Source organism: Pinus tabuliformis, chromosome 1_2 (genome assembly GCF_031772625.1).
Source record: "Pinus tabuliformis cultivar Carrire ecotype Pingquan chromosome 1_2, CPIR1, whole genome shotgun sequence".
In the NCBI taxonomy this organism is placed as follows: Eukaryota; Viridiplantae; Streptophyta; class Pinopsida; order Pinales; family Pinaceae; genus Pinus; species Pinus tabuliformis.
The window spans coordinates 253910203-254198560 of NC_142298.1; the positions used below are offsets into that span (position 1 = coordinate 253910203).

Sequence of the window (288358 nt, forward strand, 5' to 3'; positions counted from 1 at the left end):
CACTGCATTCCATAAGAGAAAATTCTAATGCTGATATTGTCAAACAGTTTATGCGCATTCTCCATGCTAGTTCACGGACATGGCAATATAGAGCATCCATTCGTGCCTCATGATCAAATGCGCAGCCTTCCAAGAGGCCACGAATTCTGTGGTTCTGAATATTAAGATAATGCCAAACTGGATTTGACTCAGGCTCCAACTCCAATAACAGCATGATGGTGTTCTCAAGCTAAGTGGACAAGATACATCAGATGCAACAGGCCGGGTATTTACTAATTTCATCCATTGCAGAGACCAGCATTTCACCAAAGGATAGAGGCAAAGAAGAAATAGCAAACGCTGACCCACTGCGTTCAAGAATAGATACTGGCACCCAATATTCATTATTGACAATATCTGATGTAATCATTTTCATCCAAGAGCAGAGCCTCAATATGAACACCTCCATAACTTCGGTTCGTAATGCAAACAATGTTTGTACTGCATTCAAGGGTGCGCAGTCCTTCCCTTAGTTTCACAAACAGATATAATGTCCTGTACCATTCCAGCAACTTCCTCCAAGGAATGATTTGAATACTTTACGTTACCAAGGCCGTCTTCAAAGGAGTTTTGTCTAGCAGTCTCTTCATGTTTCACTGAACCAGGAGCGCCATTTGTTGAACCTACCTTAGAAAACTTCCCATTGAATATCGAAAGAGCTAATCTCCAAAATGTTGGTACATGGTGCACAATGATTGATGTAAGCCTACGAATGAGTCTTCCTCTGAAAGCATCTGCTTCTTCACCAGTCACTTCTTTAATATGAGACTCTTCTCTTATATCATTATCACCCAACAGAAGGGAATAATCTATTGAAGACTGCACAAACTCTTATTTGATTTACCCAGAAGATTGGCCACTAACAATTACAAAAGCTTCACGCTGGCTTGTCATTTGGGTGTAAGGTACAGGAGTAGTCGAGGAGAATATACTACTTGCCACATGCCATGCTGTGTCCAGAGCCTATTCTAATAGCTTATGCATTACCACTGCATTCCCTTTGCATCACTCTGCTCATCATCTAAATTTAGTATATGAACCTTCTACTGAAAACCCGAGCAAATCCCCAATTTCGTAGCGCGCTACGGAATCACTTGAAGCATGTTGCGCTGCAAAACTGTTAAAGGAGGACTCATGCGCTGCAAAAACACCCTGTCCTTAAGCTAGGCTAAAAAAAATTGGCAACAGAATTTTCAGTGATAACACAAGTGATGTAAACTCCCGCCGTAGCTAATTGATTAGGGATACACCATTATTTGGCAGAGACATTTATTGTCTGAGGTAAATACTTTGTCTTTCATCTCATCCCTTTTTCTTAAATTTCCCCTCTAATTCTTCTTTTATTTCTTAGATTGGAATGTCCCTCCTATTCTTCATAAAATTTCCTATCCTGATTTCTATTTTGCCTCTTATCCCTGAAAGTTGCTTTCCTATTCCCTTTTTCTTATATCCCCCGTAGTTGATTTACCTTATTATAAGTGTCCCTAGTGATCTTCCTTCCTTTTCTAAATACCCATGTCCCGCTTATCTTTTTACCTAATGTATTTTTGTAGGATCTGACAAATCTCTAAAGACCTTATTTGATCACATCAAGAAACACAGTGACACCTAAAACTAGCGATAAAGAAAACTCCTTTGATTCTGCAATTCATTTGTAAATCTAGCCTGTTTCTAACAAAGATGATTTGATTAAAAATATATTTTTTATTATTATCACAAGTGCAAGAATCCTCTTATGCAGTACAAGAATCACGGTTATGAACTACAACATGCTAGTGCAGGTATACCAGTATCCCAATACAGGAAGCCTCATTTGAGTGCAAGAACCATGTTGTAGCGAGAATTCCGTTGTGATGACAAAGCATCATTAAAGTGACTCCAACTTTCTATTTGAGATATGATGGCCATTTGTGAAAGCAAAGACCTTCGTATTTATGTCTATCGCAGCCTAAAAGGAATGATTGTTTGAAGTGTAGGAATAAAATAGGTCTATATAACCTTACTATAACAAGCATTACCATTTCCAATTAAAGTCATGATAAGGGTCAGGTGCATGTGTAAAGGTCATTTCACTACATGCTAATCATATCCGAGCGTTGTTACCTTTTAAATGATTTTGCCTTCACCATGTGTGAATCGTTCATTCATTTCTTGAAAGCCTTACCGTTACAACCACCACCTCTAATCATCATTATCCGCTTGCCTTGGAAATTGTGTTGAATCCACGACCTAACCAACCGATTTTTTGTATTAACACGATGAAAATTATTTTAATAAATGGTGTAAGTTGGATGGGATGTTGTTAGATCGTGAGTTGAGTAGCTGATGCATGCAGTTCGAGTTATCAGTGGATGTAGAGATCGTGGGTTATCAAGACATTTAGCTTGCACTCTCCAAATCTTAGAGATTCTATGATGTGAGGGGTTTCTTTGGAATTCTCTAGTTGAAATTTCGAACAAATTAGGGGACTGTGAATAGGCATAATCCTTTAAATTATGGCACCAATTCGAATTGAGCCCTGGTCTATGAAAGAATTGGAAGGGACAGTGGAATATGAGGGTAGAGTGCCTATGTTGCAAGAAACTGGTTTTATTCCCTTCTTATTTAAATTCAATGGCTATGATTCTGTTGTGGCTCAAGAATTTGCACAAACCTTTGATGGGAATATGGCCATTATGGGCTCTCTGCAGTTTCAGGTGATAGAACGCTCTATCTCTCAAGCCACAAAGCTACCAACTATAGGGGAGAAATGGTTCAAAAAAGGTGAGGTAGAGAAGGGTGCATGGCGAAGATTTTTAATTGAAAATGACTATGTAGTGGATTGGAATATTGGAGTATAGAGGAGTGCGGTGATTGAGAAGTGGCGACACCTATTGTATATCCTTCAAAAATTCCTTACCTGCGAAGGAAGGTACTCCTTGACTTACCTATATCACATTCAGCTCATGATGCATTTTGAATCAGGTAAGCTAATCAATTTTCCCTACTTTATGTTGAAGAGTCTGGATAAAATATCCAAGAGTGTACAAAAATGTCAAAAAGATCAAATAGGCTTCAAGCTTTGTCATTATGGTTTAGTTAAAAGCGTGGTTAAGAAATAATTAGAAAGTAAGGCAACTGCATGGGAAGAGTTCTTGAAATCGTTCCAAAGTGAAGGTACTATAAAAAGATCTCACAATAAGAGTTAACTAGAGAAAGGTAGTAAATGGATTGTTAAACTGAGGGTTACCAAACGATAGGAAAAGGAACAGTCATCCTCAAGAGGTAACAAGGGTGGAAAACTGAAGATTGGTAAACCCCAGTCCAAGAAGCGGAAATAAAAAAGGATGAACAAAGTAATGTTGAGAAGTCGGGACCTTCTCGAAGGTTTACACGGGGTTTGCTAAAGGGATACCAGGCTTCTTCAAGTAAAAATCCACTTATGCCGACTGCTACAGTCGAGGTAATTGAAGATTATGAGCCTTCTCAAAAGGGGCGTGCCTCCCAAGAGAACCCTCCTATGGAAACCCTTGCAGAGAATTTGTCAGTGCATAATAACCTTTCAATGTTGGCAAATGTAGTAGCTATGGGTGCTTCAGTTTTTAGTCCAGGATATAATGAAGAAGAGGATGATATTCCTCTAACATTTTTAATGAATAAAGCTAAAAAGAAAAAGGTGACTCATGGACAGGAGATGGGGCAAGAGGTGACAAAAGAGAAGACAAAAGAGAAACATGAGGACAATATTCCTTTTGGTTCGGAAACACAGGAGATGGAGAAGGGAGAAGAGAACGATGATGTTCCTCATGAATCAGTGGCCGAAGAAGTAACAGTGTAGGAAGAGGAAGAAGAGAAGGATTCTATCCCTAGTGAGCAAATGTGTCAAATCCAAGAGTTGAAGCAACAGGTCTATGAACTATAGGTTTTAAATAGATGTATATTAGAGCAAAACACTACATTAAAGGGCAGGAATGGAGAGTTGATAGAGACAATGTCTGAATGGAAAAGACAAGTGAAGAAATGGAAGTTCCATGCGACCCACTTGAAAATTCATATGAGGAAATTGGTCAAGTGCATGAAGAAAGCTCGAGTCACAAAAGTGAAAGCAGAAGGATCAGGGATCAACATCCAAATTCAAAAGTGAAGAAAAGGATTTCTATTTTTGTTTTTTGGAGAGGTTAATGGTTGCGCGAGGACACACAACAAAATGAGGTTGGGAGGATGTTGGTTGTCGAAATTGCCTTATTTTACCCTACCCTTACCCTAAATTATTCTACCTTAACCTCTGTTTTACAACTTGAATTAAACCTTTTACATATGATTCATGGTTCCTTTTAATGGTTTTCTTGGATATGGATTACATAAGCTTATCAAATTTTTTTCCCCTGGGAAAAATCGTATTTTTCATTGAAAAAGGAAAATTACATGTTGTATATCCAGCTTGCATACAGTGTAAGTTAAACATAAATACTAATCAATACTTCAGATAATGCCAAAAAACATTAGCAGGTGCCTTGATCCGTGCAGGGAGGCACAGTTGCTAGATCACCCAAAAATTTTAATCAAAATCTCTCTTCTCAAAGAGTACAAGTCTGTATTAAGTCTGTTACTTTGGAGCAAAAGAAAATATTTACAATTTGATAACTTATAATAAAGAGCATGTTTCAGTTCAGCCCTTTAAACCAGAACATCTATATATGGCCTGTGGTAAAACTGAAAATGGTGCCCATCCCTTTGTTCCCGGATCAACCAGATACCGGGAGGCCTGTCCACAGCTTCTTTGGATAGAGAGTTGGCAGCTGAATTTCGTTCCCTGAAAATATGAGAGCATACAAAGGAGTCAAAAAAAGTGATGAGTCGAAGGGCCTCGTCCAAAATCTGTCTCAAAGAATAAACTGAACATGCTGATTTTTTGTTTAGCCAGTCACAGATTATTTTTGAGTCACCAAATAACTGAAGAGCTCTACAATGTTTTTCCAGTGCAAATTGAATCAGGAATTTGGCTGAGGATAGTTCTGCAAAGTTGTTTGTGCCTCTTCCCAAGCCCATTTGTAAATGAAAATGATGGGAGTCTGATAAGAACAGTAAAGCCCCTCCCCCACAGCCCTGCTCTTGGGCAGAGCCATCAAAATAAGCCCAGGGTAACTGGCGGTTTATGGATTCAAGGACGATATTTCTGGGCTGATGGATGACTGTCTCTTCAGGGATAATGTTGTAATCATGTAAAATTCGAGCTGATATAGAAGGCCAGTGGGGCGAGATGTTTTGAAAAATAAGGTTATTGCGGGCTATCCAGAGAGCCCAACAGATGAGAAGGGGAAGATTCCTAGCCTTCAGAGGGGTGGCATTAGTCCACCAGATCGTCCAAGCCTCATGCAGGGTAGTCCCCTGCCATCTGTGAGGGGAAGGTAGGGACATAGAGATCAGGCTCCAAAGGTCAATTGCAGCTTGGCATGTCAGGAAAAGGTGGTCCGCAGATTCATTTTCACTTTTGCATAGGCAGCACCAGAACGGCCCATGTTGAGCTCTCTTGAGAAGGTTGTCCCCAGTTGGAATTTTGTTTTTGAGTATTGACCACATGAGCAGGCGAGTTCTGGGAGGGGCCTTTAGCTTCCATAAAAGGCACCACCATGCCTCAAGCTCTTGGGGCTTATATTTGTCAGCAAGAATCAGATAGCCCTCCTTGGGTGAGTACTTCCCAGACTTCGCGTGGGCCCAAATTAATTCATCAGCTCCTTCTCGGATTCTCACTTGGGCTTCAGTCATAGCTACTGTGTAGCTGTTCTAGGTCTGTTCCCATTGCCTAGGGATGAGCAGACTTTGGGCTGTTTTCCAGGCTTGTTGAAAAATCGAGGTGTGCTCAGAGTCAGCGATTTGGCTAATGTGAGTAATACCCACTTCCCTGAGGTGTGCCTTTAGCTCAGGAGACAGTCTGTATACATTGCCACACCCTATCCAAGGATCCTCCCCAATTCTTACTGTCATGCCATCATGTATTCTCTAGATTAGGCCTGATCTGATGGTCTCCATGGATTTAAGGACTGCCTTCTAGATTAATGATATCCCTGCTGTGGATCTTATAGGTTGTCTGAGCCAGTCCTGTACGGTTAAAGGGGCGATGTATTTGGAAATGGCCGCCTTTGTCCACAGACTATTTGAGGTGATGATCTGCCAGCCTAGCTTTGCTGCTAGCGCTGAGGAGAAGTCTTCCAGCTTTTTAATTCCCCACCTCCCCATTTTTTTGGGATGGAAAGAGCATCCCATTTGGCCCATGCAAAGATTCTGCCTGGTTGATTTCCTTTCCATAAAAACCTGCTACAAAGGGCTTGTATCTTGGTGAGGATACCTCTTGGGATCCAAGCCAGGGCCATCCAGTATACCGAGGTAGCCTCTAGTACTGCTTTTATAAGCGTTAGTCTGCCAGCCCTGGATAGGTATTTGAGATACCATATGTTCAACCTTTTTTCTAGTTTTGCTATAAGCCAGACCCAGTCTGCTATTTTCTAGCCTAGGGGTTTGAGATTGTACCCCAAGTATTGGAGCCCCTCCTCCATTCTTAGAAGAGTGAAATTGAATCGGAGGAGAGCGAAATGGGTCTCATGGGGCGAGCATCCATGAGCTGTTAGTGTGGACTTGTTGCAGTTTACAATCATCCCCGTAGCTGTCTGAAATAGAGAGAAAGTGCTATTTAAGGCTGATAGGTCCCCTATTCCTCCATTAAGAAACACCAGAATGTCATCCACAAATAACAAATGAGTCAGGATGCACCCCTCAAATATTTTGATTCCTTGGAGCCTTCCATGAGAGTGATCTTCTTTGATGAGCCTGCTTAGGCTTTCCATGATAAGCAAGAAAAGCAGTGGGGATAGAGGACATCCCTGTCTTAGGCCCCTCTCCAAGAGAAAGATGGGGGAGGCCGCTCCATTTATCAGTACACTGAAAGGGATGTTAGAGATGCAACACATAACCCATTTGATGAAGGCAAAGGGAAATCCTAGGTGTGTTAAGAGCATCCTTATGTAGAGCCAACTAACTCTGTCAAAAGATTTTGAGATCCACCTTAAGAATCATTCCTTTCAGGTTCTTAGTCTATAGGGTGTGCAGGACCTCCTGTGTTGTTCCAACCGCTTCGTGGATTTGCCTATCTTGGAGGAAGGGAAACTACTCTGGAGAGATATGGGAGGAGAGGATAGGTCGCAAGCGGTTGGCTATGATCTTTGATATGATTTTGTAGAGGCAATTGCACAGAGAGATGGGCCGAAAATCATCGAATGAGGCGGGGTTTGCTGACTTGGGGATAAGGGCTATGAAGGTGGAATTTATGGCATCCGGCATCTTCCCCTCTCTCCTGGAAGATTCAACTACTTTGAGTAGGTCAGGGCCAATAGTTTCAAAGAAAGTCAGATAGAACTCCACTGTCCAGCCATCAGGTCCTGGACTCTTGTCTCTCTTAAAGCCTTTGAGAGTAGCTTCCAGCTCCCCCAACGAGACCTCCTTTTCCAACTCCAGTGCCTCCTCTTGATCCACATAGCGAGGGAATAGCTGGGCCACTCAGATGATTTCCCCTAGAGTGATATTGGGGGGAGCGCTATAAGCTTGTTTAAAGTGTGAGGTAGCCATTCCTGAAAGCTGAGGAAAAGAGCTTAGAGGGATCCCATTCTCATTATTGAGCTGCCAGATGGTGTTTATAGCTTTCCTTCCATTTGCAAATTTATGAAAAAATTTCGTGTTGTCATCACCTTCAAGGAGCCAAATAGCCCTACTTCGCAGTCTCCACGTCTCTTCTCTATCCTTTAGGATTTTGCCTCAAGAGGCATATAGAGATTGCAGCTTGTCTTTTTTATCCGGAGAGGTGAAGACTCCCCCTATAGCATTCTCATAAGCAACAATCTCTGCTTCGCTCTCCCTGAGGGTTCTATCGTCCATGACTCTCTTGTTATGGACCCAAGCTTTCGAGAGATTTTTAAATTCTTTTAGATTGGCAACAAAACCCTCTGCAATGTTCCATTTGGCCGCCGGTCGGTGAGCCTGCCAGAAAGACTTGACCATTTGAAGACAGGAGGCCTCTTTTAGCCAGGACAAGTTGAATTTAAAAGGACCCTTAGGCTTCTCGATCCTTCCTTTGATTTCAAAATAGATGGGAAGATGGTCTGATAGACCTCCTATGCCCACCCACTGTCTGAGGTTCAAGCCTGAGCTAAGAAAGCTTTCCTTAATGAGGAAGCAATCTAGTCTTTTGGAGAGGCTAACCTCCCCCACTCTATTGTTTCTCCAGGTGGGCTTCATCTTTGCTAAAGGGTGGTCCACCATGCTATTTACTTCCAATATGTGCTCAAAAAACTCTGAAAGGTGATCAGCCTGGGCATGGTGGCCCCATGATTCCGCATGACCTATTGAAAAGTTAAGATCCCCACCCAGAATAAGGGGTTCCTCTCGGAGTAGTTCAGAACTCAAAAGTTTTTCCCAGAACTTAGCCCTTTGGTGACAAGGGGCATACACATTAATGAGCCTGATCTTGGTATTCAGCTCTGCTGAGAGAAGGTCGACCCCTAGGTGACCAGGTCCACCCCAGCAATTGATAAGCTTAATGGTCCGAGAGTTTAAGCCTAGGGCCAAGCCTCTTGATCTCCAAGATGCATCAAGAGCCTGAAAGGTCCAGCCCGGGAGCATCGAAGCGAGAAATCTGGAGATAGCTTCAGTGTTACCCAGGGTTTCTTGTAGGAAGACAATGTCAACGGGTTCGGCCACGATCATTCTCCAAAAGGCTAGTTTCTTGTCGGGCCTAGCCAACCCTCGACAATTGAAGGAGAGTATCTTCATAAAGGGGGATCAGTTGGGGCGTTCTCTGCTCTAAGTGCCCTAAAGATGGATAATTGTCTTCCTGAAGCTACATCCTCCCCGGCTTGAAGCTTAGCTTTTGACAGGGAGGAGGGTCTGCCTCGGGGTAGTTTTAGAGGGAAAGGGGATGGGTCTAGGCCGATGCCTAACAGGTCTTGGACCAAAATCCTTGTCTTAGAGTGAGTCGGATAGCGAGAGGGGGGGGGGAGCAGAATTCTGAGCTGAGGAGAGGGAGGGAGGGGATTTTGGTAGAGAGGAAGGGATTAGAGAATCTAAAGGGAGGGTCGGTGGGAGGGGACATGTCACAGGGGAAGGAGGTATAAGCGGACCTGCAACCATCTTTTCATGAGCATATTTATCGAAAGGAGAACAATTAAGAGATGAACAGGAGACCGAGGGACTCTTACCGGATTGCCCGATGCCACTACAACCACCCTTGACCTGGTGAGCGGGGGAGAAGGAGGCCAGTATTGAGCGTTTTCCCTCTTCTTCGAGGCTTCTTTGGGACGAGGTCCTTGAGCTGCTTCAGAACGGGCTTGGTTTTCGGCCTCTCCTCGCGATGGAGGGTGATCCTTTGAATGATTGATTCCTACTGGATCTCCCTTGCTTGCCTCCCCTGCCTTGTTCTTCAGATTTAGAGGGCAGTCCTGAAAGAGGTGGCCTACCTTGTGGCACCTTCTGCAACGAAAGGGCACCCCTTCATAATCCAAATTCTGCACTCTTGAAATATTCCTCCATTGGAGAGTAATGTGCTCCTGTAAACCGTCCCTTGTGTCCAGATGCACCAGAATTCTTGCATAAGCCATCATGCCAGTGGATAGGTAGGCTTTATCATGGTCCAAGTAGGTGCCTAAGGTGTTTCCAATACGATGGAAAATGTCCTCAGACCAAAACTGGAGTGGTAGACCTGGTAATCTCACCTAGAGAGGGCCTGCTCCTAGATGTTCACTCTCTGGATCAAAGAGTGGGTTCCATCTTCGCAGCAGAACTAGAGCTTGTTCAATATGCCACACAGAAGAGAGGACCCAATTAGTATGCTCAGCTCTGGCGAATCGGAGCACGAACCAGCCTTTGGCAAAAGTTTGAACAAAGGGGAGGTCAACGAGATGATGGCCCCAGACTTCGGCCGCCCATTGCTTCAGCCTATCCTTTGTGTAAAATCTTCCTCTAACCCTACTGACTAGGACTCGATCTTCTGTTTCCATGGAGTCCCCCAACTGAATGTCCTCTCCCAAATTGAGAAAATCTTCTTTTGCCTTGGTCCTGACGCACCTCCGTTTCTTGCTTGGACTGTTCCCCTCCCAGAGAAAGCTTGCAGTACACACCTCGAAGTCTGAACAAAGGGAGGGTTAGGGTTAGGGTTTGTGGGTTCCAAGGGAGAGACCATAGGGAAGGCACCCGTAATCAGCGGAATTTGGGTGAAACTGTCAAAGGGTGGAGCCGAGGTGATCAATGCCGCAGGGGCCGCTGATAAAGGGTCTGGGGGACACAGATGGAAAGTGTTGGAACTGACAAAAAGCAGATGAGAAACGATACCAGAGGGGGTGTTCATTAGGGTGGCTCCTTCGAAACTGATTATGTGGGCGAGGGCTGGCAGTTGCTCACGGGTGGACAAGAAGGGCGACCAAGCAGAGGTGAGCACTGGGTGTGAAGTGGGCAAGCTTGCGAGCCCTGAGAAAGAGGGGATGGTTCGAATTCATCCGAGAGCACAGAGGTGAATCACTGCAAGACCAGCGAAAATGAGCGGGGATTTGTCCAAATGAGGGCACCCTCCTAAAGGTCCTCTGAATAATCGAGAAAATCCTCCATAACCACCCCGACAAAACCGCGCCAGTTGCTATCTCGAAAAATTCTGCCTGTCGCTGTTGAGGAAGGGTACCAAGTTGTGGAAACGGGAGGGGGAGCTTGGGAGAAGATTACCTTTGAACGATAAAATGGCAGACTAATTTAGCAATGTGGCTATATGTGATAGAACCCGCCCGTGGTTAGTACAGGGTCTAGGTCACAAGAGGCAGCTTGTACAGGATCCACGTCACGGGTGCAGAGCTGTCAGGACCACTCGTCGCCAGGTCCAAGGAGTGGACCTAACCCTCATCTGGTCGCTTCCATCGCTTCCTCCAAGCCATCTTGGGGTCGTCGCCTTAGGGTTTTTCAGAGCCGAGACCGATCCTCTTCTTGTTTGCCAGTTACCCCATAAGGGTTTCGGTCCATTCATCTCATTTACATCGAGAGTGAACCCACATAAGCTTATTAATTGTTAAAGAGGTTAAATAGGTTTATATTTCCATATAAATCATTAATTTAGATTTCCTTAAGGCTTGATAAGTACTTGTCATTAATTGAAGTGAAAGTGCTTGGTGCAGGATTCCGATATTCCTATACTCATCGCGGTTCCTGCACCAGACTAGGACAACCGACCGGTTCGATGTAGATTGTCTCCAATGTAGAAATTTTGAATAATATAACACTTATTCACAGAGATTATCCTGATTATACACTATTTGCAGAATGCATGCATAATACATAACCTCCTCTACGTTGATCATCAATTTGCAGAATTAAAGAAACAATCGCATGCGCACATTGAAACATCAATCACACATATCAACACATTATGTAATGGGGAAAGCATACAGCTGAAAACCCCCAACTATCTGTATATTATAATGATAGAGAACATGTAACAATACATAGTACAATACTTCTCACAAGTACTCAGTACTATCTCCACCTGCTACACATAAACTAGCTCAGATCTGAATCAAGTCACAGGTTCAAATCTCCTCCACTGTTTGCCTGCCTCTACTGCGCAATCCAAGTTGAGAATAAATTTGATCCAAGCTCGTTTTCCCTTTGGTTGTACTGCGTAATCCTCATTGGCAATCTCAATCAATTATTGTGCAAATCTCATGCACAGCTATAGTCACAACTGATAGTAGTCTCACCCTTTCACCCACCTCTAACACTTGTCTCCACTGAACTGTCCATGCACTGAGTTAACTGATGTATTCTTTAGTTGATTTATGAGTTAATAATTAGTGAATTAATTAATAATTAATTCACATCACTCATCACTAGTGTATTTGGCAGTTAGACTAAATACAACTAGTTCAACTAAGTCAAACTGAACACAACTCCATCAACTCCTCAATCAACTCCACCAAACTCAATCACTTGAGTTCTAACTGAAGTCCATCATGCAATAGCTCAACTAACCCATAAGAAAAGCGTATTTCCTTCTGGAAGTTGCATGTACCACATCAGTAGCTCGAACTGAAGTGCTGCAAGAGGATAAGATAATGTTTATAGTCCAAATATTATTAAGAGCTAATAATATTCGACTGTTCTATTTTTAGACTGTAATCTAAAAATAGACTCCGCCCATATGTCTGAAAATAGAAGTCCATCTATTTTTACCAACATGACCAATCATCCATAAATAGCATCCTGCAACTCATAGACCATGATCCATATGTCTAAAAATAGACATAGTCTAAAAATAGACTTTGCGCCAAAAATAGCCTGCGGGCCCACTTAGTGAAGGCGACTTCTTTTCACTAAGCTCCATCATCTTGTTGCATTTTCAACACTCCCTCTCAACAAGATATGGATTATCTGCAACCCCTATCCTGCCTTTGTGGTATTCGAATTTGCTCCTGGTGAGCGCCTTCGTCAAGATATCAGCATCCTGATCCTCCGTGGGAATGTATGAAAGTAACATGATTCTCCGCTACACACAATCTCTGATATGATGGTACCTGATGTCGATGTGCTTGGATCTATCATGAAATACTGGATTAGCCGAGAGTTTAATGCAACTCTGGTTATCACAATAAATCACAGTAGGCTCCAAGTATGACCCGAACAACCCGACCAGGATCTTCCTCATCCATATAGCCTCACAGGCAGCCAAACTTGTTGCCATATACTTGGCCTCTGCTGAACTGAGTGCCATGGATCTCTGCTTCCTGCAGTACCAAGAAACTGTTGTCGACCCGATACTGAAGATCCCTCCAAATGTGCTCTTTCTATCCGTTGGGCTCCCTGCCCAATCTGCATCCATGAAGCCACATAGCTTCACCTCATCCTCCTGTCTGTACCACAATCCATATCCTGATGTGCCTCTGAGATAACGCAATACATGCTTGCCTGCCTTCCAGAAGAGCTTGGTTGGCTTAACCATAGCTTGTGAAAGCTGGTTAACAGCATAGCATATATCAGGTCGTGTATTGACCAGATACATAAGCGACCCCACCAACTGTCGATAAACAGTGGCATCCACTACCTCCGTTGAAGTAGCATCCTCCTTCCTCCAACCTCCAGGAAGAGGAGTATCAACAGGCTTGCAGCCATGCATGTTGAACTTCTCCAGTATCTCTCGGGCATACTTACCCTGAGAAACAAATAGTCCATCACTGCGCTGCCAAATTTCCAATCCCAGGAAATAATGAAGGAGGCCCAAGTCCTTCATCTCAAACTCTCTAGCAAGATCCTCCTTGCATGAAAGTATCAACAACTCATCTCCTGTCAAAATCAAATCATCTACATAAAGTACAATGATCAGCAACTTACCCTCCACCACAATCTGGTATAGGTTAGGATCCGCCTCTATCTGTGAGAAGCCTCGGGCAACAAATCTTGCCTTGTTCTTCTCCACACTCCCGTCAACTGCCTGCTTCACTTTGTAGATCCATCTTGAACCCACCATTGATTTCCCCTCCGGTCTTGGGACAATCTCCCATGCACTGTTTCTGACAATCGAATCATACTCTTCCACCATGGCATCTACCCATGTGGGATCCTCCACAGCTTCCTCGAAAGAGGATGGCTCAGTCATGACACATTATCTCACAAGAGCCATGTATCCAGTGTATCGATCAGGTGACTGTCTCTCTCTGCGCTGCGCTGTAGGTGGTCCTACAACCTTCTCTGCATCTTGAGCTAGTCGCTCAGCTTCTGTAGTGTGCTTTCGCCCTCTGATGGTTGGCGCTGCATGAGTGGTCTCTTCCACTCCATGAACTTCATCTTGTGGCTGATCCACGTCCTGAAGCTCATCCTTAGGAACTAATAGCTCCTCATCTGCATGCAAGTGTGGCTCCTTCTCAAGCGAACACTTCATGGCTTTCTCCTCCTGAAATTTGATATCCCGTCGCACAACAGTCTTGTGACTATCTGGCAAATACACATGATAGTTGTAGGGCGTATCAGTGTACCCCACAAATATCCCAACCTCTATGGTAGGCTCCAGCTTCTTCCTGGCATCCTTCGTCACATGCATGTAAATAGGAGAACCAAAAATCCTCAAATGGGAAAAATCAGGCCTCTTACCAAAAGAAGCCTCCTCGGGCGTACTCATGCCAAGTATCTTGTGAGGACAACAGTTCTGCACATATATTGCAATATTGCATGCCTCCACCCAAAAGTGAAGAGGTAGGCCCTGATCATGCAATATCGCCCGTGCAGCACCCACGATTGTTCTGTTCTTCCGCTCAGCAACCCCGTTCTGCTGTGGGTTATGGGGAGCTATGAGCTCTCTTCGAATCCCTTTTGCGCTGCAGAAGCACTTGAACTCGCCAGAGATGAATTCACCACCATTGTCGCTCCTAAGAGCCTTCACCTTCTTCCCCAATTCCTTCTCGACCAGTGCTTTGAACTCACAGAACTTTGAGTATGTCTCACTCTTCTTCTGCATGAAGAAGATCCAACACTTTCGGGAGAAATCATCAACAAAGATCACATAGTACTTGTGCTTTGCTGTCGAAGCTACTGAGAAAGGTCCACACACGTATGTATGAATTCTCTCAAGGATCGTCGTGGCGCGACTATCCTTCTCGTGAAAGGTGGCTTTCACAAATTTTCCCAAAGTACACCCCTTGCACTAATCTGACTGCGCAAGAGTGCCTTTAGGAAGCCCAGTAGAAATCTGATGCAGTATCTTCAAGGCTCCATGGTGAAGGTGGCCCAATCTCCGGTGCCAACTCGCCATCATCCCGGCTCACCAATCCTTTTGCCTTGCATGCCATTGTTGCGCAACCATCTACATGCAATTGATAAAGCTTCTTGACTCGAACCCCTATCTTCCAGGTTTCTCCAGTTGTCTTACTGCACAGGAAAGCCTTTCCCTTGCTGAAAACAACATCATATCCCTTGTCTTCTAACATCGCCATAGAGATAAGATTATTTTTCATTCCTGGAACATGCATCACTTCCTTCAATACGAAGGGTCTACCAGACTCCCTCTCAAAGGAAATGGTACCGATACCGGTCGCACTGTATCTACCATCATCGCCCATCTCGATGTGCAATCCAAGATCTTTCTCATCCAGATCAGAAAACAAATCTCGATCTCATGTCATGTGAAAAGACACACCACTGTCCAAGAACCATACTGATCCCATCACACTTGATACCAAGCATGCGATCAACGAAAAATCCAGCTCAAACTGCGATGCTAAGGCCTCTCCTGCTACAGATCCAGTAGCTTGCTTATTTTTCTTCTTCTGTGGACAACTTGTGGCATAATGTCCATGATGGTGACAGTGAAAGCACTTCACCTTGGACATGTCTTGCTTCTTGCCTTTCGCACCGGAATGAGAAGCTTTCTTGTTCTTCCCATTCTTTGCTTTGGCAGCCAAAGTGAAATTTTCTTCATCAGATGCCTTTGATGAAGATCCGTCCTTGTTATTCCGCCTGATCTCCTCTTGCACAAGATCCAACCAAAGTCTCTCCCATCCTGACAATTTCTCCCGACCATTGACAGAGTCCTGATAGGAATGCCAACTCTTCGGAAGACCGAGGAGAGCCAAGCTCACCAAGTCCTCATCATCGACAATCACCCCCACACTTCCCAGCTCATCCTGGCATTGGGTGAACTTCGTGAGATACTTGGGCATACTGTCTCCTTTCTCACACTTAATGTTTCTGAGTTTATCCTTGAGCGGCAACTTCTTCTGGTCGCTCTTGCTTTGGAATAAATCTGTCAACACTTTCCACATCAAGTATGGAGAAGCCTTTCCATGCAGGCTAGATACAATGTGATCCTTCACGCCCTCCAACAGAATCCTTCTACACTTTGCTGTCTTCTTTTGCCAAGCCTCAACTTGAGCAGCATCAGTAGGCTTTGGGACCTCAGCATCTATGAATTCCTTCAACCCATTGTCATCTAACACCGCCTCCATCTTGTCTTTCCATGCAATATAATTCGAGATGCCTTCAAGGGCATACTCCAATCGCAATCCGTTGAAAGACATTTCAACTTCGACACTAAGAAAACACTGCTGCAAATTTGAATTCCACCAGCTCAAAACTCAACCGCTTTTGATCTAAAATTCGTGAGAACAAAGTATTTCTCGTACAGAGATTGACTGTATGGGCTTTTACCGGATATCTCACCTTCTAAAAGAAAGATGAATCCAGAGGCTACCTGGCCCGATTACAGACTCTGCCTGAAGAAATAAAATGTAATCACTTTCTGAATAATAGATCTGATGATCAACTTCGCTTTGATACCATGTAGAAATTTTTCTACAAATTATCTAGCTCTGATACCATGTAGAAATTTTGAATAATATAACACTTATTCACAGAGATTATCCTGATTATACACTATTTGCGGAATGCATGCATAATACATAACCTCCTCTACGTTGATCATCAATTTGCATAAATTAAAGAAACAATTGCATGCGCACATTGAAACATCAATCACACATATCAACACAGTATGTAATGGGGAAAGCATACAGCTGAAAACGCCCAACTATCTGTATATTATAGTGATAGAGAACATGTAACAATACATAGTACAATACTTCTCACAAGTACTTAGTACTATCTCCACCTGCTACACACAAACTAGCTCAGATCTGAATCAAGTCACAGGTTCAAATCTCCTCCACTGTTTGCCTACCTCTACTGCGCAATCCAAGTTGAGAATAGATCTGATCCAAGCTTGTTTTCCCTTTGGTTGTACTGCGCAATCCTCATTGGCAATCTCAATCAATGATTGTGCAAATCTCATGCACAGCTATAGTCACAACTGATAGTAGTCTCACCCTTTCACCCACCTCTAACACTTGTCTCCACTGAACTGTCCATGCATTGAGTTAACTGATGTATTCTTTAGTTGATTTATGAGTTAATAATTAGTGAATTAATTAATAATTAATTCACATCACTCATCACTAGTGTATTTGGCAGTTTGACTAAATACAACTAGTTCAACTAAGTCAAACTAAACACAACTCCATCAACTCCACCAAACTCAATCACTTGAGTTTTAACTGAAGTCCATCATGCAATAAATCAACTAACCCATAAGAAAAGCGTATTTCCTTCTGGCAGTTGCATGTGCCACATCCGTAGCTCGAACTGAAGTGCTGCAAGAGGATAAGATAATGTTTATAGTCCAAATATTATTAAGAGCTAATAATATTCGACCGTTCTATTTTTAGACTGGCAGTCTAAAAATAGACTCTGCCCATATGTCTAAAAATAGAAGTCCATCTATCTTTACCAACATGACCAATCATCCATAAATAACATCCTGCAACTCATAGACCATGATCCATATGTCTAAAAATAGACATAGTCTAAAAATAGACTTTGCGCTAAAAATAGCCTACGGGCCCACTTAGTGAAGGCAACTTCTTTTCACTAAGCTCCATCATCTTGTTGCATTTTCAAGATCCAAATGTATCATAGGGTTCAATAGGGAATGGTGCGCACCGGCTGTTGAAGATTTGTTTCATTTCCTGTATAGAGCTTGGAGCGTTATGAGTACGCTAAAGATGGAGGTCGGTCATCAGTTGTTGTGTTTCCTGTTGAGTTAATTCACTACGACTGAGAGCCGATATAACATGTATAAATTAGGGTTCTGTAATAGGATAGGTTAGCGATACTGTGAAATACTTTGGCATTTTGTTGTAATTTTGAGATCTGTATCACCATAACCTTCTGGGGCTCGATCCATTGTTTTGTAATGTATACTTGTAGAGACTTTTGATTTTCTCAATAAAATGAGTTAATTTTGATTTTTATCTATTGTTCATGTTATTTCTTCTAATGGTAACCTTGCTCATATAATCTTAGAGTTTTCTTAAGAGGGAAAATAGTTGGTTGGCTAGGGCCCAGCCAACCCAGCTTGTTCTCCCCAATTTATCGTTGTGTGCATTAGGTATAGGAATGACTGATTAGAAGGTTATTTTCTTCATGTTGAGCGTCAGGTTTGGTAAAACTCTTGTGGATATCTTTCTTTCATTGCGTGATCTCATATTCGAGGGATTTTTGTGTGCGTTAAGTGTGTTGCATTTCAGTTTAAGTATTTTCATTTATTTTTTGGAGCATCTCAATATGTCCTTTTCTTCTGAGAAAGTTTTCTTGAATCATTTCTGAATGACAATCAAGGTTGCATGTTTTGATGATTTATTTTTTATTCAAAGATTTATTTCTTTTGCAGCTAGCACACATTGATTGAAATACAAATTGCAACTGTGTGGTGGTATTGATCTCTCTGTGTATTATCTTATGATAAAATGCTATCCTTTGCCTTAATGAATGATCATGAGTCAACGCTTTTAGTACAAGAATCATTGATGTTGTTTCCCGAATTTAGGACTGAGAGATAAAGGCTTTATATGATTAGACTAAATTCATTCATATGTAGAGCATATGCCACACTCTGATAAACACCCAGAGAGGGTTTGATTTTGGGATCTTTTAAGTAGTGATTCTCTATTTTAACGCAATAATTTATCGTTTATTAAGCTGATAGAATTGCCATGACTCTTCGCACTTTATCTTTTTGAACTGAAATTTTGCATTTGACTTGGGATTTCTTTCGTTGTTGCTCAAGTTAAGTTTTCCTTTTGCGTTTGTCAATTTCATGCTTGATGAACATAGTGTATTGATTTATGAATTAAGGAAGTCAAGTGTAGATTTATTCTGGTACATGAACAAATTTGTTATAGTACAAGAACAAAGTGTTCTGGTATAGGAACAAACTTGTTCTGGTACATGAATAGATTTGTTCTGGTATAGGAATAAGATTGTACAAGTACAGGAATAAGATCTATCCAGTACAGGAAGTTGAATTAAGAATACGATAGAACATAATTTCCCTCTGTTTTCTCAGCACTGGAATTTAGTTGCAGGAACATATCTTTGCTTTTTTATTTTTTCTTGTGTTTTGATTGAATGGCATGCTTTATTTTTTTTCAACAAAGTATTTGGTTAATGCTTTTGAGTGAATCCAATACCTAGAGTGGAGTGGTGTCATTTTGTTGGTAAGAAGAAATAAGGATTGGAAGGTTTTCCTTGTAATTTATTCTTTCTGATTCAATTATTGGAATAGAAGTAGGATTTGCAGGATTAAATCTAGAATCTTTGGCATTTCCTGTGCTATGCCTCGAAGCTTACGTAGCTCCTGGTTTGACAAATTAAGTGTTGAAGGAATTAAATTAAATTGCAATTCCGACACCCAACAATAACCTAGGAGAGTTAAAATTCATTCACATAGAACTAGCTAAATACCCAACAATATTAGTGGCAATCGATTGATCTTACCCCTTAAACTATATAACCATCTTAGATCCATTTTAACCATGGATCTATTAAGCGTCGAGAGGGATCAAATCCCTCGATGTGCAAACATACTTTTTTGAGTGCAAAACTCAAGGAAAGTTTTACCTCTCGATAGATTTGATAGATCTAGAATTAATATCCACACTGGTTCTATATATCTTTTAATTTAATTTTAAATAATTTAATTCTTGTTTTTTAATATATATATATTTTTTCAAGTGGTCTGAGTTCATCAGGCTCGAATTGTGGCTTGAGAAACCGCAACCCAGAGGCATCTAAGCCGTCAAAATCTCCCTAGGATCACACCCGCCTTGGGCCACACCAACCCTTAACATGGCTAGATATTTGCCCATGGGGTTTCGAACTAGTGACCTTCACATCACATAGTGACTTAACAGTACACCCATCACCGTCTATTCTATGCCCTGTGGGTGTTTTTAATTTATTATTATTATTATTTTGTTTTATTTTTATTTTTATGTAATTTGATGGAGTCAAAATGTTTAGATAACATAACATAACAGGAGGGGACATTATAACATCTCTTCCATACTGAGTTGGAAAGTAGACACAATAATAGTACTAATAATGATGATGATGAAAATAATAATAATAGTTAGTGCAACCATATAAATTAAATTAGTAAATGCTAATACACATCAACCCATAACAAGCATTGCAATAATATTACTAATAATGATTATGATGATAATAATAATAATAACTAGTGCAACCATATAAATTAAATTACTAATAGGCATCAACCCAAAACAAACGTTGCAATAATAATACAAATAATGATTATGATGATAATAATAATAACTAGTGCAACCATATAAATTAAATTACTAGTAAATGCCAATAGGCATCAACCCATAACAAGCGTGCCCTTACCACTCAAGTTATAAATTATGCTTGGGCAAAAATTGGGAAAATTTGCATAAAAAATTATAACCTATATTGTTTAATGTTTAATTGCAAATCAAATCCTTTAGTCTTGCTTTGTAGGAACTAATAAATTGAGATGTGAAGTGGATAAATCAATTCCTTGCTCAAGTACAATGACTTGCATAAATTTTTGTGGATACAACTACTAGTAAGTCCACACATTTATAGTTTTACTCTTAGATAGAGAGAAACATATATAATGGTGGGAAGTAACTCCTTGTAAGTATATTTATTTACATAATACATTTATCCATTTTTAATGCAAAGATTGGCTTAAAATTGTGATGGGAATTAAGCGACGGTAAATATGTTTTTTACTTGAGTATGAGATATTTTCAAGGATTTATTGCAACCATATCAATAAATTATGGCATAATTATGCAAGGTAGTTATACAATTGACATTGTATTATGCAAAAGCTACAATAAGACTTTCAAATTATGGACCAATCAAATGTTTGAATAATAGTTTTTTAATAATATTAAAAAATAATATTTATTTTTCAAAGTTAAACATTGTAAGTTGCAGTGGCGAGTGATAAACTAATAGTGGTCAACAATAAATTGTTAAAGTTAAAAAATAATCATAAAAAATAACTATAACTTTATTTAGAATAATAATATTAATAATAGCCCTAGGGTATGGCGCTAGGGAACGCGCTACTAAGGCATTCATGCCATTGTGTGGGTCACATGTTCAATCCTTGTCTAGCCCGTTGTTTGGGGGCAGTGTGGTTGCACATGGAAGTTATAGTGGCAATTGATGCGTATCGACCTCATGTCACATAGAGTATGAGAACAGTTGTGTTACTGATTTAGCAAGCATAAAATAAATAAATAATAAATAATATATAAATTAGACATATATATACTTAAAGAAGACATGTAACAAGATTTTTAACCATAGAGATTCAACCCAACATTTTTATGGAGATTCTTAATTTTAAAACTGACTTTGTTAGGATCCCTAGGCTAATACCATAACTCACTTATAAATACTACTTGCCTTAAAAATCATAACTCATTTTATATGACACTTAGTCATGTGACTTTTTTTTTTTAATTAATGAATTTAAATAAAATGATAAAAAAGGTATACTACTCTAGAAATAAATCTCAACTTGTGATTTGTGTGTCCTTCTACGAATATTTTATAATATTGTTTAGAGGTTAAATCCCTACCATCCAGTGTTTAAATTTGAATGGGTATTTACCTGTATTTCACTTTTTAAATGTCATCATCATTAATGACATTTAATTAATTTTTTGAAACGTCAATTTGACAGAGATATTTAAAACGCTTAGTCTAACGAGGCGAAGGAGTTGCCCGGAAAGTTATGGTCCGGTTTTATTTAGAGAAAAACCGGCAAAGATTTTTGTAAATCCAAGTTATAGTTGTTAAACTTTAAAAGTTTAGCTGTCCTAGACGTTGTTGATGGTGCTGAATCCATTTCCACCATAAAAACACGATTCAAACACTGCCTCTACAAGAAATTTTGAAAATTTTTCCCTGGATTCCAGCCACTTTTGGCCGTTCGGGCAATTCCTCCGCCTCGTTAGACCACTCCTACTTAAAATTCACACACACACACATATATTTGACAGACATATTTAAAATTCACACACACACACACACATTCAAAGGAAAATATCTTACATGACTAATTATTGCTGCAATAGGCTCTCCAACTTCTCCAACCCAATCCAAAAGAGATGTTATAATGCCAAAATAGAATAGAATAGAATAAAATAAAATAACAAAAAAATTAATAATTTAACATTGATAGTTTTTAAGCTCGAGGTTTTGACAACCCATGATTTTGCCCATGGTATTTGTTATGATGAAGCTTACAAACACAAATAATATATATATATATATATATATATATATATATATATATTCAAAGAAAAATATCTTACCTAACTAATTATTGCTCCAAGAGGCTCTCCAACCTCTCCAACCCAGTCCAAAAGGGATGTTGTAATGCCTTGTTATGTTATGTAAATTTTTGGCTCAATAAAAAAAAAAAAAAATATAACAACAAAATAAAATTAATAATTTAACACTGACAGTTTTTAAGCTCCAAGTTTTGACAACCCATGATTTTGCCCATGGTATTTGTTATGATGAAGTCTACGATATTTGTTATGATGAAGCCTATTGAAAGGCTTGAGGAAATTCATTATGGAATGTAAGAGTAGTGTAATCCATTTCTATATATCAATTAGTCAAGCACTAATTTCTCAACTCTCTCTCATATGGCCACTAAAGGGTCCTGGTAGTGCGCGACGATCGTTTGGGGTCCCTGCTTCTGAGTTCAGGCCATCTGTTAATCAGCTGCTGGCAAGCCTGAATCCTCTCAGGTAAGCAAATGACACCTGGAGTTTGATCCTTGCATATTACATGCATATTATTCAGTTCATATCTTTTGTTCCACTTGCTGGCTCCTGCGATGACCTTGTACACCTGGAGCCCTCTTCTCCCACCTAGCATGCAGTTTTAACTATATATTTACCTCGCTCCCATCTGGTTTAGTTTCTTTGCTGAAAACTTCATTATTCCGCCATCTGCTGCAATTTTTCCTCTGTACCATTTGACTGAAAATCACCTTTCCCTTCTTCCTTCTTTCTGCTCATCCATGTCTGCATGACGGGCTATAGAGGCTCATTCTTTGCCTATTTGCACCCCAATTTTGATCTGTCGGCATTACCAGGTACGCCTTCATGTGACTCCTATCCCTTCTCTGTGTTTTTTCTTAAGTTTATATGCGCTAGAATGTATTATGTTCAGTTTATTGGCATCGTAGGATCAGTTTTCTGGCTCTTTACAGCAGGCTTCTAACTATTATCCATTTTTACAATCTGTGGAGGCTCTTAGTTATTCTTAGATGAATTCTAGGGGCTTATCATATGTATAATTTTGAGAGTTCATGCTGGTCTTGGATTAATTGTTTGAGACTTCAGTGTGGCTGTTTCATGTCTAAACCATGTTCAGACTTCCGGTGTAAATTGGGTCCATGGTGGTGCAAATGTTTAATATGTTTTTGCTGCTGCTTCTCTTGCCAGACTGATTTCTCTTGATCACGTCCCTTAATCCATAGCTTTCTCCCCTGGATTATCGGTTTTCGGTCTCCTCTGATCCATTTTTCTAGTTTTAATCCTCTGGTATAGTGGTTTTTTCAGTTCGCCTGGAATTCAAATTTTACCACCTTGGGATCGGTTGTATTAATTCCAGCAGCTACTCCTGTCAGATATAGGACTGATAATCAGTAATTTTGATCTATTTCGTCGCCGCTTGATTTGGAAATTTGTCCTTCTATAGCTTCCTAAATCTTGCAATTAATCTGTGAGGTGACTAGAATGTTTTTTTATTCTTGACTTCCCTACTGAGTATATGCATGCCTTGTGGGAGGTGTACTTATATGTACCGCCTGCTGTTTTTTTGGGTCTGATCCTATCTGCTCCTGTCCTTCTTTTTATTATCTTTCTCTATCTTCAATAGCGACATCTGGCCATATCCATTTTTATTCTTCCTTTGGTCTTTTGAACACCATGTATCAAGCCTTTTAAAATGTCGGACTTTAAATATGACTCATCAGCCACGAAGGCTATGGTCTTAGCGGCCATACAGGCTGAATCTCGCCTCGGTAATGCCAGACCGTCCTCTGACTGGCCCTCCACTTTGGATGACTTGCTGGTTCATCCATCGATCCCTTCTCAGACAGCTCATGATGATACATGTCAGAAAAGTAATCCTTTATCTGGGGTTCGATCAAGCAAAAATTATAAGCCGACGAAGACTTCTCTTCCTCCCAGTGCCATTCGGATTGATAGCTCTCAGTTGTCGGAGTGTATTGACAGTATCCAAAGTAAGGCCTTGATTGGGAGGTGGTACTTCCCGATTCTGGATGATAATCAGATGCGTGACTGGCTGGAAGCTCGCTGGAATCCCATAATCGTGTATACCTCGATTATTGCAAAGCTGTTGAAAGAATGGTTTTGCTTCCATTTTTTAAGCGCAGAGGATCGGGAAGCCATCTTAAATCTCCAGTGGGTGTGTGGCCGTAGCTTTCTCTCGCTGCATAGATGGTATCTGGGATTCAATCCTCTCAGCAATACCCCTTCTAACAACCTCATTTGGTTGAAACTTCTGGGTCTTCCTCTTGATTTCTGGACTCCTGAGATTCTATCAGAGATTGGTAATGCTGTCGGCAGAAGTGTTTATGTAGATCCTTGGTGTCAGGCTGAGAAAGACAAGCGTGTCGCCTGGATTTTGATCGAAAGATCCTTCAGAGGTGGTTTCCCGGAGCATATCGACATCTGTTGGAGAGATTTGTCGATCAGACAGAGACTGGATTTTTGGGGTGTGCCATTTCGGTGTGCTGCTTGTCACCACACTGGACATCTCATTTTGAATTGCCCGAAAAAGCGAGCTATGGGTAGAAGACACCATTGCCTTACTAAATTTTCCGGATTTCCTTTTACATCATCGGGGCCTTCTAATTTTCCAAAAGATCCTCTGTCTCCCAAAGTCTCTCCTCACCCCCTCAGTCCTAATTCCCCGATTAAAGGCCAGGAGCCTTCTTCCCTTCGCCCCATTGATCCTGACCCTCTATTGCGTGTGTCGCCTTCGATGCCGGAGTTAGAGACTGCCTCAGAGTATGAGTTACCTCATCCTCCGATTCATCTAGCGGAACCTTCCGGAGATCTTCATGTCCCTTTATTGCCTGATATCCCTCTTTCTTCTGTCAAGTTTAATTCTTGGTCCCATAGCACTAAGCTGTCTCCTCTCATTTTTGTTTCCACTCCAGATGAAAAAGGCTCCGCCCCATTGAATGCTCCCTCTCCTGTTATCTCTCCGTCTAAATCGCCTACAAATTCTATTGGAAGCGACTTAGACCTTTTGTTATCTAAGAAATCTTTAGATCCTGCTCCTCTCACTGTTCATAAACGGTCTTCTCCTATGTCCCCTCGGATCAGCCCTTCTTCTGCTATGAATATTACTGTTAGAAAGAAGGACAAAAGAGGCAGCAGGCATTTTCGGGGTAGGGGTTTAGTATCTGATTGCTGCTTCGTAAATTTATCTCTGGTCGACGTCCCCATCGCTGATGTCACAGTTGACAGGCCTCTTAGAGCTGGAAAGGCCGATCTCCCCTCAAAATGAATTTTATCCTTTCTGTAAATATTCGAGGCCTGGGAGCAGACATGAAATTCTTGGCCTTAAGAAATCTGTTTTTGTCTATATGTCCTAAAATTATTTTAATTCAGGAAACTATGCACCCGGTTCATGTTACTATCTCATATTTTCGAAAAATGCTCCCAAATTGGTATATCTCTGCTATAGATGCCGTAGGTCTTTCCGGTGGTCTGGCTGTACTTTGGGACCCTCAATGGATTAATGCAAAGGCATACAGCTGCCTCGCTGGTATTCTTATCTCTGCACATGTTAGAGGACTTAAATGCCGTATCAACATCCTGAACATATATGCTCCATTCCAGAATAGATCAGAATACTGGGACCGCCTTTTTGCTTCCGAAGTTTTTGATATAGACTCTTTATTGGTTGCAGGTGATATGAACATAACATTCTCCTCTGATGAAATATGGGGAAAGGGCAAGAAAGTGGACCCTATCGCATCTATGGTTCGAAATGAATTTCTTATGAGGAACTTCATCGACATTCTCCCGTCCACTATCCTTCCTACCTGGGACAATGGAAGATGCGAGGAGGCTTACATTGCAAAGCAGCTAGACAGATTCCTTATTCACGCCTCCCTCGTTGATATCCTTGGTATGCCTTTCTCGATGGTTGAAAACTCTCTCATATCTGATCATCGGCCGATTGTCATGGGTTGGACGTCCTTGGGCATCAGGAAAGGAATCCCTTTTAAATTTAATAAACAATGCCTTGATGAACCTGATTTTAATGACATAGTTGTTAAAGCTTGGCGCAAATATGAATTTAGAGGAGCTGTTTCTCATCAGAAAAACTTTATGAATAAGATGATTAATATCGGAAAGTGGTTAAAAATTGGAAGAAGCTGAAAAGAAGAGCAAACAGAAGAGAACTTCAGGACATCCAAGAGCAATTACAGAAATTGTCAAACACTTCAGATTTTAATTCTCTATCCTTTGAAAAGAGATGACTTTTCAAGGATCTCCATAAAAAGAAGCTGCAATATCTGAAAAAGGAAGAAATTTTTTGGCGCCTGAAAAGCAGAGCGTATGGATGAAAGAAGGAGATAAAAATTCTAAGTTTTTTCAGAGGTATGCAAATGCCAGAAGACTAAAAAATTCTATATGGAAAATTAAAGACGAGTACGGAGCATGGCTTGTCTCTCAACAAGATATTGCAGAGCACGCTGTATCTCACTTCAGAAAGCAATATCAAAGGATGGAACATAGAAGCTTTCAGGATATATTGTGGGGGATTGAAGCTTACTCGGTGATGTTTAATGAAGAAGAGAATGCCCAGCTTTTCCAGCCCATATCAGAGGAGGAATTATTGGCGTCAATGAAATCTTTCAGTAGGGACAAGAGCCCCGGACCAGACGGCTGGTCTATAGAATTTTTTATACACTTCTATGAACATATCAAGGACGATCTTCTAAAGATGTTAGAGGAGATCAGAATGAAGGGGATTATCAGCAGGCAGTTGAGCTCCACATATATAGCCCTCATCCAAAAAAAAAAGGAAGCCCAAACCTTTTCGGACTATCGGCCTATTTCTTTATGTAACACCACCTTCAAAATAATTTCAAAGATCATCGCACAAAGGCTGAAAGGTGTATTATCAGAAACAATATCAAAGGAACAGTTTGGTTTTCTCAAAGGACGGAGCATCCATGACGCGGTAGCTGTTACTCAGGAGGCATTATTTTCTATACACGCTAAGAAAAGAGAAGCGGTCTTACTCAAAGTAGACCTGAAAAAGGCTTACGATTGTATTGATTGGGCATATATCAGGTGTTTATTGGCTGGAATTGGGCTAAAGAGCAACATGATCAATTAGATCATGGCGTGTATCGATCCTGTAGATTACGCTATAATCATTAATGGCTCTCCTACTCCCTTCTTCAGTGCTGAGAGGGGGCTTCGCCAAGGATGTTCTCTGTCCCCTTTATTATTTATTTTGGCCATTGACTCCCTCAACTTAAACATCCATAAAGCTGTTGATGAGAAAGCATGGCGTCCTCTCAAAATTTGCAGGGACATATCTCTGTCTCATAACCTATTTGTAGACGACATATTATTATTTGCCATGTTTTGCAGGTCTACTTGGATGCGTCTTCATATGATTTTGGATAAATTTCAAAGGGCTACGGGACTTCAGGTAAATTTGGATAAATCTGCTATATTCCATTCTGATCTCAAGCTGGAAGATGTAGTTTGGCTATCTGAGCTTTTTGGTATAAAAGCTTATCATATCAGCAATGGCATTAAATATTTGGGTTTCCGAATCAAGGCGAATGGCTATTCCAGAGCCGATTGGTCCTGGCTGGTGGACAGATTCTATAGGAGAATCTCTGGATGGGAATTTCGTTGTCTTTCGTTGGCTGGGAGAGTTATTTTAGTACAATCCATACTAAATCAACTCTCTGTTTATTGGGCTCACCTTTTTCATCTTCCAGCGAGCATTATCAACAACATGAACAGTCTGTCCGCAAATTTCATATGGGGGGGTCATGCTGAAAAGCATAAATATCACCTTATAAAACTCTCTGGCATCTCTCTTCCTAAGTCGATGGGCGGTTGGGGTTTATTAAGCTTGAGAATCTTTGGTAGAGCCCTTCTATGCAAATCCTTCTGGAGAGCTATACAAGGGGACGGTCCGTGGAGCCAGCTGATTAAATTGAAATATCTTGCCAATAAGAAATTCCACGTCTGGTATCGTAGAGGCACTATCGGTGCATCATATGGATCCCCCATATGGCGTAGCTTTCGGAAAATCGAGGCAATCTGTCTGGAGCATCTGATATGGCGTTTTCAAAAGGGCAACAACATCATTATTGGCAAAGATCTCTTTAAGTGCGGATCAGATGATATTGATATCCCTGATTCTCTTCTTAAGCATTTCCATAGATGTGGTATTTTTTTCTGGGACAAATTGATCGCTGCCTGGGATGGCCCTATTCCGCGTTGGAAAGATTCATCAGTTTTGAACATTCCCAAAGAGTACGAGCAGCAGTGGCTCAGCATAATTCGGAGACTACAAAAAGGGGGTCTCACTAGTACAAGAGAATCAGATTTCTTATCCTGGAACATCCCAAATGAGTCGGAAAACATAATTGTGAAAGGAATATATCAAAAGCTGATAGGGCAGCACTCTTCTCATCCCCCGATTTTTCCTCTCACTTTCTGGAAAGATGGCTGTCCTCTGAAGATGATCCTGTTCTCTTGGCTCACTTTCCACAATCGAAACCTGACCTGGGAGAACTTATTGAAAAGAGGATGGATTGGTCCTAACATATGTTCTTTATGCAGGGAAGACGAGGAATCAAACCTTCATATTTTTCTCAAATGCAAACATTCATTTCTCATTTGGCAGGAATTAGAAAGAGCCTATGGTTTTAAACTTGATATGCATGTTTCGATTCAGGAATGGTTCATTGATTGCAGCAAGAAACAGATCCTATGGCGTAGAATATGCATCATAACCATATGGTTTATCTGGAAATGGCGTAACTCCTGTATCTTTAACCAATCAAATTCTTCTCCAGCTAAAGCTTTTGATTTAATCTCTGCTTATTTAGATTCGCTCCCACAGAAGAAAGAAAAGATCTTAAACATATCCCCAGCCAGGTCTTCTATTGCTCATCTTCATCAGCCGTCAGCCTTTTTCGACGGGGCAGCTCAAAAGGGCCAATGTGGATGTGGATTCCACATAAAGATATCTGCAAATTCTCATTTCTCTTCTTTCTGGCACGGCGGACAGGGTTCCAATAATCTGGCTGAAGCCATAGCCCTCTCAGGTCTTTTAAAATTTTGTATTTTCCTAGACATTCAGCAGGTGGCTATCTTTGGCGATTCCAAGCTATGGGTTGATTCAGTAAACAGGAAAAACTCCATTTTGGCACAACATCTGACTGGATGGAGAGATAGGATTCACTTCTACTGGACCCGCCTGGTGAATTGCTCTATTCAGCACATCAATAGGGACGAAAACTCTACAGCAGACGCTCTTTCAAAAAAGGGTCTTTCTTCCTCTTCTGAATTCTGGCACCTCGAGATAGCATCTGATGATTCCTCTTATCAGATCAATGATTTTGCCTTACCAGACTTTTAAATGCTTCATCTTGTTTAGACAGTCTCAATTATTCAGAGTTTTTGAGTTCAGATAATATCAGATTTGATATCATAGACATTATGTAATATCTCTTAGATCATAGGTTTTTATTTGCTCATGTCTTTTTGGGATCACAGCTCTGATCTGTATCTTCTCGGAAAAAGGATGTATCTTCAGTTCTTTATATTTCTCATATAATACATATAGCTTTTTTTCTCTGAAAAAAAATATCAATTAGTCAAGCACAACACATGCACTTGATGCAAAATATGTAAGACAATTTTGTTTTCTCAAAGATTCATTTATTTTTATTTGAATTGATATTAATGAATTTTGTGAGAGATTTTTCAGCGAAAATCACATGGAGTATCATTTGTCGACGCGTTTCGAACCAACTAGTGTGGTTCATCGTCAGGATCACAGAAGCCTGAACTCTATAATTAATGAATTTTATTTGTACTTGTGAGTTAAAATTGATTTATTTCTAAAGTCACGTTTATTCATAAAATTGTAAAGGTTACGTAAGACTGAAAGTTGCTTTAAAACCATAGTAATTTAGTTTTAATTTGAATTTATTTATTTCTAAAGTCATGTTTATTCATTAAAAAATAATGGTTGTGTGTAAATAATCTAATAAGATGAAGATAATTATTCAATAATTATAGCTAAATCATAGTTTTATTATTATTTAATAATCAAAATAATTAGTCTCTCTAGCCTCATACTAGAAGTTGGAATTATACAACGAATCTTTCATGTGCATCTGATAACTTGCCCTAAAAAAATGCTACTCATAATTTGAATTTATTTATTTATAAAGCCACATTTATTCATAAAATTTTAATGGTTGCTTAAAACTGAAAGTATGTCTTAAAATCATAGTAAATGAGTTTTAACTTGAATTTGTTTATTTCCAAGTCACATTTATTGATAAAAAATTAATCGTCGTGTAAGACTGAAAGTATGCTTTAAAATCATAGTAAATTTAATCTAATAAGGTACACACGATTATTCAATAATCAAAGTTAAATCATAATTTTAAAATTATTATTATTATTTAATTAATTAGAATAATTAGTCTCTTATGTGAAATTCTATTTTTCTCCTCCTAATAAATGTAAGAGAATTTTCTTGACTTGAAGAAAAAAGGGAAAAGAGAAGTGAGCTCCTCACAATTCATGAAATTAAGTAGATAGTAAATTATTATTATTATTATTATTTTAACCTATTTGATATTTTTAATCTAACAAAAAACATGTAATACACAATATGCAAATGATAGGTAAAAATAATAAAAAAATGTCTTGTGAAGTGCAATTTTAAAAGGAAACCTATCATAAAAAATTCTTGAGGAGTGCCCCTAAAATTTATACCTTGCTATCATCCACCTAATAATTATTGATAATTAAATTAAAATATAGGAAGCTCAATTCCCAAATAGACATGGCCTATTTGACAATATAATTTTTTCCTCTCTTGGAAACCAAGGGATGCTTCCCAACATTTGTGGAAAACATCTGTAATAAAATCATAGACATAGAACATTTTGGGCTCTCTCTCCACATACACACACATTTGTTTTGGTCAAAGAAATTGCATCACATTTTTTTTTTTTAAATCAAAGGGACATTATTTAGGGAAGCCCAAGGAATACTACCTTTCCCACCCCCACACAAACATATATATATATATATATATATATATATATATATATATATATATGGGTCAAGGAACATTGTTTGGGGAAGCTTAAGAGATGCTTTCCTCCACCGCCAACACAATTATTTTGGTTCAAAGAATACTATCTAGAAAATTTTAAAGGATGTAATGACATACCCAAAAAAATCATTAATGTAAACTAATGTACCTCATAAATGTGAACACTCACCAATAAGACTTAGTAAAATGCCTAACAACACTAAATTTTTTCATCAAACTAACCCCTTATAAGAAAACACCACAACATTATAAGAACAAGTGCTACAAAGTAGCTTTCCATGCGGCTTAGTTTAGATATAAGTAAAATAAAGTGAAGAACAATGAAAGAGCTATGTGACATTGACAATGACAATTGTCAAGCAGAACATTGGTGGTTACTCTAGAACCAACATTTAATGTAAAACCTGGAGTCTTTAATCCAACATTGGTTACTAAATTAATTTCATCCTTAGATTCATTCCTATGAAGTAGGATGTGGAATGTGGCCCAACTGCCACCTCATGCTCTGATAAATGTATATCATGTATATTTATTCATTTTAAGGGCCACAAGTGTGCCTTGTGTCAAACAACCAACCTAGCCATTCTTATCTTTTTCTTTTTATGGCTTGATCTTTTAACATACTCTGTAACTTTAAATGACCATGTCAAAATTCTTATGATGATAATTTGATCTACCTTTAACTAATCCTATAACTAAATTTAAATAATTAGTTAACATATATTAATTAGATATCAATTACATACATTAACTACAAAGTGAAATATAATTTTTTAAAGATTACTAATTACATATATAGTTACATAAAATCCAAAAACGAGTAAACTTAAAATTCAACATTACTAATTATATGAATCTTGAAATGATTGACTAATAATTTTTATTATTAGTCCCTGCCTGGGACTCTTAGCAATCGATTGTGCGTTGACGGCGTATTAATCTCTTGTTTGACCAAAAACTATTGTTGTACATCACAACTTTAACCAAAGTTTTCATATTACAAAATAATATAAAATTTATAATGTAATTTTTGATTGGACAACAAAGTTGGGGGTCTCTTGTTTGACCAAAAACTATTGTTGTACATCACAACTTTAACCAAAGTTTTCATATTACAAAATAATATAAAATTTATAATGTAATTTTTGATTGGACAACAAAGTTGGGGGTCTTATTGCGCGCTTCGCAGTTTTCAAGACATTATGTTCGGGGTAAAAATAAGATATCCAAAGTTTTCAGAGAAAAGTTTTTGTTATCCAAAGTTTTCAGAGATAAACATACATTATACATTAGTGAAAGAAAAAATGTTTTCCATGAAAATCATATACGGGTACAGACTTATTGAGGCAATGTACATCAGAGCCATATTGGTGGACCGGAATACCCGGTGAAATGTGAAATTTGACGTTTTGTGGAACAATTTTTTATTCTCAAACGTATTTGAGGTTTTTTTTTCCAAGGAAAAAAGCGAACTTTTTTATAAGAAGTAAAAAGGTTACAAGCAGATGAGTTAACATTCTGAAATGATCTGCCTATAAAAGGCCAGCCTCCTCTAATGAGGATCATCAGCACCCCTACACTGTGCTGCTCAAAAATAAACACATACTCTCGGCCTGGACAGCCGCACCCAGAAGGAAAAACATGATCAGAAATCCGAAATCCAGCTGGGCCTCCTTTCAAGTTCAAACATATTTGAGGTTGAACAAAAATTACTTTAAATTTGAGGTCCAATTATTTAGTGTGCGCGTCATAAATGAGTAGTTTACCAATAAATAATTTACAGATAAAGATTGAGTAATTTATATAAGTAGTTTGCTAATAAGTAATTTATAGACGAAGATAATGGAAATTATATAAACGTAAGAAAATTCGTAGTGTCAGGTTCTAGTTTTACATTGTTGTTATATATTTGTTAAACTATGTCTTTAATAATTATAAAATTTTGAAAATGTGTTTTATTCATTTTTATTAAAAATGAGAATTTATTGTATATGAGTATATTTGATGATAATAGTTGAATTTTTCTTATTCATTATTTCTTTAGTAATAAACTTTCCTATTAGTAAGGGAAAGAAGTATGGTTGATGGTAGATTGCATTCTTAAGGTTTAGAATTTTTTTTCTTATTTAATATTGATGTGTATATGTGAAATAAACAATTATAAATAACCAAAAATGCTTTAAATGGCATGTAAAGATACAAAAATTAAATCTATAATAATTACATATATTTTAAGATAGTGTGATTTAACATATACGCCATGTTATTCTATAGTGTTTAATTGCAAATCAAGTCTTGAAGTAAATTAAAATACCATTCATTATTATTTTATTTTTAGGTGTTGTCCTTCTCTAATTGACATAACTTTATGTTTGGAGCATCACTTTTATAAATTGTGGTGATTTTCAAGAATCACTTAAATCTCAATATATTTATTTTTGGTGCTATAGGACCAAACTAAAAAATTATTATGCTTTCTTTTTTAAAAAATTACTTCTTTTAATATATCTCTCAATTATTATGCAAAATGAGAATTTATTGTATATGTATACATTTGATAATAATAGTTGATATTTTTCTATCCATTATTTTTACCATTAGTAAGCGGAAGAAATATGGTTGATCCTTAAGGTTTAGGAAATTTATTTCCTATTTTAACATCGATGTGAATATGTGAAATAAATAATTATAAATAACCAAGCATATTTTAAATGGCATACAAGGATGCAAAAATTAAATTTCATAATTACATATATTTATATTTTAAGATAGCGTAGTTTAACATATATGTCATGTTATTATATAATGTTTCATTGCAAATCAAGTCTTAAAATAAATTAAAATCATGAGTGCTAAGTGAACTATTCAAAAATCATGAGAAATTAGTCAGTTACTACTACCTCTCATGGAAATGGTCATAGGTTTGAATGACTTACTTAACATCCCAAAAATGATATCTAATATAAATTAAAATATCATTCATTAGTAGTTTGTCCTAAGTTTTTGCTACCTATTCTCCGTGTCAAGCATGCAGTGTCCTGCATCCTGCAAGTGCCAGTTGTTTGCATATGCAGAGGCGTCCATGGTGGTCTACAAATGCCTTGTCACTAGTGCGGAGTAAGTTCAGAGCAGAGAGTGTCGAGCATCGAGCAGCTAATTCTCCGGAGTAAGTTCAGAGCAGAGCAGAGAGTGTGGAGCAGCTAGTTTGAGGAGCAGAGAGCGGAGCTTCACCTTTACAACTTGAAGAGCAGAGGAGCAGAGAGCCTCGAGTGGAGCTTCACCTTTACAACTTGTAAGTTCCCAGAATGAAGGAGCATTCCCCATCTAATGTAATATTCACCATAAAAAAATGTTGAATTTCTACAAACGTTTAACATGGTTATTTGATGGCATGTAACTCTTTGCACTGTTCCCTTCGTCTATTCATGGTAATAGTTTTGCTTCTATCACTCAAGCTTTCACTATATAAAGTGTTTTCTTAATTCATCAGGAATTAATTTCACTCTCATTTCATTATTATTTCTTTGCTATATGCTTCGGAGGTGGTTTTTCCGATTTCATATTTAAGGTTTGTCCATATGCTTCTGTTTCTAACCTTCTATCATAGCAGACAATGTGTCAAACATTCCAAAATCCCGAGCCTTTTGCGGTAAATAGTATCATCTTTCTATTTTGAAAAGAATTATTATTGAAAATATGCATTATTAACCTTTGCAAGCCTATGAATGGAAAATCTATTTTATTCTGAAATTTAGTGGTTTTAATTGAAGTTTTATGTCTTTCCAAGTATTGTTTAGTGTCATAATCTGCATTGTTAAATCCAGATTTAATTTTCCACTCTAGGATTGCAAACCTAAGTGCATGATTTGGAATGAGGAACTTATTGTCTAGGGTCTGGTTATTAGTCATTGGGGACGTATTGATCTTGTTTTCAAGCAAGTGTTGATGATGCTGTACTCATATGTGAAACCATCACCGGGATATGGGAATCGTCCATGCAAGTCGCCGCATACTCCCACACGACAAGCAGAGCCCGACCTTTCCTTTGGAGGATAGTTTGACATGGCCAGTGTTTAAAAGGCAGAGACTGGTCCGAATGGCCAAATAACCATTCAAAATATTTCATCTCCAACCACGTCTGACCGCAGGTAGAATTCACTTGAATCTGTAATTTTCATATTTTTATCATGAAAAAATACTGAAATGTTTTTGTTAAAATTTTTAGTATTGCTTAAAATATTTTATAAAACATGAAATTTGGAAGAGTAACTTACTCGTATGCATGTGTACATGAGCACTCATTCTGGTTTTTCCCCTGCGAAAGTTCTTCACTTCGCAAGTAATTCTTCAGATTATGGTTTTACTGTAATATAACTATTTAACTTGAAATTTCCACTCATTTACCAAGAAAATGTACTTTCAATATTTTAAATTCCATTGCTACTTCAAGCCAATTTTTACATATTTATTTCAGTTTTCTACCTTGTTCACGTTCAAATAGAAACATGTATTTATGTTTTCAGTGTTTTACTTGGTTCACGTTGAAGAGGAAATATTTATTTATGCATTTCAATGTTTAACTTGCTTCACGTTGAAGCTGAAATATTTATTTATTATTGATATTTTTTATTTTCCTAAATATCACATATTAATGTATTTTTAATATATTAAGCTGAAATGTTTATGGAAATTGAATTTATATTAGTTATTAAGCTGAAATATTTATTTATTATTGATATTTTTTTATTTTTCTAAATATTACATATTAATGTATTATTAATATATTAAGCTGAAATGTTTATGGAAATTGAAATTTTTGTTGTGGCTTCAAATTTTAGTCATAATGAGCTTGTTGTAAGCCATCTTGTTTTGTTAGTTTTTGTTTTTTGGATAATGTGGGTAAAGGTTCTGGAAAGAAGGCTGGAAAGTCTTTATCATATAAAACCTATGGTTCAAGATTGTAATCTCCATCTTTCGAAGTGAAAATCTCCATCTTTCAAATTCACTTCGCCTTAAAACATTGAAATTCCCTACCTCAGTGAAAATGGGATAGAGCTTATGGTGCCGCGTGTTGTATATATAACTGTGCCAATGGGGCAAGTATATATAATATAATATATGCAAGTATATAATAATATAATGAGAGTTCTGTCTCAAGTTGGCAACGCAATTATGTTACTGATTACTTATTAGTTAGTTTGTCTTAAAGTAAGTGTCATAGGTATATAAAGTTATAAAGTTAATGAATGAATAGAAAAGTAGATGAGAAAAGTAAGACCATGTTTTAGTATTTTCACTTTAGTAATATTTGTTGTTTGGATTGGAGTGAAAATGTCTATTTAATTCTACCACATAATTTTTTTAACCAGTTTATTTTTTTTATTATTATAAATTTTTAATAAATTTTATTATTTTTTATGAATTAATTAAATTTCCGAGTGAAAATGTGTGTTCAATTTTACCAAATAATTGTCTTAACTAGTTTATTTTTATTTTTTTATTATAAATTGTCAATAAATTTTAGTATTTATGTTATGCATCATTACATAATTGTATTTGAAATTTGATATATATATATATATATATATATATATATATATATATATATATATATATATATATATATATATATAATTATTCTACTAATATGTTATAAGAAATAATAATGTAACACTTAAAGTCTACACTACTTGTGGATGCTATGTTACATCTTTTTTTTTCCAACATTTACAATAAAAGAATTTTTAGTTTTTTACATGGCTTGAACTGTTTCTATTTCTGTCCTGTATTTACTTTAATTCAGAATAAATTAATATTGGATGATTGGAAGATGATAACAATCAGTTTTAGCAAAATATTTTTACATTTTAACATGTTCTTTGTGTTTTTTTACATTGCATATTACTGTAATACAACAATTTACATGACAATAGGTTTGTATTGTATTTGGTATTATTTTACCTATGTTTTCGTCTTTTCAACAAGCAACCCTACGCTAACACCATGTAAATAAGTTAATGGAAATACAATCTGTGACCGCAAAATCAAAAGGAAAAGGAAAAATTGCACCCTTCATAAGCTCTGTTTCAGCTAATCAGTAGGTCTAACTAAAACAAAATCCATAGGTTTCGAATAAAACCCAATTGCATATCAAATTCCGCACATCACCGTGGATTTGACAGCTCTAGGTGAACTATTTCAGTTCCATTTCAAATCCCATTTCAAATCAGATAGTATACAATCCATTTGTGTTGTCCTTGCAGACCTCGGCAGGGACTACCGCGGCAGTGGCTCCTTGTTACTATTTATGTTAAACCAAACTAAATGAAATATAAATTTCAAAATTGCTAATTATATTTATTTGAAATGAAGTGAAATATAAATTTTAGAGTTATATGGTTTTTTTAACAAATTCTATCGTGAGTTCTATGGTTAATCTACTATTTTTATTATTATTTTTTTTCGGATTTTATTAATGATAATTTAAAGGAGGAAAGAATTTGATCATTTTGATAATCTAGCTAAGAAGATTAAGTTATAAGAAAAATTTCCCAAGTGGTAATTTATTATTCTTCTTATTTTCTCAATAAAATTTTAAAGCAAAGAATTATTTTCTCAATGATAATTTAAGGAAAGAATTTGATAATTGTGATGATCTAGTAATTAAGAAACTAAGTTATAAAAATTTCGAGATGGGAAGTTAATAAAATTTCGAGATGGGAAGTTAATTGGCTGGTTAATTGAAATATTGACAATATGTACTTTAAAATACAACTAAAATTCTACATAACTCAAAGATATCTATCCATACTTTTTACAATAATAATTAAAATTAATAATCACTAATTTGTACAAAGTTCCACAATCCGAATTCATATGTAAATCTTGAAAGTTAACTTTTTCTGAAGGCTGGCCATTAGATAGGTTACAAAATGTAACATGTGAAGGCACCTAAAAATAGCCTTTATCTTTTCAGTCTCCGAAAGCAAGCAACCAAGTAAAAATCAAATCTTCACATAAAAGTTTATATCTCCTCCTAACGTAAAGACATCATAATAAAAGCCAACTATTTGTTATAACATAAAGACATCATAATAAAAGCCAACTAATTGTTATTAAAAGACATACGTCGGTAATGAAGGTTCTAGCATGGGCTTCCATTAGGAGTTCGTCATTATCTTTTAAAAGATATGTTTTCTTTGTTGATAGTTTTTTAAAAGGGAAGACTTTTATCATCACAGTGATTTGAGGATTTATTAAAATTTTAAAGTATAAAATATTTTTTATTCTCATTCGTGATAATCCTCATAAGTTTCATATAAATCTATTTAACAATTTAAATTATGACGAGATTTTATGGTATTTGAACTAATTGTTAAATATTATTGCAATTATGATTTTACATTTTGTTTATCAAATTCAAAATAAAAAAATCTTTTTGGTACACTAATAACTTATAAAAAATTGCATAGGCTTTATTTATTTTTGGTTCATTCTTTTCCAAGGCAGTTTAAGAAATGAGAAATGCATGCAAATTCATATCAAGTGTAGTTTAAGAAACACATGAAAATTCATATCAAGTGCAATTTAAGAAGCACATGTTTCTTAAAATTCATAAAGTGCAGTTTAAGAAACACTTGTAGTCTGCATGCATATCGAGCGCAATTTAAGAAACACATGCAACTCACCAAGTAATGGATCCCATTACTCTTGTACAACCCACCTAATACAACCATCTCATACAATCCACCTAATGCAACCATGGATTACTCTTGTACAACCAGTAATGGATCCCATTACTCTTGTACAACCCACCTAATACAACCATCTAATACAATCCACCTAATACAAACATGGATTACTCTTGTACAACCCACCTAGTACAACCATCATACTTCTCCTACAGATGGTTCTCCAAAAGAAATATTTGGCAATAAAATCAACAAATATACAACCAAGAAATATTTGGCAATAAAATCAACGAATATACAACCAATTAGATTATAGATAAATATAAATAAAATTATTTTAAAAATACAATTTATTTATTTATTAAAGTTATGCTTTAGAAAATTAAAAAATATATGATAAATTTAACTAAATAATACCAAATCAACCTAAAAACTAATGCGTTATAATAATATAAATAAATAAATCAATTTAAATTTATTTCAGTTTTATAATATAAAAATGAATGAAAAAACCACAATCACAATAATATAAAAATGAATATAAATAAATTATTCTAAATCCTCTTAATCCTATAGCTTAAAATGAAAAAATTACACAATTATAATAATTAAAAAATACATTCACAAAAATATAAATTTATCTTAATTTAAGCATATAGTTTTAAAACATCCAAAGATTGTCTTTAGTTTTTTTTAATAAATGAAAATTAAAATGATTTTCCGGGGCGATTTTAAAAAGCCAATCCCTTCCTTTCCAAAGATGATATCGTAGAGAAAAGGAAAGGTGGTAAAAAACCGTTTGGAAACACTCACGGAAGCGTAACCCTCTCTAAAGCATAGGTCACATGTAGATGCATTTGCATGTGGGATATGAAATGAGAATCGATTAAAAGGCAGTGGCGAAGGTAATGCGAAGAAATGAAATTAACGTCAAAAACCACATTTTACACGATCCCATCCATCCATCCATCCTTCGTTTTTGACGATAAAAAGGAATCTGGAGACACCCTTCAAAAAAAACCTATTATGCTGCTTTTGGCTTTCTTTAGCAGCTCGCGGGAGACACCGGACGACTATCAGTATACGCATTGATTCTCAAGTTCAGAATTGGGCGAATTCTGCAAGGTATTTGTTTTTTACATTTCAAAAATGTCTCTGCTGCTCTACTCGAGTCGAACTGAATTGAATGGTTTCTTTTCTCATAGCTTCTAATGGTAGTAAGTATTTCCATAATGTTTTACCCCTTCAAAGCGCAGAATGCAAATTATGTGCGTAATCGATGGATTTTGTTTGTGAAATGCAGAAAGAAAGAGAGATGAGTGGAGTTTCTAAAAGATCGCACGAGGAGGGGAATCATCCTTCGTCGGGGACACCAGTGGCAAAGCGGCAGCATGACGACACCGTGAACTTCTCCAATAGTGCAGGGAAGGCAACCCATCAATCAGCGGGGTCTGATTATTACTCTTCCATTGAAGGAAGCCAGCAGGATGGAAGGCCGCCAAAGATCCAGCGAATGGAGTCCCGTGACATTGAAAGAAGGGCAAGCAATTTAGGTCAGGGTTGGTCCGTCCCCAGGTATGTTTCCTCAGTTGACGATCCTTATTTAGATTCCTCTTCACTTGGAGGAGAAGCAAGGGACTCACGGGAAATTAGGGATGTTAAAGCTGAACCTAGAGAGTACAAAGTAGAAGTGAGAAATGAGGCTAGGTTCGATGCCAAAGCTGACAGGGAATTGAAGTCAGAAGCCAGAGGTGAGCTTAAGGAGCCTAAAATTGAAAGGGATTATCATTTGGATGCAAAGGGTGACACTAGGTCGGAAAGAGATCGAGATCGCCGGGATAGAGGTGAAACAAGGGAGAGTTGGAAAGAGGGTAGAGATCACAGCTTTGATCATCTGGGTTTTTTTCAGCACAGGGAAACTGAAGATTTTGGGTGGCATGCTTCCAGCGGAAAAGAAGCAGGAAAGGAAACTTCGATGGAAGAAGATGGGGAATTTTGTGAAGGAAAGGAAGCGGTTGGAGAGAACAAGGTGGAATGGAAGCGCGAAGAGAAAGAGAAGGAGAGGGATAGGAAGAGAAAAGATGAAAAACAGCGTGAATGGGGAGACCGTGAGAAGGAGAGGGATGATTGGCGCAGCAATTTGCAGTTGAACAACAATGGGCATGAACGGAAGGATAACAGAGAGGACAGAGAGGCAGACAGGTGGGAGAGAGATAGAGAGAGAAAAGAGAGGGGAAAGGATAAGGAAAGGCAGAAGGATAAGGAAAGGGAGCATTCGAAGAAGGAGAGATTAGAAAGGGATGACAAGGAGAATTTGCATGTCGACAAAGAAGAAGCTGAAGGAACTCGGAAGATTTCCGAGCAAGAAACTCCAGAAACTGAACAGAGGGCAACCAGAGAGCTCGATGGTTGGAAGTGTTCTGATCAAGATGACAAAGAAAGAAAAAAAGAAAGAGACAAAGAGACAGACCTCGAGAGACATGAGAAGAGAACGCGGCATCACGAGAAGGAAGCAGATGAAGGAAGTGCTGAAGGGGAAGGAGTTGTTGAGAGGGAGAGGGAGGTATTTAACTATGGAGTCCAACAGCGCAAGAGAATGTTACGACCTAGGGGTAATTCACAAGCTGCCACACGAGAAGCTCGGTCTCGCTTTCGCCCGAAGGACATTGATGGGTATGCATGTCTTCACTCTCTGAGAAAATGTTTTTTTTTTTAATGTCAATTAATAAGACATATATTCAACCTATTTCTTCTGTTGATTGAAAGTATAGGAGCTTATAATTAAGGCACATGTTATTATCTAATAGCATTAGTGATATAGATAAGTTGAGCACATATTTCCTTAATGTGTCTCAGTTATTGTCAGTGGTGAACCCTTTTTATTTTCCTTCAAAGAGTGTTTTTAGGGTTTCTCAGTCCATGGCATGGATGGAAGTTGACTAAAATTATTTATGGCAAAGTCTTCCTTTGTTCATGTATGCATCGCTTAAGATAAATCTCCGTTTTGCTAACCAAGGATTGCACCGGCTAGATTGGCAATTTTCTTGGATTATTCATTACACTCTGAATTAATGAACAGTTTTTCTACTTAGGGCTAGATTGGCAGTTTTTATAGTTAGAGATGGTACACATGGATGTCTATGGCAATGTGGAAAAACATAAGTATATCCATTTTCTTTTAATTCTGTTTTTAATGATTTCCTTATGCTTTACTTTTTACTGGATGTGTCTGTAGGTTTTGAGAGAATGTTGTTTGTACTTAAGAATCTCTTTTTCCTTTATCTCATCCACATTATGCGTATACCATTTATGTTTATGGAAGAACTTGTGGCATCAAATTACAAACTCCTTTTACGGAAGAGGATGGTTCATTACAGATGATAGGGTTAATGAACTCAATAACAATCACCAAAAAGAAGTGCAAAATGGGGGCAAAAGCTGTTTCCTGAGTTTATTTGCAAAGTTTTAGACAACGAACAATTTTTTGGAGAAGATTATTTCTGCAGAACTGCTTGGAGAGAGGAAATTCCTTTACTTTCATAATGTTTATATTTTGAGCATTGTAGCCTAGGTAAGCATGCTATTTCTCCCCCCCATTTGGAGTTACCCATGACATCTGCAATCCTTTTGGTGTTGTGTTGTTTTTTGAACCTGAAATATATACAACACTTATAATTTAAGTATCATGTTCATTTTTCTCTATGGCAATGGGATTGAATCCAAATCTTTCTTTTTTCTTAGAGTTCCCCACGCATGTCTATTTACATTCCACAAAATATCAAAATAAAGCATGTGAGGTGAACAAATTGTATGGAACTGTTAATTACAATCAAAGATAAAGGGACTGCCTTTTTTGTTTCCTTTCTAACATAACTGGATTGTAGCCAGAGTTTGGTCCAGTTTTTGAATGTATGTAGTCAGTTTTCAAAGTTTGCTAATGATACTCCCCAGCGTGAGAATTATAGCAAAGTGGGTTAGTAATTAAATATTTCATCAAGGAGTCCTGAAAAATGTTTTAAACTTCCTCTAATGCAGGTCTCCAACAGATGTTGACTGCAAAAATGGGCCAAATAACATGTATTCATAATTGAAGTAAATGCCATTCCTATTGCATCTAGAGTGATGGAGGCCCGTGAGAAGAATTTTGCTTTACCATGGATTGCATAATGAAATCCCGACTAATAAGCCTACATCAAGAGCTGTCATGTGTGGCAATTCTTTTGCTAAGTACCAAGATGGTCCTTGTTGCCTCAAAATCTAGCTAGAGGCTAGGCCTAGATGAAACAATGAGGTGGACTGCCACTATCACCTCACCAACCCACCACCTCCTGCTCTTTAGTGCGATTTCACCACACGGGATGCTTCCTAGTTTTTGCCTTAAGGATATTCTAAGTCAATTGGATCAAGGTGATATATATTAAAGGCTAAGTTAGGTGATTCTTCAATGGACAAAGGGCACAATCCTCTACGTGTAGGAGTAGTGTACCACATACAAAACCTTAGATAGGCACTTGACGCCTAGAGTTTCAATATATAGTTTAATAAATAAGTATCTAGGCATACAAGTACAAGGAAAAGGTTTGCTAATGATGAAACCAACAACAAGAGATGGAAAACCTTCAATTTAAGCCCAAAGTTGAAGCCTAAACAAAGATTAGGATTTTGTTAGGGCACAAATTACCTAGGGTTGATGACATCAATCCTATTAGGGCTAATTCAACCATGAAAAGAACTAGATTTTGAGTTTTAAGGAACAATCAAGGTGAAAACAAGCTATACAAGCTTCGAAGTCATCCAAATAGATGCCCTAGTTGAATTCGTCCCTATGCTACTAGCCCTAGTGGCTTGCCTTAAAGGGATTAGGAAAATAGATAGGAAGAGAGATACAAATTTTATGAGTTTTGACCACCACAAGGATTCCCAGTGCCTTTCCTTACTTGGGTGATGGAGTCTTTAGGGCTAAATTTAAGAGAACAAATCTATGCTTGGAGTAAGGGGGGAACCCTAGTTTTCACTTGACAAACCCTAACTATCTTTTTATGAGGGGAGAAATTAAGTAGAAGAAAGCTCTCTAGGAGGTCTTCTATGGCATTTGAGGGAAGTATATTAACATGCAGTGATCAAACAAGATTTCCCAATAAAAATATGCATTTAGACACAAAACAATAGAAAAACCATAACATACATTCATCACATGAAAAGGCATTAAAAGTTTGCAATTACACTTACAATTTTTCGATGAAATTGCCTTCTTTCAATCCTAGATAGACTTCTCCAATAAACATATTAGTCTCCAATAGCAATAGCTCCAAAAAAATTACATCTCCACAAGTAGCGAGTTACAACAAGGATAAGCCGAGCTCCCTAAGGAGGCCAAAATCCACAAGTGATGATGAAAAATAAGAATGGAGTGGTTCTCAATTCATATGAGGTCTATCACATCCATTAATCCATCTAAAAGCCCTATAACAAGTTTTATTTTGAGTAGACATGAAGTAAATGGGTTACAAGCCAACCCAATAGCTCAATAAAACAAAATAAGCCACTAATTTCCCACATGTAAGCAAAAAACTATCTCCAAGCATGACATCATGCCCTTTTAAGGCTAATAAGGCTCCAAAAGTGTAATATAAAGGCTAGATACATCTCCAACCATCATGATCAACCATAAATTGAGGAAGAATCCCCAAATCAAGCCTCAAAATATCTCCATGTGTCCAAAAGCTAGCTCTGGGTCCCTTGCGTCATCTCTATGGGTGGCATCATGATAAAGCGGTGCTATCTCTCTCTAGTGGTGGGGCTCCATGTGTTAAATTGGCAACTAGGGCCAAACTCCATGTGGGTCAGCTTATTTATGGCAGGTGATATTTTTATTGGATCCCTCTCGTCGAGAAGTGTAGGATTGATCCAAAGATCATCCAATTCCGATAAGTATTTATGGAGATATGAATTTATTTTGTTTATGTAATTATTATCAAGCCGACCAGCACTTATGTAGGCTCTAGAAGACCAACCGACGTGTCTATTCATCATCCTCATTTTTAGTATAAATAAGATAGGATTTGGAGTCATTAACATAACATATTCTTCAAGTGATCTTCTCCTCTCCACGTCTTGGGTTATTGGTGAAGGAGAGACACTAAGAAGAATACGTTGGCATTGGATGATGCCCTAGCTATTGTACATTGTGGAGTGATGATCTAGCCGCAGTTCAACTGTGCCCTAGCCATAGTTCAGACGTGCCTCAGCCGCAGACAAGGAAAGGCTCCTATCCACTAACTAAAGAAGCTCCATTACACAGTCAAGTGATGCACTAAATACATTGTCCAGAAGTCTAATATGGAGGCATTATTACACTATCCAGAAGCCTTATACGGAGGCCCTCATATGCTGCCTGTAGCAGCCTAAATGCAGTCTACACACAGCGTATATATATACGCACAGCTTGGAGCACTTATACACAGTCCAACATAAATGTAGCCGCTGTAAAATAAAAAGGCCGCAGTCAGAACGCTGATCATGAATGCAATAGCCATATATATGCAGGACAGTCAGATATATACATATACGCAGGACAGTCGGATATACATATACGCAGGATATCTATATATATATATATATATATATATATATACGCAGGCAATAAGCCATCGCTATTATGAATCCACGCAATGGAGATGTATGAAGCCATTGGGATAGAAGAACCGCTATATATGGAAAGGAAACCTATACGCTGTTCATGGTACATTGATACGCTGTAAACCCTATACACTATACGTTGTTCATTGAAGATATTTATACATAGTTCATAAAAGACTCATACGCAAGGTATGGTACAGTCATGGCACACTTGTAAGGATCTCGATTGGAGGAAGAGCTGTCTATATAATTATGGAAGACCATACGCAGTCATGGAGACTTCTCAACGCTGTTCATGGAAACCTTATATGATGTAACACCTTACCATTGATGAAGTAGATCCAGGTGGTATTCCTGTAGCAATCTCAACATAATGGTCAACGATGGTTAGGGGATACGTTCTCTGCAGAACTATTATAGTATAGAAGATCACTATGATTTCATAATATATCTTGGCATTCTCCCAATCAGATCTGTAAGGGTATGACTTATAATTGGTGATCAATAAATATATATGTATATGAGTATGATTAGTAATGGGACTATGAAGATAAACATGATCATGATAATGTAAAGGGGCAACATAATTGGCAATGAGATTGCATGCTAATGTATGAGGCAGCGTGTTGATTTATGAGACAGCATGATGATGGATGAGGTTGCATGATGATGAAAACAGATGAGATGGTGCTCCACGGTAAGATGTAGCAAATGGATGAAATGGATAGGTGAAGCCGTCACCTTAGAGAATCAGTTGAAGCAGAATGTCTTCAACTGATCTCATGCATCATTGTTATAGGAGATGATCTATGCTTTGATCTAGAAGAGTCAAAGGGTTGACTTCTATTGTAAATGTACTCTCTCTCTCTCTCTCTCTCTTTCTCTGCTGAACTTTGAAGAACATAAAAGAAGAATTGATAAAGGTTTTCCCCACACATTGTGGGGTTTGTCCCTAGCTCGCGCCATATCTTGTGTCCTCTTGTCTTGGCTTGTATTCTGCGATTTTATATTTATGTTCTATCTGCAGTTTATTGTAATGTTGATGTGATTGCTAACTATGAAAATTTAAATAAATTGCTCTAGCATAGAACATACCGAAATTAACATGGTATCAGAGCTGAGGTGAAGACAATGCCCAAGCAAGAGTGAAAGAGTAATCACTGAAGACAGTTGGGACAAGACAGAAGGATCAATGGGTTCCTCATAATTCACCTAGGGTGAAGTCAAAGTGGAGAATGTTATCAGAATGGCGCAGCGGAAGATTCTGATGGTCCATCTTAAGATCACTTCATTGGAAAGTTCGGATCTAAGGGTGGAAGGAAAGGCGGATGCCTTGTTGAAATAAGTTCGGCCGTTATGCGAAGGAGTGGCAGAGACACATCTCTTGATGAAGATAACAATCATCCCTGGGACATCCTCAATGATCAAAAGAATGACTGGTAATGCAGGTCATCAAGGAAATGGTTGACTCTTCCACGAAATCAAGGAACCCCAAAATCTCTTTTATATACTTGATCGAACCTGGTTACAGGGTGGCACTTATCGATGGAAAGGTACGTGTTTGAAAATAGATCTTTTAAAGATGTTTTTGAGTTCAGGGTTGTATCAAGTTACAGGAAGTCCATTGGGGACCATGTCCTTTGACTCAACTCCGGAGGTCTGTGAGTCAGATGGTCACTAGGATGCCTGAATTCAAAAAGAAGCATGAAGGTACATGTTTGAAATGTACCGAAGGAAAATATTATAAGGGGACCATTCCCCTCTTACAGCAGGTCCATAGGCTTGGAACAACCCAAGGAGTTTGAGACTCATGATCAGGAATCTCATGTATACAGGTGGAAGAAAGCCCTTTATGGCTTGAAGCAAATCACCTCAGGCGTAGTATGAGAGGATTGATATCTGTCTAATGTAGCTGAGATTCACTAGGAGTGAAACCGATCCAAAACCATTACTCGAAGGTTGTGGATGCTAAACCTCTCGTACCGGCACCTATGTCTGACAGGTGCAGACCCTCTCATTTATAGGAGACAGAGGGAGTTGGATTCTGAATGTGGGAAGATAAGGTGCAAGCCTGTGACTACCTCGAGGATCTTAACTTTCAAGAAGTTATATGGTAGTGATGTCGGACCTGATTTGGGAATGCCTTTGAAATTCATAAACTCATTCGCATTGATGTTCTTGAAGTACCTCCGTTCGGACATGTGTTGCAGTTAGCATGGTGAGCTCATATTTGGTTGAGCCTCACTGCATTGGTGCCAAGAATCTTCTGAATTGAGATACACTGCCGAAAATATGAAACCACATGATTATTCGAATGATGAGTGGGCAGGCAGTGTGGAGGATCACTAGAGCACTTTTCAGTGTTGGTTCTCTTTGGATTCTGCTTCGATGCAGGAAGCAGAAGTCGGTCACTATAAGCACCGCCTAGACCGAATACATGGCTACGAGTATGATCTCGTATGAAGCTGCATGGTTGCGGAATTTCTTATGTTAGTTGTTTTTCTCTGTGACAACCAGAGGTGTGATTCGATTATTGAGGAATCCTGTATTCGACAATTGCTCCAGCAAACAGACATCAGATACTGCCTTATCTGGGATATGGAAAGTCGATGAGCAAGGAGGCTCCATCGCACTGAGATGATATACAGGTCGCTAAAGCCCCGGGGGAAAGATCATTTGTGATTTTCCCGAATGACTTGGAGTCATCAAGAGACCTTTGTAAAAGGGTTCTGCATGTTGCATACATTGAGCTCTGGGAGCTCTGGGGGGCTTGCAGTTCTACTGGAGCAACATACGACCACAAGGTGACTCACCCTCCCCTGGTGGTGCGCACTGCTCTCTTGTGGGACAAGATGATCCGCTCTCTTGTGGAACAGGATGATTTGCTCTCCTGTGTAGCAGGATTGATGTGTTCTCCATGGCGGCCTGGATTGATGTGTTCTCCATGGCGGCCTGGATTGATGTGTTCTCCATGGCGATTGTAGCAGGATTGATGTGTTCTCCTGTGAGGACAGGATTGATTAAGTTCTCCTGTCGAGGCATCCTACCCATGCAGTCTGGGACTCATGGGAAGTACCTCTCATTTGATCAATGAGCAGGGAAATGAAGTTAGGGATCATAGTAGTACCGATGGACGCATCGTTGTATCTACCGTACTCCCTACGCTAGGATGTACTCCATTGATCTGGGATCAATGATACTGGTCTGGGACCAGTGGTAGGAGTTGTACATACTATGACGCTGACTTCGGGTCGGCTGAGACTGGTCTGGGACCAGTGGTACATACTCTGAGACTGACTTCGTGTCAGTGCAGGACTGGTCTGGGACCAGTGAGAGTCGTACATACTATGACGCTGACTTCGGGTGGGTTGAGACTGGTCTAGGACCAGTAGTACACTCTCTGAGCCTGCGATACTGGTCTGGGACCAGTAGTAGGAGTGGTACCTACTATGATGCTGACTTTGGGTCGGTTGAGACTGGTCTGGGACCAGTGTTACGCACTCTGAGTCTGACTTTGGGTTAGTGGAGAATGGTATGAGACATTCTCGATCAATTCTTCTTCTTCATAGTTCAGCAGAGCTGAGCAGAGTAGAGCTAGCAGAACCAGCAGAGCTGAGCAGAGCAGAGCTAGCAGAGCCAACAGAGCTAAGCAAAGCAGAGCAGAGCTAGCAGAGCCAACAGAGCTGAGCAGAGCAGAGCTAGCAGAGCCAGCAGAGTTGAGTAGAGCAAAGCAAAGCCAGCAGAGCTGAGCAGAGTAGAGCAGAGCCAGCAGAGCTGAGCAAAGATGGGCAGAGCAGTGCAGGGCACTGATGGCAGAGATAGTACAGTCGGACATATGGATCAACAGATGGAGTTCCCCCTAGTTGAGAGGGAGTGTTAAATTGGCAACTAGGGCCAAACTCCATGTGGGTCAGCTTATTTATGGCAGGTGATATTTTTATTGGATCCCTCTCGTCGAGAGGTGTAGGATTGATCCAAAGATCATCCGATTCCGATAAGTATTTATGGAGATATGAATTTATTTTGTTTATGTAATTATTATCAAGCCGACCAGCACTTATGTAGGCTCTAGAAGCCCAACCGACGTGTCTATTCATCATCCTCATTTTTAGTATAAATAAGATAGGATTTGGAGTCATTAACATAACATATTCTTCAAGTGATCTTCTCCTCTCCACGTCTTGGGTTATTGGTGAAGGAGAGACACTAAGAAGAATACGTTGGCATTGGATGATGCCCTAGCTATTGTACATTGTGGAGTGATGATCTAGCCGCAGTTCAACTGTGCCCTAGCCATAGTTCAGACGTGCCTCAGCTGCAGACAAGGAAAGGCTCCTATCCACTAACTAAAGAAGCTCCATTACACAGTCAAGTGATGCACTAAATACATTGTCCAGAAGTCTAATATGGAGGCATTATTACACTATCTAGAAGCCTTATACGGAGGCCCTCATATGCTGCCTGTAGCAGCCTAAATGCAGTTTACACACAGCGTATATATATACGCACAGCTTGGAGCACTTATACACAGTCCAACATAAATGTAGCCGCTGTAAAATAAAAAGGCCGCAGTCAGAACGCTGATCATGAATGCAATAGCCATATATATGCAGGACAGTCAGATATATACATATACGCAGGACAGTCGGATATACATATACGCAGGATATATATATATATATATATATATATATATATATATATATATATATATATATATATATACACAGGCAATAAGCCATCGCTATTATGAATCCACGCAATGGAGATGTATGAAGCCATTGGGATAGAAGAACCGCTATATATGGAAAGGAAACCTATACGCTGTTCATGGTACATTGATACGCTGTAAACCCTATACACTATACATTGTTCATTGAAGATATTTATACATAGTTCATAAAAGACTCATACGCAAGGTATGGTACAGTCATGGCACACTTGTAAGGATCTCGATTGGAGGAAGAGCTGTCTATATAATTATGGAAGACCATACGCAGTCATGGAGACTTCTCAAGGCTGTTCATGGAAACCTTGTATGATGTAACACCTTACCATTGATGAAGTAGATCCAAGTGGTATTCCTGTAGCAATCTCAGCATAATGGTCAGCGATGGTTAGGGGATACGTTCTCTGCAGAACTTTTATAGTATAGAAGATCACTATGATTTCATAATATATCTTGGCATTCTCCCAATCAGATCTGTAAGGGTATGACTTATAATTGGTGATCAATAAATATATATGTATATGAGTATGATTAGTAATGGGACTATGAAGATAAACATGATCATGATAATGTAAAGGGGCAACATAATTGGCAATGAGATTGCATGCTAATGTATGAGGCAGCGTGTTGATTTATGAGACAACATGATGATGGATGAGGTTGCATGATGATGAAAACAGATGAGATGGTGCTCCACGGTAAGATGTAGCAAATGGACGAAATGGATAGGTGAAGCCGTCACCTTGGAGAATCAGTTGAAGCAGAATGTCTTCAACTGATCTCATGCATCATCGTTATAGGAGATGATCTATGCTTTGATCTAGAAGAGTCAAAGGGTTGACTTCTATTGTAAATGTACTCTCTCTCTCTCTCTCTCTCTTTCTCTGCTGAACTTTGAAGAACATAAAAGAAGAATTGATAAAGGGTTTCCCCACACATTGTGGGGTTTGTCCCTGGCTCGCGCCATATCTTGTGTCCTCTTGTCTTGGCTTGTCTTCTGTGATTTTATATTTATGTTCTATCTGCAGTTTATTGTAATGTTGATGTGATTGCTAACTATGAAAATTTAAATAAATTGCTCTAGCATAGAACATACCTAAACTTAACACCATGAGGTAGTACAAGCCCTCCGTAATCATCATTGGCATGATCATCATCATTTGGACTCTAGATCAAGGCATGTCCATTAAATAGTGTCAAGGCCAACTTGGGGGCATGCTGCTTCTGCTGGGTACATCATCAAGAATCACCAATGCTAAGCAAAGTGAGCTCAATGTTTTAACATCTGAGGGTGCTTTGGGGTGTCAATCAACTGTTAGGGTTATCAAAGTGCCCAATGCTTCACTATGGAAGGGCAGTGTTGCACTTGCAAGGTCATCATCGCTCTCCAGAGGTGTAGTATGGCCTGGGCATCATGTGTAGGCATGGAATGAGTGTGCCTTCTAGGTCTTTGTTGCTTTGTGAAGAACCACTTCGAAAAACCATCTCAAACTCGAGCGAAAGCAACCACTCATTAGCGACAGTGACCATAGATGCATCATAGTGAACCATACTTAACTATTAAGGGCATAGTTATACTTTAAATTGGGATCACCTTCATCACAATTGACCATACTTAACTATTGAGGGCATAGTTAGACTTTAAACCAGGATCACCTTCAAATACCTAACTAGACCAAGTCTCGTAAAAACGTTTCCTACCTTGTTAGAGGTGGCTAGATAATCAACACTATTAGGTGCTTCTAGCCCCTAAGGGGAGATAACATTTTTGAGGTCAACCCTTCAACCCATACATGTTAGTGACAATAAATGGCAACAAAGGGGAAAGACTTCATGGTCAAGTGCCCTGGTTATGGGACCAGCTGGCGGAGGTCCACATCCTAAGTGTATAGATGTAATGGAGGGAGCAATCGTGGAGGCATGGGCCCAATTTTTGCACCCCTCTAGTGTGCCTTTTACTTCTTTTGATAATGCTTTTATATGGAGTGTAGCTTAGGTGTCCAAGCTTTTTTATATATGATATAACATTTTATTTACCCCTTAAGGATGAGTTGGTTTCTCGCTCATTAGGGTTGGGACATGCAAGGGTTCCTTATGATGAGATGGAGCATCTAGTGCTCATGAACTGGGTGATGGCTAATGAGGGGGGTAGAGCTCATGTGAGGCTTTTGCCCACACACTAATTATGCCCTTACCATCTTTTGCATTAACTTTTTTGTTGTTGTTTTTGTGGCCATTTTAAGTTTTTATCTTTATTGTAGCTGCATCAACCTTGTTAAATTATTCTAAAACCAACTATTAGATCAGATCTATTTACTTGTTGGAATTATTAACTCTTGCATGCAGTGAAAAACGAGATAAGTAATCACATAATGCACAATTTATTTATGCTTTTCTATATCAATTCATTAATTAAAATTTATCTTGAAGACTTACAAGAGCTCCGTTATAGGAAAAATGGCTTTGAGAAATTAATCAAACAAACAACAAACCTAAAATTTTTAGCTTGCATGCAAATTGAGGTAGCCTTCCCTCCAATTCATATGATTATATGAAATTTGTACAAATGATCGTACAACTTGCTTCGCTAGGTTTTATGGTTGCTCTTTTCCTTGCTGCTCTCTGGTTGCTTGTCCTTGGTGAAGCTTGGTTGCCTTCTCCTTGTTGAACTATTGCTGAAATCTTCACCAGTGGCTAAAACTCAAATCTATGATTTTCTTCTTCACTCATGTGACATGTGAAATAAATGCTCTTTGTTTGTCTTTGTCCTTTGCCCTCTCTTTCTTTTATAATTTTGACATGGGCCAAAAACCTAATTATCAATGGTTAAGATCTAATTGTGAGATCATTGGCTCTCTTTTAAGTAAATCATTAAGTGACCCACTTTAGGCACTTTATTAATTAATAATAACTTCAATAAAAAAACGTTCATTTTATTGGTTAATTAGCAAAGTGAACTTCTAGAAAAAGCATAGGATACATTTAATGATGATTTCCATAAGTAGACACCCTCATGAAAATAACCGTCTAAGCTACAAACACTAACAAACCTCTAGGGCAATGTTTTTCTGACCTAGCTCAAGGATGTGGATGTATGAGTGCCAAATCCCAATGAACTAATGACAGTTAACCCAAATGATAGATGTGGTATCAAGGGAATGATGAAAGGTATTAAGTATGGAATGGCTATGGACACACTACTTCAATCGAAGTTTCCCAAGTAGTGCCCCTCTTACAACCCTAAGGCCTTAGAGAAGGTCCCTCTAGAGTCTGGACTAGGGTTAAAGACTAACCCTCCCGCTAAGGTGAGAGAACAAGCTTACAGTCAAGATTGGTCAGTTATCCAGATCACCCTTTTATCCATGTTAGAATGTCCAAAACATTAGGTAAAGTCCACTTGATTGTAAGATGGTTAAAGTACATGTCCTTTCCATGCCCCTAGTTCTAGAAAAGGGACAAATTGTGTTTGTATCATTGTTGCAAATATCTTTGATTTCTCTTGACATTTCTCATTTTTTTAGTTTTTTTGGTTGTGTCGTTGTTTATGATATTTTTGGAGTCTTCCAGGTTATATTTTTGATAATTTCCCCAAATTTTTGATAAGTTTATTTCCCAACCCTCATTGGTATATTCTCTGAAGTGATGTGTATAATCTTCTTTGTCATGACATTCAATAGATTTCTTTCCTATATTTTAAAAGGGTGTTATTTTTTAACTGGCTTCTAATTAGTGCAATGTGGCAAGTTTAACCTTCCACAATTTGGGAGGATTTACGAGTAGTGTAGCTAGCTTACAACATTCCAATCAGAGTCCTTTGGTTGAGTCGCAAGTTGTTGGTATTTATTTTGCCAAAGTTACCCAAGACTTGCAGCTGGCGTTAATAGCGATTGTAAGCACATGACAAGGATAAATCTCATTGCAGAGACTTGAACTGTGGTGGGGGTGATCACAACCTTCCTTTTTTTATTTGACCAACAAGCCATTGTTGACATTTTATTTATTATCTATTTTTAAAATCTTATTTATATATAAAAATCTTTGTATGTAGAGAGCACCATATATATTCAATGTCAAAATCATGTCTAATCTAGTCCACCCTAATATATAAAAATTAATTTTATTATTTTCCAACAAATGATCACAAAAGTAGTTCAATGGGATTGCTGAGTACATTAGTGCTGATCCATAGTCGAATTAGGATAGGGAAGAACTCAAAAATGTTTAGAGAGAGGGTAAAATCTACATCGATGTTGCCCAGGGTGGCATATGCCCTTTGCCACCTTCATTATTGATTGCAGGATAATCAATTTTATTTTTCCTTTGGGGAATGCTTCGATAATTGAGTTGTGACAGTCTAATTAGAACTCCATTTAATCCACAGGTTAAGGGGGAAGGGGAAAGAACATCCCTTGGCCAAGATTCCTATAAAGATGTTTTCTAGTGCTTGCTGTTTCCCATGGGGCATTACCTAGAGAAAGGGACGAAGATGTCTGGAAGAAGATGGCTTGATTTTCCAACCAATATGAACTTTGGTTGGTTGATTTTCTTATATGCACAAACCTGAACCCTTCAAAAGAATCCATAGCTTTGCAAATCCATTTGGGATGAAGTATCGTCCTATTAAAATGGTCAATGATAATCATGGAATCCTCTTTGTAGATGACCACCTTAAAACCTATTCTTAAGCCTTATGCTACACCCATCACTAGGCCTTTGAGCTTTGTTTGGTTATTTGATCTGTTATCCAGAGATTTGCAAGTCATTGTGACAATGTCATCATGCTGGTTTCTAAAAAGATCCCTTGCCCTCGCTAGGCAAGGGTTTCCCTTCAACACTCCATCACGGTTGAACTTGATTCAACCATTTGATGGGGTGGTCCAATTTTGATTGGAAGATTTCTTGCATAACATTTATCTATTGACAAAGGCTTTTATTGGAGGGAAGCATATAGAGTTGATTATGTAGTTTTGCATGGGTTATGTAGGATCCCTTCGATTTTTTGCACCTAATTGTTCTTGTTTCCAAAGGACACTCTTAATTAATCCCCATGCCTACTCCTCAACCCACTATGACCTTTAATAATTATGCTAATGCTAACTTTCCAAAGAAATGAAATATCAAAACTGGTGCATGCCACATAGACTTGTTTGAGTAGCTCAAACTTTTAAAGAGGCTTTCATCATTTTCTAATCAAAGCATTGAAAGGCATTGAGACAGAAGGACATTGCCATTGAAATTGCTTAATAATTCCCACACTTGCTTGGTATAATCACAATTCAAAAATATATGATTAACATCTTCATCCTCCATTAGGTATTCATGGCACTACAATGGGCCCAAAATTATCCAAAACTTGTGCGCCTAGCATAATTAGTGCATCCACAACAAGTACAATATATTTCTTTCACATACATAATCAAATGATTACAACAAGACATGTTATGAAGCTAACTTCAATAGAAATGAATTCTTGTAACAACTTATTACACAATTGGTAGAAATATTTGGGCAGAGTGTTAGCTCCAAAACTCTCGTCAAAGAGATAAAGATAATGCGGTGTTCCATTATGACCATTGAGTTTTTACTCATAACCCAAGCTTTCATACATGACACTTTGGTGCACATCAAAGTTAGATGTACCATACTCTAGGTTGTGACTCTTACCTAAGACTTATGTGCTTTTTGACGATGTATGCTTGCACTTATGAACAATTGACATGCTTACTCCATTCATTGCACACGATTTCTCTAGTCATGGACTAGCCTATATTTGAATCTTTTCTGAATCACACGATTCTTCCTTTCCTAAGAGATATCTTATGGATGATATTGATCTTTCCTTGATATGCCATCCAAAGGAAAATTGCAATCTTCCCCTGATTTGAGGGTTTTCATATCTTTCTCCACATTTGACATTTTTGAAGCTCTCATGACTTCTTTAAACACCCAACAAATCCTTCTTCTACTAAGAATGTTCCTTGTCCTGTGGAGTTCTAATATGATACATCTTTCCATTCTTTTGCCCATATTTTCATTAGAAAGCTCTATACAAATAATGTTTTGATGTTTCTCTAGGTCCCTTAATTTGGGATGCCATTTCATAAGATCTGTCCATGAGATTATTTTTAGCTTAAGCCATGATCCTTCCATTGACGATTTAGATCAATAACACTTTGTTTTGATCCAATTAATTCGCTACATTTTCATCATAAGAGTCTTTGGAGAAGGATTGTCCTTAAGAGGAGTATGACCATTCCAGGCATCATCCCTGAATCTCCTTGAGCACTTATCTTAAATATTCCAAAAATATGATCATCTATCATTGATCTATGTATACTCTACCAATTTCGAAATGTTTGATCCTTCAGGAAGGTTAAGTTTTCTGATGTAGCCCTCTGGGAATTCATTATCTAGATACATTGATATTAAAATCTTCCCCTTCAGTAACTCTAGTTCTTTCAAGAGTCTCCAATAATGCTTAGCTTACCAAGGCTTTATTAATTTATTCGATATTTGGTCCATGGTCCTATAGCCCATGTATGTCTAGGGACTTTATTCCAAAATAGCAAATGCCAAATTTTCTCATTTTTTGACCCCCTCCAAGAAAACTTGCTTAGTATTTTGTTTATTTTAGAAGGAAGGACAACAAGAGCTTTTAGAATAGAGCCTTGATATAAAGGAATAGATGGTAGAACATATTGAAGAACCACTGTGTCAAATGTAGGCAAAATTGAAAAATCTATTTTTCTAGAAGTTTAAATTATTTCTAAGCTTATCAATGGTGAAGGCCCAATTTCCATGCCTATGTCCTAAGACAAACAACGAAAACCCCAAAAATATAGTTGGGAACTCAAGCATCTAGAAACCAAAAGTCTCCATGGTCCTTTTTTGCATTTTGCGATTGACTTATGTGAAAAATACTTTGGATTTCTCTTTGACCTCCTGGTTTGACTACTAAGGTTTCCTCAAAATATTTTAGAACCCATATTTCTATCTTTTCGGATGTTAGCTTGAGCAACAGGGTGTCATCAATGAATTGGATATGAAAGATAGGGGAAGAGTTTGGAGAGATTTGGAGATTCTTTATCCTACCTACTTTTTTGACTTCTCAAGGGATCTCGTCATGCCTCAACCATGATAATGATTTGGAATGGAGAGAAAGCGCACCCTTGCCCTATTCTCCTCGAGCAGTGGAAAAATTCACAAGTACTCTTACTAATAAGGACAAAGAAGGATGTTTTAGAGAAGCACTCACTTATTTTGCTAACCCATTCATAACCAAGCCTAAACTTCAATACAATATCTTTTAAAAGCTTCCATTGCACTTTGTCATATGTCTTAACTAAATTAGTTTGAGAAACATATTGAGATGCTTCATATGGTTGATTGAATGGAGTACCTCTTGTACCTAGACAAGATTATTTGTAATATGCTTACTAGCCATGAACCTTCCTTGTTTGTTAGATATTAATTTGTTAAACATACCCTTTAGTTTGGAAGCTATTGTTTTGGAATTAATTATACACAATGTGTTAAATGGCATCAAAGTTTAGACCGAAGTCACATGACACGGGGACATAGGACATGTATGTTAAAATTGGCAACTAGGGCCAAACTCCATGTGGGTCATATTATTTATGACAACTGATATTTTTCTTGGACCCCCCTCATCGAGAGTTGTAGGATTGATCTAAAGATCATCCGATTCCAATAAGTATTCATGGAGTTATGAATTTATTTGTGTTATAAGACAATTCATCAAGGTCGGCCAACAACTAAATAACACCCACATGTGCTCAACGTTTTAGTATAAAAGGAGATGACTTGAGAGTCATTTCACACACACTTCTCTCTTGATTTCTCTCCACTCGCTTTGGGTTTTAGTGGAAGAGAAATATAGGAGTGGAAGCCCTAGACGTTGGAGGAAAGGAGGCTACCCTAGCCGCAACAAAGAAGACATGCCAGCGAAGCTATGGAAGGGATCTATACGTTGACCTAAGGGAGCCCTTACCTTTGTCATGGATGAAGTTTAACACAGCTATGGAGGAGGCCTTAGCAAGCCCTAGCCGCAATCCTTAGCAAGCCCTAGCCGCAGGCCTTAGCAATCCCTAGCAAGCCCAAGCCGCAGTCCTTAGCAAGCCCTAGCCGCAGCAAGAAGAGGCCAAGGCAATGAGGAGATCAGGGGCTGGTTTGTGGGTTAAACAGGGCACTGAGTTGCTGAAAGGAAGGCCAAGTTGCTTGCTGGGAAGACCGAATTAGGAGACCTCTCTTGCAGGTCTGTTTGGGCACTGTTTTGTGGACAAAATTCTTGTATGGTGCTAGTCATATGCTATAGGTGGACTGTGTGCTAGTTCACATGCCATAGCACCACAATTAGGGTTTGCGTAGGGAGGATTAAGGGCTAGTATTAGTATATGCCCAGAACAACAACGTACTAAGTGTGGAGTCTCATGAAGGTGTGCTACAGTCTTTGAGGGATGTTTGTGGACTGTTAGATGCGTTTGTAAGGGCTGTTGCAGCACGACCAAATGCCCTAACCAGTCACAATATAAACAACAGTGAAAGCAAACTTGGAACAACAATGTTTAAGGTATGTTGGGTTGCTGTAGGTTACAATGGGACAACAACAAGCACAACGCTGCAAACACAAATGGGACAGCAAGCAATCATAGGAGCAACAGTCACTAACAGCGGGACAACAGTGCTAGGAATGTGACAGCAAGGTGGCCCATGAAGTTTGAATGCAATATAGTGCAGCAAGATGCATGGGCAACATGATAACAATGATGGTATGATAGCAACAATGTTACAATACAACAATGTAACAATGGGACAATAACAAAGACATTCTAACAATGAAACAACAGTATGGTAAGCAAGGTGCAGTAAGCACATGGGACAGTATGGCAAACATGGTGCAGTAAGCACACGGGACAGTATGGCAAACATGGTGCAAAATATGGCACATGATGGTACATGATGCCGTACAGTGATGGGTACTGTCATAATTGGTGGAGCATGATGAGATGCAGCATAGCGATGATGGGTGTAGCATGGTGCAGCATGATGATGAGGAGCGACACAACGATAGGTGCAATAAGGGGATGGAGTCACCTTGGAGAATTAGTTGAAGCAACATGTCTTCAGCTACCTCATGTATCATCTTCTTAGAGATGATCTATTCTCTTATTTAGATAAGTCAAAGTGTTGACTTCTGTTGTAAATGTACTCTCTCTCTCTCTCTGTTGAACTATTGAAGAACATATAAGAAGAATTGATCAAGGGTTTCCCCACATTGGGGTTTGTCCCTGGCTAGCGCCACATCTTGTGTTCTCTTGTCTTGGCTTATTTTCTACGATCTATGTTTATGTTCCATCTGCAATTTACTTTAATGCTGATGTGATTGCTAATCTAGAAAAGATATTGAGCTAACTGTGAAAATTTAAATAAATTGCTCTAAGCACAGAACATACCTAAAATTAACATGGTATCAGAGTTGAGGTGAAGACAAAGCCCAAGCAAGAGTGAAAGAGCAATTACTGAAGATAGTTGGGAAAGGACAATAGGAACAGTGGATTCCTCATCCCTCTTCTAATTCACCAAGGGTGAAGTTGAAGCAGAGAACATTATTAGAATTGTGCAGCGGAAGCCTCTGATGGCCTACCTAAAGATCACTTCAATGGGAAGTCCGAATCTAAAGGTGGAAGGAAAGGCAGATGCCTTGGTTGTAATAAGTTCGACCATTATGCGAAGGAGTGTTCGAATGGTAGGGACACATCACTTGATGATGATAACAATCATTCTAGGGACATCTTCAATTATCAAAGCAATGACAGGTAATGCAGGTCATCAAAGAAATAGTCGACTCTTCAAAGAAAACAAGGAACCCCAGGTATGAAGAATCAAATATTGTTTCTGATAAGATAAAGAAGCGTTATCTTATATTTTCCCTCTCCTTCAGACTCTTTGGGAATCTGGCTTATTGATTGTAGTGCTTCAAGGCACTTCATCGGATAGAAGGGTGCTCTCTAATTTGGTGGAGATGGAAACAATCGTGGGATTATACTTGGAGTCGATGCCACCTATCCCGGAAAGGGTGTAAGGAATGTTACCCCTCAATTGAATGAGGGTAACTCGATTCATTTGCAAGAATCTCATTTATGTACCTGATCGCAAGAAGAACCTGGTGTCCATTTCGACAATGAAAATCAAAGGTTTCAGGGTGGCATTCATCGATGGAAAGATACGTGTTTGAAAATATAATTTTCAAAGATGCTTTTACTCATGGCTTCAGGGTTGGCAATTTGTATCAAGTTGCAGGATGGTCCATTGGGGACCATGTTAGTTGACACATCTCATCTATAGCACTGAAGGTCTACTTTATGGTGCCCTACTCGATGTGAGTTAGATGATGACCGGGATGCCTGAATTCAAAAAGAGCATGAAGGTACATGTCTAAGATGTACCGAAGGAAAATCTTACAAGGGGACCATTCCCCTCTTATAGCAGGTCCACAAGTTTGGAACAACCCGAGGGTTTGAGATTCATGATCGGGAATCTCATGTATGTAGGTGGAAGAAAGCCCTTTATGGCTTGAAGCTAAACACCTCGGGCTTAGTATGAGAGGATTGATAGCTGTCTGATGAAGCTGAGATTCACTAGGAGTGAAGTCGATCCAAACCATTGCTCAAAATTTGTGAATGATAGACCTCTCAACTGCCACTTCTGAGGACGACCTCTTTCTGATAGGTGCAAACCCTCTCATTTGCAAAATTAAGAGGGAGTTGGATTCCAAATCTTGGATTTTGGATTTGGAATGATGAACTGTAAACCCGCGACTACCTCGATGGATCTTAACTTTCAGAAGTTATGTGGTAAGGATACCAGACCTGTTTTGGGAAATGCCTCTGAGTTTCACAAACTCAAACTAGCATTGATGTTCTTGGTGAACTCCCGTCTGGATATATGTTTTGCAGTTAGCATGGTGAGCTCATATATGGTTGAGCCTCACTGGATTGGTGCCAAGAATCTTCTGAGGTATCTTCGGGGCACAATCTCTCTTTGATTGAGATACACTGTCGAAAATGTGAAGCTGCATGATTATTCGAATGCTTACTGGGCATGCAGTGTGAAGGATCGCAAGAAGCACTTCTAAGTGCTGGTTCTCTTTGGGTTTTGCGTCGATATCCTGGATGAGCAGGAAATAGAAGTCTGTTGCTATAAGCATCACTGGGACCGAATACATAGCTACGAGTATGACCTCGTGTGAAGCTGCCTGGTTGCGGAAGCTCTTTAATGAGCTGTTTGTACACATGATGGATACCACCGTGATCTTTTGTGTCAACCAGAGGGTGATTCGATTATTGAGGAATCCAGTATTCTATAATTGCTCTAGCATATAGACATCATATACTACCTTATTTGGGATATGGTACATCGATGAATGAGAAGGCTCCATCGCATTGAGATTGATGTACAGGTCGCAAACATTCTGTCGAAGCCCCGAGGAAAGGTCAAATTTGTGACTTTCCCGAACGACTTGGAGTCGTTGAGAGATCCTCTTATGAGGGTCCTGCATGATGCATGCATTGAGATCTGGGAGCTTTGGGGGGCTTGAGGTACTTCTTGGAGCAATAAGTGACCATAGGGTGACTCACCCTCCCTTAATGGTGCGCTGTGTACATGGTGAATGGTTTAGCCTTCCTCTATGGTACCCCGTGGCGACTTATGGACAGGATGCGTGGTTCTCCTGTTGAGGCATCCTACCCATGCAGTCTGAGACTCATGGGAAGTACCTCTCATCTGGCCAATGAGCAGGGAAATGGGGTTAGGGACCATAGTAGTACTATCGATGGACGCATCATTGTATCTACCGTACTCCCTATGCTACGATGACCTCCATTGATCTGGGATCAATGAAACTGATCTGGGATTAGTATGAGTGATTTGAGATGCTCTCTTTTCATATTGATCTCGGACCAATTGGAATTGACTTCGGGTCAGTAAGAGAGATATGACTCGCTCTCTTGGAATTGATCTGGGATGAGTAAGAGTGGTGTGACACACTCTCTTCATATGGAACTGACTCCGGGTCAGTAGAGAATGGTATGAGACATTCTCGATTAATTCTTCTTCTTCATGGTTCAGCAGAGCAGAGCAGAGCCTCTCAGCAGAGCAGAGCAGAGCAAAGCAGAGTAGAGCAAAGTAGTGCAGGGCACTGTTGGCAGAGATAGGATAGTCTGGTAGATGGATCAGCGGATGGAGTTCTCCCTAGTTGAGAGCTAAGTTGCACTGAAACGGATACGGATACGGGGTTTGAAATGGATATGACAAATTTTCAAAATATCAGGATACGATATGACAAGGAAACGACATGCATATATATATATATATATATATATTACCATTCATCTTTTAGAATCTAGAATCTATATCTAAAATTGCATAGTCATCATCATGAATTCAACATAAACAAATCATCATCATCAATTCAGCATAAACATTGTCATCATCATTAGTGATTATTATAACATTCAACATATTATCATCATCATTAATAATGTAATCAGAAATGCTACAACCTTTGTGCTTTCGGGTCCAACTCCTTCAAAGAACGTGTGATGCATGGTAGATGATATCTATCTTCCTTGCATGACAATTAAAAGGCCCATGGGATCATTGGGATATTCCATCAAGACCTATTTGAACGTTTCAATCTTCTCAATGTCAGCTTGGTTTCATGACTATATGCAAGCACAAGATTGGCTAGAGAAGATTTGTTATATTGGAGGGATTTATGACATCAAGAGCAAAATCAATGACAAACAAAACCTTAACCAAAATGAAAATTAATCGCTCAAATAAATCTCTTTACGAAGACATTCATCAAACCCTTTTATTTGCATTTTTGAACATCTTCTTTTTCTTAGTAAGAATCCTTGATAAATATATGGAGTGTTGTTGTTTCTAAAGATTTAGAAAAGACTTTGAGACTCTGTTTATAGTGAGTAAATTTGGAAATCTAATTTCTTCACTTTTATTTTATTTATGGCTATACAAATTTTCATGCTTTTTAACATTTTAAGGGTGGATTCTAATCACAATTTTCGTGAAACGTATCCAATTCCAAATCTAAAGTTTCCGATTTTTTGAAATGGCACAAAAACGTTTTTACATCGTTTCGAACGAGAATCGTATCCATTTATGTATCGGCAACGGGATCTGCGTTTCCGGAAAATTCTTCAGGAGTTTGTGGTAACTTCTTCAGGAGTTTGTGGTTGAGAGGGAGTGTTAAAATTGGCAACTAGGGCCAAACTCCATGCGGGTCATCTTATTTATGACAACTGATATTTTTCTTGGATCCCTCTCATCAAGAGGTATAGGATTGATCTAAAGATCATCTGGTTCCAATAAGTATTCATGGAGTTATGAATTTATTTGTGTTATAAGACAATTCGTCAAGGTCAGCTAGCAACTAAATAACACCCACATGTGCTCAACATTTTAGTATAAAAGGAGATGACTTGAGAGTTATTTCACACACACTTATCTCTTGATTTCTCTCCACTCGCTTTGGGTTTTAGTGGAAGAGAAATCTAGGAGTGGAAGCCCTAGACATTGGAGGAAAGGAGGTTGCCCTAGTTGCAACAAAGAAGACAGGCCAACGAAGCTATGGAAGGGATCTATACGTTGACCTAAAGGAGCCCTTACCTTTGTCATGGATGAAGTTTAACACAACTATGGAGGAGGCCTTAGCAAGCCCTAGCCGCAGCAAGAAGAGGCCAAGGCAGCGAGGAGATCAGGGACTAGTTTGTGGGTTAAACAGGGCACCGAGTTGCTGAAAGGAAGGCCAAGTTGCTTGCTGGGAAGACCGAATTAGGAGATCTCTCTCGCAGGTCTGTTTGGGCATTGTTTTGTGGACAAAATTCTTGTATGGTGCTGGTCGTATGCTACAGGTGGACTGTGTGCTAGGCCGCAGACCATAGTACCACAGTTAGGGTCTGCGTAGGGAGGATTAAGGGCTAGTATATGCCCAGAACAACAACGTACTAAGTGTGGAGTCTCATGAAGGTGTGCTACAGTCTTTGAGGGCTGTTTGTGGACTGTTAGATGTGTTTGTAAGGGTTGTTGCAGCATGACCAGATGCCCTAACCAGTCACAGTATAAACAACAGTGAAAGCAGACTTGGAACAACAGTGTTTAAGGTATGTTGGGTTGCTGTAGGTTACAATGGGACAACAACAAGCACAGTGCTGCAAACACAAATGGGACAACAAGCAATCATAGGAGCAACAATCACTAACAGTGGGACAACAGTGCTAGGAATGTGACAGCAAGGTGACCCATGAAGTTTGAATGCATGATAATGCAGCAATATGCATGGGCAACATGATAACAATGATGGCATGATAGCAGCAAGGTTACAATACAACAATGATGGCATGATAGCAGAAATGTCACAATACAACAATGTAATAATGGGGCAACAACAAAGACATTCTAACAATGAAACAACAATATGGTAAGCAAGGTGCAGTAAGCACATGGTGGCAAGCATGGTGCAGCAAGCACATGGGACAGTATGGCAAACATGGTGCAGCAAATGGCACATGATGGTACATGATGCAGTACAGTGATGGGTACTGTCATGATTGGTGAAGCATGATGAGATGCAGCATAGTGATGATGGGTGCAACATGGTGTAGCACGGTGAGGTGCAACATGATGATGAGGAGCAACACAACGATAGGTGCAACAAGGTGATGGAGTCACCTTGGAGAATCAGTTGAAGCAGCATGTCTTCAGCTACCTCATGTATCAACTTCTTAGAGATGATCTATGCTCTTATTTAGATAAGTCAAAGTGTTGACTTCGGTTGGAAATTGTACTATCTCTCTCTCTGTCGGCTGAACTATTGAAGAACATATAAGAAGAATTGGTCAAGGGTTTCCCCACATTGGGGTTTGTCCCTGGCTAGCGCCACATCTTGTGTCCTCTTGTCTTGGCTTGTCTTCTGCGATCTATGTTTTTGTTCTATCTGCAATTTACTTTAATGCTGATGTGATTGCTAATCTGGAAAAGATATTGTGCTAACTATGAAAATTGAAATAAATTGCTCTAAGCATAGAACATACCTAAAATTAACAATGTAGCTATGCGTATTCAACCTAGGGCATGTCGACCTTGGGAATAGGTCATGTAGGACGCATTGTGTGTGTGTGTGTGTGTGCAAATTTGTGTATTCAACCCTGGACATGTTGACCTTGGAAATAGGTTACGGAGGACACATATATATATATATATATATATATATATATATATATATATATATAGTGATCAAACACTCAAGAAATTAGAATATTCAATAAACAAGTGTCATTAAAGTGAATTTCAGAAGTTAGAACCATAAACTACAATTTTCTCATCACATCATTTAATGTCATCAAAATCAAAATGTATTACATAGATACTAGAGTCACTAATATTATAGATTGGAATGCCAATGGAAAATTCAAAATAGGGTAAATACTAGAACTATAAATGGAAGAATCTCATAGCTTGTCATTGTTAGTCGTCCTCCTCATGTCAAAATCATCAAAATCACCACCACTACTAGTGCTCTCTCCTACATCCTTCTTTATATCCGATCCAAGGTTTGCACATGTTGGTGTGGAGGATGGTTGGTCAAGAGAATCACCATTATTTAAAGTGATCGGCTCTAGCACAAGTTCATTAAGATCCGAGTTGGCTAATGCCAACTCAACAGTACTGTCCAAACCCATATCATTAGGAGATGCTTTCTTTGCCCCTTGGTGTTTGATATGTTAGGACATGTCGAGGGCATGTGTTTGACTTTTGTTTGACATGTGTCAGACTCATTTCCTAGTGCGTCACATTTTTGACATGTAGGATATGGACATGGGACCTGTAAGGAACATTTTCTGTTACTCAGGTTTAGAGTTGGGACCCCTAAGGGACATTTTCTGTTACTCAGATTTAGAGCGACCTTATATTTAGGCATCAAGGTGAGAAAGGTGGAACTCATGGCTCTCATGATCATATTCTTTGATAAAACTTTGTTGGGAAACCATTAGGGCCCGGGGGTCTTATTCCTTGTGAAGGAAAGAATTTCTTGGAGCTCTTCTTGAAATATCAATGCCATAAGTTGAACATTCATCTCCTCAAAAATGAGATTTGACATATTATCTAGAACTTCTACATTGCTAGTGGGGAACCTTCTGCTCAAATCAATTAGTAGTTTTTTACTTCACTGCATATTAATCATGTTCTTTCACTCTGTCATTGTTTGTGATTATAATTCTAAAGATTTATTGTTACCTCTTTTATTTTTGAGTATGCTCGTGAAAGGTCTTATTCCTTTTTAATTCTTTAAGCCATTGAATTTTGGATTATTGTTCCTGAATATCTCTTCCCTTCTAGAAACCTAAATCCAAGCCATTTGATAAATGATCATCCTCCATTAGAACTTTTTGATCCAGACCCTCCTCCGCAATGCTATTTTGGAGTAAATATATCTTTCCTCCAAATCTATCTTCCTTTAGAAATTATTCCCGAATACTTTAGAGTTCCATCACATCAATCATGGTTCCATTATTTTGCAAGTTTTTCCTATACCACTCTTGGTCTTTGTTTTCCAATCCAGGTGGTCAAACCAGATGGATTTGAATTGAAGGGGAGATATGTAGAAAGTTTTGCTTATGTTGTAGTTTCAAGTTTTTGCATGGTTTACTGCCCAAAAACCATCATAAACATATGACTGATATAAAATGAAATTTGCATTTGACTTGAAACAAAAGACTACACTACACTTTTCACTTCAACAACTGATACAAGAAATTATTGCAAACACACGCGCATAAAATTTAGACACTTATTTTTGGTCGAAGACCCTGGAAAAACCCACAAGGGGAAAACCAATCTTCAAGGAGGATTTATTTGCTTCTCCTAGAAATTTCTTACAATCATTAATACAACAAGAAATTTGAACTTATCTCTTCCCTGAAGGGAGTGCCTCTGAAGTCCTCTTTTCACTGAGTTATGAACTGATATTTCTTACACAGTCAGATCTCCTCAAGCAAAAATTTCGGGCCTCTTGTCAGCTCCCTGTATACAGGAAATTGGACCACTGGACAGTCAATAAGTTTGCCTGGAAACTCAGGTCTTCTCAGCAGAAAATACACCCTCAAACTACAAGTGTTTCCTCCCTAAACATGAGTTTCTCCACACTCAGGAAACCGGCCTAGAATCTCGCTGATACAACCCAAAATTTGAGGAACGCTGCCCAAAATTCGAGGAGCACGTGTAGGATGTCCTGTACGCTGGTTTTGACAAGTAAATAACTTGTCCAGATTTGGGGATACCCTCGACCTGTGTGCAGATTATCACAGTGACTGCCTCCTTGAGATTCAACCTCTCCTATTAACTTGAACTTGGCCTCTAAGAGAGATTTGATTTGCTATGGTGTTGCTATCTTGTTCTCTGCTGTAGAGTGTTTCTCTCGAAACGCTCTTCCTCCTTTCAAGTTCCTTGCTCTCCTTTCCTCAAATCTTTCGAGAATAATGAGCCTTTGTTCCCTACTTTTTCCCTTTTTGTCTCTTCATAAGATGAGAACCCTAAACCTTAGATCTAATGGCTGAGATTAAATCTCAGCTCATTATATCAAGGTGGAGATCATTCCCTCTCTTGAACCCCTCCCTCATGTGGCCCCCCTCAATTAATGAGCCTCCTAGTACTTTTAATGTTTTGTACCATGCGCATTTTTTCTCTCATAAAATCACTTTTCACATAAAGTCACTTTTAAAACACATGTGACTTTAATAAATTAAAGTACACAGTACATGACTCTTAAAAATTACTTTAGCTCCTTGACATTATTAAAACTCATAATGTCACTTAGACAGAAGGTCATTAATGTGTAAATGCCTAGGAAACACCTCCTTGATACCCTTATTTTCAACACTCTCTCTTACCGAGGAAGGTGTTTCTCACCACTCCCATTCTGTCTCTGAAAAATACATGCTTGCCCCTTGGCAATGACTTGGTGAGAATCTCTGCTACCTGTTCATTAGTGGATATATACTCAAGCTTCACAACTCCCCTATGAACCCAGTTTCTGATGAAGTGGTATTTTATCTCAGTATGTTTTGACTGGTCATGAAATACTGGATTTTCAGAGAGTTTAAGACAATTATGATTATCACAATATATTGTAGTTGGTCTCAACCTCTGAGCAAATAACCCATGTAGCATCTTGCGCAGCCAAAGTGCTTTGCAACCTGACTGACTAGCTTCCATATACTCTGCCTTTGCGCTGCTCAATGCCATTGACCTCTGTTTTCTGCTAAACCATGACACAACTGCTGTGCCCAACAAGAAACAACATCTGAAAGTACTCTTCCTATCACTAGCATTGCCAACCCATTTTGATTATGTGCAACCAATCAATCTGACTCCATCACCCTTGACATAGTCCATACCATAGTCCACTATGTCTTGTAGGTACCTCAATACATGTTTCACAACCACCCAGTGCACTGTCCTGGGCTCCATCATAAACTGACTCAATGTGTTGAATGCAAAACAAATATCTGGGCTAGTGTTGACCAGATATATCAACAAACCGATCAGCGGACAATACAAGGTGGGGGTTCACCAACTCAGTGGGTTTTTTTTTCCTCTGGGAAAATCCGTAATTTTTCATTATATTGGAAAAATTACATATTGTAGATGCTTTACGCATATGCTGTTACCACTGTGAACAGTGATCATTCTTGGATAATTACATATAATGAGCTGTATATGTCCATCTTTCAGATATACCGCGCAGGGCAATCTGTTATATTTCTCTGATATGTACTGTAAAAAAACTGTATACATTTGGCCTTTCTAGGCTTATACTGTGTCTTATCAAAAAATATGCATATGTGTTTGTCAAAATAGAGAGCAGTAATTACAAAACGAAAAATAACACCCAGTATTTAGTGACCAGGTGCGCGCTGATAGCTTTGATCTATGTATGGCCGGTGGTAGTATTTGTATTCATTTTGTCCTTGCACCTCTGTAATCTCCCATATACCCCTGTTCATCAGCGCGGCCTCCTTGGATAATTTATTAGCGTTGCAGTTATGTTCCCTTAGGAGTGTATTTACCACTCTCAGCTTGGCTCCATATAAGTTCATCCGGGCCCTCTTTGATTCTGATGTGGGATTCAATTAGAGCCTCTCTGAAGTTCTGCCATTCCTGATGCCATCTGTGTGGGAGGTTCAATTGATGCGCCGTCCTCCATGCCTGATAAAAAATCCCTGTATTTTCCTGGTCTGCGATTTGTGCAAAAACTTTTATTTCTCGGGAATGTAGATATCTAACCAGATCTTGTGATAGGATATGCCTACCTCCGCTGCCAATCCAAGGGTCCATTCCTATTCGAGCCAGGGATCCGTCGCTGATTCTCCAAACCAGGTTATCCCTGATCAGGGGTAATGAGTAAAGCAATGCCTTCCATACGGATGATATACCTGCTCTTTGCCAGCTAGGGAGCCTTACCCATTCCAATATATCAAGGGGCCATATATATTTATGATATGATAGACGTGACCACAAGTTCTGGCTAGTTAGCAGAGACCAACTCATTTTCGCTGCCAGTGCTTGTGCAAATAGTGGAAGATCTTTTAGGCCCCAACCCCCCCACCTCTTTGGGAGTGCTATCTTTTGCCAGCCAATCCAGGCAAAGATGCGTTTGTCCTGGCTTCCAGCCCAGAGATATCTGTTGCATATTTGTTGTAGGCGAGCAAGAATATGTCTGGGTATCCAGGCAAGAGCCATCCAGAAAACTGGGGTTGCTTCCAGTACAGTTTTGATAAGCACTAATCGCCCTGCCCTGGAAAGGTATCTGTGACTCCAACAGGTGAGCCTTTTCTCCAATTTGGTGACGAGCCAGACCCAATCTGCTATCCTTTGACACGAGGGCTTTAACCAGAACCCCAGGTATTTAAGTCCTCTGTCCATAGGATGGATATTGTAAGGGAAGGCCTGATGTGCGTACTGCGATTCATTGACAGAGGTGCGCGTAAAAGTAATAGTGGATTTTTGCTGGTTTACATTGTACAATCATGCCAGTGGCCCTCGAGAAACGCTGAAGTATGCGAGAAAAAGTCAGTGAGTCTCTGATGTTGCCATCCAGCAAGATAAGGACGTCATCCACAAATAATAGATGTGTGAGATAACAATCATCAATGATCTTGAGACCACTGAGATCCATCTCTTTTTGTAGAAATGATTAAACGACTCAATCCCTCCATAACAATAAGGAATAAAAGAGGGGATATGGGACATCCTTGTCGGAGCCCCCTTTCAGAGTGGAAGAAATGGGAGGCTGATCCATTAATGAGAACACTGTAAGAGGGGGTAGTGACACAAGCCATGATCCAGTTGATGAGGGGTAGGGGGAAACCCAGATGGATGAGGAGCATTTTAATGTAAAGCCAGCTGACCCGGTCAAAAGCTTTAGACAGGTAGCTCAGGGACGCGGTTATCCAATACAGAAACCCACTTGTCATATAACTATTGTATCGGAGGAAATCTCCAGATCGAATGATCCGATTATGTCAATAGAATCCCGAAAAAAAGGATATGTATGGCGCAAAAAATAAATCCACTTGAAAGAGAAGGATAAGATATTTAATCGACCTAGCACTCGCATAATCTATATGACCTAGGATTTTTATGGTAAGAGACTATGACCCGACTACTCAATACAACAATTTATTAGATCGCGTTCTTAGACATCGTGATGCAATTGTATCACACCTCAACTGGGTATGTATATTCTTAGGTTTCCATAGTTTTGGTCTGTATATTCATAATGATACTATGAGCGCTCTAGGATCCCAAATTGGACTAATATCCGTGGATAAGGATTTAGTCATTATTTCCTTCGTATCATGACCACAAAAAATATCTAGAAGATGATCCTCCATTGACCCGGTCAAAAGCTTTAGACAGGTAAATCTTAAGAAGGATGCTTTTGAGATGTTTGGACCAAATGGAATGAAGGGCTTCTTGGGCAGAACCGATGGCTTCATGGATCTGTCTATCTTCAAGGAACGCAAATTGTTGAGGAGCAATGTGCTTTGAAAGGATGGGTCTGAGTCGGTTGGCAATAATCTTGGAGATGATCTTGTAGAGACAATTACACAATGAAATGGGGCGATAGTCATCAAATGAGGATGGGGAGTCAGTCTTGGGAATGAGGGCAATGAAAGTTGAGTTAATAGCATGATATAAACAACCAGATGATCTGCTTTCCTCCACCACCCTCAGCAGGTCCTGACCCAGTAGATCATAAAAGGCTAGATAGAATTCTATTGTCCAACCATCCGGGCCAGGGCTTTTGTCTTTCTTGAACCATTTTAAAGTGCTCTCCAATTCCCCCATGGTGACAGGAGCCGTAAGGTCTTCAGTATCCTCCTCATTTACATATCTGGGAAAGTGATTTGCCACATTGATGATCTCAGCCAGGTTTGAGCCTGGTGGATTTCTGTAAATGCTCCTGAAGTGAGATGTGCCGAGCTGGGAGAGCTTGTTGAAAGAGTCTGCAAGGCCCCCCTCTGGGAGAGGGAGATTCCAAATAGTATTTGAGACTTTCCTTCCCTTTGCATAATTTTGAAAGAACTTTGAGTTTTCATCACCAGCTTTCAGCCAGATTGCTCTGCTTCTCAGTCTATGAGATTCCTCCCTTAATCTTAGGATATTTTCCTTTTGGTTTTCCAGCTCAATCAAACGCGACTTTTCTTCACCTGAGGTGAAACCTAAGTTCCGATCATCTAAAAGGGAGCATAACTCAGCTTCAATGTGACACCCTCCCACTTCAAAGGGCATTCTGGGCGCTCTCTTACCGAGAGCCAACCTGAACACCCATCAATCACCAACTCAATGGGTTATATTGAGATTTCAAAAGTCTATATGGTCTATATTCCAGAGTAGAGAGACTATAATAAGTATGGATGTTGAAAATAATAGCGAGAAAGGTTCCTTGATTTGTGCCTTAATCAAAGGGATCACAATGAGTTTCTCCTTAGCATTCTCGAGTTCCTTATAAGTTAGGACAAATTCCTATAATTTAGAATTCGTTTCTAAAAGTTAGGACGAGTTATGAAGTAGTTAACTAATGTATGCAATCAAATGCGTAAACTGGAAGTTATGGAATGATTGGGCTCCGACATTGCATACATAGGAGTATGAAGGATGAATGGGTTGACAACTAAGAGTAAATGCGAGCAGGAGAGTTGGTCGCTGAAATAAATGGCAAATGTCAAGATCACTGAGTCAAGGGCTATGAGGACCAAACTTTTCAGAGAAGAGTGATGGGCCTGTCTCAAAGTTGAAATCAGCTACCTCTGATCTCCCATGCACGCCTCATGGAATTAAATGAAGAACAAAGAAGCCATGCCAAAGTATCTGTCAAGCTTTGTGAGCCATGAATAAGCATGGAGAGCCTCAATGGAGTGTGCAGGTGGAGTGAGGATTTATTTCTCAGCAATGAAACTCTCAGGAGCCCATTCCCAATGCTTACTGTGGCTGAAAAGATTAGGAAATGTGATTACAGGATGGAGAAGCCATGCAGAGGTACACTCGGGCAGTGTAAATGACAGATTTCAAGTATCAGGCGCAACAACGGGATGGAGAAGCCATGTAGGGGTACACTTAGGCAGTGTGAATGGGAGAGTGAGGGCTGACAGAGACAACATTGATCAATGTGTATCAGTGAAGCCAAACCCAAGATTGCAGTTGAGCAATTGGGGGAAATGCAACATAGTTTCCAGTGAGCTGGGGGAAATGCAATATATGAGAAACTTTGCATATTTGTGTATAATGGTTTGGATTCACATGGATGCACATGAATATATATGATTTTTATTTATTAATTTTCTTCAAAATTTGTATATTTGTGTATTTTTTGGCCAACCAACATTTTTGTTTTTGTTTATTTTTTATTTTTAATTTCCCCATTATGGTCTAGTTCTGGCCCGTGTCCTGCTTTTGGGGTTGACTGGTTTGATGACTGGTCTGGTTCTGATAACATTGGGATACAATTGTTACATTCGTGATATTCATAGTAATTTCAGGCATAGTTTTTTATATTTTATTTTATTTTTTATTCTTAGTTCTTTATATATCATTTTATTTTATCAAGATTTGTATTTATGTATTTTTTGGTCGACTGTTTTTTTTGCCCTTTCAGTTCTGGTCTGTTTCCGGTTTTAGGGTTGATCAGTTCGATGATTGGTCCAGTTCTGAATCCTGATAACATTAGGATACAATTGCTACATTCATGATATTCAGAGTAATTTTGGACATTATGCTGTATTTTTGTTTTCTTGTTTTATCAAGTCATGATTATCCTATCAAAATTTGTATATATTTATTCTCTATTTGATTATTTATGTTTTTCCTGTATGATTATATGCTCAATTTCTTATTTTTGTTTGTATATCTTCTTATGTCTATGACATTTATCTATATCTTATTGCAGCTTTAGTCTTGAATCTTGATCATGTAAACCAGGATTTTGAAATGTTGGACTGGAACCTCAAGTCAAACTTTCACTTTTAAGTTAGATAATATTTCTTAATCTATATGCATATATTTGAGGAAAAAATAGCAGAGAATAAACAGAGTTAAATGAATTTTGGCTATCATTTTGACGTGAATGAATACCAGAGCACAGGGCCTGACGGTAGATTCTTCACGATATTTCTCTAAGCATTGGTACAAATATTTAATTAGTTTGTAGTTACAAACTATCCAATCGATTGCATATTCAATAGCTGGGTTTTTTAATCAATTATCATATTAAGTTACTCTAGAGTCTAAACTGTAATGCAGAATACCTTTATTGTAACCTGCATCATATAGCACCATATCATTATAGTTTTTATGTTGGTAAAGAGTCCCTTATCTGGTTTATAAATTGCCCTATCCTCCAGGCCAAACATAAATAGCCTTTTTACAGTCTGAAAGGTCCCTGCTAGGAGACCTTCTACTCTTTCTATTAATGGTTCAGGAGGAGACTTATGAGCGTGAGGTTAGGTCAGTTCTTTTCTTGAAATGTTTTAGGCTCAAAACAAATTATATGGAAATTCTGGAAGATTTGCCTGATAACATCAAGAACATACTGTGGAGCCACTGTGACTCTCCTATCACTGCCCTTTGAATTTTTTATTTTTTATTTTTATTTTTTCCCTTTGTTGCACTGAGTCTGCATTTGAGATTTGAATATTTAGTTAGTTTTTTCAATGATAAGCGTTTTTGAATGACATGAAACGTTATCAAAGAGATTGAGCTTTTCTACTATGTAAAAGATTATTTGTCAAAGCTTTTGGAATGCTTTTTTGATCCTCCAGTTGAAATAAAATTTCAGGCATTAATTTTCAACCTCTTGTTTAGCAGTTAAGACTTGGATGTATTCATTGTGTGCTCATTCTGTTGTATAGCTTAGTATTAATACAAGAAGAAGACATTTTTCTGTAAATATACACAGAGAGGTTTAGTCAGTTTATGCTGACATACTGTTTGATTGTTCCTTTTGCAGGTCTCAAGGTTAGCTGAATTTCTTTACTCTGCAGCTTCAGAGCTAATAATATCATTGAAGAGAGAATAAGGGGGGCAGCCTTGGAAATAGAGTAATGGATGTATAGAGTCATATAGTTAGGCATACAAATGCAATGTAGACTTGTAATGATTCAAACTTTCCTCCAAAGGGTAGCTTACAATTAGGTCCAAAATCAATTAGAATTTATATGGGGGTTTTATAGAGATGATATAATACTGAATTATGTCAATATTATTTGCAGGGCGATCTGAGGCATCAGCTGTTGTTTACAAAGTTGGTGAATGCATGCAAGAGATAATAAAGTTGTGGAAGGAGTTTGAGGTATCTCAGGCTTCTAAGATTGGAGAAAGTTCATCAGGAGTTGGGCCAACATTAGAAATCAGGATTCCTGCCGAACATATTACTACCACCAATCGTCAGGTAATTCAATACCATGGTGCCGAAACCAATGTCTTTTTCCAGTTTCAAATGTTCAGATATCATGTAAATTGAGGAATGTAATAACTTTTTTTAGTTATGTTCCGAACTTTCATTTAGGTTTCAACCAGATTGTTACTTATGCTGGGTCTGGACTGTTCTTACTATCAGTTGAAATTCTAGATTTGATTGTCATTGTTACAGATTGAAAACATCATTTACTTATATCTGTGACTTTTCGTTGAGGTTCCAACCAAATTGTTTTTTAATGTTGGGTCCTCATTGTTCTTATTATTGGTTGTAATTCTAGATTGAGCTTCACACTGGAGTTCTGTTGCTGTCATTGCGACAGAACTGAACTGAACTCCTTGCATTAAAAGTGCAACTGAAGTTTTTGACTTATTTAGTTCTGTTCTCTAAACTCTCTGATTTTGGATTTGCTAATATGTTCAGGTCAGAGGAAGTCAGCTATGGGGAACAGATATTTACACAGACGATTCAGATCTTGTAGCAGGTTATCCCTATGCCTGACCTTTTCTTCTTCATTTCTAATCAAGTTTAATGTTCTGAGAGTTGCTGTTTTGTTTCCTATTTTTTCTTTACACATGGCTGTAGCCATAGAGAAGGTTATAACTAATCCTCCACATGGTTAGATAACTTATGCATTTTCTTACATCAGCTGTGATGAACCAGAAACACGTCCTTATCTTTCTTATTGACATTTCGAACCATAGTTATTCTATTTATAATTTCAATTAGAGTGTTCTGTTATTTTCTTTTTACAGTTGGAAGATCAAGGACTTGCTAATGGGAGTTCAAAATTTTTAACTCGTGTTTTGTTGATTTTGATTGTCATGAATGACTTGCATGAAGTTCTTATGCATACGGGATACTACCGTCCAACAGCTACCCCACCTCCACCAGCCATTCATGAGCTTCGTGCGACAATTCGTGTACTTCCCCCTCAAGATAGTAAGTTCAAGTGTTTTTTGCTTTACCACTCTCTTTTTTATATATTTTGAATTTCCGACATACTAGACTGAAAAATCTTACTTCCCTGGATTTGATAAACTGATTCTAATCAAGTGTAAAGGAACCTTGATAAAGTGAAATCTCTATATTTTCCTAAACGTAATGATTTTATGACCTGTCGTTCATCATTAATGTAATAGTATAAAATTATAAATCAATATAGCAGAGTTATTTGCTATCATTATCCTTTCGAATAAGACATAGTTCTTTTCAACAAGTAGCCATTTTTGCTGATATATATTAGTGAAGTAAACCTTGTTGGAAAAATGCCACTTTGTATTCCACAGGCATTTTCCCGGCAGCATAACTACTAACAATATTTTCTGAATGATATATTGGACCAAAAACATGTCAGAAGGCTGAGAAAATTACATAATAAAGTACCTTATGTAGAAAAAAATCACAGCATATAAGGAGATGCCAAAAAGTAAATGAGCTTGTTCAAAAGAGATGTCAATGCATAAGAAATTCTGGCATGTGTATACAGTAATATACCATTTTCGCTGATTTGTATTAACGAAGTAAATGATGTTGGAAAGAGGACACTTTGTATTCCACAGGCATTTTGCTTGGCAGCATACTGACATTTTTTTCTGAAAGATACACCGGACCAAAAACATGCAAGAAGGCTGATAAAACTAAGTAATAAAGTACCTTATATCGAAAATATCACAACATATAAAGAGATGGAAAACGTAAATGAACTCGTTTAAACGAGATGTGTTGAATAAAAATTACAAAAATATTTGACATTTTGCCATATGACAGTTTTATAGTTGGAATGAGTACAATTTAATTATTTTAAAGTGCCAAGAACTGTGATATACTGTAAATAGATCCAAGACTTTTTTTTTTGGTCATCAGCAAAATTGTCTGACAATTTCAATATCATGGATTTATTTCCAATTTGATTGGGAGGTCTGTTGATTCTTGTGTTGCATTTCTGGATTCTTGTATTTTTTTTCCACTGGAAAAATCAGTAACTTTCATTAATGTTTGAAAATTACATAAAGCAGATGCCTAGGCATTGCTGGATTGTTCATACAAAATTCACCTCATCAAGGTGTTGTTCTGTAGGTATAAGCAAAACTGTTCTGTGTACATTCATCTGACTGTGCATTCTATCCGCTGTCCGAAAGAGGACTCTGTTTATAAGCATAATATCCATGTTCTATATATTTCTATTAAACAAAAAAACAAAAGCGCCATTGACTATCAGCTGTTGGGACTGTTGTCCCTTTGTTCTCTTTGATCTATGAATGGCCTGTGGTAAAATTGATACTCCTCTGCTCCATTCTGCTCCACTATTATCCCCTCGCCTCGGGGAAGTAACGAGGCCTCTTTGGATAATTTGTCAGCTTCGCTGTTATGCTCTCTGTAAATATGTAAACATGTGCAATGGTTAAATGCTGCTTTGAGTATGAGTGCATCATGTAATAAATTGCTGAGAGTGTGTGCATCATGTAATAAATTGCTGAGAGTGTGTGTATAACAACCACCAATGAGTCCCCAAATATATTGATTCTTGTATGATGATGCGATAATGCAAAATGTAGAAGATTGTGGACAGCAGAGAGCTCAGCGAAATTATTAGATCCATTGCCAAAGCCCATTTTTGCAAGGTATCGATGGTGTTCATTTATGTGCAGTACAAAACCCCCGCCACATCCACCCTGATTTGCTGCTCCGTCGAAAAATGCCCACGGGATGGATCTATCAAAGTTGGGCATGGGCTGTATGGATCTCGGTCTCGGGGGTGGAGGGTCTGGTAACTCATGATATGCTGCAATGATGGTGGCCTCTACCCGATTCCATGATATCAATCGGTCTTCAAATATAGCCCGATTTCGAGCAAGCCATATATGCCAAGTAGCCATAGGTGGAAGGTTTTGTAATTTAGTGCCCGGATGACAGTGAGACCAAGTATCCCAAGCACTCCTAATATCGATCCCTTTCCAATTGACAGCGATACCCAACAGATTACATATGTTGTTCCATAGGTTGAGGATGACAGGGCAGAGGAGGAATATATGATCCTGAGTCTCTGATGCATTTTTACAGAAGATACACCATGATGGGCCAAAAATGGCTCTGCGGGTGAGATGTTCCCCTGTGGGTACATTGCCGTTGAGTGCACACCAAAAGAAAAGTTTGGACCGGGGAGGAGCCTTGAGCTTCCAAATGGATTGCCACCATGACTGTAACGATTCAGGCATTCTGTGAGAAATGAGAGCAGTGTATCCAAATTTTGGAGCATATATACCATGATCAGCAATGCACCAAATAAGTTCATCCGGTCCTTGTTTTATACGGATGTGAGATTCAGATAATGCCTCAGTATAGCGATCCCATTCCTGATGCCATTGCAAAGGGAGATCCAATTGTTGTGCGGATTTCCAAGCCTGGGAAAATATATCAGTGCGCTGTTGGTCTGCGATCTGTGCAAAATGTCGGATATCCCGGGCCTGTAGGTGCATTATAAGATTTGGATTAAGGATATGTCTACCCCCACAGTTAATCCAAGGATCCAAACCAATTCTGCCTGTCAATCCATCATTAATGCGCCAAGCAAGATTGTTCCAAATGAGAGGAAGGGATTGAATCAAGGCCTTCCAAACCGATGAGCATCCCATTGTTGACCAAGTAGGGAAACAGGCCCAATCCAAAATATTATGAGGCCAAATGTATTTATAATAGACTACCTGTGTCCAGAGATTTTGACAAGTAAGCAGAGTCCACCCCATCTTGGCGGCCAGTGCTTTTGCAAATTCAGGTAGTTCCTTTAGTCCCCATCCACCCCACTTTTTGGGCAATGAGATTTTCTTCCATCCGATCCATGCAAATACTCTTTTATCCTGACTCCCATTCCAGAGGTATCGGTTGCATAACTGCTGTATCCGCCCCAGGATGTTTCTAGGAATCCAGGCTAGGGCCATCCAGAACACCGGGGTGGCTTCTAATACAGACTTTATGAGCACCAGTCTACCAGCCCTGGAGAGATATCTGAAGCTCCATCCTGTGAGTCTTTTTTCCAATTTGGCAACCAACCAGACCCAGTCAGCAATCCTTTGGCAAGTAGGTTTCAGATTGAACCCCAAATATTTGAGACCTCTATCCAGGGGGTGGACCGAGTAAGGGAATGCTTGTAGGCCAGTCTGGGTCTCCTGTACAGATGTGCGTGCACAGGTAATGGTTGATTTCATCTGGTTTGGCATCATACCCGTGGTAGAGGAAAAAAGTTGTAGGATCTTTGAGAAAGTTCGAGTGTCACGAACACTGCCATTGAGAAGTATAAGAACATCATCCACAAAGAGTAGATGAGTGAGATAACAAAGGTCAGTTATGCGAAGGCCCCCAATGTCTCCAGATCGCTTGGCCGCTTCCATGAGGCGGCTGAGACCTTCCATGACCAACAGGAAGAGGAGGGGCGATAGCGGACACCCCTGCCTCAGACCCCTCTCCGAATGAAAAAAATTTGTAGCCGAACCATTGATAAGAATACTGAAAGATGGTGTGGTAATGCAGGCCATGATCCAAGAAATGTATGCATGAGGGAAACCCAGATGAATGAGGATCATTTTGAGATAGAGCCAGCTGACACGGTCAAAAGCTTTAGACAGATCGATTTTGAGGAGGATGGCTTTTAAGTTCTTCGACCAGATGGAATGGAGGGCTTCTTGAGCGAGTCCAATGGCCTCATGGATCTGTCTAGATTCGAGAAAAGCAAATTGCTGCGGGGCAATGGAACGGGAGAGGATAGGTCTAAGACGATTTGCAATGGTCTTCGAGATGATTTTATAGATGCAGTTACACAAAGAGATGGGTTTGTAGTCATCAAAGGATGCTGGGGAGTCAGATTTGGGGATGAGAGCGATGAATGTAGAGTTGATGGCATGATATAATGATCCAGAAGTCCGGCTTTCTTCAACCACCTGTAGTAAGTCCTGACCCAAAACATCGAAGAAAGCTGTGTAGAATTCAATGGTCCATCCGTCCGGCCCTGGGCTTTTGTCTTTTTTGAACCATTTCAGAACTCCTTCCAGTTCCTCAGCAGTGACCGGGTCAGTTAAGGTCTCCACATCTTCTTCCTCCACAAATCTCGGGAAGTGGTTAGCCACATTAATAATATCAAGTAAGTTTTCTTCTCGTGGACTCTTGTAGAGGTTCCTGAAATGAGAGATGCCCAGGTGAGCGAGCTTATTGAAATTGTCCGCGATTTCTCCATCCGGGGTAGGGAGCTTCCAGATAGTATTAGATACCTTCCTGCATTTTGCAAAATTATGGAAAAACTTTGTGTTGTCATCCCCAACTTGAATCCATAAAGCTCGGCTCCTTAATCTAATGGATTCCTCTCTCTCTTTGAGAATCTTGGCTTTTTGATTCTCAAGGTCAATAAGCCTACATTTGTCCGCAGCTGTCATGAAGCCCTGTCCTCTGTCATCGGTGAGTGAACATAAGTCCGCTTCAATATGGGAGAGCTGTGCTGATTCACGTTTCAATTTCTCCCTTGCCCACTTAATAGTAATATGTTTGATTTCTGAAAGGTTCCTGCAGAAACCTTTGGCAAGAGGAACAGAGTCATTGATGGGATGAGAGGCCCAGTAATCCTTTATCAGCTGGATATAGTCCGGATCCTTCAGCCAAAAGGGATTGAATTTGAAGGGTGCCTTGGGTTTCTTGGAAGGACCCTGAATCTCCAGGTATATAGGATTGTGGTCCGATAACCCCCCCGAGCCAACCCATTGTCTCTGAAGAGATGCAGGCGCTGAAGAAGAGGGCCCTTTAACAGAAATCTGTCAAGTTTGCGGGCAAGTGCAGCATCCCCAACCCGTCGGTTCCGCCAAGTAGGAAGGAGACGCTGCAATGGAATATCCGAGAAATCTGATTGATCTAGTAGATTAGTCAAATAATCCGTGATAGGGTCAATTTGAGCCTCAGTGCCCCATGACTCCCTGAAACCCAGAGAGAAATTGAGATCTCCTCCTATAATAACATGGTCTTCATTCAGCAGGGGTAGCTGAAGAGTATTCCGCCAGAATGATTCTCTTTGGGAGCATGGAGCATATATATTGACAATTCTGAGATCCATGCCAAGGTCAGCCGAGAAGAAATCCAATCCAATGAACCCTGCACCTCCCCAGGTTGAGATAGGATTAATGGAACGAGGGTTTAATCCAATGGCTAGACCTCCAGATCGTCCCACAGCATCATTTGCAAAAAAACTCCATCCTGGGACCATCGCTTGCATGACACGAATAATTTGATCTGCAGAGCAGAGGGTTTCTTGTAGCATGATAATGTCGATAGGCTCAGTATCAATGAGCCGCTTCATGGCTAGTTTTTTGGAGGAACTAGCCAGTCCTCTGCAATTAAAGGAAAGACACTTCATGGGGGAACACCTCTCGGGGTGTGTCCTACTCTAAGAACCCCGTCAATGGTCGCTTGCCGGCCAGAGACCACTTCTGCCCCAGCTTGTTTGATGGCTTTAGAAAGGTGAGATTTTCTCCCTCTGGTATGCAATGATGCCCCCTCAGGTATGACAATGCCCAGACCCGAGTGACCGACAGCCTGCTCTTTTGATGGATTCCGAGACCGAAGGAAATAAGGGTGAGGAGGGGAGGATGGGCACGGGGAGGAGAAAGACTCGGGAGATGTAGTAGAGATAATAGGGTCAGTGCACGCAAGTGGAGATGATAGTGTGCAGGGAATCATGGAGATATGTGCAGATGGACCAGATGCATGATAATCATCAATAGACGAATGCAAAGTTGGGATAAAAGAAACAGAGATCATACCCGCTTCTGCCGCCGAACGAGCCCTAGTTTTTGGAGGCGAGGATCTCCGGAGCCCAGCATCGTCCGCGGGAGGAGAAGCCGAAGGGGCCGGTCCAGCAGAAGGAGGGCGAGATATGATGGGGGAAGCCGTCCTGGTAGTCGCCGGGGTGCCTTTCACCGAATCTGCAGCTTTCTTATTGAGTGGACAGTCCTTCGCGAGGTGTCCCACTTTGTGGCATCGTCTGCAACGGAAGGGAACCCCTTCATAGTCCAACAACTGAACTCGAATGCACCTACCCCACTGAAGCGTGATCTGTTCCTCGAGTCCCTCTCGAGTGTCCAGATGAACCAAGATCCGTGCAAGTGTTCGATTCCCAGATTCCACATAAGTGCGATCGTAGTCCAAATATGTCCCCAGGGCATTGCCAACCCTAATAAAAACTTCTTCGTCCCAGAATGGAATTGGTAAACCTGGGAGTCTCACCCAGATTGGACCGGCACCGAGCTGCTCGCGCTCTGGATCGAAGAGGGGATTCCAGCGCTTGAGAAGGACCGGGGCCATTTCAATATGCCAATATCGGCCCAAAACGAGGTTTGTTTGACTGACCTTGGAGAATTTAAGAGAGAACCATCCTCTGGGGAGGACATGGACCTCCGGAAGGTCGAAAAGGACTCCACCCCAGATCTCCTTAACCCAAAGATCGAGCCTCTGCCTCGAGTATGATCGACCCCTGATGTGCCCAACCAACACGGTGTTCGCAATGTCCATATAGTCGCCGAGAGGCTTTGCTTCGTCGAATTTGATGGAGATATCCCTTGCCGTCGATCTGACACACTTTACCTTTTTAGATCCGGAACGGGGGGCCGACGGATGATCCACCAGGGGATTAGTGATACCTTCCCGGGGAAAATGGTTAGAGGGGAGGGAAGAAACCGCAGGCGTCTCAAAGCATCCGGAAGGGCGAATACCTGAGGCAGATGGATGAGTCGCAGGTGTAGATGTCAGCGGAGGGTGAGGCACCGAAGGGATGGACGCCAGAGGGTCAAAAGCGGGCGATGGGGGAGTATGGGAGGCCAGGAATTGTAGAGACCCAGGCGAAAGCGGAGGAACCTCGAAAGGCGGAGATACAGGAGGAAAAACTTCTGCAGAGGATGGAACGGGAGCCGGAAAAGGTTGGTGCGCCGGAATAGAAGAGGAAGCGGAATGGGGGAGCTGAGAGCGAGAGGTAAAATGAGGAGTCCCGAAAATAACATTCTCCGGCAAGGGATCCACTGAATAATCCACTTCTTCATGCTCCCAGTTATCCATAACTGATTCTATGTCGGTGACCGATAGGGACAGGCGAGGATTCCGATGGTGAAGCTGCAGCTGTAGAGAGCAGAACCGTGACTGCAGCAGATGACCGTCGCGGAGCTATCGAACCCTATGCCCTACGAACCGTCGAAACCGATGCCCTCCGAACCGCAGGAGATGCGCATGAAACCCTAACCCTGTCCTTTTCGCGAGCCCATTTCGCCCTTTCCTTTTTTCCCCTGCCTCCTGCAGACTTGTATTATTGGTGATTCTTTTCCCTCTGGATTCTTGTATTAAATACAGGCATTACAGATTTTAGTGTAAGACTAAATATGAAAGATTTAGAGGTTGTCGTGGTTGGAAAATGAACACCACAAACCATGACCATCATTAGTACTGTTTTATGCTCAAAAGCTTTTTTAGAACGTATATTCTGGCTGATGCCTTAATGTTGTTCGAAAATTAATCTACTTCTGTATGCATGCCATGATTTGAGAATGCCAAGTCATACTTTGCTACATCACTCTTCCTTGTGGACACTTTATGCATCTTATGTCACATAGCTTCTGTTTTTGGTCAGATTGATTTTGATAACATTTACGGAGAATAAGCCCCAAAATAAATTATAGGTTGTGCCTTTTTACTTTTAAGGCCTTTTTCAATGGTTAGTGATTTTGTAGAACAGGCTCTTTACATTACCATCTAATATACTAAGATATTTTTACAAACATGCCAGTCATACTTCCATTTACTGGCTTGTTCCCCGACATTTATGAGGACCATGGCAATGCTTTCTTAGTATTGAATTACAGGTCATGATATTGATGACAATGCAGGAAAGATCATTTCAGATATGTCAAAGTTTAGCTTTTAGAATTTATTGCTTCTCGGAGATATGTTCATACATTGTTAATGGCAATTATGCAATTTAAAAGCTGTTAAGCTTTAGCTTCTAAGCAGTATGCAATTTAAAAGCTGTTGAGCTTTAGTTTCTAAGCAGTTGCTAGGTGTTATATGTCTACACATATAACTTAGAAGTTGGGATATGCAGAGCATTTTCCTTGTGCGTCTTGCGATAATAATTATGAGAAGGTTCAAATTTTCAGTTAATCATTTTACCATTCTCTATTTTTATTTTCTTTCCTTTTCTGTTGACTTGTTTCTTCATGGTCTGCTGCTTTCTGTCTTCTGTAGTGGGGCTTTGTTTTATTTTACATTGAATTAATGTTTGTGAGCATTGGTGTTGTTAATTCATGATGTTGTTTCTAGAGGCAAGGATGTTGAATGAGTCAGTGACCTATATATACAACTGACCATGTTGGGCATGTCTTTTCTTCATCAAGGGTTATTACCCCCGCTGAACATTTTTCCTGTAAGTAGGCATTTGCAAATGTAGTCATCATATAAAGTTTAAAATCTTTGATAGGTTATGTTGCTCATAGCTCTAATCTCGCTTCTTTAAATTCAAAAGTTATGGAGAGACCCGAAGCTAGGCCACATCCCACAACTATTTAGACTTTATCCCACTAACGCCTGTGCCAACCCCAAAACATTTTTAGTTTTACTACCTATTGCTGATGATAGTTGATATACTTTACGGTTGGGTTGTAATAGTTATTCTGACTTACCATTGAAATTACTTTGTTCCGTTTAATACAAAGTGGGGTATTTGTCTACATGTAACACCCTATTTCACACTAAGTACAGCTGCCTATTCTGTATTTGGGCTGCTGTTTGACAATGAGTGAATTACAAGAAGTAAATTTAAAGCTGAAAAGCAGCCTGGTTTCATGGCTGCCCAAATGTTGGATTTAGAGCATTTGACTAACATTTGATCAAAAAATTTATCAAGGAGAATCAACAGCATATTAGTTTCAATTTTGGGCAGAAATCCATTGGATATTGACAAGAACAATACCTCTTTTTCTCTTTGAGTTTGTCCTTATTTAGAGTAGTCCACCCAGTAGGAAAATGCGTCTGATTCGTTCTTTCTTCACTTGCTTAGACCAACTAGGAAACTAGCTCTAGCTCTAGGAAACCTACTCTTTCCTAGCCCTCTGTGCCTGAGTCTCGAAGTACAACAATCCACAGTAGGTCTCTAGAAAAGATTTTCATGAAACTTATTTTTTTCGAAGAATTCCCATCTCGTTGATTTTCCCTAATTCATCTTGCAAAGATTCGACATCCAAGAACTCCCTCAGTGTTTATTCCTCCTCCCGTATTTATCAATTCTTGATGCACATCCCCCCATCTTCCTCAACCACCATCATTAATAGGCAACCACCTCCCCTTTGAGGTCCCAGGGAATGCTTAAAATAAAATAAAAATACATCTTCATTCTTACGCTAACTTATAAATGTGTTTGGCTTTTCATCCAAATTTGTTGATAACCAACCACACTCATTTATTTTATGAGACCAGAATCCATAAAGTCAACAATGTGCATCATGCTTTCAGATATTTATACACACATATAATTTTCATAAATCACTAGTCAATTAATTAAATGATTAATAACCTAGTTTAATATTTACTACATCAACATAATTATACCAGAGTATGTGTGCTAGGTATGTAGTATAATATTAATAAAATCCAATTTTAAGGTCATGGCCAAGCTAGACACCAAATTGGTATATGAGACCTCCTTGTCTGTGTGACAATGGAGCCCCCTTCCATGCAGCTATTTGACTGCTAAAGCTTATGGAGATGTACATACTCTACCCCACTCTGGATTTAAACCTGTAACCTGCTACGAAGAAACACATGTTCTTAACCATTAGGTCTGCTCAAGCTGTATACTTAGCTAGTGTACTCATATTGCAAGTGGTACATATAATAAACAGTCAATGATTCAATGCAAAATTGCTTTGTGTCTTCAACCATGCATGCATAATTATAGTTAAAGTAAATGCATTATCTAATAACTTTTACTAATAGAATTATCATATATATCTAATATGTATATATCATCACACCATACTTATTCAAAATGAACTAGACAAGTATATTTGGATCTTGATCAACTTAGAATCACACCTCCTAAACACCTACTTCTATCTTCCATCCCATCCCTGCTGGAACATTGACTATTTTGACCTAATTGGAGATATAATCCTAATGTGGAAGCTTGATTATTTTGACATAACTTGCCTAGCAAGGAATTGACAGTTGCCATCTCATGCCTAGGGGACCATGGCTAGTGTAGCATTCCTGCGACTCTAGGTTTCAGATGATACATGGTTAGAAATACCATTAACATTAGGGTTAACACATCAACATCGAGACATACCACAATTGTTGTTCTTAGAGCCATTTCATCAAAGGAACGATTTTGTGCAAGCTGTGCATCTTGTCAAAACCAATGTTTGGAAGCATCAATTAAATATTATGTAAGACTTGTAGCACTAAGCATACAACTATCTTTCCATTGCCTGCAACATCTAGGGCACCTCAGAACTATAGCTATTTGGCTATTGCATAGCCCTTTAACCTATAGGTTAGCTTGCCATTTGTTCATATCCATGCATATATGTAACAAATTTCATTATATTCCATACCTTATTAATGTTCAAATAAGCAATGTATGCTCATAAAATTTAGATAACAATAGTATGCTCTATGCTTAGCACAATTACTTCAATGTACTTTAAGCATCCTAATGACAATTTTCAAAATTAGTTTCCAATAGCAATCACATTAACCATAAATCACATTGACAGTAATTGTAGATAGAACATAAAATAAAATGAGAAGACAAACCAAGACAAGAAGACATCAGATTTGGCTGATGCCATGGAAAAACCCAATATGGGGTAAACCCTTTCATCAATTCTTCTTATTATTATATCAAATGTTCAGCACAGAGAGAGAGTACAAAAAGTCAAAAATGACTTGCCAAATCACAGTCAAAACAACCCTGTCAAATCTGCAGTCAAACTCAGCCCTAACCAGAAAGTCAAAGATGGTCAACGCAACAGTCAAACTCCTTTGAAGTTTGGTCAAAGGTAGTCAAACTCAGCCTCCAGCAGCGGTCAAAGTCAGCCCAAAACAATCATAAAATCTGCGGTCAAACTTGGTCAATCTGAAGTCAACACTACGGTCAAACAGGCCCGTGGTCAATGCACGTCAAGGTCCTCCTTTTGCCTTGGTTTCTCTGCCCAAAAAAGAGGACTGCAGAGCCAAAAATTCACCTTGAAAATGGAAGTCAAAGGATGCCCAGAAAGTCAAAGTCAACATTGGTCAAACTGCAGAAAAGTCTGAAATTTTCGGCCATGTAATTCTGTCCAGAAATTTGACCACCTTTGCCACATGTGTGAGAGAGAATGCCCAATATCTGTACGAACCAATGAGAGGAGGAGAGAGAAGAATGTGTGAGTGATGATGATGTCAAATGAGGTGAGAGGTCACTTGTATTTATACAAGTTGACGAGGGTGAAGTGACATGATGATGATGTGGCCGACCTGAACAATTTGCACGTGTGGGAATAAATTCAAAAACACACTTTTGCTTGTGCAAATTAGATGATCTTTATATCATTTTTGGTTCTCTTGAAAAGAGAAATTTAATGCAATCATCATTTCCATCAAATGAGTTGTCCCAAGGTGGAATTTGGCCTTAGTTGCCCATTTTAACAATGCTCATTTAAGCTAAGCCATGTATTGCATCTGTTATACATGCATATCTCATACATTTACAAACAATGTTACATTTATTGTGATCAGGAATTTATCGCTGGTGGTCTGAAATTTTAATTATCAGCAATATCGGGGAAAATATAGGAAATTATTGTGAAATTAAAAAATCGAAAATATTTTAGAAGTTTAAAAGCTTGAAAAAAATATGATATATAAGATGTATAAGATGTCTAATGGTACATCAAATATTGAACTAAAATATGATATGTGTCTCAAATCATAGGTTTTGATAGGAGGATACAGAGTCACATGAAAACAAAAGTAAATACATCTCATGAGATGAATCATGGCGATGAAAACAACAAATTTCCTGGTATTTGCTTGATGGAAAATGATCACATCGCCTTCAACTAGTGTTGCACATATCACGATAATATCACCAAAACAACACTCATTGATTAATCGCTCAAAAATATAGCATTAATTTGGCCAGTTGAGATTATTGTGAGTTGATAGGAAATTATCACCTTGATGCTAGAAAACACGATATAAAGTTCCGGTTTGGGTTTTTCAAAGGTCATTTTCATTTTTTCCAGTGTTCCACGGGGTTGCATCCCCCCACTTGGGGGTCGAGTTTCCTAGCTCCCTCGCGCTCTGGGGACTTTGGTATGACCGAGGGTCATTTCCCCACGCTCCCAAAAAGCAGTGTATGCGCAGGAACTTGTAAGGGAGTGTTTCCTTGATTTTTAGGGACAAATCTTCCAAATGGGTCATTTCCTAGGCGAAAGGGGTTGTTTCCCTAGACAAAAATCGTAATTTTTTTTAATGAAACAAAAAATCCTAATTTTTATGAACCAAGAAGGGTTTCAGCTTTATTTTCAATGTTCATTTCACATTGTTTCATCTTTTCATGATATCGCTTTGCTCAGTCGTCCTCTCGTTGAAAGCTGACCGCCATTGCCAAGACACATCCTCTCGCTGAAGTTCGAACCGTTGCCTGTTAACTTGGTGAACCTCTGTTGGCCAGCCGCCATTGATCGGCTAACCTCTGTCGCTAACCGCCATTGCTTAGTCGTCTTGCCAGCCAACCACCATCGCTCGGTCAACCTCTACCTATAGCCGCCATTGCTCAGTCCTCCTCCCGCTAAGTCTGAGTCATCCATCACTCAGTTCGACTCCTCTCGCTGAACTCACTCACTCCTAACTCCTCTCGCTGAAGCACTGCCCGTTGCTGCACTTAGTCGACCGATGACCCCACAGCGTTGGAGTCTCAGCCCATCGGCCCCATCCACAGTATGTAACACTGTATAGTGTAGCCTGTGTAAATTTTTTTAATTTTTATTTTTCACTGTAATTTTCAAATAGCTGCATATGCATAAATGTCAAATGATAAACATTTTATTAAAAATAAAATTTAATATTTATAATTTTATAATTTTATTGTTTTAATTTTTTCTAAATCAATTCAAGAATCAAATTTCAAAATTGAAAAGTTAAAACCCTTGTTGCAACCTACAAGTTATAGCTATGAGTCAGAGTTATTATGGGAACAGTGACAACAACTACAGTGGTAGTGAGTCACATGATGCACAAGAAGAAATTGAAGGTAGTCATAGGAGGGCAGGAAATTAGAATAGGCCTTTGCATGGTGTAGATTCTGAAGGCCCACCAAGAGATCTAACAAAATTTGCAAAGGGGACATTTAATCCTCTAAAACCGCCTTTAATCTATGTAACCAGACTTCCAATTTTTTTTCCTAAAAGTTGGTGGTGGCTCATGTGATTGGGTTTGCAATATTTGTGGGCATCACTTTGTTGGCAGCTATACCAGGGTGAAGCAACACATTTTGGCTATTACAGTTAAAGGAGTCAATATGTGTCCCTTAAAGAACCTGAATCCAGCTCAAAGAGAGAAACTTTGGATGCTAGAAAGGGCAACCAGTGGAAAATGACTGTTTTCTAGCAAAAATTTTGATCCATTGACAAATATGCCTCCATCCAGTGCTTCATCAAAAAAGACAAAGGGTTCTAATGGTGCATCTCATTCTTGTGCAATGGTTGCTACAGTGTCTGGGATGTACAATGTTCCAGATCAAGATGACACAGATGATGCAATTGGCAAATTTATTTTTTCCAACGGAATTTCTTTCCATGTTGTTCGTTCTCTTTATTACAAGGAAATGGTCCAAGCACTTGCAAAAATAGGGCCTTCATATGTACCACCCGGAGAACATAAGCTAAGAACAACAATTTTAGATAGACAAGTGTCCAAAATTAATGTGCAAAAAGAGCGAATGAAACAAACATGGTTGAGGTTTGGTTGCTCTATTGTTATGGATGGATGGATTGACATCCAAAAACACCCACTAATCAACATCATAGTGACATTTGCAGAAGGTCCATTCTTTCTTAAAGCTGTTGATTGTTTTGGAAAGCGCAAGGATTTATCTTTCCAATTTGACCTTCTTCGAGAAGCTATAGAGGATGTTGGGGCTGATAGTGTGGTGCAGGTTGTGACAAATGCAACAACAATTTGTAGATCAACTGGGTTATTGATTCAAAGCAGGTATCAACATATTTTTTGGACTCTTTGTTGTGTGCATGCACTCAATAATGCACTGAAGGACATTTGTAAAATTTAGTGGATATCAGACTTGGTGACAACTGCTAGAGATGTTTATCTGCAACCACCACACCTCCTTGGCCATTTACAAGGCTCACACGAGGAAGGAATTCCTTCATCCCACCGATACTAGATATGATAGCTATTTTCTCTTATTGGAGAGGATGTTAGAGGTACAAGCACCACTACAATCCTTGGTTGTGAGTCTAGAGTGGGGAAGGTGGTTAGAATCAAAGACGGACTCGGGGAAGAAGGCAGGCTTTAGGTGTTGGACAATGATTGGTGGGAAGATTGTTCTTATTTGGTGTCATTCTTGGGCCCTATTGTGGAGGTCATTCGTTACACTAATTCAGATGCTCCTAGTCTTGGAGAAATCTATGAGACCTTTGATAGCATGTTGGGTCGTGTGAAGGTAGCCATTTAGTAAAGGGAGCCCTCATTAGAGTTCTATACATCCCATATTCGACCCATCATTCAACGTAGGTGGGATCGCATGAACACACCTTAGCACATGGCAACATATGCATTAAACCCAAAATGGTACGTTGAAAGGCCTGGGAGAGTGCCTACTATTAATGATCTTGAGGTAAAGAATGGCTTCCTAGATGCAATTACAAGTTCCTAGATGCAATTACAAGGATGTACAATGAGGAGGAAGGGGCAAAATTTCGAAGACAGTTTGTTCAGTTTGCATCTCTTAGTGGCCCTTTCAACACACGTGGTGCTAAAGTAGATCACATAGATCTAGCCCAAGATGACTTGATTGGTTAGTGGAGTATGCAAGGGGATGGTGCTCCAGAGCTCGAATATCTAGCTATGTGTTTGTTGTCTCGGATTGCTAGTTCCTTTGCAGCAGAGAGGAATTGGTCCACATATAGCTTCATCCACTCTATTAAGAGGAACAAGCTTACCTCTAAAAGAGCTGAGAAGTTAGTTGCTGTGCACAGCGCCCCATGTCTTGAGCGTAGGAAGACACCTGAGTATTTGAAGGGACCAACAACACGATGGGATATTTGTCTAGAGGATGATGCACATGTAGATATGGAGGAGAGACTTGATGAGACACATATGGGGTTGGTTGGTGTGCCACTTAGCATGTTTGAGAATGCAAGTGATTCAGATTCAGATGGTGACATGGTTGATCCTAATTTATTCATGCAGTAGCTGGATGCAGAGACTAGCGGGGCATTACCTTGAGCAATTATGCTCATTTATGATTTATCATTTGATATGTTCTTATGTTATTAACTTATTTGCTTTTCTGTTTCAGACTTTAGTAAATTTTGAATATTGATATATATTAGACTTGAGTCTTGACTCTATAAAAATTTGACTCTTGTGTCAGATTTGACTTTTATTTCAATATTTAGTATTCATAGGTGGAACTTCAATGTGGTTTAAACTTTAAAACTTTTAACATTTATTTTCATTGTACATTGTTAGTAGTTACACTGTACAGTTACAAACTTACATGTATGATGTATGATTATATGATATCATGCTTTTCGTTTTAAATTTGTTTCAGACTTCAGTTATATGATTCATCGATTTATCATTTATCCTTCATGATGTAAGTGTTATATATTATATAATGATAAAGATAGTTACATTATAAATATTAAAATTTCAATGATATGTCATATATTTTTATATGTATAAGTTTTTAAGACCCCGACATCTGCTCATGTTTCCTAAAAATTGGTGGGGAGCTTTTGCGTAGACTGCTCGTGCGTATCCCCACTCCCTCGCCCCCATGTCCCGAAAATTTGGTGGAACATTGTTTTTTTCTTGTGTGAAGATTGAGCTCTGAGGCTTGTGTGAGTCTTGTGACCATTTTTCATCAAGCAAACAAGGAATAAATCATAGTTTTCTTTGCCATCAGCCGAGCATTTTTGGAATGGAGATTTACCCCAATATACCATATCCATATTTCTAAATTCTAGGTATTTAAAAAATTGCCTTTCTTTTTTTAGTTTTCCAATAATAGTATATACCATAAGTTTAGAGTCTGCCTATTCTTGCCTCTTTTTGAATTTCCACATTTACTTTGTGTCGTAGGTCCAAAAAAAAGTTTAATCAGAGCTTTACAAAATGGCAAAGTTATTGGATCAACTGTGGGAGTATGGTGAGCGATGCGAGGATGATAATAGAACAAAGCTGAGTTGCAACATATGTCGAATGGAAATGTTTAGCGGAATCACTTGTTTGAAACACCATCTTGCCAAAATCCCAGGGCATGAAGTGGATATTTGCCCTATAGCTACCCCAAACATTGTCTTTATTGCAAAGAACTAAATTCTTCATACCGCTAGAAAGAGAGATTAGAGGGAGGAACTATGGAATTGCATGGAAACCACAAGCTTCTCAAGGGCGAGGGAAACCTAATCCTCGACCACACCTTAGTGCATTATTATTATTGGAGTATCATTATAGTATCTAGATGCATCATGATGATCATCTCATGAGACACATTTATTTTTGTTTTAATGTGATTTTGTATTATCTTGTTAGAACTTATGATCGAGGACAAATATCATATTTTAGTATCTACTATCAATGATTGATGTACCACCTGACATTTTATATTATAGTTTTATTTTCATATTTGTGTGGCAATGTGTTTGTTTGATGTTGATGTCGCTTTAAAAGAATAGAAATTTGAAGGAAAATGATTATTTTTGTATTTTTTTAAGTTTCCCGATAAATTTTGATATTTTCCCCGATATTGCTGATAATTTAAATTTTGGACCTCCAGTTATAAATTTTTGATGACGATAAATGTAACTTTGCCCTCAACAATGTTATCAGAACTAGATTGGCCAACCCATAAAACTTCATCCATACCTGTACTAGAAAAAAACTGGATGAAAAGACGTCGAACAAAAAATACATAAAATATTGAAATATTCAAACAATAGATTTCCTGTTTTTTGCTTGATGGAAAATGGTCACAACACCCTCAACAATGTTATCAAAACTGAACTAGGGAAACCCCAAAAACTTTATCTAGACCAGTACCAAAAAAAACATGGACCAAAAGAATGGTCGACCAAAAAATACATAAAATATTCAAATTCCTAAAAAAACGTATATATTCATGTGTGTCCATATGATTCCAAACTGTTATATACAAATGTGCAAAGTTTCTCTTGTACATATCAAGTAAGGGTGCATATCACCTAAATAACACAAAGTGCAATCCGTTTTTTAACCAGAATGTATCATAAAGAGGCTCTAAATGGCCACCTCTAGAACCCCCCCCCAAAAAAATCACGTTAAAACAAATAGCGACATAACATCAAAATTGTTAAACACACATGGAATGATAAACAGAAGATAAGATAAATCGTGAGATACATTTTATTCACAAAGATAATACATACTTATACAATGTTATGACCGTTGATTTCATATTCCAAGGTCTCTTGGACTCCAATGATTGTTCATATTCCACCACACCAACCCTTAGCGGATTAGGTGTCCAACATTCCCCCCTTAATCCGAATGGGTATATACGAGTCCAAGAAGAGAGGTATAATAAAAATGCAAAGATGCATGACAACAATTAGCTGAATATGCTCTCTGAAATAATGGTATAAGGTGGGAGAACTCGAGGTCTCAACAGGGGTGGATTAAGGATGACCACCAACACTGGAACGCTCAGTGCAGTTCCTGGAACAATTCCAAATATGGTTAGAATCTGAAGTCTTCTGCTAGAGGAGGTGCTCCCTAATGCTTTGAAAAGGGAGACCATTGAGGTCTCAACCTGGAATGCTTAGTGCAGTTCCAGAAACAATTTCAAATCTGGCAAGAAGCTGTTAGTCTTCTGCTAGAGGAAGTGTCCCTAATGTTCTGAAAAGGGAGACCATCAACCTAGAAAAGGGAGGTCTTAGCCTGTGGAAAAGGGAGAACCTTAGCCTGAAAAGGGAGGTCCCAACTTGCGGTGGGTTAAGGAAGGCCACCAACCAAAGACATGCTCATGGGCTTCTCTGGTTCTGGCTACAACTCTGAATCTGGGTATGACTGACTCTACCTCTAGGCTTAGGCAGTAGGTTCAGGCTGTGGCCCAGGCTTGCTTGATTTATCTTTGAAGCTTCTGGATGACCATCAATCCCCCCCTGTCAGATACAAGATGAGAAGATGAAGAGATCTCAACTACAAGACTTTTCAATACTCGAGAACAAATTCTGTGATATGATTGGAATACCTTCTTGGCTATTGAAGCCCATTGCCAAGAAGCAATCCATCCAAGGTGAATCTTTGTTCTTGCAAGAGGCTTGTTTCTGAGGCATCTGTTTGAATGATGAGTATGCTTATGACATTGTTCGCATGGGTGAAGATCAAAACAATGATCTTTTACATGGCCAACTTGATTACAATGTTGGCATTTGACAATCTGTGGTTGTTGAGGAACATGATCTGGAATAGGTGTATATGAACCGTCCTGAAGAAATCCAACACTCCAAAATTGGATTGGCTTGGTATAGTCCGGAATATGAAAGGACATATCCTTGTCATATTGAAGACCGTTTCTGTTCTGGTTGCTGGCAAGCTCTTCCTAATGTCAAATGATGGACTTGGGAAGTGGAACCTGAAATTCTGCATCTTTATGTAAAACTGCCCCTGAAATGGACACTTGATCTGAATTAACCTCAGGTTCAATTTCTTGTTGCTGATGGGAGTCTGTCTCAATCTCAAACAGAGGATTGTTCTGAACAAAAAAATTTCATAATGATGTCTTTTTGGCTGTAACTCATCTCGCTGTAGCTGTGACTCAAGCTGCAAAAAATTAATCTTTTCTTGTGCATTTTGTAGACATGTTTGAATGACAACAAGAGTGTTTTTGCTGATTTTGACTGTGCTGTCAGCAGTAGATAGGATTAGAGTGCTTAATAACTCTAATAATCCATGAATTTTTTCCATTATTCAAATAATTCAAGTCAACAAATGACCAAAAAATGTACTTGTAAAGGCAGATAGCTAGCAATTCAATATTCTTCAAAATTAAATGTGCCCAATGATATGAGGGAAATCCACCCAAGAAAAGAATTATCTCAGTACTATTTGAAGGCTCCTCTTGAATTCAGAGAGCAGGAAATAATGTTACCACGAACATAAAGACCATTCTTAGCTTGGACCACAAAATAACAAAAGAATAATTGGTATCCTGTCTTTCAAGGTCACAACATATGTCATAATATTAAAGGCCTTGCAAGTTGTTTCTTAAAGAAACTGCTTATTCAACAAATGCGCAGGGAGTTTTATCAACTTGGATCTTCTGCCTTTAGTTTATTGGGGCCAAACTCCAGTGATCAACATTTAGAATATTAAACAACAATTTCAATTAGAATATGACAACGAACCTGGACTGGGTGCACCTCTTTTATTAACTTCACGTAGCTACAGTTACTCTATAATGGGAACAAGGCTAAAAAATTGTTGTGTTATGTGTGCTTGAGCCTAGAGACCAAGTGGTTTACCAATTTAATGCAAGACTGAAACTGTCAGAAGGGAATACATCAACTTGACATGGATAATAAACCTTAAAAAAACTGCTGTATACGCACAATGTGAATACATCACCTCTATAAAGAATCGTTCTATTCTGTAAACCTTGGTTGCTCTGCTATATAACTATGTACCAAACTTCAATATGACATGTACCATTCAGTCAACAGCAGACCAAACACACGGTATTTAATTCACATGGTTCAACTCAGGTTCCACAAGCATATACTTTAAGGTTCAATGCATATATCACCATTCAATGCTCATACCAGGAATGACACATGAAGACTGCGCACGTATAAACTTCATGCTTCAATGCATTTCTCAACATTCCTCTACGGCCTCGACTTCACGCATTCTTTAACAGTCTTCCACGACTTTCACAAGTTGGCTTCAACAACCGGGTCTGTTTCTATCTATCAGCGGCTTACCCAACAAAACCGTGCAGTTCTGGCAGACCAAGAAGTCTACAGAATTCAAACCAAAGTCCTCAAATCAGACACAATCACAATGAGCATGGAACCTAGGCCGTATTTAGCTCCTGAGCCGTTGTTTGAATTGCAAAATCAGAGTGCAACCGACAATACATGAAGCACTTTCTTTCTGATAATCGGATATGAATGCAATTTCGCAGATATGCCAAGTTACCCTTCTTCGTTCTCTGTTGCTGCTTTTCCCAATGCTGTTTCATAACCGTTAAAAAGTAAACAAAATAAAAGCACAGAAAGTGCTAGGAAAAATGATATTAACTGTGCCTACGAAGACAGGTCTCCTAGTGTTGTGCCACTGGGCAATCTTGCAGCAATGGCAATGACTATGCAAACCTAAATTAGGATTATGCAAAGCTTCTCTCTCAGAATGGCGCACAAGACACATGCAAACCTAAATTAGGATTATTGCGATAATTCTGATTATATCGTGATAAGTGCAACAATTTACAAATACGGAATTTCACATTGTAAATTTTATTTTGAAAGGGAATCATATAATTATTATCATTATGAACTTGAAATTGTAAAAGTCATACATTATCCACACATAGGTAGGTTCAGATGTCCACGTAACAGTAGTCTTTATCAGAGTAAATGTGTCCAACAGCTCTTAAAGAAATGAAATACTAAGATAAGCCATAATATAGTTCTAGCTGTCGAAAGCTAAAATGTGGGTTGTTACATTCAATAGCTTCATATAATATGCACAACATACTTCAGCTATATCTAGGTGTTTTCTAAAGTGTTGCAATGTGCCACAAATTATTGAATGCTATAATTTTCTCGAGTGTTGATATTTGATGTTACTTGTACAGGCTACACATCGACTTTGAGGAATAGTGTCCGATCTCGTGCTTGGGGAGCTGCTAGTGGTTGCAGTTATCAGGTTGAGCGATGCCGTATCATGAAGGTGGGTTAGTAGCTCAAGTTATAGAAATGTATTAGCATCTTTAGGGGGCTTTTCATGTTTGTTTGTGAAGGTGCAAGGACACAGGATTGAGAGAAATAACACCTCATTGGTGGTTATTTTGATTACCTGTGCAGGCAATACTAGGTTTTTTCCCCCTCACACTCTCTCTCCTGGTTCCAATTCTTTTTCTTATCAATCCAGTTTACATTTCCACTTAGGATATTTTTTTTCTTCATATTCTCATATTACAGATTTCACCTTTGAACCTTGCACCTAAATTAAGGATGAATTGCAGAAAGGAGGTGGAAGTATTGAACTTGAACCATGTTTGATGAGGAACGCAACCGTTGCACCCACGCTTGCACCAGCTACAATGGAACGGACTATGACAACAAGAGCTGCAGCTTCGGTATTCTCCTAGATTATCGTGGTTTTGAAATGTTACAAACAATAAACGTGGAAAATACCTATTTTCTTCTCTTTGGTTTCCACATCCTCAATTTCCACATTAACCTTGAAATAGTTCCATGAAGTACAAAAACCTGTTAATCTTTTTTGCTGACATTAAGATATCATGCTATATCTATTGATTTTTTATAATTCGCATGGGTTATTAATATATGTAATCATGAGCATTGGAATCTTTATGAACATTGGATATTTTATACTTTCGTATTTCCGCTATCACAGTATGCTCAATTCCATTCGTTTTTTATAACAGGGAAATATATTATTTATTATATGCATATAGAAACAATATTATGTAGTGGAAAATATATGGAATTATCTGATTCGAAAACTGGACTACCCCAAAACTATCCTGGGTGACAATAATTTTCAACCCTTGGTTTATCCACTTTTTAGTCAAGCATCCCTTATTCACGCAACAATTAAATTTCACTGTTAATTTGGCTGTGTGCCATTGCCACTGACAATGTCCTGCTCACTCTCGAATCATTACCTTTCTCACTCAATGGTTATGCATATAATGTCCTTGGACCTTCAATGAAGCTTGCTTTCACTTTGATTTTGCATTTAAGGATTTTGAGAAACAATAAAAGTTAAATACTTTTAGAAGGCTTTTCGATGATTTTCATTGACTTTTGGCCAGTGCCTCTATCCAGTGGGAAGTGGAGTCGAAATACATCTAAAGCTGAGATTATGGTAGAAGAAAAAGGGAGAACACTCAATGCTAAATGGGGAGGTGAAACTATATGTACTTTACAACAAATTGGAAATAAAGGGAAATTGATAATGAAATATTCTGGCGATGAATCACATTACTAAATGACAGAAATCTGGAGTGAAAGATTCTTCACAGCAACCACAGAAGTCAAAGGGCCAAGTATTTGGATCCGTCGACTTTATTAATCAGAATTCTTACATATAACAGAGTCTATAAAATTCCATTTTCAATTTCCTCCAAATTGTAAATTTTTTGAGAGATTATAAATCAGAACTTAGACTCTTGCCTGCCTCAAACTTTTCGGAGATAGACACAATCTACTGTAAAGAATGGGGCAAACTGGCCCACTGAATTTAACTCAAACCTGTAATGAAGAGAACCTGAAACCTGAAGGGATGGATGCATGGGATGCAACAAGAAAACAGATCAACAGAAAACCAATGGGCAGCTTGTGCAGAAGGATCCAAAGATGCGTTCTCCATTGTTGATCCCATACATAATGCATTATGGTATATGCTTTTTCAGGAGTAAACACAATACCTCCAAAAATAATGGCAATGCTTTTTCTAAAATTACAATAGCTTATTCTCCACAAAAGTCAGCAGTCGTTATGCACAAAAGCATCACCATATCTTTAAAGTTAAATTAATAACAGCATACACTCTGAAAACAAAAAACATCCCCTTCAATAAAACCAGCAGCATGTTCTTCTAAAGATAATGACTGTCCAGAAAGATAGCAGTAACTTTTCACAAGGAAAGCAGCACCACATCCCCCAGAAATGCTCCACCATTCTTCTGAAAATATTAATAGTAAGACTGTCTAATGTTTTGTTTTTCTTGTTGTAAATTAGAAGATAAAAGTAAGTCCTCCATGTAAAAGTCCATATGCTCTTTCCAAAATTAGCAACATATTCTTTGCTCAACAGAAACACCTCTTTCAATAAGTAGCAGCATATTATTACAGGAACAATAGCATCTGCTTTGAAAGTAGGAACATATTTTCCCCAAAGTCAGCATTGTTATTTGCATTAATCAGCAACAAAAGAAGCACAGTAGCTTTTCAGTTTTTGTACAGGAATATGGCCTTATCTGCTTTCTAATCTGCATTTGCTTATCCTGCTATGAGTTGTGAAGATAATACTCTTTAACCTGTACTATCATCTCCACCTCTCCTGCACTACATCAGGCCTGTTGCCACTTGTAATTGTGGTCACCATGAGATTCCATAAATTGAATGCCTTTCCCTGTTTGCCTTTGAGGCATGAGCATGCAACAATCTCAACAAGGTGTATCTACCGCATTTCAGCCTTTTGTGTGAGGGGGGTGGTTGGGTATTATCATTGGCTTCTCAAATCGATTTTTCTAATGCCCTTAGACCTGCTAAAGCAAGCAAGTTGAATACAATGTTCTTTGGAAGTATGTTATCAACTTCAAACAAATGCTTAGTGGGGGAGATGTGATATACGTAAAATAGAAAAGATTTACAAGGGCTCTTACATTTGAGTGAGTCCTCATATTCTGCATGAATGGGGACCAAGTGTTGAGGTTTGTGCACATGAAATAGATCTAGAGATATGAGCCCCATTACAGCTCAAACTCTTCTAGAATGAAAAGTTCTAACCCCAAAGGGAGAGCCAAGAAGTAACTATCAGGCAAGCCATCCACTGTCACCTTAGTGGGCTTGCCCCACTTTCTAGACAACATGAAGGGTATCCTAGTCAGGGGGGAATCCCTGTAAGTCAAGTTAAGCTAGGTTGTTGAGTAAGGATGGGAGTTCTCCAAGTCGATTTGACATAAACTTAGCGATTCATAATTATTCACTCTTCGGGAGTAAGATGAGTTAAGGCATGTGAATAGTTATAAAACCGCTAGACTTGAGTGAGCTTCACATTGTGAGTTACTTAGACAAGTGTGCTTATTCATAAAATATGATTATGCTTGGAAAGAGATGGAACTTTCTCAACTAAATAGTTAAAAGATACTTCAATCATGGAAGAAAGTGAAAGCTATAAATGTTTATTCCCATGAGAGACATACATCCATTGATATTTAAGATATAATAGAGTCACAAGAGCATGGGAAGAAATGACAAGATCTCTCTTAACACAACATAAAAAAGGTTAATTGTTGATTTTGTAGCTTCAGAAGGTCTTTTGCATAGGCTGCTATCTTGCATGCAGGAGAAGAAGTCCTCTTTAGGTGTGTTTGGGAAGAGCAACTAATATGATCTCCTTCCTAGGTTTTAACTTAGGAAAAAGTACATTGATTAATATTTAATTAATGTTGACTTGACTTTGAACTAATGTTTATCTAAGGATAAATATCTGTGAAGCAGGGGTACTTGAACGCAGGGGTGGGGTTCGCGTACCCGTACCCGATTCATGCACCCAAGCACTGGCGGGTTCTTATCAAACGCACCCTTCCGAATTCGATTTGGGTATGGAGAACTTGATCCTCTGAAATTTAAAAATGGGTTCTTTCTTTGTGAAGGGTACTTGGTACCCCGTAAAAGGGTGTGTGGTTCCCCGAAAACAGGTATGTGGAGGGTATACCTACTTAGTTAGTCATGGATGATGGATGAGCAAGAGCCTCCAGATGGAGGGTGCCTCCCTAGAGAGCCTGTTGATTGATGAGCTCAGTGATGTTGATCATGATGACATGGATGTTGATAAATGATGACATGCTTGAGGAAGCCAAATCAGTTATCTTTAGACTTGTTCATTGTTTAGTTTCACTTTTTTCTTGGAATTTTCTATTTCATGTGTGGAAATGCCTTAAGGCAAATTTCGAATGTAGTATGACAAGGGAATCCTGGACATATGATATATATCTATTATCATGATTCATATCTCTCAGCTTGATATTAAATTTGAAATTTTAATGTGAATGTCTAATGTTTTATTTTTCTTGTTGTAAATTAGAAGATTTCAAAACTGAAAATTCATAATTTGAATTTCATATATATTATAATTTATATATATATGTATATATACCCTTGACGAACCCATGGATCCTATTTCAAAAAGTGACATACCCATTCCCGTACCTGTACCCGTACTCGTACTCGAACCCGTGTTTCCTGGCAACTTAGATAAATATTAAACTATTTAAGTGACTTAGATCTAATCTCCATCACTGATCTAAAAAGGCTGGGATTTAATCTCTCAGCTGTATATCACTTTGGAGATAGGGGATTTGGCCCATGGAGAAATTATAAAGAGAACCTATGGGTGAGGATGAAGACACATTACATTGCTATTGTTGGGAGAATGGTTTTCTCAAGGAGTGAGAGACTCTAGGACTGAAGAGAAGGGAAATGGATTGTAGCAAGTATATTTTGGGAGCAAATTTCATAGAGGCCAAGTCTAGGAGAGCTGGCCTAATTGCTGAGGAGGAGGGCTGAAATTGCCAGGGCCAATTTTCTCAAGTGCGCAGGGGTTGTACAAGGTGAGAAGAAAAGGTTGAGTTTGTTGGTGAGAGAGGCTGAATTCTCTAGTGCCAAAATCTTTTAGGAGGAATAAGTTCTAGGTTCCAAGCATATGTAATTTTTTGTATATTCTCTTTGGGTATAGGCCCTAATTTTCCTGAGTAATATAAAGTGAGGAAGGTTGTTTTGAGCGGAATTTCTGCTGTAGTGTGATTGAATTCCCTATTTTATTTCCATTGCAAATTTAATTTCTGAAAGTTAAAATACCAATGAATTTATTTTCCAGCAGTTTTTAGGTTTTATTAGAGTAAAAAATTTCTAGGTATGTTGAGGTATAAATAAATCAGATCTGTTATTGGAGATTTAACATTAATTTTAGAATTTTCCTAAGTTTTACCATGTGGAACAACACTAATCCTTGTACGTGTGACAAATCATAGGACAAAAACTATTTCCTAAGTCACTTAGTAAAAGGTAGGTGATGTGATGAACAATTATGGAAGGGAATTGGGAAGGCTTTATGTGATGACTCTCAAAGTCATATAAGATGTTGTATAGGTCTTAGAGCTTTTTTCAACTACCTTTCAAGAGGTAGGGTTTTATATGGAAACATTCAAGTGGGGATTGTTACCACTCGTATTAGCAGCCCTGGCAGAGTGATGATCAAGGTGCTAAGGGGTAAGCACACAAGAGATGTCTGCTCTCACCTCAGCACTATTTCCCCACATTTTAGGCCAACTCCCAGAAGCCATGGGGGTGTCCCAATTCTACACAGTTACCAACAAGTGGCCAGATACACCTATTTATGATAAAGTTTAGGAGTTGGTAAAGTGCTAAATCTGGTGTATGAATAAGTACAACTAGAAATACAACTAAGATTTGAAATCCCACTCAAATATCACTAGAAACGGTTACCTTTGATGCTCAAGATTGAGGGAAAGTCACGTACACCAAGCAAGATGATAGTATGCTCTGATTTGAATTTTGGATAAGTTTACTGCTGTCTTGCACTTCCCTATCTGCAAAATGACATAAAGCACAGAACTTCCAGATTTGGAGTGCCTTACAAGCAACCCAGAAGTGTAGAAACACGCCAAGATGAAAGATCCTTTGGTGCTTTTTCTTGGGCACTAAGTGATGATTAAAATAACAACCCAACAATGAAATCGTGCAAGTAAATAAGAAGCTACAACAATCTGAAATCAAACTTGCATAGAAAAGAGGGCACTTGAAACAATTCAAAAATGAAAATAGGGTTAAGTCGGGTTTGAGACAACCTTTCCCCACCAAACCCTAGGCTTAGGGTTTCACCAATCCTTGAAAATGTATTGCTATAATTTATTTCCAGAATTGAGAAAACACTTTAGACACCCTCAAAACAATGTTAGATCAATATTTTAAGCATAAATAAAGAGGGCTGAATTTCTCCTTGGGTGATAGTTCAATAATTTAATTACAATTCCCAAGATATCTAGCTTAATGCAATTTAAGCTTGAATTAGATAAATATTTTTTCTATTTTTTGAATACATGGAATAATAATGAGAAGAATCATCATTTTGGAAAAAATAGTGGTTGGTTGTTGAGTTTAGGGCTTAAGGGCCTTATCTCTACTAGGGCAATTGGGGTCAAGATGAATGCCTGTCAAAAAGTTGGTTATCCAATGATTGTGGACTAGGGCGAGATTTTAGAACCCTAGAAGATAAATTAGCCTTTTTTCTAAACAAGACAAGTTATTAAACCAAGGCCCCACTACGAGGGATCCCTTGAAAGGGGGAAGGCTTCAATCACAAGATTAACTATGGCACGAGGAACCCTTACCAATGAGAATTAATGCTTACTTCAAACCAATAAAGGTGAGAGTGAGGGAACAAACCCTTGATGTCCCCTTCCAAGTGACAATGTTGCCCTTCAATGGATTGATCTTTGTAGTCTTGCATTATCACAATAATCCCTTTGAAAATATAGAATATTAACCAAGAAAGAGAAATTCCAATTGCCAACACCAATGTTTCATGAAAATAATTACATTAATGCATAATGATTTCCAACAATTTATAACACTTTGAGAGGGGAGTGAGCCTTCAATTTATAGAAGAGGCTTACAACATCTCTCCCTCCTTTTCCTACTAGAATCAACTAAGTAACTTAAAGAAACAAGTGACTTGTCATTACATGATAATTAGCTTTACATTGCTTGAAACTCTCAAAGGAACGATAAAATCTTATGATGTGATGTTCAACATGCTTGAAGGAGGCGGAATTTGCTTGAGGAGGGTTGATTTGCCTTACGAGTACACCAGTGACCATTCTACTTGATTTGACCTTGCTTTAGCTTGAGGATGCTTGAAAGATGTAAAAGACTAACATTCACCTTGTGGTGCCCAACATTCCTTTTGGAGAGTCTAATGTTCATCTTGTGGTTGAATTAGAGCATTGAGAGATGGACTTCACCTTCCTTGTGCTTGGATCCCTCAACATCGTGCTTGAAATGGGGCTTGGATTGGTTTGAACGATGGAATATATGCCTTCCAAGGGAAGGGAGGCCCAATACTCAGTTCCTTTGCTTCAATGTTCACTTTATTACCCCTTAGAACCTCAGTGTTCATCTTGAAGGTGGACGACTCGAATTATGCTTGGTCATGCTTGATTGATGCTTTAAGGTTTGATTTCTTCACTTTAGGGCTTGAACATAGTCTGTGGCCATTTCCAACTCATGATTGATGCTTGTTTCACCTCAAGTAACCCAAATGACTTGCTGCATCATCTTTTAACCCGATGGCTGCAATAGAAGAGAGGTCAACCCCTCCAAAGAATATAAAACAGCTTCAAAGTGCACTTTGAGAAGGGCGTGTTGCATGCTTTGGCTTGAAGATGGCTTGGATTGCATAGGAGAGAGCAATAGGCCTTTTTTCTTGCCTTGGAAAATGTGACATATCCCCTAGGGAGTGTGAAATGTATTGTGAATTGTGAGACTGCCATGTAGAGTGGCGAGTAATATAAACCATGGCCAAAGGTGTGCATACATATGATAAAATGGTCCATGTGGGGAAAAATATAGGTGTGCTAGAACATGGGTGCTTCATCCATTACATAGTGCAATCACTTTTCGTATGGAAATATAATAAGTAACTAAGGGTTCCTTGTAATGTCCCCATTCGCTTAAGAGATACAAGGCGAAGATTCCATTAGCCTAATTAAGTTCTCATAGGCTCGGATGAGAAAATTTAATCAAGGGAACACAATTCACTTAGGAGAAAACATTTAAAAGTTAAATACGGAAAATGAGGACATGGGTCCTAGGCTAACGAAAAGTCACTTTTAAATTATAAAGTGAGAAAACCCATTAAAGTGACTTTATTAAAATAAAAGGTAAAAATTTGTCAAAAAAGTCAAGTGAGTTATAAAAAAGGGGAAATGAGGAGTCTCTCCTCATTCTTGCATTTGTTCACTTGAGAAATAGAATTTTGGAGAGCTCTTAAGAAAGAGACTAGGGTTTTTAGAAACTCTCATTTTGGTTGCTGGTTTCGGTGTTGAAACTATACATCTTAGCTAGTATTTGAGCGAAGTCACTCAGATTTCGACATAGGGCTTCATTGTTGACGAAGATAAAAGCATTGGCAGAAGTGGCGAAGATCTGAAAGTGTTATCAGTTGATTTTATAATGTGTTTGGGTATTCTCTATTCTCTCTATACAAGCCAAGTTATTATTGTGTTTGCTGGTGCATTGTGGTGAAAAGTGTAACTAGGTTTGATCTTCACAATGACATGTGTAATTATGTTTTTTGTAATTGATGTAAAAAAGGAAATAAAATTATTTTTGTAAAGGTTGAATCACAGGTTTCATGATCAAGGAATTTTGTTTTTAGTTAAGGCTCCCATTGTGAGTCCTTAAGATTAGTCATCAAGTCATAAAAGTTCATAGAGTCAATGTCAAAGTTTGAAGACCCATTTTGGGCATGTAATCCATTGTAAAAGAAAATTTATTAGCCCTCCAAGACCTTGTCACAAGCTCCTCTTCATGTCGGCCTAAGGATGCTTCTAGAATGACAAGTCGGCTCACCTACAACTCAAGTCGGCTTATTTTATTGGACGAATCACTATAAATAGGCAGCTCGACTTTCATTTGTGTACAAGCAATTTGGATAAGCAAGTCTAAAGCATAGTTTTAAAACTCCGACTCCGACTCCGACTCCGACTCGGCCGAGGATCGACTCCGACTCCGACTACGAAACGGTAATGACTCGGCCGACTCGATTTCAATGACTCGGTTGTTGTAAAAAATACATTAAATATATTTTTTTTTTAATAAAAAAACATAATTTTAAAGATTTTAAACATAATTTTAAAGATTTTCATTCATCTTTCGAAACACACAACATTATAATATAGATGGAAGACAACATATGATCAAAGTAGGCTCATGAACCAATCCATTATATCAAAATGGTACCCAATGGCAATACATAGTCAATTGTCATACATGATCAAAGACTCAAAACAAAAAACACATAACCAAGGAGGCTAGAAATGGCCTCTACAACAAAAGTAAACTGTGACCAGACTCCAATACTAGTACTACAGCTACTGGCTAGTAGTTACTGCCAAAGGAGCCAAGATCATGTCGATAAATCTCTGGATCATCATCAGAGTCAGACAGGGGGCCCCATGGCTCCTCCTCCTCATCATCATCTCCAACTGCAGCTGTAGAAGTGGTACCACTAGCAGGCTGTGCAACTGCAGCAGATGCAAGCTGAGATAGAGTAGATATGCGGCTACGCTTCTGTCGTGGCTGAGCAGAGGAAGCACCTACAACTGGAGTCCTTGCTGGCTGTGAGATTGAGGCTGGTGGATTGGGATCTGCATTCAATTGAACAACATGTTCAAGTTCAACTGATGTCTCAATATCTAAATCTAAATCAAGATCCTCATCAGCATCAAACTCTGCTGGACGATTCCCCACTACCCATTTTGATGTTGGATCAATGTCTCATCAATGTCTTCCAACACAATGGGATCTGAATCAGGTCTTTTTTTCAGCAAATGGTTTCGTCTGAGTCGGAGGCTGTATTGGACATAAACTAGATCATTTAACCATTTTTGATCCAAACAGTTTCTCTTCTTTGTGTTACTTGGGAGCAGGAGCGAAAACGGGAGCGGGAACGACATTTTCAGAAGCTCATGGTTTGGGAGTGAATCCCAGAGGAGTTCGACAACCAATGTCACTAGCGTCAAGGTACATAGAGGGATTGGTGCCCTTGATTAAATACGAGTTCCATACCCTAATACATGACAAAATTCAATGGAAACATTGCAATCCTCCAATCCTGAAATCCTGAAAAACTGATAAGTCTGCGGGATTTTGAATGAAATCTAAAATTCTACTTTCTCCATATTAAATCCAATGAGGCCAAAACCACTCTCAAACATCCTGAGTCATTTCATGGTAATGTTAAAAATTTAAGTAAAAGGATGAAAATGAAGATTAAGGAGAATGTCACTTTTACTTTAAGAATTTAACATTACCATGAAATTTGAATAACATATCAATAGTAGAGAGCATTTGAGTGTGTTAAATAGGGTTTGGGAGGGGGAAATGGACCCCAAATAACATTTAGCTAATTCATAAAACACCTTGAAGTCCAAACCAATCAGCAAACCCCTTAAAATTTCATTAAAATAATGTTAAATCGCTGTTTTAGTGGGTTACGGGCCGCTGTTTGTGACTCGGCCGAGTCAGTACGGGAAACGGCCGAGTTGGCCGAGTCAGCTATGACTCGGCCAACCGAGCCGTTTTTTGTACCGAGTCACTCCGGAGGGCAATGGAACGGACCAACTCGGCTGTTTCCGTTTCGAAACGATCGTTTTTTAAAACTATGATCTAAAGTAAGAAGTGCGAAAATTACTAAGTGAGGAGCATCATAACCAGCGAAGGGAAGGAAAGGAAGACTGAAGTCTTTGGTATTGTTTTTTGGGTTACATACACTCCACATGTGCGAGAATACACTGCTACTTATTGCAGGAAGAACAAGATACCATAGTCATATTGTGAAGACAAATTTTGGAGAAGAACAAGGTGATTCCCTAGCCGAGTTAAAGGAGAAATAACCTCCATCTAAAGCGAAGGGAATCAAGGTGTTTATCTCCCTCATATGCTACAACTAGGACTTTAGAAGTAGGGACGAGAATTGCAGAGCGAAATCAAGGCACTGAAATCCATAGAAGAGCTGAAATAGTGAAGGGGGGAAGGAAGTTTGACCATCATTGACTCAAGGAAGAAATCAAACAAGAAGGCTTGTGACTTGGTCTTGGAGAGGTCGTTGTGTCAAGGGTCTAGGTCTTGGTCTTGGTATTCGTCAATTGAAGTCTCTATAAGAAGAAGAATTTGTTTGGGTTTTCCTCTCAAGTGGGAGAGGTTTTGGCCCTCGCTGATCGCCTACATTCTGTGTCTCTTGTCTCTTTATTGTTTATGCATTAGTAGATGTTTTATGAAGAACACAATAATAATCTAAGCAAAAGAGAATATCCTAATCTAATGAAGTAAAAAGCATTCACAAGCAATTATCATAAGAAGAGAAATCACCTAATCTTGATGCCCTAGATTTTTCAACACATTGGGCTAGGCTTATACCTCTACAAGAGGCCGAGGGTATCTCTTGTTTATAGGCCGAGTTTGTGATAGTCAAGATTGTTTGCTTGTCAAGTATCAATTGTTTGTTAAGGCCGAGGAGCCTTCATTTCTAAGTGTGGTTTTCTTTGTTTAGGAGTGTCGAGTTTGAAACACAATCATTGTTGTAGTTGCTATCCGAAGAGGGTTGAGTTCATGAGTGTGTGCCCATTTGAGTTGCTGATTTAAAGGGAGGCAGAGTCCCATCTCTAGTGTCTATTTTGACTGTTGTTTAGGAGTATTAATTGCTCGGTTTATATTCACTGTTTGGGGGCTGACTTTCATTGTCAAAGGAGATGAGTTTATAACGCTGTTTGGGCGACAAAGATTTTTAAGTTTATACTAGCATCTACAACATAAGTGTTTGACAAAAGTACGCTGTCATCAACTCTTGTATTTATCTCTCGTATCATTGTTGCAAATCCCTATTAGTGGTATGTAAATTTTATGAGTTGAATACAATTTATATACTGTTGTTTGAAGTATTTCATAGTGTATCTTTGGCACTGTGTTTGTTTATTTTAAAGAAAATATAAAAGAAATGCACCTACAACCATATGCATGCATATTGTTTGACGAAATATCCCAGTACAAAACCAAACAAACTAAAAAAATTTAGTGGTAAAACTTTAGATATTCTAAGATGGTATTTTACAATTGTATAAGAGCATGGTCATGGATAACTGTGTGGTTTGAAGAGAAGAATATAACAAACAGTTTGATGAGTACTGAAGACCATCGATTTATAACCTACAAGAGGAGCTACAAGGGTAGGGAACCCACTCCTACTTGGGAAGAAGAAGGAGTTCCCGAAGAAGAAGAAGAAGAGGGAGTATAGTCTGAAAAAGGTGAGACAACCATGGGAGATGGGGAAACCCAAGACTTTAAGAGTTTGGTTAGCATTCTAAATGATTTGGCCAAGGGCCAGAAGGTGATGATGAAGCCGATGGGAAAATTAGCCAATAACAAAATGGGTGAACAATAAAAGAAGGAACCCATTAACGATGAAGGGTCTAACCGTGGATAAGACAACCATGCAAAGCCACCCACACATACAACAAGTCATCTAGACCCACTATGCCACAATTCTTAGGTGAGGCAACAATAGGCCAAATGTTGCCAATTGATCAGGGTGAGCCTTTTGGGGCATATTTGGAGGAATATAAGAGGTAGGGACAAGACTTACAAGTTGCCATGAATTTCACTAACAAACAGGCCTGAGGGAGTTAAGAGGGATATGACGTAGAACCAAGAGCTACAAAAGACATTGGGGAAAGTGACCCTCTCATGTTTTGATGGATCCTCAAAATGTTCAGCTAGATCATGGGTTTAGAAGTTGTACACATATTTCCATCTCTATCAGATGACATAGACAGGTGCCATTAAATTGGCTACCTTACATTTGGATGATGAGGCCCATGAATGGTGGTACCATGGTTTAGTGACTCTGGGGCTTGCTAGCATAACCACATACAATGAGTTTACACAGAAGCTCATTAAATGTTTTGACAAGAAAGTCTTAAAGATTCACTTCAGAGAGTTGGCACAACTCGGGTAGACTAGCACCCTAAAGACATATATCTCAGATTTTCAGAGTCTGGCAGTGATGGTCACTGATATATCTGATGCTTGGTTGGTGATGTTGTTTGTTGAGGGGCTATCTGAGCCTCTGCGAGGTTGGGTTTAGGCTTATAAGCTTGCCACTCTACATGATGCAATTAATAGAACTAGAGACATGCAGGATGTTGTTCTTAAAAGTAGGTTCCCTGATAAACCATCCTTTCCCTAGAAGAACAAAGAGGTTAAACCTTTTTAAAGGGAGTAGACTGACAAACCCAAGCTGGATGAGGAGACCCGGAAAGAATTGAGGAAGAATTTTTGTTTCAACTATTAGGAGCCTCGGGTATTAGGACACACTAATGTGCAGGGAAGGACAAGGTGGGCAAGGCCCATTACATTGAGGTCTACTCAAATAGTGACAATGATGAGGAGAATGAGGAGCTGAGACAGGGATATATACTACAGCAGGGACACCATGCATTAGGTGAGGAGACATCACAAGCAGGGGCTAAAGGCCTTGTTATTGCATCCATGTCAGGATTTCCCAGATACGACACCTTCACAGCTAGGGGGGTTTTGTTGGGACAAAAAGTGAGACTTGATTGATAGGGGGCTTCCCACAACTTTATAGATGCAACTATTGGGGATCAGAGGGAGATTTTGACAAAGGCATTTGATGGTTTCACCGTAGTCATACTGGGTGGTCATCAGATGGATTGCACTAGATGGATGCCCAAACTAAAGATAACCACGTGGAATTACATGTTGATAGATGGATTCTTTGTGGTGGATGTACCAGATACCAGTGTGGTACTTGGGGTTCAGTAGCTTTATTCCATTGGGAGATACGATGCTTAGAGGAGGATGGAGATGGAGTTCACAAACCATGATGGTAAAAAGGTAGTCTTGCGTGCCATGCATAAATACCCACCCAAGATAGTGTCATCTCATACCATGGAGGCAATATTTTGGCGTCGAGACATTGAGTGGGAAGTTGAGTGCTACATTTCTGACAAGGAACCACCAGATCAACCTCGACAACATCCCAATGATATCCAAGTATTACTTCATAAACATCAAAAAGTTTTTGATGATATTCCTCTAGGCAGGCCCCCATATAGAGGGTTTGAGCATGTCATAGAGTTAGAGGAAGGGGTTGAAGCAGTCATAACCAACCCTTACCACCACCCCAAGGTTTACAAGGATGAGATCGAAAAGGCTATCAAGGAGTTGTTAAGATTGGGTCACATTCGTCTTAGTTCTAGTCCTTTTGCTTCTTTGGTGGCGCTGGTCAAGAAGAAAGATGACACCTTGAGGACGTGTATTAATTACCAGACGCTTAATAGGAAGAGAATAAAAAATCAGTATCCAATTCTGAGAATTGATAAGCTGTTGGATGAATTGAGGGGAGCCAAATACTTCTCGAAGATAGACCTTTGCTTTGGCTACCATCAAATTAGAGTTCGGGAACAAGATATCCAAAGACAACTTTCTGGTGCCATTACGGGCACTATGAGTTTTTGATTATGCCATTTGGGCTAACCAATGCTCCTACTACATTTCAGTCTTGCATGAACCACACATTCAATAAACAATTATGAAAGTATCTGTTGGTTTTCTTTGATGACATACTCATTTACAACAGGACTTGGGAGGATCATCTCAGGCATTTGGACGAGGTGTTGGGAATTCAGGAAGAACAACAACTCTATGCAAAAGAGTCCAAATGTAAATTTGTTATGATTGAGATGCTTTCCTTGGGGCACATGATTGGGGGAAATGGGGTCTAGGTACACCAAGAAAAAATCAGGGCAATCATCGAGTGGCCTACCCCACAGAACGTGACAATATTGAAAAGCTTCCTAGGCCTCTGCACCTATTATAGGAAGTTTGTTAAGGGGTTCTCACAACTGACAACACCACTTACTAACCTCACTAAGAAGGGAGCTATAAGTTGGATAGGGGAGGTATAGGCGATCTTTGAGAGGATGAAATTGGTGACAAGTTCATGTCAAGCTTTGCCAGACTTCACTCGGGCATTTGTGCTTGAGTGGATGCTTCCTGATGCAAAATAACCGTCCAACTTCAACTAGGGTTAGTTCCAAGCCCCCTAGATTTTCAATCAATCATCAATCAATCACTATCATGACCAACTACCACTAGGGTTAGTTCGCAATCCCTAGATTTTCGAGCAATCATCAAATTCCGATTTCAACAATCTCTTGACAATCTCGAATTATCATATACCAAAGATTTTACTTTGACTAAGTTTTAGTTCCAAAACCTTAGAATTCCATTATCACAATCTCAACAATCATTACACACATAGATTTGAGATTGTTACACACTAGACAATTTTAACTTCCCTAGGGTTTAGCCACAACACCCTAGATTTCCAAATATCATCATCCTAGAATTTCAAACAAGGACTTCCATTAAATCCTAAAACTCATGACCATCAATGACTAGGTCAACATACATATCTAGGAATTCATAAGCATATCATATGTCCAACAAAATTAATACATCTCACCTAGACCAAGCTAGGGTTTCAATCAAAAGAACATATGCCTAGATTTCATCATCATGCAAATACATTTCATATCATGTGTTAGTCAAACCCAACTTCACAACAATATTAAACAAGAGTTAGACACACAATCAATTGATTACACTAGGTTTTGATCAGACAAACAAACACATACCAAGTAAATCAATTCTAAGACAATGTAAGAGTCTTGCTCACACATTCCACCAAACCCTAATAATCTAGTGTTCCAATGTAGAACACAAATTCCACCAAACCCCAATGAGCTAGGGTTCCAATGTAGAACACACATCAAACCCTACATTACCAAAATTTCAAAGGTTCCGAGATTTCAAACCTTATTATTCAAATCCTAATAAGTTAGGGTTTCCCAATCACACCAAAATCCCAAACATGACTTCATCAATAAGACCTCAACTAGCATTTCACAATATCCCTAATCAGCGTAGGGTTTCAGACATTTACAACAACATACCCTTCGGTTAGGGTTTTCTAGAACTTTTCTAGGGGTGGGTAGATTTATCGAGAGATGAATCAAACACGAATCACTAGGATTCAATGCTGCTAGAGGTTAGTAATAGATCATCAAATGAATAATCCTTTCAATCAATGAATTCAAAGTATACCTTTGTTTCTTGACTAAACTTGTCTTGAGAGATCCTCCTTCTTGCAGAGTTTTTTCCTAATCAAGAGAACAGAGGGAGAAATGTGATTATGGAGTGTAAAACTTCCGGATAAACAGAAATATATATATAGAAATACTTTTATTAATAAATGAATTACAGATGATAAGATTACAATTGCGGGAGCCTGGCTTATATACCGCCAGGAACACCCTTTGGGGAAAGGGCATGATCTTATGATCGTGCCCTTTCATCTAATTTAACTAATATTTAATAATAACCTAATCTAACTAATTTTTACATAACATTGCCTTCCTCTCGAAAGAATGCTTTGTCCTCAAAGCATACGTAACGACGGATGTTGTTGACAAAATGCTTCATTCTCCCAAGAAGCTTCTTCTTCGGGCAAGTCCTTCCACTTGATCAGATATTCCTTGATAGTACGATATCGAAGCTTTCTTTCTCTAGTAGACAAAATACCTTCTGGTTCTAAAATGACTCTTCCTTCATCATCAAGGAATGGAAGTGTCGTTTGTGCTGTTTGATTGTTACCTAGTGCCCTTTTAAGGCAAGATACGTGGAAGACGTTGTGAACACGACTTGTCTCTGGAAGGCTTAAACCATACGCAACTTGGCTAATCTTTTTGTTAATCTGATAAGGTCCATAAAACTTTGGTGCCAATTTGTTTTTTCCCTTCTGTTTTAAGGATAATTGTTTGTATGGTTGGAGCCTAACAAATACCCATTCTCCAACTTCAAACTCTCTTTCGGTTCTGTTACGGTCTGCTTGTTGCTTCATACGATTCCTTGCATTATTCAGGTTTTCTTTTAATATTTGGACGATTTTTTGGGTTTCTTCTAGTTGATCTTTAACAGCAGGTAAATTTGTTTGGACAATAGCTAGATCTTTCCATTTCGGGGGTTCATACCCATATAGGGCTTGAAATGGCGTCATTTTCGCTGATGTATGATAGGTGGAGTTATACCACCATTCAGCCAGGTGTAACCATTGAGCCCATTTATTTTGTTTTTCTGTAGCATAGCAACGTAGGTAGGTCTCCAAACATTTATTGACAACTTCTGTTTGACCATCTGTTTGCGGGTGATAAGCGGAACTCATATTTAGGTAAGTTCCTATATGGTTGAACAATTCCTTCCAGAAATTACCTTTGAACTTGGCATCTCTATCACTTACAATGACTTTTGGAAAACCGTGTAACTTATATATATTTTTGCAAAATATTTCCGCAATTTCTTTTGCTGAGTATGACTTTTTTATTGCCATAAAGTGAGCATATTTGGTGAGTCTGTCGACTACTACGAAAATCTTGTCCTTGCCTTCAGATACTGGTAATCCTTCGATAAAGTCCATTGAGATTTCTTCCCACTTCTGATTTGGAATGTTTAAGGGGTGAAGTAATCCTGGTGTCGTAATATTTTCGCTTTTATTCCTTTGACATGTGTCACACTCTGCTACATACTTTTGAATATCACGATTCATTCCCTTCCAAAAGAAGGATTGACGTACATTGTAGTAAGTCTTAAAGAATCCTACATGACCAGCTGACGGTGAGTCATGTAATTCCTTGAGTATCTTAAACTTAAACTTGGAATTTGTGTTTAGATATATTCTTCCCTTATACCATAAGATATCATTCTTCCACTCAAATTTTGAGTTATTGGGAAGGTTATTGATTATTGCTGTTACTTCTGGATCTTTGGCATACTCACTTCGAATTTCGTTAAGCCACTCAGGAACAACAACCGACATTGCAAGTAGTGTTGGTTCTTCATCTTTCCTGGATAAGGCATCTGCTACTACATTGTCTTTACCTCTTTTATGTAATATTTCCAAGTCAAAAGCAGCAATTTTTTCAATCCATTTTTGTTGTTCTTCGGAAAGTGTTTTTTGTTGAAGGAGATGTTGGAGACTGTTATGGTCTGTTCGAATAGAAAACTTACTTCCCAAAAGATATTGCCTCCACTTAGCTAGTGCGTGCATGATAGCGAGCATTTCTTTGTTATATGTGGATTTGAGGCGTTCTCTTTTATTGAGCTTCCTACTTTCAAAAGCTATTGGATGTCCTTGTTGCATTAGTACTGCACCTATACCGAATCCAGAAGCATCACACTCAATGATAAATGGTTTAGAAAAATCTGGTGTTGCTAATACGGGAGCATTAGACATAATTTCTTTTAATTTTTCAAAACACCTTCCTGCTTCCTCATCCCATAGAAACGAATTCTTCTTTAAAAGATTTGTTAGAGGTGCAGTTATATGTGCATAGTTTTTAATAAACCTTCGGTAATATCCCGTCAAACCTAAGAACCCTCTTAGCTTGGATATATTAACAGGTTTGGTCCATTCTTTTATAGCTTGGATTTTGTTAGGGTCCACCTTTACACCTTCATGGGATATAATGTGTCCAAGGTATTCTACTTCTTCCTTTCCGAAGGTGCATTTGGATTTTTTTGCGTAAAATTGGTGTTCTTTAAGTAGTGTAAGAACTTTATCCAAATGTTGCAAGTGCTCCTTCCAGGTTTTACTGTAAATTAGAATATCGTCAAAGAATACTAATACAAACTTCCTGAGATGTGGGCGAAATAATTCATTCATAGTTGCTTGAAACGTTGCTGGTGCATTGGTTAATCCAAACGGCATTACTTTAAATTCATAATGACCTTCATGTGTTCGAAATGCGGTTTTTGGTATGTCTTCTAATCTTATTCTAATTTGATAGTAACCTGATCTTAGGTCCAATTTTGAGAAATACCTTGCGCCATGTAGCTCATCCAACATTTCGTCGATAAAGGGGATTGGAAACTTGTTTTTAATTGTTATTTTGTTTAATCCCCTATAGTCAATACATAGCCTGAATGACCCATCTTTCTTCCTTACCAACACCACTGGAGCAGCGTAAGGACTTTTACTTTTCGAGATGATTCCACACCTTAAGAGGTCTTGGATTAATCTCTCGATTTCTGTTTTTTGGTGATGTGGATATCGGTATGGCTTGATGTTAACCGGGTCTGATCCTGCCTTGACTTCTATTGTATGCTCAATTTCCCTATTAGGTGGCATCTTTAGAGGTAGATCTTGAAATACTTCTTCATGTTTCTTAATTAAATCTTGTATCTCTGGTGACTCTTCACTAGTCATATTTGCAGATAACACTTCTAACTGATGACATTGTACTACATAGGCAGGTGCTCCCTTTCGAATCATCTTCATCATCTGAGATGATGATACAATTTGATTTTCTGGTGCTTGGAACCCATGTAATTTGTACTTTTGACCTCCCCATTTGAATTTTATAAATTGTACTTGGTGGTTAGCGGCATAAGTACCTAAAGTTCGCAACCATTGGACACCTAAAACTACATCTACTCCTCCTAATGGTACTGTGAAAAATGAAGACTCTAAACTGAAGTCTTGAATTTGCAATTTAACCTTATGGCATTTCCCCACCTTTTCAATCCTCTTACCGTCCGCTACCATTACCTTCATGTTTGGTAAAGGGAATGAAAAAATATTGAGTCTCTTGGCCATGGTTGCATCCAAAAAATTGTGTGTGCTACCAGAGTCAATGAGAACCACCACGTTGTTCTTCTTTATGTGTCCTTTTAATTTTAGAGTCTGAGGTTGTGATATACCTGTCATAGCTGATAATGACACTTGCCCTGGTGAGAATTCTGGGGCATCTTCTGTTCCTTCAATATCAGACTCTTCACTGTTTGAATCATTGGTTGCTTCACAATTATATAGGTTCTTTGGTTCCTTTCCTTTAACACACCTATGTTTGGGATCCCACTTTTCACCACAGCGCTTGCATTTACCCTCCTTTATCCTTTGCGCTTCCAAATTAGATTTTTCATCTTCACGACGATGTGGTGGAACATATCTTGTATTTTTTGTGTTTGCATACTGAGGTGTTCTTCGTCTTGCTTATGTTTTTTCGGCTTTTGACCAAAATACTTGTTCGAATTTCTTTTCGGCTGTTTTTGCTTTTCGTCTTGCTACTTCTATTGATGAAATGTCATGCATCTCAAGTTCTACTTGTAAATGGGTTTTAAGTCCCGAGATGTATGACTGAATTAAACGAGATTCCGATAACCCAGGCACTCGAGTTACTAAGGTCTCCCATTCTTGAGTGTATTCATCCACACTTCCTTTTTGTCGTAATTTGATGAGTTTTGAAAAGAACTCTTCTTCCTTTACACCTTGGAATCTTTTGAAAAATGCATCTTTAAATCTCCTCCAGCTAATGACGTGTGTTGTCTTTTTCCACCACATATACCAGTTATATGCTTCTCCCTCCATTTTCATGGATGCGTGTCTGAGCTTTTCGTCATCGTCAATGATGTCATATATCTCAAAGTATTCTTCTGCTTTATTTATCCATGCGACATTGTTTTTTTCGTTCCCATCGAATTTAGGCATCTCAACCTTTATCCTCTTCTGGTATGTGGCTAATGGTTGAGCAAAAAGAGGGTGTTGATTAGTAAGGGTATCCCAAAGTTGCTTGTTTGTAAAGGCAGTGTTACTTGCTTCTTGGTGGTGTGTCGCTGATTTTTTTGGGGATTCAACTTTGTTATGAGAGTCTGTGGACTTAGTTGAATCTGAGGAGATGTGTTCTTGATCCTCTTCACCTTCTTTTAATAGCTCTTCGGGTGTACAATTCGACTTTTTACACAGACTTTTCAGCGTTGTTAAGACTTCTCTGAAGTTTACTCCTGTTTGGACATGTTGACTTTCCATTTTTATCTCTATTCGATTTGTCGTATCTTCAAGATTTTTGATTTTGTCCGCTTGCTCCCCTAGCTTGCTCTCGACTTCATTTAATCTTTTACTGACCTCGTCGTGGTTGTTATTTATCTTTTGCTCTGCATCCAACAACCTTTTTTGAAAATCCGCCATTGTCATTGTCGACATTGAGCGTGTATTTATTTGCCAGCTAAAATATTTTTTCCTCCCTTTTTTTTTTTTTAGCTAAAATAAATTATATATATAACTTTTAATTAATTAAAATAGATTTAATTAATTAACTAACTTATATATATAACTTTTAATTAATTAAAATAAATTTAATTAATTAAATTAATTTATATATATATATATATATATAATTTTTAATTAATTAAAATTTTTAAATTTAATTAATTAAATTATATGTATTATATATAATATAATTATATATATATGTTAGTTATATATATATCATATGTCACGTTATATATATATTATATATAATATATCGCACGTTACATATATATGAGTTATATATATTATATATAAGGTTTATATGTCACGTTATATATATATATATATATATTTTTTTTTTATAACATAAACGTCTGGACAGTCACGTCTTTTCGTTCACTGTTCTGAAAAACACGTTATAATTACTTTATACGTATATCATAAACCTCTGGACAGTCAACAGCAAGTGGACGGATTGCATATGCGGCCGACAGTGGACGGTAGAACGGAACCCTCGACTGTTTTTAAAAAAAATAACGCAGTTCCTACCACGTAGATTTTTGACGGAACCCTTGACTGTTTAAGTAGTAAGCCAGATGTTCAACGTAGTTTAGGTTTCAATGTCGTTCAGGTGTTACGCAGTTTTCCACGGATGGCTACAGGTCAACGGTGGTGTGAACAGGTGACAATGCGTGGACACTCGTGCGGAACAAGTGAGCGGGAGAACCGTTAGCTGTGCTATAGTGAGCCCAGGAGCGACTCGCTCTGATACCAGATGGAGTGTAAAACTTTCGGATAAACAGAAATATATATATATAGAAATACTTTTATTAATAAATGAATTACAGATGATAAGATTACAATTGCGGGAGCCTGGCTTATATACCGCCAGGAACACCCTTTGGGGAAAGGGCATGATCTTATGATCGTGCCCTTTCATCTAATTTAACTAATATTTAATAATAACCTAATCTAACTAATTTTTACATAACAGATTAGTATTTAATATAATCAAAACTAAATGAGTACATGATCCCAAAAATGAAAAGACATGAGATACTTATCTTTGAGAGTTGTTGGGAGCTCCCGCCAAAGCTTGAGGGAAACCTACAAACTTAAAGCAATACAAAAATGTCTTTTCCAAAGATATGTTAAGAACATATAAATTCTAAAACATATGAAACAAGTTATGTAAAGCAAATGACTTAATAGTGTAAGTTCCAAATGTCGGATTCTTCAGGCTTGACTTTCTTTGAGTATCCTCCTTAAGCAAAGTTGGCTTGATCTCTTTCTCTCTTCTTATTCCTCGGATTCTCGGGGCAGTCACTCTTGTAGTGACCTTTCTTATGACATTGATAGCACTCTATCTGAGACATGTCAACTTTCTTCCTTTGTCCCTTTGATCTCTTTTCTTTATGATGAGCAACATAAGCATTTGACACTTCTTCTGGATTGGCAACCATTGAGATCCTTAATTCTTCTTTACTACCTACGGTTGTAATATTCCTAATTAGCCATGGCTAATTAGAATATTCAATTTTGCTCAATTTTGCCTTCTATAGCTATTTATAAATAAAAAGGTGAGGATAGGGGAACATACTCACTTCATGAATAAAGACACTCCCTAGTAGCACAACGTTGTAACTTAAAAGGTGAGCTAAGGGGGGCCAAAGAACCACGTAGAGGAGGGGCCAACAAAGACACTTGGAGTGACTGCGCAGATGGTGAGAAACACATGGCAAGAGGAAAGCTACGTTGGAGGAGGTGAGCCTTGGGATTGAGAGAGGCCAATGCTATAAAGGAGAGAGGAGCCTCTTCATTTTGGCATTCGATTATGTGCATTTGAGCTAGTCACTTCGACTCAGAGCACGTTGGCTGTTTAGCTAGTCTGCAACACTGTTTAGTTCATTGAGTGTCTCCATTCGGAGATCTCACCCTTAGCGCCGAGGGACTTCGAGTGCTTGCTCGGGCAAGGTATTTCCATCAGTATTTTTGTAGTAGTTTCATCAACATTTTGGCAGGAGGATTGAGCATCTTGGATGACTGCACAGTCTTGAGAGGGATGATGCAGTTCTTTCTGGCAGGAGTTCCGGATTGAGGTTTTGCAGGGGGATTTGTGCTGGGAGGTTGAGCAGGGGGTCGACCCTTGTATATTGGAGGATTTTGGTTGAGTTTCACGCAGAGTTGTGGTGGGTTCATTTCAGCAGCAGCGCAGAGCCTTGAGGGATTGCGTGGGTCCTTAAGGGGGCGATTTTCGAGGGTCGGCTATTTCAGAAAAGCTTTCTGGGTTTTCTGAGTAGAATTGGATTCTAGAGTTTCAGCATTTTCTGAGGAGGGGAACAACCCCAAATCCTCATTTGATTTCTAGCAGCAGTAGCAGCACGGTAGTTCTCCAGCAGCGTGGACGCAGTTCAGAGAGAGGCCATTCCTTTGCTATTCTAAGTGTATTTCTTCACTTGCCTTGTGCAAGTCGAGGTGCCATCTTTCTGATCACCTCCTGTACTCATTCTATTATTCAGTGTAATAAAATGGCTTAGCATTTCTCTCTGCATTTCTTGAGTATCTGCTTATGGTTATATTGTTATATGTTGCACCATTGTTATTTTTATCTCTTCTAGCTTCCTGACTATTATACCACTTGTGTGTTTTCTCCTATACTCCTAGACAAAGTCTGGAAAGGGCCAGGTAGCCTCCAGATCTCGTCCTCTTTTTAGAGGCGACATATCTGGTAAATGCGCTCCTAGTCCATCTGTGGTTGGAGTTTGCTTGTGTTTGAGGAATATTCCTGATAAGTGATATTACAGTGGTATCAGAGCATAGATTTGGCTCAGCCTGTGGAGCTAGCAATCTATGACACCGGGGGAAAAGCCCTATATCTGTTACAGAGGTAGGAGATACAGAGACACTGGGCGTAGGTTGGAGAACACCTACGGAGAGGGAGACTGTGTTCCAGTGGTGGACATAGAACAAGAGGAGCCTGTGGTGGATGCAGAACAGAATGAGCCTGTGGTGGACGTAGAGCAGGAGGATCTGATGGCAGATGATGACGGGAAGAGATTTGCGGAGATGCTCCTCAAATCAGTACAGGATCTGTCGAGGCAGATTGAGGTGACGGGACAAAGATTCATGGCAGTAGAGGCTAGACAGTGTGAGAGCCCACGGGTTTTCCAGGTTGGTGAGGGATCGGGTGCATCCCACCATTTGCTAGAGCAGCGTGATACTACTTAGTAGGTGGCCTCACATGCCCCTACACACTCTACCATGCCCACTTTCTTAGGAGCAGACACGGGGGCCGGAGCCCAGCAGGAGGCAGAGCCCGGTCACATGGGCGATTATTTTGTAGAATACCAGGCCTGTGGGTAGGAGTTCAGGGAGGCTCTCTCATTCAGAGACTTTGTTCAGCTCTAGCGGGATAGTATACCCCGCGACCATCACAGAGGGTATTGACATTATCATGATGGTGACACCCACCGTGCAGCTAGTAGATTCCACTTGCCTACGTTTGATGGTTCATCAAATAGTTCGGCAAAGTCTTGGCTGGAGAAGCTAAACATTTACTTCCAGCTTAACCAGATGTCGGAGACAGAGGCCATCAAGGTGGCGACATTACATTTGGATGGTGAGGCCCAGGATTGGTGGTTCCATGGGATGGTTACACTCGGACATTCCACAGTGACGACATATGCCGAGTTCACCAGGAGATTGATGGAGAGGTTTGACAGGAGGGATTCAGAACAACACTTTGTGGAGCTGACGAGGCTCAAGCAGACTGGGAGCCCAGAGACCTACATTTCAGATTTCTTGAGGGTTTCAGTGATGGTGCCAGATCTATCCACTACACGGAGGATCTACATGTATGTTGAGGTGTTAGAAGAGCCACTTCGGGGTCTAGTCAGATCTGCTAGACCAACCACCCTTCAGGATGCTATTAGCAGGACCTGTGACTTACAGGATGTCTTACCCAGGGCCCGGACACCTTACCCCCAGCGACAGGCTTTTCAGCCTAAGGGGAAGGATGTGAGGATTCTGCTTCCGAAGGGGAATCCAAGACGAGTACAGCTTGATGATGATGCCAGGAGGGAGTTGAAGAAGAAGCGGTTATGCTTCACCTGTTAGGAGCCGTGGGCACCGGGACATAGATGTGCTGCTGGCAAAGCACATTTTATTGAGGTCTTCTTCGAGAGCAGCGGGCAAGAGGATGAGGAGTATGATGTGGAGGCAGGAGGTAGTCATGCTGCGTAGGATCGTTTGCCACCTCCACCACCACCACCAACAGCGGGTGGTGCAGCTTTTGCACCTACCGGAGGGGCCCTTGCAGCATTGCAAGGAGTTCCCAAGTATTTGACACTGCGCGTACGGGGGACAGTACGTGGCTAGCGGGTATCAGTTTTGGTTGACATTGGGGCAACCCACAACTTCATCGATGCATAGATGGTTGAGCGGAGAGGTATACAGATAGAGAGCTTCGATGGATTTTCAGTTTTGGTCCCAGGAGATTAGACCATGGTGTGTGCTCGTTATGTTCCAGAGTTATCAATGACGATGGGCACCTACACACTGACTGACCACTTCTTCGTGGTTAATATTTTGGACACCAACATAGTACTGGGTGTTCAGTGGCCCATCACTCTAGGGAAGGTCACTACAGATTGGAAGGCCCTAGAGATGGAGTGGGATGATGAGAAGACAGGGAGGCATGAGAAGATACAGGGACATCACACATACCCGCCTTAGACTGTTTCAGCTCATCGGATGGAGGCAGTCTTCCAGAAGGGAGACATAGAGTGGGCAGTGGAACTGCGTGCATCGGAGGCAGGGACTACAGGGCAGATAGTGCACTTAGAGATACAACCCATCCTTGACCGGTATGCCATTGTATTTGCGGAGATTCCACCAGGATACCCACCGGACTGGGGGTTTGAGCACACCATTGAGCTTGAGCAAGGCATACGGGCAGTGATTACTGCCCCTTGTAGGCATCCCAAGGCCTATCTGGATGAGATTGAGCGGGCCATTCAAGAGTTGCTGGCTCTTGGGCACATTCGGCCGAGCACGAGTCCTTTTGCTTCTTCCGTGTTGTTGGTGAAGAAGAAGGACGACACATTGAGGATGTGCATTGACTACAGGGCCTTGAACAAGAAGACCCTGAAGAACAGGTACCCCATACCCAGGATCGATGAGTTGATGGATGAGTTGAGAGGAGCTCGGTTCTTCTCAAAGATTGTTTTGAGATTTGGGTACCATCAGATTCGCGTGAGGGAACAAGACATTCCCAAGACCGCCTTCAGATGTCACTATGGGCACTTTGAGTTTTTGGTGATGCCCTTCGGGCTAACCATCGCCCCAGCTACATTCCAGTTTTGCATGAATCACATCTTCCGCAGTCGCTTGACGAAGTTTGTGTTGGTATTGTTTGATGATATCCTCATTTACAGCAGGACTTGGGAGGAGCATCTCCAGCACGTTGAGACAGTATTACGCATCTTGGAGGAGCAGTAGTTCTATGCCAAGCTCTCCAAATGTGAGTTCGGGTTGACGAAAATGTTATATTTGCGACACATCATAGGAGTAGACGGAGTGAGGGTCCACGAGGAGAAGATCAGGGGCATCAGAGATTGGCCGGAGCCAAGAAACGTGACAGAACTTCGAGGATTCATTGGCATTTGTACTTACTACCGGAAGTTCGTCAATGGGTTCTCACAGCTTGTTGCACCCCTGACAGATTTGACGAGGAAAGGGGCATTCAGTTCGTCGGATACAGCGCAGCGAGCCTTCGACAGGCTCAAGGAGGTTATGAGCAGCTGCCCAGTGCTTGTGCTGCCAGATTTTACGCAGCCATTTGTTTTGGAGTGTGATGAGTCGGGAGAGGGAATCGGCGCAGTGTTGATGCAGGGAGGTCACCCTATAGCCTTTGAGAGTCAGAAGCTCCTTCTGCACGAGAGGTTGTATTCTATATACGATAAGGAGAGGTTGGCCATCATGCATGCATTGCATAATTGCAGGAAGCGCCCCCCCGGTTCCAAGGCCCGAAGCGCGTCCCGTGCGGATGTGTCCAGGAAGGGTCCCCGGAAGTGCGCTTTTAAAATTCGGAAGCGCGCTTCCGCCTATTTTGGACGCTTCCGGACGCTTCCACCTGTTTTGGACGATTCCTGGACGCTTCCCCTTGTTTTGGATGCTTCCGCCTATTTGGGATGTTTGTTTTGAGTATAAATGCAAAAAATTATATATATATATATATATATATATATATATATATATATATATATATATATATATATATATATAGCAGACGCTTCGCTTCCTAGATTTTTGGAAAATGACGCTTCCGCGTCCCCGCTTCCAAAAAACGTCCTCGCTTCGTCCCCGATTCATGCAACATTGATGAGTTGGCTAAGTACCAGCAGTATTTGGTGGGTAACAAGCTGAGGGTGAAGACTGACCACAACAGCCTTAAGTTCTTTTTGGAGCAGAAGAAACTACAGGAGAGGCAGCAAAAGTGGATCAGCAAGATCCAAGCATATGACTTTGACATTGAGTATGTCAAGGGTAAGAACAACGTGGTAGCAGATGCCCTTTCATGTAGGCCAGCTACGTTGTCTCTTATGAGCTTGGACGCAGACTGGAGGGCTCGACTCTTAGTAGAGTACTCCAAGGATAGATTTGCATGTGAGGTTCTGGATGGGCAGGTGGTGGATGACAGGTACAGGGTGGTCGATGAGATCATCTACTACAGGGACCAGATCTTCTTGACTGAGGGGTCTCAACTCAAGAAGAAGATACTTCAGGTGTCACATGATTCACCATTGGCAGGTCATCAGGGGTTTACCAAAACCTACAGGGCCATTAGAGAGAGGTTCTCATGGAAGGGCCTCAAGGAGGACGTACTCCAGCATGTCTGGGAGTGCGATGTTTGCCAGAGGAACAAGGGGGAGATGAACCATCCAGCAGGACTATTTTAGCCTCTTCCCATTCCGGAGGGGAAATGGGAGTGTATTATGATGGACTTCATCACAGGGTTGCCCATGGTACAGGGCAAGGATTCCATCTTTGTCGTCGTTGATTGGCTGACAAAGTACTCACACTTTTTCACCATATCCGCACACTACACAGCAGCACAAGTGGCCGAGCTGTTCTTCAGAGAGATTTTCAGGTTACATGGTCTTCCCAAGACCATCACCAGTGACAGGGACAACCGTTTCATGGGCGGATTTTGGCAGGAGCTTTTCCGGTTGGTGGGGACGGAGTTGACACCTAGTACCAGTTATCACCCACAGACGGACGGGCAGACAGAGATAGTTAACAAGTGGCTGGAGGGCTACTTGCGTAACTATGTCAGTGGTCAGCAGCGAGCATGGTGCATCTGGGGGAGTACTGCTACAACACCACTCATCACATGTCCATCGGTATGTCACCATTTTATGCTTTATATGGGTATCATCCTTTATCTTTTGCTGACGTGATGTTTGGTGCTAGCAAGGCTTCGAGAGCCAAGATTTGGATCCAAGAGAGTCAGGATATTCTCCGAGCTCTCATGGATAATATGGCTACAGTGTAGAACCAGCAGAAGCTGTATGCTGACAGGGGTCGGGTGGAGAGACAGTTTGAGGTGGGGGACCTGGTCTACCTATGATTACAGCGATATTGACAGTGGTCACTGAAGCAAAAGGGGGCTGAGAAGCTCAAGCCCCGCTTTAATGGGCCATACAGGGTGATATATAGGATTGGACAGGGTGCATATGAGTTGGAGCTGCCCCAAGGCAGCAAGATTCATAACATTTTTCATGTATCATGCCTGAAGAAGGCATTGGGACAACATGTGATAGTGACAGATGAGCTACCACCCACGGATGATGAGGGGCATTTGGTGTTGCAGCCAGAGGCTATTATTGATACCAGGGAGAGGCGACTGCGGAACAAGACAGTCCGGGAATTCTTGGTGAGGTGGAAGAATTTACCGGATGAGGATGCCACTTGGGAGAGTGAGAAGATCTTGCAGCGTCCATCACTTCAGTTGCTTGAGGACAAGCAACATTTTGCCGAGGGAGATTAATATTCCTAATTAGCCATGGCTAATTGGAATATTCGATTTTGCTTAATTTTGCCTTCTATAGCTATTTATAAATAAAAAGGTGAGGAGAGGGGAACATACTCACTTCATGAATAAAGACACTCCCTAGTAGCACAACGTTGTAACTTAAAAGGTGAGCCAAGGGGGGCCAAAGAACCACGTAGAGGAGGGGCCCACGTAGACACTTGGAGTGACTGCGTAGATGGTGAGAAACACGTGGCAAGAGGAAAGCTACGTTGGAGGAGGTGAGCCTTGGGATTGAGAGAGGCCAATGCTATAAAGGAGAGAGGAGCCTCCTCATTTTGGCGTTTGATTATGTGCATTTGAGCTAGTCACTTCGACTCAGAGCACGCTCGCTGTTTAGCTAGTGCCTGCTCGGGCAAGGTATTTCCATTAGTATTTTTGCAGTAGTTTCATCAACATTTTGGCAGGAGGATTGAGCATCTTGGATGACTGCGCAGTCTTGAGAGGGATGATGCAGTTCTTTCTGGCAGGAGTTCCAGATTGAGGTTTTGCAGGGGGATTTGTGCTGGGAGGTTGAGCAAGGGATCAACCCTTGTATATTGGAGGATTTTGGTTGAGTTTCAGGCAGAGTTGTGGTGGGTTCATTTCAGCAGTAGTGCAGAGCCTTGAGGGACTGCGTGGGTCCTTAAGGGGGTGATTTTCGGGGGTTGGCCATTTCAGAAAAGCTTTCTGGGTTTTTTTTGGGTTTTCTGGGTAGAATCCAATTCTAGAGTTTCAACATTTTCTGAGGAGGGGAACAACCCCAAATCCTCATTTGATTTCTAGCAGCAACAGCAGCACAACAGTTCTCCAATAGCTTGGACGTAGTTCAGAGAGAGGCCATTCCTTTGCTATTGTGAGTGTATTTCTTCACTTGCCTTGTGCAAGTCGAGGTGCCACCTTTCTGATCACCTCTTGTACTCATTCTATTATTCAGTATAATAAAATGGCTTAGCATTTCTCTGCATTTCTTGAGTATCTGCTTACGGTTATATTGTTATATGTTGCACCATTGTTATTTTTATCTCTTTGAGCTTCCCGGCTACTATACCACTTGTGTGTTTTATCCTATACCCTTAGAAAGAGTCTGGAAAGGGCCAAGTAGCTTCCAGATCTCGTCCTCTTTTTAGAGGCGACATATCTGGTAACTGCCCTCCCAGTCCATCTCTGGTTGGAGGTTGCTTGTGTTTGAGGAATATTGCTGATAAGGGATATTACAGCGGTCCATAATTCTTCAACGGTGGGAGCTACCTTCCAATTGTTGAGACCTGAAGCAAAAGCACTCCAAGATGGTGGCAATCCTAATATAGCAGTGGTCACCAATTCTTCGTTTGGAATAATCTCATCGATGGCTGAAAGATCATCTCTGAGTCTAGCAATCTTTACAAAGAAGGTTGCAACAATATCTTCTTTAGTCATCTTTGTATTCCTCGGCTTATTCTTTAAACTCTCTACTTGACCAATGTTCTTAATGGTGAATAGTTTCGATAAGGCTTCATACATCTCCTGAGCATGATCGATGTTATCTATGAAAGGGACAAGATGGTCTTTTATCCCTTCTACCATCAAAGTCATAGCCACCAATTCTAGATCCTTGGATTTCATTTTGTCGGCATCACTGGCTTCTTTGGTAGGCTTCTTTACATTTCCTTCAACCAGATCTAATACCTTGTTCTTCTCGAGGATTAGGTGAATCCTCTTCTTCTAGGATTTGAAGTTATCCTTCAAGCTTGTTCTCACCCTTGATAGAGTTAGACATCTTCCTTGAATATGATAGATTCCTTCCCTGAGATAGTGCCTTTGAATGGATCTGCCTTTTTCTTCTTTTTTCACCAAAGCTCTGATACCATGTTGGAAAATCTTTATTTCATCAAGCAATTATACCAAGCAGTAGTACATAAAACAATGGACACAAGATGTAGGCACATGACAGGGAAAAACCCCCTTCGAGGGGAAAACCCAGTCAAAGTAATTCTTTCTTTCAATAGTATTCTTTGAGACTCTTCACCCTATACCTTGACCAAACTTTCCCTCCACACCAAGCCAGCCTCTAGAAGGTTGATCTCTTTCCAGCAACTTCGACTATGCAGCAACTTGCGGAAGCTCACGACTTTCGACAGCAGTCCAACTTGGGAGACTTCGTTCTCCCAATCCAGAGCACGAAACAGAGAGAGACGACCACCAAAATTTCGATTTTCCTTGACTCCTTAGACTCCCCCAAACTCACATCTTTCCAGTAGTAGACTTTCCTAGCCTCTTACTTTGCACATTTGCACGGCAAACAAATTTTCACACTTTTGCCCAAAAGAGAGAGAACCACAAATGAATTTGTGCTTCTTGTAGGGTAGAATGGGTCCTTGGGTCAACTGGATCTTCTCTTACGCCAACATGGTGTGGAGGTTACATAATTCATATTTGACTCAATACTTAACCGATTTACATGATTCAAAAGCCCAAGAAGGGTCTCTTCAAATGTACAATAATTCTATAGACCCAAAATAAATTCTAGAAGTCCTCAATGGGGACTTTGACCTAAAACATGGTGACCCAAGCATGAAACCCATGCTTTAATAAGTCATAATAATAATAATAATAATAATAAATATTTTCTTTATTCTTTTGACAAGTACATTACATAATGATTCAAGTACATTATTGAAGACCAAACATAGTTACTTTTTCCAACACTTCCAAGTACCAAGTTATCCCTCTAAGAAACTATTTCAATTAGGTCAAATATTAACCAAATCCACATGGGTCACTTCTTCTGCAATCAACTCCCAACTTCAGCTTCGGCCCCTACCATCAAAGCTACAAATTTTACCTGCAATCTTCGGCCATGTAATAGGTGCAAAACCCTAATTTCTGACACATGTAAACCCTTCAAGAATTCCTTGTTTTGAGCAAGTCAATGTCTCCAAAGTCAATTAGATCAAATCAGAGTATTCGGCCCTCCTGCAACTTAGATCTGCGATTCAACCTCTTGCAATTTGGATCAGCAATCATTGGCCTCCAAGAAGTTGTAGAAACCCTTATCTTCGCACATGTGAGAGAATAAAGCCCAAAGATATACTTTTTTGACTACTCCTTGCTTCCTTGATCTTCGCTCTAGCTTCTTCCTTATTCCTTGCCTCAGATCGAACTAATTTCTTGAGATGATCGAATTGGTGCCAAATGAGGTCGAAGTTGCTTGTATTTATAGCCTTTCCATGAGGTCGAATAACCTCTTCTAGGCCAACTTGTCATTGGTAGGGCTGACTTGTGCTTGAAGGCTCAAAGGACTTTCTAGACTCGTAATTAATATCTTTTACATGTTACAACTTGCCCAATAGGGTCTTATACAATTGACAAGGACTCTCTTGACTCAAGAACAAAATTCTTTTGACATGAAAAACCCTAGATGCATGAAGAACATGCTTGACCTAAATGACAATCAAAATGGAGCATGAAACCCATGCTTAAAATAATAATTTTCTTTCTTCTTTTTTTTGTAACATAAGATATACATAATGACTTGAGTACATTGACAATTATGAAGACTGAAACTAATTACATTTTCCAACACTCCCTCTTAACTAGGGAGGTATTCATAATTGTACACCTAGTACAAGGATATTCTCAAACTAAAAAGTTCTCATAAGAAGAGTTAGATTGGTAAGCCATCTTTAAGCATCAACATCATGATCGACATTGTCGACATACTAAGGCCTTAACTTGACAAGCCCTTTCTTATACAAGAGCATAATGCTGGGAGGCTTTACGTGAGATACCACACTACCTCTATAAGGTACATACCCATTTCGGATGTTCACAAGGTATGTCCTTTTAGGACTATTCTTATCTTGGATTCCCAATCCTCAAAGAATATCGGTCCTCTTCGACCACTCTTGTCTTGGATACCTGTCCAATCCTCAAAGAGTGTTGGTCCACTTCCTATCTTGGATTTTCTATCCTCAAGGAAATAACAGATGCTTATCCAATCCTCCATCCACCATTCTCTCTCCATGGCCTTCACTTAGACGTACGATTGTTAGTCCTAGCCTAGTGCATGACACATGAAGAAGATAATACAAATGTGATGTTTATCATCACTCCCTCTCAACCAGAGAGGAGATCCCTATTCCCACTTGAAAAAAAATAGAGGATATCTTTTTTCACTTCCTTTCAATTGACAAGTCATAACCACAAGCTATCTAGCTTGTATCCATAAGTGTATCAACTACCAATTCTTCATGGAGATAACTACATGGCTATTTCTTTCCTTTGTATATCATCATATTGAGCTTTCTTTCATCCTAGATGTTGTAGAGCCATCTTCTCCCTTAATCTTGTGATAGGATTCAGACCATCAATCTTGCACATCACTTTCCTCTAGTCATCATCAATGAAGACATTAGATAGAGCCTTATCAAACTCAAGCTAATCATAGCTCCATCTGAAAGTGATTTTCATGAACATGAACATCAGGTTATCTTCTTATATTGCTACCTTTCAATTCCAAGATGATGATATAAGCATCTTGACTACATTACCAAAACCATTAACTCAATTCGCATGTTCTTTGAATCGAGTTCAATACTAACAGTTGAACTTTCCTCAACTGTCATTATGCATTTCTGCAACATCTTTCCAGGTAGCAAAACATATGTCAACCAGATAACCAATATCAAAATATTAATATTAGACAAAGCTTATCACAATGGCCCTTTCATCAAAATATTTGCTTACTTGAATCCTTTGAGATTTCACATGATCCATCTCCATATTGTACAAGATTCTTTCTCCATTCATTCATTTTAATCATGGTGCCCATGGATTGAACTTGATTACCAAACTACAATATCATCCTTAGAGTTGTCATTGTTAACTCCCTTTACTTCTTTTGGAGACCATACTTGATGTTGATAAATATGCTATGCAATATTGTGTGAGAGTCTTGATCTCTAACCATTTCAAAGCATGTCAAATTTCTTCTTTGAATCATCATGCCAACCATATGGAAGACTTACCAAGCACATTTTTATAACCAACTCTTTTTGCAAGATTCTTGTAGATACAAACATTTCCCTGGAGAAGAGTTACTTGGAATATGCATATCTTTGCTTCCATACACAACAATCTAGCCATCTTTTCTTGAAGGAGCTTGCTTCTTATACCTGTTAAAGGTAGGTTCCTTTTCCCAGGAGTAGAAAGATTTTCATTATGCCCTTCACACTGTAATTTGACGATCTACATTCCTTCATCCTTCAAAAGTATTGTTTCCATACTAGATGGAATATATACTAGACACGTCGTAATTCTCTTTCCAAGAACCTTCCAAAGTGATGGTTCTTATAGGATCTTGATGATCCCTCTTTGCAAAATGACTACCTTACACATGATATTAGAAAAATTCTTGGATGAATAATATGCAATATGATTCCAATATTCTCATTCTTTTTAAACTAGATGATCTTTCCCAAAGCAATTAATCAAGTAGATTCTAATTTCTCTACTATCATATGCTTCTATCTATGATGCCATGCTTTTAAAAAAATCAAGACTTCTTCTAGAGAATGCAACAATGCATGCTACTCTACTTTCTACTTAATAAAAGAAAGACAAATTTCATAAAGAACCTGATGTAGATGGAGCTTCCTTCAATAGTAAAGATCCTTGGGATCTTCTCCTTTCGACTTCTTCTCAGGTTCTCCCTTTTCTTCAACTATATGGGCTTCACTTCTTTCCTTTCTTTTGTTATCTTTCTTGTTTGGACAATCCCTCTTAAAGTTTCCATACTCATTGCATCCAAAGCATTGAATCTTGGACATATCTGTCTTTCTCTTGGACTTTCCAAACTTCCCTTTCTTCATCTTCTTGGACCTTGCAATAAAGGCTTGAGACTTTTCATTTGATTCTGTGTCATATTTTGCCTTGATCTTGGATTCTTCCATGATACATTGAGTCCATAACTCATCAAAAGGTGTAGTATCCTTCTTGGAGTAGATACTAGTTGCAAAACTGCTCCAATAAGGTGGCAAAGCATTTAATTTTAGAGTTGGAAACAATTTCCCCAAGCCCTTGCAATTGATCTCTTATTTGTGAGATCTTCATAAGATAAGTGGCCATGTCTTCATCCTTTGACTTCCTTGTTCTATATAGTTGATTCCTCAAGGAAATTTTTTGACTTTACCAACTTATCATACATAACCTTGAATGTCTTCAAATCAACAACAAAGGGAACAAGATGATCTTTTATCTATGTTGCACAAAACTTCTAGGAAGTTGGCGTTTCGGGCCGTACTCGTACCCTATGAGAGTTAATATAGACTTGGTTTTCCTTATAAATTGTCATCTATGGGTCTTATACCCTTTTTTCTTGCAAGATAATGTGTTATAGACTTGGTTTTCCTTCTAAATTGTCATCTATGGGTCATATACCCTTTTTTCTTGCAAGATAATGTGTTATTCACTTATTTGTAATTCTCTCTCTCTCTCTCTCTCTATATATATATATATATATGATGTTTCGACTGGCGTTTCTATTTTGCGGAGGTGACGTTTCTAAATGTGCTTGTTTAGGAAACTCCAAAACGTTTCAGTGCTTCATGCAACTTAGTCTTTTATGGATTCAACAATGATTCTTTGTGCCCTTATTTCTCCCTTCTTGTATTTTACTAACTTTTGAGTCTTCTATTTGTTTGGTACAACTACTTTATCAAGGACATATTCCATGACTTCATTTTTAGTGAATGCCAAGTCAATCTCTTCTTCCATGCAAGGAAGTTTGTTGACCCAACGAGCTTGTTGCTTTCCTTGCAAAAAGTAGCCAATATAATACTTGTAAACCAAGAGTCCTTGTTGATGATGTTGCCAACTATCTTGATGTTTTCAAAATATTCAAAGAGACTCAAAGATGCCCTAGAATAATGACTTATAAGATCCCTTCAATAATGTCTTTGAACAACTTCAAAGAGTGGATGATGATCCCTAGATTCTTTGATGTTTCCCTCTTCTTCAAGATGATGCACTAGAGAATCTTCAACAAAAGCTTATCCTTCTTTCCTTCAATGAGAGCTTGAACCTTCTTGAGATGATGAGGTCTTTGATGTAGTAACCTTCTTTCTAGGTCTTCTTCTTCCTCCTTTGTGTCCTTTTACAAATGATTTCCCTTGACAAGCAAAGCCTTCAGGATGATCTTCTAGTTGCCTTCTTTTGTTCACCTTTGCTTTGATACCATGTTGGAGAATGCGGTAGGGTAGCTATTAATTCAAATTCTCCTTAACCTTAATAATTGCTTGTGAACTTTAGTTATCTTCTTGTGTTTCTTTATTAGATATTTTCATCAAACAATTATCAAGAGCAAAAACAATAAAGACAATGGACACAAGATATAGGCTCCAAGCCAGGGAAAAACCCCTCCAAGGGGAAAACCTAAAAAATTTCTTCTCTTCTTATAGAATCTGCTTCAAATGAGAAAACCAAGACCCAAAACCTTAGACCAAGTCCTCTTCCAAGTACCAAGCCAGTGCTTCGAGAAACTCTTCCAATTAGGTTAAAGATTAACCAAATCCACAAGGGTCACTTCTTCAACAACAAACTCCTAGCTTCAACTTCGCCCCCTAGCTTCGAACTTGCAACTTCGGCCTGCAATCTTTGACCTGCAATATTTGACCCTCTAGTAGCTGCAAAACCCTAATTTTTGGCATGTGTCAACCCTTAAAAAATTCTTCTTTTGAGCAAGTCAATGTCCCCAAAGTCAATTAGATCAAAGCAGAGTATTCAGCCCTCTTGCAACTTGGATTTGCAATTCGGCCTCCTGCAATTTGGACTTGCAATCCTAGGCCTCCCAGAAGCTTTAGAAACCCTAACCTTCACACATGTGAGAGAATAAGGCCCAAAGATAGACTTTCTCGACTCCTTGTTTCCTTGATCTTCGCTCTAGATTCTTACTTGTTCCTTGCCTCAGATCAAACTTCTTTCTTGAGATGATTGAATTGATGCCAAATGAGGTCGAAGCTGCTTGTATTTATAGCCTTTCCATGAGGTCGAATAGCCTCTTCTAGGCTGACTTGTCATTGGCAGGGCCGACTTGTGCTTGGAGGCTCAAAGGACTTTCTAGACTCATAATTAATATCTTTTACATGTTACAACTTGCCCAATAGGGTTGTATACAATTGACAAGGACTCTCTTGACTCGAGAAAAATATTCTTTTGACATGACAAACGCTAAATGCGTGCAGAACATGCTTGACCTAGATGACCGTCAAAATGGAGCATGAAACCCATGCTTAAAATAATATTTTTCTTTCTTCTTTTTCTTGTAACGTAAGATATGCATAATGACTTGAGTACATTAACCATTGTGAAGACAGAAACTAGTTACATTTTCCAACAAAGATCACTTAGATTTGGTTGGGTTTTGGTTAGATATAGGGGTCGTTGGTGCTGATTTTAAAGGCTTCTTTCACATTGATCATTCAATAATTACACCAGACATGAACCATATACAGTAGGATCATAAAGAAGCAGCCACACAGAAATGCAAGAAATTTACCCTAGGAAAACTCTCATGGGGAAAAACCCAGCAACCCTTTCACTAGAGAATTCTTCAATTCAACAGACAAATCTAAGTCAACAACTAGGTCAAACTTGATCTAAGGTCCATCCTTCTAGTCAAGTCAATCAGGCCCATGAAGACATGCTCTGTTCTTGCCTCTTTACTGCCTCAGAAGTCAGCCTTTTTTTCTGCCTCAGAGTAGGTCCTTCGCTGATCTCAGAAGAATCCTTTCCTGCTTCAGAACTTTGTATACATGCCTCAGAATGCCCATGAACATGTCATATCAGCAATGCCACAGAGATCTCATATTGTTAAAATTGGCAACTAGGGCCAAACTCCATGTGGGTCATCTTATTAATGGCAGCTGATATTTTTCTTAGATCCCTCTCATCGAGAGGTGTAGGATTGATCTAAAGAACAATTGATTCCAATAAGTATTCATAGAGTTATGAATTTATTTGTGTTATAAGACAATTTGTCAAGGTCGGCCAACAACCAAATAAACCCCACTTGTGCTCAACGTTTTAGTATAAAAAGGGGTGGCTTGCAAGTCATTTGCACACACTCTTCTTGTGATCTCTTCCTCTCCACTTGTCTTTGGGTTTTGGTGGGAGGAGAGATCCTAAGAGTATATGTTGGCCGAAGTCTTATGATGCCCTAGCCGCAGTAAGGAGGATGCCCTAGCAGCAGTCTGACCACAGTCAAAGGAGGAACATCTAGATGCAGTCAAAAGGAATATGCCATGCCCTAATTCGCATTCTGAGAGAGACCTTAATGCTGTCATGGAGGAGAGAAGAAGTCTAAATGCTGACCTAAAGGGAGATGCCCTAACTGCTGTTCTATACGAGATCAAGGCACAGTCAAAAGAGAAGGCTCTACGCAGTCAAGGAGGGAGCTCTATCTGCAGTTAAGGGTGGCCCTAATTCACTGTTAAAGAGGCCCTTATACGCTGTCCTAAGGTGCCCTAATCCGCAGTCTGTTGAGCCCTTATTCACAGCTAAACAGTGATCCTATTCCGCAGCAACTGGGCCCTAATACGCAGCTAAGAGGAGGTTCTATACACAGCTAATATAGGCCCTAAATGAAGGCCCTAATCCGCAGTTAGGAAAGGTCCTAATACGCTGTCCAAGAGATACTTATATGCAGTCCAGAAGGAGCCTTAATATGCTGTTAATGAAGGCCCTAATACGCTGCCTGAAGCAACCCTTATCCACAGTCCTAAGGGAGCATTCATCCACTGTCAATGAAGCAACAAAGGTAGCCCTATAACGCAGCAAGGAAATGTCTTATCACAACATTAAGATGCATGTTTGCTGTAGGTGACTGTGTGATAAAGGAAGCTGATATAGACATGCCTTAAGGACTGTTTGATAAGCCATAGTTATACAGTAAAGGAAAGCATTGAAGTCTGCTCCTTAGTGTTGCTGCGTTAATGATATTTATGTAACTGTTTTGAGGACATTTACTTCAGAGTTGCTATGTGCTAGGCCATAGGCCATAGCATTATGGCCTAGCACATAGCAAGGGTTTCTTAGTGACTGCGTGGAGCATTGTTAAATGCTACAGCTAGGCCGAGTTTGAAGAAAGGAGGACGCAGGTCTGTGTGAGCAGTTTTAAGGTAAGGGAAAAAGCTGTTTTGGTTGGCTGTAGGTGACAGTTAGTGCAGCAGCATGATGACAGTATGTACAACAGCATGTATAGGTACAACTGTAATGATTGCAGCATAGTGGAGGCAGTATGTACAGCAACATTTATGGGTATAACTGTGAGTGGTGCAGCATAGTGCACCATGATGGGTACAACCATGACTGGTTGCATCTCAGTGACAAGAGCAGCTCAGTGAATGGGTGCAGCACAGTGACGGGTGCAGCATGATGATGAGTTGCAGCACAGTGAGGTGCAGTATGGTGATGGAGTTACCTTAGAGGATCTGTTGAAGCAGTTTGCCTTCACCCAAGTTCAGATCAGCTACCTCATGTGACATCTTCTTAGAAAATATCTCTGTTCTTATTTTGAAAAGTCAAAATGTTGACTTCTGATGTATATGTACTATCTCTCTCTGCTGAACTATTGAAGATCATATAAGAAGAATTGACAAAGGGTTTCCCCACATTGGGGTTTGTCCCCGGCTAGCGCCACATCTTGTGTCCTCTTGTCTTGGCTTGTCTTGTGCGATTTATATTTATGTTCTATCTGTAGTTTACTTTAATGCTGATGTGATTGCTAATCTGGAAAAGATATTAAGCTAACTGTGAAAATTGAAATAAATTGCTCTAGCATAGAACATACCTAAATTTAACACATATTCACTGCCTCAGAGAGCTGATCTTTACTTCCTTAGAGATGCGAGTTGCCACCGGCAAAACTTCACTGGATTAGATGTTTTTGGTGTTACTCAGCCTTTCATTGTTGACCTCAGATTAGGTCCTTTCTGCCACAGATAGATGTGAACTCTTCTTGGCTTCAAGGAGGAGCGAAGTTGTGCCTTTATATAGTTTTCCCTTGGCCGAATGGGTGTGTCTATACATGGAGCCAACTTGAAGTCTTTGATGAGCCGACTTTACATTTTGGAGCCAAAACTTTAATTTCAGTTATTTCAAATTTCTTTCTTTTGAAAGTCCAAATGGGACTTAATACAAATATAATTTTCTTTTGACTCTTAGCATTTAAGAATATGCTTTACAAATTCATAATGACCAAGTATGCATTATGAATACCGACCATAGTTATCAACAGTTGTTTGCAGGAGTAGAGAATTAAGGAGAGATTTATTGATTGAACAAAGTTGCAGGGAAAAGGGTGTGGAGGTCTGTGGTGAGCGTAAAGGAGAATTTAGGTGCATGGAGAAGGATGTAGATTGTAGAAATACATTGCGACAAGAGTTGCAAAATGTAAATGTAGGGTCTTAGTTGAAAGGGGCATCATGAAGTTGTGGAAATAAATATGTAGGTTGTGTGCATAGTGACAAATAAATGTGAAAAAAGGAAACCAAATACATGTGTGGTTGTGCTATATGTTGAAGGAAATATATAGATATGAAGTGCAAACATGTTTATGTCAGAGGAATTAGGGATGAACTTTGCACATAGAACTTGCACAAAATTACATAGGTTGAGGTGCAAGTCATGGATGACAATGAATGATTTTTGCATGGCTTTTGGTGCATACTTAGGTGTTGGTTTAGGTGTTCAACTAGGATGAATGTGCACTTCAACATGCTTTTCTGGGTGACACCTTTTAGTGCTCTAATTCTATGTTTTTTCTGTGACTGAAATTCCCTCAAAACTAGAAACAACAATTCAATAGCTTTGCTCCACTTGCAATAAATTTGTAGTCCTAGATTCAAATCATAATAGCAATGTTTTGCAAGCTGAAATTGTTCTTGAACGAGGCTCTAATAGCACTTGTAAAGAATAAATCCCGATTGTGCACAACAATCGATATATTAGAGTGAAATATCTAAAATGTAGATGAGAAATGAATGATGTTTAAATGAAAAGTACAATGCCACATGCATATAAATACGTAGCTATGGGTAATTATTAATTTTCATATCATTAGACTACATATAGTGAAACATTATATCTAATATTAAATGCATTGTTCTAACCTGCCTAACCTACATTATGACATTTATGTTCTCGTGTTGAACATGCTAGTATTTGAGCACCATCTTATCTAGATGCATGAAATTTACATGCTTAATGAAACCTTCTCATGAATAATATTGCATTTTCTAGAACTTGTATTACTATTTTAGAATGGGCAAAAATTCATTGTTCAATATCATCTTGTATTCCAAATCTAATTCCAATGATTTTATTTCACTTGTGTAGAGTGCATACCGTCAACAACGATTTGTGCGAGAGGTCACCATACAATACAATCTTTGCAATGAACCATGGTATGTGGTATATTAAGAATGTGATCTGCTGTGTGTTATGATTTCGCTTCATTGCATGTTGCATTTATGTCATCTTATTTATCTTTGTTGTATTTAGTGTAACATTTTAAGTATTAAGATTGGAATAATCTGCATTGATGCTAGGTTTGGCGGCTGAATTCAACAATTTTAGTAGGAAATCACTCTTATTTTTGCAGGGAATTGATATCAATATTGTTCAAGATGAACATGGTTAGGCTACTAAATGATGGAATGTCGACATGCCATTAAGCATTGACAAACCTTTGAATCTTTATAAAGTGGAGAATGGTAAATATATAGGTGAAGGATCATCGCTTAAGATCAATGATAATTAATATACAGAACCTTTCAGCTGTCGACCATGTGAACATGTTGCAAGACTTGCACACAAGGTTGTTAGCGAATGTAGAATTCATTTAGTGTGCCATCCTATTTCTCCTTTATGCCGCTGGATATAATTATCATTTTCTAATGTAAAGAGCAAGTTATATGTTTAAATCCACAAGATCACCATGACAGGTCTAATATTGTTTTAATTTTAAGGTGGTCTTCGATTGACAATATTCAACATCACAACTATTTGCTGATAATAGGGCAACCTTTATGATATGTTTCAAGTTATGTTACTTGGAACAGGGGAAATTGATACAAGGTTCCCAAATGGTAGGATTTTGAAAGTGTTTTTTTTTTCAAAACATCATTAATCGGGAAAGAGATAGCTATATTGGGACACTATTAATGCTTAATTATTTATTTTGTTGTTAATGAATTAATTGATTGTTTAATATATATATATATATATATATATATATATATATATATGAATGTATGTACATATGTATTCTCACAAATACAGCGTTGTATATTCCATATTATGAGGAATATTCATATGGGAATTGACCCTGGTGTTGAAAATGTACCAAGGAGGTGTTTCCCTAGGCTTTTCTCCTTTTGGCCTAGGGGGACACATAAATCACCTTTTGTCTAAGTGATATAATGAGTTTATTTATATCAAGGGGGCTAATTGACTTTTTATGTGGAGATGTACTAGGTACTTTATTATTAAAGTCACATGTGATTTAAAAGTTACCTTATGTGAAAAAGTACTAAGTACACTTTATTTTATTAAAGTGACTTTATAAGGAAAAAGTGACCATGGTACTAAAACATTAAAAATACTAGGAAGTCTTTTTAAAAGAAGGGGACCAGATGAGCAGGGGTCAAGTAAGGGACTCATCTCAACCCTTGATCTAATGGTTTGAGATTAAGTCTCAACCATTAGATCTTAGGGATAGGGTTTCCATCTTATGGAGAAGACAAAAGGGAGAAAAAAGGAGAAAAGCTCATTTATTATCTCATGAGAAGATTGAGAGAAGAGGGAGCAATTGAAGGGGGGTGGGGGGGAGATTGCTACACTTGGGAAGAGAAATCGAATTTTGGGAGAGACTACTAGTTTTAGCTACAACTTAGAAACACTGGCACGAATTTCTAGTACGTTCCAGCGGTCAAGTCGATTTTGCAGTGGAGTCTTTGCCTGAGTTTGTAGCTAAATTTTCGCTGTGGTTAATCTTCACTGAGGCCAAGTTTTGAGGGAAAGTTTTGGATGAGTTTAAGCCTAAAATTCAACCAAACTTATGGCCTAGATTTTTGGGTGAACGACTTCAGATTGAGGCCGAAATTTTTTGGAGAGAAGACCTGAATAGACGTCGAAAATTTTGCTACGAGAAGATCTAAATAAAGGCTGAAATTTTGTGTGTAATTAGACTTAGAACCAACCACAGTTAACGTAGTTATTGGAGGCTAATTCAACACAGTTTTAGGAGGATTCTAGTCTGTGTTTAAGGTTCAAATCTTTAAGGGAATAACAACTATCTTCAGGCATTGAGTTTGTGGTTTTGGCATAGAGATTAAGAAGGTGTTTGGAACAGAATATCAGTCTGAGCTAAGGACTATGTGGAGGCTTCACTCACTTGTATTTTCACTGTGTCAACAACTACTTACAAAAGGGAGATAAGTGTACCTTTCTATGTTGTAAATTTTTCCTTAAAAAAGAAAAAGAAAATAGTCTCCTTCCAACACTAGTTTTCCCCAAGCATAGGGGTTTTTCCAGAGTCAAATTGACCTAAAATAAGTGTCAAAATATTGTGTGCTTGCTATTTTATCTAATGTGTTAGGTTTGCGAAAAAAATAGAATAGCTCATTTGTTTTATGTAAGTGCAATTATCAGTCTCATGTTTCATGATGGATTTGGGCATTAAACCATGCAAAGCATAAAACTGGGTTGGGCTACAAGTTAGACTCAAATTTCTACATGGTATTAGAGCCAAAGAGGGGTCAGACCAGAGATTCTTGTCACAGCTGATACAAAGATCAACAAGGTCAAACTTCTGCTAACAGTGAACAAAACTGATAAAACTTTGCCAGAAACCCAAAGACTTTAGAAGGTTCCTAGTTCACAAATTTGCTCCATTTGTTGGTTGGAAGGTCATGGCAATAGGGTTTTAGGGTAGAGGACAGATTGGCAGGGGCTGATAATTTTGGCCCTTGGAAGGAGAGAAAGAGGATGTGTGAGCTATGGCACAGGAGGACGAACCACTTGCACCATGGAGCTTTCAAGATGTTGAGGGAGATGGTTATTGGTTTCCCTGACTTCAACACAAAGAATCATGATGCATGTAGGGGGTGGACTTTGGGAAAGTACACCAAGTTACCTTTCGTGAGCAATGACAACAGAGTTGCAGGTATCCTTGACTTAGTACACTTTGATGTTTGTGCTCCTATGTTTCATGTATCATTGATTGAATGTGAGTACTATGTGACCTTCATTGATTATCACTGCAGGAAGACTTGGATTTTCTTTTTGAAGACCAAGGATGAGGCCTTCAAGAGGTTCCGAGAGTTTAAGGCTCTTGTAGAGAACCAAACGGGGAGGAAGATCAAGGTGTTGAGATCATATAATGGCGGCGAATATACCTCCATGTAGATGAAGGATTTTTGTAGGAGTGCTGACATCAAGAGGGAGTTTATAGTGCCTTATAAGCCCCAACAGAATGGGGTGGCAGAGAGGAAGAACAAGGCCATATTGGGTGCAGTTAGAGCGATGTTGCATGATTAGAGTTTAACTTTCTTCTTGTGGGCTGAGGCGTGTAACGTTGCAGTATATTTGCAGAACATGAGCCCACATTGAGTCTTTGGGAGCAAGACTCTCGAGGAGGTGTTTACCGACAAGAAGCCGGAAGTTGGGCACATCAGGATTTTTGGGTTCATTACCTATTCACACATCCCTAAGGACAAGAGGTGAAGTTGGAACCCATTGCAAAGAAGGGTATCCTAGTGGGTTATAGCGAGACCAATAGAGCCTATTGCATATAAATTCCTTCACAGAGGAAAGTTGTCCAAAGGTGGGATGTGAGATTTGAGGAGGAGAGCGCTTTGAGGAGGTCTTGGGAGGTTGATCATGTAGAGCAACATGCTCCTCAACAGGGGGCCACACCACAGGTTTCAAGAGCATTAGGTGGTCCATCAGGATTAGGAGGATCATCTACTTCAGTGGTCACAAGGTCTCAGACTCCTGTATCATAGTGTAAGATCACCTGGTGCAAGATTTTCAGGTGCATGATCTCAGAGTCTAGGATCTCCATTGGTTATACTAGAGTCTTCCTTGTCAGGAGGAGTGGCACCAATTGAGGATTTTCCCATACCATTATAGGAGGCAACTACAGGGAAGAGGAAGCCAAGATGGATTTGGGAGATCTTGAAGGAGGCTCAGGGGGCTGTAGGGAAACCCAAGTGGTCAGTGAGGGAGAGTAGATCAACAGAGAGGTTGGATGGCTTTGTGGTAGATGTTGTGGAGACAGAGCCAGCTAGTTTTGAGGGGGCCACGAGTCAGCAAATTTGGAGGGATGCCATGGTGGAGTATGCGTCCATCACGAAGAATGATGTATGGGAGGTAGTGTCATGACCTGATGGGAAGCAAGTAGTGACTTCTAGGCAGTGTTTTAAAAACTAGTCAGTCTGAATCGGCAACCGGTCAAACCGACCGGTTAGCAGGGCCACCAGGTCAAACTTGTTTAAAAACCCAGTTTACCTCCCCACTTTGCTTTTTTTGCCCTAACTGGTCCTAACTAGCCGGTTTAGGACTGAACCAGCTGGTTTGTGGTCAAACCAGCTAGTTAGTTGCCACGGCTGCGGAGGACCCACACAACGATTTCTTCAAGGTGCTTAGGGTGTTTTGGAGGGAAAGTAAGGGTCCTTTCCCTCCAAAAACACCCTCTCCAAGCCTTTAAAAGGCCCTTCTCCCTCTCATTTGTTTCACACATCTCATTTGGAGTATTTGTGAGTTTGCTTGGGAGCTTGAAGAGTGTTGAGTTTTTGCTGGAGTAGTCATCTTGGAGGCTTGGAGTTGGAGTTGGAGCTATTTTGGAGATAGTTTGGAGCTGTCAGTGGAGTTGGCATCTTCAAGAGGAGGCTAAGGAAGCTAGTTTGCATTTCCAGGTAAGGATTTTCACTTGAAAATTCCTCATTTGACTGTTGTCCATGTATTAATTTTTTTATGTGTTATAAACTTCTAACTTCTGTCATCTATGCTACCAAATATCTAGTTCTATGCTATCAAATTTTGTAGGCTACATGTGCATTTGTTTTCCTAAATTTAGCTTTGGTTTTCCATGTTTCTTAGTTGCATTTTTTTTAAATGGCATATTTCTTTGCAAATTGTAATTATTTCAAGCAAACATGGCTCCAAAAAGAAAGGACAATGCATGGGCTCATTGTGATGTGATTGATGGACAAATGATATGCAATTTATGCCATAAATTTATTGGAGGTGGGGGTATTCTTCGATTGAAACAACACTTGGCTGGGGTAAGAGGCCAAGTAAAGGCATGTGATGTACCAAATGTAGTGTTAGGTCCTATTAGGACAGAATACCTTTCCAAGCTTGAAAAGTTTCATGAGGATAAGGTTAGGGAGAAGGCCATCCAAGATGACATTGCAAGGAAGAGGGAATTATTAGAAGCCATGAAAGAGAGTGGGTGTGATGATTATGAGATTCAAGACTCCTATCCCTTCCACCAATGACCCCTTTCACTATGTTCATCCTTCTTTTGGCCAACTATCAAAAGGAACAAAGAGAACAAACATCTAAAGTTATTTCTCATCTTCTGCCAACATTGCCTCTTCTAATCCCACTTCCTCCCAACCAAGTCGTCAACCCACTTTGGATCAACATTGGAAAAAACAATGCAAAGAAACTTCTCATCAATACATTGCTAGATGGTGGTATGATTCAGATATCCCATTTAATGCTGCTAGCTCACCTTATTACCAGGCTATGTGGGACTCTGTTATAGCTGCAGGAAAGGGCTTCAAAGGCCCTAGTATGCATGACTTGAGGGGAGCTCTTTTGCAAAAATATATTTTTTCCATTGATGAGTATTTGGCTGAGTATAAAGATTCATGGCTCAAAACATGTTGTTCCATCATGTTAGATGGATGGACCAATGGAAAGAACCGCACTATCATTAATTTCCTTATTTCTTGCCCTTAAGGAACCATGTTTTTGAGATTAGTTGATGCATCTGATAAGGTGAAGGAAGCAACCCTTCTATTTGAGTTTTTGGATGACATTATTCAGGAAGTTGGGGAGCAAAATGTTGTGCAGGTCATCACCGATAATGCCTCAAACTATGTTCTTGCTGGAAATATGCTTGAGTCCAAATATAGGACCATATTTTGGACTCCATGTGCTGCACATTGCATAGACCTCATGCTTGAGGACATAGGCAAAGTGGAGTGGGTAAAAAACACTGTAGAGCATGCCAAGTGCATTACAAAATACATTTACAACCACTCATGGGTATTGAACCTAATGAGGAAAAACACTGGGGGCAAAGAGCTTGTTAGGCCTGCAATTACGAGATTTGCAACTCACTTCCTCACGTTGCAATGTCTCAATGGTCAACATAAAAACCTGCAGAAAATGTTTTCTTTTGATCAATGGACTGAATCTTGGTGTGCTCATAGATAAGATGGCAAAGACACCAAAAAGAAAGTGTTTGACAATTATTTTCGGAAAAGGTCTGTAGAGCTTGTGAAAATTACCGAGACCCTTGTTAAGGTGCTATGGATGGTGGATGGGGAAAAATTGGCCATGGGCTACATTTATGAGGCTATGGATTAGGCAAAGGAGCAGATACAGGCAGCTTACAAGGACATGTTAGCTAAATATGGCCATATATGGGAGATAATTGGTAACAGATGGAACAATCAACTCCATCGTCCTATACATGCAGCTGGGTATTTTTTGAACCCAAAGTATCATTATAAAGCTCGTCTAGGAGATCTACAGGATGGGGAGGTCAGAGCTGGATTGATTGATTGCTTGGAGCGCATGGTCCCTAGCCATGCAGACTATTTGGAAATACATAGACAACTAACTGTTTTTAGTATGGCAAGTGGTACCTTTGGCAAAAACTTGGCAAAGATGGCAAGAGATGTGGATCTAGGCAAGCAATTCCAATTTGTTTTTCTTTCAAGTTTAAATTGTTTACAAATTTACAATTCAAATTATCTATAAATACTTGTAATTTGTAAAGTAATGAAATGAACTAAGTTACTAATTAATGTCTTTTTCTTTGTAGCGCATTGGTGGGAGTCATTTGGCGGCTAGTGTCCTCAGCCAAACTTGCAGTGCTTCAGGTTGTGAGCGCAATTGGTCTGTTTTTGAGCGCATACACACGAAGAAGAGAAACCATTTGGAACAAAAATGGTTAAATGATCTTGTCTTCGTGCAATACAACCTTCGATTAAGGAGGAACCAAATGATGAACAAAACGCCTAATCTAGATCCCATTGTGTTGGACGATATTGATCCAACATCAGAATGGGTGGAGGAGACTGAAGATCCTGTGTTTGATGCTGATTTTGATATTGACATGGCATTAGTGGGGGATGAAGCAGAGTTGGTGGCGGCATCAGAACTAGGATTAGTAGCGGCAACAAGGAAAGGCAAGGAACCAATGGAAGGCACTAGTCGTGCAGGCCGACAAACTCGTGCTTCCATTAGGTCCACTACTTTTGTTAGTGGTGGCATTGCTACTGAAGTTGCAGGTCAGGTTGAGGCATCCTTAGAATCTGAACCAGATGATGTCTATGTAGCTCCCGATGATGATCCTGTGTCTAGTAGTGGTGATGAACTTGATGATTGATCATGTGTACACTGTAGACTTCTAGTAGGCCAATGGCCTCATAGTTTGCAACATTGTTTTTGGACTCTATAGGCCATTTAGCGCCTCATTGCTTATGTATTTTACTATTTTGTCGATGATATGTATTGCACTCGGTGCCATTTTGATATATTCACCTTTACATGGTATATAAATGAACAAACTTTGTATCTTTTGTCTCTATTGGCTTGGAATAATGGTTTTAAATCTTAAAAATAGTTTTGTTTCATTAAACATCAATTATTCAATGTATTTTTCTAAAACCGGTTCATTTAGACCTGATCAGTCTTGGTCCGAAACCTGGTTCATTAGGTGGACCAGTCCGGTCATCGGTTCCGGTTTTTAAAACATTGCTTCTAGGTGGCTCTACAAGATCAAACATGCCGCAAATGGCAGTGTGGAGAAGTTTAAAGCTTGTCTTTTGGCGCGGTGGTTCTCACATATAGAGGGATTTGACTAAGAGGAGACCTTCGCACCAGTTGCTCGTTACACTTCCATCAGAGCAATCATATCTATAAGAACTAGATGGGTTGGAGGATTCACCGGATGGATGTGAAGACCATTCTCAATGGTGTTATACAAGAGGAGGTGTACATTGAGCAACCACAGGGCTTTGAGGTGCATGGGAGGGAGTCTCATGTGTGTAGGCTTAAGAAAGCCTTATATGGACTAAAGTAGGTGTCGAGGGCATGGTACAAGAGGATAGATGCCTACTTGCAGCAAATGGGTTTCCAAAAGAGTGATGCTGATCCAGACCTATATTTTATTATGGTTGGTGATGATCGACTCATTTTGGTTCTATACATGGATGATTTGTTTATTACAAGAGACAACAGACTCATCTAGCATTGCAAGAGAGATCTTGCTTCAGAGTTTGATATGATCGTTATCGAGTTGATGCATTACTTTCTGGGGTTGGAGATTTGGCAAGTGGATGGGCATATCTTTATTGGCCAGGGCAGGTATGCAGGTGATATCTTGTCGAGATCTCGTATGGAGGGTTGCAGGCCTATGGCTACTCATATGATCACCAACTGGAAGAAGCTACATGCTTTAGATTCTGAGTTGGTGAACCACACTTTTTATCGTCGGCGGATTGATTCTTTGATGTATTTGGTCAACACCAGGGCAAATATCTGTTTTGCAGTCAACACGTTGAGTCAGTGTATGATGGAGCCTAGGAGAGTGCACTGGGTGGTTGCGAAACATATGTTGAGGTACCTTCAAGGCACAATGGATTACAGTTTGGACTATGTCAGGGGTGATGGAGTCAGATTGATTGGTTGCACAAACTCAAATTGCGTTGGTAGTGATAGTGATAGGAAGAGTACTTCCAGGTATTGTTTCTTGTTGGGCTCAACAATTATGTCATGGTTTAGCAGGTGACAAAGGTCATTGGCATTGAGCCATATCAAGTAGGTTGCGAGGCATTGTGGCTTCACAAGATGCTATTTGCCTTATTTGGTCAGAGGCTGAGACCAACTATTGATGTAGTGATAATCATAGTTGTATTAAACTCTTTGAGAATCTAGTATTTCATGACCGGTAAAAGTACATAGAGATCAGATACCACTTTATTAGAGTTTGGGTTTAGAGGGGAGCTGTGAAGCTTGAGTATATATCCACTAACGAATAGGTAGCAGAAATTCACAGCAAGTCATTGCCAAGGGGCAAGCATGTATTCTTCAGAGACAGGATAGGAGTGGTGAGAAACCTCTTCCTTAGTGAGAGGGAGTGTTGCAAATGTACCAAGGAGGTGTTTCCCTAGGCTTTTCTCCTTTTGGCCTAGGGAGACACATAAATCAACTTTTGTCTAAGTGATATTATGAGTTTATTAATATCAAGGGGGCTAACGTACTTTTTATGTAAAGATGTACTAGGTACTCTATTATTAAAGTCACATGTGATTTAAAAGTTACTTTATGTGAAAAAATACTAAGTACACTTTATTTTGTTAAAGTGACTTTATAAGGAAAAAGTGACCATGGTACTATAACATTAAAATTACTAGGAAGTCTTTTTAAAAGAAAGGGACCACATGAGGAGGGGTCAAATAGGGGACTCATCTCAACCCTTGATCTAATGGTTTGAGATTATATCTCAACCATTAGATCTTAGGGATAGGGTTTCCAAGTTATGGAGAAGACAAAAAGGAGGAAAGGGGAGAAAAACTCATTTATTATCTCATGGGAAGATTAAGAGAAGAGGGAGCCGTTGAAGGAGGATTCAACGCAATTTTTGGAGGATTCTAGTCTGTGTTTAAGGCTGGAATCTCTAGGGGAATAACAACTATCTTTAGGCACTGGGTTCATGGCTTTGGCATAGAGATTAAGAAGTTGTTTGTAACAGAAAATAAGTCTGAGCCAAGCACTGTGTGGAGGCTTCACCCACTTGTATTCTCACTATGTCAATAGCTACTTAAAAAAGGGAGATAAGTGTACCTTTCTTTGTTGTAAATTTTTCCTTAAAAAAGAAAAATAAAATAGCTTCCTTCCAGCACTGGTTTTCCCCATGTAGTGGGGTTTTCCCAGGGTCAAATTGACTAAAAAATATTGTGTGTGCTTGCTATTTTATCTAATGTGTTAACTGTGCGAAAAAGGAAGAGTAGAATAGCTCATTTATTTTATTTAAATGCAATTATCAGTCTCATGTTTCATGATGGGTTTGGGCATTAAACCATGCAAAACATACAACTAGGTTGGGCTACAATTTAGACTTAGATTTCTACACTTGGGTGGGTAGGATTTCATTCCTTCCTCCCAACCACTTGGGATAACCCCAATTGACCTATTGTTATCTTCTATTGTTAAAAGTGAAATTATCATTACAAATTAGCACAACTTGACTGTCTACTCAAGAGATAGAGAATAGTGTTTCAAACTAGCAACTTGATTGTGTAGCTAAGCAACAAAGAAGAGTATTATAGACTAGCTTTGAAACTAGCACTTCTTAACTATTTAGTTGAGAAATAGAGAAGATACATGGTCACTGAGTACTATGATTGTCTTATTTGGATCCCCTTTTCCTTTTCCATTTCCAATATCTATCCACTCGTTTATGTTGTCATATGGTGTTATTAGAATATATAGTTCTTTTCAGGAGTCAAGGGCTCAAGATGCGCAAGACTACAACATAAAATATACTTCTTTGGTTGTGTGTAAATTTTTTGCTTCATGAAGGCACTTTAAGGCCCTAAAGGGGTTTAATATCAAAAAGGTTTAGTCCTTCACTCCCCTCCATCAAGGGGAACTTGAATAGGCACCCCTACTATTAGATACCCCATTTTCTCCTTCATTGTTACTTGTGGATGCTTTGAATGTGGCTTTTTGGATGGTTTAAACATTTTTTCCTTGTCACTTGCCATTCTCTAAGTTTACTCTTGTGGCCATTGGCTTAGAAGAGAGAGGAGAACACAAATTGGTTTTTGGGAGGTGTCTTACCTATCGACATAATTTTCACTTGAAAGCCTTGTTTTAGTAGTCTCTTAGTTAGGTAAAGTAAGATCAACCCATTTTATGAGAATCTTGTGAGGTAAAACACCACTAAGGTCTAGCTCCATGTGTATGCATACAAACACAGGTGATAAAACCATGAGCAACATGATTTACATCCAGTTTAGTAAATTGACTCAAAAAGTTTCCATTAGCTGCAAGAAAATAGTGATATGGAGCTTGGGTGAAATTCTAGGACGAGGGTTAAAAGGAGAAGATTACTCTTGTAACATAGGGTCCTTAGTCGAACATTTTTTAACTATTCTCTATTGCTTTGAAAATTTCAATGAAGAAGCCCTTGGGGCAGCGGAGGAGCCCATAGCTAGTAGTCTAGTTTTGGCCTAACCACCCATGAAGCTTTGTTGTGGATGGCCAAAGTCCATTTAAAGTTTAAACGATAGATGATGGTATCTCCTCACTACAATATGCCATTAGCATAGACCATTGTATCGTTTGCTTTCAACACTGGAATTTCTTTTGGGTTCTGCACTATGTAGGTAGTACATGGGAGTGTCTTTTCTTTGAAGGAGTAGAACAACTAGTCTTCATTGCATGCTTGAAGCAGTGAGGTTGGACGGAGGGTACACTAGGTGCCTAGGGCTCCAATAAGGATCAAGACTAGCTGCATGGTATATTCCTTCTTGATGCCATAATCCATGAGAGACCATCTAGGAGTTGTCTTCCTTCATAGATAAGATGGGATAATTTCTGATGATGTCCAACAGATGACCACTAAAGTAGGTCAATGGGACTACTAGTTGCAATGGTGTTAGTACAAAATAAGAGTGCCAATATGGTTCCTATATAAATCAATATAAGGAAGTAAAGTATGGATCTAAGCTAAATCTTGAAAAAACAAACTTTGAAAGTGAAAAGATGCTTTGGGAGAGACATGTACAATGGGAAAGGATTTAAGATTTGGAATACAAGTAATGTAGCAAGCATATTAGGCCCCTTTAAATCTATCTCTGCTAATATTAGAGGATGAATGGGGGAAACTCAAGATTGAAGGTTGTTTGGGGGGTCAACTAGAAGAGGGTGTGGATTTTACATTGTGCTGCTACTTAGAAGAGGTTGCTCGTTTTTGAGGCCTAGACAGTCTTGTTTGACAACTAGTATGGGATTTGGATTGTGATTTTGTTGAGGTTCATGGGTAGTAGGGATGGTCACCTGGGTTTGTAGCGATCTGGTGTTTGAAGCAAGGCTACTATCAATCCATTGCTCGGTGCCCCTAGTAGATGGGAGCACCATAAAAAGGGAAGTAATCCTTTGAGTGCAGTATGATCTAGGAGTATGCTTGTATTAGATGAGACAACTTTGATTAGGGTATGGAAAGAAACTAGAGAGTGCTTGTGGCTTCCTAAATAGACAATGGAATTGCTCTTTATTCTTGTGATAGATGGGATAGTGAATGGTGAAGTTCTCTTCTGTCATGACCTCTAGAAGGTGTCATGATGGCAAACCTTGTTTGTTTAGTCAATATGGCGATCTACCTCCAGTTGAAGTCTATGTGAACCCCCTTTGAATTGGCCTAGGAGAATATGGAGAGTGCGCACCCAATGATAGTATTTACGAAGGTCATATATTGAGTCTATCCCTCGGCTTCATGGAATGCTTAGTATAAAAAGCCATTTTGGGATGTTATTGTCTTGTGGATTTTTCCAAGTGAAATCTACCTATAAATATTGTCTTAGATGATATTATTCAACTCTTGCCTAAGAGGTAAGAGGTGGCTAGGTGCATCCAAGGAGTATTTGCAAACCAACGTCAAGCACTGGCCTTGAGGGTTAGCTAAGGTAATGGACTTTGATGAATAGGCGGCCGAGTATGTATATTGGTCATGCCCTTCACCAAGTTAGTGATGCGATGGGTGTAATGTGGAACTAAGATGAGGTTGAACAATCTCAATTTGGAGAGGGCGGACACCAAGTTTTGTAAGAATTATGGGTTGAGGAAAAATTATTTGCGTTTGATGGTGTCAAAGGAGAAGGGTTTGCACTCTTGTTTGAGGCCTAATTTGATTCTAGGAATTGAGCCCCTCGATCTTATAAACCATAAAGAACCATGTTTGGATAAGGGTTATTATTGTTGAAAAGTGTAACTAGGTTCGGTCTTCATAATGACATGTAATTGTGATTTTTGTAAATGATGTAAGGAAGAAAATAAAATTATTATTGGCTTGTTTCATGGGTTCCATGAGCAAGGGATTTTATTTTTAGATGGTTCCCATTGAGAGCCTTTAGAATTTATCATTAAAGTCAAATAGAGTCAATGTCATGTATGAAGAACCCTTCTTGGGACTGTTACAAAGTATATGAGCCTATAGAGTTGTCTAGAAGCCCTCCAAAAGACAAGCACAAGTTCTCCTCTTCAAGTCGGCCTCAAGATGAAGTAGAAACTCATGTCGGGTCCACTGATAAGGAGACACACCTATTCGAGTACATAGGTCGGCTTATTTATATAGACAAACCACTATATATATGTGGGAAGGGTCTCCACATTTCCACGGTCAGAATAATTTGGATCCCTCTGAAATTCAGGTGACAATTACAAAGGTAAGTTCGGATAAGAGTGCAAAAGAAAGTTCGATGAAGGAGCTCGGACTAGGGTACATAAGTGCAGAGATGAGCTCGATGCTATCTCACAATTAAGGGAAAACTCTATCTCAGTACAGCAAGGAGAAATCTTGGAGAAATTATAGTGATCAAGTTTCGGTACTAGCACAAAGAAGGCCTCTCCGTCTCGGTTTAGAAATACAATCTTGGTGTCACTATAGTTTGTTGCTATCACAGATTGGTGATAATCTCTGTGTGCTCGGATAGGAGATGATCTCAGTCTATCCACAATTTGTTTTGGAGCTATCCCTGTAACTTAGTTTCGTTGCCTCTAGAGTGAGAAAGGCTCGACACTGTCACAGTTTGAAAATATCAATAAGGACTCAATGCCATCATAGAAATAAGATCTCCATGTCATGTTAGTGACAAGGTCTCGGTGGAAACCATGTCGCGGTGCTAAGAAGGTCGAAGTGGAAGAAGAGTCGAGAAGAAGGTTGACTGTCAAGAGAACTTGTGTCTTGGTCTTGGAGTGGCAAATAGGTCAAGGCTCTTGGTCTTGGTATTCGTGAATTGGAATCGTCTAAGAAGAATTTGGTGTGGGTTTTGGCCCTGGCTCATAGCCTACATTCTATGTCTCTTGTCTATTTATGTTCATGCATTGGTAGTTGTTTGATGAAGAAGAACATTAATAACTTAAGTGAAGAAGATCTTAATCTAAAGTTGTAAAAAGTACTCACAAGCAGTGACTAATAAAGAGAAATCTCCTAACTATTGATGCCCTAGATTTCTCAACATTTATTAAAAGCATGTTGGCTTGTATATCTCGAAAATGTTGCCGAAAACACTAAAGCTTTAGGAGGGATAAAGATCCATAACCGTTGTTAACTTGAGGCTGAAGGGCATGCCTCAAAGTGAAACGAGGCCTTGAGAATTGCACCCTCTAGTATGTGTAGGTGTTGGTGATCTCAATCTCCTACCCTTTGAAAAAAGAAATGATGATCCAAGAGTACTTCTTCAACCTATTGAAGATCATAACCTTGATTTTACCTGAGTTGATCATTAACTATCGAAGTCCACAAAGAAGGGCCAAAGTATCTTGGTGTCTTTGTAGACCCTCTAAGGATGGGGCCAAGAGGACGAGATTGTTGGTAATAACTAGGAAAGATATCAAAACTTGGTGGAGGAGGTACCTATTGCTGATTTGGATATACTAATGCAGGAAGGACTCCATCTCATCACTGTAGATCCCAAACAAGGTGGCGGATAGGGGGTATCTTTGTTTGAGCTATGTAGAGATGACCTAGGACTAACTCATATAGGTGTGTGATGGTGGTTAGTAGGGTCTTGTAAATGTCAATGTCTTTGAGCCTTTGGAATAGGGTCTCTTGGGCAATAGAGTCAAACACTTTTTGAAAGCTTACAAAGAAGCGATAGACTTTCTAAGAGCGATGTTGTGCCTTCTCGATAATGAATTGAAGTGTAAGGATGTGTCAATGGTTTGATGTGCAAGTCAAAATTTAGCTTATCCTCTAGCTATAAAGTGCCTAAACTCAAGCTCCCTAGAAGGCTTCATATAGAAGACTGTAGCATAGAACTTTGAGAATGTGTGGCTAACCATCATCATTCTATATTTGTTTGGATCCACATTGGTGTTGAAGAATCTAGGGCAAATAAGTGTAGTGCGATTCTTCGTTACTTGATAGCCATTTGTGGAGTCTTTTTACTTTTTCTTGTTAGCTTAATTTTCTTCTTCTTCTTATTAATGCATGTGCGTGTACTTCATCAAACTGCTACCAAAACATAAGAACAAAAACACAAGATTTTGGCTCTTTGCCTGGGCCAAAACCTCTCTTATCTTGAGAGGAAAACCCTTTAGTAAGTTTTTGTTATTGAAGCTTCTTATTGATCGATGCCAAACCCTAGACCCATGATTTGAATATTCTCCAAGCACAGTCAAGTCCTTCAGACCCTTTGTTTCCTCAACACTTTCTCCTTCTCCTTCCGGCACTTCGTCTTCCTTCTTTCAACTGTTGATAGATCTTGTTGCATTGGATCTAGAAGAGACACTTTTTGATGAGTCCCTTTTTTTGTGATGATCCCTTCCTTATTCTTGACCAAATGAGCTCCTCCTTCAAGGTGTAGGTGCAGACTTGATATGACTGTCCTGCAGCCCTAAATTCTCGCACGTGTGGTGGTTTACTTGTTGTTGTGGCCTCTTTCCTTCTTCGCTTGAGTGCCCTTCCTCTTCGCTTGATTGGGAGGCCTTATAGGCCTTGTTTACTAGCCCAAAATAGAGAGATATGTCACTGTGGTTTTCTGCTGTTATGACCACAGGCAGACCCTCCCTTTCTTGCATGTGTGGCTGTGTTAACCCTCGAAAGACAATTCCTTCCACCTCAGCTTCTTTCTCTCTTCCTTTGCTGCCCTAAAAGACCTCTTCCTCACTTGTTCTTAGCCTCTTCTCTTCTCGGATTTCAGAGCACTTGATTGGTGTTATAATGGAGTGGACAACCTCTATTTATAGAGGATTGTCCCTCCTTTTAGGGCGACTAGAAGGCCGACATGTTAACTGTTTGTAGTCCGACTTGTTATGCAAACTTCAGATGGTTTTTCTTGGTGGTGTAACATGCTTGAAGGAGCTTCTTTGATGGTGCCTTGTATAGGAGGAGACTTGACTTTGCTTGGAGGTATTCTCTTGACCCTAATACATGGTGTAACATGCCCTTAAGGCTTTCAACATTTCCTTTGGACTATTTGACTCACCTATAGCACTTAACATGTGCTAGACCTATTTGAATGAGCAATAAACTCATTGACATATATTATAAAAATAATATTTCTTTTCTTTAATAAGTACAGATATCAAAAGTACATTTATGAAGATTGAACCTAGTTACTTTTCCTTCAACACTCCCTCTTAACTAGAGAGGTATTCATACAATATTACAAGGTGTTTGGCTATTATCAATTTCTGAAGAATTCACATAAGAGAAACTAGATTTGCAATCCATCTCTTATAGCATCATATCAATCAACATTGTCATAGTGTAAGGCCTTGACTAACAACTCCATCTCTTCTTGAGATCATGAGCTACAATGTTGGCGAGGCCAATGATTTATAAAGACCTTCATCATTTTCTCTCAAGGTACATACCCACATGGGTGTTCTCCGAGTATGACCTTCTAGGACTATTCTTATCTTGGGTTCCCAACCCTCAAAGAATATCGGTTCTCTTGCCTACTCTTGTCTTGGATGCCCTACACATCCTCAAAGAGTATCAAATGCCAGATGATTTATCTAATCCTCCCATTCTTTATTCCAAGTGAAGACAAGAATGTTGTGTCTATCTTGTGTCTACATTTCCATTCACGACCTTCATCTAGACTTACGACTGTTAGTCCTGGTCTATTGCATGACCCATGAAATGGAAAACACAAATGTCACCCCTTTGTAATCAGGGGTGATCCAGAACTCCCTCTTGATTAGGGACCTGTCAGAGCTCCCTCTTAACTGGGGACTCGTTACTTCATCAACGACTTCTTCTTCGTGGGTCCTTCAGTTGCTTGATCTCCTTCCTTTCTTGATGTCATGAAGTCTTTGTTCGAACTTCTAGGTGGGGCACCATCCATCGATCACTTTCGTCCTTGGTTTGGCATGTCATTGCTTCCTTCGAGGAAAGTGGCTTTCATGTCATTCATCAGGTTTTCTTGTCATCTTGGCTACTCCTTTGTCATCTTGTCCATGCTTTAGAATATTCTTCTCATGGATGCTTCGATGTACTTGGTTGTTTACATGCTTCGACCTAGTAGCCCATCATGACTTCATCTTGATATTGCTTCAACATTGCTTTTTGCTTTTGCTGGATGGCTTCTTCATCACGACATCTTTTGTAGAGTAGAATCAATTATCTGTACCTTTCATATCTCCAAGGCCTTCATAGGTGTCAAGGGTCCTTCCTTCCTTTGTCAGAGTTGTCCTGCCTTCTCTCAGGAGATATCTTCAAAGTATCTTGTCAGATAGTGATTCTCGGTGATCATGGTGTTCTTGACATGCTTGATCTCTTTCTTCATTTGCTTCTCTTTGGATAAATAGGTCAATCATCTTATGCTTCTTGTGAGAGCACTTCTTCATTGCTTGCTTCCTGGACTAGTCAACGTTTCTTCTCGCTTCTTAGTTAGCAATCTTATACTTCCTTATGTGAGCATATTCTTTTTTTGACCTTCATTGCATTGTAGTACATGCCTTCGAGCATGTCCTTGGTGAAAGAGATTCTTTCATAATTATTCATGTTATAGAACTATTCCCATGACTCAATAATATACAAATGATAACATGATTAAACTTTGATGCATATATACCTCATCTTGATTCTCCTTTGATCATTTGGTTGTCCTTGGTGTGGCCCTTCTTGCTTCATCTTAGCTTGCCTGCATATCATCCTTTTCTTGAATCCCATGAATGGGATTCCCAATGAGACATCTGCTTCTTATTCATGAATCTTCTTTTGAAGATTCCATCATAGGATCTTGAAGACCCTTACCCTGCAAATGTTTCTTTCCTTTTGATGATGGAGGTCTTCTAAGATTCTTATTCATGATCAATTTTCTTTCATAGTGGATGAGGTCCTATTCTAGGTATGCTCCTTCTACATGAATATCTTGAGCTATATCTACCATGCTCTTATATTCTAGAAGATATTTCTAACCATGCATTTTATTCTCATTATAAATGCTACTTCTTCATGAGTATCTAGAACTCTATGTACTTCATGCTTCTAGATTTTGGAAGATGTCTCTAGCCATGCAATTGTATGTTATTCCTACATGCTCTGATCCTACTCAAAACCTTGAAAGAAGACTTGAAGTAAAGAGTTTGACTTAGTCATAGTAGAGATCCGGAGGATCTTCCTTCTTTTGCTTCTTTTCTTCTTCTTTCACCTATTGAGTAATGTGATCCTCTTTCCTCTTTCTTTTGTTGTTGTTGTCCTTCTTAAGCTTTGGACAATTCCTTCTGTAGTGTCCGTATTCTTGGCATCCATAGCATTGGATTTTTGAACATGTCTTTGTTGTTTGTTCTTCGTGGACCAAATTTGCCAAATTTTCCCTTTCTCTTGGCCATGGTAGCAAATGCTTGCTCCTTTGATCCCACATCTTCTTTTGCTTTAAGTCTGGTTTCCTCTGTCTTGCATAGAGACCACATTTCATTGAGTGTGGTTGCTTCCTTCTTGGCATATATGCTTGATGTGAAGTTGCCCCAACCCTCAGGTAGAGCATTGAGTACTTGCTGTTGTCATCTCTCTGTCAGACATGACTACCCCAAGCTCTTGAAGTTGATCCCTCATTTCAGAGATTTTCATGAAGTAGGGAGCTATTCTTTCCTTTGTTATCTTCATCTTGTACAGTTCCTTAGAGATATTACTTCTCCGGTTGTGGATACCGAGAATAGCTCTACTAGCTTATCATAAATTTCTTTTGATGTTTCAAATTTGGAGACATAAGGAATGAGAGAGTCTTTGATTGATTCTATTAGAATCCTTTGAGCTCTTGTCTCATCCTTATTGTACTTAGCTAAGGCTTGAGTTTGTTCCTTAGCAGGGATAGTGATATTCCCTTTGACATGTTCTAGGAGTTCATTCTCCTTGAGAAGTAAATCAATCCTCTTCTTCCATGCAAGAAAGTTATTGGTACCTACCAATTTGTTGCTTTCCTTGCAAAAAGACATTGATGTATATTCAGAAGGGGACATATACTTGATAGATTTTGAGATGTAGTGGATTTGCTTTCTCCTTGAAGACTTGATGGCTTGCCTTCCTAGGATCTTGATGTTCTTCAAGTCCCCTTCTCGAAGTGGACTTGCTTGATGATGAGATTTTCTTGATGACTTGTCGCTTGATGTAGGTCCTGCTTTGATATGCTCTTCTTTGTAGGTGCCTTTATGTAAGGCTCTTCTTCTTGCTATGTAGTCTTCCTTGATGAATGATAGGTGATAGGCCTTCTTTTCCTTGATTAGATTTGGCTTGATGCTTCAGCCTTGTAGATGCTTCTCCTTGATGAGTGTTCTTGAGTTGCCCTTTCCTTGATGTTCCACGTTAGCTCTGATACCATGTTGAAGAATCTAGGGCAAATAAGTATAGTACGATTCTTCATTACTCGATAACAATTTATGGAGTCTTTTTACTTTTTCTTGTTAGCTTAATTTTCTTCTTCTTCTTATTAATGCATGTGCGTGTACTTCATCAAACTGCGACCAAAACATAAGAACAAGAACACAAGATGTTGGCTCTCTGCCAGGGCCAAAACCTCTCTTCTCTTGAGAGGAAAACCGTTTAGTAAGTTTTTCTTATTGAAGCTTCTTATTGATCAATGCCAAACCCTAGATCCTTAATTTGAATATTCTCCAAGCACAAGTCAAGTCCTTCCGACACTTTGTTTCCTCGACACTTTCTCCTTCTTCTTCCGACACTTCGTCTTCCTTCTTTCAGCTGTTGATAGATCTTGTTGCACTGGTTCTAGAAGTGACACTTTTTGACGAGTCCCTTTGCTTGTGATGATCCCTTCCTTCTTCTTGACCGAATGAACTCCTCCTTCAAGGTGTAGGTGTAGACTTGATATCACTGTCCTGCAGCCCTAAATTCTCGCACATGTGGTGGTTTGCTTGTTGTTGTGGCCTCTTTCCTTCTTCGCATGAGTGCCCTTCCTCTTCGCTTGATTGGGAGGCCTTATAGGCCTTGTTTACTAGCTCAAAATAGAGAGATATGTCACTGTGGGTTTCTGCTATTATGACCGTAGGTATACCCTTCCTTTCTCACACGTTTGGTTGTGTTAACCCTAGAAATACAATCCCTTCCACCTCGGCTTCTTTCTCTCTTGCTTCGCTGCCCTAGAAGACCTCTTCTTCGACCTGTTCTTAGCCTCTTCTCTTCTCGGATTTCAGAGAACTTGATTGGCGTTGTAATGGAGTGGACAACCTCTATTTATGGAGGACTGTCCCTCCTTTTAGGCCGACTAGAAGATCGACATGTTAACTCTTTGTAGGTCGACTTGTTATGCAAACTTTAGATGGTTTCTTTTGTGGTGTAACATGCTTGAAGGAGATTCTTTGATGGTGCCTTGTATAGGAGAGACTTGACTTTGCTTGGAGGTATTCTCTTGACCCTAATACATGGTGTAACATGCCCTTAAGGCTTTCAACATTTCCTTTTGACTATTTGACTCACCTATAGCACTTAACATGTGCTAGACCTATTTCAATGAGCAAGAAACTCATTGACATATATTATAAAAATAATATTTCTTTTCTTGAATAAGTACAAATATCAAAAGTACATGTATGAAGACCGAGCCTAGTTACATTTCATTCAACAATTGGGATTTGGTTTATCGAGTGGGTGGATAGTGTGATGTGTCGAAGTTTGTGGGAAACGCGGACAAACCGCATGGTTGAACATATGGACCAAGTGATCATATAGATAGTGAAGACTGTGCTTGAAGAACTTTGCTAGAAACTCTTTTTCCTTAGTTGCTTTGTTAGTAGTCATCACCTAAATTGCCTCTTGGATGTTCTAATATGAGGATAAGTAGAAAGATGAGGGGATGGGAGAGGTAACCTAATAAGGGGTTGCCCAAGGACATCATAGAGAGTGGAGGTGTGGGAGAACATGGACCTTGGATTTCGATTAGGAAGGAGAGGGGTGTGGTCGAGAAAGATGGTGCAACATAATTTTTTGGGAGAATGGATGAGGGAAACACACAATTCATGTCTCTTTGGTGGGATGAATACGAGTTTCTTATGATGTAGGTGACTATAGTAGAAAGCCTTAAGGCTTAGATAGGATGGGTGATGTTGACAAAAGGCATGCTACGTTGGCTTTAGAATCCCTTATGGTATGTGACATATCATTGATTCATGGGATGTGGAGTCATGTTTGGAGAATGGAAGATGGTTTGATGACCTGGTGATATGACTTGAGGGCAATTTCCCAAATGGTGGATAAGATGCAAGAAAATGTGGTGTAGGTAGATTCAAAGGATGAGAGATGGGATTCAGAGGAAGCATCTGGCACAGGTAAGAAGAGAAGGTTTCAGGTTCCCACTTGTTAAAGAGGAAAGAGGTCCAAGGTTGGGTTGAGGGTAGGGGGTAGAAGAGGGGGAGAGTTAGCTTTGAAGAAGAAAAAGAGGAGGGAATGGTTGACTAGTGGGATGGCGGTTACTGATAAATGGTGAATAAAGGGAAGTAGGTCTTGGTTGGACATGATATAATCCACTACACTAGTGCCCTCGACATCTTGGAGGCATCTAATGTAGCAGGAGTCCATGAAACAAGGGATGGCATTTAGGATCAACAACTCATGAGATTCTTCAAGCCTTGGAAGGTGCTTACCATAAGCTGTGATATGCCCCACGACATTGTCAGATGATTGGTGAAATCACATCAACTATGGATATATCTCCTTCGTACAAAAAGCATCCTCAAATTGGTCATGAAGATCAACATCTGATGGATTGATGGGATCCCCTCCCTCCTATGAATTTGAAACTCTAATATAGAAATAGAATCCATGGTTACATTTGAAGACAAAAGGTTTCCCTGGTAAGGGACCTTTGTTGGAAATATTATAGCCATTTGTTAGTTTTTGTAGCATCAGAGGTGTTATAGTCTTGAAACATTATGGAGAGGCTAAAACACATGAGTTCTCCATAACCCAAAAATCGTTTATGGAAATTCCATCTAGAAGTGTCTCCATTAGATTATTAGCCAATTTTTAAATATTTCCTAAGTCTAAACTTAGGGATTATGGTTAATCAATATTAATTAAGACAAGGTGAGCATTCTATAGAAACTCACACAGATCGACAAGGAATTAATCCGAGCCCTTGATTAAGTTCTAATCTTGACCATTGGTGCTCCAACAGAGGGTTATAAGAAGTCGATGGGTAGATGGAGAATACACTTGTGGGGTTCGATTTCTTTGGCAGTTCGATTTCTAGAGAGCAACAACAGTTGCTAGAAAGCCAGAGAAGGACGCAGAAACAATGAGGGGTAGAGACAGTCAAGCCGAAGTAAGATTTTCAGATCCGGTGAGTGCATTTGCAGAGAGGCTGAAATTTCTTCAAGAAGTTGAGCAGAGGCAGCGCAAAAGCTTCAAAAGGCAGCTTGATTTGTTGAGAAGGGAAGACATTTTTAGTTTCAGAGGCCGGGAAGGAGTCCCAGAGCGTCGAATAAGCATTTTCCTAGTCAGCAACAAACAAGACGCCCTAATTAGCAGACGATTCGGGAAGCACATGCAACATGCAACTTTAGGTTGACGCAGGGCTTGCGCAGAACTAGTTCGACAACTTGATTTTCCAGTGCGAGAATTGCCTGGAGTGAGGGTAATTTCCCTCGGCATAGTTTTGCCAGTATTTTCTCTTCAGGATTACGAGTTTACAACATCCAAATTGTACTCAGATTATTTCACTGCTGCATAATAATTAAAACCCTCAGCAGTTGCAATGGTTTTCCCAAGTTGGGTTTTTTTGGGGACATTTGTCCAAAAATATCTGTGTTAATTATTGTGTGTATGTGCTAGTATTTTCTCAATTTCTAGCGGTATTTTCTTTCGTAGTTTTATTTGTGAAGGTTTCCATGTGTAATTAACCATTAGAAAAATAATTTCCAGTTGTTGCAATAGGATTTTAGTGGTGAAATTTTCACACCATTGATGCTAAAGATAAGGGGAGATTACAAATATCCAAGATAAAGATTGTTGGAAATATTGTTTTTTTGATTCCTAGTTTGGATACCTTATCTTTGAAGGCATTTTTACTCTAAATTCCTAGCTGAAAATGGGACCATAAGATATATGGTTGAAAAGCTTATTCTAATACCTTTCCAACGGTATATGGCGCTCCCTCTAACTACACAGGAATATGAGGAGATATGAAATTTTTTGGGGCTGACTTGTAAAATTGGTTTGGCAGACTTGTACTTTTTAGCTAGGCCACACTATAAAGAAAGGATATATGAATACATTTGAAGACTATCCAAGCAAAAAGAGATGTGAGGTGTGCAAGAGAGGTTGGGGAATACTCCTGTGGTTTTAAAGGTGGAGCGAAAATGTGATTTGTTGAGTGAACGAGTGATCTTGGAATTTTCTCTAACTTTTTTTTGGATGTTTTAGACTGTGTGAAGTTTTGAGGAGATAGAAGTGATATTGTGTAAATGTGGTAAAAATTTCAAGCATTGGTTCGCTATACATTTGGAGATATGCTTCGAGGAAGTTAGGGTTCTTGAATGCTCCTAATGCTTCAAACAAGTTAGATTGGCATTTTCGCTATAACGTATTTTTTGATATGTTTCATATTGTGAAATCTTGAGGAGAGACATAGATGGGTTATCTAAGTACTTGTGGTAAAAATTTTAGACTTTGATTTGCTATAATTTTGGAGATATGCCCTGTGGAAGTCAAACAATTCAGTTTGGAATTTTTGCTATAACTTATTTTCTGGGATGTTTTGGATTGTAAAATTTTGAGACCTGTGGAGACATATAACAATGCCTCAGATACAAATTTTAGACTTTGGTTTGCTATACTTTTAAAGATATGCCTTGTGGAAGTTAGGATTTTTGAATGATCTTGAAATCAATTTCAAAGAGGTCAACCTGGATTTTTTGCTATAACTTATTTTCTGGGACTTCAGACTGTAAAAATTTCAGAGATTTGTGGAGACATACAAAAGTGTCTTAGGCAAAAAAATTTAGAATCATAGCAAAATTGGATATGTGGCATGTTGTAGAAGTTTGTTTTTGGGAAGATGCCAAAAACAACAAGTTTTGGGTAACGCAAAACTAGTGAAGGCAAAAGCAATAGGCAAACTTGATGAAGTAGAAGTAGTAAGCACACTCAATGAAGTAGGTTGGTGCCTAAAAATATTTGTAAGGATTAAGACCTTATCTGATACTTACATAGCCCTAAAAGGAGAAATTTAATGAAATGACCCTCTGGTTTTCTTGTTAGAATTGGAGATGAAGATGCTTCTGGTCTTCATTGCTTGGTGGTGGTATGATGCATATGTACAATTCAGTGCCACTGATTTTACGTACTATCAGCCTATGATGGATGCTATAGCTTCATGTGGTCCGAGCTTCAAAGGCATTAGTTTTCATGATATTTGGGGGCCACTTCTACAAAATGAAGGCCAAAGAATAGATGAGTACCTCATAAAGTTCAACAAATGTGGACTAAAAGATGATGCACCATTATATGTAATGGATTCACTGATGATAGATCCTATGATTAACTGATCAAAGGAAGGATGCATAGTTGTTATTTTTTCTTTTGTACGAGGTGGTTGTGGAGGTAGGGGTGGAGAATGTTGTACATGTGATCACAGATAATGCCTCCAACGATGTTGTAGCTGGAAGGACGTTGGAGAGAAAAAAACCCCACCATTTGGTGGATTCCATATGCAACCCATTGTTTGGTGCTCGTGCTTGGGGATATTGACAAAACTATGTGGGTGAAGTAGTATGTGGATGAAACAAAATCCATAACTAGGTGCATCTATAACCACTCATGGGTTTTGAACCCTTATGAGAAAGCACACAAGGGGTGAAGAGATTGTTCAATCAACCATTACACGATTTGCAACAAACTTTCTTTCGTTACAATCCATTGTTCAACATAAAAACCAACCTGAGGAAGACGGTTTCCTATGATGAATGGAGTTCATCTTAGTGGAGCAGAAAGGTTGAAGAGATATGGATGGTTGACAAAGTGTTTGGCAAATTTTTTTTTACAAGAGAAGAAGAGATAGTGCTATTTACTGATCCTTTTGTGAGAGTGTTGTAAATGGTGGATGGTGATAAACATGCCATGGGTTTTGTTTATGAGGCCATGGATTAGGTCAAAGAACAAATAAGGTCATCATATGGGGATAAAATTTAGAAGTACCTTCCTATATGGAGAATCATTGATGGAAGATGGAACAAACAACTTCATAGACCTTTACATGCAATTGGCTACTGCTTAAATCTAAGGTATATACTTTCAATTTTCAAAGTTATAAGTTTTGTTGTTCATTAGAAAAACTTTGCCAAACATTCAAAATCAATTGATGAGTATTTTTTGTTTTTTATAACTTTGAAGGTACCATTACACTAAAGATTTTGGGCAGATGGGGAGGTAAAAGAGGGATTGTACAGATGCATTGAGCGCATGGTTGTATATCCCAGGATTCAAGACAAAATACCTAGCAAGCTGTTGAATTTCAAAAACAGTATTTGTACCTTTGGTATTTTTGTGGCTATAAGAAGTAGAATAAAGGATCCACTAGGAGAGAAATGTCAAAGTTTCCAAATTATATTACTCATCACAATATTTGAGTCCAAGTGTCAAAGTCATTTACTAATACTTCTTATTTGTCAACCCTTTTTGCAGTGTATTGGTGGCAATAATTTGGTTGCCATTGCCACGATTTGCAAAAATTTGCAATTCAGATATTGAGCTAGACATGTCGTGCTATAGGGTATGAGTAGAATTGAAGCATTGTTGAGCATATACACACCAAGAAGAGGAACTACTTGGCGCAAAAAAGATTGAATAATATGGTTTATGTTTATTACAACCTTAGGTTGAGGAGTAACAAGTTGCTAAACAAAACCCTTGAATCAAGCAACATAGTTTTGGGTGACTTTGATCCAACATTAGAATGGGTTGTGGAGAGTCGAGCAACAACATTTGACAATAAAGACCTTTCTTGGATGGACTTAGACCCACCTCCACAGGGAGATATATCACAACCTTTAGGGCCAATGGAATCAAGTTGAAATTCCATTGTAGACTTAGAGGCTATTGATTCTGAGGATGAGGATGAGGAGGATGATGATTTTGATGATAGCCATTAGCATTGGTGGTTGTTGTATTGTAGTACTGTGCTTATCTTTTGACTGTAGAACTTATTTGGAGCCTGCTTCTTGATGTGTTTTGATTCAGAGATGTACTACACGAAGTGCTATTTTGGTTATATGCACTCTTGCTACATAAATGAGAAATCTTGCATATTTGTATATAAATAGTTTGGATTCATATGTGATGCACATGAATATATATATTTTTTCTTTAAAATTTCAATATTTTATATATTTTTTGGTTGACCAACTTTTGGTCTAGTGTTTTTTGTAGTTTGGGTTCGGTTTTGACTAATTCCTTGTTCAGTGGGTCGATCGATTCGATCATCGGTTCGTTTCTGATAACATTGTAATGATGTGATTTTATGGGTTAGGGAGGAGTAAGTAAATGAGACTTTATAAGTTGGATTCATAATTCATATGAAATGGTTATTTGGTCAACCTTGCTTTGAGGATGACACCTTTCAAAGAGGGGAAGAATGGTAATAAAATAAATTGATCAACTTGGAACAAATAATGTTGCCTTGACCTAGATATTTATTATATGCACCAATGTTTCTTTTCTATGTTCATTAGGAGTTAACTAATGGGATAGAAACAACTTATGCCCATAGATGATATGCTTGACTTTCCTCTCCACAATATATGCTAACCCAAAATGAGGGTACGAATAAATATGTATTTCTAATATAACTTTGAAAGATCCTGATAGGCAATTTTGTTCATCAGAAGGCTCGCAGACTATTCCCGTCCTTCTCAAGGGGGGATGCTAATCATTTCTCCAAAAGCAATTTATAATTGGTCTAGATGATACGCCAAGAAAGAAGATAATGGAATTATGTTGTGGATATTCATCACTGAGTGCGTGAGAAGAATTAGGAGGAAATCGGGCCTCAAATTACTATAATATCTCATCTAATCCTATTGGAGGATATATTGATATTCATAATTGGAACAAGTTCCAATTCAAATTCTCAGGAATCGAAATATTCTTGAAACATAAAACTCACAGAGAAATTGTAATTGACAACCATTGCATATTGAATTGGTTTTTGAAGTTAATCAAAATCCCAATTATATTCTCTTCGAAAAAGGAGAATGGATTGAAAATTTGGATGAAAAATGAAACCATGGTGGTTGTTGATTTTGTAGCTTTGGAAGGTATTCTGCATAACCTTGGTGTCTTGGCATGTAGGAGAAATTGTCCTCTTTAGGTGGTTGTTCGAGAGGAACAACCTATATGATCTCCTTTCTTAATTTTAACCGAGGAAAAAGTACATTGAAAATTATTTAATTAATGTTGACGTTGGGCTATTGTTTATGTAAGGATAAATAATTAATTATTTAAGTGACTTAGATCTAATCTCCACCATTGATCTATAAGATGGTTGGGATTTAATCTGAGCTGTCTATCACTTTGGAGATTAGGGATTTGGCCCATGGAGAAATTATAAAGAGAACCCATGGAGAGGAGGGAGACATATTATAGTGCTACTATTGAGAGCGCGATTTTCTCAAGGAGTGAGAGACTATAGGATTGAAGAGAAAGGGAAAGGATTGAAGCAAGGGAATTTTGGGGGAAAATTTTAGGGAGGTTGAGTCTAGGAGAGAGAAATCAAATTACTAAAGAGGTGGGCTGAGTGTTGGAGGGAGGCTGAATTGTCCGGGGGATGATTTTTGTCTAGTGCGTAGGGGGTTTATGAAGGGGGAAAGAGGGGCCAAGTTAGTTGGCAGAGGAGGCTAATTTTCCAAGATTGAAATCTTCACTATGACCAAGTTCCAGGAGGGCTGAATTCCTTGAGGCTGGTTTTCGAGAGGGGTTGATTTCTAGGTTCTAGCAGTTGTACTTTTCCTGTGTATTCTCTTTGGGTCTAGGATCTATTTTTCCTGAGTAAAAGAATGTGAAGGAATGCTGTTTTGAGCATAATTTTTCTATTGAGTGTCATTGATTGATTTCCCTATTTTATTTCCATTGCAAGTTTAATTTCTGAAAGCTAAAATACAAATGAATGTATTTGCCAATGATTTTTAGATTTTATTGAGTAAATAATTTATGGGTATAAAATAATGGTTGAGGTATAATTAAATCAGATTTGCTATTTGAGATTTAATAGTGGTGGCATGTTTAGTGGTATTGAAGAATTCAAATCTTACCTGATCGAGAGAAACACCAACTCGAATTATGGAAAGATATTTTTTTGTGGACAAATTTATTAGACTGTGAAAAACCCTTGAGAAGACAATTAAAAGTTTATCTACAACAATGAGGTGTTTAGGAAAGTTGTGCAAACCTTTTTTTAAGGATAATCAAACCTATTATTAGAATGAGAAGATGAGAAAATAAATATAAAGATGCAAGGGTTCTAAGAAATGAAGGAAAGTTTCCGAGATTGATTCCCAATGTTAGTGATATAAAGTTATTTGGGGTTGAAGGAAAAATGAGGAACTTATTTTATAATGATGATAACAAATGGCAGCCCTCATAACCATGATCAACCCAGAAGGATGAGGTGAAAATAAAAGGGTAATAGTTATATACTTAGGGTGAGTGAATGGAAGTTTCACAAGCAAGTTTAAGAAGTCAACAAGAAGAAATGCCCTATCCTAGAACATTATGGAAGATTTTCAATTTAGAAAAAATCTTGATTATAAGCTAGCACTCTTGAGGTGCCTCATGAATGAATAACCTTATGGAAAATGGTTGTGGAATCATAGTAGTAATTCCATTTAAGAATAATGATCACAATAAGGTCTAAATAAGGACGATCCCTATTAGAAAGAAAATCTTGTCAATCAACAATTGAAGTTAAGTGATTGTAAATGTGGTGAAGATCATTTTAGGGAACTATATTTAGTATAGTGACATTAGTTTAAGGAGATACTAAAACCATGAGTGCCTATAGGATGGGAATAAAGAAAACAAACAAAAATTATGAAAATTGGAAAAGAGGAAACACCTTAGCATGATTAATGATAGTTAAGTAAGGTGGTCAAGTTAAGTAACAACACTATGGAATTTTAAAGATTGGAGTAGCTAACTGGAGCTCATACAACTCTCTTATGTATACCAAATGTGTAACATGTAAGTGTTAGGGGAACTATGGAATGTAATAAAGCCTAGGGTAAATTTATGTAACAATAATTGAAGGGGTCTTTCTCCCAAATTGCAAGGTCTCTTAATGATATTGGTAAGTGGATTGAGAAATATGAATGTTGGTTAAAGATGATTGCTAAGGGTCATAGTGATGATCCATATAATTTTAAAGTGTAAAGATAGGAAGTTATGAACACTACCAATCGGTGATGGATGATGAGGCTTAAAAGTTTTAAATGTCAAGTATAACAATTGTCTAGTTCTTATTTTATATACCTTCAAAGGAAAAGGAAATAAACTGTGATATATTGAGTCTGAGAGACTAATGAGCAAACAACTAGCATGAAGAGTAAGAAGCTCATATGTTAATGATGAGTTATGTTTTTGGATACATCATTAGGGCTTATCCATTCCTTTGTGCAAGTGGATTAAGCATGACAATAAATTTAAATAATGATGATCTAGTGTTAGATGCTATTGGTTATACCCATCCTAAAATGAGTATGGCAAAGATGTGAGGCTGTTACCACTCAAACCAACAAGGGACCTAAAGGGGTTCCTAAGAGGGCAACTTCTAGGTTAAGGGCAACGGTGGAGGCTTAGCCCACTGTCATCACAACTAAGTCCCCTTGCTCTTTACGAACTTTCACAGATGGGAGGAGTCCCGGTAGTGTAGGGATCACTTGTAAAGTATATGTCAATGGATAGGTGAGAAGTGACCTTGAAAACCCTTTCCCAAGGGTGGAGTGAAGAATGGAACTTGCTTGCTCTTTAAGCAAGGGACTTGGTCCACCAGGGGTAAGGGTGAGAATTGGAGGGTTGAGAGAGAAAGGATAGGCTTATAAACAAGGTTCTCAATCCCTATAATCCTTGGGAAACTTGGATTCCCAAATGGTCCTTGACAAATAATCTTTATTGAGAAGTGGGACCACACGGGGCCAAGTGGACCCAACCTAGGTTTCAGGATGGAATGCAACAACCAATGATGTCCCTATCCTGTATAAGGTGAGGGGAAAGGATCAAATAAGAATATTCACTTCAAAAGGTTGAGTTGATCCTATAGAGGTCTAGCCTTGGGGATGCCTAGGCAAAATTCGATCCTAGAGCTATGGCTTGGGATTCTTGAAGATTCCACTGTTAGAATTACCTCAAATTTGGAGGAGAGGGAGAGGACCCACTAGCACAGTAGCCTATAGGAGATCGAAATTTTTCCTTGGGTCAATTCTCGGGAAATTGATGCCCTATGTGACCTAATGGGGCTAGACCTGGGGAAAAAGGGGAAAATGGTAAAAAGAAGGTTAAAACGATCACCCCTTTAAGGGTCCAGCACCTAATTCACTTGGGGATATGGAGTCAAGTGTGTTGATGAGTAAGAACTTGGTTTCTTGATCAAGGAGGCCCATAAAGTCAACTTCATCCGATGTTGAGAGAAAGAAAAGAAAAGTGACCTTCAAGCATTTATACTTCAAAGCAAATGATGAAAGCTTATCGAGACAAATAATCTCTAGGACATTTCATTCATATAACATTAGCCCATACATTAAATTAGCTAAAACATGCTCAATTCCACATTTCGATTATGCAACAACTAACCCTAATTTTAGCAGTATGCAACAACAAGAATAATAACATCAAAATTCACTTACGATGTTATAGAGTATATCCAACCAACATTTTGTTCACAAGACAAAGCTCCAAGACAAGATAAATAACCCAAATACATACGTCAAAATCCATTCATCTCCAGAAAATATCCCAAATCAAGTGATGATCCAAAATAAATGTATCTAACATCAATATATAGCCTCCTAAGGAGGTCAAATTAGCCTATGGGCCTACATTAGCCCCTAATGATAAAATAATGTGCAAATAAAACCGCTATTGGTGACAAGCCTACTAAATTAGCTCACAAGTGTAAAAATAAGCCTCACAAGGGGCCAAATAATAATATGTACATGTTGTGGGGCCCGCCAAAGGCCTAATAGTGTCCTGAAGTGCCATACTGAGGAATAAATTCCTCAGAATATGATGGACAAGGGGGTGGCCCCTTGTTTTCCAAGTAGTAGACTTAGTAGACTTGTGGTGCTCCCAGTGGGTTTGAGGGCACATAAATGACCCCATGGGTCTCCATATGAATCAGAGATGCCTTGTAAAGCCTCTGCAAGCGTTCGAGTGGTGGAATGAATGTTTCAATGACATCGTACAAGTCTTGGGACACCTGCCAAGAGTCTGGGGCGCTTGTGGGGGCTTGCTGGGCATAATGTATCAAGCATATCACCATCATCCCAAAAGTGGATCTCTAGTAGTCTTTGAGCATCGATGAAGATCTGTGGAGTGTTGTCTATTGCTGTGGAAGTCAATGGCTCTCTGTGCACACCCTATATGTGCCAATGTAGACCTCTGGGGGTTAGGATCCCGTATAGGGAGACCAAACTCAAATGGAAACCACCTGTAATCATGCATAGGATCCAATGTGTCCCCTTGGCTTCCAATACAACCAATCATCAAAATAATTGGGTAAAAGAGTTTACAAATCATGGATAACAAAATGGGCACTTCATAATTGCATGCCCTTCCGTAGCGGGATTTGGCATGTGCTAGTGTCTCCAAGATCCAAAGGGGGTTAACCAAGCACCTTATTAGGTGGTTTCAGCTCTTAAATGGGATAGTATGTCCAAGGTACATCCCTCTAATGGGGGTGGCAAGTGATAAATAAGTGGAATGGAGTAGGGAATGAGGGGCGATCTTGGGCCACATATTGGGGCATAGGGGTAGCTAGATAAGGGGAAGCCCACACCTGGGTATGTAATGTGTAGGAGGGAGCAATCGTGGTACATGAGGTGCCCTGGACTTGATTTCTGCACCCTTCTTTATATGACTTTTGCCTTTTATGAATTTTCTTTAATTACCTGCTTGGGGCTCAAAGGAAAAAAGCATGATGTGTAAGATATAACAATGATTACCCCCTTGTAGGTAGGGCGGTTCATTGCCCTCCAGGGGTTGGGACAATCATGGGTTCCTGAATGATAAAGGAGGCTCATCTAGGGCCTATGGAACCAGGGTGATGACCATGGATTGGGGTAGAGCTCATGTATTAGCTTTTGCCTACCTGCTAATTATTTTGTCCCGACCATATTTTGCATTTTGTGGTACAATTCCCTATTAAATGTGGCCAATTATGCTTTTTTCTTTTTCTTTTAGCTGCTTCAACCTTTGGGGCATCATTCCAGGCTTGACCCAAGGTGGGGGCAAGGGGATAGGGAGGCTGGCCCTATGTGGACCCAGGTGGGAGAAATGATGAATGGGGTATAGTGAGTGGAAAGGGAGTAATATATGCGGATAAACGAGCGGGACCACCCACCCAAAGTCGAGGTTTCCCAAGTAGTACCACCCTAGAACCAAATGGTCAATAAAGGAGATCCAATGGGACTAAGATTCAAGGGAAACATCCAAAAGAGATCAAGGGGACAAGAGCACAAACTAAGCCCACTCTTTCTGCCAAATCCCCCCATCAATCCATACCCAGAGGTATCCATGATAAGTAAACCCAATACTCAATTACCAAAGGACAATACATACCTTTAGATTCGGGAGGCCCACCTTCAAACATATGATCAATACAAGTGGGTGAGGACCACACGGCTGGCTCAGGTGGCAGAGAAATGGAACGGGTTAGTAGGAGGCTGCAAGCGGTTGCTGTTTGTCGGCTGAGGTTCATCATGGAGAAAAATTTCTCTTGGGGATATCACCCACGAAGTGGTGGGTAACAGGGGCGACATAAGAACCATGGGTAATGGTCGAAAGATATACAAGGTCCGGAATTTAAATTCTTATATATTTGATTTAAGATATACTAGTGTGTCTAGTAATATCTTAATGTTGAATTTCACCAAATTTCTTTGGGCGGGAAAGAATAAAGGACTAGAGATTAGGGCTCTAGATGGTTAGGCTTACTTGAAAGTTTAATGTTGTACTTAAATAATGAAAATATATGAAAACTTGAGCATTGAGTATACCTATCTTATAAATTATGAACTTCTTTGTTGGAAGTAGAGGAAATGATTATCATAATTATAACACAAGTGGTATCTTGATGAGAACATGACACTCATAGTATTGATGATCTAGCCAAGACCTTAGATGGATTTTAAATGATATTATTGCATTCTATGTTTTAAAAACTTGGACTCGAAACCGGTTGATCTAGGTCAACTTCGACCTGGACTACGACTTGATATCGACTCATACTAGTTGATTCCAATGACTCGATATTTGTAAAAAGTACATTAAATATTTAATTTTAATGAAAAGTCATATTTTTAAAGATTTTCATTCATGTTTCCAAACTCAAAGCATTAGAATAATAGAGAGAAGACAACACTTCTCAAAACATGCTCATGAATATATCTATTCCATCAAATGGCAACGAGTGCTCTATCCAATACATGCAATATATAGAGATCATAACAAAAACACACAACCAATGCTGCTCAAAAAACCAACTCCAACTGCTCAAACTCCTCACAAATGCTCGCATAAATGCAATGAGATAGTTGTGAAGAAATATGAGGGGGTTGGGTCACCTTTATAGACGCGGGAGAAGGGTAGAGGGGTTAGGAAATAGTTTAAACCAATGTTTTATAACTCCGACTCCGACTCCGACTCGGCCAAGGGTAGACTCCGACTCCGACTCCAACTCGGTATCGACTCGGTCGACTCGATTTCAATGATTCAGTGATTGTAAAAAATACATTATATATATATATATATATATCTATATATATATATATTTAATAAAAAAACATAATTTTAAAGATTTTCATTCATGTTTCCAAACACACAGTATTAGAATATAGATAGAAGACAACATATGATCAAAGTAGAATATATCCATTATATCAAAATGGCACCCAGTGCACTGTCCAATACATACATGATGATGATATAGAGATCAAAACAAAAACACATAACCAAGGAGGCTATAAATGGTGTTATCCTCCAAAATAGATTGTAAGTCATCAAGGAGCTAATACAAGGGTCTAAGAGTGTTCCTCACTCCAAGAAAGTCCCAAAGTGCATGTGTACATCTTCAAATGGTGCATCCTCCACCATGATGTCGTCTAGGAGAGACCCTATGTCACCCTTTTCAATCATGTGAGTGACATGGCACCCTAAGGGTAAGCATTGGCATCAAAGAGGTATGTGCTAGCCCTCCTAAGTCATCTCAATGATAACCATCCTCATCTGTGCTTTGGAAGAAGGCACCATCCACCAAAACAGGGTCAAGGCCAGCCAGGGGGCATCTTCAGTCCATTTGGGCATATTATCAAATAGTCCAACGTCCAAGCTTTTGAGTTTAGTGTTTTAGCATTTGGAGGCTCATCAAGGGGTGTAACATCATGTGGAATCAACTCAAGGCTCGATGCTCATCTTTGGAGGGCCAAGGTTGGGGCCACAAAGTTAGGTTTGCTTTAAGAAAGGGGCAAAGAACCTATTGGAAGGTTTTGAAGAAGAATGAAGCTATCCCTTAAGGAATCTCTACTACATATGTGATACCACCCAGACAAACCTCTCAAGATCAAACGAGATAAACTTATTTAGGGACAAAAAACCATTAAAGTATCATAGTGAAAAATTTGGAGTCCCCCAAAAGCAAAAAAAAAAAAAAATCATTTTTTTTGTTCACGGGCCGCTGTCATCCAACTCGGCTGCCTCGGTAATAACTCGGTCGACTGAACCGGTTCACTGGCCGAGTCGACCTGGTGAGGCCTTGACTCGGACCAACTCGGTTGAATCGGATCCGAGCCGACCGAATCTTAAGACACTGGTTTAAACAAAAAAATGTTTTCAAGTCTGCCTAGCCCTACTTTTTTCCTGCCGTCGAGACCAACCGGTTTAAGTCGGGTTGGTCGAGCCAGTCCATTAACCGACTGCCGAACCAGATAATTGACCTAGTCGATCTGGGCAAGGGTATGGCTCGGTCAACCAGGCCAATTCCGAGTCAAACTGACCTAGTTTTAAAACTATTGGTATTAATTAATTATGCGGGTTAATGAATGTGATTTTGCTGAGTAATCATGATATGAATGCTCATGATGTTTTGTTGCTCCACATGTGACGTGTTGAGATGATTATCATATTTATGATGTTATGTGAACATGTGGTTCCATTTATTATGTTGATGTAATTTATATCTTTCATAAAGATACACTGATGCTATCATATTATGATGGTATTTCGTGGTGTGATGGCATGTGCTATTTGTATGTAGTTTTTATGATGAGATGTTTAATGTTGGCATACATAAGCATGTGGTGCTTTGCTATTTAGTATGTTGATAACAATGATGTTGTGCTTTCATGATGACATGCGATGATTAGCATGTGGATTCTTTTAATGAGATGATGATTTAATGCTTATAACTAATGCATTGCTTGCATGTTGTGAAGTGATGATTTGATAAGGAATCCATTAGTGGGCTGAGAGGGCTGGTTTACGTTATGGTCTCATAGGAGTCCATACCTACGAGGGAGAGTATCTATATAGTATAAAGTAACATCTTATGGGTTGGGAACAAAATCAATCAACTACTTAGGCCAATGCTTTTTTAGCTTTGTATAATTCTTGATGGGACATAACACCATATTGAGAGGGTGAAGTGTTTGATATTGTAGTTGTGATGCCAAAGTCTGTAGAAGGGTTGGAGTGTTGCCTGCTAGTCTTGTCATGGGATTGGAATTTTGATGCCTAAGGCTATGTACCTACGGAGTTGTGGAGGGAGTTTAGGTCAGTTTCGAGATTACTGGGGGTATGTGCATATTGAACTAGATGAGGTTTAGAGCCTTGGGGTTTTGAAAGTTGACAAGAAATGCTAGGGAGTACTCGCATTTCTCGCGAGTTGTGATGTGAACTTTCAATGCCCGCTATAGTCAATGGCCTTAACTAGTTCAACAAATGCTGATGTGGAAAATACAAGGAGGAAAAAAATTCATAAGTTACATAATCAAAGTTAACTTCGGGATGAAGTTCATTGGAGGTGTGGGGGGAGGGAGAGTTTATATTTGTTAATTTTAGGTTAACATGTTCTTTGCTTGGACAATTACTTGAGTGATTCATATGAGCCCAATATTAATTCCATTACCTTTAGTAGCAATCACATAAACTATTATTCATTGACAGTAATTGAAGAAAGAACATGAGTATTCATATGCAAAAGACAAGCCAAGACGAGAACACAAAAATTGGCTCAAGCCAGGGAAAAACCCTTGATCAAATCTTCTTATTATTAATATCAAATGTTCAACAAAGAGAGAGAGAGTACAATAAGTCAAAATGACTTGCCAATTTTGTAGATCCAATATTGCTGCCCTAAACAAGTAGATGGCCCAACGCAATTATGCAATGGAACTCATGAAGCTTGGACTGGTTAGGGTTTCTTGTAAATCACAATTGTCCCACTTAGGTGCCCCGAAAACTCATTTCAGCTACGACCTCTCTAGGAATGCACGATGATGCCCTTCCCTAGCCCTTAGAACTGATCTGAACCCATGATAGGGTTCTTGGCTCCTCTGTCTAAGCTGATGCATGCCCACGGAACTACCTGGAGTAGTAGCTCTGAAGTGCGGCCATAGAAAGGGAGGAATTGTTTTTCAAATTGACCATAGATCAACTTAGAGACAATACCCAAACTCGGCCCGACTTTTTGAGGTTGAATTCAGACTTGAAAGATAGGATTACCCATACAAGTGACCCAAAGATTTCATCAAGTCCTGCGGCTGTCTATCTGAGGAATCTTGGCCCTAGATGCTGAAGAAGAAACCCAAAACAGACCATCCTTTGTCCTCCTCAAGAGCTAGACTATCTTAGAGATATTTGGAGCCCCTTTTGGGTGATGAGATATGAGGTTGGAGGATGCCCTTATATACAATTAGACTTGATGAAGGTGAAGCCAACCTTGACACTTGTGGAGGCAAATTCAAATTTCAAAATTTTCCCACCTCGATAAGGTCATGACTTAAAGAATTTATTTTGAATAAATAAATATTTTTCCTTATCCAAATTTGGTGGTCTTTAGGTTGATTTTGGTCCTCTCGAAAAGAGGAATTCAATGCAATAGCTATCTCCATGAATGAGCTATCCAAGGTGGAATTTAGCCCTAGTTGCCAATTTTAACACTACCCCAACTAGGGAGAATTAAACCTGCCAATCCATTGATCATCGATCATCATGCCATCCTGTTGTCATGTACCATCTCTGTATCTCATCTAATCTCAGCTCTACTGAACACTGATATGATTAATGAAGAAGAATCAATCGAGAGTGAGTCACAAGACCTTGCCAGTCTCCACTAACAAAAGTCAACCCACATAAATAGGGGACAAACCCCAATCAGACTTGATCTGAAATGATAAGTTGTTAAACATCATGCATTCTAGACATAGGGAGTACGACAGTACGTGATGTGTCCATCGGTAGTGCTATGCTCCCTATTCACTTTTCCCAACTCATTGGTCAGATGAGAGGTACTTCCCATGTGTCCCAAACTACATGGGTAGGATGATGTAGGAACATTAGGAGGGAAAGAATGTATCACATCCTGCTCAAAACCACACGTAGGGAAAGGAGAAACCATATCCTACAAACACATGTCACAACCACACGTAGGGAAAGGAGAAACCATATCCTACAAACACATATCACAACCACACGTAGGGAAAGGATAAACCACATCCTACAAACACATGTCACAACCACACGTAGGGAAAGGATAAACCACATCCTACAAACACATGTCACAACCACACATAGGGAAAGGATAAACCACATCCTACAAACATATGTCACAACCACACATAGGGAAAGGATAAACCACATCCCACACGCATGCAAACCACCAGGAGTAGGAAAAGGATGAACCGCATCCTACATGCATGCTAACCATCAATTGTAGAAAGAATCCTGCACGTGGGGAAAGGATGAACCACGTCCCATCAACATGTCAACCATCAATCCTAGGGAATGAGCATCCTACATGTGGGTAAAGGATGAACCACATCCCACTGACATGTCAACAAATGCCTATATGCATCTCTTATTGGGGTACCTGTAGGAAAAGGTGAACCACTCATCCTGCTCATATGCCATTGGAGAAGGTGAACCACTCATCCTATGCATATGTCAACGATAGTAGGGGAAGGTGAACCACTCACCCTACACACGTGTTATCAATAGTAGGGGAAGGTGAACCACTCATCCTACACACATGTCACAGGGGAAGGTGAACCACTCACCCTACACCGCGCACCTATAGGGGAAGGTGAACCACTCACCCTACACACGTGTTATCAATAGTAGGGGAAGGTGAACCACTCATCCTACACACATGTCACAGGGGAAGGTGAACCACTCACCCTACACCGCGCACCTATAGGGGAAGGTGAACCACTCACCCTACACCACACACTTATAGGGGAAGGTGAACCACTCACCCTATGGTCGCTCATAGCTCAAGAAGTACCGCAAGCCCCCAGGAGCTCCTAGAGCTCAATGTTCAGTCTTAACCAAAGATCCCTTCATATAAGTAATAGTGCCAGGCTGCTTTCTGAAAATCAAGACTAGATCTTGGTGATGGTATCAGATTGTCAATGGGAGCCTCATGGCTCATCTGATATTGGGCTGATTATGTCAATGGACAGAAACATATATCATCATCATTTAGTATGTACAGATGCAATAATCGGTCCTTTTGAGCTGCTGTCTGAGTGATGAGATCATACTAATGATCCATTGTCCTAGGTCTTCTAGACTCATTATTTTACGAATGCAATTATGCTAGAAACAACAGAAGAACTGTGCCTCTTTCTTCATTTGAACAATGAGGATTTTGAAGAGGAGCTGGAGGTTCAACAGAGGGATAGATGTCCAAGATCAACTTAGATCAGAATCATATATCAATGACTTTGCTAAAATACCATAACGGCCTCTGGACTGCAAGGATGCCATACTATTAATTTTTGGTTAAGGGGTCACTGTTATGGAATCTCTGTCATGCATCAGAATGTATAACAAGGTCACCAGCATGATAGTCATTTCTTGTCAAAGGTAAAGCTTTCACAAACTTGTTATATCTAGGTTAAAGACTCCAGCTCATGGTAAAGATGTGTTGCAGAAAGATTGAGTTTTTGATGCTATATAAGGTCCCTCTATCCTTTGTTAGCAGGTGAATTATGCTCAAAATTGTGCTATTGATTTCCAGAACGGTGAGACAGGTTCAAGCATAATCATGCAAATACAAATCTTGGGCTGAGAAACTTCAAATAATCACAATTCCTGCGCTGTAAAAGACATCAATGCTATGTAAAGGTTAGAGATTATGATAGTGATAGTTCTATAACCACCAAATTACTGTCATCAATAATTTACGTTGCCACATGTTAAGGTAGCTGTAAAGTTACTGTCAAATTCACGTTCATACATCAAGAGTGACTCCCATATACATCATTACCATGCCTTGCATCACTACTGTTTAATATGCAGAGATCGCAGATACTATAAGGAGGGTGCGAACTTTAGGCTCCGTGATGTATATTCTGCAAGATGCACTGATTCATTTCCAGGGTAGTAGGCCTCTTTAGGATAGGGTATAAATGGGTCAACTTAAATGAGTTTGAATCAGGTGCTGGATTGATGGTTGGAGGCCATACAAAAAGAAAATTCCTTGCTGCCACAGAGATTGACTACATGCTTATAAGGCTTCAGCATGTATAATGAAGCTGCATTGTAAAACATAAGCCAGAAGAATTTGCTGTCAAGATGTCACTCAAATTGCTCAAGCAATAAGTTCAGAGATCAAGCTGTTTTGGGAGATGCCCTAATGCCAGGGCCGAAACCTTAGTGAGATCAATCCAAAACTTCAAATGTATCCTGTCCTAAAGGCCTCATGCCTCTCAAGGAGAAAGATCATGGCCGCAAAAGATATGGGTGCAGAAGATAAAATTCAAGTCACCAGACAGGAGCTTTGCTCAGCAGGACCAAAACTTAGCAGAACTTCTTGAATCTTAAAGAAGACCTTCAGATTTGTCCTTCTCCTTGGTATACGAATTTATTGAGTGAGCTCCTGCAAGGTCCAGCAAAATCCAAAGACAGATGTAGCCCAGCGTGTCCCAATAACCAACAGACAAAACTAAGCGTTTATCAAGGATTTTCAAACTTTTCTCTTTTTGGAAAGATTATGTGCCCAACAATCAACGAACCAAAACCCATATTAATCTGACTGCAGATGATCTCAGAGATGCTTCGCTCATTTTCAGAAATCACTCCATGGGTAAGTAAGAGCGAGAAACCCTGTTTTCAAAGAAAACCACCCAACGCTAGATTTTTCAAAGCACCCTGCAATAGAACTGAACCTTCAAGAGCCTAGAATAAATGATAAACAAACCCTATCCCTCTGATGATGCTTGCGATACTGCTCCTCAGGGTTACCTATAGACCTCGTTAAAGGTCTCAGCTTTGAAGGATACTTCTTCTTAGAACAGAGATCCTTAGCTTGGCATTATTGCAGCTTGGCACTTCAGACTTGCAGAGAGAGGAGAACATGGAGATTTGTCCACAAATTTTCCGTAGGGATTGCTTCCTCTTCCTTGGGCTTGTCCTCAGCTGAGTTCTGATACCATGTTAATTTTAGGTTAACATGTTCTTTGCTTGGAGAATTACTTCAGCGATTCATATGAGCCCAAGATTAATTCCATTTCCTTTAATAGCAATCACATAAACTATTATTCATTGACAGTAATTGAAGAAAGAACATGAGTAATCATATGCAGAAGACAAGGCAAGACAAAAGAACACAGAATTGGGCTCAAGCCAGGGAAAAACCCCAAGATGCGGAAAACCCTGATCAAATCTTTTTATTATTAATATCAAATTTTCAACAGAGAGAGTACAGTAATTCAAAATGACTTGCCAATTTTGTAGATCCAATATTTCTGCCCTAAACAAGTAGATGGCCCAACACAATTATGACATGCAACTAATGAAGCTTGGACTCGTTAGGGTTTCCTGTAAATCACAATTGTCCCATTTAGCTGCCCCAGAAACTCCCCATTTCAGCTGCGGCCTCTCTAGGAATGCATGATGATGATCTTCGCTGGCCCTTATAACTGATCTGAACACATGATAAGCTTCTTGGCTCCTCTGGCTAAGCTGATGCATGCCTGTGGAACTACCTGGAGTAGTAGCTCTGAAGTGCAGCCACAGAAAGGGAGAAATTCTTCCTTAAATTGACGATAGATCAGCTCAGAGACAATACCCAAACTCGGCCTGACTTCCTGAGGTTGAATTTGGACCTGTAAAGACAGGATTACCCATACAAGTGACCCAGAGATTTCAGCAAGTCCTGCGGCCATCTATCTGAGGAATCTCGGCCCTAATTGCTGAAGAAGAAATCCAAAACAGACCATCCTTCGTCCTTGTCAAGAGCTCGGCTATCTCAGACATATTTGGAGCCCCTTTTGGATGATGAGATATGAGGTTGGAGTATGCCCTTATATACAATTAGACATGATGAAGGTGAAGCTGACCTTGACACTTGTGGAGGCAAATTCAAATTTCAAATTTTCAATATTTCCTGCCTTGATAAGGTCATGACATATCGAATTTATTTGGAATAAATATATATTTTTCCTTATACAAATTTGGTGATCTCTAGGTCAATTTTGGTCCTCTCGAAAAGAGAAATTCGATGCAATAAGTATCTCCATGAAATAAGCTATCCAAGGTGGAATTTGGCCCTAGTTGCCAATTTTAACAATATTGCTCCATGTTATTAAATAAGTAATAGCAATAACAAATAAAATAAATGATCATAATGAATAAATAAAATAAGCTATTTTATTAATAAAAGAAAAAGGGTAAAAGAAAGTAAAGATAAATTTTTGAAAAAGCTAAATTAAGTAAATATTAATATAAAAACAGAAATGTATGATGACAACTGGGTCTTGTGCATGGAGTTTTTCCTTGCTTTGATGGGCAAAAGAGTTCTATTTAATGAATGAGGAGAAGGATGTGAGACATATTTTTCCCAGAGAATATTTGGGGAAATCAAGGAATAGACATTGGCAGAGTAGTTGATTGAGGGCTTGGGGCTCTTAATTGTCTTGACTGAGGGGTTGGTTGGGTAGAGAGCTATTACCCACACTTTGTTGTGGTATGCTGGATCAACTACTGGAGCACAACGGTTCTGCATTCACAACTTTATAAGTAAGTTGATTGCTTCATCTTGCTGGTAAGTTTCTCATCACTTACTGCTCAGGTGGATTATGCACTTACTGTTTAAACTTTCTTTATGATTATGAACTTTTGTGGGCAATCACATTTCAAGAGGAACTTAGAACCGATGCTGCAAATATTGTTTTGGGGAATATATCACTGAGAGTTTGGATATAAAACTATTGGAAATTATCAGAAAATATTGACAAGCGTAAACTTGACCTTGAGAAACTCAGAAAATATCGGAAAAAATAGCAACCTGAAAAGCTTGTAAAAAATCAGAAATATAAAAAAAAGTCAGAGATATTTGCAGCACTGCTTTGAACAATATGATTATTATATGTGTTCACAATGGCAATAAATAACTGAGTATATGTTTCCAGCTAAGTTACCGGAAATGCCTGAGAAATTTGTCGGAAATGCCAATCCCTGTTTCCGAAACGGAAATGGGTACATACTACATCCTCGTCTGAAACACTGTGAAAGCATTTTTGTGCTGTTTCAAAAAATCGGAAACTTTGGATTTGGAATTGTATATGTTTCCAAGGGTTTTAATTTTTTTTTTGGATCTGTTTCTGGAATCCACAAAAATCGTCATCGGAATCCACCCTTGAAATGTTAAAAAACGTGAAAATTTGTATAGCCATAAATAAATAATAAAAATGAATAAATCAAATTTGAAAATAAACTCACTATAAACAGAGTCTCATAACGTCTCTTCTAAATCTTTATAAACAATATTTATCAAGGATTCTTACTAAGAAGAAAAAGATAGATGTTCAAAAATACAAACAGAAGGGTTTGATGAATGTCTTCGTAAATAAATTTGTTTGAGCGATTAATTTTCAGTTTGGTTAAGGTTTTGTTAATTGTCATTGATTTTGCTCTTGATTTCATAAATCCCTCCAATATAACAAATCTTCTCTAGCCAATCTTTTGCCTGCATATAGTGAAGAGACCAAGCTGACGTTTAGAAGATTGAAATGTTCAAATAGGTCTTGATGGAATATCCCAATGATCCCATGGGCTTTTTAATTGCCATGCAAGGAAGATAGATACCATCTACCATGCATAACACGTTCTTTGAATGATGATAACAATGTTTATGCTGAATTGATGATGATAATTTGTTTGTTGCATTCATGATGATGATCATGTATTTTTAGATATAAAATCTAGATTCTAAAAGATGATTGGTAATATGAAATTCTTATATATATATATATATATATATATATATATATGCTGTTTCCTTGCTGTATTGTATCCAGATGTTTTGAAAATTTGCCGTATCCTTTTCAAACCCCATACCTGTATCCGTTTCAGTGCAACTTAGGTTTCCAGTTTTATTTGTTTGTGTAAAAGCCATGAGAACTCCAGTTTGGTTTGTTTTATTGACAGTCATCGTTCTTGCAACTTTGGAACTTTTAATATTATGGACATATTTAATTGTGAACATTTGAAGCATATTGATATTATAGCAACATTTCATGAATACAGGGTACTGCCTTAGTCTTTGCATTTGAAAATTTTTCTTCGAAAGATACACTTTGGCCCTATCTTAAGTCGTGGCGAATTTATGGCCAAGCATAATTTTTTATAAAATGTCAGATTTGTGTGTATTTGCTCTCTAAATTTTATTTTTTTAATTAAAAATATAAAACAAAACTCCACACATATATATTTTAACATGCTTTTGAGAAGTATAAGCGCATGTCGTGATATTTAATTTGATGTATTTTTGGGTCAAAATGATATTGTTTTTTGTTTGAATATATGAAGTCATAATGGTATTCACCGAATTTTCTGTGTTGAACTTAATGCAATATTTATCATATTTTTTTTGGCAGTGGTTAAGTATTTTCAAATTTCGTTGTCCCCAAATTTGATCCAAACATGAACTAATTGACTTGGGGTAGAGGAGTGTGTTGAGTATGGGTTTGGAGTGCCAGGTATGGATCTCCAAAAACTTGTTCACATGGATACTGGGGTAGGGTTAGTAAATAGTAATAGATACAGAGATATAAATGTATTCACTTTTCATGTGTTCCTTCTGTTCAATTTTTTGGGGATATATATGGCTCCCCTACATGGTGGATCTGGGTACATCCCCCAATTCAGTGGGGATAAGCCAAACATTAAAATCTGTGGGGATGTCCCAGGGCATCCCATACATTCCAGTGGGTTTCCTGTCCCAGTCAGGACATGTCCAAGATGGGGACGTCCACATCTCAGGGTATGAATTCCCTTACAAACCACGTTACAGCTAAATATGTTTTTCCATTATATTTTGAATCTCTACATGTCCAGTTTGAGTGGGCCTAATGGTTAAGAGCACATGTTTCCTTTTAGGATGGCACAGTTTAGAGGGCAGTAGGGTATGTACACTTCTGTAGACTTAATCAGTAAAATCACTGCTCAGAGGGGGTCCCTTGTCCAACAAACAAGGGGGTCTGATACATCAATTTGGTGTTGGGATGGGCTGTGACGTTAAACTTAAATTATTTTTATAAGTGTTTACATTGAGAATCTATCAACAGTCAATTTCTGGGAAAATCATAATTTTTCTATAAAGATTTGATCTTCTGAGGTGCCATATGAGGTTGGGATGCATTTTCAACAGCGGGAAACTACTGTTTAGTGCCTTCATTGATGGAAGTTCGATCATAGTCATGTAGGCATATCTCCTCAATGTTGAATTTTGAAGCATCTGACATTTATAGTTAAATATGTTTTGTCATTATATTTATAGTTAAATATGTTTTGTCATTATCATGAATGTATAGAATTTTTAGTTATTACTCAAACTTCGAGTCCTCTGCAGTGTTTCGTGGGAAGAAATATGAGGAAATAATGTTTAAGCTATCCCATTTTCATGCATGACGCTAATGTTTGGCAAATCATGTGTTGTCATGCATCTTTTATTAGGATAGCAGAGTCTTTGAGGTCATGTTAATATGCATTACTGGATTGTTAATACACATGCTTAGGTGCATTATATGTTAAATATTTCATTCACCTGCCAAGCTGCAATATATGTAATTTTCATTCACTATAAATGGTTTTATTCTAGTACCTTATGGCTCTTGTATGGTGCTTAATGTTTTTTCCCAATTCTATTTGGTTTTAGGATGAAGTACAGCCTAAGCATAGTTGCGGATAGAGGCCTCAAAAAGTCCCAGTACACATCAGCACGTTTGAAGAAGGGTGAGGTACTCTATGTAGAGACTCATAGCAACCGGTAAGCATCATAAGATCAGAGTACATAAGTTTGGTAACAAGATTTGTATATTATTTCTACGCATTAATCCAGGATACTAAAAATAATGCCTATCCTTATTGTAGCAGGCTTCAAACATTTATGCAAATAAAATGAGTTTGTCATGCTTTGCTGAAATCTACTTTATCATATGAAAATGTTATCTAGTATCTGAAGTACCATTCAAGGATATTTTAATGCATCTTTAGTGTAGCAGCATAATATTACAAACTGCTTGGATTGTTTTTAGTTTGTTGTAAATGAAGATATAAATCCTTTGTTTCTTTCAGTTGGTTATGTTTTGATTATTTATGTCCCATGTTTTTGTGTGGGATATCTAAAAATACTATTCATCTGAATAACCTGTCTTTTTGGGTGTTTGCTGTTTATAGGTATGAGCTTTCCTATGATGTTGAAAAGGCTCTTTGCAATGGTTCTTTGGGTGCTACTACAGCTACATCGGCACCTTCTCAGGCTATGAATTCCACTGATCGAGGAGTAGACAAAACAGTAGCTGGTACAGACAGTGAGAAACATGTTATTCATTCTCAGAATGGAGATAAGAGTCAAAACCGTGGCAACTACGATGGAGATAAAGCACAGATCATGGTAGAGTGTGTTGATAGGTATAAGTGGGCTCGTTGCAAGCAACCATTGCCTCAGAAAGTCATGCGTTCCATCGGTGTTCCTTTGCCACCAGAGCATGTTGAGGTAATACTCATATCAGATGTTCTAGAAAGGGATTGCTTTCGAGTGCTGTAGTTTTCCTTGTAATTTGATGGGAAAAGTTTGAATGATATCGTTGACTAAGTTTTTTTCTCCTGAAATTCAGACATTTCTTGTTTTAAATTTGAAGTAGATTTTTGACTGTTTACTTAGATCATGAATTAGGAAAACCATGGAGTATGAATTTCAATATTCAAAATTCACTATATTGGCTGAAATCAGTATTTATTCTAAGCAGGCCTTGGAGGAGAATTTGGATTGGGAAGAAATACAGTGGTCACAGACAAGTGTCTGGGTTCGTGGTAAAGAATACCCTCTTGCACGTGCACATTTTTTGGCTTCAAATTAACAATCTAATGGTGGCCGTATATGTTTTTGAAGTTCAAGAACTATAAACTTCATTTTGAAGAGTTTTTCAATTATGGTTTGACAACTATTAACAAGAAGAATGGCTACTTTACTTGCTTTATACCACTGGTGCAAGCTGTATAATTGGTTTGGAATTCAGCAATCGGAACCTAAACATATCATCTCAATAACTGTTAATCAAGCGATAAGTCACAGAGGTGCAGCTGGAATTAGTTAAATTCTGCACCTGAATGGTAGTAAAGAGATCAACGGCAATGGAATATTGAAGCATCAGGTGCAAAATAATCTTCAGAAAACCTCTTTGTAGATATGGAATTACGACGAGATCCATAGGTTATTGCAACAATGCATTAAAAAAAAATTGTTGATTGACAATAATTGATTTTGCATTACCCCTTTCAGGGATTAAGATATAATCTGATACTGGACTTTGCTAGAGACTGCTGGGCATGTTGCCAAAGAGAGTTTACACGCACAAGGATAAGGGTTTCATTATTATTCAATATCATGATATGTACAATATCAGTTGAATATGTAGATAGCTGTGGATGAACGTTTCCAAAAGCCTTTGCCAATCTGTTAAAGTAATTGTCCTTGAGCATAGAATCTACTTTTTTTGTTATTACATTTTAAGGCTGATGCTACTTGTATTCTAACCAAGAATCGATTTGGACTCTCCTTGGCTATAGAATTAAAAATTTGTCAGCATATATGCAGAAGCCTAACATATTTGCCGGGAGACTAGTTACGAATTGCCGTAGTTTCTGTTTTCTGTTTGTGGAATTGTTGCTGTCAACTATAATTTAATGACTTGTGATACTTTCAGGGAGGATAATTCTGAATTTGCTTAATTACTCATGATATACATATCTGTGATAAACTAACTTGTTTGATCTACTCATGTCACATGATATACATAATATCTGTGATAAAACTAATTTGTCTGATCTGATTTGCAGTAGACAATTTAATGAAATTCAAATTATCAAGGCATTACAGAATGAAGCTTTAGCAGTCTACATCTAATGCTAGAGTGCATCTTAATCAACCCTAGAGAAGTGGTCACTACGCACAGTGGTATATTTCATTCACGTCACAATATCCCCTTAAATTAGAAAGAATATTTTATCAAGATTTGAACCATAAATTATAAATCTAGAAAATTGCACTGAAGTGCCAAGATATGATAAATCATAAAGGTGAAAATGATCGGAAGTCTATGTTGGGCACCTGTGGAGACACGGTCATTCTTTTGTTCAGCACATTACAAGGAAAGAAAATTCAGCTGCAGGGTCAAGTACGATGAGAATGCAAAAGCTAAAACTCTGTTGGATTGGGTGAGAAATCCATCCTTCTAGCTGTCATCAATGGAAGGGCAGAGGCAGCTGCTACGAATTTAAAAGTCATGAAATTAAACCTATTTGGGCTTTGTGATCAGCATCATTTCTAAGGGATGCTCTGTAGCTTTTCTACGTGGTTGTTGATTACAAGGTCTTTTTGTGAAACTTTGATTACCAGTCAAAAATTGAATAATAGTTTTTGGCAGCTGCAGTTTATTGTTCCGTAGTTTTATTTTTCTTAGGGCTTTGATTTTGAAGGAATATTTATTAATTTTAAAATCTGCTCTTACAAATTTGGATTTACCAATATGTTCTCAGTTCTTGCAATCACGTTTTAAATTTATAGTTGCCCGTGGGGATTGAGTATAGATCTATTGATGCTGGAAGATTGGTCTGTGTATATGGTATTATACTTAGTGACTTGATAATCTTTTGATGAGAATGTTAACATATATTTCTTAACGTGGACTGAAAAATCCCTTCAAGTATTTTTATGATGAAATAAAAACGAGTCATGGGTGGCTTCACCATTTTTAAGAATGGTCGACTTTAAACTGCTTACATCTCCTTAGATATGCTTGATGCAATTTCTATCCAGGCCTTGATATGTGTTGATTCTTAGAAGATGGATGTGGAGCATCAATGTTTCCTCTACTACCTTTGAATTGATTTCAGTGGTTAGTTACACTAACGATTCTTCATATTCTTTAACAGTGCCTCCCGAAATTTCTAGCTGAACATTGAAATTTTACAAGGCTGGTACCCCCTTGTGGATTTAGTCCTTCATGGCTTGCATCTATATTCAATTACATCAATGGATTTAGTCCTTCATGGCTTTCCTCTATATTTAATTACATCAATGGGTCAATAACATCCATAGGCTGTTCACTATCTCCATACATAATGCAGTGCTCCTTTTATTGGTTTAGGTGATAGGGTGTGGACCTTGCATTCTTCTTTCCTTCTATTTTCTATGCACTAAACTTCACCTTTTATTTGCTGATGCTCTGAACATTTTGATTATCTATAGAGGAATAAAATTGGACAATTAGTCCTATTTATATGCTTTGCTTTGTTGCTTAGTGAACCAGAATTGTAAATGTCAATTGTTGTTAGGATTTTGGTGGGTGTACAATGTTGTCCTTCAGGGCACTACGAAGGATTGCAGGAGATGATGATGTGAATGTGTTGTGATAAAATCAATGAAGCTTCTCTATGCCCTAGTTCTTAGAATCAAGGTTTAGTTCTTAAAATCAAATAATTGTAACTAATTATTTGTAAATTCCATTTTGAGAGAGATGGATGATAAAATAACCTGAAATTATCTTGGAAAATTAGATAAGACTACTTTCTTATTCCACTGGGAAATTATGTGAACAGAATAATAAATTTCAAAACATTTTGAGGATACCATTTGAACTATTATCATCCACAATTTCAAAATTCACTTCATTTATGAAGAGGGAGAAAAAAATTCATCTAGGATAGGTGGTTTCAACAATCATCTGTAAAAATTCACTGTGATGCATTCATCTACAATTATACTTTAGATTACGGCTCAGTTTGGGGTTTCAAACAATTTTCAACGTGTATCAATACAACAATATGAATATCTGATTTACATGCACCATGAGAAAGATCTATATTAAATGTAATAACAAATTTCAAGTAGCCCATAAGCAAGTTTACAATAAAAATTTATGCACGCCAATGAAAATGACAAAATTGCTCATTTGTAGCAAGAGATAGACATGAGCACCAATTGCATAGGAATGATTTACCACCAACTATAGGCATACTTTAAAGAAATGAATGGCCAAACTTAAATATGAAGTAGAAGGGCGATGTTTGTGAATAGAACTCAAATTTCAACCTCTACTCACTACGCACAATTGTAGAGCTCAACAATAGCCATATGTCCATGTCCATTGTGTATATTTTGATATTTGCATTATTATTTGATTCACCACTTGTTCATCTTCTTCTCAAAGTCTTCTTTATCTTAGGGTTGACAATTCCTCTTCTTCTATGGCAAAGTAATTCCTTTGTTTATTTAGTGTATTGGGTAAGAAGGGTATAGGGCATGGTGTATGAGTTGTAATGCTATAGGATGGTAGTGTAAACATCAAAGTTTATGAGCAAGGGAAACCATTTACAAGTCCAATAAGTTTGCCTCTCCCATAACATGATATAATTAGAATATAGGTTACTCTATGCCATCACAATACTCTACAACAATCAAGTAGCATAACACATTACTGACAAACATAAAATATGAATAATCAAAGAAACATAGATGTTGGAATGATTTTTTTTATCATTTTGGCTTTCAAGACTCGAATTGTTGAATATTGGATAAATATTAGAAGTGCACAAACAATGCAAAGATCATTGAAAAACAAGTCATGGATTTATTTTTCACACATGTTCACCAATATCTATAGTAGCAGAGAAGTCAATGAATATTAAGACAACTCTGTTAACTCAACACATACGAGTATCTTAGTCAAAAATATCTTTGCCATATTTTCTCATTAACATACTAAAGGGGGAGATGACCCAAGACGTTTATTGTTGGACTTGATTTCTTTTCACCCTCTATCTAGCCTTTGGTTCACAACCCCTTTGAGTTACTAGCAATGTTTACCATGTGCACAATTTATTATATTATATATATTTTCACATTCTGTACAATGACTTTGCCATGTTGGATCATGGACCTAATATGGTAAATTAAGAAAACAACTTAGAAAATGATACCAAGATTAAGACATCATTTGTAGTGAAGTCTTAGCCTTTAGCTCTAAAAGTAGAATATGCACATTGCATTTACATTTTTTACATTATAGTGTGTTACAAACTTATCCCACATGGCTAAAAATTTGATAGAGAACCACACCATTTTTTTGTTTGTTTGTCAAGTGGTATGAGTTCATTAGAGATTACATCAGGATTGACTTGTGGCTTGAGAAACTGCGACCCAGGGGCATCTAAGCAATCAAAATCACTTATGTATTGCACTCGGCTTGGGCCACACCAACGCTTAACATGACTAGGTTTTTTCCCACAGAGTTTTGAACCAATGACCTTCACATCACGGAGTGACTTAACAATACACTCCATTCCCGTCTATTCTACACCTTGTGGGTGAGAACCACAACATTATTTACACATATTGGTCAAATATATTATGGGGTCAAAACTATGGTATTTGAGTGCTCTTATGGGGATCACCCATGATTTTAGACAATGTTTTTGTTTTAATCCCATGACAGGGATGACATAGGGTTATATTCATGAGAATCATGGATTAGTAGTATATATGACTAGAATGTGTCTTAAGCTTACCTTTGTGGATCAACAATTCAGGACGATTCTCTACTTTTGTTTTGAGAAGTTGGGAGGAATGGCATTAAAATCTTGAGAGTGGTTATATTATGTTGATCAACAATTCTTATTCCTATTGGGGTTGATTGATTAATGAGGCATATCATTTTAGAATATGGTCCAAACATGGTTATCAACTTGACAAATATCCTCCAAAGTTTGTCTTTTAGAGGTTGCATTTAGTGACATTTTTACCTGCATTTCAAGAAATGGTGATAGTTGTTGGAGAAAGTAGTAGGGAAACTATCAAAATAAATTCTCCTTATCCTTGATGAAAGCTTGTGAACTTATGTTATCTTCTTATGTTCTTTGTTAGATTATTTTCATGAGACAATCATCAAGTGTAAAACCAATAGAGACAATAGACACAAGAATTAGGCTCCAAGCTAGGGAAAAACTCCTCCTAGGGGAAAACCCAAAATAACTACTACTCTTATTACAAAATCTAATCAAATGAGAAAACTAAGACCCAAAACCCTAGACTAAGTCCTCCAAGCACCAAATCAACGTTCCAAAATTTTCTTCTAATTAGGTCAAAGATCAACCAAGTCAATAGAGTCAAATCTGCTTCAACCTGCTTCAAATCTTAACTTTGACCCCTAGATCAGATCCACAATCTTGACCCACAACTCTTAGCCCTTCAATAGTTGTAGAAACCCTAACACCACACGTGGGGAGAGGAGATCAAATTTAGGTCTCCTTCCTTCATTTTAGCTTCCTCCTTTGCTTCTAGACTTTTTGGCTTCAAGCCTTGACCTTCTTGCAACAAAGTTTCAGATCGGCAATTAGGTATGCAATCTCGACCCTGTAGCAACAACATAAACCCTAGATCCTTTGCACGTGTGAGAGAAAGATGGTCACAAAAGTCAGAGTTTTGTGTCTTCTTAAGATACTTCCTTCTCCTAGACCTCGCTCTCCTCATCTCCTCTCTTGCTTGAGATTGAACTACAAAAGTGTATTTCAAATAAGGTTGAGTTCTTATATAAATCCTTCTCAAGAAATCGAATAACCTCACATTGGGTTGAATTCTTTTGGCAAGGTTGGAGGCTCATATGGACTTTCTAGACTCGATATATTTCGCATGTTACAACTTGCCCAACGGGGTCCTATAAAATGATAAAGACTCTCTTGACTCAAGAAAAATATTATTTTGGACTTGACAAACCCTAGAAGCATGAAGAACATGCTTGACCTAGTTGACCAACAAAAAAGAGCATGAAACCCATGCTTAAAATAATATTTTTCTTTCTTCTTTTTTCTTGTAACAAAAGATATACATAATGACACAAGCACAATGAAAATTATGAAGACCGAAACTAGTTACATTTTCGAGCACTCCCTCTTAACTAGGGAGGTATTCATAATTGTACAATTAGTACAAGGATATTCTCAAACTTAAGAGTTCTCGTAAGAAGAGACAAATTGCTAAGCCATCTTTAAGCATCAACATCATGACCAACATTGTCAACATAGTAAGGCCTTAACTTGACAGACTCTTCTCATATCATAGCATAACGCTATGAGGCTTTACGTGAGATACCACACTACCTTTCAAGGTACATACCCCATTTGAATGTTCACTAGGCATGTCCTTTTAGGACCATTCTTATCTTGGATTCCCAAGCCTCAGAATTTCGGTCCTCTTCAACCACTCTTATCTTGGATACTTGTCCAATCCTCAAAGAGTGTCGATCAACATGACTACTTCCTATCTCAAATTTTATATCCTCAAGGAGTATTAAGCTTAGATGCTTATCCAATCCTCCATTCTCCATTCTCCCTTCATGGCCTTCACCAGATGTATCACTGTTAGTCCTGACCTAGTGCATGACACATGAAAAAGAGAATATGAATGTGATGTCCATTATCACTCCCTCTCAATCAAAGAGGAGATCCTCATTCCTTCTTAATTGAGGAATTGATATTTTCTCCTTTTCAAGTATACAAGGAGACTTCTTTACTCCCTCTAAAGCAAAGAGGAGATTCTTTACTTCCAATTGGGAAGCCATAACCAAAAGCTCTTTAACTTGTCTTCATGGATACATCAACTACTAGTTGTTCATTGAAATCTTCAGGTAGTAGCTGCATGGCTCTGTCTTTCTTTTGCATCTCATCACATTGAGCTTCATCCTTCCTAGATGTTATGGAGCCATCCTCTTCCTTTAATCTTGTGATAGGGTTCAAACCATCAACCTTACATATCACATTCCTCTAGGCATCATTAATGAAGGCATTATATTGAGCCTGATCAAATTAGAGCTAATCATAGCTCCCTCTAAACATAAAAATGATATTTTGTTGTTATTGAAATACAAGTATCAGGTTATCTCCTTTTATTGCTACCTTTCAATTCCAAGATGATGATGTAAAACATCTTGACTACATAATCCTTTAAGGATTATCAAAACCATTTACTCAATTTGCTACCTTTCAATTCCAAGATGATGATGTAAAACATCTTGACTACATAATCCTTTAAGGATTACCAAAACCGTTTACTTAATCCATATGTTCTTTGAATCGAGTTCAACACCAACAATTGAACTTACCTCAATTGCCATTATGCATTTATGCAATATCCTTCCAGTCAACAAAACAATATGTCAACCAAATAACCAATACTAAAATATTAATATTAGAATTACCTTGTCACGATGCCCCTTTCATCAATGTATTGTTTTTGAGATCAACATCCTTTTACATGGTCCATCCTCATATTGTGTAAGAATCCTTCTCCATGCAATTTCTTTTAATTAAGTTGCCCATGGAACGATATAATCAACAAGCTACAATATCTTTCTTGGAGTTGTCATTATTAAATCCCTTTCTTTCTCCCATGCCATGTTATGTTGGGGAAGAGTCTTGATTTTTAGCTATTCCAAAGAATACCAAACTTCTTCTTTCAAGCATCAAGTAACCACATGGAATACTTACTGAGCACACTTTTATAACCAACTCTTTCTGTGAGATTCTTGTAGATATGAACCTTACCCTAAAGAAGAGTTACTTAAAACATGCATACCTTTATGTCCATACAACCATCTAGCCATCCTTTCTTGAACGATCTTGCTTCTTATACCTATCGAAGACATATTTCTTTTCCCAAGAGAAAGACTTTAGCCTTTTATACTGCAACTCGAGCATCTGCATTCCTTCATCCTTCTAGAGTATTGTTTCCATACTAGATAGAATATATACTAGCCAAAATGCTTCTTCCAAGAACCTTCCTAAATGATAGTTCTTATAGAAGGATTTTTAATTAACCTTTTTGTAAAATGACTACCTCTAACAATATTTTAGAAAATGCTTGGATGAGCTATTTTATGCAATATGCTTCCAATCTTCTCATTCTTTTAAGCTTAGATGATTCCCTTCAAAGAAACTTGATTATGTAGGCTCTAATTCCTCTACTATCATGTGCTTCCTTTTATGACACCATGCCTTTTATAAAATCCAAGACTTTTCTAGAGAATGCAACAATGCACGATACTTTACTTTATACTTAGTAAAGGAAAGACAAATTGCACAATGAACCTGATAGAGATAGAGCTTCCTTCAATAGTAAAGGTCATTGGGATCTTCTCCTTTTGGCTTCTTCATAGGTTCTCCCTTTTCCTCAGCTATGTGAATTTCACTTCTTTCCTTCCTTTTTTTGTTCTTCTTGTTTGGACAATCCTTCTTAAAATGTCCATACTCATTGTATCCAAAATATTGAATCTAGGACATATCTGGTTTTCCTTTGGACTTTCCAAACTTCCCTTTCTTCTTCTTCTTGGACTTTGTAATAAAATCTTCAGACTTTTCATTTGATTCAGTGTCATCCTTTTCCTTTCCTAGTTTCTTCCAAGATACATTGAGCCCATAACTCATCAAAAGGAGTAGTATCCTTTTTCGAGTAGATAATAGTTGCAAAACTGCCCCAATCTAGTGGCAAAGCATTTAATAGATAAGCAATCATTTTTGAATCGGAAACAACTTTCCCCAGCCCTTGCAACTGGCCTCTTATTTATGAGATATTCATAAGATAAGTGGACACGTCTTCATCCTTTGAGTTCCTAACTCTGTATAATTGATTTCTCAATGATATATTTTGACCTGATGTACTTATAAAGTACAATTTTACCAACTTTTCATACATAACTTTGGATGTCTTCAAATCAGCAACAAAGGGAACAATATAATATTTAATGGATTCAATAATGACCCTTTGTGCCCTCACTTCTCCCTTCTTTTATTTTGCTAACTCTTGAGTCTTCTCTTTGTCTGGTACAACAACTTCACCAAGAACATATTCCATCACTTCATTTTATGTGAGTGCTAAGTCAATCTTCTTTTTCCATGCTAGGAAGTTTGTTGATCCAACGAGCTTGTTGCTTTCCTCGCAAAATGTAGCCATTTGATCTATAGGTTGAGACATAGAAGACAATATGATACTTACTTTTCAACCAAGAGTCCTCCTTCTTGATGATGTCTCCAACTATCTTGATGTTTTCAAGATCTTCAAAGAGAATTCAAGGATGCCCAAGAATGATGATTTCTAGGATGCCTTCAACAATAGTGTCTTCAAACAACTTCAAAGAGTGGATGATGATCCAAGATTCTTTGATGCTTCCTCTTCTTCAAGATGATGGAGTGCACTAGAGAGCCTTCAACAAGGGCTTATCCTTCCTTAAGATGATGAGGTATTCAACGAAAGGTTGATGTAGTAAACTTCCTTCTAGGTCAATAGGTCTTCTTTTTATTTCCTTGTGTCCCTTTGCAAGTGATTCCGTTTGACAAGAAATCTCTTCTCAAGATGATCCTCAAACCACCTTCTTTTTCTTCACCCTATCTTTGATACCATGTTGGAGAATGTAGTAGGGAAGCTATTAAAACAAATTCTCCTTATCCTTGGTGAAAGCTTGTGAACTTATGTTATCTTCTTATGTTCTTTGTTAGATTGTTTTCATCAAACAAATTATCAAGAGCAAAAACAATAGAGACATTAGACACAAGAATAAAGCTCCAAGCTAAGGGAAAACCCCTCCAAGGGGAAAACCCAAAAGAGCTACTTCTCTTCTTATAGAATTTGATCAAATGAGAAAACCAAGGCCCAAAACCATAGACCAAGTCCTCCCCAAAGCACCAAGTCAGCGTTCTAATTAGGTCAAATATCAACCAAGTCAACAAGAGTCAACTTTTATTCAATCTGCTTTAAATCTTAACTTCGACCCTAGCTTGGATATGCAATCTCAACCCTTAAATAGTTGTTGAAACCATAACACCACACATGTGGGTAAAGGAGATCAAATTTAGGTCTCCTTCCTTTGTTTTAGCTTGCTCCTTTGCTTATAGAATTTTTGGCTTCAATTCTTGACCTTCTTGCAACAAAGTTTCGGATCTGCAATTAGGGCTGCAATCTCTGCCCCACAACAACAACAAAAACCCTTTATCCTTCTCATGTGTGAGAGAAATATGGTCACAAAAGTCAGTGTTTTGTTTCTTCTTGAGATACTTCCTTCTCCTAGATCTTCGCTCTCCTTTCCTCCTTTCTTGCTTGAGATCGAACTTCCAAAGTCTATTTCAAATGATGTCAAGTTCTTCTTATATATAGCCTTGTCATGAGGTCGAATAGCCTCAAATTGGGCAAACTTCTTTTGACAGGGCTGACTTGTGCTTGGAGGCTCATATGGAATTTCTAAACTCAAAAATAATATCTTTTACATGTTACAACTTGCCCATTTGGTCTTACACAAATGATAAAGACTCTATTGACTCAAGAAAAATATTCTTTTGACTTGTCAAACCCTAGAAGCATGAAGAACATGCTTGACCTAGTTGACCAACAAAAATGGAGCATGAAACCCATGCTTAAAATAATATTTTTCTTTCTTATTTTTCTTGTAACATAAGATATACATAATGACACGAGTATAATGACAATTATGAAGACCAAAACTAGTTACATTTTCCAATAATACTAGTAGCATATATATATATATATATATTTTTTAACCCACTTTTGCAAGCATGGCCTTAACTACATTATAATGTTCTAAAAAAAAATCTTAAAATCAACAACCACATCAAAAAGTGGTGCTAACAATAGAAATTTATTTTGTTTTCCTTCTTTCTTTGAGGTTAAAACTATTTTTTTTTCAAACTTTCAGACTACCCTATTTATTTTTGTTTCCCCTTAAATTTTAGCATTGACAATTGGTACTCTTGGATCCAAAATTTCAAGACCAACCATGTAATCGAAAATATATTTTAATAGTAGCATCCTCTATTTTTTTGGGCTTAAAATTGTAATATTTTAAAAGCAATGGTGTGAAACCCCAACATGTTTTTTTTAACAACCCATTTATTTTTATTTCATAAAGTTTGAAATGCATGGCCATAAACATTTACATTATATAAAATAAACATACCTTTGTGATCTCAACAACTTCCATATTGCAATATATCTAGAGTAGGGTCTTATTTCCTCTACAGGGTTTATAAACTAAGATTCTACACTGATATCTTCTACATGACAAACAAAATTGACCCATTAAAAAATATACTTGCAGTACATTAAAAAATGTAACTTAGATTCGATTAGAAGGTCCAACTTCATCCTTGTCCATCCAGAAGATAGAATTTCCCTTTACCATTCCTCCAACTGCTGCGCCCTCTCCAAATGAATCTTGTGGCTCATTGGTGCTGAGAACGAGTTTTATTGCCAAAATCTCATTGAATTGTACGAAGAGACAATCACTAATAGGTTCTGAGCTGCGGGACATTAGTTTTGCCTCAAGCCTAATGAACTTCCTTTCAACACTCGCCTCCAAGCTCTCAAACATGGTTGCCATCAGAGATGCATTTGCCTCCCTATCACTCTCCAATAGCTCTATCCGATGCGTTAGAATATCAAGATGACCCATCAATAGTTTAAAGAGAAACCCTACAACCCTCTTCCACCTTGCTTTTTTATCCTCTAAAGATTGAACATCTTCCATCGCCATCGCCACACCCCTAACCAGCAAACCAGAGCACGAGAAGCACCGAGAGAAAATAAGAATGGTTGGATGCATACCCAGATGAATTTCCATATATAGACCCTTGTTGGTTTGGTTTGGGCTGACCCAGGTTCAATCTATATTGCACACCAACAAAACCCTCAATCACTGGCCCTTTTGGCATTGACCTACAAGCAGATTGTAGTCTCACCCGAAGTGACTATGGGAGGAAGCAGAACCAAGTTTCTGCATCTGTGGGGGATGCAAAGATGTGGTATTATGATGTTTTCTTATTCTTATCATTCATAAATTACTTTTCCACATTAGATAAAACACTTAAACATGCCATATTAAATCATAAACCATCATTGTGGTGAAATCAAACTGTAATAACTGTAACTCTAAAATAGATAATAAGAAAATATACACATGAAGACACCAAATTACCGTGGTTCACCGCAATGTGGGGCTACGTCCACAAGAATTGTTTCTAATATAATGATTCTTTGTACAACAAACATTTCTTGACTTGCTCTCTAAGTTGCAGGCTGTTTGCGCACTCAACTACAGACTCAGGCCTCTGCGCACTCAACTGTAGAGCCTTTCCTTCAATACAAAACTATAGATCAGAATAATACAACCATAACACTGATCTGGATCATAAAAGATGTCTCTCTTATTTATTATTTTACCCTATATATACTATTACATTGTAGGGTTACATCATTACAATACCATGGACTCCCTAAAATAAGCAATTATGGCCCAAAAACCTTTAAAAAATTGTGCTTTTATAAAAAGAAGGGGCTTCACCCCACCCTGAAGCCCTTATATCGCACTATATATTCCATCTGATCCATTGTGTGTTCCACTTCGGATTCCGCTACTCTACTGCGCACTCCATTGCATGCTCGACTGTGTGCTCCGCTCCATAGAATGTGGAGTTTTTGCCAAACTTTAGGTCAAGTTGGTCTGCAACCAACAAGCCCTCAACACTGACATGTGATTCGTCCCGAGTCACTTAGCTGATTCGTGTATGATATTCTCTGTGATGTTGTTGTAGGCACTATTTAACTACTACAAGATCTCTGTGAATTGCTTCTCTTTGCTGCAGGTTTCATCCGACAATGCTTCTGTCACATGTTCTGTACCTTTCTGCACCATTGTTGTCTCCCTCTGTCGAAGCTCCTGAAGCTTCTCATCTACTACTTGGCACAGTTGGAGATCCTCATCCTGCCATGGCTGAGTTCTCTCTGTCAAAACTTACTCTTCCTTCCTCAGCTCTTCTATCTTCTTCTGGAGCACATTTCCCTCATTGATCTTGGCGATCTTCTGCGAGATTGGTAAGGTCCTTGCAGTTGCCTGAATCTCCTCTAGTTGCCACTGCTTCTGGTGAATATATTGTTGTAATTTATGCACATTTGGATCTTCCTGCAGTGAAGTCAAAATCTATAAACTCTCATCCAAAAGTTCCCCACAGTCTATCATTGTAGTGGAGATGCTGGCCATTGTAGCCTTTAGGCAAACCTCCCTCTTCTCTCGCACTTCCTACGACGTGGTTGGATGTAGCTTCATTTGCAACTCACTGATCTGCATTTCATATTTAAATTGTACTGCGACAACCTTTTCGTTATATCCTTTTACTGCAAGGCCTGGCTTTATGACCTTGTCCTCCACTCACTCTTCTTCTTGGACATTAAGGTCCAAAATCTCTCTGCATGTTCCTTCAACCACCTCCTTGATCTTCTGCTACTGTTGAACTACCTAATCCATTTCCTGGATCGCCTGGTTGATGTTCTGTTGTAGAAAAGCCTGCTCTCTTTCTACCTGAATGTTCAGCTATGAGGTGTGCTCTTCACGCAACTTCAACTCATCTATGATTTTCAAGTGTAGCTTGTGTAATTTCTGCAATGGTATTGCTGCGATGTTCATGTTGACATTCCTCCATTCTTTAGCTTGCTATTGAACCTCGACGGAGTCAAATTGCAGGGTTCTAGTAGGTATCGATGCTATCTGCGCTGCAATTGTAGGCTCTATTTTCCTCCCTTTTCCAATTTTCTCCACTACCTGCGCTAGCTGTCTAACTATCTGTGCCAATATTTTGAGTTATGCAATGTGCTCCTTCACACCTGTTAGAAGTGTGCTGTAGCGATCTTTCAACTTATTCCACGATTATGCTGTCACCTCTTGGATTCTATCCCCAATCTAATCCAAGTCCCCATCAGTGAGGACCACTGGCGTGATATCATTTGTCTTGTCTACCTTCTGCTTCTTCTTTCTCTTTGTGGAAGCTTTGCCCTGAGCCTTCCTCTTTTTTACGATAGCTTGTTCTGTTTCTATCTTTTCAGACTCCTTATTCTGCTCATCTCCTCTAGGAGGATCTTGGTGACCCTCATCATGTTTCTCCTCTTCCTCTGAGTCATGCTGATGAGCCCCAAAAATGGGTAACTTATTGGGCTCATTTTGCCTATTGTTCTCCATTTATCCACCATTCTTCATATTTTATGTATGCTTTTGAAGTATGTTTATGTTAATTGAATGAATGAGAATAGTCACTTGACCATGAAGGCTAATATGTGTTTGTTGCAGATTTTTGGACAACTTTTGGACCAAGGTCAAGCATTTATGGACCATTTGACAACAAAATACGAGGGGACAAGGCTGAGGATTCATAGGAAGGGTGTCTCCTGCACTAAATGACCCATTCCTCGAGTTCTCCATCATCAGCTCGGAGTTCAGCGGCCCACCAAAGTTGGGTTCCAAAGGCAGCCGAGCAGCTTTTATGAAGTGGTTGAGTACTGCAGTTTTGAGCAGCCAATCCCCTTGAATTAAGGAGGACTGCTGGAGGTCCTCGTAGTGCATAAGTAGGAAGGCTTCCAGCCTTCGTAGGTTACTTTTTGAACATTTGTATTTCACACTATAGTGCTACTTTATTTCTGAGCCCATCTTGGAGCCTCTGCTGTAACACATTTTGGACATGGTTGTTTTTTGAGTAATGGAAACCAGTTTTATGTTGCATCAGTTCTGAGCTTGTTTTAGGAGCCTGTAGCTCTTGGGGTTGGGCCCAACCCAAGTGCAAGGACCTCCTCCATGTTCTGTTATATGTTCTTCTTTACTGTCTTCATAAAATAGTTTCTGTTAGTAGATTAAAATCTTGCTTGGTTATCTAGGTCAGTTTTGATGATTGAAAAATCTTTCATGTTTCAAAGTGATGTGACAGGTTGATAGCAAAAAAGATCTTTGAAAAAGGCCATCAAGCAACCTTGGATCTCACCTCTCCCTCCTCGGGACCATGAGCTGAGACCACGGTGTCCTTGCTGCCACAAAAACATTGTTCTTGCTTCTTCATGCAATTGCTAGTGTTAGTTTCTCAATTGCAAAAGTTGATACCAGATGTGATTGCATGCTTAGGTTCATTCTTGCTTGGTTTTCATAAGTTGTTTCACATGATTTTCTACCAAGGGATTTCTGTTCATCTTGATTGCTAGTTCCTAGGTCAAATTAGGTTAGAATAGCTAGATACGTGGTTTGCATGATCTTTGTTTGATCAATTTCAAGAAGTAGTGTGCAGAACACCTGAGAAACCTCCCTGCCTACCCTTCCTCCATCAGCACAACCTGTTCCATCCCCTAACTCAGATTCTTGCTGTTTGTTTGCCACACTTTCTCACTTTGACCTAAATTCCATATTTTTGTGCAACATTGCTCTACCCCTCCTTGAACAAATCCAACCATCCTCATCACTTCTCAGCTTCATCTGCCAAGTTATAAACCTATTCAAACCCTCATCCAACCTCCATTTCCACTTCTCCACCTTTCTTCCACCATCAACCCTCCAAAATCTCCTTTCGGAACATCCTGTAGAACCCCTGCAGACTTCTTGTAGAAGATCACAAGAGCGGTTTTTCGAGATCCGATCACTATTAAACTCTCTAGAAGGGTGTTAGGGACCCCTTAGGCCCTCTTCTCACCTTCCCAACCCCTTGCAAGTGCCCTCACCATTTCCTTCCATCAATCAACCTCTGCACAGTCAAAACAATTAAGCACACGCATAATAATTCTACAGGATTACTCAAAAATACAAAGACATTCCTTTTCAGATTTCACTGCAAGAGTAGCTTAGTCACATGAATTCTACATTTCTAGAAGTCAATGGCATCCATTTCCGCTGCTTTCATCTTTTTCCTTGCACTGATAGGGTTAGTCTGCAGAACTAGGGATTGCTAGGGTTTGCATTCCTTTTTCACTTTCAACTTCTTTCTGCAAGTAGACTAGCTTCCTTTGAGTTAGCTTTCATCCATCACCATTAAAAGCTTCTTCTCAGAGCTCATAGAAGTTGGCTTAAGCTCCTAGCGGACTTGTGCCAGCTGATCCAGTGATAGTTGCGGCAAGAGCTAGCACTTGTGCATATAGCACCGTCGCTTCCAAGTTTGTAACGAACTACCGGGTTGATAAAAGTAAAGAAGAGAGTCCCAGGAGTTGTAGCATTATTGCTGCAATACTGGAGCCCACCACATGCTCATCCTTGTCTTTGTTCTTTCCACTCGCTTCTCCATGCTGCGATGTGTACTCCTCTATCACACTATCTTCTCCAGTGCAATCATCCATTCTGCGGGGCACTGTTGTACTTGTGTGAGGAGATAATATTTTGTTACTAAATATGGAAGGGTATTCCATTTCTTCTGTGTGTCCCTACGAGCCTGTATGTAAACCTTGTGGAAATCAGCTTTAAACTTCGCAACATAGCTATACTGCTCATATAGGCTTGGTGAAAGGCGAGGGTTTTGGTTCACCAACATATGGAAATCCATATGGTATAATGCAAAGAACATCCTATTCTCATGTGCTCACGATGCTTTAGTGGTATACCACAACAAGGCATACCGCGCGACTTCACAAACATTTGAAGCTCTCAAAGGGAACTGTGAATCCTCCGGGCCTCATTAGGGGAATTTTGAGGTCTAAAATGGGCCTCCTAAGGAAATTATAAAATAATAGTGGAAATAATAAAATGAGATTAGATTACATCATGAAATTTTAGAGGGAAAAAAGAAAAAAACTATTTTTTCAACTCGTATTTTCAACTGATCTCCCTATGGGTTTACCCAAGTTTCGAGTAGAAACACTTGTTGGATGCAAAATTTGATTCCTCATCCAAGGAGTACCCATCTTGTATACTTTCAATGGACCCTACAACATGAAAAATGAGAAATACATGAAAAATGTGATTGCAATCACATGTTTTCATGTATTTCTCATTTTTCATGTAGCGAGGTCCATCTAAAGTATGCAACTTGGGTACTCCTTGGATCCAGATGAATTAAATTTTGCATCCAATGAGCACTTCCATTCGAAATTTGAGTAAAACCTTAGGGAGATAAGTTAAAAATATGAGTTGAAAAAATAGTTTTATTATTTTATTATTTTTTAATATTTTTACTTTTTTACTCCAAAAATGGTGAATCACCCCCCATGGTTGACATCATCATCTTGAATCCTATTTGTTCTTATAAAGTTTATGGTGGTTGTACATTTTCTTAGGAGGCCCATTTTAGACGTCAAAAGTCCCTTAATGCTCCATGCCAACATCATAACTATTAAAATCAACCATGCACAATGAAATGTGATACCTTTCTCCTCGACTTTGCAGCAGCCGTCCATAAATTCTTTGCAAAGGTATGCGGCCCAGTTGTACTGAACCCCATTGGTGCACTGCGCAACTAATGAAATTACCGCTGCAGGGACTTTATTAGCCCAACACTTTCTCATAACCTTCCCAGCCAATATGTGTGCTACGAAGTGAACTCCTTGGTCACTGATTGAGTTTATGTCATACCCTCGCTTCCATTTTTTAAGTTTGAACTTCTTCTTCATGTTTTCGGCTATGGCACGGTCTAGATCTTTTCCAACAAATTCTTCTGTAGGGTTCTTCCCTTGATACATTAGTCTTGTGATTCTCCATATGAGCATTTGGTCTATAGGGATCCTCTTCCCCATCCATAGGCATCCATTGTGCACCAACACGAGTAGTTGTCTCACAGAGGATGTGCTCCCTAGACTTCGGCCGAAGTGTGACACATTTAACATGTTCAATAACCTCGACTATGCTAACCTAGCCACCCACTAATGTGGCTCTAACCTCATCACACCACTTTCAAGGTAGTGCACTTTCTTTAAGTATCTATCTGGTGCGAACTGTGGATATTTCTTCCTGTTGCTGAAATCGTAGTTCGTGAACTTCGGCTATGGAATTTTCTCAAGGATTTCTCTAGTAAATGGTATTGAATCTGGCAATAGGGGTGTGAAAGTGCCATACTTTGCATCCTTCGATTCTTTTATTGGTTTGGCATTTAGTTTCCTAGGTGGAATATATGGTGGTAGAGGCAATGGAAACGATGTGCCATCCGTTTCCATTTCCGCTTGATCTGCTTCTTCCTCGTTGTCTTTGACTTGCTTACCTTCTTGTTGAGGTTTGACAAGTTTCTTGCCTTGTTTCTTCTTCATTCTCTGCTCTTTAGTCGGTGTCTTCCGTGGAGATCTCTGCTGTGTGCATGATGACATTGCTGCGAGCATCTCAGATGCTACTGCGCGCATACCCGTGGTTCCTGCGATTGCTTCCACGATTCCAGGTAAGCCCTTCTCACAAAAATTACAAGCAATTTCTTCCCAAGAATGCTCAGACGACATACAATAGTGAAAATTTCTGCAACTTTTCTGCACTATCAAGACTCAAATTCTCAATTCAGCGAAGTTCCAAATCTGGGCGAGAGGCATCTTTTTATTCAGATTGTGCTTAGATTTTGTTCATTAATTGCATATCTATCCTTAGATCTTGTTAATCTATCCTCATAAATACAACTTTCTGCATGTTTTAACGTTAACTTTCCCTTTTGATGGTCATATTTTCCCGGTGAACTTCGACGCATCCCAAATTGTAGCGAACACCCCTTCTTACGTCGAGGCTCCTACGAACTTCGACATAATCCAGATTGTAGCGATGTAACTTCCTATCTCTAAGTTCTCTATAGTGTAGTTTATAGTCAAGTGCCCACTTTGAGCTGCAGGTGGCACTAAGAATTTTCTCCTTTCTTCTTCAGAACGAAGCTATAAGGGAAAGGTTGTCCCTGTAAAAATTCAATCTTCTTCCATTTACTTTTCCATGAATCAATTCTCCATTTAACTTTTCTAATTGAACTGTGCCTCCATCAGTAATATGCTTGATAATGTATAGGCCCAACCAATGGATTTTGAATTTTCCTAGAAATTTTACAAATTTAGTATCATAGAGCAGAATAAGGTCTCCTACCTGGAACTTCTTCTTCTTAATATGTCTGTCATGCCAGGAATTTTCTCTTGCTTTCTATACCTGCTGATGGAATCCTGCTATAAATCTGTCTTCCTCCAAAGCCAACAACTGTGCCATTCTTTCCTTCATTATATCAAGGTCTGCCATATCTGTAAAAGCTGCAATCCTCAAACTAGGCATGATGTAATCTATGGACATTAAAACTTCTTGCCCATCAACTAACCTGAAGGGTGTCCAACTTGTCAAATTTTTACATGTGGTCCTATAAGCCCATAAAACTATTGGAATTATAAGGTCCCAATCATCTCTATTCACATTGCATATATTAGTAAGTTCATTCTCCAAAATATTATTAAATTCTTCTATTGTTCCATTGGCCTGAGGGTGATAAGGGGTACTCTTCTGATGATAAACTTGGAACTCCTCAGTTAATGCTTCAATAGTTTTATTCAGGAAGTGTGAACCTTGGTCACTCATCAAAATATCTGGACATCCAAATCTAGACAAGATGTACTCAAAAATAAAATTTGCAGCATTCTTTGCGCTGCAATCCCTTACTGGTTGTGCTTCGGCACATTTAGTCAAATAATTAGTTGCTGTAATTATGTACCTCACACTAGTCCTCTTTCCAAGTGGGTTGATGGGTCCAACAAAATCAATAGCCCACTTATCAAAGGCCTGCAGTGTAACTTGTGGTACCAATGGAATTTCATCTCTTATTGAATGCTTTCCTGTTCTTTGACACACATCACATGCTTTGGATTACTCCTTTGCATCCTTATGTAGTGTAGACCACCACAATCCTCCTCTCAAAATATTTTGCGCAGTAGCTTTTCCTACGTAATGTCCACCAGCTGCGCCCTCATGAGCCTCTTCTAGAATCATCTATCTTCCATTTTCAGGAACATATCTGTGTAATATCTTATCTGGTCCCATATATAAATGTCATGCTATTAATAGAAAAGTTAGCTGCCTTAACCACACACACACACACACACACATATATATATTTTCTTTTGGGGCGTAGTGTACTCTGAAGGAGCCATTCTTGTGGTCAAAAACTGAATGATATCTGTGAAATGGTCATCTACGACTCTAATTGCAAAAAACTGCGCATCAGGGAGATTATCCTCTATGCTGGTTGGTTCTTCCCTTGTTTCTAGTCTTGACAGATGGTCAGGTCCTGCATTTAGTTTCCCTGGTTTAACAATGATCTCAAAGTCATATTCTTGGAATAACAGTAACCATCTGCAAATCTTCCCTCCTAAGACAAGCTTAATAACCAAATACTTCGGTGAAAAATGATACATGAACATTTTAAAGTGTGATCCCAACAAAAAATGTCTAAGCTTCTGCAAAACATATACCATAGCTAGTCCTTCCCTTTTTGTAGTGGTGTAATTTTTTTCTGCTTTATATAATTTTCTACTTGAAAAATCTATAGGATGATCAATCTCTCCTGCACCAGGTTGTGCCAATACTACTCCTAAAGATACACAAGAGGCATCCACATGGACATGAAATTCCTTATATCCAATTAGGGAACACTAGTATAAGAGCAACTACAATTTTTTCTTTCAATATGTCGAGGTTCTTTTGAAATTCTTCATCCCACTGAAGAGTTACATCCTTTTTCAACAATTTATCCATAGGCACAATAATCTAAGCACATCCCTTGATGAACTTTCTATAATATAACTAGTATGTTCCAATGTAGTGCGAAGCTATCTTACTGTCTTAGGTGGAGGCAAGCTCACAATGATAGCAATCTTAGCAGGGTCCATCATTAATCCTTGCTTACAGATAAGATGTCCCAATAATATGCCGAAGGGTATACAAAATATGCACTTCTTGAGGTTCAAAGAGATTGAATATTGTCTACATGTGTCGAGCATAAGTCTTAAACTTTCAATATGTTTGCTTAACAATCGAAATACTATCCAATCATCAAAATATACCTCTAAAAACTTATGGATGTATTCCTTAAAAGTTGCGAGCACCACCCAAGAAAATATAGCAAGGCCATTTTTCTATCCAAAAGGCATTACTATGTTTTGATATGAGCCCCATTCTGTAGCAAATGTGGTCTTATGCCGATCTTTAGGTGCAACCCTAATCTGATGATAACTCGAGAATCAATTTGGAAATGAATAAGCTTCTTGACCTCCTACATTGTCTAGCACTTCATCTGTGAAAGGGGTAGGGAAGAGATCATGTAAACATTCATCATTCAACTTTCTCAAATCAACACAAATCCTAATTTCTCCTTGAGTTTTCTTCTCTTGCACCACCATAACACTCACCTATTCTGATTCTTCTACAAGTTCAGTAATTCCTGCTACTATCATCTTATCCAACTTTATTTTCACTTTTTCCTTAATACTTCAGATTCAACCTATAATGTCTTTTTTTAACTAGCTTCACATCAAACTTAAGGGGAATCTTCATAACTCCTAGATCTCCTATTATACCCTTCATTTCTGAAAAATTAGTGGGAAACAGTTCCTGATATTCATGAAGTAACTCTGTAACTTTATTGACTATATCTTCATCCCAGTAGTCTCCTATTATTGCAAACTTGGGTTCCTTCTCTAATCTTATGTTCACCTTCTTAGTCTTCAGTGGCTTTGTTATGTCTGGTATCTCTAGCTCAGGTCCAGTTACTTCATGGTATCTTTCTGATTCTACTATGTCGATGTTGCGAGGATCTTCTTCTTCTTCTGCAGTAAGGTTATAACATTCCAGTGCATTTTATATCTCTACAACCCAATGAAGTTGCTACCATGTTAGTGGGGTTGCATTCTCAAATATCTCCTTCTTGATTGTCTGAAGGGCCAAATATATGTATGGACAATCATCCTCAAAGCCGAATTTCAGTATGAAGCCATCGACCATGTCTTCCCAATTCACGGTACCATGTCGAAGCTCTATTTCTAGGTACCAGTTCTTAGGAATTGCATCTAATGTATGAATGAATCAATGTACCCATTCTTGCTGTGGAATCTCCTTCCATGCTGTAGTACATAGCTAGATATGCTCCCTAGGATTAGTTTCAACATCATATTTTATCTCCATCTCTAAATCTATCCAAATCTTATCCACATCAATCTTCGACATTCCTGCCAACCTCCTATATTCTTATTGTGTGCACCCCACCATCTAGAAGGAGTAGCTTTTAGGGCTATATCCAATGTGAAAACATTTTATTTTATGTAAATTGTTATTCATAAACATCAAGAAAAGTATTTACATCACCTAAACCATCATAAGAAGGTAGGTTACATACCTCAGATGTCATACAATGAACTGATTTGGTAATTCTTGCACATTTCCTTGTGGATACTTCATGCAACCTATTTGCTACTTTTTCAACTCTTCTGATGAGTCTGAGGTACAATAACTATCATGCTCCCAAATCAAATTTCCCTCTCAGTGGGGTCAACAAAATCATATTCCTTTGTTGTCATTTGATAGATATTCTCTATATCAGTTGCACAATATTCTTCTTTGACTGGTTCTGTATATATTTCTCCTTCTGATAGATCCAAGGGAATAGTTAATCTCATATTATTTCCTTCAAATATCATCTGTCTCTTCTTCAGATTAATTATAGCCATATTGTCAAATTCCCAATCAATTCTAAGCAATCTAAGATTGTTACTATGATCGGCGATCTCTATTAATTCAAAATCAGTGGTAGTTCAAACTCCTTCAAAATCTACTGTGAAACCTGGTAGTCCTCCTAGAGGGAAGATCTTTCGCTGATTTTCCATCCTTAACTAAATAGGTGACCACTGTAGCTTCGACTTACCCATTAATTCCCATTTCTGATTCGTCAAGGCATTAGCATCAACTCCCAGATCCAAACTAACTTGATCCATCTCATATACTCCTATCTGTGCACTAAGCCTCATTTCTCTTCTAGTTCTCTTCTGTCGATGCAAATTATTGACTGTGCGCATCTCACTTTGTGGTGTTTCTTTAGATGCACAAGAATCTGTCAAATCCTGAAGCCCTTCTATAGCCTTTTGATCTCTCAACAATTTTGCAGAAAAGACTTTAAAATACCTACTTGATTTGCTGAATTCTGGTCTTGTGTCAGAGCTCGATCCTGTGTTGGAGCTCGATCTTGTGTCGAAGATGATGCTATGTCACAGTTACTTTTCTAATTTGTCTGTGCAATAGAGTTCGAAGCTCCAACATCCATAAAACTTCACTTTGCTTCAATAAATACTTATTTTTCTTTCTGAATATCGAAAACAAGACCCTTCTCAACAGTCTTTATGAGCCATGGAGTTTCATATTCTTTCATTTCCTCTTCTTTATCACTACTAGTCGCAACTCCACTTCTAGTGACAATACTAATTCGAGGTTCATCGGTCCTTTTTTCAGCAGTCATCATTTGAATATTTTGTGTCGGCTGCTGATTCCTTTTTTCTTGCATCTTTGCCATAAGTACATGACATTCTTCAATTACATGGTCAACTGATTTACAATACTTACATGTCGTTGTGGGATTCTAGCAGTCTCTCACAAAATGTCCTAGCTGGCCGAAATTATAGAAAATGATATGTCCACATCCCCAACCAACTCCACCACCTCGACTTCTTCCTTGGTAACCTCCTCGACCACCGCACTGTCCATTTTCCGCATGTCCATGCTCTTCTTCTTGTATTATATAAGTGTCAACACTACGCTCTATCATTAGTTCGTAGGCTCAACAATTGTTTTCATCGTGCCCTGCTGATTTACAAAATTTTCAATATAGGTTCTGTTAGTGTCGGTCTTGAAAGCCCTCCATCAGTGATCAAAGCTCTTTGCATTTTGCATTAGTAGGTGTCTCATCAGTGTCAAAGTTTGCACCCCGTTAGGCATGCCATAACCCTGATGGAGGAGCTGGTCTATTTATACCCCTCTTGGCTTTGCTGGATCAGGTCATATCATGTCATTTAGTTTTTCAAGCTTGTCTTGTTTTGTCTTAAGGTCAAAGGTCCTAGGTCTAGGGTTTTGGTCATTTGTCTCAGCAAGGTCATGTCTTTGAAAGTCCTTGAGTGACCAGCAAGCCAGAGGGAGGATGGTAAACATGTTTCTTTGATATTCTCATCATGTACAGTTCATTTTTAAACTTGGATTTAAAAACTCTGTTTTTAAAGCCAAAGTCATGATAAATTTTTGTAAAAAGAATGAAATTCCAAAAAGTCTTCAAAAAGGCAGCAATAACCCTGGTCCCCTTGCCACAGTCCTTCAGATGATCTACCTACAAAAAGAATCAAGTCAAAGCACTCAAAAAGTCAAATTCAGAGTAAAGGAAACCAAGAAATCAGTGTTTTAAAAAGTGTCAAAAATAAACTTTGTAAAGTGGGTTTATGGATGAAATTTTTTTAAATGAAGTTTATAAAAGGTCATATTCCCTCCTTTCACTCTCATTGTGCATTCTAAAGCTTGCAAGAGAGGTTTTGAGAGAGTGATAGGCGAAAGGAGAAAAATCGCAGTGATTTCGGGCAGCAAGGTGGTGCGCGACCCGTTCAAGGAGGTGCGCGACCTGTTGGGCGGTGCGCGACCCGTCCAGAGCACTCCAGCAGTTCAAAAATTCAACGGGCGCGACCCGTTGGGAGGTGCGCGACCCGTTGGGAGGCCTGCGCGACCCGTTGAGCTGTTGGCCTCCAAACTTCAAACAAATTTCTCCATCTCCCTTCAACTCATCTCAATCGCTCGAGGTAGGGTCTTTACTCATTGTTTTGGAGGTTGATGATGAAAATAAGGTTGTATGCTATGATTTTAACCTCACATCATGTGAATGAAAAGACTTAATGGCTGCAATATTTGTATGCAAATTGTGTTAGGGTTTATGATGTTTCAAGTTGTTTTTTCCCTTCAGTTGATTTCCTTTCCCTTTCCTTTTGCCCACACTCATATGTACATTTCCTTTTCCCATGATTATTTTATAAATGACATACAAATCCCCTTCCCATCCCTAAATCACTAAAATGTAAACCCTACCCCTCTCCAAAACATACCAAACCCTAATTTCCCTCTACCATATACATGTAAAAAACAAAGAAAAGATTCATGTGAAAACAGTAGCAAATGTTGGTGAATATATCAGCAAAGTTTGTATATGGTTTCCCTATTTCCCTATTGATACATGTATGCATATGTGCTCATGTTCACTTATATGCATGTTTTTTACCATATATATATACTCTTTGCAAATGATTTCCCTATCACAAATATGTGTTCCTTTATGAATATGATTTGCAAAATTTCCCTTAAAAATTCCCTGTTATCTTATATATTCCCATTCCTTGTTAAAAATTCCCTCCCCTAACACTTCCCTCATGTTTGGTTCCCCTTGAAACAGCATAGATTTCAGCACTTTTTGCAGGCAGAGACAGCAGTTCAGTTTGTCCACTTTGCTCCAAAACCATGTCAGAAACCGAAACTTATGAGCAAAGTGATGACCATTCATCATCTACAGAGGTGGAGGAACAGAGGAGGCCTCGTAGAGGAGGTAAGGGAGGACATCATAAGCGGGAGGAGCCTACTTCTTTGGCAGAATTACAGGCCTGTCCTTTGGCAGTGAATTGCTTCCAGTACATGTCTTGCTATCAGTTTTGTGAGAGGATCTCTCAGATTCAGCATCATAGAGAGTTGGCCCGCTTGTTTGTCTTACACCTCCATGATGGACATGTCACTCTTGCAGGGGTGAATTTCACATTGACACCTGAGGTGATCTCACAGGCTACAGGGATACCAAATGTGGGTGAGGTGTGGCCTAAGCGCAGATTACTTGATTTTGTTCACTTTGAGCCCTATGTCCGGCCATCATTTGTGAGACTGTTGACGGGTGTTTTCCCATTCAGATTTCTCCGGAGCGAGTATGCTCCCCTCATGAGACTTATCATGCATTACTTTACCTGTGAGGGCAGATTTTCACAGGTGTATTCATATCACATTCGCCTTTTGATGCATTTCACCCGAGTGAGGATGATGAACCTCCCGGTCTTCTTGTTTCATAACATTCAGAGGATGGTGCCCATGTTGCAGAGGAAGACCCCGGCTCAGCAGTACAGGAGCCTTTGCCATTATGGTTTGATTCAGCTCATAGTCTCACATCAGTTGACTCAGCAGGGCATCTCATGGGAGGAGTTCATCTCCCGTGAGTTTTTCACAGTGCCACCTCAGCCACATCAAGAGGCCATTCATGAGGAGGGAGGACCATCTTAGCAGCCTGATGCTCCCATCACCCGACATGTCAGCTCCACTCCTTTGGTCACCTATCAGAAAGGCCCAAGGGCCTTATTTGCAGCAGCTAGGCGAGTACTATCTCCACAGCAGGTGGAAGGGGTCTCGCCTTCATCTTCAGATCAGCGAGTGTTATCTCCACATCAGGTGGAAGGGGCCTCGCTTTCTTCATCAGCACAGGTACTGCAGAGGGGCAAAGAGCCCATGATTCATGAGGATCCGGTGATTGATCTTGAGGCCAGTTCTCCTAGCCAAGAGGCAAAGGAGATCATTCAGCATCTCAGGGCCGAGAATGATGTTTTGCAGAGGAGACTTGAGGGTGCCCAATGGACCATCACCTACCTGGAGCAGCGGAACAAACAGCTAGAGGAGGAGAAAGTTCTTGATGAGCTATGGAGGATTCGTAGTGACCGAGTCCTAAACCGAAGGAGGCCCGGTGATCCTTTGCCTGCTGACCGTGAGTCTATGCTTATCCAGGTCAATGCACATTTAGAGAGGCTGTTGGCTAAGGCCAACCAAGAGAAGAAGCTGCTGAGAAACATGAAAAATCACTATTGGGCAAGGATGCATGTCTGCAAGGCTAAAATGAAAGTTTTTCAAAGGAGGTTGACCGAGGCACTAAAACAGAAAAAAAGGCCAAATCCACTCCGTATCTTGGCCGAGGCATCCCTCAAGGATCATGGCACTCACTAGCATCATCTACAGCACAAATCCCAATTTTTTTTGAGAATTTTGGGTAATTTTGGTATTTTTGGGAAATTTACAAGTTTTGGCTTCTCAACGGGTCTCACCCCCGGTGAGACCCTTTGTCATCGTAGCTCCGTTTTGCAAAAACTCAACATTTCTAGATTTTTCATGCAAATTTACACATGCCTATGGATGGACTTGAGTTTTTATGGAGTTCTGGGCCTCCAAAAGGTCAAAATACAGCCAAAATTTGACTTTCTGCCCCTTTTTTGAGTTGCAGAAGCAGTCTTGGGAGAATTGACTTTTGACTGGTCAAATGACCTCCAAATCCAAAAATTCTGGTTGGGTTGGAAAGTAGACTCAAAGACCTTTCGAACGAGCTATCCTGCACCTCATTCTGACACCGGGAAGGCCTCCAAACAGAGCTCCAAAGTGCGCGACCCGTTGAGAAAATGTGCGCGACCCGTTGAGGAAAAGTTGCCAGATTTGACCAGTTCAGCCCAGAAATTGCAGTTTTGACCTTTTTCGAATTTCTGAGGTTAATGATGATCTTGATGGATGTAATTATGACACTTTTTGGATACTTTTACTCTTGTTTAACTCTTCTAGAAGTTTCTTTCATGTAAAGGGTAAAAATTGACTCTATGAACTGGTTTCCAAGTTTATAGAGGCAAGTTGTTTTGACTGCCTATTTTCTAGTGCTTAGTTTAGAAGTGGTTCAAACAGCTCCTAGGATAGTGAGCTCGACCCATGGAGGCAGGGAAAGAGGTTAGATAATCTATATTATGTAATTTCTTGCTCATTTTCATGGTTGGACTCTTGAGGGAGAAGCTATCATTGTATTATCACTTGTATCTCTGCAATTTTTGGCTAAGGAAGACCAGGGTTTTGCAGTCATCTTTGGGATTCTTGTGGACTCATGTGTTGATGGTGTGTTTCTTCATGTTATTGTAAGCTTTGTTATGTGATTCATTTCCTTTCTATACTGCTGCATATTAAACAAATGAAGTGATAAAGTTAGAATTCATGCTTGCCATGCTCTACTTTTAAATTTGTTTAATTTCTATGTTTTCTGCTGTCTAAAGAGAATTCAAATCCATTGTTTGCTCTCTTTAGCCTTCTTATCTTTCTTCCTAATCATCCACTTCAGCTAAAGACATCAATACAGGTTCCTACCTTGCCCCAAAGACCCCCCTGCAGAAACTGTCTCAAATCCCCGCACCCTAAATTGCAGCTCCTCAATTTTGCCACCAAAAAACCCCAAAAACCCCTAAATCAACCTTTATAATCAGTTTACTAGCCTAATATCAGTGTTACCTTGTTGGTCATCTCATCCCATTGAAGATCTACCGAGATAGACCGGAGAGAGCCTTCTCCTGCCCCGTAGGGCTAGCTACGAGGCTGAATGGTTTGATGTAGCTTTGAGGTTTGCCTTTCTCAGCCTGAGGTGAAATTTCAAGTGCTAACAGGTTCTTGGGAGTCTGTACATATTTCTGCAACAAATAAAAATCTTCTGAACGATGTTTCCCTGTAGTCTTACATATCTCGCACCCATAGGCTAGATCCTACATTCAAGGGATTTGGTGCCCCACTAGCCATGTAATTCCTGAAGATAGGGCACTGTTCTTTAGAATGACCCTCCGATTTGCACTTCATACACCATACTTCTTATCTAAGTTATTTTATTTCATGATATCTTGTAACTGTAGGGTTAAGTTTTCCAGCTGATTTTGAATTTGTTGCATACCTGCATTAGTATCCCCTACAGGCGAAGATTCCAATTTCTTCACAATCTTTAGAGCTTCGCCTTGAGTTCCTATCTTTTGTTGCATTAATGACAATATGATATGTGGTAGCAGCGCAAATATAAACCACTCTTGATGTTGTTCCGGAGCTATGTCGAAGCTTACTTGATCTAATAACACCTTAAATCTATGATCAAACTCCCAAACAGATTCAGTAGGCTTCTGTTTGATCTCTTTCAAATCGGTCATGCACTGTGACTCAGACTTCAACTTCTTAAACTCTTTTACCAACGCTGTTTTAATATCTGCAAATGTTCTGATCTGATTACTTGAATATTTCATATATCGTGTCAATGCTCTATCCCAGAATGCCGTAACAAGCTACACTTTCTTTATATTTTCATCATTGATCTAATTCGCTATCCATACTGCTTCACATAAAAACCAAAACTGTTCCGGATCCTCCGATCCAATTCCTTTGAAAATGAGTAGCTTAATATCATCAACCATACTTCTTCTTGAAGGGGGAGGGGGAGGGGTAAGGGGAGGAGGATGGGGGGTGGGAGGGGTAGGGGGAGTAGGGGGATAGGGAAAGACGAAAACACCCTGACTATTACTGGATTATGGCTTTGGATAACTCTCAGGCTGGAAGGGTGAATACTACGGAGTTACCTAGGGATTATCAGGGAGGCTTTCTTCACATTCCGATTCACTCAAAAGATGACTATAATAAGTCTCTATGAAGGTCTTTGGGTCTTTTCCACGAGATCTGTTTCTGGTATCTACTCTATATCTCTTTCACTTCGTATTATTTTGATATCTTGTTCGCATCTTCCAAACATAAGTAAACTAGCAATCTGATTGCATCCGTAAAACTCCCTTTTCACACATAAGCATCTTAATCTAGAGTTTCAGAGATTTCAAATACTTACTTCGCAGTCCTTTGAAGAATCATCATTCCACTTCGCTGTAGGACACTGTCGAGTCTACCCCGAACTCAGTAATGAATCCTCCCACATTGCTATCAATCCATAAATCAACAACCCTTGAAATCCTATTATTAGTGTTCTTGAGTCACTATATCAGTTTAGGAGTCCACAACATAGGTTTGTCACCCTTAAAACAATCCTTTCTTTCGGTCAACCTCGATATCCACTCGCACAGTTGAACATGAAAATAACTGAAGAAAATCTCGTATTGATATGTAAAAATATACTTATGTAACCACACTTTAGATTTCAAAAGAGGGTTTCTGTTCTCTTGATCTACAAATTCTCTTACTTTCATCTCTATCCAATATTGAATTTCTTTCTTCGGCGGGTGCCACATCCACATATCCCTCAAACAAATCCTGGTCTTGACAACAGAACCATTTGTTGGTTTGGTTTGAGTTGACCTAGGTTCGATTTATACTGTGCACCAACAAAACCCTCAATCACTGGCCCTTTCGACAACGACCTGCAAGCATATCGTAGTCTCACCCGAAGTGACTATGGGAGGAAGCATAACCAAGTTTCTGCAGCCGTGGGGGATGCATAGATGTGGTATTATGATTTTTTCTTATTCTTATCATTCATAAATTACTTCACTACATTAGATAAAACACTTAAACATGCCATATTAAATCATAAACCATCATTGTGCTGAAATCAAACTGTAATAACTGCAACTCTAAAACAAATAATAAGCAAATATACACATGAAGACTCCAAATTATCGTGGTTCACCCCATTGTGGGGTTACGTCCACAAGAATTATTTCTAATATAATGATTCTTTGTACAAAAAACAATTCTTGACTTGTGCACAAAGCTGCAGGCCGTCTGCGCACTCAGCTGTAGGCCGTCTGCGCACTCAGCTGCAAAACCTTTCCTTCGCTACAAAGCTACACATCACAATAATACAACCATAACATTGATCTGGATCATAAAATATGGCTCTCTTCTTTATTATTTTACCCTATATATACTATTACATCGAAGGGTTACATCATTACAATACCATGGTCCAAATACCATGGAATCCCTAAAACAAGCAACTATGGTCCAAAACCCTTTACAAAATTGTGCTTTTACAAAAAGGAGGGGCTTCACCCCATCTCGAAGCCCTTATACCATGCAGTATATTCTAACTGCTCCATTGTGCGGTCCACTTCATGTTTCGCTGCTCTACTTTGCACTTCGCTGCATGCTCCATTGTGCGCTCTGCTCCACAAAATGCAGAGTTTTTGCCAAAATCTATGCTAAGTTGGGCTGTGCCCAACAACCCTTGTCGACGAGACGTTCTCCATCTCTCAATCTCTCACCACTATCTCCATTAAACATAAATATCCTCTAATATCCATGTGAAATCTCGACATGTTGCAAATAAAATAATAAACAATTATAAAAAAGGAAAAAAAACAAAAAAAGGGGTAAAAAAACCAAATGGGAATAAAAAAGAATTTTTTTATTTTTATTTTTTATAAATAAAGATTTAAAAAATTACCCTAATGGGTTTTAGATGGTGGCAATGATATCTGAAGGTGGTGGAAGGATGAAGGGCTTTCATACCAGGTTAGCTTGTTCAATTGGTAATTTGAAACATGATGCAAATAGGTTGATGAAAAACCCTACTCTCATGGAAACATAGTGCTTCAATGTTTTAAATCTAGGATTATATCTTGAAATTGCAATTTTGTGGTTGTGGAAGGATACCAAAAGCATGAAAATTACAATGGATTTGTGTCCAAGCTTAGCACCCTAATCTAATTCAAACTTGGTTTGGTTAGTAATTTGGGTTCTCGTTTCTGGCATTTTTATTTATTTTTGTTTGAGTTATTACTGTTATAATAAGATATTAACATAGAATTGCGGACAATCCAATCTTGATTTGGAATGTAGTTGGCATGAGTGGAAAATGATTCCCATTCTTCTGTGTTTCCCAAGATTATGATTTGTGGTGATACTTCACTGTGTTTATATTACTGCTAATCTTCTAATTTATTAGAATTATTGGGTGCATAGCCCCTAATTTACTTTTAAACTCTAATCTATCCCTAGCTCCTAAGCTACATCTTGTTATTTGTGAAATTCCCCAATCCCTATTTGAAAGCCCATTTGATGTTTTGTTTGGAAACCCCAAAGCCTTGTTTGAATGTTCCTCCATCCTTTAGTTGATCCCCAATTTATTTTATTTGGAGCAAGCTCAACACCTTGAAAATTGGAGGCAAAGATTTCGCCCTTGGGGGTTGTAAAAGTGGGTTGGCTAGATGTACTACAACCACCAACAAGCATCCCCCACCCATTCAAGCACCTCAACACATGAAAAGAGCCCACATAGAGGCTATGAGGGTGGTCTAGGACTTCCATGGTTGCTTCTAAGTGCACCAAAGAAGATATGGCAAGTATGGAGAGAGTATGGAGAGAGTTGTTAATGAAAGATAAGAACAAATGTTTTTTGAAGACTAATGGGAAGATGAGTTTAAAGGATAGATCATCGACCTAGGTTACTTCAAAACGTGTGATACAAAAATTTAAATTGACTAAGTTGTATAGGTTGAATAAACCCTTCATCACCTAATAAGTGGAGGAGAAAAGTACCAAATACCAAACAATTTTTCATAAATTGTGTGTAATAGAGAAAATAATTGATACCTTGTGCAAAGAAATTTTAAACATCAAAATTACAATGCACAATTATGTAAAAAGATCGAATAACTCAGAACAAAAAACGATCAATCCCTAAATTCTACAAGGACCTATCAAGCCGCTTTCTAGTAAATAAGGAAAACAAAGTTTAAATAGATTGGGAACCATGGCAAACTCAAACATACTGTCATTGTGATATTTTCAGTTTCTATTTTAGAAAGAACTGAGTTGTAAGAATTCTTTATTTTTATTATTTAGTTTTTGTTTCCAATGCTGTAATAAAGTAGATATAAAATCTCTCAAACAACTTGATTTATTGCCAGATAATAATACATTTTTTTTCTTAAGCACACTAATCGTGCTTCTTCCTAATCCCGCTTCTTCCTAAGTGGTAAGCCATTAGCAATATTAGTATTGAATAAGGAAAGTATTATGGTTTACATTGTTTCTTTTTTCAATCATACAAATTAAGTATGAATTCCAAAATGAAAGTCAATCCAATTTTGAACTTTTCAGGTTTAATATAAATTATGTGAAAGCTTTGAATTCTTTGATTTTATATAATATTTGGAAGACTTGAATTCTTTGATATATTTAAATTAGTTCTTAAAGGTATCAAGGATAACTTCTTACGTGATGTGGCATGTCAGTCTATCTCATAAAATATATAATATCCAAGTCTTCTAGGGCTTGGGAGAGTGCATTAGCCCAAATGGGTGTCACTCAAAGGTATTTTATTCATGTGCAAGTGATTATGAACCAAGTTGTAGAGTAATTTTCACAAACAGTAAGATTCGAGTTGCACTATGTCTAAATTCATCGATAATCAAAACTATGATATGTTTTTTTGAAAGAAAATATATTTTTGAATACGAAAGTCCAACTTGATGATTCTATAGCTTGAATGGGGTTGTAATGGAAGAGATCTCGAAGTTTCTCTTGGTTGAGAACGAAAGTGCTTAGGAGGACCCCTTTCAATCTAATATCATCACAAGTTGGATTTGAGACTTGATTTCTATGTAGTTAAAAGTCTCAAGGAGAGATAACAATTAAAGGGTCGAAGTAGATATCGTCCAAATAGTTTTGCTTTAGGATGTTTCTTATCTACTACATCTGGGTTTTTCTCTCACATTTGGGTAGTATTTTAATCATGTGGTTTTAAGAGAGAAGCATGGACATGAAGTCCCAATCTAATTACACAATGGACTTCATTTTCCAAAACTAATAACTATTATATCTATGTTTAACGATTTTATCAATTATTTTGTAAGGACTTGTTATTATTTTATTTTATTGTGGGAGTTTCTCTTCCTAGGTTACTTGAAGAGTGTAAGAAGTGGTTTAAGTTGGGAATTTATTTTGAAATATGTGATTAATATTTATTTGAGGAATATAATTTATTGCTTGATTTCTTTTACTTGTTTTATGAATTAAAATTAAATGTAATGCTTACACAAATTACAAGATGCAAATGAGATGCGACTTAATCTAATCTAGTCATTCTAGCTAGCAATATTAAAGCACCAACATATATGAAATAACAAAAACAAATATAAAAAACAAATCACGATTTAGTTTTATTTAACCATAGAATACATAAATCTCTATATGATAAACAACAAATCATTGGTAGCCTATAATACTACTGTAAAATATATTTTCACATCAATTTGTCAACCCACATAATAAGATGAAGTAAGAATAATTATTAGATATATGAGAATAGTCTAAAGAAAATGAACATCTATTTTTACAAATTCTAGAGCACCATGAATCATAAGAATGTTTTGTATTTAATGACAACAACATTATAATTCTATAAGAACTTGGCCAACAATGGATTCTCAATAAACTTTGAAATCAATGTACAATGTCAAGAAAATTTTTCCTCTTTCTTTACATTCATCCTATTTATGCACAAAATGGGAGCTTGATAATCTTAAATAATTCAAGTCTATGACTCTTCACATTCCATCCTAGTTGTTAGGAATCTATACTTCTACATTGGTTTTATATTTTACATGTTCTCTAAGAGAATCATACACTTTTCCAATCTAATAAGTGAGAGGAAAATGATGTTGTTCCAATGGGGCTCGATAAAGAGCTAAGTTATATTTTATTTATTTAGCCTTTTCTCTTAGTTGGATAGGAATTTGTCCACTAAGTTCATTTTGTTGATTTTTTGAAGTCTTCTAAGCTGATAATTACTTTTAATGGTTTAATCCTTTTCACATTCATATTCATCATTAAGCAATTACACAAAAGACATCAACAAAAGAAACATTTATGGTAGTAGGATCATAAAGAGACAACCAAACAAGAGACACAAATATTTTACCTCAGGAAAACCCACTCAGGAGAAAAACCCAACAACCTTTTTGTTAGATAAATTATTCAACTCAACAAGAGATGCAATCTGATCTTTAAATCAGGAATAAGGTCAATTTGATCATAAATGAATCTAGGTCAAACCTGGTGAAATAGATATAAACTCAACCTGCTATGATAGCCTAAAAAAAAATGGTCTTCCTTAGATATAGGTTTGCCTAGAACTCAGTCTGTCCATCTCCTTAGTTCTTCCCATAACACGCTCTATCCTTCTCTTTAGATTTGCTCAGAAATCAGTGTGTAAAGAAGAGAATTTGGTCTGCCACAAAAGATATTTTTGTCTGCCTTGGAAGGTCTTAGTGTGTTTCCTTTGAGGAGTCCCATGTATAAATATAAGTGATCCAAATTGGATGCTCATTGGAGGAAGACAAATAATGTATATATAGTGGATAAGAGTGCCCCAAGGGCCACGTCCCCTAGGCCGGGCCGACTTAATATTCATGAAGGCTAACGTGACATTGTGAGGATATAAAAATTAGATTTCAACAATTGAAATTTTCTTTCTTGAAGCCGCCATGAAGAACATGTCATTTATTTATCGTTACATATATTTGAAGAGTTAAAATATTAATTATGAATGACCATAACTACAAAATTCAACACTCCCTCATAGCTAGGGAGGTATTCATAATGAATTTTCCAGATGCTCACTTGTTGGAAAATTTCTCTAAGAAAAGGTTGAAACAAATCAATATTCATCATCAACATCGCCATAATCTTGGTTAAGACCTATGATCCATGGTATATCATTAACATCAACTAGTCACCATAATTCTGGTCAACATCTATGACACATGGTATACCATTAGCATAATCTAGTCACCATAATTTTGGTTTGCATATTTGACCCATGATATATAGACTACTCCCGGTTCAGCATAATTCTGGTCAGTATCTTTGACTCATGGTGAAACCTTAGGGATACACTTAATTCAATTGAGTAATTCTTCTCCCAATCACCAAAGGCATCACTCAACTCACTTGAGTAATTCTAGTCCTGATGCTAAATGTGCTCACTCAACCTATTTGGAGAGTAATTCTGATGCTGATGCTGAAGGAACCCACTTGATGAGCCCCAGAAATGGGTAATTATATGGGCTCATTCAGCCTCCTAATTCGACTTAATCCACCATTCTCATTAGTTTATTTCATGTTTTTGATTATATTTATGCTAATAGAGTGAATTGGGTTAGTCATTATGCCAAAAAGTCTAATGTGTGCTTTATGCAGATTTTTGGTCAATTTTGAGACAAAATCAAAGGTTTAATGAGCACTTGGTAGCCAAATTCGTGGAAGAACAAGGGATAGGATTTGTAGGAAGGTGTCCCCTTCATTTATGAGCCCTTACCTTGAATTCTCCATCAAAAACTTGGAGGGTATAGAAACTTTACCCTGGGACATAGGCTTTGTCAATAACCTTCTTGTCCGTAGAATAATAATGGAGCCACATTGCTCCCTTCTTGTTGGGTGTGGAGCCTGATTATCTCCCTGATTGTTCAAATATTTTTTGTTTCAATTGTGTTGGATCCTTGTTCCTAACAGCACGGAAACACCACCCATATGATCGCCGTTGAGGGGGGGGGGTGGAAATTTTATGCGCTCCCGAAGCTAAAAATAGCTGAAAAGTTATGTTGTAAAATATTGTAATTTTGTAGTCAATCTGGGCCGTTCATTAGGCGGATGATCTGATGATAGAAGTTTTTGTCGTTGAATATGTCCAGAAATGAACTGTGTAGTGTTTTCGATTCGTCCAATGTTTCAGATGGTTACTCCATCCATCATTAGGGAACAAAGCCTCATAAAACTGTCAAGTAATTATTCCAATCAGCCAAATATAAATATGATCCCATGCTAGGATCAAGTGTCTATCAGATTCCCTGTTCATGTGACAAATCATATATTGGCCAAACTCGCCGCCCTTTCAAAGCCTGCCTGAAAGAGCACATAGCTGACACCAACCATAACCGCCTTGCTAAGTTTGCTATCACTGAACACTCTTTTAAGTCCAAACACTTGAATTGTTTTTGAGCAAGCGAAGATCCTAACCCATGTTCCTTTTTATAACTCTCGAATGATTCGAGAAGCCCTTGAAATCGAGAAGAACCGTAATAAATTTAATAAAGAGGATGGATTCATGCTAACCATTCATGGCAGCCCGTTATTCACCATCTCAACCATTAAAATCCTCCCCCCCACCCCGCCCACCCCCCGTTAGTTACCTTCTTTCCCTTTGGTTTATTTTTTGTTTTGAATAAAACCCTTCTTTCTCCTTTCTTATATATCTTTATGTATTATTCAGGTGTTTTCCTAATTAATTATTTATCCTTTCTATCCTTCATTTTAGGTGTTTTTAATGTTTTTATCTTCCCTTTATTGTCTTTCTATGTTAATGTGCCCCTAAAATTTTATCCTTCCCTCTTTTATCTAACCTTTCTTTATTATCTTAGTAATTATGATTTATTTATTTATTTTCTTCATCATTTGACTTAAATCATTCTAATCTATTTAACATTTTTTCAAACTTGTTAGTTTAAAAAATCCCTAAATATCAATTTGACTTTATTTAAATTTGACTTAATTTTAATCTTGACAAATAACTGGTTTAATAATTAATTAATCTAATCTAATTTAAGCATTATTTCTAATTAGTTTATTCTAAATTCTTATTTAACCTTTGCCTAAATTTAATTTAAATCCTTTTTTTTTTTTTTAATTTGACCTTATTTATCATTTGGTCAAATAATTAATTACCTTAAAACAATTATAACAACCATTTCTAATTATTATTTTATTTCAATTATTTGTAAATTCTTAAATTTCAATTTGGCCCTATTCAAAATTTGGTCAAACATTTGTTTTAATTTATTAATTAACTTAAACCTATCTCAACAATATTTATAATTAATAATTTTAAATTATTATTTTTCATCTTAATATTTGACTTATTTTAATTCTCTTTAATTCTTACCCAACGCCCCCCCTAGTTTCTCTTCCTATAAAAATTCTCTTCAGCGCTCGTTTAATCACATAACTCTTCGGTCCCTGATGATGGATGGAATAACCATTCAAAATGTTGGATGGATCAAAACACTACACAGTTCATTTCCGGAAATCTTCAACAACAATATGAATAACTGTGGAAGCCTCATATTTCTAGTAGAAGTTATGCTAATTTAGGGGTTTTTTTCCCTAGAAGGAAACCCTCAGTTTATATGAGGCAATTTTATTGTGGCTGTGTATTATTATTTTGAGCGAAATAGAGAGAGAGGCAATTGTGTGAGAGCGAAGAGGAAATTACAATGAATATGCTTTAGGTTGTATCTCTTCATTTTTCTGGATAATATAAAAATATAAAAGGAAGGACAGGTTGTTTCTTCGTGAATGTAGCCCAAATTGGGTGAACAACATATATCTGTGTCTCTCTTGTTTTATGCATTTCTATGTTTTTGTTTCCACAATATTTTTGTGTTGTTAATTATTTACTAACAACTGTGTTGTAGCGGCTACAACCACCCTTTAAAAATTTTCTTAAGCTTGTTTTGGAGCCTCCCTACCAACGTTACACAACACTTTGTCTTGCTTTGTCAAGTACTCAAGCTTCAGTGTTTCCTTGCACAAAGGTAGCTTGTCGATCTCAGTCGATCCATTTTCCTCACAGGATGCGTACCCAGACTTGGTCCAAATATAGACTGAGCAACTTCCCAGTGAAATTTTGTGCATTTCTAGAGGGGAACCAACCTTCCCTCCAGGAATTGCGCAATTCCCTCTGACAGCCTGCTAGGCTCTAGGATTGCGCAAACCTGCCAACCAACCCTCCCAGCAAGGTTTGCACAATTTTTCCCATCAACAGGCTGTTCAGCCCAGGATTTGCGTAAATATGGGCAGCAGTCAGCTGCTGGGCCCAGAAATTGTGAAATCCCCTTGGGAAGTTAGCCCAGTTTACAGTCAGGAATGCAAATTTTTCCCAAGTAGTCGAGCACTTGCATGCATGGACAGTCCGGTTGACTAGTTCCACTCGGAACCGAGGAAACTTGACTTGCATGCATGCATGACTATATCTTCCTGGAATAGCAAGAGACAACATGAAAAAGGCATCCCATGATTAAGAAAGCTATTTTTAGCAGCCGTGGGTTACATGCAAAGTTGTTTTAGAAGTTTCCCTCAAAGTGTCGCTTTTTCCTAGATTTGTGGCATGTGCGTCTTGAGACCAAACCTATTTATTCGACACATTAGAGCTCATTCATTCACATTGATCTTGGAGCTCTGACATCCCACAACACATCTAGGACTCTTCGACACATCCGTCTTAGCTATTCACCGGTAAGTGGCCTGAACTTGTCTTTTTCAACATTTCTGTCGCTTTTTGTGTATTCACTTGTGTGAGTGCTGTTTGCTTGATTTCTTTGAGCGCCTGCTGTTGTTTACATATATTCTAGCTTGTCCTAGTTTTGTTTCAATTTTCATTGCTATCTCATTGCTGTCGCATGCATGAAACTGTTTTGCACAGACGTTTTCCCAACCAGAGAATGACCTCACCCACATGCATGTTGATATGTTTTCTCAAGCTTCCATTCATTTTTTGCATGCATTGTTTATCACTTCTTCTATCACTTAGTGTCGCCATGCATTTCATCGACTTACTTGCTTATAGTTGCACGTCAGTGAGTACCTTGGCTCGGTCTTTGCCTTCACCAAGGCTGCTTTGCGCAATCTGGAGAAGGAAGGCTCACCTTCCTCCCCGTATTTGCGCATGCTAGCCTAGCACTAGCCTCTTGGACTGAATTGCACATTTATGGAGGCCAGTGGTTGCTTGGCACAAAAATTTGCAAAAAACTGTCCCTGGGCCAACAGTCTTTCCCATATGGAATTGCGCATTGCACAATCCCAGTAGCCAACTACCCAAATGGATTGCTCATTTTGTATATCCAGCAGCCCATCGAGCCTCCCAGTCAGTAAAAACTTCCTTTTGCACAGTTTTGGCAGCCATTCACTCAGCCTCCCAGTGAAATTTGAGCAATCTTTCTCATCAGTTCCCCAGGTATGTGATGTGACCTTCCCCGGATTTTCTTTGTTTTCACTGAAATATTTCTTGCCATGCATGCTGCTTTTTTCTAGATATTTCAGGTGTTCATATGTCTCAATGGATTCCAAGAGAACAAGATCCCAGGATACTGATGGTGTTGCAGTTGGAACAACAGTTGAACATGTGTCCTCTAGCATGCCAATCTATGAAGATATGAAGCTGTATCTAGACAAGGACATCAAACTGAAGTGGCAACAGGTGAATGAAACATTCACATGTACTTTTGGGGAAGACCTTGAAGTCCGTTAGGTGTACGTGAACATTCATAAGTCCGACCTATAGTGTATTGCATGCAGATACCCCACATTCCAATGTGCAGATATGATTCAATGGATCGTCTCTCACACTGACCCCAAGACGATGACCTTGAGCAGTGTCAGTGGGACGAAGCTTGCAACCTTCTGGCCATGAGACTACGATGAGATGTATTAGATAGATGAGTCCATGACTATCATGACTCCTCCGTTCAGCTTGCCTAGCAGTAGAGGCCACTCCAGAGATATTCTTAAGGAATGGGTAAAGGAGCCAACTCGTTTCAAGGTAACCCCTAATCGGATCTATAAGACGAAGATATTGAGGAAAGAATACCAATACTTGGTCATATTAGTGTGTCGACTGAGTGGCCAAGCCATCGCTGAGACCTTCCCTCAGAGTTGGGTGGTTGCGCCGGACCAACTGGCTAGAGAAGGAAGACCATGCAACTAGTCTGCATACTTGCTCATCAGCTTGAAGGAGCAAGTCACGAAGGCTCGATAGTCACCCGAAGGCATGCATGTAGAGATTTACATGTCCACCTACATTCTAGATATAGTCTGTTCCCGACACGAGTTCCTGGGCTTAGAGTGGGCATGGTCACCAGCGGAGACTGTTGTGAGCACATATTTCAAGCTATTCTTCGAGTGCATCTTCAGAGGAGTGATCACATAGCTGTCTGACCATCTTGTCACTCGAGTGTATAGGTTGATATTCAAACATGATCTACCTTGCATGTCAGAAGAAGAGATGAATGCATTGTTAGGCATTGCAGATTGGTATGCCTAAAAAATGGCACGTTCATTTGGATGTTCAGTGCGGAGAAGCCTCCACATGTTTTGCCAAAGTTTTCTTTGGACGTGCTTGTCATCCAGGAATTAGCATATCATATCTTAGCAGGATTAACAGTTAGGCTGTAGTGGAATAAGAAGGCACCTTGTCCCACTCTTCCATTACATATTGGGTTATACGATATCCAGAGCATCAAGCAAGTGGATGTCGAAGCTAAACAAATAAGTAAGTACCCATTCGACCTCTGAAGCTTCAACCCGTATGACCCACATTGCATTGTGAAGGATCAATGCATGAGAGTTCAGTTCAATTGGATCCATGGGGAATTTCATTGGGCCGAGGAAGACTCATGGAGGTATTGTTACCATTACTCTAGACCCAATGAATAGGTCAGTTTCATCATAGAATGGTTAGCACGAAAACATGAAGTAGCACCACGAAAAACACCAGTAGTAGCAACAACAATAAAGGCAGTAGAGCCAAGCATACCTATGCGCGACAAAGGGAAGAGAAAGATTTTCGACTGCATGGAGGAGGAATGAAGCTGTAAGTTTCGAGCAGATCCACTTGTAGAGCAAGCATCTATGGCTATTCAACACAAGAGGGAGCAACGCAACAAGCGAATCGCGCGAAGGCAGAGGGATAAGAAGAGAATGGAAGAAACAAAGAAGGAGTTGCATGAGTTGAGGAAGCAACTTCAAAAAGAACAAGAGATGCGCCAACATGAGAAGGAAGCGCATCAACAACAAATTCAGTAGGGGGTGCATCATGTGCAGACAGATGAATCAACGCCCATACAAGTAGTTGATTCTTCTGAGCAGCTAAAATCAAGGGAACATGGTGAACCCTCACAGGGGCAATACTTTGCTCATGAGATAGAACAAGCTTTTGAATAGTTGGATGCAGACATGGAGCAGCCAAAGTTGGAACAAGACACTGACCTCATGCCTCACCACAGAGAGGTCGACTCGCCCGCTTCAATGCATCTAGATGATGAGAAAGTCTCGAATGACCAAGGAGGCACTGAGATCCTTGGTGGTCAGCCGGAAGCAGAGATGCACAACAACTCCTTTGATGAATCTCAACATAGAGTTGTGCAGCCTGACAGAGTACCAACTCCGGAGGACCGAACATCCCCTGCGCAAGTTGAAGAACAAGTGATTGTGACTGATGTGCACAAGGACCCAGCTGCTTTGGCCAATGCAACTAGAGTGTATGCTGAAGCCACTAGCTCTAGTGTTCACTTCCTCATAGCTGAGAATGAGTGAATAGTGAAGGAACTAAAGGTGGCCAAAAAGGGAGGAGACTTTGTGACAAATGTCTACCCGAGTTGAACTGAAGAAGGCAATACTAGATGAAGTATTGTCCTTGGACACAGTCACGCAAGTATTGTAATCCAAATTTGGTACCATGCACTAAGTAGTTTTTCATCTTCGCGATTGGTAGCATCGATGTGTGAGAAGAGCTTGCAACTTGAAGAACATACATGCTACTGTTGAAAACATGCAGGCATGGACGATGAAGTACAAGGGAGCCCTGCTTCATTTACCCAATATGATGAGGGCCAATGTGGTTGAGCTGCAAGCACGTATTCAGAGTCAGATCCAGAACTATGAGGACCTACTGCAACTCATCACTGGCATACATGCTTCCCATGCACGAGTATTCAAGAGCATGGAGCTTGTGGTACACACAAAGGCGATTCCATCACTTGGGAATCTCACCCAAGCGAAGACTAAGAAGAAGGTCCAACAGGACCTTGACTCATACTTCGATGAGTTGATGCGCGTCGCCACCAATCTAGACTTGCTTATCAGTGTAGACATGATGTGCAAGTATGTTGCTGATCTGGCCACATTGAGGAAAATGTTGCGCTTTCTTTCAAATGAGTTGGACAGAGGAGCCCAAGCAGTGTACTGGATGCCATGGAGGCAAGGTTGAGGTTCCAGACGGATGTCATGGTGGAACACACAGACATTATCAGAGACTACCAATCTTGGCACCAATATGTTATTGTTGATCAGAATGAGGATGTCGAGAAGTTGGAATTATATAGTTGTCTAAGTCAGAGTGGTGTCTAGTTTGGCTTGTTCAAGCCATTGTTCACATGGGTACATGTGCAATGTAATGTTGAGTCATGTCAAGTGTAAGTCAAGAGTCATGAGTGAATGTAACAGTCATAGAGTAGGTGAAGAGTCATGAGGGTAGTTGAGTTGTCACAAAGCGGAATGTAAAGGGTCACCTCACCCTTTGCTATAAACAGTGCCTCATAACTCATTGTATAGGATTTTGGTCAACCAAGCTTCTACTAAGACTAGCTTGAAGAAGGCTTGGACAATATTGTAACATGCCTTGGCTTCTCCACTGCACGGAGCTAGCACATCTCTTTGGAGGAGTAGGTGTATGTGGCTATAACGTTCCACTGATGTGGCTAGTTGGATTGCTCCGGTTTCCTTAATGATATATGTTGTTTAACTTACGTACTTGTATATGAAATGATTTGTATGAAATTATATGAATCTTGTTGCTAATGTGTTGCATATGTTGTTAATGCTGTCACTGGTTGTGTCGACTTCTCTTCCGGACATCAAACAGACCTTTCTCTAAACCTTGTTATATCAACCGTCACACTCGTCTCGGACTGATCTGTGAGTGATGTTCGTGTTATCTTACCTTGTATGTTGTGACTACCACATCCGCGTCGACTGCTCTGTTGGAAGTTGTGCATGTCCTTTGTGTTGTGTGTTCCTAGCTGAGTTGGGACTGATCCCTTTCATCCTGGAGCTCACCTTCACCTTCCTCTCCTTTTGAAGTGTTGGAACCTCTCATACTCATTCCTTGACTCACCGCATCAGTCATACCCTTGCTACTGACAGAGTTATGATTTTTACTTGCCTCTGTGTGACATCACAGTCAAGGAATTACCTTATGACCCACTGCTGGGACTCCTACCCCAAATGGTCTGAGGTCTGATTGGGACTTATTACTAGGGAGATCCCCTTGACATGTTGGCAGGTCCAACACCGTCAACATTTCTGGTGCTATAAGGAGGGCCTGATGACAAGAAGTGTCCTATCATCCAGTTTTGAACCTTTGCATATCTTTCATGGATTCTTGCATTCTTCTTCCCTCGAGGTGTTTTTGAATCGTGAATATGTCTCCATCTTGGGGAAGATTTTCAATCTCTTATCCACTCACACATATGATGGTGAAGGCACAGTGGCTTGGCCTGAGCACTTACCTAACTTCCTTTCCATGATTTATGAGGAATATGAGTTTATTGACGAACAAGCCAGTCTGCTGCTTGCATTCACACTTAGCAAATCCCCATTTCGTTGGGTGCTTAGCCTACCGACTGACATCGTACACTCATGTGAGAATTTCTACGATCTTATTCAAGACACGTTCCATCATTTTAATCCAGACCATCTTGACCGGAAATTGTTATAACAACGGAGGGCTCTGCATGAATCTGTTATTGATTTTTGGTAGCGCTTCCATGACTTATACTTTCAAGCTCCGAAAATCCAGATGAAGTTCGCTTATCTCTGGGAATGGTTCGAGTACTACCTTAGAGATCTTCCTGTCCCAAGATAAATCATAATGTCAAGCCTTTCTCAACCTTCTTCGTTGATGAAACTACACAATCCCACGTGGGAGCAGACACTATCTAAACAGATTATCCGCCTCCCTCTCATTCAACAGTTCCACCATCGCCCTGTGATGCTGAGGATCATGTTCGCACATCTGTTCACCCTTCACACCCTCCCTACATCACTGCACTCAATTTTCACGCAGAGTTGGTTGTGAGTCCTTTGAGTTCCCATATGCATTCTTTTCTTTGACCTATGTCTTCACACTTAGGTGTTCCTCCAGATGATGCTATCTTCTGTTCTTCCGTTCCAGACTCTTCACTTGTTGTGAATGAGGAAAAACCCATTGACGGAGTTGGTGTTGCACAACCAACATGCGTTGTCATTCATGAAGAGTATGAGTGGGATCTTGAACGTCAACACTCGACGAAGGATGACTCCCTTCCATCCGAGCCCCCTCTGTTCCTTCCTAGCTTCTTTAGTGAACCTTCCATCAATGATTTTGTATGTGTGTCTTCATCTAAGGATGCACCCATTTTTGATCACTCGAAGGACTCACCCGATGCTAGTCCATCATTCAAAAACGAAGAGGATAAGTTATTTATTGAAGATTCACTTGATCCTTCATCTGTCTTTTCCAAAAACAAAGAGGATGAGTTTGTTCTCTTTTCATCTACCCCTCTGTTTGATTCATCTGATCATGAGGATGCCGAAGAATTCATTGAATTTTCTGATCGTGGCGGTCGTGATTCATTTGCTTCCATTTTTATCACAATCATGAATCTGTCATAGTTGATCTTTCAAAGCCATCGGTTTATTATGATCTACCTGATGATGAAGTTGAGACACCCAAGACTGTCAAGGCACTTTAGGCCGAACTAATGGTTATGTCAGTCCCTCACTCTCTAAGGGTTAATCTCACTTCCGATCATGAAACTGTTCAATCACCCAAGGCTCCTCACCATTCATCTGTATGCATTGAAGATCCACCTCACACACAGATCACACTTTCTCCACTCGAACTGCATGATCCCATTGCTCATGTATTTGAGGAGTCTTATATTGCAAGCACTCATTTGCGATGCAAATTATCTTTGTTTCTTTCGTTTGCTTGCATGTATTAGTCAAGAGTGTGATTTTGCTTCAAAGTTTCATGTAGTGTCACACAACACCATGATAAGTCCACAGACTGTCCGTCATGCACATGCACTCACTTATGTCCCATTGGCATGTTGAAACACGAAGTGTGGCTGTCTTCACTGTTATATCTTTCTTGTATGCTGGTTCGCATAATTGGGTTACTCGCGAACCAAGCCTTCACGCACATGGGTCTACCAATGCGCTGGTGGCTGCATTGGAAGTATCACTTTATGTGATTAGGCCCATGCACCATTAGTGTAGGAGTACGAGTAGTGTTTGCTTTCAGTTTTTTGCTTGCATGCTTACTTGTTTAATTGCTTCACTTTAATTTTCACTTCTACTCTTTCTTTGCTTTGTTGATTGTTAGTTCGTTCGCTTGTTTCATTCATAGGTTGGTTTTGCATGAAACCATGTATGACTCATGAAATGAGTTGGGTAAAGTACAAGAGGGTTTGTACAGAGACATTAGATTTTCTTTTAATGAACAAGGTATATGCAGAGAGCTGGAGTTCTACTAGTGTATCGCCAAGTGTTGTAGCAGCTACAACCACCCTCCAAAATTTTTCCTTAGCCTATTTTGTAGCCTCCCTACCAATCTTACACAACACTTTGTCTTGCTTCGTCAAGTACTCAAGCTTCAGTGTTTCCTTGCACAAAGGCAGCCTGTCGGTCTCAGTCGTCCATTCCCCTCACACGCTGCTTACCTGGACTTGGTCCAACTGTAGGCTATGCAACTTCCCAATGAAATTTGCACATTTTTGGATGGAAACGAGCCTTCCCTCTAGGAATTGTGCAATTCCCTCTGACAGCCTGCTGGGCTCCAGGATTGCACAATCCAACCGGCCAACCCTCCCAACAAGATTTATGCAATTTTTCCCATCAACATGCTTTTCAGCCCAAGATTTGTGTAAATTTGGGCAGCAGTCAGCTGCTGGGCCTAGAAATTGCGAAATCCCCTTGGGCAGTCAGCCCAACTTACAATCAGGAATGCACATTTTTCCCAAGCAGTTGAGCACTGGCATGCATGGACAATCTGGTTGACTAGTTCCACTCGGAACCAAGGAAACTTGACTTGCATGCATGCATGACTTGATATTCTCAGAATTACAAGAGACAACATGCAAAAGGCATCCCATGATCCAGGGAGCTATTTTTAGTAGCCGAGGGTTACATGCAAAGTTGTTTTAGAAATTTCCCTCCAAGTGTCATTTTTTCCTATATTTGTGGCATGCACATCTTGAGACCAAACTTATTTATTCGCCGCATCGGAGCTCATTCATTCACATTGATCTTGGATCTCTGACATCCAATAACACATTGAGGACTCTTCGACACATCCGGCTCAGCTATTCATGGGTAAGTGGCCTCAACTTGTCTTTTTCAACATTTCTGTCGCTTTTTATGTATTCACTTGTGTGAGTGCTGTTTGCTTGATTTCTTTGAGTGCCTAATGTCATTTACATATATTCTAGCTTGTCCTAGCTCTTTTTCAATTTTCGTTGCTATCTCACTGCTGTCGCATGCATGAAACTGTTTTGCACGGACGTTCGCCCAACTGACGAACAACCTCACCCACATGCATGTTTATCTATTTTATCTATCTTCCATTCATGTTTTTCATGCACTCTTTATCACTTCTACTATCACTTAGTGTTTCCATGAATTTCATCAACTTACTTGCTTTCAATTGCCCGTCGGCAAGTCGGGCCAACCTTGGCCCAGTTTCTGCCTTCACCAAGGCTGTTTTGCGCAATCTGGAGAAGGAAGGCTCACCTTCCTCTCCAGATTTGCGCATTCTGGCCCAACACTGGCCTCCTGGACTGAATTGCACATTTCTGGAGGTCAGTGGCTACTTGGCCCAAAAATTTGCGTAAAACTGTCCCTGGGCCAACAGTCTTTCCCATCTAGAATCACGCATTGCACAATCCCAACAACCAACTGCCCAACTGGATTGCGCATTTTGCAGATCCAACAGTGAGTCTATCCTCCCAGTCAGTCAATACTACCTTTTGTGCAGTTCTGGCAGCCAATTTCTTAGCCTCCCAGTGAAATTTGCGCAATCTTTCTCATCAGTTCCCCAGGTATGTGTTGTGACCTTCCCCGGATTTGCTTTGTTTTCACTGACACATTTCTTGCCATGCATGCTTATTATTTCTAGATCTTTCAAGTGTTCATCTATCTCAATGGCTTCCAAGAGAATAGGATTCGAGGACACTGATGGTGTTGCAGTTGGAACAACAGTTGAATAGGTGTCCTCTAGCATGCCGCTCTACGAAAATACGAAGCCGTATCTAGACAAGGACATCAAACTAGAGTGGAAAGAGGTGAATAAAACATTCACATGTACTTTTGGGGAAGACCTTAAGACCGTCAGGTGTACGTGAACATTCATAAGTCCAGCCTGTACCAAATTGCAGATACCCCGCATTCTCATGTGCGGATATGATTCATTGGATCACCTCGAGACGATGACCTTGAGCAATGTCAGTGGGACGAAGCTTGCAACCTTTTGGGCATGAGACTATGATGAGATGTATCAGATGGATGAGCCCATGACTGTCATGATCCCTCCGTTCAACTTACCAAACAACAGAGGCCACTCTAGAGATATTCTTAACGATTAGGTAAAGGAGCCATCTCATTTCAAGATGACCCCTAATTGGATCTATAAGATGAAGATATTGAGGAAGGCATACCAATACTTGGTCATATTCGCGAGACCTTCCCTGAGAGTTGGGTGGTCGTATTGGAACAACTGGCTAGAGAAGGAAGACCGTGCAATTGGTCTAGCATATTGGCTCATCAGCTGAAGGAGCAAGTCACGAAGGCTGAACAGTCACCTGAAGGCATGCATGCAGAGATTTACATGTCTGCCTACATTCTAGATGCAGTCTCTGCCCAACATGAGTTCTCGAGCTTAGAGTGGGCATGGTCACTAGCGAAGACTGTTGTGAGCACATATTTCAAGCTATTCTCCGAGTGTAGCTTCAGAGGAGTGATCAAATGGTTTTCCAACCATCTTGTCACCCCAGTGTACAGGTTGATATTCGAACAGGATCCACCCTGCATGTCAGAAGAAGCGGTGAAGGCATTGTTAAGGATTTCATATTGGCATGCCTAACCATGCGACATGTTCATCTGAGTGTTTAGTGCAGAGAAGCCTCCACATGTTCTGCAAAAGTTTGCTTTGGACGTGCTTGTCATGTAGGAAGTAGCGTATCATATCTTAGCAGGATTAACAACTAGGCTGCAGTAGAAGAAGAAGGCACCTTGGCCCACTCTTCCATTGTGGATTGGGTTATACGAGATCCAAAGCATCAAGCAAGTGGATGTCGAAGATGAACAAATGAGGAAGTACCCATTCGACCTCTGAAGCTTCAACCCGTATGACCCACATTGCATTGTGAAGGATCACTGCATGAGAGTTCAGTTCAATTGGATCCATGGGGCATTTCATTGGGCTGAGGAAGACTCATGGAGGTATTGTTACCATTACTCCAGACCCAATGAATAGGTCGTTTTCACCATAGAATGGTTAACAAGGTAGCATGAAGTAGCACCATGGAGAACACCAACAGTAGCAGCGATAGCAGAGGCAACAGAGCCAAGAATACCTGTTGAAAAAAATGGAAGAGAAAGATTGTCAACTGCATGGAGGAGGAACAAAGCTGCAATTTTCGAGCATATCCACTTGTAGAGAAAGAAACTATGGCTATTCAACACAAGAGGCAACAACGCGATAAGCGAATCATGCGAAGGAAGAGGGATAAGAAGAGAATGGAAGAAACAAAGAAGGAGTTGCATGAGTTGAGGGAGCAACTTTGAAAAGAACAAGAGATGCACCAACATGAGAAGGAAGTGCAACAACAACAGATTCAGTAGGGGGCGCATCATGTGCATATAGAAGAAGCAGCACCCGCACAAGTAGTTGATTCTTCTGAGCAGCTGGTATTAAGTGAACAGGGTGAACCCTCGCTGGGGCAAGACTTTGCTCCTGAGATAGAACAAGCTTTTAAATAGTTGGATGTAGACATGGAGCAACCAGAGTTGGAACATGACATTGACCTCATGCCTCACCATAGAGAGGTCGACTCACTCGCTTCAATGCATCTAGATGATGAGCAAGTCTCGAATGACCAATGAGGCACTGAGATCCTTGGTGGTCAGCCGGAAGCAGAGATGCACAATAACTCCTTTGATGAATCTCAACATAGAGTTGTACAGCTTGACAAAGTACCAACTCTGGAAGACCGAACATCCCTTGTGCAAGTTAAAGAACAAGTGATCGTGACCAATGTGCATAAGGACTCAATTGATTTGGCTGATGCAACTAGAGTGTATGCCGAAGCCACTAGCTCCAGTGTTCGCATGCTCATAACTGAGAATGAGCGAATGACGAAGGAACTACAGGTGGCCAAGAACGGAGGAGACTTGGTGACAATGTCTACCCGAGCTGAACTGAAGATGGCAATACTAGATGGAGTATTGTCCTTGGACACCGTCATGCGAGCATTGTACTCCAAATTCGGTACCATGCACCAAGCAATCGTTCATCTCCATGATCACTAACATCGATGCGTGAGAAGAGCTCGCATCTTAAAGAACATACATGCTGCCATTGACAACATGCAAGCATGGATGATGAAGTACAAGGGAGCCCCACTTCATTTACCTAAGATGATGATGGCCAATGCGGTTGAGCTGCAAGCACGTATCCAGAGTCAGATCCAGAACTATGAGGACCTACCGCAACTCATCATTGGCATACAGGCTTCCCATGCATGAGTATTCAAGAGCATGGCGGTTGTGGTGCACGCACATGCGATTCCATCACTTGGGACTCTCACCCAAGCAAAGACCACAAAGTAGTTACAACAGTTGCTTGACTCGTACTTTGACGAGGTGATGCACGTCGCCACTAGTCCATACTTTCCTATCAGTGTAGACATCATGTCCAAGTATGTTTTTGGTCCGGCCATATTGAGGACAATGTTGCACATTCTTTCAAATGATTTGGATAGAGGAGCCCAAGCAGTGTACCCAGATGCCATGGAGGCAAGGTTCAGGTTCTAGATGGATGTCATAGCAGAACACAAGGACACAATCAGAGACTACCAATCTTGGCACCAATATGTTATTGTTGATCAGCATGAGGATGTCGAGCAGTTGGACTTCTATAGTTGTCTAAGTTAGAGTGGTGTCTAGTTTGGCTTGTTCAAGCCATTGTTCACATGGGTACATGTGCATTGTAATGTTGAGTCATGTCAAGTGTAAGTCAAGTGTCAAGAGTGAATGTAACATCCATAGAGTAGATGAAGAGTCACGAGGGTAGTTGAACGGTCACAAAGGGGAATGTGAAGGGTCACCCCACCCTTTTCTATAAATAATCCCTCATAATTCATTGTATAGGCTTTTGGTTACCCAAGCTTCTACTAACACTATCTTAAAGAAGGCTTGGACAATATTGTAGCACGCCTTGGCTTCTCCACTACACGGATCTAGTACATCTCTTTAGAGGAGTAGGCAGATGTGGCTGTAACGTTCCACTGATGGGGCTAGTAGGTTTACATGGTGTATTGTATGATATTGAATTACACTTATTTATATAATAAAATCCAACACATTTTCATGCATATGTTTTTATTGTGGTTGGACTGCTCTGGTTTCCTTAATGATATATGTTGTTTAGCTTACGTACTTGTATATGAATTGATTTGTATGCAATGATATGAATACTGTTGTTAATGTGTTGCATATGTTGTTAATGCTCTCACTATCCGTGTTGACTGCTCTGCCAAACATCAGAAAAACATTTCTATGAACCTTGTTATAGCAACCGTCACACTCATCTCAGATTGATCCATGAGTGATGTTCGTGTTATATTACCTTGTATGCTGTGACTGCCGCATCCGTGTCGACTGCTCTGCCAGAAGCTGTGCATGTCCTTTGTGTTGTGTGTTCCTAGCCGAGTTGGCATTGATCCCTTTTAAACTGGAACTCACCTTCACCTTCCTCTCCCTTTGAAGTGTTATAACCTCTCATACCCATTCCTTGACTCATTGCATCAGCCACACCCTTGCTACTGACAAAGTTATATTACTTGCCTCTGTGCGACATCGCAGTGAAGGCATTACCTTACGACCCACTAATGGGACTCCTACACGAAACAGTCTGAGGTCTAATTGGGACTTCTTATCGGGGAGATCCCTTTGACATGTTGGTAGGTCTAGCGCTGTCAACAAACTGGTATCAAAGTCGAAGGTGTATTTGGATGATAAACTCGCAAGAGAGAAGGGTTTCTGGTTTGAGTGGGAGAAATGGAAGAAGATGGTAGGTTTAGGGTCGAGAAATTTAATGACCAAAACTACTAGCTGTGGAAGATGTAGATGGAACATTATCTGTATAAGAAAGATATGTACCTACCATTGAGAAGAAAATCAAAGAAGACGATGAGTATGAGAAACAAATAATGGGATCTTCTCGACATAAAGGCACTAGGAACAATACGACTGTGTTTGGCAACATCGTTAGAATTCAACATTTCAAAAGGAAATGACAACATAAGGTTTAATCACTGCCTTGCCCAAACTATATGAGAAACCTCGACCTCAAATAAGGTATTTTTTATGAAGTGTCTATTTAATAAGAAGACGTCAAAAGGTGGATTTGTTGCTGATCATTTAAATTAATTTAACACTATTACCAGTCAGTTAAGTTTTGTAGGGGTAAATTTTGATGATGAAGTTAGGGGTCTATTTCATTTATGCTTATTTCAAAATGTTGGAATGGCTTAGTCATGGCTATTAGTAACTCTGTCTATGGATCTAGTACTTTAAAGTTTGATGATGTTGTTGGTGCTATCCTTAGTGAGGAAATGTGAAGGAAAAGCTTAGGTGAGATAAAAGGAAATAGTTTAACTTAAAAGACTAGAGGAAGAAAACTAGAGAGAGGAAAGAGACTAGGAAATCACAATAAGTCAAGGAAAGGAAGATCCAATTCCAAATTAGGGATAGTGTTATGGAAAAGCAGGAAGAAAGGACCTAAAGAAGGGTTGCAAATCTCGGAAGGGAAAAGAAAGAGATGGACGACAAGGGAAAAATTATGAAGCAAATGTGACAGGTGATGTGTTGCAATATGCTTTGATTCTTTCATTAGAAAATATTATTGATGCCTAGGTGGTAGATTCAAGGGCCTCATTCCTTGCTACACCTCATAGGAAACATTCTTATGGCTATGTTCAAGGATATTTTGGATAGGTTTGCCTGGGTAATGATAAACCCTGTAATTGTTGGAATGAGTAAGGGTTTTATAAAGAAACAAAATGGAAACCAATGACTATTAAAGTAGTTAAGGCATGTTCCAAATCTAAAGAAAAATCTAATTTCAACAGGGTAACTAGGAGGTGAAGGCTGTGTAACTACTTTTACAGGGAAAACCTGGAAGGTCGCTAAGGGATCCCTAGTAATAGAAAAAGGAGAAAAGGTCGGTACATTTTATTTATGCAATGGTATTTCTAATTATTTTAATGATTTAACTCCACAAGGGAATATACAACACTCTGGGATCATAGGCTCGGGCACATGAGTGAGAAGGGGATGTAGATTCTCCACTCAAGAATTTTGTTACCAAGTTTGAAACATGTTGATTTGGATTTATATGAAAATTGTGTTTATGGAAAATAAAAGAGAGTAAGATTTATTCAAATTGGGAAGGAAAAGAAGAATGAAAAATTAGAGCTTGTACATACATATGTATGGGGACCTGCTCAGGAATCATCTCTCAGTGGCTCTCACTATTATGCTACTTTTATTAATGATGCAACTAGGAAAACCTAGATTTATTGTATTTAGAATAAATATGATGTATTTGATACTTTCAAGAAATGGAAAAATTTGGTTGAGAATGCGACAAGAAAAAAGTTTAAGTGTCTTAGTTCAGACTATGGAGGTGAATACTGTAGCAAAGAGTTTGATAATTACTGTTCAGAGCATGGAATTCATAGAGAGAAGACAGTTCTAGGAACACCACAGGAAAATGGTGTGTCAAAAAGGATGAACAAGACAATCATGGAGCGTGTAAGGTGCATGAGATTGAATGCATGGTTTCCCATATGATTTTGGGAAAAGTTTGTAGATACTTCTGTTTATCTAATAAACAAAGTGTTGAGAAATCAATGCTAGTAGGATTAGGGTTAGATTTATCTTTCTTGATAATTACTTGTGAGTTATGTTGGCTTCTTTTACTTATCTTTTATATTAAATTTCATCAAGAAATTACCAAATTATGTGTGCATGAAGATCACAAAAACACAAGACACAATATGTAGGCACTTTTCCAGGGAAAAACCTCTATTTAGGGAAAAACCAGTCTAAATCTCTTCCTTCAATAGTTTTCCTTGAGACTCTTCTACCTGGACAAAGATCTTCTCCACACCAACCTTGCCTATCCTTCTTTGATCCAACCTTCGACCTAGTAGCAACAACACTTCAACCCTAATAACTTTGACTTGGAAACTTTCGACAACAACAACAACTTCAACCTTGACTAGGAGACTTCTATCTCCTAAAGTAGCCTGCACGAGAGAGAGACCAATTTTTTTATTTTCTTCTTCCCTTCCTCCTTGACCAAACTCACACTCCTTTTAGACCCTTCCTTGAACTTCACACTTCTTCCCAAATTCCAGCTTCCGACTTCCAAATATCAAATTATGATTGAGAGAGTGAGATGCTCAAATGAAGTGGAATGTGTTGTATATAGCCTTCCAATGAGGTTGAATTTCCTTCCTTGAGGTCGACTTGGTGTGGAGGTTACATAATTTATTTTTACTCAAAAATAATTCTTTTTACATTGTTCGAAATCCCAAGAAGGGTCTCATAAAATATACAATGAATCTAATGACTCTTTATTAATCCTAGAAGTCCACAATGGGGACTTTGAGTAATAAAATGATGACCCAAGCATGAAACCCATGCTTTAACAAGTCATTGTAACACTAATAAAAAATCTTTTGACAAATACATTTTATGAAGACCGAACCTAGTTACATTTTTCAATACAGAGGGCCTTCAAGTTCCTTGGATGGTGGTATTCTTGAGGAGGCATGGACATGTAAAGAGGTAAACTACTCATTTTTAAATACTTTCGGTTGTGAAACCTTTCTCCACATTAATAAATAAAATAGAACAAAGCTGGAGGAAAAATAAAATAAATGTACCTTCATTAGATATGGTGTTAATGATTTTGGTTATCACTTATATGATTATGAAAAATCACAAAATCATTAGGAGAAGAGATTTCATATTTAATGAAAAGGTCTTGTATAAAGATTAGATGCAGGGAAAGAAATAGGAAAAGGAAAACAAAGAATACACAATGCTTGATGAGTTCACAAAAAAAGTAAAGGTGCCTGAAAATCATAATGATAAACAAACACAACAACAAAAACAACCACACAAATAACATGCACCTCAAACACCTAAAAGTGGCATTAGAAGATCTACTAGGATAAGTAGACCCCCTGTACAATACTCTCCTTCATTATATTATGTATTGTTCAGTGATTCTTGGTGGGCTCCAGTATTGTAGCAATAATGCTACAACTCCTGGAGCTTCCTATCTCTAATTTTATCAACCCGGTAGTTCGTACAAACTTGGAAGCGACGGTGCTGTATGCACAAGTACTAGCTCTTGTCGCAGCTGTCACTTGGTCAGCTGGCACAAGTCTGCTAGGGCTCAAGCCAACTTCTATATGCTCTCAGAAGAAGCTTGCTAAATGATGGACGAAGGCTATCTTAAAGGAAATTAATCTATTTTGCAAAAAGAAACTGAAAGCCAACAAAGCATGGAAACCCTAGTAAACCCTAATTTGACTAGCTAGGCCCTTACAATGAAAAACTGTGAATGAAACTTCTACCAATGATGCCATTACTTGTAGTGAGCTGAAATACATGCATCTAAGCTACTTGCATCTGAAAAGACATGTTTTTATATTTTTTCATTAAGTGGTTGGATTTATTGTGATGATGCTTTTGATTAGGGTTTGACTGTGCAGGAGCGGTTCAAATGGAAGGAAAGCATGGGCAAGGTCAGGATGGCTAGGAGAGGTCCCAGAGGGTCTCTAGCATCAGTCCACAGAAGTCTGCCACGTTTGGATGCTCAGCAACCGAGTTTGCAGGCTTCTACAGGAAGTCTGCAGGGGATCCTATAGGAAACTCAGGGGTTCTACAGGAAGTCTGTGAAATTCTACAGGATGTTCGACCGTGGGAGTTTTGGGAGATGGTGAAGTGATGGAGTGGTGTGGGAGGATAGGTGAGATGTAGATGGAACTGGTGATGGCTCAGGAGCAGAGAAGTCAGATGGAGAAAGAGTGCATGCAGTGGGTTGATGGCTGGAAGGATGGGATCAACGAAAGGTTAAGTAAATGGAGCTACGTGAGGAATGGAAGAGCTGGAAGGTAAACGAGCTGAACAGAGGTCGGTTGAGTGGCTTCAGGTGTGGTTGACAAGAAGAGGAAGGTAATGGAATGGTGTGGAGCAGTGTAGATGAAACAAATTGTCTATGAATGTCACCAAAAACGAGAACTCTTTAACCTATGTTAACTGTGCTATTTTGAACCAATGAACAACAGTGAAATTTGTGAAAGAAACTCGTGCATGGAAGTGGAATGAAGAAGTAATGATCAAGACCAAAGTGCATGGATGGATCTACGACTAAAGTAACTGTTGCAGCTTGCATGGACGTGAAAAGAACTGCGTTTCTTTTTGGTGGTTGATATGGACTGCACCCCAATCCCTAAGCAGAGATGGCAGTGATCTCTAACAACCTTTTTCTGGAGCTCCAATGAATTATAACTATCCTCTTCTAACCTAAGCAACTGGAAGCAAATTCACCATAAACTAATCCTATTCAATCTCATAAAAACTAAATCAGCAGACTGTAAATTCGAATTGCATGTCAAAGTAAAGAAACGAAGTGCTGGAACGAAAGGAAAATAACATTACAACACAGAGGAGGTCTATTGCTCTCAGGTTGGGCCCTAACCTGAGAGCTATAGCTCCCTTAGAAACTCAGAATGATATCAAAATCTGCCTGCCTTTATTCATAACCAAAAATCTGATGTCATGCCAAAACTGGCTTACAAAAAGAACCAACACCGAGCTGTAGCTCGTACTTCGAAATTACAAGAGTAATGCAAAAGTTCAAAAAGCTCCTATCAAAGGCTACGGCCTCAGTATATATGCAAAATGATAATCCAACAGGTTTCCTTGATTTGTGGAGTTCGGCTGTCCAACTGAAGGTTAAACTGCTGATCCTGTAGAACAGTTGTAACTGCTGTTCCTGTAGAACGGTTGGCTGCCTCTGAGCTCGGTGGGGAGATTGGTTGGAGCTCAGAGCTATGGTGGGAATCACGAGGAAGGTCCCCAAGACTGTGGACATCCTCTCCTAAAAACCAGCAGTGCCACCTTACTGTCTCCTTGTCTCCTTTCTCGTGGTCTTTGCTCCCTTTTAATGCCAAAAACCTGAAATCATCATGTATTAGTCACGTAGATAGAATGCCTACCCTTCTTCCTACAAACAACATGAATAAACCAAGAAATGAATGCATAAGCAATAAAAGATGAATGGTTTGGGAAAAGCAAGTAGGCCAAATGAGCCCAAATTGTACCAAAAATTGGGGCTCATCATCACCCCCCAGCTAAACTATTTGCTCATCCTTGAGCAACTTTGCTCTGGCTCCTCGTCTTTGGCCGAGAACTAGAGCCCGGAGCATGCTCTTCCTTTCCTGTTTTTGGTGGCCCTGCCTTTTCTGCCCCTGGTGGTGACGAGGGTGGCGCTTCTTCCCCCTTTTCCATTTCCTTGAGCCGGGCTTCGGAAGGCGATTGGCCTATTTTTCGTGTCCAAGAAGTTATTTTTGGGCTTCCCCTCTCGGGGGTGGCTGATGTTTTAGAGGGGGTTCTTGCACTGGGTGAAGTAGGGACATCCCCTAAAATGGTTTGGCTGCTGGGCGGAGGCTGTGGCTTGCCCGTGTTTATCCTCTTACTTCTCCTGGCTTCAGATGGTAGAGGGGTCTCCCTCTCTCTCTTCTCCTTCGGCTTTGGAGGTGTACTGAGGGCGGCCAGCGCTGCTGCTGCCTCCTTTTCAAGAATACCAGCCTTCTCCTTCTTGCGTTTTGCTCTCTCAGAGCTCCTTGTAGAGGGCCCCTCCTTTTCAAATTTCGGGCTTCCTGTAGAAGACCCGGTTTTAGCCACTCTCAGGCTTCCTGTAGAAGCCCCTACTTTGGTAATCTTCGGGCTTCCTGTAGAAGACCCTTTCTCTGTCTTCAGGCTTCCTGTAGGAGCCTGTTTCTCAATGATCTTCGGGCTTCCTGTAGAAGCCCCTTTTTCCAATTTCGGGCTTCCTGTAGAAGCCCTTGTCTCTGTTTTCGGGCTTCCTGTAGAAGCCTGTTTCTGCTTTCCTGTAGACACAGGTGTCTCCACCTTTGCTTGCTTACCTGCCTGAGTTTTGCTTTTTGCTTTGGTTGCAGGTGCTGTTGAGGTACTTGGGCTGACGTGGACCACCTCAGCTTTGTCCATTCTGCTCTTCAGCCTCTTTTCTCTTGCTGACAAGATAGGTGTGCCACCTTTTTCTTTGTCCTCCTTTTCCTCATGCTTCTTCCTTTGTTCTTTCTTCTGTACTGTGGTCGGGGTCTTCTGGCCTTTTTCTCTCTGTCCCTGGGCCACTGCTTCTTGTTCCTCACTGCTGGAGGAACCCGTTTCTTCGATCAACATTTTAATGTCTCCATCTTTTGTCAAATTCCGGAAGGATTCCCATGAGAGGGGAACCTTATATGAATGCAGCGCATCCTCCACAAGAAGCTTGATCAACCCATGGTGGGCTATCTGATCTGGTATGCCCTCTTTTAGCTTTGTGGCACACTCCATTAGAGACTGCAATAGGAAATAAGGGATGCTCAGTTTTTGTTCTACAGGAAGATCAATCCGGTGCCTCAATTCAGTGAGCAACCGAAAGTGATATGCATACACGATGCTAAAACGGCCTTCACAAGTGATATATTTCATGATTTGCAAACTGACTTCATTCCATGGTGGCAACAGACTCGTTCTTCGCACCCCATTTTTGTCCTCCGAGAATTCCTCCTCAGGTGGAAAGAATTCTTTCTTTGCCTGCTAGCTCAGCTTTCTTTCTTCCTTATCCCACGGCAAACCCATAGGAAGTTCTGTGATCCGACTGATATGTTGCGGGGTGAGCTTGAGGCTTAGACCTCTGAAGTTCACTGTGGCCAGTGTCTGGGATTTCGGCCTCAGAGCCTGCAAGAATTCTTCGGCCACTTCATCATCGTAACCCTGCAGCTTATCACAAAAAGACATCCATTGTGCTCGTGTGAAGAGCTCTACCACTTCCTGGTTTTCCCTTAATTTGGTTGAATCAGTGGGTTCCCGTCTTATAAACCCACCCGGCATGATGAACACGGTTGTTTTAACTAAAGGTGGCAAATGCGAAAGAGATTTGGTCTATTGAGACAGAGCATGCACATAATCCACAAAATTCAACACAGTCTAATTACACTGACATCCTGTAGAACGACAGTATAGGCACAACAAACAACAATTTCACCGATATCTTTATGACCAGACTGTGGACGATGATCTTACCACTCTTACTAACCAGTTGCATGAAGAGTTCAGGGTTACCTCTTTAATTGGCCACCTTTTTTCGTGAGGCACCCGCTTCCTGTAGAAGACTGCGTTCCTGTAGAGACTGCGTCCCTGTAGAGACTGTGTTCCTGTAGAAACTGTGTTCCTGTAGGAGCAGTGCGCAAATTTCGGGGAGGACTATAGTTGGCCTGCGCTCGAGGTGTGCTTCACCGGCGTTCTGGTAGCCAAAAGCTCGGCGTATCAACGTGCAGAGGAGATCAGAATAGCCACTCGAGTTTGAAGTGGTGGTTGATAAATGCATGCGCACAATCTAGCCGATTAGATTTTGAATCGGCGCAATCCGTGGCGCGGGGGGTGAGCTGTCCCCGCCGGACCGTTGGGCGACGTCATCCATCATTCGCCTGCGTATTCACTTGCTGCCGCATCCATTCCCACAGATCTGCCGCCGCCTCTTTCTGTTAAACTCATTGCTTCCGACGGGAGTGTTCTCACGTGCGTGCTGCTCATTCTCTTTGTCGTGGCTGCCACCCAAACATCCAACTATACCATAACTAGCCGACGTGGCCAGTCGACTGGCCATACGGCCGCTCAACCATTCACTTTTACGCTGTGCAAACAATTCAAAGTAAAATTCATGCGATTTGATGGAAGGAAGGGTCGAGACACTTACCTGCGTGGCTACACACGATTTTTCCAATTTTTGGACGATGGTGAGTGGATCTACCTGCTGCATGCGAACTTACACAGACCCGGAGGCTCATGGTTACAGGCTGCCGACGATGGAGTGGATGCTTTGGTTGCATGCGCCCGCGTTTCATTGCAGATGGCGGTGCTGTGAATGGTATCCACTATAGCAGGTTTAACTGTTACAGGATTCCCGCGGGGTGTCTCGTAACAGTTCTTCCTCCTTGGGTGCATGCTGCACGACGGAGGATCTGGCCTTTCGATCACGCTCCCGGAGCTTCTGATGCCTGTGGTATGAGATCTCAGCACTTGTTTATCTTTGAAAATGGCTTTTCCCTCGAGAACTCATCGATCTGCTTTGTCGGTGCAGGGGACTTGGTTGCATGTCGACAAGGATGGTGGAGCAAGGTAACAACAATGTGCAAGGGTGCCAACAGAGGCTTGCATGCGTCCAAACCGATCCGTAGTCGCTAGATCTCCTTTTAAAATGAATTCTGGGCCGTCCCAAACTTCTACAGGAAGTTTCCTGTAGAACACAGAGCTTCCTGTAGAAAGTTTGGGCTTCCTGTAGAAAGTCTGCACTTTCCTGTAGAAAATCCGCGTCTTCCTGTAGAAAGACTGCATCTTCCTGTAGAAGATTCAAACCATGATAAAATTGCACATACCTTGAAAAAACATGGGTATCCTTGGAGGAGGTGCTGGTGAGGTCCCTTGACAGCATGATAAGGACCCTTGGCTTTGAGTTGAAGGGCTTCCTCTCCTCCATAGAACATCTGCAACCTGCATGCAATTTTACCATATTTTGCTTATTGTTTTTTTTCTTTTTTTTTTTTCTCTCTTTTCTCTTTTTTTTTTTTTTGAAAGATAACAGGGGCGCCTCAAAGAGGTTTTCACCCGTGCCATCTGCCCTGAGCGCCTCAGAGAGGTTTTCACTCAAGGATCTTTTCAAACCTTTTCCTTTTTTTTTTTTTTGAAAGACAATAGGGGCGCCTCAATGAGGGTTTCACCCCTACCACCTGCCTTGGGCGCCTCAGAGAGGTTTTCACCCAAGGATCTTTATTATTATTATTATTATTATTATTTTTTTTTTATTTTATATCCTTCAGGGTATGCCAAAAGCAGAGGCAGAACCCTTCTCTATGACCAATACAGATTTCTCCATAGTTTTGATGAACTCTTGTCTTGAGAGAGGTCTCCTGTAGATCTTCAATCGGTGCCCATTGACAAGCATGGGGATGGCTTCCTCATCAATGGTTCGAATAAGGAAAGATCCATTGTCATGGAATTTTTCCACTGCATATGGTCCTAGCCATCTGGTTCTCAGCTTCCCCTTGAAATCTTTGTATCTGGAGTCATACAACAAAGCCCAATCTCCCGGCTGAAATTGCTTGTCATGGAGATGTTGGTCATGCCACACCTTTCTCTGAAGTTGAACCACTTCTGAGTGAAGGAGGGCCTGCATTTGGTGCTCATCCAGGCCATTCAGCTGCAATAGCCTTTCTTGTTGTGCATGGCTGAGATCTAGGTCCAGCTGAGCTGCCATCCTTAAAGTGTTGTATTCAAACTCAATGGACAACAAAGCTTTCTTCCCATAGACCAGCTCATACGGTGTGAAGCCGGTGGTGGTCTTCCAAGTGGTGTTGTAAGCCCATGTGGCTTCAACCAGGCGATCTGCCCAATCCTTTCTGCTGCTGCTCACCACCTTAGTCAAGATCCCTTCTAATGCTCTATTGGTGACTTCCACCTGCCCATTTGCTTGAGGGTGATAAGGGGTGGAAGTCCTATGCTTGATCTTGTGATGAGCTAGTAGATCTTCAACCAGGTTGGAGGTGAACTGGCTCCCTTGATCGGTGACCAGCTCTCTTGGATAGCCAAACTTATAGAAGATGTTTTCTCTTAGGAACTCGACCACCTTTTCTTCTGTTGCTGCTTTGATTGCTTTGGTCTCTGCCCACTTTGTCAAATAGTCAGTACACACAATGATGTAAGACCTTTGCCTCGAAGAGGGGTTGATTGGGCCCACAAAGTCCATGCCCCACTTCTCAAATGGCTCAAGAGTCACTTGAGGTTGGAGAGGCATCTCATCCTTTTGGGTCGGTTTCCCCTATCTTTGGCATTGGTCACACTGACTGACATATCTTCTGACATCTTGATGAAGTGTGGGCCAATAGTAGCCTGCCTGCAGGATTTTGAAGGCAGTTCTCTTTGCTGCAAAATGTCCTCCACAAGGCCCATCATGACAAGTGAGGAGGATATCAAAGACTTCCTCCTCCCTTACACAACGCCTTAAGATCTGATCGGGGCCAAGCTTGAACAGATTGCCCCCGATCCAAGTAAATGAGGCACTTTTTCTGATGATTCTGCTCTTCTCTCTGGAAGATAGGTGCGGAGGGAACTGTGCTGAAACAAGATAGTTTGCTATATCAGCAAACCATGGAGAGAGTACTGAAATAGCAAACAGATGTTCATCGGGCATCTGGTCATCCACTGTTCCATCCTCATCTGCAGACAAATCCAATCTAGATAAAAAGTCAGCAACAACATTTTCTCTACCTGGTTTGTCAACAATGGTCAAATCAAACTGCTGCAATAAAAGTAACCATCTAATAATACGAGCATTCACATCTGGTTTATTCATTAAATATCTAATTGCAACATGGTCAGTATGTACAAAGGTCTGGTAACCAGTAATATAATGTCGGAACTTGTTCAGTGCATGGACCACAGCCAAGAATTCTTTCTCGGTTACAGTGTAATTCAGCTCAGCTTTGGATAAGTTTTTGCTAACAAAGTAAACGTCATATGGAAGATTTTGCTCAACTTGTCCTAAAGCTGCACCTATGGCTTTGTTCGAGGCATCAGTGTGGATGTGGAAAGGTAGGGCCCAGATTGGACCTCTCAGGATTGGGGCTGACACCAACTTGTCCTTCAATTCATTTAAAGCCCTCTGACAATCGTCAGTCCATTTAAACTCCACATCTTTTGCCAACAGACCAAACAATGGCGAGGCTAGCTTGCTGAAATCTTTAATGAATCTCCGGTAGTATCCTGCTAATCCCAAGAAACTCCGGACATCCCTTACCTTTTGAGGAGGTGGAACCCTCTTGATGAGAGCAATTTTGTTAGGATCCACCTGCAACCCTTGGCAAGAAATGGTATGGCCTAGCACGGTCCCTTCAGTCATTAGGAATTCACATTTTTCAGGACTAAGGGACAAGTTCATCTCGGTGCATTTGGTTAGGACTTTTCCCAGGTTGGACAATGCTTCCTGGAAGTTGGCCCCATAAGGAGTAAAGTCATCCATATAGATTTCTATTGCATCATGGACCAGCTCCGAGAAGATGCTCAAGACAGCTCTCTGGAAGGTAGCAGGAGCATTGCATAGCCCAAAGGGAAGGACTCGGTAGGAAAAGGTACCCCAAGGACAAGTGAAGGTGGTCTTATCTTGGTCTTCCGGGCTGATTTGGATTTGGTTGTACCCGCTAAACCCATCCAGGAAAGAGAAGAACTTCTTTCCTGCCAGTCCATCCAACACTTGATCTATGAAAGGTAGAGGGAAATGGTCTTTCTTGGTAGCTTTGTTCAGTTCTCGGTAGTCCACACAGATTCTCCATTTCCCATTTTTCTCGGGAACCAACACTAGAGGGGACACCCATTCACTATCTGAGATGGGGTAGATGAACCCGACATCCAACAGTTTTTGCAATTCTTCCTTGACAATGTCCTTAAGGGCTGGATTCATTCTCCTCTGAGGTTGCCTAACCGGTTTACAATCCTCTTTGATGTATATATGATGGGTACAGACCGAAGGATGGACTCATTTCATTTCCTTATAGCTCCAAGCAAAAGCATCTAGGTGGTTGGCCAACAGACTACACAGCTCCTTTTCCTGGGAAGGAGATAGGGAGGAGCTGATCTTCAATGCTTTTTCAGGGCCGAAATCCACATTCTTGACTCTGGGAGTAACAGGGTTGGTTGTACAAAGATCCACTAAGGTGCTAGCTTGGGCATCCTCCACCAATTTCTCTAAGGGTAGTGCACTAGAAGGTGGATTCTGGATCAAGGTCTCGATCAAGTCATCCTCGGTTGGGGGGTCTCTTCTAGTGGTATCTAAGGTGCACAGAGGTGCTGAGTACACCTCGTCTTCCTCTCCTTCTTCCAACCAAAGTGGTAAGTCATGCTCTAAGGAGGGTTGGGCAGGAGGGTATAGGACTAGCTGCTTGGACATGGGACCATTTTTGATGGTCATGTTTCCTGCACGACAACTTATGTAAGCATCTGCAGTAGCTAACCAAGGCCTTCCCAAAATGAGAGGATATCCAGTAAGCTTTGCCTTTGGTTGCAGAACCAGGAAGTCTGCAGGGTATTCCCAAGAGTCAATAGAGACCAAGACATCCTCCACAATCCCTTCGGGAGTCACGGTGGAGCGATCTACTAATTGCAGTACTGTCGAGGTCTTCCTCAAGGAACCCTGAAGATTGAGTTTAAGCATGGTATCCCTGGTCATCACATTAATGGCAGCCCCCAGATCAATCAAGGTGTGAGGTATAATGGTGCCATTGATGTGGACATCTACTATAGGACTTCCAGGATTTAGGTACTTTGGGCAGATGACTTTTCCTAACATAAGGTCAGACAGTTGTCCTATGACATTGATAGTTGAAGCATCTTTCTTCCGTCTGCCTGGGTGTTTGAAACACTTCTCCTTAACCAGTTTGTTGTATATTGGCACATCCTTGATGGCTTGGAGAAGTGGTATTTTTACACACAACTGCTTGAGCTCACCCAGAAGCTCATCCTCCTCTAGGTTGGGTTATGTGGTGGCTGTTAGTCTCTCAGGAAAGGGTGGAATAGCCGTTGGTTCACTTTCCTGTTTATCTTCCTCATCCTCTGGGGGAGGAGGTTGGCGATCTGGTAGAGTCTTTCCAGATCGAAGATTGATCTCCTGGATCTCCACAGCATAGGTAGGGCATGAGGTTTCCCTAGTGTATACCTGCTGGGCCTGTCTATTGTTGGGGTTCAGGTTCGGTTGAGCAGGCATTTGAGGTTGCCTTGGAGGAGCAGGAGGTAATGGCTGAGGTTGAACTGGTGGTGGAGGCAAGATGGCAGGAGGAGTGTTGTATTGGGGCCTCCACCCCAACTGAGGTGCATTCCATTGAGGCTGTGGCTGGGCATGTGAGTGATATGAATGAGAAGTAGGTTGAGTGGGGCACTGAGGTGGATAAGACCATGGAGGAGGCGTGGACCATGAAGGATGAGCAGGGGGACCCCAGGAAGGCATAGGAGTCGATTGGTTGGGGCTGTAATAAGCTTGAGATGCCCCTTGCATCCCCTGCTGATAAGGTCTAGATCCTTGTGGCCTCCTTTGGTTGAGGTAATAGAGAGGTTCAGTGGGAGCTTCTGTCCCTTGGTACATGGCTTTAAACCCAGGTAAGGTTGGACACTGATTTGTGGGATGGTCCTCCTCACAAACGAAACACTCTTCAACCGAATGCAATGGACATTCGTTCTTAGGGTGTCTCCTTGTGCACCTAGGGCAGAAGACAGCCAAGGCTCTCTCAGCTTCTTCCTTCTTTTGCTGAATCCTAAATGTGTCAAGCTGCATGGCAATGGTCTATCTCACCTCACTCTTAAGATCTTCTAATTGATTTGCAAGCTCATGTTTGGAGAAAGGGACACTAGTGGAGAGGAGGTTTTCTCTACCTCGTTTTCGAGCTGCCCTGGAGTGGTTTCTAAACACAGTCTTAATGTCCTCATAAGGAAGTTGGTAAATGTCCCCCCCAGCTAACATGTGAAGGGTATCTAAGAGGTATTCAGGGACTCCTCGGAGCAGGACCAACTTGAGGGATTCAGGGTCAAGTGTGCACTTGGCCCGCTTATAGCTTAGTTGGAACCTCTCCTCATAATCCTCTAAGGACTCATCATTCCCCATGGTCATCCGAAAGATTTCCCCCTTTGTTTCCTTGGACCTACAGTAATCCCGGTACTTGGTATTGAAAGCTTGCTGCATCTGAGCCCAAGTGGTGATACTATTCCCAGGTAATCCCATGAACCAGCGTAATGCTGCATCCTTAAGAGTGGAAGGGAAAAGTTTCAGCTTTTGCTCATCTTCAGTATAGTCATAGGTTCTACAAAGGACAGCATACTCAAACAGGAAGGTATCCGGATCTTCAGTAGTCAGCCCATGGAAGTGAGGTAAGGCGGAGGGGCTAATGTTCTTCATTTTCATCTCTCCATTGGTCTCTCGGATGGGGAAGGCACCTTCTATTCTCTCATCTTCTCTTCTATTGTCAGCCATAGATTCAAATGGAGTGGTCTCTAACTCTTCTTCTACTATAGGATCTTTGTATATCTCAGGATGTTCACCTATAGGTTCTTCTGGGTCACTGTCACCAAAGAAGAGAGAAGGGTGACTCAGTGATGTGGTGGGGGTGTTTGGTAGGAATTTGCCTGATCTATCTCGGTTCCTACGAGGCATGAAATGGAAAAGACTTTCTTTTTCTTTTGATTGTTTTTGCTTTTTTTCCTTTGGTACCTGCAAAACTGAAACAGATTGATCTACAACTAACTATGAAAGATGCAGAATTAAACTAAAAGCAAGAAAGAACTAATCTACTTTGCTCAAATGAAATTGCAAGAATGGAAATGCTAGTCTACGCTTGCAGAAAGCAGGAAATGCTAATCTATGAAAGCAGGAAATGCTAATCTATGAAAGCAGGAAATGCTAATCTATGAAAGCAGGAAATGTCTATGCTACTTTTGCAGAATGGAAATGAAATAAACTACTTAGCAGAAGGCAAGAGTAAGAAAGTAGAAGAAAAGCAACAATTACTAATACTCTGACGCTTCCCCGGCAACGGCGCCAAAAAGATGGTGGGCTCCAGTATTGTAGCAATAATGCTACAACTCCTGGAGCTTCCTATCTCTAATTTTATCAACCCGGTAGTTCGTACAAACTTGGAAGCGACGGTGCTGTATGCACAAGTACTAGCTCTTGTCGCAGCTGTCACTTGGTCAGCTGGCACAAGTCCGCTAGGGCTCAAGCCAACTTCTATATGCTCTCAGAAGAAGCTTGCTAAATGATGGACGAAGGCTATCTTAAAGGAAATTAATCTATTTTGCAAAAAGAAACTGAAAGCCAACAAAGCATGGAAACCCTAGTAAACCCTAATTTGACTAGCTAGGCCCTTACAATGCAAAACTGTGAATGAAACTTCTACCAATGATGCCATTACTTGTAGTGAGCTGAAATACATGCATCTAAGCTACTTGCATCTGAAAAGACATGTTTTTATATTTTTTCATTAAGTGGTTGGATTTATTGTGATGATGCTTTTGATTAGGGTTTGACTGTGCAGGAGCGGTTCAAATGGAAGGAAAGCATGGGCAAGGTCAGGATGGCTAGGAGAGGTCCCAGAGGGTCTCTAGCATCAGTCCACAGAAGTCTGCCACGTTTGGATGCTCAGCAACCGAGTTTGCAGGCTTCTACAGGAAGTCTGCAGGGGATCCTACAGGAAACTCAGGGGTTCTACAGGAAGTCTGTGAAATTCTACAGGATGTTCGACCGTGGGAGTTTTGGGAGATGGTGAAGTGATGGAGTGGTGTGGGAGGATAGGTGAGATGTAGATGGAACTGGTGATGGCTCAGGAGCAGAGAAGTCAGATGGAGAAAGAGTGCATGTAGTGGGTTGATGGCTGGAAGGATGGGATCAACGAAAGGTTAAGTAAATGGAGCTACGTGAGGAATGGAAGAGCTGGAAGGTAAACGAGCTGAACAGAGGTCGTTTGAGTGGCTTCAGGTGTGGTTGACAAGAAGAGGAAGGTAATGGAATGGTGTGGAGCAGTGTAGATGAAACAAATTGTCTATGAATGTCACCAAAAACGAGAACTCTTTAACCTATGTTAACTGTGCTATTTTGAACCAATGAACAACAGTGAAATTTGTGAAAGAAACTCGTGCATGGAAGTGGAATGAAGAAGTAATGATCAAGACCAAAGTGCATGGATGGATCTACGACTAAAGTAACTGTTGCAGCTTGCATGGACGTGAAAAGAACTGCGTTTCTTTTTGGTGGTTGATATGGACTGCACCCCAATCCCTAAGCAGAGATGGCAGTGATCTCTAACAACCTTTTTCTGGAGCTCCAATGAATTATAACTATCCTCTTCTAACCTAAGCAACTGGAAGCAAATTCACCATAAACTAATCCTATTCAATCTCATAAAAGCTAAATCAGCAGACTGTAAATTCGAATTGCATGTCAAAGTAAAGAAACGAAGTGCTGGAACGAAAGGCAAATAACATTACAACACAGAGGAGGTCTATTGCTCTCAGGTTGGGCCCTAACCTGAGAGCTATAGCTCCCTTAGAAACTCAGAATGAGATCAAAATCTTCCTGCCTTTATTCATAACCAAAAATCTGATGTCATGCCAAAACTGGCTTACAAAAAGAACCAACACCGAGCTGTAGCTCGTACTTCGAAATTACAAGAGTAATGCAAAAGTTCAAAAAGCTCCTATCAAAGGCTACGGCCTCAGTATATATGCAAAATGATAATCCAACAGGTTTCCTTGATTTGTGGAGCTCGGCTGTCCAACTGAAGGTTAAACTGCTGATCCTGTAGAACAGTTGTAACTGCTGTTCCTGTAGAACGGTTGGCTGCCTCTAAGCTCGGTGGGGAGATTGGTTGGAGCTCGGAGCTATGGTGGGAATCACGAGGAAGGTCCCCAAGACTGTGGACATCCTCTCCTAAAAACTAGCAGTGCCACCTTACTGTCTCCTTGTCTCCTTTCTCGTGGTCTTTGCTCCCTTTTAATGCCAAAAACCTGAAATCATCATGTATTAGTCACGTAGATAGAATTCCTACCCTTCTTCCTACAAACAACATGAATAAACCAAGAAATGAATGCATAAGCAATAAAATATGAATGGTTTGAGCAAAGCAAGTAGGCCAAATGAGCCCAAATTGTACCAAAAATTGGGGCTCATCAATTCTGTTGAATTAGAAAGATATGAATAAGCAATGAAGGTAAAAAACACGAAGAAATGGGAGAAATCCATGGAAGAAGAGATGGATTCATTGATGCATAACTAGACTTGGTACTTAGTCAAGTTTCCTATAGGTAAAACAACATTTGATAATAAATGGGTTTACAGTTTGAAGGAAGAAGATGGAGGTAAACATAGGTATAATGATAGACTTTTGGTGAAGGGGTTTTCACAAAAGAAAGGAATAGAATTTGATGAAAATTTTTCAACTGTTGCTAAAATGACTTCAATCAAAACTATTTTAAGTCTAGTGGCAGCATAAGATTTGCATATTGAGCAGTTAGATGTGAAGACAAACTTTCTCCATGGGGATTTGGAGGAAGAAATATATATGCAATAAACAGAAGGGTATGAGGTCAAAGGGAAGGAAAAATTGGTGTAAAAATTGAATAAGAGATTGTATGGCTTAAAACATGCTCCAAGGTGGTGTTATCTACAATTTGGTAGGTTTATGTCTAAACAAGGTTATACTAGATGTCACTCCGACTATTGTGTTTATCTTAAAAAGGAAAATGATGGAAATTATATCATATTGATATTGTATGTAGATGACATGCTTGTTGCAGGGTCTAACATGCAGGAAATAAATTTGTTCAAAGGAAATTTTGCAAATTAATTTGCAATGAAGGATTTGCATGCTGCAAAACAAATCCTTGGTATGACAACAACTAGAGACAGGAAAAATCACAAATTAACATTGTCTCAGAGTGAGTACATAGAAAATGTGTTGGAAAGATTTAATATGCAGAATGAAAAACCAATTAATACACCTTTGGCTAGCCATTTCAAACTATGTAAGGAGAAGTGTCACACGACTCAGGAAGAGATGGATTATATGTGTAAAGTTCGATATGCATTGGTAGTTGGAAGATTAATGTATGCAATGGTCTGCACAAGGCCTGATATTTCACATGAAGTAGGAGTTGTAAGAAGGTATATGAAAAATATATGAAAATAAGCCCATTCACAAGAAGAGAATCTCTCTTTCCTGATAAATCTTGCAGTATGAACGTTGATGATCCTATCTTTTCAATGATTTGAAATGGTCCAAGCCACATCTTTTAAAATTTGGTATGTTTACCTTTGTCTTCATGTGGTTTGTCCCATTTCAACACGAGATCACCAATTTGCAATGTTTTTTAATTGGTAGAACTTGCATCAAAAGAATATTTAATGACTTGTTGATTTTTAGCATGAGTGATTTTGGCCTTCTCTCTTTCTTCCTCCAATTTGAGGATTTGATCAAATCTTAATTGAATAGAGGAAGAAGGATTTTCTTCAATAAAATGTACTAGGGCTAGAGATGGGAGTGCTAAGTTTGAAGGTATTACAACTTCTTTCCCATACACTAGGTTAAAAGGAGAAGTACCTATTGAGGCCTTTTGAGTTACGTGATCTGCCCATAATGCAAATATTAAAGATTTATGCCAATTCTTTTGATTTCGATCAACAGTTCTTTTAATAATCTTAATGAGATTCTTATTAGTTGATTTTATCAAATCATTACCTTGAGGATAATAATTTGCAGAATATTTTAGTTTAAAACCTCTCTTAAGAGCAAATTCAACTATACTATTCCCAGAAAAATAAGATGCATTATATAAAATAAGGGCATTAGTTACACCAAACCTGGTAATGATGAATTGATCAATTAACTCAATGATTGCATCATATTTGGTTGCCTTTAATGGAATTGCTTCTACCCACTTTGTGAAGTAGTCTTTGGCTGTAAGGATGCATTTTTGTTGCTTGGAAGAATGTATAACAATCTCTCCTATGATATCAAGCCCCCAATATTCAAATGGTTGCTCAATGTTTACTGGTTGTAAAGGAAGGACTGGTTTCGTTTGTCTCCCACTAGCTATTTGGCATATCTTGCATTTCCTGACATAATCATGGGAATCTTTAAACAAAGTGGGCCAATAATATCCAACATGTATGATTTTGTGAGCTGTAATATCTCCTCCAAAATGTCCACCTGCTGGATCATCATGTAATTCCTGCAAAACCTTTTGTGCTTCAATTTTTTCTAGGCATCTTAATAAAATTGAATCATAATTTCTTCTGAATAACACATCATCAATGATTTCGAAGTGTTTTTCTTTTAATCTGAAGGCACGTTTGTTTTTGTAACTAAAATTAGGGGGAGCATATCCATTTTTCAATTAAAAGATCAGATCAACATACTGGGATTCAAAATTTATGATACTGGTCTCGTTCACTTGAAAATTCTTATTTGAATATTCATGTTCCGGAGTATTAGAAGATCTTGCTAATAACCTGCAAAAACCTTGCCATCTCACAATTTTCGTTGGTTTAATTTCAATATCATACTCCTGTAAAGATGTTACCCAATTAGCTCTCTTTTCTCCTACTTCCCTTTGCACTAGCAATTGTCTCACTACAGAGAATAGGACTATTACTTTTGTGTGTGTTTTTAGGAGAAATGTTCTAAAGTGTTTGATAGATTTAAACACAGCAAAAGCTTGTTTTTCTACTTCTGAATAGTTGAGTTCAACACCTGTAAATTGGAACTAAAGAAATATATAGGTGCTTCTAGTTGCTGATCATTGATTTGTGTTAAAACATCAGCATAAGATGATTCACTAGCCAAAGTATACAAAATGAAATGATTAGAAAAATTGGGAGTATTCAATGCAAGATCATTAATTTTTGCCTATTTGATTGAGTCAAAGGCTTCTTTTTCATTATGTCCCCATTTGAAAACTGAATTTTTCTTAATCATAGTTTGTAAAGGTAAGACTATATGAGAAAAATCATGAACAAATCTTTTTACAAAATTTATCTGTCCCAAAAATGATTGCATTGATTTCTTGTTATGTGGCAAAGGAATATCATAAATCTCTTTTATCTTGTCAGGATCAATATATATGCCATCTTTGGATACAATGAACCCTAAGAGTTTACCTTCATTAAGAGCAAAGAATGATTTCTTTGGATTTAGAGAAATCCCATACCTTTTACGTTGTCCAAAGATCTATTTTAAATCATGTAAATGATTGGCCCTTTTCTTGGAAAAGATAGTTATGTCGTCTAAGTAGAAAACAACTGACCTATTGATCAAACCTTTGAAGGCTATATCCATGGCTCGTTGGAAAGTAGTTCTAGCATTTATTAAATCAAAAGGCATTTTCTGATAAGCATATGTTCTCCATTTAGTCCTGAATGTAGTTTTTAGTCTATCATCTGGTTGCACCAATATTTGGTTGTAACCTGAAAAACCATCAAGAAAGGACATTAACTCTGTACCAACTACTGATTGAAGTATCTGCTCCATTGTTGGTAATGGGAAATTATCTTTTTGACACGCCTTATTGAGATTTCTAGAATCAATGCAAATCCTAATATCGCCATTCTTTTTCCTTATAGGTACCAAGTTTGAAACCCATTTAAAATGTCTGACCGGGAAAATTATCTTAGCTTTCAGAAGTTTATTCAACTCTTCTTTGATTTGGCTTTCCAAATTTGGGTGAATTTTCCTTAACTTTTGTTGTACAGGTTTCTCATCAGAAATCATTGGAATTGTGTGTTGAATGATAGAAGTATCATAAGTTCTCAAATCTTCATAATTCCAAGAGAAAACATTTTTGTATTTGTTCAATAATCTGATGAAAGAAAATCTTTCTTCTGATGTGAGTTCAAGTCCTAGATTGACATTTTGTGGTTTGGCCTTAGTACCAAGCTTTACTAATTCAAACTTTAAAGTAGAACTTTGAAGTTTTGCATTAGTGACTTTTTTGAATCTATCTTTGATGTCATAGAGATCTTCTAGCTTGACCACAGATTTAGGAATAGAATTCCCATTTGGTCTTTGTTTTAACTGAAGATCATGATCGCTTTCATCAATAATCTGATCATTATAAGATTTTTCAAAAGTCAATAAATTTAAAATGTCTTCATCATGATTAAATACTCGCCAATTGGTGACATTGTCTGGGACAGATGGTCGAAAAATTAATTCAATTGAAAACCTATCTGGACTATAATCCTCAGATGGAAGTAGTTTAGAAGCAACATTAGCCAATAAATCAGCTGTTGCATTCTGAGATCTAGGAATAGGAGAAATATTAAATGCTAGAAAATGAGTTATGAGATCTTGAACAAGGGATTGATAATATTTGAGATGACCTGAGATACAATGAATAGTGTTCCTTACTTGTTTGATGAATTTCAGCATCACCAAATACTTTCAGATATTGAATATTCATGCCTATTACTTTATAGAGCCCTTGGATCAATGCCTCATATTCTGCAGTGTTATTGGTACACTCAAACTCTAGTTTGCATGATACCATAGTGTTTTCCCATTCGGGACTAACTAAAATACACCCTGCTCCTGCACCGTCATTAGATTTTGATCCATCAAAATATAAAGACCAAAATAAAGGCTTATCTATAGATTTATTTACAAGTTCATCAGCGATACTAACACATCTTGAGGTATCAGAATGAGAGAAGTTTTCAATTTGTGATGTGATACTATTAACAGGAAAATGTGATTGTTGAGCGTTAAAATTTCCAAATAATGACTTAGCTGAGTAATTTCCAAGAATGTTGCCACTGAAAGCTACAAGATGGTTTTCTTGTTCAAACTCCGTTACTGTATGAGTCATGTGTTTTTCCCGATCTATTTTGATTTGATTTGGTTTCCCTTTGTAGGGAAGCCACATGTGAGACCAATAAGTGGAAATGTAACCATGGAGTTTCTCAGACCAATCCCTTCTTAGAATTAAACCATAGAACTCAGGGATGTTAGAAATCAATATATCAGTTCTCTGAACTACTCTGGGATTAGTTGATAGCCTAATGGTAACTGAATTAATCTCTCCTAAAACTTGCACTTTAGTCCAATCTAATTGAACAATATGAACTGTTGATTTTTGGGGCTAAATATTTAATTTAGAGCAAATTGAGGCTAACATTATATTCGATGAAGCCCCTGAATCTATTAGGCAGTTATGTAGATTTCTATTATAGATCTCGTAAGTCAAGAGAAAAGGAGGACTATGAGAATTAGACCTATCTCCGATCAAAACAACATCAATAGCATCTACTTTATCCGATGGTGGTTTACCTGATCCTTTGGCCACTTTGGATAATACACTGGCTGGAAGAGGAGAAGAAGGTACTGCATTTAACTCTTTAAGTAACAATTTTTGTTGGTATTTTAGCTATCTAAGTTCGTTGAAAGAAATATTTTCTCGAGTTTTCTTCATGTCCTCCACAATGTTGTAATCCATAGAGTCAGAGACTACTAATGTTTTAGATGATGAGGGTGGATGGGAGGATGATGGTTGATTTTGGGTAGGCACAATTGGAATTTTCTTCATGGGAGCTTTGTCTTTAGTGACAGGGCTTGAATTTTTCTTCTTTGGATTTATTTGAACAGGCTCTGCTGCATTTTTACTTTTGGTATTTACTAGGAGAGATTCCTGTTCACTTTCATTTTCAGATTTGGGCAAGATAAAGTCCCACATCCCATGACATTCAACTATTTCCTCTTCTTCTATTTCCTTCGATGATAAAACTGTGTCTTCATCTTCATCATCATCTTGATTTGATTCTGCATTATATATAGCTTTAGGTGGTTTTGGTTCATTTGATTGATTTCTTCTAAAGTTTCTAAATGGTTTTTTAGTAGAAGTTTCAGCCACTTGTTTTTTTATTTCCACCATTTCATTAGACATAGTTTTCAGAACCTTTTGTAAACCTTCCATGTCATATGGGTCTTTAACTACTTTCTTCTTTGAATCATCTTTGAAAGTAATCTTTTTTGATTTTTTTTTCTTCAAGAGAATTTTTCTTTTCCAAAGAAATGATACATTTTTCAATAGCGATCGCTTCCTTCATATTTTTTGCTAATGTGGGTTTAGCAGCCCTATCAATGAAAATGGTCATGTTTGAAGGTAAAGTAGAGATATACCATTCACTTCGGACTTATTCGCTAGGCTTGGATGTTGCAGGAATTTTATTCAGCAATTTATTAAATCGAGATTTGAAGTCTTTGATGGGTTCCTTTGATTCAGATTTCAAATTCGAGAGATCATTAATCAAAGTCGCTGTAGACCTATCATCTCCAAACTTGGTTAAAAATTGTTCCTGAAAAGCATCCCAGCTATTGATGGATCCTGGTGATGAAAATACCACGATACAGCTTCCCCTTGTAGAGTGTATGGAAAAATCCTAACAACAACATATTCTTCTGTTACCCCATTCAAATTTATGGACATCATAAAATTGTTTATATATTCTTCTGGTAATATGCCAATGTCTGGATTAAATTTTGGTAACCATTTTTCAGGATGAGCTAGTAATTGACTCAAGGGTGCAGGCATACTAACAGCTCTTGGATTTTTCCATGGCCTTGGTTGAGGTTGATTTTGTGCCATCGTTGAACTAACAATAGAGGAGGGTGAAGAGGCAGTTGAAAGTGATTGGGTAGAAGATGTTGGAGTACCTATACTCTTATGGATTATGATCTTGAGTTGGGGAGTAGATGGATGACTTTGCAATGGTTTAGATGGAATGGATGATGATGAAGAAAGAGTCTCACTGTCAGACTCTAAAGGTGTCTTCCTAGCTCTTTTTCTACTTGGCAGAGGAAATTCAGTTGGTGGGATACCAAGCTTTTCACTTTGGGATCTTGTAAGAGGCTGGGATGGAATATATTGCGAAGTCACACTGCCTTGGGATAACTCAGACTGTTCTTGGGATATTGAAAACCCTTGGAGTTTATGAATTAAGGTCTGTACTTCAGGGGGTTCAAGAGAAGAATTGTCAGGTGTGTTTAAGTCTTGAGCAATGGGTGTTGTATTTTCCTTTTCAACTTCTCGCTTAAAAATAGGAGATTTAGAATGATAAGGAGAAGTTGGAGGATATGGTGAGGGGTTTTTACTTAGAATTGCCTATGACTTTGGATTTAATCACCATTCACAACTCAAGCCCTCCTTCTAGTGCCAAAAATGTTGGAGTACCTATACTCTTATGGATTATGATCGTGAGTTGGGGAGTGGATGGATGACTTTGCAATGGTTTAGATGGAATGGATGATGATGAAGAAAGAGTCTCACTCTCAAAATCTAAGGTGTCTTCCTAGCTCTTTTTCTACTTGGTAGAGGAAATTCAGTTGGTGGGATACCAAGCTTTTCACTCTGGGATCTTGTAAGAGGCTGTGATGGAATATATTGCAAAGTCACACTGCCTTGGGATAACTCAGACTATTCTTGGGATATTGAAAACCCTTGGAGTTTATGAATTAAGGTCTGTACTTCAGGGGGTTCAAGAGAAGAATTGTCAGGTGTGTTTAAGTTTTCAGCAATGGGTGTTGTATTTTCCTTTTCAACTTCTTGCTTAAAGATAGGAGATTTCAAATGCGAAGGATAAGTTGGAGGAGATGGTGAGGGGTTTTTACTCTTAGAATGGCCTATGGATTTGGATTTACTTCCCATTCATAGCTCAATCCCTCCTTCTAGCGCCAAAAATGTTGGAGTACCTATACTCTTATGGATTATGTTCTTGAGTTGGGGAGTGGATGGATGACTTTGCAATGGTTTAGATGGAATGGATGATGTTGAAGAAAGAGTCTCACTCTCAGACGAAATGTGTCTTCCTAGCTCTTTTTCTACTTGGTAGAGGAAATTCAGTTGGTGGGATACCAAGCTTTTCACTCTAGGATTTTGTAAGAGGCTGCGATGGAATATATTGCGAAGTCACATTGCCTTGGGATAACTCAGACTGTTCTTGGGATATTGAAAACCCTTGGAGTTTATGAATTAAGGTTTGTACTAGAGGGGGTTCAAGAGAATAATTGTCAGGTGTGTTTGAGTTTTCAGCAATGGGTGTTGTATTTTCCTTTTCAACTTCTCGCTTAAATAGGAGATTTTGAATGCGAAAGAGAAGTTGGAGGAGATGGTGAGGGGTTTTTACTCTTAGAATGCCCTATGGATTTGGATTTACTCGCCATTCACAGCTCAAGCCCTCCTTCTCGTGCCAAAAAAGTTGATGCCTCTAAAATCCTAGCACCAACATTGGGGATAACCACCCGGCCCGAACCTTAGTACAATTCCTTTTCCGTTTGGTGTGGTGGCTCCAACTAGATATTATGGGACCAATTTCCCTTAATGAATGGTTTAATAGATGGTTGTTTTGTAATGTATAATGGATAGGGTTAATGTTTTAACCTATAACTCAAAATATACAAATATATTTATATAATCCGGGTATTTTGTAAACAATGCTATTTCTGATTATTTCTAACTGACAAATAATCATATAGATGGCTTGCTTATCAATAGAAAGATGCACTCATATAATGATTACTTTGTTTAAAAAGTTAAATAAAATAATAATAAAAGTATTTCACCTTCATATATCGTTGACATATATCTTCAAAGGATAACAATTCAAAATCTTCAGAAATGACATGATAAAGAATTATTTGAAAAAGCACACACACACACACACACACACACACACACACACACATATCAACAATAGAAACTTTTAAAATAAATGCTTCATCACATAATGAAATAAGACAAAAATAGTGATATGAATATCGCATGCATTTTAATCCTTCTGATGTAAATAACCCTTTGATTCCACTTTCTTATTTGAGAAAACTTCCAAGAAATATAGAAGTGCAGGTCTTGAAAAAGTTTCTTTCACAAAAATGTAGAACCTTGATCCACTATTGATAAAAAAATATTTAGAAGTACAAAAGTGAAACTTCTCAAGTCAATTCTTATACAAATTGAGGACCCTTTCTTCAAAGACATGAAAGGGTTTAAATAATCAAAATAAAAACTAACTATCAATAAAAATCGCCTTGAGTTGTTGAAACTGCTACCATGAAAATTTGGGATTTGATCTATAAAAATAACAATGTGATAGCCTTTGAACTGATTCGTTGTATCTACTTCTTCTCTTGCGCTTACAGTTGACACACTAAGAGCATTTGATGAATTTACGGAGGGTGACTCATCCTAGAATGTAGTTGAGCTGCGTACGTAGCATCTGAAAGTTCGGGAACCATGAGATTGACAACATTGGTAAGGAATTTGGTGGCCATCTATTGATTGTGTGGCTTTACTAGGAAAAACCAAAATGCATCCCAAGTCAAGTCTTGTACTTTTACGATTTGTTCTTCTCTGCTGGCTATATCCTGTCTCCATTGATCTTCTAGTGCTTTTGCTTTCAGGAGCTTTCCTGGAGAGAAATTGAAGATCAAGTTAGTTAGATATAGGCTGTCATTTACCAACTCAATCACACTATTTATTGTTTCCCTAGCTCTGGAAGTGGCTCTTTCGGCCTTAATTAACTGTGATTCCCACTCCGAAAACAAGATCTCTTTGTGCGATTCTTGGATTTTCGGTAGATTAGCAGCCATACCTTTTGCTGAAATTTGCCAAGAAAGAAATTTTGTTACCTTATCATCTGCATTTTCAAATTCTAGCCTAGTGTCAACTGCCTTTTCAATAAGTGATGCAGAGATAGCGCAAAATGGGTCAACCAATGATATTTTATGGCAAAGGATGTTTAGCTGCCGAGATAAGGCTTTAGTTACTTCAAGGGATTCCTTCTTGAATTCATCAACCTTTGGATAACCCTTAAACCTTTCTACTTATAATTGCAGTTGCACAATTTTTTCTTCTTTAGCCCTTTTTTCTTGCTGCACTGCCATTTGAAGCTTGCTGATTTCTTGAGACAAATTCTGTTGTTTTTGGAGAACCTGCTGATCAATATTTTGCTTCTCCAGATTCAACTGTTCTTTTAGTTGCTCATTCTACTGTCTTTTCTCTGCTAGCTATTGCTCAAGCTGACTAATCCTTTACTGTTCTTCTACCAATTGCCCTTCGAGTTGGGTGATCCTTAGATCCTTTTCCCTAATTAGTTGGCTAAGAGGCTTTGTCCATTTTTGCGGCTGTATAAGCACTTGCATACTGAGATAACTTGGTTAAATCCTCAGAAGGATTGACTTCTGAGTCTTTCCATACCACATTCATCAGTTCGGCATGAGGAGTTGAGAGAGGTCCTTGATCAATTTTCCTCCTTTTCCTTTGTCGTTTGACCATAAACCTATGCTTTGGACTGTAAAATACATCTAGGGGTGGTATTTCTTCTACCTTCAATACAATTTCTCTAGAAGGATTTTCTGGAATTATTTCAATGTCCTGCTAAGTATTCACCGTGCCGCCTGCCCCTGCAATTGTAGTAGTCGTAACAATAGGCTCCTGTGTTGCGGTCGATTATGGTGTTACGATGTTTTGGGATTCATTCTGGTTCTTGATCATTTGATTGAACTGCTCCCATTCCTTGAGAAAGCTGGAATCAATATTTACATCTATATCAAGAAGCTCACTGGTCTTTTCATTTGTCTGCTCCTTTTCGGGACTTTGCTCCTTTTTGGGACTCTTCTCTTTTCCAGGAGTCTTCTCCTTTTCAGGAGTCTGCTGATTAGTTTGTTCTTCACTGTGGGCTTTTTGCTGCACCATAGGGGTAGTGGTCAATAAATCTAGAGGCAGTGTTTGTAACATCTGTGCCCTAAACTGCATAAACTTGTCTCTTCCCGGTGCTCCTAATTTGATCTTTGCTATATGTTTTACACGTGATAATACTTCAGCCAAAGTGAACAAGTCATCATATTCATCTGTCTCATGTTCAAATTTAGCAAGCTTCACCTGACTAGTGAAGTTGTAAGCCACTGCTCTTGGATCATACTGTCTCTTTGGAATGACTGCTAACTTGAGAATTTTTATCTTCTCTATTTCTTTCTCTGCATGTTTGAAATCATGTAGTGTGGAGGTACCACAGCGAAGGGGAAATGGAGGCCACATTTGTTTCTTGGACTCTTTGAGGTTCATTGACATTCCTGTTTCTGTTATCTGGTAAGCTATTTCTCTGGCCAACTGTTGGGTGTGGAGCCTGATTATCTTTTGTATTCAAAGGTTTCAGCTGGATGTATACCCTAGGAAGATTTTACACCCCTCCATGCAGGGGGTACTTGTGCCCCCCTCGGTGGTGCAAGATTCTAGTTAGTGTGTATCTTTTCCAGCTTCAACTGTCCATCTTCCAATGTTGACCATATGAAATGGTACTTAAGCTGTATATGTTTAGTCTTGGAATGAAATGCAGAGTTATTTGTAAGATGTATAGCACTATGGCTGTCACTGTATAACTTGCCCAACTCCTGCTTCTTGCACAATTCATCTAGAAACCTTTGTAACCAAATCATTTATTTACTAGCCTTTATAGCAGCAACATACTCTGCTTCTGTTGTTGAATGTGCAACAACACTTTGGATTTTTGAAACCCAACTGACAGCTGTTCCACCTATAGTAAACACATACCCTGTTGTGCTCCTCCTGTTATCTCTTTCACCTGCCATATCTGCATCAACATATCCCCATAGAGCAATGTTTTGAACCACCAAAGCATAATGCTTGATTTGTGGTACCTCTCAAATACCTGAGAATCCACTTCACTACCATCCAATGTTCTTTTCCTGGATTGTTCATGTACCTACTTACAACTCCCACTGCATGTGCAATATCAGGCCTTGTGTAGACCACTGCATACATTAGGCTTCCAAATGCTGATGCATATGGAACTTTAGACATATGAGCCATTTCTTCCTAAGTCTTGGGACACGCCTCCTTACTTAATTTGAAATGGCTAGCCAAAGGTATACTAACTGGTTTTTCATTCTGCATATTAAACCTTTTCAAAACCTTTTCTATGTACTCACTTTGAGACAATGTTAATTTGCGATTCTTCCTGTCTCTAGTTATTCTCATACCAAGGATTTGTTTTGCAGCACCCAAATATTTCATTGCAAATGAGTTTGCCAATTTCCTTTTGAGCACATTTATTTCCTGCATGTTAGAACCTACAACAAGCATGTCATCTACATACAATAACAATATAATATAGCTGCCATCATTTTTCCTTTTGAGATAAACACAATGATCAGATTGACATCTAGTATAACCTTGTTCATACATAAACCTGTCAAATTTTAGATGCCACTGCCTTGGAGCCTGTTTTAAACCATACAAGCTCTTCTTCAACCTACACACTAGTTTCTCCTTCCCTTTTACCTCATATCCTTGTGGATGTTGCATATATATCTCTTCTTGAAAATCCCCATGGAGAAAGGATGTCTTTACATCTAACTGCTCAAGATGCATATCTTTAGCTGCTACTAGACTTTAAATAGTTCTGATTGAAGTCATTTTAACAACAGGAGAAAATATTTCATCAAAATCAATACTTTTCTTCTGTGCAAACCCCTTCACCACAAGTCTAGCTTTGTACCTCTGTTTTCCTCCATCTTCTTCCTTCAACCTGTAAACCCATTTATTCTGCAATGCTATTTTACCTGCAAGCAACCTGACTAAGTCCCATGTCAGGCTATGTGCTAAGGAGTCCATCTCTTCTTTCATGGCTTGCTCCCACTTCTTCTTGGTTTCTACCTGCACTGCTTCTTCACAACATTCTGGTTCATCAGAATCAGTCAACAATACATAATATAATGAAGGAGAGTATCGTTCAGGGGGTCTACTTATCCTGTTAGATCTTCTAACACCACTTTCAGGTGTTTGAAGTGCTTGTTGCTGTCGTGGTTGTTGTTCTAGCTGTTGATCATTATGATTTTCAGGCACCATCACTTTTCCTGTGATATCGTCAAGCACTGTGTATTCTCTGTTTTATTTTTCTTGTTTCTTTTCCTGCAACTGATTCTTATACAAGACCTTTTCATTGAATATTACATCTCTGCTCCTAATGATTTTGTGATTTTCATAATCATATAAGTGATAACCAAAATCATTAACACCATATCCAATAAAGGTACATTTCTTTGATTTTGCCTCAAGCTTTGTTCTATTTTCTTTGTTAATGTGGACAAAGGCTTCACAACCAAACGTCTTTAAAAATGAGTAGTTTACCTTTTTACCTGTCCATGCCTCCTCTGGAATACCACCATCCAAGGAACTTGAATGCCCTTTGTTTATTAGATAAACAACAACATCTACAGAATTTGCCCAAAATTGTAAAGGCAATCCTGCATGCAATCTCATGCACCTTGCATGCTCCATGATTGTCCTGTTCATCCTTTCTGACAAACCATTTTTTGTGGTGTTCCTGGAACTGTCTTCTCTCTGTGAATTCCATTCTCTGAACAATACCTATCAAACTATTTGCTGTAATTTTCACCTCCATTATCTAATCTGAGACACTTCAACCTTTTCTCTGTCTCATTTTCAACCAAAGCTTTCCATTTCTTGAAAGTATCAAACACATCAGATTTATTTCGAATGCAATAAATCCAGGTTTTTCTGGTTGCATCATCAATAAAAGTAACATAATAATGACAGCCACCAAGAAATGATACCTGAGCAGGTCTCCATACATCTGTATGCACAAGCTCTATTTTTTCGCTCTTCTTTTCTTTCCCAACTCTAAGGAATTTGACTCTCTTTTGTTTTCCATAAACACAATTCTCACAGAATTTTAAATCAACATGCTTCAAACCTGGTAAGAAATTTCTTGAGTGAAGAATCTACATCCCCTTCTCACTCATGTGGCCAAGCCTATGATGCCACAATGTCATATCTTCTCCTATAGAGGTTAAAGAATTAACAAAATTAGAAATACCATTGCATAAATACAATGTACCAACCTTTTCTCCTTTCGCTATTATCAGGGATCCTTTAGTGACCTTCCAGGTTTTATCTATGAAAGTAGTTATGCAACCTTCACCTCCCAACTGCCCTGTTGAAATCAGATTTTTCTTCAGATCTGGAACATGCCTTACCTTCTTCAATAGCCACTAATTTCCATTTTGCTGTTTTATGAAAACTGTATCCATTCCAACAATTTTACAGGGTTTATCATCACCCAATCGAACTTGTCCAAAATATCCTTGAACATAATCATGAAAATGTTTCTTATCAGGTGTGGCATGGAATGAGGCCCCTGAATCTATCACCCAGGCATCAATAATATTTTCTAATGAAAGAATCAAAGCATCTTGCAACACATCACATGTTACATTCGCTTCATGATTAGTTTCTTGCTATGCATCTCCTTATTTCCCCTTCCGAGACTTGCAGTCTTTCTTCAGGTGTCATTTCTTCCCGCATTTCCAGCACACTATCCCCGATCTGGACTTGGATATGCCTTTTCTTGACTTACTGCGATATCCTGGGCTCTTTCCTCTTTCCATTTTTCTTCCCCTAGTCTCTACAGTCAAAGCATTACCTGATGTCTTGTCAGAGCTTTTCCATCACATTTCCTCGCTAAGGATTGCGCCAACAACATCATCAAACTTTAAAGTACTAGATCCAGAGATAGAGTTACTAACGACCATAACTAAACCATTCCAACTTTCTGGCAATGAGCACAGAAAGAACAAAGCCCTAACTTCATCATCAAAATTTACCCCTACAGAACTTAATTGACTTGTAACTGTATTAAAATCATTTAAATTTTCTGCAACAGATCCACCTTCTGACATCTTCATATTAAATAAACACTTCATAAGAAATACCTTATTTTAGGCCGAGGGTTTTTCATACAGTTTGGCCAATGCCGACATTAAACCCTGTGTTGTCATTTCCTTTGAAATATTAAACGCTACCGACGCCGCTAGGCACAACCGTATTGTTCCAAGTGCCTTTCTATCCAGAATATCCCATTCTGTGTCTGTCATACTCGTCGGCTTCTTTGTCTTTCTACTCAATGGTAGGTACAGATCTCTCTGATACAGATAATATTCCATCTGCATCTTCCATAGCTGGTAGTTTTGGCCGTTGAATTTTTCAACCCTAAACCTACCATCTTCCGCCATTGCTCCCACTCGACCCAGGAGCCCTTCTCTCCTGCGAGTTTATCAGCCAAATAGACCTTAGGCTTTGATACCAGTTGTTAGGGTTCAAGAGAAATAAATATAACAATCAAGAAATACACATTCAAACCATGTACACCATGATTATCTAGAAAATCCCAATTAGGGGAAAAACCAACCAACAATAGATCTATTATTGTCCTTGGCTAAAACATAGCCAAGCCAGCCAACAACCTGAGCTTTCACTGCTCAACCATGGCTGCCTACAATGGAGAATACACAAGCCTTTTGAGGGCTTCAACTACATGTAATACCATGAGCTCAATACCATGATTCACCAATACTAGGTGCCCAAAACCACAACTGTTAACCATAACTGTGGACATAACCTCAACTCCACCATAGGGTCAAGTTTATCTAATAATCCCCCTTTAAACTTGACTTTGGGTTTTCCTTGGCCAAATCTAGCCAAATCTACAAGTGAGCCAGCCACCACTCACCTCCAGGCCCTACCCAGTCAATGTTGGGGTATTTGATAATCTCACAAGCTGCCCTAGTTCAGCATGTTTCATCATACCACCACATGCATCCCCATATCACCCAAGTGGACATTCAAACTTTACCAGTGATTTACTAGGGTAAATCAGGTCTTATAGTCGTATACCCATTTACATGAAAATTTCCATTTTATTTTTATTTTGTTGCTATCTTGACCCACACACAACTTGAACTGCTACAAGTTTAACCATGCATTTCACCCTTTAAGACTCCTATCCCACTATTTAACCCTTCTCTTGTAACTGAATTTTTATTTAAAATTTCTATTAATATTTCAGAATAGAAATTTTTCTTTAACCATAAAATCCCTTCAACAAATTTCTCTGGAAAAAAAAAAGAATTACCCAACTGCATATTGATGTTAGGTCAATGCTGGCCTTATCAGATAACCGAGGAGTAGGGTTATTGAATATGGACTGATGGACACGTAAAATAAAACCATGACAAATTCTATATATATGATCTTTATAATGGGCCTTCCACAAATACTTATGATAAATGTGAATAGGAGTTGGGTCTTGACGAGTCCATTTCCAACCTAGGATGGGGTAGTCAGAATTGAAACAGATGGTATCCATGACGTAGGCACTCATATAGAATGGGGGTATTGTATGGGTAGTTACAAACCTATTTCTTCTATAATCAAGGATTTGTTTGGCCATTTTATTTGATAAAATGGTTTCCCAATCCATGATATAAGAGTGGATTGCTGCTTCCATTAAAGGCACCATTTCTATAGTAAACCTAGCTGAATCAGAGACCCCAAAGAGTATATATAACATAGCGCCAGCATAGCAATAAGGAGATGCTAAGGAATATACAGAGTACATACCAGAAGATTCATGCTTATGCTTATTCAGGAAATGTCTCCATTTCCTGATAGGGTATGATTCTATATCATTCTACTTAGTGAAGGCTTCTAAAAATGCTTTATTGTAATGTTTCTGGGGGTTCGACAATTGATACATTTTCTTGATATCTTCTGCCCTGAAGGTCCCGAACATCCTTCCATCGGCTGTATAGAAGGCCCTATTAGTTATGTTGATACTTTCTATAACCCATCTCACCTTGTAATTGTATGGTAACACTTTCGCTTGGGCTGCTATTCTGTGGAGGAAGGAGCTGGCTAAATTGTATAGGGTATTTTATGATTTGTCAGTTGAACCAGCCGTTGCTCCTTCTTCTTCAACTTCACTTGGATCCTCGGCTTCGAGTAAATTATATATACCTTCCCTTGAAGTCTTGCCGAGGCCTGCACAGGTAGTATCAACTATCAGTACCAACTTTGCTGGTTCATCTTTCGCTACAACGGGGGCCTTTGCTTTTCGAGCTCTCTTAGACATTTTTGCTGGACTGATGTTATTGGATTCTCTCTGCAAAATGAAACGGAAGGACGTAACAGTGGAAAATTTTTATTCAAAGTTAATATGCAGCGCACAAGACTAACAACAATTAAGCGCAATAGATGCTACGATTCTATGATATATTAGGCCACCATGGGTGAAATCCTTGAAATATTCAACCATAACTGGTTCTTAATGATTTCCCCGTAACTTCCAACGTGAAAATTTAATGCCATGATGATATGTCGCATCGCCAATTTATAACGGTCCTTTTTATAATGGTGTCGTGACTTCCTGATCAACAATTAGCGATAATCACATATAACAGATCGGGAATTACAAGTGCCGTGCTTAAACAGTTTCATTGCATGGTTACGATTGTGATCAGTGGTGAGCTGGCATGAGGAGGTGGGATGACTTTTAAAATTAATAAATAGTTTGTTTTTTCTTTATAATTGATTTACAACTTTAACCCGCAAATGTTCGTGATAGCTCATATTTCACCTTTATTGAAAAGTGCATTTTTCCATAATGAAATCGCATCGGAAGATTTCAAAGGGGCCTTTGGTATGTGTTTTATGATTTCAGTGATGTGCGATTGCGATCGGTTTATCACATCGGAGGATTTATATGAACACTTGGAAGGGCTTCTTGATAAGTAGCGATATGCGATTTTCTGATGGAGTTATCGCATCAACGAATGCCAATGGAACACCTTAAGTCCACCATTGAAACAAAGGATTTGCGTGATGTGGCATATTCCATTAATAATTGTTTTATGATAAGGTTTTGTTTAAATCGGATCAGACCTTATCAAGAGGAATTTCATGGGTTGAATAGATTTGCAAATTGCTATTGCGATTTAGCCTATTCTAAAAACAAATTTTATTGATTTTATTTATATTCTAAAAGGGTACCCGTTTCTTATTAAAGTTTTTTATGAATTTTTTTGAAATGGGGATGGTTGTTGTCTAGCACAACACAGGGTCAGCAGGTAACCTTACAATCCATATGCCACACATAATATTTACCTCCTTATGGTTATCAATGACCTATGGTAGGTCAATATCAACCCTATCCTGGACATAATCCACCTTATGGTCAAGGTACCCCTTAGTGGGGGAAAAATAAAGCCCCTTATGGTCAAAATCCTCCACTTTGGGGGAAGAATCCTTACCAACAAGGTTGGAACCTGTAGACTGGGCCTTATCAAAGGCCTTATATGCCTTTTATCCCACAATTTCCATTTTTAGCGACGCTGGAACTGCTCGATGTCTTGAGGCTTACTAATGATCCAATTCTTCATTCACCTTATTGGCCTCTAGTTCCCACTAACATTCCAAGCGATTTCCCTAAATTTGAAGGAAGAGTTAAAGAGGACTCTCAGGCCCATGTGATGACGTATCACTTATGGTGTTCTTCCAATTCCTACATTGATGATTCTATTCATCTCTGCCTCTTTCAACAAACCTTGACAGGTGTTGCAACAAAGTGGTACATTGAGTTGCCTTGAGGTACCTATGCAGACTTCAATTCATTGGCCATGGAATTCCTCACCCACTTCTAGTTACCATTTCTCTATGAAACTGGTACCCACTTTATCACATCTCTGAAACAGGATACCACGACCCATATCTCCAATCATATCCATGAATGGAGATGTTAGCGTCGCCTCATCAAATTTGAAATCCCTGATGAGTTGTTGACCTAATGGTTCACCAAGTCATTCGTAAACAAAATCACTAAAGATATAGAAATCAGAGGTTGTGTCACTAAGGATCAAGTTATTACCCGTGCCTAGTATTTTGATTTGGTTTATTCCCAATCTGGTACACTATATGAATTTTTACATGATGCTCCAAGGCCATCTTCAGATCCTACGTCTTCGAAGTCTCTGGATGTACCACATGTTGATGGTATAATTGGATCAGTATCTCAAACTTCTACTAAAGCTCCTTTGAAGCAAAAATATGTTTCGAATACTATTTCTAATCATCCTTCGAAAAAACCATCGAATCCTGGTAAAACCTCTGAGGTCAATGCCTTCCAGTGTACTATGACAAACAAAGCCCTGAAAGGTAAGAAGAAGGGTAAAGGTAAAGAAAAATTTGATACCCCAAAAAAGGATCCTCCTAAGTCATCTTCTGATGATGCCTCCAAATGAAAGCCAAAATATCCTTGCCTCATTTGTGAGGAAGATCATTATACCAATGATTGTTCCCGACATGTAGAAGTTAGTAGTTTATTGAAAGGGACCCAGGATATATTGAAAGAGACATTTCCATCTTAGCAGACTGAGTTGGTAGACCAAACACAATCCTTTGCCTCATCTAGTTCTTAGGTTTACATGATGAAGGGTTTGTTACCAATCTCTGTAGCCACCCGATTGAAAGATTATCAAACCCCTCAAAAGCAGACATCGGAAATGAAGCCACCGATATACCTTCCACTTCTGCTCCACCCAATTCTAGTCCTCTCCATATCGAGATACCTAATAATGAATCTGTCATCCGACCACCTCCCAAAGGTATGCTTCAGAAGTCATCCTATAATATGAACACTAGAGATTATCAACATTACAATATTGTCGAAGATTTAGCTCAAGTGCCTACGGTGATGTTTGCTTTGGAAGTTCTCCAAAATTGTCCAATGCAGCTGAAATCATTATTGTCTGCTATAGGAGGCATCGATACCACTGATTTGAACTTGATTACTTTTGATCTTGAAAACCATGTTCCTCTTCTTCATCATCAGATTTCATTTTTGATTCAAGTAATTATAAAGGGAAAGACGGTCCATTAGGCTGTCATTGATGAAGGTGCTTCCACCTGCATCATGTATGTTTCATGTTGGAAAGCCATTGACTCTCCACCTCTCAACCAATCCACGAACACATTGGAGGCCTTTGATGGCAGAGGCTCCTGTCCTTATGGTATTATCACAAGTTTTCCCATCACTTTTGCAGGGAATACTGTCGAGTTAGAAGTAGAATTTGTAAATGCGAATTTGAATTACAATCTTCTGCTTGGGAAATGTTGGACCCATGCCATGTTTTGTGTGGTTTCCTCTTTGTTCTGGGTGCTTTGTTTTCCCCATGAAGGGAAAATTGTCACCGTCGATCAATTGTACTTTTTCTCTTCCAGTGCTTCAAATGGCAACGTCTCATATGTGGCAAATACTGATATTCCATATCAGAGTGTGGGGGTAGGTCTTTTCAAAGATTCTGCCTTAATGGGAACTTTTTCTCTCGCACCTCTGCATGTCGCTTTGATTAACATGATCTCTCTCTCTACTAAACCTTGGATTGTTCCCTCTTCAGATCAGGTTAATTCGTTTGGTGATGCTATGCCGCTAAGTCCTTTAGAACAAGCTTATCAAGAAATTGTCTTAGCTTCAGCGGCCGCTTCAGAAAGTCATGTTGTTGTCAGCATGCACCTAGATTCCTATTCACAATCTCCTTGACTTGGTTCTTAGGATTCTATGGATCCCTTGAACGAGAAATTCCCTACCAACGATAGTATTGTTGAGGTTTTGTCTCTTGACAAAACTCATTGGAATGATGTCCATCATCATTTCTCGTTTCTCCGAAATCTAAGTGAGATTCCCTCATGTCTCGAGGCTTTTGTTTCTCATAACCTGACGCATCTACTTAAAATACCTATTCTGGTGCACAAAGTTTTGTTTGAAGGTAATATGGGAAATATTACTGCAACCATGCCAATCAACATTTCCATTAAACTTGGAATTGTCAAGAACATTCACATTGGGGTTTCCTGCTCTCCTAATGAGATCAGGGTTTACAGTGACCCTTTCAAATAATTTTGCGATGTCTTCACTTGATCGTATGAGGAAATGCCTAGTATTGATCCAGCTATTGTGGTGCATGGAATACCCATGTATCCTAACACGAAGCCTATTGTCAACAACTTCACCCCATGAATCCCAGGAAGGCCACTACTATGAAAGGAGCAGTTGACAAACTTCTAAAGGCTGGTTTTATTTACCTTATCCCATTAACAGATTGGGTCTCTAAATTGTACCTGTTACTAAAAAGCATGGAAAAATCTGAGTTTGTGTTGATTACTGCGATATCAATCACGCACGCCCTAAAGATAACTATCCCACTCCATTTATTGATCAGATCATTGATGAGTGCGCTGGGAGTGAGCTTTTCTCTTTTATGGATGGATTTTCTGGTTACAACTAGATTAAAATATTACCCACCGATCAACACAATATGACTTTCATCTGTCCATGGGGGAATTTTTCTTATAAGAAGCTCCCTTTCGGTCTTAAAAACACTGGTGCTACGTTTCAGAGAGAAATGTCATATGCCTTTCATGATATTAAACACATTGTTCAAGCATATCTAGACAACTTACCAACTCATTCTACTAAGCATCGTGACCATCCGTACCACCTTCAAGGAATCTTTCTACGTTGTCAACACTAGAATATCTGTCTCAATCCACATAAATGTGTCTTCTACATAGAATCTAGTCAGATCTTTGGTTTTTTTGTGTCCAAAGAAGGTATCCGAATAGATCCTCTGAAATTTGAGGCTATTGTAAATCTAGCCCCTTCTTCATCGTTGCACCAATTGCAGAGTTTGCAAGGAAAGCCTAATTTTCTTCGTCAGTTTGTCCCTAGTTACACTGTTCTTGCCAAGGGATTTACTCTCTTGCTCAAAAAGGGGATTCCATTCATTTGGGATGAAATTTCCCAAAAATATTTTGATGCTCTAAAGAAAACACTCATTAGTGCTCCTTTATTGCACCCCCCTGACTATCACCACGATTATTTCCTGTACTTGGCCGCGGCTGACAGTACCATTGCTATGGTGCTGGTCCAGGATGATGATGATGGCAATGAACATGTGGTTTATTATTTGAGTCGAAATCTTATTGACACCAAAACTCGATATGCTCATGTCAAGAAACTTTCCTTGGCAACAATCGATGTTGTTCAATGATTTCGTCATTACATTCTTTTGCGGAAGACCACAATGATTTCTGACTATAACCCCATGACTTATATTCTGACTTGTCAATTACTTGGGGGAAGATACTCTAAATGGATTTTTATCTTGTAAGATTTTAATTTGGATTTTATTGCCCCCAAATCAAATAAGTCACTTGTTTTTGTCGAATAATCTACGCCCTTCCTTGTGTAAACACCTTCACTGATTTTACTGAGCAGATTCTTGATGAAACTTTGTTTCTCATCAACAATCTCGACCCGTGGTATGGAGATATTTTTGTTTATATTAAAACCCAAAATTTCTGTTCCAAGTTGTCTCGATCTAACCGACGCCACATCTGGTATCAGTCTCAACCTTATCGGATTATTGGTGATACGTTGTAACGAGTCGGTGTTGATTCTGTTCTTCGCAGATGTCTAACAATCGAAGAGGATGAATGAGTCTTGAATGACTGCCACTCTGGGGCATGTGGTGGTCACATGTTAGGCTATGCCAATGCTCAAAACATACTTCGTGCTAGTTATTTCTGGCCTTCTATCTTCAAAGATTGTATTATGGCAGTTCAAAAGTGCTATAAATGTCAGATTTATAACCGCAAACAATGCACCCCATCAACACCCTTACACCCAATCATTACCATTGGCCCATTTGATAAATGGGGCATAGATTTCATGACACGTAACCCTCACTTGGCTGGGGGGCATGGCTCTATCATTGTCACCATCGACTATTTTAATAAATGGGCCAAGGCGATGCCCACATATAATGATAATGGTATCACTGCTGCTGAGTTCCTCTTTAACCATGTCATAGCCCATTTTGGCGTCCCTCAAGCCATTGTCACTGATCACGGATCACATTTTCGTTAGTACATGATGGCAGAGCTGACTGCTTAGTTGGGTCTTCACCATGATAGCTCAAATCCTTACTACCCACAGGCCAATGGCCAAGTTGAAGCAATTAAAAAAGTCTTGATTACTATGCTTCAACGAACCATTGGGAAGCATAAGAAGGATTGGAATCTCATGCTATTCTTGGCTCTTTGGGCTTACCAGACTTTGGCTAAGACAACCACTAGTTTCACTCCATTCTAGTTGGTTTATGGTTTAGAGGTGACACTCCCGATCGAGTGTGAAATTCCTTCGTTAAAACTAGCTATCGAGCTACTCCCCGATACCTCACCTGAAGAGAAGCGATTACTTTATCTCAAGAGGCTTTATGAGACCCATCGTATTGCTGCGATGGTGATCAAAGCACATAAAAAACGAGTTAAAGCTCATTTGGATCAAACTGTTTCTTCGCGAGTTTTCGCTGAAGGTGACTTGGTCTTGATGTATGACCAAGCCAATGATAAGTTGAAATCTGAAAAGTTCAAACTTATGTGGCATGGGCCATACATCATTAAAGGTGCTTATGAGCTGGTTGACTACGAAGGTAATGCGTTATCACAACCCCACAACGAGCTTTATTTGAAAAATTATTATGCGTGAGTTCCATGTAATTACTTTTTTAGATTAGTGTGTGAATTCATTGGTGTGCAATTTTTATTTTTTTGGTGTGATTGTTTGCTTTGCAGACATGTTTCCGCTGCTTACCTTGCATTTTACTCGATTTTCATATGTCGTCAAACCATTATGTTGGTTTTGCTGATGGTTCTTGTTGTAGCACACGAAACTTATCCTCCGCTGCTTGGGCACTTTTTTCCCCTAATGGCGAGTTGATCGATTTACAAGGTATTTTCCTGGGACAAATAACTAATAATATTGCAAAGTACAATGTAGTTATTGAACTGTTATCCGAAGAAGTTGCTCTTGGCATTAGAAATTTAGTTGTTAAGTTAGATTCACAACTCATTGTGTTACAATTGAATAGTCATTGCTCAGTAAGAAATCCACAGATTGCGAATGTATCTACATGTTCAATTACTTGAAAGAAATTTTGATTATATCACATATCAACACATTCCACAGAATTTGAATACACTAACAGATGCATTATCAAATTATGTTCTTGATAGACATTAACATAACTTATAAAACTAATCACATCATCATGATACATGAACATATAAGTAGAAGATAGAAGCATGCATATATATATATATATAGTTTGTTCATTAAAATTTCAAAAATAAGTGTTCTGGGACACATGGCTTTCAAAACCTACAATATTGCAAAAAACACGACTAGAAAATGCTATTCGCCCACATGATAATCATGATAGCATGAGACCGTTCCGATCACTCGACCCAATAGTCGATGCAGTCTCGCAGATGCTCCTACTCTGTGCTTCTGCTATCGCAGTGGCACATCATCTATAGTCACGTATTCTGGAATCCCTCAAGTAATCACTTCCAGATTTTTTTCCATCTCTTCCATAGGATCTGCTCCTTCCTTGTATGGAGCATCTTCTAGTTTACATGCTACTCGCCATGCTATTGGCGACATGCTAGGAGGCCTTTCTAGTCCCACATATTCACATTTATCACAAGTAAACTCTCAGATGCACTCTTACCTGCATTGGTCTATTGTTCACCCGGTGGCAGAGGCAGATCTAGATCTCCTATGAAGTTCATGCCTGCATAGGCATAGTCATCCACAACGATCATTTGTTGCCGCAACCAACCAAAGAACGATGGAGGGAAATGCATTCGATGGACCCCTCCCCCACGAGGCATGATCTCACTCCATCTGAGCAGCCTCGGATCTTGTGGAGCTGGATCCTCCACCTCTACCCACTGGTACCAAAATAAGGGCACGCACTCCAAAAATAAAGTGACCAAAATCGAACCAAAGCTAAACTGCTTTTAAGTTTCCTAATTTTCCTTTGGTCAGTTGCCTCTTCATCTTGATCAATAGTCCCTCCCACTAGTTGAACACTGTTGGAGTAAGGAAATCCACTGCATACTAGAATTGTGATTTCGAGATCTCATGTAAAGCCTACGCCCCAACTATATGGGCCATGGTGTGTAGAATTGTCCTGAAGGGAAGATTGTCGATGGTAATTATCTTCACCTTCCCGCTACGGTTGTCTTTGCACCCATGAAATTCCTTTTGATTAAGGTATTGATGCTCTCACCTCCTCCATGAGATCCAAAGAGTTGGACTCTTTCCCCTCTTCTGGACAATCCAGTAATGAAGTAGATATCAGTTACTTCTAGCTCTAGTTCTCGGTCTCCGATGATGAAGATATGTCGATCAACATCCCATAGAATAATCATATGATGTAGCAACTCATTTTTAGCTCCAACTCTTGGGGTTCCGAAGAATTTCAATAACCCACACTCCCTCAAAGAATTGACACATTCAACATGTTATCACTCAGGTTTTTTCCTTAGAAGTTATTAAAGAAGGAATGGCCCAAGGTAACCACAAATCAATCTTTTAGACTCTGGTTCTAGCCAACCTAAGTCCAGAGAGGGCTCTCTCTTTATAATTTAACTTCGTTGAATTAAGATTTCAGGCTAGTTCTTAATGTTCGAGGTTATTTGTTTTGATTTGGTGGTGGAATTAAGAAGACAAATAGGCAAAGAAAATATTTAGGCCATTGGGCTATGGAGTCAATCATGAAAGGCTTAACTGGATTAGATCTATTACTGAGGTAAGAGTCCATAGGGCAGGCTAACACATCAAAAGAAAATCTTCAGGTTTAAATGGATGAAAGTCCTAACAAGGGCTAAGGGCAATGAAGAATCCTTAACAGGGATTAAGACGAGGAGGGGAAGGATGGCCAGTAGCAAAGGGCAATGAAGAATCCTATACTATGGGCCAAATGGGGGTAAACTATGGAAGTAAGGAGGAAATTAAGAATCTCCAAACCAAGGTAGTTTAGAAGAAAAAATAAATAAATCAAACCGTTAAAACAGAGAGCACTTAAGCTAATTCTGATGATATCATTCCTTGTTTGCTTTTAAGATTTCATAAGAAACACACATGAATATTTCATAACATAAAGAGAATACAATATTTAAACATGAGAAAATGCTACTTATTTGTTCCAAATGTGCACAAGAATCGAGTGAAATGTCCTCAACTTTATTTGATAATCCAGTAAACTAGTCCAGTTTTGAGTACAATAGCTCCTTAGCTTACAACAAAATGTCTCTAGAAATGCTTTTTAATCCACCCTAATTACTTCGACTTGTGAAGTATTTATACGAAATTTGATACAAAATATCTCATAACTATATGAGAATTAATCTAGGAAACAAAAAATATCTTCAACACAAAGATAGAGACAGATGGAAATTTGTTTGCTTGCTATCCCTTTATTTGTGAATGTGATGGCTACTGGAATTCGGATTTGGCTCTTGCAGTTTCCTTGGTAGTTATGTGCTGGATTCACTCTTATCTTTAACCTACTAATACTCTTTACCTATGCTGATTAATCTTGTATTACCTATTTTTACCTGGTTGTTATCTTTAGCTTCTAGATTTACTATAGTAACTTATAGTAAATTAGTAAAATTGGTCCACCATTCACTATTTGGTAATTTTATTCTGATCATTTTCCTGTAGACTTCATTGGCTTCTGTATATTTGGCAAAATTGGGTTTGCTGGTGAACAAGTGCTTGATTTCATGTTCTATATAGAACAGATTCTCCAGGCCATCATAATGTACATTTCCTATGGGTAATGCTTTTACTCCTGAAGAACTAGCTTGGCTCTTGGACTGTTTGTGCAATTTGTCAATGTAATCTTCTTGTGTCATTAATTTTTCATGTATGACTAGAGGACTAGGAAGTCCTTTTTCTCTCAAAATGCCATATTTTAACATGAAACTGTCGATGTCTGCTTGAATGCTTTGAAATTTTTTCTCCAAATTAGACATCAGGTTCTTTTTAGTAAGAACCTTCTTTATCTCAATGATAGTTGTGGTTTTGTCCTGAATTTCTAATTCATCCAGCTGGTACCTATTTCTACTGTTCAAAAAATCTATCAACTGATTTGCTTCTTTAGGCTTGTCTCCCAGTTATTCCTTTGTCTTTTGTATGGCTTCCATGGCTGTTTTGACTAATTCAATTTGCTAAAAAATAACCTGAATGGAAGGCCAAATATCATTGATGGAATCAATGATATTGGTCCATAATATATCCTTGATATCTCCCAATGGCTTTTCTAATGTCAAATCCTTTTCAAGGATTCTTGTTCTTTCCACCATCCTTTGGTTTTTTCGTACTTATTCTTTATTCTGAATCTGTGCAAGTTCACAACTTGTTCCCAAACTTGTTACTTGGTCTCTGAGCTTCTTCAGTTTTGTGGTTTGGATGCTCATTTGTTCCATAGCCTTAACCAATTCATCTGTTATTTCTGTTGTTGTCCCTGTGGCTAAAGTAGTACTTGCGGCTGAAGTAGTACCTACTAATGGCAATGCTATTGTTGTTGTCCCTGTGGCTAAAGTAGTACCTGCGGCTAAAGTAGTACCTACTAATGGAAATGCTATTGCTGTTGGAATTGTTGGTGCCAAAGCAACTGCCAAAGTGGAGGGTACTGCTGTGGAAACTATAGGAATTACAGTTTGAGGAGCGGTGGCCAGCTCACTCTGCTTAGACTGTATTAAATTCTCCAATTCTTTCTCAATTTCCTTTAATTGATCATTCAGCTTAAGGACTAGGTCCATAAGTTCTTCCTCCTTTTGTTTTTCTATAACTTCAGAAGTTTGAGGATGGCGAAGAGGAGGGATCTTGAGCTGCTTCTTCAGTGCATCTATATCATCATTTTTCTTTTTTATTAATTGCTCTACTGCTTAGAAATCCTTGGGATCATGTCCCAGCTCTATGATAAAGTCCTCTAAGGACTTTATTATAGTGTCTTTGGCCTGAGATTAGGCCTTTTCCAATTAAAGCTGTGCTGATGTGTTATTTAGTGAATTCTGCAGTTGATGAGTTGCAATTGCTTTGTTGGTCAACATGGAGTAGAAAATTTCACCTGTCTGCTTATGTAGCTCTATTCGATCAATTGCATGAATATCCTTTCCCAAAAATTCAAAATCAGTTTTCAAATATTCAACCATTGATCTTGGTTGTTGCATAGTTGGCTTAAGAAAACTCATCTGCATCTTTCCTTCCTTTATATCAAAGGCTAACATCAACCTTGTCTGGTTGGTTGGAGCCATTTTGAGATACTGAGCATAGGTTTGATCCTTTAGCTTCTCATTCCTTGATTTGATTTCTTTATACTTTTCTTTGATATCCTGGCTCTGACCAGAAGGAGCCCTGAAGGAAGATACCTCTATGCTCTGTTTCCTTTCTAATACCTAGAACTGTGAGGTGGATGGTGAGCCTCCTGAAGGGATGGTGTGCCTACTTTCCGTCCTTTTTCCCATTGTGTTGCCTGCTGTTTCCTCAGTGTACTCTTGTTTTGCATATGGGTTTAACCTTTGCTTTTTAGCAAAAGTTTGATCAATTGGCCTGCTGGAAGGAGTGGCCTCCTCTCTGTCTCTTTTAAGGTTTCTTTCCTCATTGAGAGGAGTCTACAAAATGGGAGGATTTCTCATGATTTGTTCAGGCTGAGCAAGCTCCTCTGAAATTTCTGGCTACTTAGATTCTTCCCGTTGTTCTGAAAGCTCCTATTGTTTTGATGATTCTGGTTGGCCTGATGCCCCTGCTTGCTCCGAAGTCTGTTCATTGTGTTCCCGTGATTGCCTTTGAGATGGAGTTTCTCTAGGCACCTATACAAATAAATATTTATAAGGCATCCTATCTAAATCCATCAATACATTTTCAATTGCAACCTTTGTACTATCTTGATATACTAATGTGTTTTCCCTCCATTCAGATTGATTGGCATACTGTTCAATTTCTAGGATCCTATGGTGGATGTAAAGAAATAGCTTATTTTTCTGCCTCCTATCACAAATGAAGCTGTGAGGATCATAGGCCCATCTGAAACTTTGTTTTAATCTCAATATCTGGAGGAGTTCATCTGCCTCCTTTCCTTCTTTTCTACAAAATGAATCTCATCAGAATTGATCATTTTCCTGCAGTACTCCAGAGAAAATAATCTCATGGGGAGATATCTTGGCACTTTGTAAGGTGGCAACTCACATCCATAGATTCTGATCTCTGTATGGTTTTGGTACAGGTACCAATCCCCTACTTTGTATTGCTTTGACAACTGCAGGATTCTCTTGATGTCTGCGCTGATTCTGGGAGGAGGGTTTCCTAGCAACATGGTAGTCACTGGGTATACAAATAGATCAATGAAATCTGTATATGGGTAGGGAGAATTAGACATGTGGAACAGAGGGGACCAGAAGACGACAAATCTAGGATTACCTTTGGTATCAAGTTTTTGGACAGAGAAGGGAAACTTATCAGTCTGATAGTAAAGAAATAAATGGTACAGGACTGATAAATATTTAAAAACCCTTTCATTTTCCAATCTCAGAAACTGATCATGCATCTTATCTGTGATGAATTTTGCATAATCAAATTTGACTGCAGGAGGCTGGCCAGGGGTAAAAATAGACATGTAGGCAAAAATGGTATCATCTGCATATTCATTAGTGGTAAAACCTAAAATGCATGATATCATTGATGTGATATCTTTTCCCAGATCAGAAAAGTAGGATGACATGTAAGGAGGAGGGTCCTTTGGCATGTATTTTTCTTCAATAATGAAAGCCTGAAGGATTTGAGTACTTCTAGGACTAGATAGCTTGGAGAATCTATCAAGCAAGTCAACAATGGTAAGGGGGTAAGGTTTGCACCAGGTTGTAACTGTAATATCTTGTTTATGGATTCTGCAGTGATAGTGAATAGGACTTTCTGATCTGGGGACATTACAGCTCTCATGATAGGGTCATAGTTTGCATGATAGTAGTGAACAATTTCCGGGAAGACATGAACACTGGGGAATTGATATTTGGGTAGGTTTGATTCCCAGAGGCCTATTTCATCTGCATGGTTTAAGTAGTTATCTCGGTGTTTGCAATGCAATTTCAGAGGAGATTATTCAAAGGTAAGGTCTTTAATCTGAAAATCTTTGTCAACCAGGGGAAGATGGTCTAAATCTCTATGGGGAGTAATAATTGGCATGACATTCAAAGAAATTGGGGCTTCCATTTCTGGTTCTTGTGGATTCAAAGACGAGAGCAAAGGATTTTAGGGAAATTGGACACAATTGCTCTATTTCAGAGTGTTTCAGAACTATCATACAACTTAGCTTACTAAATTACTTAAGTTTTAAAGCAACTTAGCTCAGGTTAGGCACGAAAACAGGGTTTTTGGCCGAAAATAGGATCAATACCTGGTTTCAGTTGTCTGAATGGTAAAATGGTGGTTGTGTATTGTTTGCAGGAAGCACACAGGTCTGCATAATGGTTTGGAGTTCAGCGGCTGTAGAAGGTTGACGCTTGGTAGCAAGTTGACAACTTGAACGTACTCCATGTTTACATGGAGAACCGAAGGTTCTTTTCTTGGTGAAAAACGGAAACAATGAGTATTTTTGGTTTATATACAAAGTCAATGATTTTGGCGGGTATAATGGAAAAAGACAGCTGGCGCCAATTAACAGATGTGACATTTTGTGTAGAAATTTCAGCTATAGAACAAACCGATATATGCAATGTCCTAAAGCATAATACTTGTTCTACTTCTACACAACATTAAGCGGAAGCATAATCGAATTCATGAGAAACATCAAGTAGAAACATGCATAACTGATCAAGAGACATCAATCACACATAACACAGAATATATCACTGGGGAAAGCACCAGCCTAAAACCCCATCTCTGTATTATCAATCAAGTGGAAATCCTCAACAACATACAAAAAGAATCAGCGCAAAAGCTATCCTGCTCTCTCTGTACTCTGATGATCTTCAATCAGAAGATGAAAATCATGGACTACCTAGGCCTCATTATATAGGCTGTAAGTTGGCTTGATCATACCTGCTATCACCTCAGGTCCAACTACGTAGTCATAGAAGAAAATAGATTCCTTCCTCATGCAAGGAATACTTACTAGAAATATCCTGGCATCTAACAGTACACTGTCCCTCATCTAATCTCAACTTGGTCTCTGACAGAACTGACATGCAACAGTTATCCATGAGTGAATCCTTAGTTATCTAAAATAATAGTTGTCACATGCATGCAAGCATTAACAAACTATATTTTATTATTTTAACAACTTGTTAAAATAATCTAACTGGACTTTACTAGTTAGAACTAAGTCAACTGATTCTCTCATTATAGAACTCATACTTATTCCCTCGATCAGTCGAGGAAATTAAGGATAAATTCCTCAATCAATGGGACAAACCATGTGCATGCTCACAACGACTTCAAATTCGAATTTCCTTAACTAATTAACTCAACTAAATTAATTAATTAATATTTCCAACTACAGTTAAGACCAAAATTAATTTTACTTCCTATAGATAGACTAGGGACTGCTATAAATAAGAAGGGACCCAGAAATGCTATTTTTAGAACTTTCTATTTTTAGTAGTTTCACCTCTCACCCAATGTGGCCAATAACCTCTCTAGACAAACTACTATTTTTAGACATGCTATTTTTAGCACATTCTAAATTTAACATTTCTTGTTGCACATTTTTCAACACTCCCTCTCAACAAGAAAGGCTTTTTCTCGAACCCAATCCTGTAACTCTAGAATGTTCTGCATGCACCATATCTACCTGGTCCACTTGCTCCAACAACACTTGGAACAAAAACACTCCCAACTGACCACTCCGTTGGGCTAGGAACATACTCTGATGCTGAAGATCTACTTGCTGCTGACAAGTGATCCCTCTCTGACATCTGCGCTACTGCAACTTCTCCATGCATCTCGCACCATTGCACACCTCTCTATGCCACCTAGCATTGTGCAAAACACTTGTGCCTCTCGCATTGCTGCAGCCTGCTAGCTATGCGCTGTCTTGGGATTCCATGCATTGTTGCTCTCTTTGCCGCTCCATCCGCATCTGTCTCTACCCAATTAGTCAATTACTGCTCCTCCACATTGGGGCTCATGTAGCGAGGTCTCATCCAAGAGGTTGGATACCTCAAGGATCCTGCCCCTCCTCCTTGGGATGATCACTCTATATCACCCCACCTCCTACTTGGAGGTATGGCTGCATGTGATCCCTCAGCTCACCTGGCTCAAAGTTTCCCCCTAATGGAGGTCTCTGTATGAGTAGATGTCTCTACTCGATCTCCACTCAGCTTCCCCTGTTGTGGCTGCTCCACAACCTCTTGAAGCTGCTACACCAATTGTGGCTCCTCCACAATTGTTTGAGACTTCTTTTGGCTCTGTAGGTTGAGAGGTAATATACCCTCCCTCTCAACCATCAAGTATCCATCAGTTGTCTTGTTGCTTAAGGCTTTGCATGCATCTTGAACCTCAAGAGCATATAGTTTCTTGACCCATGAACCAATCTGCTTCACCTATCTAGTGATGATGTGTCTAAGGAAAACCTTTCCATTACTGAAGACTACATCATAGCCTTTGTCTTCCAGCATTGTGATCAACACCAAGTATCTCTTCAGTCCTGGTACATACTTGACATCGGTCAAGGTAAGGCAAGATCCATGCGCCCTCTAAAAAATAACCGTGCCTACACCTGAGACACTATACTTCTCATCATTACCCATCGCTATGAGTATCTGGAGATCTTTCTCCTCCAAAGTACTGAACAAACTCTTGTCGTCAGTCATGTGGAAAGAAGCTCCACTGTTAAGAAACCAATCACTTCCCACCATGGGTGAAACCATGCCTGCGAAGAGGGTGAAATCCAACTCAAACTGTGAAGCAAGTGCCTCACCTTCAGATCCTTCCCCGGATCCCTTCTTGGATTTCCTCCGTGGACAATTTGCAGCATAATGGCCCACCTCATGACAACGAAAGCATCGCACTTTCGATTTATGAACTTTCTTCCCATCAATGGAAGAATTGGATTCGGAAAGAGAAACCTTCTCTTTCCCCTTCTTCGCCTTACTCACTAAGGCACAGTTCTCCTCATCATGCATGGATGAAGAACTGTCTCTGGTGCTTCGTCTAATCTCCTTTTGCATCAAATCCAACCATAGTCGTTCCTAATCTGGTAGTTTCTCCCTTCCATTCACCGAGTCCTGGTAGCTATGCTAGCTCTTAGGAAGGCCAAGGAGTGCTAGACTCACCATATCCTCATCCGATGTCATGACCCCTACACTTGCAAGCTCATCCCTGCATGTGATGGGCTTGGTTAGATACATTGAGATCATCTCATCCCTTTCACACTTGATCTTTTGAAGTTTGTCCTTCAGTGCCAGCTTCCTATGATCACCACTATTCTGATATAAATCTTTCAATTTTTTCCACATTTCATGTGGAGTCTCCTTCCGATGGAGGCTCGAGACAATGTGATCTCGCACTCCCTCCAAGAGAATTCTCCTAGCTCTAGCCACACACTTCCTCCATTCCACCTGCTCAGTCTTGTCAGCAGGCTTATGAATTTCTTGATCAATGAAATCCTTAAGGCCATTATCTTCCAAAAC

At 39.2% G+C, this 288358-nt stretch overlaps 2 protein-coding genes across 2 annotated transcripts; both read left to right on the plus strand.

Annotated features, from left to right (window-relative positions):
• Positions 1 to 27399: 27399 nt before the first annotated feature.
• LOC149205328 (uncharacterized) lies at positions 27400 to 29670 on the plus strand. The gene has a single exon (XM_089397372.1). It carries the CDS (start codon positions 27400 to 27402, stop codon positions 29668 to 29670), a length of 2271 nt encoding a protein of 756 aa, XP_089253498.1.
• A 10357-nt stretch (positions 29671 to 40027) lies between these two features.
• Positions 40028 to 186878, plus strand: LOC149205329 (zinc finger CCCH domain protein). The gene is made up of 12 exons (XM_089395002.1): positions 40028 to 40297; positions 40384 to 41753; positions 75059 to 75066; positions 75321 to 75499; positions 75950 to 76010; positions 76370 to 76468; positions 97671 to 97765; positions 98061 to 98174; positions 139205 to 139272; positions 184945 to 185055; positions 185466 to 185784; positions 186038 to 186878. Exons 1-12 carry the CDS (start codon positions 40292 to 40294, stop codon positions 186146 to 186148), a joined length of 2541 nt encoding a protein of 846 aa, XP_089251128.1. The 5' UTR covers positions 40028 to 40291; the 3' UTR covers positions 186149 to 186878.
• Positions 186879 to 288358: the final 101480 nt, after the last annotated feature.

Coding starts and splice junctions, on each gene's coding strand:
- LOC149205328 (XM_089397372.1), top strand. CDS start 27,400: ATGGCGTGTATCGATCCTGTAGATTACGCTATAATCATTAATGGCTCT.
- LOC149205329 (XM_089395002.1), top strand. Junction 139,273..184,944: donor AATCTTTGCAATGAACCATG/GTATGTGGTATA, acceptor ATTTGGTTTTAG/GATGAAGTACAGCCTAAGCA. Junction 185,056..185,465: donor GTAGAGACTCATAGCAACCG/GTAAGCATCATA, acceptor TGCTGTTTATAG/GTATGAGCTTTCCTATGATG.